The 288,358-nt window shown below is 37.0% G+C and overlaps 1 protein-coding gene across 1 annotated transcript; it reads right to left on the minus strand.

Annotated features, from left to right (window-relative positions):
* Positions 1-10,975: 10,975 nt before the first annotated feature.
* LOC111155335 (platelet derived growth factor C) lies at positions 10,976-207,886 on the minus strand. The gene is made up of 6 exons (XM_022515489.1): positions 207,273-207,886; positions 98,689-98,884; positions 64,696-64,876; positions 25,127-25,334; positions 19,980-20,197; positions 10,976-13,570 (listed from the first exon to the last, which is right to left on the minus strand). Exons 1-6 carry the CDS (start codon positions 207,388-207,390, stop codon positions 13,454-13,456), a joined length of 1,038 nt encoding a protein of 345 aa, XP_022371197.1. The 5' UTR covers positions 207,391-207,886; the 3' UTR covers positions 10,976-13,453.
* Positions 207,887-288,358: the final 80,472 nt, after the last annotated feature.

Here is a 288,358-nt window from a genome sequence, read left to right on the forward strand (position 1 = left end):
TCTCTCTGTGATCCTAAAGCTTTCTTGCACCAATTCCTTTGACAGGGTTTGAAACATGACAATACTTGAGTTTACAAGATGTCTACATACAACGTCATGAAATTCACAGTAATTTCAAGGGCCTCTATGGACCTAGGTCTAAGAACTCTGACTCTAAGTACTAAAAGACAAAAATAGATTTCTGTAGTAGAATTTTAGAGTGGGGACACATTTCATTGAGAGTTATATCAATTTTCTGAGAAAATTCCATCTTTTTTAAAAAAGATTTTATTTATTCATTTGAGACAGAGAGATACAGAGAGGGAAAGTGAGAAAGAGAAAGCATGAGCAAGGGGAAAGGCAAAGGGAGAGGGAGAAGCAGACTATCACTGAGCCAGGAACCCAATATGGGGCTCGATCCTAGGACCCCAAGATCATGACCTGAGCCAAAGGTAGATGCTTAACCACCCTAGCCATGGAGGCACCCCAAGAGTATCCTCTTGGCTAAAATATCTCCCTGCACTGCAGGAACCCTGCTTCTCCCTCTCTCACACCCCCTGCTTGTGTTCCTTGTCTCGCTGTGTCTCTGTCAAATAAATAAATAAAATCTTAAAAAAAAATGTACTGAGTGCCTATTCTATGGTAGGCTCAGAACTAGCTACAAACCATATACATCAAGTAAGACTAGTGCCTCCTTGCAGCTGTCCACAATCTGCTAAGGGGAGATTAAGTCAAATACAATGATTGTGTTCATAAGACACAAATGATTATAACATCTATCGTGTACCAGCCACCTTACCTAATATTTTACTTACCTAATCTAATTTTCAGTAGTGGTACTCTGATCTCTTAGTTACATCTGACCAAAGTGGGAAATCAAAACAATTAATAAATGGCCAAAAGTCATGTAGTTAGTGTCAGAACTGGGTTAACTTGAAAGCACCTGCAAAACAACACAACAGAAAGGTTGTATAAAGCCATCTATGAAACACATACTTAATAGAAGCATTACAAATCTGTGAAGGCATTTCAGGGGGAGTGACATTTGAATGAGGTATTGAAGGATGAACAGGTTCTTGCAATAAAAGAAAATGAGAAATTACGTAAGTCAGAATAAATGGCAATTACGAAGGTACGGAGCGGAGGCAATGCGTGGTGAGAGAAGCAGCAGAAAGAATCGGTTTCTTGGAGTGTCAGGACCAGAATCACCATAAAGCTGTATTAACTTTACTGCCTCATGTGACATAGAAGGTTTTTGAGGAAGGAGGGATCTATGTTTTAGCTTCATCTTTACATAAATAAAAAGTTCTTTGTGTGTTTGGCAGGAGGGGGTGCCGGATAAGAGGCAAAGGTAGTACAGAGAGAGTCGCAATGGGCAAGAGGGACAAAAATCTATTAAGAACTTGATGATAAAGCTTGAAAGATGATGGTCTGATTCAAAACAGTGACAGTAGGTAGGTACAGACCGGATCAATTCAACAAGGAACCTGACAGCGCTAGGTGGTCTCTAGGTGTACAGTGTGGTTGGAGAGGGAAGGGTTTAGGATGCTTTGCAAGTTCATCACTTGGTAAACACAATTAACCAGCAGAAACAAAAGGAGAGTCGAAAATGTGAGAAGAGAGAGTAGTTAAGGAGAATTCCATTTAAGTGGTACCTGTAGAACATTTAGGTGGATGATTCAGCTGAACTGAACTGGAGCTCAGAGTAGCAAGGCCAGAGGTACAGACTATGGGAATGACCAGCAGATGGATGGCAGCTGAAGTCATGGAAACGCAGGGTTAAGTCAGAAAAAGCATATAAAGAACGAAGCATGAGTAGACAAAAAATCAGCATGGGAGATGCCAAAATGCAATGCCCAGATCATGGACAAGAACAAAGATGTCCTGGGAAATAAGAAAAGGAAGGGTTTCAAGAAAGAGGGTGGCTGGTACCATCAATACATTCACTAGCAGCGATAGTGTATAAAACACCTTTCTTTTTCAGAAGTCAGCCACACCAACCCAGCGTTTCAGAGTCCTGGCTTGTAAAATAGCTTGTGGTTTGCAGTTGACAATGAGCTCAATGTGCACCGACACTTAGAAACTACCATGTCAGTGCTCCTCTGACTTAAAGGTGGGCATGAATCCTTGTGAGGCTTGCTGAAATACACCTTCTCAGTCAGGAGGTGGGTTGTGGGGCCACAGATTAATTCTGCATCTCTAACAAGTTCCAGGTGATGCTGATCCTACCGGTCCAGGAACTCCATTTTATTGCAAAGGGCTAGACGGGCTAATGCAAGCATAGGCTGCTTTCCTAGGAGCACCACGTCCAGACCAAAAGAGCTTCTCGTCTCAGTTCTTTTTGTGATTTGTGATGCCATTTGAAGACAAGTAGTGAGCACAATAAGCATGCCATGTCATATGAAGTTCGGTAAGTGCACTGGTTAGCTTTACTTGCAGAAGGTGACACATAAGGGAAGTCAGTAAGTTGTTTTCCAATACTTAAAGGTGATCCTTTTAGTTGCTTCACAGGTCAGAACCTGGACTGATGCACAGGATTTCTAGGGAGGCAGATTTGCTGTTTGAACTGCTCAGCAAACAAAAAGGAAATTTAGTGCCTTTTTTTTTTTCTTTCTTGGAGGTGGGGGTTTCTGAAACATCTGAAGAATTTACATCTACAATATCGGAGCACTGTCCAGATACCTAACCATAGGTTACACATGGTTCAACAGCTGCAAATCATCTCATTGACCAAATGAAGACTTGAAAGATCTTAGAAAAGTAATTTGAATATTCACTTCTCCATCTATTTATTTGAAATTCGTTGAGAAATTACTAGATATGAGTTAGGCTGGTCATTGGGGTCATCGATGGATTTATTTCTATGAGATGAGTGTGAGACAATTGATGGCTGCCTAGTGAAGTTTGAGGACTGGACTAAAAGGTTCAAGCCATCCCTTGTCAAAAGTATTTAAGTATCTTTGGACTAACAGTTGATCAGCTGTAACTACGGGGTGACAATTTGGCATATTCATGACTTTATGCACCCATCATCGTACCTGATGGAAGTAGCAAAAGAGTCTGGGGATCGAGGATAGAAGGCTTCGTGACTTGCTTTGATTCCAGGATTTTGCTGGGCACCTATGGTTTAGGTTTTTTGAATAGATATTGGGCAACACCTTTGATATAGTCCCAGAAGAAAAATGGAGCTTGCTTTATAGAAAGAACATAGGCTTTGTTTATTCATAGGCTAATTTTAAAAGCAGATGCATGTGCATGCAGAACAGTTTGTCTTTCCCATGAATGGAAACCAAATATGAACCTCTGGATTTTCTTCAAACATTTTTACATGTCCATGTGTGACGCCCAGCAATTACTCAATCATGTCACATTCTCACTTGCTGACTCCATCTCCGGCTGCAAAAATTAAGATGAAAACTTTCCACAAAAGTGATCACTGCAAAGTATTTAAGTATCTTTGGGTAAAAAATGGTTTAAAAACAAATCAGTATGATTTATTACTGAACCAGTCAAGACTACAAGACTCATGTCTTTTTAATGATTTGTACGCTTTTATTTCAAAACACTGATACAATGTATTGTCAAACTAGATAAGCGTTATGTAATACAGTAAGATTTTGACTGAGCAAGCCACTCATAATCCACTATCAAAATGTATGATGGCAATCAAAATTCCTTGATTAAATTATTGTGTCTTCCAGAAGAGTTCTAAGGACAGTCCACATAGAATCGATGTAAGCCTTTCACTTTCTACTTTTTGCTTAAAGTCAGTTCTTCTCACAGGGGCAAAGTACAGTGGCCCCTCAGGACAAGGGAACTGATAGACTGGAAGAAGAACACTCAGCTTCTTCCTTGATACTTCTGCTCAAATGCTGGCAAATCAAGTTTTCAGATCACAGCTTTAGGACGGAAAACAAAGCAAATCAAACTCTAGCCAATGAATTAGTCATGTAATTCTTACTCTTCTTATAATAGATCTCCTTCCTGATATATGTGACGGGTAGCTGTTGATCTATAAGTACTTATCTAAAATTAAGAATGCCATTCTGGAAATTTGGAAGATAACCACTGCCATAGGTACCATCTTTAAAAAATTAGCATCTGGATTAGGAGATAGTAATGTTAGTCCCTGTTGGAGCTCAATAGGGAACAACAGGAATACATCTTATTTTCCAGATTTTGGAGAAAATTTCTTCTCAAAATGTATCCATTGTTTATTATTATTATTAAATATATAGACACTCTGTAAGAAAGCTCTGTAAGAAACTAAGTTATATTGTATAAAAGAGATTTTATATGTATCTTTCTATCTGGGGATGTCGTTGGAGCTTGTTTTATATCATTAAGGAGAGCAGAAACTTAAATAACTGTATTAAAACTGATAAATTTTTTTTTGGTAGGATCTCTTGGTTAAAAGATACTCACATAGCATTTAGTGAGCTGTTGTATACTTGATTTATATCGGAGGTGTCAATTAAGGGCTTAATACTAAGCTCTTTTAAAAGAACTAAATTTTGTACTTCTTAGTAAAAATACTTATTAATGGAGTTAAGACCATCATAAGATTTATAATAATTTGATTTTTTCCCTAAATGGGAGATTAAAAAGTACTCATACAAAACTGTTTTAAATTCAGCTTGGAAAATTATCCTACTTTTCCCCTGAGTTTTGTGGAAGAACTTAGCACATGACAAAAGAAAACAGGGTGAAATCTCAGTTTTCTCTACAATGGGCAGACTATCCTGTACCACCTAGTACTGAATATCATTAATACATTTATAAATGAAATCTGAAGAAGATTTAAGTGCAAAATACAAAAACTTTCATGGGGTCATACAATATTTAGTTATTAAGTAGAAAAATGGAAATAGCTTATTTCAGTAACAAAGAACAAAGATTTAAGGAGAAATTAAATTATTGCTGGAATTGTAACAAATTTGCCATATTGAAATACTATCTAACATCAGGAGAGTAATGTTGAAAGAGTCGAATTGCAGACCAAAGTCCAGCAAAAAGTTCATTTGCTTAACAGCATCTAGTGAGAGACATACTTCATGCTATCAATTTCAGAGGATGAGAGTTTAAGAATAAAAGAGCAGCTTTATGGTGAGGCTTAGGGTAATTCCCATTCTAATGCCTATTTCTGAAATCCGGATCTGAGCATTGTCAGCAATACGGCTAACTTTGAAGAGTAGTGGTCAGAAGAGGTAGTGTTCTCTTTTCTCTGCTGTGAGTAGAAGGGCAAGGGAAATTGTTTCTGGGGAGATTCAGATGAAACATGGAAACTGAAAAGTAGAGACTGATGCCCTTAGATGAAAGTATAGCCTCAAGGTCTTCACAATGAGTAATGAATAAGATCTGAAACCTATTTTGTCTGTCCCCATGTCCCACTCCAAGAAGAATCGATACAGGCTGTTGCCAGAGTGAATCTCAGCAAAAGACACTCTGGGAGAGAGCTGAGCAGAATTCTTTCTTCAAAGGTCCACATTCCAAGTGCTCACAACCCCTTTCTCCAAAAGAAACAAAACTAACTATATATATATTCTATAACTATAGAATATAACATTTAATCCTCAAACTGTGGTCCTGTTTGGGAAATGAGTTTTAGAAAAGTAAAAATGGAATCAAGAATCCACTCTATCACATCAGAGTAAACAGTAGTCTGGACACAATCTATGCATTATGTAAATGATCAGAAGAAAAGTTAAAAGCATGGAAATTATGCATATAAACTTATGTTTAAAAAGTAGAGCAAGGAGGGAAGGAAGGAAACGAGAAGAGAATATAGGGAAGGAAGAAGGAGAGGAAGGAAGGGGCAGAGAAGGAGGGGGAAAGAGAAAGAAGGAACAAAGTTTGGAAAGAACAATAACCTAAAAAACGGATGAAAATTTCCCAAAGTACTTCATGATATAAAAGAGTTTATTAAAATATAAATATAAAACATTTTTATTAAATGTTTTATATTAATTAAACATTTGTTAAAAATAAAGCAAATAATATAATTAACACAAATGAGCATGTTTTTTCCATTTAAAATTTAATATTTTTATTTCTTTTTTTAGATTTAACTTAATTTAATTTTTGTGTGTGTTCCAAAATTCATTGTTTATGAAGAGTTAGGATAAACTGTCAGCTTATTTCTTTCTCATAATAGTGTATTAGCAGATAATGATTGAAATAAAAGCAATGCTTAGCAAATGGTCTTGTGGTTTTAGTATTTTCAATCACATTTTTCCCTCCACAGCTTTAGCAAGACTGTTTAGAAGAATTTTGTGCTGGGCACGTGGGTTGTTCAGTGGTTAAGCATCTACCTTTGGCTCAAGGCATGATCCCAGGGTCCTGGGATCAAGTCCTGCTTCAGGCGTCCTGATCAGCAGGGAGTCTGCTTCTCCTTCTTCCCCTCCCCCTGACTTGAGCTCTCTTTCTCTCTCAAATAAATAAATAAAACCTTTAAAACAAGAAACATTTTGTGTTGATGGAACATTTTCCAAAGTGTATATTTTTTGTTCTCTTTCGATTTTTTTGGGTCCATAGTTTCAAGTGAAGATATATATGATAGTTCTACTAAAACATAGCATGTATGACCTCTTTAAATGAAATAACATGTATCTATTATTGCCAAATAACGTTGCATACCAAACACTCTCAAAATCATGGTGACTTATGACAAGAATCATTCATGTCTCACCCAGGCATTTGGGGGGTTGGCTGGACTCAGCAGGACTCGACTCCATGACACCGATTGGGTTTAAATCTGTACCAGGCACCCTTGGACCAGTGAACTTTCTGAAGCATAGTCTTCTTGTGGTGATGGCAGGAGTCAAAGAGAAGCAAACCCAGCCATGCCAGCACATTTGAAGCCTTAGCATGTGTCACAGGCACTTTTATCCTGTTGGTTAGAGCAAGATACATGGCAAAGACCAAATTCAAATGGGAAAATATACTCCTACCACCATTAAGCCAAGGTGAAGGTGTCAATATTGAATGTGACTGCAAGGGATGGAACTGAGTTTGTATCACACCGCCATTCATTTATCTGCAAACCTATATGCTTAGTTAGAAATGGCTTGCACTAGAGTGATAGAATTGTAGATAACTGTTTTTTTAAATTTTTCTGTTTGTTTGCTTTTTAATTATTCCTTGTTTGCTTTCTTTTGGGAGGTTATTTCCAAAATGCTGCAGTAAATGCATCTGAACTTTTTAAAGATTTATTTGAGAGAGGGAGCGAGAGCTTGGAAGGAGCAGAGGCAGAGGGAGAGGGAGAGAAAGAATTCCGAGCAGACTCCCCACCTGAGTGCAGAGCCTGACCTGGGGGCTTCATCTTATGACCCTGAGATCATGACCTGAGCAGAAATCAAGAGTCAACACAGAACCGACTGAGCCACCGAGGTGCCCCAGCATCTATAATTAAAACAAAACAAAACAAAACAGCTTTATTGAGATGTAATTCAGATGACAAAAAAAAACCCCAAAAAACTACTCTTCAAAACGTATAATTCAGTGATTTTTAGATAATCCCACAACTATCACCACTGTCTAATTTCAGAATCTTTTTATCACTCCAAGAAGAAACCCGGAGTCCATCTGTAGTCACTGCCAATTTATCCCCCTCTTCCAGCCCCTGACAAATACAAATACACTATCCTTCTCTAAGGATTTTCTATCCTGAATGTTTCATATAAATGGAATTATATACTATGTAGCCTTTTGTGAACCGCTTCCTTTACTTAACATTGTTTTCCAGGGTTCACCCATATTATAGCAAGTGTCAGTACTTTATTCCATTTTATTGCCTAATACTATTCAATTGTATGAATATACCACACATCTTAGTTGGTGATTTCTATTTTTTGACTATTATGAAAAATACTTTTATGTCCTTTTGTGTGCAGGATTTTCAGTTTTCTTGAGTATATGCCTAGGAGTGAAATACTGATTCCTGTGTTAATTCTATGTTTACCCCTTTAAAGACCTGTATAGCTGTTTTCCTGCATGGCCACAATTTATAAAGTTTCTAATTTTTCTACATCCTCACCAACATTGATTATTGGTATCTTTTTCATTCTAGATGTCCTGGTAGTTGTATTTCATTGTGATTTTGATTTGCATTTCCCTAATGACTAATGGCCTTGGCTATCTTCTTATGTGCTTATTGGCAATTTGTATGCTTTTCTTTTCTTTCTTTTTTTTTTTTTTTTTAGGAATCTGTATTCAAGTCCTTTGCTCATCTTTCCATTGAATTTTCTTTTTATTGTTGTTGTAAGAGTTTGTTTGCATATTCTAGAGAAAGACCCTAGCCAAATATATGAATTGCAAACATTTTCTCTTAAGATATAGGTAATCTTTTATTTTTATTGTGTCCTTTGAAGCACAAAAGTTTTAATTTTGATGATGTTCACTTCATTTTTTTCTTTTTTGGCTTGTGCTTTTGGTGTCCTATCTGAGAAAAGACTGCCAAATCTAAAGCCATCACAATTTTTTTTTCTGTATATCTGAGTTTCATAGTTTTGTCTCTGACATTTAGATCTTTGATTCATTGAGCTAACTTTTTGTATATGGTGTGAGGTAAAGTCCAAATTCATTATTTTACGTGTGGATCTCCAGTTCTCCTGGCACATTTGTTGAAAATACTCTTTCACCATTGCATTCTCTTGACATCCTTGTCAAAATCAATTAACCACAAATGTGAAGGTTTGTTTCTCGATTCTCAGTTCCATTCCATTGCTCCATAAATCTAAACTTACTACATTTACCACAGCATTCCTATAGCTTTGCAGTAAATTTTGAAATCAGGAAGTGTGAGTCCTCCAACTATGTGGTTGTTTTTCAAGATTTTTTCACTATTTTGAGTGCCTTGCACTTCCAAGTGAATTTTAGGATCAGATTTCCAATTTCTGTAAAAAAGGTGGTTGGGATTGCATATGTAAATTTTACAAAATGATAGTTATTAATCTTAAAATAAACTTCCTGCCAAAGTACTAGATCTCTTCCTTAAACTAACCTAGATGTATAGTGAGTAAAACTCACTGTAAGGGACTTGGCAGTTTTGAAAGAAATTGGATTTGGGGTGGGTGGCTGTGCCAATTGCTTTCTGAGGTAGAGTACAAAAGCATGTAATTAACATTTTGACAGAGAGGAGAGGGAGTTATTGAAATAGGTAAGTGCAGGAACAGTGCTTCAAAAAGAGAACACAGCTAGCAAATGCAGAGATATTGGCGTTTACAGGAAACTGTGAGTATTCGCTAGAATTGCACATGGGGTTTGATGATGAAAAAAGAGTCAAAGGAGGTAAATGAGGTAGACTTTGAATCATCAATTGCTGATGTTTGTATTTCACATCCTAAAGACTTTTAAATTCTGACTCACAAAAATTAATCATACTATAGGATGTCTCCAAAATATGAATAATACATAAATGAATTATTAAATGTCCTTAACTTGAATAAAAGTGATAACTGAGATACGATTGGTAGAAAACTCATTAACTGGAAAACCAAACATGTAGTTTCAAGGAAAATCATTATGTCACTTCAAGAGATAAAGGATGTTCTTGTCTGCGTGCTGTAATCATGGGGACAGGTGCCCCAACAAAACCAGTAGACTGGATTGATTACAACTCCTATGTACTAATTCTTTCATCTGTAAGCGATATTTAGAATCTTGAGGGTCTTGATGTCATATTCACTGCTGTATCTAAAAAAAAAAAAAATCATTTGTTCATTAAACCAGGAGTCTGAGAAACCAAGAGGGGGGCAGGTAATTATAGTCAATAGGATAATATGTATAATTGCAATATTCCTGAAGCATAGGGGAAATGGCTTAATTCTAGTGGAAGTCAAGGAAAAAAAGCTTTGCTGAGGAGTGGCATTTGAGCTGAGATTTGAGAAGAAGCTAATGAGATAGGCAAGTACAGGAACAATGAGAAAGCACAGTGTGAGCCAGCACTGAGATGCGGGCAAGTATTGATACTGTCATGAAACTGTTAGGTGTATTCGTTCACTGGAGCTCTATGTTAGGCTTGATGGTGCAAAATGAGCAGAAACAATGAGATTATAATAAACTCTGAGTGCCATGCGAAGAATTACAATTTAATCTCACAGAGTTCAATTGTAAATTTCCACCCCAGTGATATAATCAGATTTGTTGGAAAGTGCCCCCCACTTCCCACCGCCCGTTCGTGGTGTGAAGGGTGGATCAGAAGGGAGTGAGACCAGGGGCCAGAAAACTGGGGAAAGGAGAGTGAGCAGCAGAATGGCACTGAGCCATGCAGCTCTAGATCAGGGCAGACGCAGCAGAAATGGAAACAGAGATGTGGAGACACAAACAAAGCAGAGTTTTGGAAAGGTAAAGCCAATGGGACTTGATTGATTACGTATGAAGAATGAAGGAAAAATAAGATGTAAAGCAAGAGATTGATTATATTTTCAGGTTTTTTACTTCTTATGAATGTAAAGGATAGTGATTATTTATAACTTTAAATGCATTTATAATATATAATTAAAATAGATTAAAATGTCAGAATCTTCTTGGAAATAAGGATATTTCATTATATTGAATACATGATGTTAAGTGCAACTTGTATTTTTTGCCTTTCCTTAGACCAAATCACAAGCTTAAGTAAATGCCCTGGAGAGAGGGAGGCACTGAGAATAACAAAATCAAGCCAGGGTATTTTCCCAGTGTAAATTCTCATTACTTTGCCATTTGCACCTTTCCAAAGTGCATACCCCCACTGCTCGATGAGAAAGGGAATGAGACATAGAAAATGAAAACTGTAGACATGAAAGCCTGCCTTGTGCCAATTAAGGTTTGGTCTTTATTTCAAAAACCACAGGGTGGCAAAACAGTCCATCACAAGGGACAAAGGGCGCAAATCAAAGATACCACATAGAACACAGTGGTGGTCAATATGGACAATATTTTTTTGGGATTCTGAAAAACTATGGTCACCTGTGCCATTAAAACCTGGGCTGACTTTTTTTTTTTTTTTTTTTTTTTTTAAGTCAAATATACAACAAGGTCTATGTGTGAATAAGCATAAAGCTGTGAGCCCTCACGCTCTTCCTGCTCACTGGCGCCAGCATGTGGGGCTACCTTCACAGAGCAATTTGTTTTGGCTTTTAACATTTTAAGTAAGCAACAAATAAATACTCAAAAAGAAGAGGGAAAGGGGTTTCGTTCCATGGCTGGAGGCGCCGCATCACGCAGTTACACGGGTCATTTACGGCCAGATTTAGTAGAGTCTCTGCTATGCTAATGCGAGTTGTAAACCACCAAGACACTGCGCTGGGTTTTCAGTGGAGCTCAGTGGAGCTACGTCCAGTATGCCTCTGCAGGGCTGGGACAGAACCATGAAAAGGTGAGTCAGTAAGACGGCATGTGTATACGTATTTATTTGTTCCCCAGGTGGCTGGGCGCAGGGTAGGACGGCTGGGTGGGAAAATGCCCAGAAAGGGGACTGCCCAGACTTGGAGGAGGAGTCTGAAGGCAGCAGGGCCCTGGGCCCCAGCCTTCTGGGCCAGGCAGAAAGGCAGAGGTTAACACACAAGCCTTGAATGGAAATCCACCCTGAAGGTGAGCAGCCACACCCTTGAAGCGGGCTATGGAAGGTACGTTTAGTCTGTGTGCCCAATCAATTCATGCTCATCCTGCTTAATATCGACCACTGAAAATGAAGATGGGGGGAAGTTACAAGATTTTTTTTTTTTTTTTCGGTTTCATACTGCCATATAATCGATCGCTAAGCATTTCATAGAATCTCATGAACCTTACAAGTCAGGTGCAATTTAATTTACCAGATACCAGCGAGAAAAAGAAAACCACTCCAAAACACCAGAACAAGGGACAGGGAAACCTGGGCGCTTTTCTACCTGTCTTTTGAACTGACACAGACTCTTGCATGATGGAAATCACGGTTAACACGAAACTCGATCTCTTTCCCGGTCTTGGAGCTCAAGAGATAAATCTTGGGCGCTCATGCCTGCGCATGCGCACACATACACACACGCTGTTTCTCCCCAAAATAGCCACATTTTTTTAAATTTGGTGATTCAATACATTTTTAATTCAAATAGTCACTGCATAACCTAGGCACAATATTAAGCATTGTACAAGCAAAGTATTTTACTGATTTTCATTTCAATTGCCAGAGAGTACAATAAGTGAATGGGTTAAAGGATATACTTCTGTACATAAAAATATCCATGTATTTATACAAGGGTATGGAACAGAGTTTAAAGATAATAAAACCAGACCATCACAATAAATAGGATGTGTTCCTACAGGACAGCAGGGTATGCTTAATCAGTGAGCTGTCCAGTCTCTTTTCAAGGTGCTTTTTTTCTTCTGAGCTAGGCTCACACTTCCCAAAGGAAGGGCTAAGGTTTAGTCACGCCTGGATCTGAATGCCTATGTTTGTATGTTGCTTTTTATTTGCATTTCCAATAACAGGGGTAGAAGATATGATCATTTATTTTCAAAAAGTCTTTGTGACTTATCAAATTCTATTGATTTCCCACTTCAGTATTTTAAAATGCAGATTAATATAAGCTCTAGCACCGTATGAGAATGAAATACATGTATTTTTGTCAGAGCAACAATATTTTATATCATCTTTGCTCCTCTGGCTATAACAATTCTGTTTAGAAAAATTTACCACGCTAAAAATAGTTGATCTAGGTTGTCATAAAAAAGAATATTAAATACCTTTGGTAAAAATAGATATATTTAACAAGATTAGAAAAGCAAACAGTTATAATGTCAAAAGGAGAATATAAAAATGTACACAATAAAACAAATAAACCGACTTATAGATAAAGTGAAGATAAGGCCACTCTTCTTTTCAGGTTTGTCTCTTCCAAACCATGAATGTAGTTCTCTTCTTCTAAATGGTAGCAATTTTAGTAAGAAATATGGAAAATCCAGTCTTTCCTATCAGCATGACACAAGTTTGATTCATAGCAACAGAGTTCTTTTTTAAGAACAAAGTTTGTAGAACATAGAACACTCTGGTTTATATATGTGGATCTAAGGAAACAATTCCAGGTTTCTGCGATTTGAGGCCCAGAACATGGAGCTTGAGAGTTAAGCAAGGCAACAGAATCAGCCACTCCCGTGTGCACAGTTCTTTCCTGTACTGACATTAGCCTATGCCTGGGGAGACAGCTGATAAACAACACAGCTAGCTGAGTAAGGACATGGCAACTTTGTAACTAGCTAGTGATGGACAACATTTCATTTTGTTTCTGCGACCAAAGACCTTTTTCCTGTCTTTCCGGCCTCCTCTCAACAGAGCTGTTGCACAACTTCCAATTCCGTTTGGTGTCTCCTCTTTCGGAACACTCCGTAAATCCTGAAGATGAAAGGTCCCTGAAGCAAACAACTGAGATTATGGATGGGAGATAATGCTCAAGTTCTAGAACAGATGAGCCACGGAGCCGCACTGCTCTGGGAGAGGCTGCGCCGGCGGACGCGGTTATCCTCCTGTGTGCCCTCTGCACACACAGTCACACTCCTCGTGGTGCTCCAGGGCCACGTCTGTGAGAGATTTATGCAATCCCCGCACACCGCTCTTTGGTCGCAACTGAAGGACCTGAAAGGGAACAACGGAGAAGTCATCTATAAAAGCAGCCAACGTCTGTGACTTCGGATTTCATGGGCAAGTAACATTTCAGGAAAGCATCTTGGGGCCCAACGAAGACTTGAACAAAATTTTGACTTTTTCCTAGTGAAGGCATCATGAACACGCTCTCCTACCCCTCAGAGAAATCCTAAATGATCAGCATGCTTTCACAAAAGAAAGGCCCTTTTAATACCAGCCACTTGGAAGGATGCTGCCTCTGCACAGAGAACAGTCCTTAGGTTGAAAGTCTCACTGTGTGCTCTTTAGTTTACTCCCCTGACAATACTACAGAGAATGTCACCTTGATTAAGTATTCGGAAACCACGACTTCCCAGTCTTTTTTCTGCTTGTTGGTTTCTTTCACTCATTCCTTTTTTCACACATGTAACAAATATTTATATTCCAAGCGATACAAATACTACCATACTGCGGAAGGAAACACGATCAGCTACAGCTGAGTTTGCTCCATTATGCCACTCATTAATTTTCTTGGCTACACTTCAAGTCCTCCATAAACTTGATGCGACGGATTAGATGTACTTCATAGACATCAGCCTCCATCCCAGCTAACTTTGGGCAGCTGGATCCTACTGCCTACTGTAGGGAAGGCTGAGCTTTAATAATAATGATGCCTCTATTAAATGAAGTTAATGTGCAGTCTGGCTTTTTAATAAAAACATAAAGTTGACTCCGATACTAAAGATATTTCTTTTTAACACTGTGGCAGGAGGACACAGCTACGGATTCTATAAAAGATTATCTGAAGTATTTGGTAAGAACTACCTATTCAATGTGTTTGTGCTTCTTAGAATAGAAAGAATAACATTTCGGGAATTGTGTTTTTCAGAATATGAACGAAGACCAGAGCACATAATAGTACGAGGTGGTCTAATTTCTCTGCTCTCTGGGTGGGACAAAGATAACTTCATAGAACACCTTCTAAAGGATACCCTTCTCGGAAATATTCGTTAATCCACAAGTCAAGTCTTATGACTGTTCCATTTGAAGATTTAAAAGAGAAAAGTAGAGAATGTATACAGCATTTAGAGTATGTGGTCATATCAAAGGTTAATCAGCTAACATTTTTTGAATGCTTACTGGGTGCCAGGCACTGTAATAATGTTTTTACATACTTTAACTCACAAGAATTCTATGAAGTAATTTAGAATTATTACTCCTAATTTACACATGAGTGAATAGAAGCTTTAGAGAGAATAGGGACATAACCAGTATTTGCACTTGGGCCAAAGATGAATTATTAAAGTTACAGTGATAATAACTTTATAAAAACTCAGACTATATTATTAGCCATATATTCTACTTCTTTAGTAACTTTCTTCCTAGAGACCTAAACTGCAAAGTCTTGGACTAACCGTGAGAAACAGGAAACTTTTAAAGCAGATTTTCTATTACACTCACAATTCTAGAACAAAAATTACTAAGAATGTATTATCTTAGCATGAAACTATGAATCCTATCTTAGATGTCAGTACCTGACTTACTGTTTTGAACAACTTGAGGTGGCATCAAAACTAGCTAGTCTTTAGATACTGGTGCTATCCCTTATCAAACTTCTGTTAGAAATTGTTTCTGGAATGAGGCTGAGTGCAGATAAACTGCAATATTGGCATAGCCAACGTCTTTAATTCCTATCCCCACTTGTGTACATTTTCCTAGTTAGTAGGGGAGAAAATGACTATAAAAGGTAAGGGTTAGAGAAGCTACCATATACAGTCCTAACAGGCAGCCATGCCAGGCTACGATTCTATAATCGTCCTCTCCTCTAGAAATGCTTGAGTCAGGATGCAAGCACCCAATAAAAGCACCCCACCCCAGCCTTCATCCACTGATCGTTGTGGAATTTACAAATAGCAGAAGAATCTCATAATGTTCTAGTGATACTAAATCTTAGATGAGACATTCTAATACATGGGAGGGAGCTTAATTAGGGCTTTCCTTCTTAATTTCTTTCCAAAATTTTGTTTTAATTTGGGAAGAGAAAGACAGACTTGGAAAATGACCAACAGGTCCCAGATCATGTGAAAGTAGACCGTTTTCAGTATATAGTTTATGATTCCATAAAACAAAGAAGCCAGAAGCACATTTCATCCAACTTTGAAAGAGAGGTTCAAACTAAAATTACAAACCCATGAAAAAAATAATCCAGGGAAAAACTAAAATCAGGGATGGAAGAGATTAGATCAGGTATAGAAAGAACCATCAAGAAATAAGATCAATAAATGATCTATTATTTCTATTTCTGCCTACACTGCACAAAGTGTCATTAAATTTGGGGTGTGACAGAACTTTGGGAGATGGGCCTCACTACTAGAGAAAGGTCACTGAGATATATATTTTTTACCCAAAACAAATCCATGCAAGAAAAGTAAGACCATAGGGGGAATGAAGATGAACGAGAGAACAGCTAACATGTATCAACAGCTTGAAATGTACCAGACCTGGTTCTAAGTGTTTTGTCAGCTCTCTGAACCCTCACAATAGGATAGGAGGGTTAGGTGTTCACTTTAAACACAAAGGTATGGGAGGCACAGGAGATAAAGTCATTTGCCCAAAGTTAAACAGCTGGATGTCTGGCTTTGGAGTCTGTTTTCGTAAGCACTAAACTGTAATGTGATCTTTGCTTCTTAGTTCTCAATTTGGTAAAAAATAAAAATAAATAATAATTATGAAGTAACAACAATTGTCTCATGGAGAGATCTCTCAACTTCTACACAGGCACAGAAGGTGGACTGGAAGGAAAGTAGGAAATGTTTTAAGGAAGAGGTAACACCTAAGTTCATTTATATGTAAAGTCTTGCTTTCGGAAATATCCTATCTGGGAAACAGAAAAATCATTAAGGAAATCTGGGTGGGAGGGCATGGTTTTCAATAAACAGTGTCTAGTAATCAATACAAAAGCAATAAGAATCTTGTCAACAGTAAGATTATGCGATAATATCAAAACATGTAACAAGAATATCATCCTATATATTATGAACCTTTTAATTTGCTAGACTTATTTTCGGTACAGTGGTTGAACCCACTGAAAATGGTAAAGGAACCAAAACAATAACCGTAATATCTGTAGTAACACAAGGAATCTAATTCAGCTTAATAATTAGGGAAGCTGGTATAATAGAGATAGATGAAGTAGAGAAAAATTAGAACGTCTAAACTCTGTCTTTGTTTTTGTGTTCTCCCTGAGGTAGAATAATCTTTAAACTGAAAACTGGAACAACAGTCATCAAAAAGAACTAGGGCCCCAAATAGGCTTCACTTTAAATGAGTTTAGTCTTTAGTCTTTAGTCTTTACCACATTAATGGTACTCAGTGACTTAATGATTTTAGAACTATTTGAAATTGTTTTAAAAAAAATTTCATTTTTTTTTTAAGAGTTTATTTATTTATTTGACAGGGAGAGAGTGAGCTAGAGAAAGCCCACCAGAAAGCACAGGTTGAGGGACAGGAGAGGCAGAAGAAGAAGCACATTCCCCACTGAGGAGTAGGGAGACTGACAAGGGACTTGATCTCTGAAATCACGACCTGAGCCTAAGGCAGACACTTAACTGCCTGAGCTACTCAGGTGCCCCCAAATAATTTCATTTATTTAGAAGCAGTAGTACTAAACTCACAACTTACCTCCAAAACATCAGACTGAGAAAAATCTAGGCTTCAGAAATGATCAATTACACCAAACAGATAAAAGCCCTTTTTTTTTATAAGGTAATTTATTAATAAAAACCTATCACAGAAAAATTAATGATTCCTACAAAGCATTATAAAAAATTAAGACATGATTGTTACCGGGAGGTATCTGTGAGAAATGTGGAGTATTGTATTTCCCCACACACATGCATTAGAGATATCTGTGGGAAACTTGTCTTAGGTGGTCACACCATTAGGTAACCATCCATACTTGTCTGTGTGTACGTACAGATAATGCATACATAACCGTCCCACCCAAAGACTACAGAATAAGGAATGATGTCATTCTGGAAGAGGGCCAGTGAGTTTCACAAGCACTGCCCACAGTCTTTCCTCACACAAGAGTTTTATCTGAGCCGCTAAACAGATGCCACACACTTTGTGGCAACTTTCTTAACAACCCTAAAACCAATGTTATTTGAAATGAAATCTTTAAGTAGAGGAGAGATGACGATCCACTCGACTTGAGGACTGAGTGAGCTGACCAAAAACACGATGGAGGCTCGGCATCTGATAAGCTGGTTTAAAAAAGCTACTCTGACTAGTCTGGGTTTTATAGCTCTAAGATAGTGACTATAAATCAAGCGTTGTTGGCTACTTCCGGGTCCCGGGATACACTGTATTTAATGGGGATATGTTTCAGAAAGTCCACAATTAGACGATTTCAGGTGAGGAAAGTTCACTCTCGTTTAATTTCTGTTTTCATCGCAGCCTCTCTAGTCACCAATCAGTTCTAATGCCTGCCTCGATTTTAAGGCATTTTATTGAGTCTGTTTGGCACTTCCATATTAGGGGTTTTTCCTTGACTCTAAGATTCCTGATTCATAGAGTAGCAGCAAGGCGGGCTTCTGAGCACAGCCTGGCTGAAGCAACCTGAGCCACCAAGCTGATGATCATCTCCTTCCTGAAAGGGGAGCAGAGATCATTCCCAGGACAGGATCTTTTTTTTTTTTTTTAAAGATTTTATTTATTTATTTGACAGAGAGAGATCACAAGTAGGCAGAGAGGCAGGCAGAGAGAGAGGAGGGAGCAGGCTCCCTGCTGAGCAGAGAGCCCGATGTGGGGCCCGATCCCAGGACCCTGAGATCATGACCTGAGCCGAAGGCAGAGGCTTTAACCCACTGAGCCACCCAGGCGCCCCCCAGGACAGGATCTTTAGAAGAACGGAATGCAGAAATGAAAGTAGGACATGAGTATTGGTGGTAAACAGTCCTTTTTTTTTTTTTTTTTTTTTTTTTTTTTTAAATTCACAGACTGCCAGTTTGGGATGTGACATTCCAAAAATGGCAATTGACTGATTGTCAGGGAATAACACAGCTGGGAAAAACCTAAGAGGTTATCGTATCTTACATTTATTTGAACAGAGGTTAAGTATCCTGCTGATGGTTACAAGTTAATGGTAGATCTAGGATGGAAACAGGGTTCCTTGCCAATTGGGATCCAGTGCTTCTGTCCCTCTTTATCAGCTGCCAGTGCAATACTGGTGAAAGGTAAGGGGGTTCCAGCCGTGCTATGTAAAGTGCACTTTTCATTTTATAGTCAACAAAGGTTCATTATGTCGTACTGTCCATTAAAGAGGTGCCATTGTGCAGCTGCCTGGGCAGCTTTAGTTTAGCTAACAGATAAGGGTTTTATTGATATCCTTATGCACATGAAAAATTATTTTATTAAGCAGATATTTATGTTGTATTACTCTTTGGGTTAGTGGAAAAAAATACAAAGTAACGAGATAAAGTTATACCGAGATGAAGTCAGAAGGGCCGATTTCACTGTAGTATAATGTAAACGTTTTGTGCAAATTAAGGTTACCTCTATAATCCCAGTGTTTTGGGATCAAGCCCCACATCGGGCTCCCTGCTCAGAGGGGAGTCTGCTTCCCCCCTCTCCCTCTGCCTGCTGCTCTGCCTACTTCTACTCTTTCTCTCTGTCAACTAAATAAACAAAATATTTAAAACAAACAAACAAAAAACTAAGGTTGCTTCATCAAGAATGTTTTGCTTCCTGATGTACAACGCTACACAATGTTGCTGGAGAAAGGGTGGGCATAACTGGTATATTCTAGCACTAACAAAAATTTGGAGTAAGTTCTAAGGTTCCCGAGGCTCTGAAAAACAATCATTACTAACATTTAGTATTTATATTTTCCTTAATTCCACAGAATAGAGATGAAAGGAATCCATAAAAGGCTTAACATGCTATTTGGGGCAACACGAATAATAGGAAGACTGGTATAACTGTGAATATGTCTTCTTGGGATTTGTGTTCCCGTATTGCCCCAAGTGGAGAAATAAGTATCAAAGATCTCCTTTCTCCAACAGAGACAAATCTGTCTTTTAAAATATTTTCCCTTCATCTTTTGAAATGTGTAAAGCTAAAAATTTCACCCATTTTTTCCCCCCTGCAGAACATATTTACTTTTTTTGTATGACAGATGAAAACGTCACTGACCACCCGTGTCATACAATCAGAGGACAAGTTTGCTAAATTCTCAATGCTCGGGTTTTTGAGTTCAAGGTCCTGATTTAAAAAAAAAAAAAACAAAAAAAAAACAAAAAAAACTATTTTGCCAACTTTATTTGTTCTTAAACAAAAATTCATTTCAGATACACGACTTTGTCATCTTTTTTTTTTTTTTAAGGTGCAAAGAAACCCAAGAAGAAAAGGGTATACCTACCTCGTGATATTTTTTCGTGACTTTGCTTGGGACACATTGACACTCCTTGCAATTGTGGGGACAGCAGGCACAGTTCCCACCACAGCGTTTAACCAGGAGACAACCTGGCCAGAAAATGCTGTCGGTTCTCTTTAGCTCTTCCCTTATGGACACTGAGAAGTTACGCGGTGTGCAGCTGTAGAGTCGTACCTCCTCCTTTAGAAGGTTCAGGTCCACCACTACATGGCATAAAAGAAAGCAAAGAAAAATAACATGGTTATGCCCTGAGCCTGAATCTGCTTCATCAAGATCTTTCCATAGAGAAATCTGTTTCACCGACACTATGCCCAACAAGGCCTCTTCTTACTTTGATGAGGTTTTGGGGCTCTGCCGCTCGCAACTTGGACTTTTCATTTTATAGTCAACAAAGGTTCATTATGTCGTACTGTCCATTAAAGAGGTGCCATTGTGCAGTGTTAAGAACAGAGCCAACAGAACAGTTGAGAGCTATAAATAGGAAACTTTATACAGAGAAAGAGTGCTACACCTTTTAACCCTCATAAAAAAGTAAACAAGGAGAGCATTGGAAGGGAAGAGTAGAATGTAAAATGATGAATGCTTGGATTAGAAAACAAATGCAATTTTTAAAAAGGATTAGAAGCTCAGGCAATTAATGAAGAACAACTTACAGAAACTTACTGCCAGGACTTTATATAATTTTTCTGGCTATGAGACTCAGAAAATGCAAAAAGGGCATGAAGGAAATGAATTTTTGAGGACAACTGAGTAGAACATGAATGAAAAAAATGATACACTTTAAAAGGGCTGAGGTTGCTGAAGACCCCTGCTTCCGGTGCCCTGAGTAATTTTCATAGCATTTGAAATTCAGTTTAACTAGGCGCCTTCAGATTTCTATTCTTCTCCTTCTAAAGGATAGAAAAGATGTCTAGTTTATAATGATTGTCTCTATTTTTTTTAGCAAGTTGGTTAACTATGTAGTGTTTTATTCTTGAAAAGTATACCTACTTGTGAAGACAAAACAAAAATATTCTTTCATCAGACTGTTGTAGTGAATTCTTAATCATTGCTTTTAACTACCAAATGATACTTTCCTCAGTTAATTTATATAAAAATAGCATTTCATATTTAATATGAATTTATATAAAACGTGAATAGTACTTAATTACCATATCCTGTAATTTTAATTTCTGCTTTATAACTTTGCCCCTTTTTCCCTAGAAATATTCAAATAATAGCAATTCCAATAAAACTGAAGAGTTTTGGATAACATACAATTCATCAAAACTTTTTCTTCAAAAAAGAAGATTTTATTATTTATTTGACAGACAGAGAGAGATCAAAAGTAGGCAGAGAGGCAGAGCGTGGGGCGGGAGGGAAGCAGGCTCCCCGCTGTGCAGAGAGCCTGGTGTGGGGCTTGATCCCGGGACCCTGAGATCACGACCCAAGCCAAAGGCAGAGGCTTAACCCACTGAGCCACCCAGGTGTCACCCCAAAAGGAAGATTTTATTAAAATTTGAAATATTATCTAATAGAATAAATCTGGTTAAATACCTTTTCACTAATATTGGAAACATTATAAATAAGAACTGAAAAAAAAGAAGCATTTTCTGGCTAAGGATGGCTTCAAGTAATAATAAGCACTATGTACTCCAGTTTCAAAATTCAAGTGTTAATATTTGAAAATAATTTTAAAATGAGAATGTGATTAAGAATCAAATGCTTGTTTTCTTATTGCTTGTTTTACAATTCTACATTTACTTATACGTGTGATCAAGTTTTTCTAAAATGTCAAAGGAAGCCACTGTATTTTCAAGAAATGTATGGTAAATCATACATGTGCAATTGTAAATTATAAGCACAAGTCAACTATAGGGTTGACTAAAACCTTGGTCAAGTGTAGGGAAACGCTAAAGAAATGCTCATTCCATGGGTTCATTTCAACTACTTATTTAGCTAAAAAATTGTTTCCCAACTCAATAGAAAATCACTGTTTTGAGTATTTAAAGATTTCCCTTTCATCTGAAAATGATCCTGTGAAAGGAAAGCTTTTAAATATTTAAGAGGAAATGAGTTCATTCTTTTGTGTGCCATAAAAGACCAACTTATCTCTAAAAAAGTAATGAGATAATTGAGTTAAATGATGTCACATATTTTACCTGGTTTCCTTTGGCTGAACTAATAGTCTATGTACATACTGCTCTGTAATTGCTAAAGCTATTTGTGAGTTTATCTGAATCTTTTCTCTAGAAGTTACTATCTGGGCAAGAAGGGTTTAGAAAGTCAAAAACACACATACAATACAAAAGCCAGTTGCCAAAATTTTCAATGCTTATTTAAGATTTATACCTCTTTAGAATGTGAATGAAGCTCTCCGCTTTCAAAGGATATTCATCTACCTCAGTTTTAAACACACTATTTCATGAACTAGAAAATGAGACTGTATATGTTCACTTTAAAATGTTTACTTAACCACAATAAAAGGTTAGACAGATTTCCCCAGTGAACTGAGTTATGATACCTGCTACAATGTGAAAATTTAAACACACTTGCAACTTAGCTTCCACTCATTTATCATGTTTGACACAACAGTCAAAAGCCCTTTTTAAGTACTGTGTAAGCCTGACTTAGAAAATAAGGTCTTTTCTTTTTCTGCAGTAGCAAGGTATGAATGAAAACCCTAAGTCAGAGGAAGAAAAGGAAAGAAACAAAACAAAACAAAATAAAAACACTGAAAAACCCAAACGCAGTGCACACTGCAATTAGGGATTTTCAGTTTGGGATATCTTATTTGAAATATAAGCTTCCTACTCCTAAGGCTTCAAGCTCATCTAAGCCTCATTAAAATAAGTCATCTGACTATAATTTGATGTCACAAATTCTCCAAAAATTGTACAGAACTTCTGCATAAGAAAAAAGAAAAAAAAAGATCAAAAAAGAGAAAGAAAGATCACGTCCAACACATATTTTTTTCATAACCTAATTATAGTCTTATGGTGGTTTCCCTGTGTAAAATATCAGTGTTTGGGTTCTTTCTTTCTTTTCCGTAACTACTTCCTAAGACAACACATGGATTAGTTTGTCTCTCTAAAGAATGAACATTTTGAGTAAGGCACCCATTAAAGTCGTTTTCCTAATGCAGATTTTCTTGTTCAGATTCACCAATATTGCAAGTTCTACTAAAAAAGCTAATGCGGACTGAAAAAAAAAATAATGGGTACATTTTCCTTCCTTAGTTGCTTACTCTTTTAAGATATTCAGCTCAAGGATATTCTATTACTGTAACGCAATCTGAGGGTGGTCTCTGTAAGATGAATGTCGTAACACTGTGATATGTTTATTCTGTGGAAAATCAATTTCGATGTCTAATTAGGAGCTTTTAAACGTTTTACTCCTTGTTCCTTTGTAGAAAGACTCTCGGGAGGGGAGTTAGTTTTGTCTATAGAGATGTTATCCCACACCTGCATTTTAGTTTATGTAGAGTTCCAAAAATATACACTGCTTTTCTCACACTTACTGTATGCTTAAAAAGTTAATAGTTTTGGCAAACTGCAAAGGGCTTCAATTTGGAAAGTGCTAAATGAATATTTGAAAGATCTGGTTCGGTGCTGGATGCTTTTAAATATATGCTAGCCTCTGGCCATATTGTCACTGAGCACCAGGTGGAGAGGTGTGGGTCCTAAAGGCATGGCTGGGAGGGAGATTTTTAGACTTGAATCCTGAGATCAGCTGTCAAAAACAAGATCTGAGCTTAGAACCTGGTTTACTCCCTTGGCCTCTTCCAGATCAACGTGATTATCTACCTCAAATCTAACAAAGGCTCCATTCACAAGGGTTTCAGCTAGCCTTGCAGATCTTCGTTTTCCTGTTCCTAAGTGGGAGGGAAGGGAAGTGTTCGTAAGTTATTCATCAAGTTATTCATCAAGATCAAATCTTATAAATATGTAACAGCTTTCAGCATCTGGACAGGATTCGGCTGCCCATGTACTTGAACACCAATTTCAAATATTGCTGAAAGGAAACCACGTCTGTTGGCATAGCAAAATACTGTGGTTGGGCAAGTCTGGACATGACCTGCTGAGATTAGAGCTCTTGATCCAGAAGGGCTGCAACTCCAGCAGGAAAGGGCAGGAATCGGGTTTCTTTCTGACAGGATTTAGAAGAACGAGTCTGGTGCAATCTGCCCTTGGGAATTGCTCAACCTACCTAAACATCGTTCCTTCCATATAAATTCTCCAGACTGTCATTCCATTCTCTAGAGTGACCCTGGGTAGACTGCAATGTTTCTGAGAGCCTGAAATGGACTTTTTGAGGGCATTATAATTAGCTAGTTATTTCTATTACTGTTTCGTTTGTGCCTGATATGGATACTTTCCAAACTTAATGTTACTGGAAAAATTAGCTAACCTTAGGGAAGACTCGGTTAACGTTATTTCCAATCTCTTGATCATACGGAATTAAGTTTAATTATCAACACTTTTACTCACTTTTACTCTTGGAGGGAGATAGGCTTATAGGGTCAAGTGATCATTTCAGAGGCAAATTTATAGAGAGAACAATTATCATGGTATGGGTACCCTTCGGTCATTCTTTTCTTGTTCTGGATCCTGTCCTGGAAACTCCTAGTTCTATATTATGATGAGCCACTGTTATTTTCCATATTATTTATAGAAGTCTGTAGGCTTAAGAGATGGAAATTGATATAACCCTGACCATCGGGGACATGGTAGGTGACGATTTTTATTTCTCTCCCTTTTCTAAGGCCCAAATCTGGTTAGCAGCTAAGGTAATCTCTCTTGAATCTCTAAATCAATATACCCCAAATATTAAATGTGAATAAGCAATGATTCTCATGAAACATAACAGGGGACTTCATCAAAATGGTATTTTTGAATTAAAGAAATGGCAAGAATTTTCAGCAAAAGTATTCCTTTTAATCTTCTAAACCCCCTGAATTATAATTACTTCTTTTTATATGCATCCTTATTTAGTGTGTAAATATGCCCAAATGTTACAACGATGGGCTATTTACACATATCATGGAAGAATTTTAAACTCTACTCCTTTGAAGCTGTGATAGAAGGATCCAAAACACTAAAATTGCTAAGAAAATTACTAGGGGTTGGTTCTAATCTGAAGAGAAAACTTACCTCTGGATTTTCTTCCAAAAACAAACGCCTTGCCAAGAAGTTGCCAGGTTGGCCTATATAGATCTTCCAAGTCCAACTGCCACCTGTCTGGTTCAAGATACCGAATGAGATCTTCCAAGGTACTGAAGGCAGTGACAGCGTTATTAAGCAGATCCAGTGGCAAAGCTGAAGGCGGTAACACAGAAGGGCTCACAGCTTCTGTGAATTGCTGAAAGTAAAATGAATCTTATGTTAACTGTTTTAAAAATGACAGTGTATGGGGTGCTGGGTGGCTCAGTGGGGTAAAGCCTCTGCCTTCGGCTCAGGTCATGATCCCGGGGTCCTGGGATCGAGCCCCGCATTGGGCTCTCTGCTCAGCAGGGAGCCTGCTTCCCCCTCCCTCTCTCTGCCTGCCTCTCTGCCTATTTGTGATCTCTGTCTGTCAAATAAATAAATGAAATCTTTAAAAAAAAATGACTGTATTTCTTCTGGACTTAGGCATGAAGTAAGGTAAACTGAGGCTAAAAATGCAAAGAAACTGAAATTGTATTCAACCCAAATCAGAACTAATTTTTTTGCAAGTTCATGTAGATGAATTCCAATAGATCTTTGTGCAGTCAGTGAGAAAGACATTAACCTTCATTATCACAAACCATGGTGGATGTGGATATCTGATGCTTAAATAAAAAGGAAAATGTCTCTATGGTTCAATTAGGGACTTACAGTGGAAATTATAACACCATTTACCCAATTTTTCTTTTGTTTTTCACTTTTTATTTTCCTCCATCTGGAAAATCACCAGGTAGTTATGCAGATGAGTGTCAGACAAATTAAAAATTTAATATAAAATAATTAATCCATGAAGAATTAGAACAAAATATAGGCAATAAGCCTTTCTCGTTGGAGAAGAATTTGTTAGTCAAGACGGAGAACACCCAAACCATAAAAAATAACTTTGATACATTTGCCCATACTTTTTTTAATAAACAGGATTAAAAGACAGACACTGGGAGAATGGCCTGACGAACGACATGACTGTCACAGGACGAGTGTCCAGCATATACAAAAACACCCAACAACTCAATAGAGAGTGGGCAAATTCCAGACAAGAGGCTTAAGTGGCCAGTCGACATATAAAAGCATGCTAAAATCCATTAGTTATCAGAGAAATGCAAAACAAAGTGAGGTCTTATTTCACATACAAAAAAGGAGATGTTACTATCTCACGTATGTGATATTGGCAACGATTTCAAAGAAAAGGACTGCCAAGGATGTGGGTAAATTGGAATTTCTCTATTCTGCCTGCAGAAGTGAGCATAAATTGGTACAACCACTTCAGTTGATTTAATGGATGTACACAGGATATATAGATAAAAGATTTATATGACCCCTGTCTCTGCAATTCACTTTTGAGGCTCACATACTTTTATTTGTGCACATGGAAATATGTGCAATGATATTCATTACAGTGTTGTTTGAAATAGAGAGAAATACAAAAAATCTAAATGCCAAGGTATAGAGCAAGAAATTAAAATACATAATTTTAAATGGTTAGCCACAAATGGGCAATAATTTCAATGAAAGTTCAATGGCAAACCTGCCCCCACAACCATTAACTTTTAACAAACAGACTAAAGGTAGGGAGTGGTAGATCAGAACTGAAATCAAAATAGGCGGAACAAATACATGAACAGATGCTCAACTTATTTTTTTATTACTTATTACTTTTATTTATATTACTAACTTTGCAGAGGAGGGGAGAGGACAAGCGTGGAATAGGAAATTTATGTCATGTTCATTACAGTAGTATTTACAATAACAGAAACTTGATAACAAATCTAAACTTACAATATTGGAACAGTTACTTGCACTGTACTCAAACTGAAATGGCGTACAGTCATGAAAAATGAGGTCCTTCAAGAAGTTTTATCAACAAGAGAAATGCCTACAATGTAGAAAGTGACAAAAACATCCCCAAGCTATATAAATATGCCCCGATTCAATATACATAAATATAAGACATACATGTCCTATTTTTAACATTTTTATAATAAATAGTTTCCTTTTAGAGATCCAATAAAAGTTATAACATTTGTTATAATAATTTAAATAACTATCATGTAAGCTCTTCCTTTCATCCTGATTACTTGGATCCTGGGCCAGATACTGGAAACAATGTACTATTTATAGCAGCAGCTAACTCTGTTGATCTGCTTTTAGTCTTTCCTTATTCCTTTTATTCTCTGCTGCATAACACTGGGTTAATCTACCTAAAATAAGTTATCACTGATCATGTGATGAATCTGGACAAATGCCTAGAGTGATTTCTCATCTGGAGGATAAAATCCAAATTCCTTACCCTGCACTCAGGATCCTCACAATCTGACCTCTGCTCAACTTTCCCATCTAATCCTCTACTCATCAAAGACATGCACATTTTGTTCCAATCAATCCAGTCTCTTCACTAACTACTGCACATGTCATACTCATCGCAGACCTTGTTCCTCTACCCATGTTAAATACGGCTCCCCTTCCCCAAATGCAAAACCCTCCCTCCTTTGATCCAGACAGTGAATCTTTGCCATTTATAACGGTCTTTCTCGAAACATGATTCATCCATGAAAATTTCATTAATAACAGGGCCATCGTTGGCCATATATCTCAATTGTGTCAATTTGAAAAAGATCTCCTTTCTGGGCTATCCCGTGGGCACATGGTTTGAAAAGCAGAAGCTGCCCTGTCAATTAGAAAGTGAGCCAAAAAAAAAAAAAAAAAAAAAAAAAGGACCACTGTTCTGTGGGGCAGGCATAACCCCTGCTGGGCCTCATAGCTTTAAGGGTGCAGAGTCCTCTCTGCCCACAGGAAGGGAAGCATTTTTATACAACATAATGAGCAGAAATCAATGTGGCAGTCTTGGGTCAAAGCGGATTTCACTCTTAGTGTAAAGATCTAATATCAAGAGTCTGGCTAAAATATTATTAGCACTAAGATGTTTTTAATTATTCTATCCAACTTTTTAGAGTAGAAACCAAATGTAATACATTTCTATTTACTCCCAGTATTTTTTTAATTGTCCCAGAAATACAAAATTGCTTTGATAGAGAGTACTATTACAGTTGATAACTATATTATGGATATAAATAAACAATTATCTAATAAAAGCTTTCACTGTTAATTCAACCAATTTGATAATACTGATTAAATTTATAATGTGAAAAGGTTAATGCAAATGTTTTGCAAATTTTTAAAAGACAGACCAAAATGTATGTTTATATAAAGTGAAAATGAAGGGTCGGTAATACTCAAAGAATAACTGAGTTATTACTCATGACTATGACGATATAAAACAAATCAAATGTCTCATGATCTGCACACGGAGAGTAAACGTAGAAAGCTAAAACAAAAATATATTCTTCATTAAAATGTCAGAGTGCAGATGTATATTTTAGGTATGATATTAAATTGTTATTTAAGTTATTTTCAATTAGACTATAATCCAAGTAGGGGTTGGCTTATTTTGTTTCCACATTTTTTTAAGAGTCTCTGCATAGAGCATTACTTTTGAAGCAATGAAAAGTTCCAACTGAAACCAACATTGCTGAGCTAAAAGTTCGAAGTATTTATACAAAAGAAAGTGAAACAAAATAAGCCTGTAATAGCAAACAAATAAAATACGCACACCTTGGACTCAATGAAATATTAGAATATCAATCTCCTGAAAGGACAAAGATCGGAAGAACACAATTTAGCATACATTACCGCACACATATATTGGTCGATTTTCAACTTACTATTTTCAATTTACTATTTCAACTTACAAGTTTCTAAATATTTAAATTGAAATAGGATGTTTTTAAAAAAGGTAACAATACACACATACACGCATACACACATGCACACACACACACACACACACACACACACAGCAGTCCCCACCCCAAAACTGGAGGGGATAATCAGCTTGCTTCCTCTGGATTCTAAGAATCAATCTTTCTAAGAGAAAGCAGTGCTTTCATTTAAGAGCTTTCTCATGACTCTTAACCACGCCCACTGGTTCAAGGAACCACCAAGCTGTTAACATTTGTAGTTCTGCTTTTCTAAGACCTCTAAAGGGATTCTCAGAGAAAAGGGGGAGCAATGGAAAAAAGAGGTCAGAGGGGGAAAAAATGCCCTCTGATATTTTTAAGTTTTAATTTTTCTTCTAACCAAAAACTACTTTTAGTCGAAGTCATAGCTCTTTCTCTGAAATTGAGTGTCTAAAGAATTCCAACAATATCTTTTGTATTTAAAAATACTTACGCTGGGCTAAGTGCTGTGGGTTGAATTGGATCTGCACATTCTCCACTTCCTCTCTCTTCTATTCACCAACCCATAACTTATTACTAAGTTATGGGTTGCCCTAAGGCTATTTGGTGGATGATAATGGTCAGTAATGGAAGGCACAGTTTCCTGGTGTTCTGTCACGTAAACTAAATCAGCCCCCTTAGTGGGCCAGGAAAAAAAACTTTCCTGCCATTACGTGCAGGGTAGCAGTGACAACCTGGTGGTTGTCTAGTTCCAGCCTAGATGTTCAGGTATGTCACTTGGAGGGACAGAGGGTGAAAGGGCAGGAGGAGATCTGAAATCTCTATGCAATGAAGTGACCTGTCAGATAATGCATTTTAAAAATATCAAGGTCGTGTACTAAGAAGGGTCCTAGACATAAATGAGGTCTTCTAAATTTCTTGGCGAAAATCATTCTGAATGACAGTATGACATGGGAGAAGAGCCCTCATCAAGGGTGAGTGTCTAGACTCTAATCCTGGAGCTGCTCAGATTTAGGGAAGAGCATTGAGGGAGATATGATAACCCCTCTGAGCCTCAGTTTCCTCCTCTGTAAAGCAACAGCTGCTAAACTCAGTTACCTTTAAGTTTCTTTCCAGGTTTCAAATTTAAGAATTCTATATAATTGTCAGATACGAGAGGGTTCATTTTCTCCACGTCCTTGCCAATACTCATCCCCTGTCCTCCTGACAGCCATTTTAATAAGTGTGATATCTCATCATGGTTTTGATTTGTTTCCCTGATGATGAGTTATGTTGGGCATCTCTTCATGTACTGTTAGTCATTTGGATGCTTTGAAAAAAACCATGTCTATTGAGATCCTCTGCCCATTTTTTAAAAAAAAATCAGTTTGTTTGTTTGGTTTTGGTTTTTGAACTGTATGAGTTCTTGCTGTATTTTGGATATGAACCCTTTATCTGATATATGGTTTGCAAATGTTCTGTTCCATTACACAGGTTGCCTTTTCATTTGGTTGACTGGTTCTTTGATGTGCAGAAGCTTTTTGTTTTGATATGGCCCCACTGGAAGATTTTTGCTTTTGTCACTTGTGCTTTTGGTATTATTTCCAAAAAATCCTTAGGCACTGTTCTGGGAATATAAATATGCTCAGCTATTATGGAAAACAAAATGGAGGTTCTGTACAAAATTAAAAAGAGAACTATCATATCATCTGCAATCCCATTTCTGGATTTATATGCAAAGGAATGAAAACAGGATATAAAAAAATATTTATCCTATGTTTACTGCAGCATTATTCACAATAGCCAAGATATGGAAACAATCATCTACCACTGGATGAATGGGTAATGAAGATGTGGTGTATATTTACAATGGAATATTATTCAGCCATGAGAAAGAAGAAAATTATGACATTTGTGACAACATGGATGGAACTTGAGGGCATTGTACTATGTGAAGTAAGTCAGAGAGAGAAAGACAAGTACTGTATGATTTTACTTCCAGAATCTCAAAAAGCTGAACTTGTAGAAACAGAATAGAATGGCAGTTAGCATAGGCGGTGGGGAGGGGTGTGGTTTGGGAGAGTTGGGGAGATGTTGGTGAAAGGGTACAAACTTGCAGTTAAAAATTAATAAGTGTTGGAGAATACATAACATTGTGATTATAGTCAACAATACTGTTTAATATACTTCAAAGATGTTAAGAGATCTTAAATGTTCTCACTACAAAAACAGAATCATCACGTGATGTGATAGAGGTGTTAGCTAATGGTATGGTGGTAATCATGCTGCAGTATATAAATGTATGAAATTGACACATTGTACAACTTATATTCACACAACGTTATATGCCAATTATATCTTGATTTAAAAAAAAGAAGAGGAAAAATTAAAAAAAAAAAAAAGAGTCCAATACTGCTTCAGCAAAATTTTGGAAAGTTGCAAAAACAAAACATACTCCTTAGTAAATATGTGATGGTGCGGAACTCTACTTTTTAAAAAAATTTTCCTTGTTGTTTTAGATTATCAGTAAATTTTGGGAGATACTGCCCTATTCTATAGCTAACATAATTTGACATTTTTTTTTTTTTTTTTTGCTATCCTGAGAGTGCATACAAGTTTACCCTGCTTTTTAAGAATCCAAATGTCCCTATAAAGGCATATGTATCTAGCTTGTGAATGGAAGCTGTATGGCTCTAAAAATCAGAAGGAAACAGGTTCACGTTAGAGAACTGATATCAGCATGTTTTCAAATACATATAGATACGTGCCGTGTTGTGAGCTGAATTGTGTCCCTTTAAAATCCATATGTTGAAGTCTAACCTTCAGTACCTCAGAACAAGACTGAGTTCAGAGGCAGGGCCTTTAAAGAGGTAATTCAGTTAAAATGAGATCATTTGGGAGGAGCCTAATCCAGTATGGCCGGTGCTTAGAAGAAAAGGAAATTGCTTATAGACACACATAGAAGAAAGACCACAGGGGGAAGGAAGATGGCTAGCTATATGCCAAAGAGAAAGACCTCAGAGGAAACGAATCCCGTTGATACCTTGATCTGGAACTTCTAGCCTCAAGAATGGGGAGAAAATAAGTTCTGTTGTGTAAGCCACCATTCTGTGGTATTTTGTAAGAGCAGCCCTGGCGAAGGAGAGCATGGTATCATCATTGCCTTCTCACCATCTATCGGAGCTGCCAACAAAGATGAATTTTATACTATATCCATTAAATCATTTCACGTTTATTCAAAAGCTTATGAGGTGGGTACTGGAAACAAAGCAGACCAAAATGCTTGCCCTGGTGAAGTTTAACCTTTATAAGCCAAGTATTCCCTATTCTAGGAGAGCTTTTCCCCCTCCTTATTCTAAGAGTGATTTTTCCCTTGACAAAGCAAAGCCACACGGAGAAGTTGCTCCTGTGAATCACATAAGTAACTCAATTGTATCACACAAATCCTGGTGAGCGTGGACCATGAAAAGCGAATTTAATGTGAAGGAGTCACTGAAAAATAAATATATTTCTACTTGGTTGTTGAAAAATAAGTGGTAGTCCCTGTGTTCAGACCAAGTAATGGCTATCTGAGAATCAGCGTTACCAGCTCAACACAGCAAGTTTGGCTGCAAGAATGAGTTCCCTCTTGACTTCTCCAGTGTTAACTTCAGAAAAAAATCAACATTTTGGTATCTTTGTATTTTATTATGGCCACTTTACATATTTTATGCATCCATTTTTCATCTTTTCCTTTTTTAGAAAAAGAAAAGCTGACTTCCTGTTTCGAATAGTACCATCTGAGTTGCTTATAATTCACAACAAATAGTTATGTATCTCTAAAAAACCAGAGCTTGTCTTTTTATTAGGATTTTTGTGGCAAGTGCAATTTTAAAAATACAACATTTACCATGAATCTTCCCTGGACGAATACACACATACAAATGTTTACTCTGAGTAGCATAGCAACCACTGCAAAACTTTTAGGGCCTACAAAGATTTCTGTTGCAGCTTTTAGTCAACTGCATACAGTACATTTCAAACTGATAAGGAGGCTTTCACTTCATTCATACCTAACAGAAGGGTTAGGAAAGCTGATTAGGCTTTATGACTGCTGCAGTCATGAAAAACAAATAACAAAATAATAACCCAGGTGTTGAAAGAGAAGAAAATAAACCTGGCTCAGTCTTGTTACATCACTTCCTCAGGGTGCGCTCCATCTCATTTACAGAATGTCGAGCTGATAGAATGTATATAGATCTGACTTTTAAAGAGCTTAGGAAGCAGACAGGGCATGCAGACAAAAATTGCCTGCCAGGAACCACTAACGGGAGGTTCTCTAAAGACACAAGAATGCCCTGGAACAATTCATTTAAACATGCTTCTTGGTCCTTCCCCTAGTTGTTATCTGAATTCATCCAAAAAGCTATCTTCGTTATGTTTTTAAATTATTTTTAAGCCAGCAAAGAAAAGCAAATGCTTGCATTCCTCCTCGAGAACAGATGTTTTAATACTCTGTGGGTAATGCAGATTATATATTTAAGTGAGAAATCCTAGGGAAGGTGGCCGATTGTATGTCATATCAAGTCTTAATATTGAGAGGTTTTTACTGAAAGACCACGGTAATTGAATAAAACTTGACATATCTATACAAGCAATGGTAGCGATGGGCCAATATGAAAAGCGAGAAATGTTTATCATCCAGAACTTAAAAGCAGTGATTTCAAGGTTCAAACCTGAAACTGACCTGCAAATGCCAAGGGCTTCCTGGTTGCAGGCAAAACCTGAGCAGGAGCATGGCTTGGACATGGAAAAAGAGAGGACTAGCTTTGCCGAAATTGGTGCCTTAAAGAAAGTAATGTTTATGTTCATAAGCACGGCTTCTTACTAAATAAGTGGATGAAATAATTGCTATTGGCCTGATTCCTATCAGCACGAAACTTGAGAATTACCACCATTTGACTAAATTGACAAATTATGACACCGTTACCCTCAAATCCTCCTCACCTAACGCGTTTGTGGCCCGCAGGCACCCCAATTAAAGAATTTCACCCTGATGCTAATGTCTTAGATGGGGCGGTCTCCCAGGAGCCAGTCCTTTACCAGGGGGCAGGCTGATTGCCAGCTGGTGAGTCAGAGTCAACACGCAGTTCTCCACTTCCTTAGGTAAAACAGTGGATTAGAAGTAATAATCTATATTGAAAACTAGAATCCCATGGGGCAACTAAATAACATATTCCCAAGCACATTTTTCTCAGTGGCATCTATGGAAAGCCAAAATTATGGTGTGTTTTTTTTTTTTTCCTTCTGCTAAGAGTTTAAAAATGATTCCTCTGAATCAAAAAACTGTGATGGCCCATAAGAAGCTGAAACAACATTGAGCAGCTGCAAGTGTTTGACAACAAAGCCTCATATGACTTTTTTTCTAATCTTATTACATTGGGTACTTGTAAATTTGCCTTGTTACAATATTCGAGAAATGATCAACAGTAAGGAACTCCAAAGGAAAGAGAACGTAAACTAAGACCCGTTAGAAGAAAACACACCTTCGCTGAAACACGTGAATTAATGTCCACCTCAACCCCAAATCCCTAAGACTCTTTCTTACAGAAGTTTCTCTTACAGTTCAATATTCAATGTATTGTTCAACAGCCAATAAGGGAAATTTTCAGGATGCTTTGTGAAGATCTGAGAAATGATATTTTATGTTGGTAGATATTTTCAAATCTGTGTTCGGTAAGTTTAATAGTCAGAAAAGACCCTTAACTTCATTTGAATTTTGTATGAGTGGAAGACCTTTCTTGAGTGAGAAACAATGGCACGGAGTTATGCATTTTAAAAATCTCTTGACAGGGGCGCCTGGGGGCCTAGTGGGTTAAGCATCTGCCTTCAGCTCAGGTCAGGATCTCAGGGTCCTGGGATTGAGTTCCGCGTTGGGCTCCCTCCTCCCTGTGTGGCTCCCCACCTCTACCCCCCCACCTCGTGTTCTCTCTCTAATAAATAAAATCTTTAAAAAACCCCAAATCTCCTGACAAGGTAAGAAGAGTGGGAGCAACTAGCTGAAACTGGAGACAGTGATCAAAAAAAAAAAAAAAAAAAAAAAAAAGGCTGTGGAGGGACAATTAGATAACCTAAAGGAAGTAGTTCACAGGTATGTAAAGTTGAAAGGTCATCAATGACCTCCCCCCACCCCCGCCTACTCCACACACCAGCTTGAATCCAAAGGTTCATTTTCTCAGTCTTCATCCTAATTTACAATAGCTTTGCAAATTTTCTTCCTACCCCAACAGATGCTTCTCCTTAGCTCTGTTTTCTGGCTCCCCTCAATCACCCAGCCTCCACATGCTGGAGTGTTCTAAGGCTCATTGCTCAGACCATTTCTATTTTGTGTATGTTCTTTCCTGCAGTGATCTCACATGGTTTCAAAGCATTATGTGTGATTAACATGCTGACTACCATCAAATCCCTATTTCTAACCTGCACCACCTTTTGCTATCACAGCAAAAGACAACTCCATCATCGGGAGTCATCCTTCGAGCCCCTCCTTTGCTTACACCCCACATCCCACATCAATTATCTTGGTTCTGCCTTCTGACTAAGTGTAGAATCTGACCAATTTTTGCCACCTCCACAGCTACCATTTTATAATCCAAGCTACCATCTGTAATAATTTACCTGGCCTTCCTTTTCTGCTTTGTTACCTGAATTACATAACAGAGCTTTACATGTTCGACCACAAATGGGAGACATTACATTATTATTCATTTTTCTAGAAATAAATATCTGCTTTTCAACTTCACACTTTTCAATTACGGCTTTTATTTTAAACATTCTATTGCTTATGCAACAGTAAAACCTGATGGAAGTCTGTATGGATTTTACAAACCTCTCTTAACCTGTTATGTCTTCTGAAAGTTGCCATTCATCCTGCCTTGGAGAACATTCTATCTGGTCAGCAGGCACTCAGGAATTGTCTTACAGAATGCAGATGATGCAGATTATGTTCTCTTCAGAGAAGGACAGCCAGGCCCACCAGCCAAATAAAACTGGGTGTTTCTGTAAATTACACGCTGAACATCTTAGCTATGTGCTGTGTGTCTTTAGGGAATAATGTTCAAAGCAGAGACACTATCACCTCCCTTAGAAAATTGTTTTAAGGATTAAGTAAACAGTACAATTTAAAATTTTCATAAAAATTGAGCATTATACATAGTAGGTACTACACATAGTAGGTATTCCCATACACATTTTTGTTGTATAGTCCATTAATTAACATCATATCAACTTTAGAGATAAACAATTAATTTAAAAAATTTAGTTCATAAGTTATGCTGGTTTGTGCTGTATGGAGTGACATTACCTATTTAGTCAACGTTCAGTGATATCCCCACCCAACATTCTTATAACACTGACACGGCAAATCAGAGCTTGTCCTGCCCCAGAGGGGAAATCCTTGTTCAAACTTCTTTCTCTGTTAAAGCAGATTTATATTCAGTTGCTCTTCTCAGGGGAGAAACAGGCATTTCATAACAGCAAATTCAGGAAATACAAGTCTAGGTATGTTTAGGGCCATGAACAGCTCTACGATGAGGAACTTAACAAAGATACATATAATAATATCCTCAGCTCACATCTCTAATTTCAGTTTTCCGAATCCTTCTTCCTTGCCTATAAAGTCTTTAGGTGAAATTAAGCAAATAAAACCCCAACAAAAATACAGGATTTCACTAGTCAGGCCTACTGTGTGACTGTTAATGACAGTGTGTGAGACTGCATGAAAACAAACTCTTTCAAAGTGACTATTCAATAGTGAGTACTCACTTCCATGACGGAGGAAAATATGGATTCTAATTATCTCATCAAGTGCCTGGTCATTTGCTTTTACATTTTCAATCACTCTGTGATATTCCTATCATGCCATAAAGTCTTCAATACTCATCCCCCAATCTGAACGCCTCCAAAAAAGGAAAGTGTAAATAATTTTATGTTCTTTCCTGATGTCCTTTCACATTGGTCACTACACTAAGATAAAATTGTGTCACATGGTCAGAATTCTGAGCATGTGAAAAGAAATCACCCGAGGTCAAAAAGATTGTAGAATGCTCTTGTGAAGAATTGCTGCCATCATCCCCAAACACACCAGAAAAGTTAATATATTTGTTGGTATAAGCAAGACAGGACTTCAGAATCGGCGGCAGATACAAGTGAAATTATCTCACAGACTAATCTGTGTGGGCACTGAGGTGATGAAGATAAATTGCCATCGTGCTATTCTTACCTGCTGATGGCTATACCGGTGTCCCTTGCATAAAGACTACCATGGGGGTCAAAGACTAAGTGCCACGAGGGCACTTCATTCCACCTGGAAAAATTAAAGGGAGGCTACAAAGAAGAGGTTAAAGTTAATGCAGAGCTCAGAGAATAAGAAAGGACTTCTACAGATGAGAAGGAAGCACTTCTGGTATTTACAATGAGCCTGAGCTGGGAGAAAGAATGTTACTGGGTGAAAAGGCAGAAGAAGAACAGGGCTGAAGCACTGTCCCTTGTGGGGTGAGGAGAGGATGCCGGGGTGGGAGGCTGTGGAGGCCAGCAAGGATCTATGATTGATTAGGAGGCTTTTGTGGGCGGCAAACTATGGAATGTCAATCTACTCACCAAGCAGCGGGAGAATCCGAAGCGATCTGAAGAAAGGTGGGATACAAAAAAGTTTATATTTTTGGCTTTCTACTTCTCTTCTCTGTCAAGAGTGGGGGAAAAGGGTGTGAAGACTCTAGTGGAAGCCATAAGCAAGGCTCAGGAATCGGAACCTCTGCCCATGCTTTTTCCCTGTGTTAGGAATTACCTACCTCCCTTCATTTGGCTAATGGTGATGGACCAGTAAAGATTCAACTCCTCCAGGAGGCTCTCACTAGCCACACTTTTCTCTCCATACCACCACTGCTAAACTGGTTGCCTTTTTCCTCATCCTCTTTCACATCTCCCAGACACTGAACTGAAATTACACATCTCTCTCCTGCTTGCCCAGAACGGATTTCAGAGCAGAAGATAAGTCTTACATCTCTTGGATAACTTTGATCCCTAGTAGCTTTTAAAATCTGGCAGAAAAAAAAATGTTCATGAAAAAATATTTTTTTAAAAGGATGGCTTATAATCTGATGGGCACCACTGAGGAAAAAAAAATGAAGGAAAGGAAGTCAAAGTCTGTGACTGGTAGAATCAACAGAAACTGTTAACTGATGACATAGGGAGTGAGGAAAAGAAGAATCCAGTTAGATATTATCTATTGCTAGCTTGAGACAGCGAGCTGAGTGGCATAATCATCCAGCATAGACAAAATAGGGAAGTGTAAAAGAAGGAAAAGGTTCAGGTCGGGTCATTTTAGGTAGAGGAGCTGTGGAGTACTGGCATGGGGACATCCAATGGACAACAACAATTCCATGGCATTAAATACTAAGGACTGGCTAAGGATAGAGATCTAAAGTCACTGTCATTTAATGTTAGTCTGAGCCACGGGATAAGAGACAAACAAAATGAGAAGAGAAGATAATCAGAGAGAGGAAACTGGGATTCTCACTATTCCGATGGTAGGCTAAGGCTCAGGGGCCGACCCCCGTGTCTGAAATAGAGCAGCGAAGGAGCTAGGAGAGACCCTGCAGGCCCAGGAGGCATTAGCCATCCTGCAGCCAAAGGGGAGGGCAGTTTTGAGAAGTGGGGATGGATAGCAACATCAAAGTGATGGAAAGTCAAGAAGGAAGAGGGATACAAATAAGCCAAGGTGGTTATTAAATGGGTGGTCTTCTATACCCTCAGGTAGAGGGAAGTTTTACTGAAGTAGGTAAGGAAGAAAGACAGTCGTTCAGAAAAAGGAGCCATATAAATGGAGAAAGTGAATAGAACATTAACTATTAAGCTGGGCGATGAGAAAAAAAGCAGACAGATTCAAGGGTTTAGGGAAAGGAAGATTCCAAAAAGGCTTAATATAATAAGGGGAGAAATCTGTGTACATTTGCAATCAGTAAAGAAAAGATCTAATGAAGAGAACGAGAAAAGAAATTTGAAGACAGAGGAGGGTTAATATCCACTGCAGGTAAAGAGAGGGCGAGAATGTCATCTTCATAAACTGCATGGGAGAGTAAAATGTCACAGCATTTCTGAAAAAGAATCTGACAATATTTTCCACAAGCCTTAAAAATGCCCTTTTTCTAAGATTTTATAATTTTCTGTTTAGAATTTTACCCTAAGAATATAATCAGAGGTACAATCTAGGGATATTCACGGGAGCATTACTAATAGAGGAGAGTAAAAATAAAATAAAGAACTTAAATGTCCATCAAAGAAAGGTGGTTAAATAAGTGATTTTCATGTATCTATGTATATACAAGGGCCATTACATTGTCAATAATTTTAGTGTACATTGGAACAAGGCAGAAAGGAGCCTTAACAGCTTAGTGATATAATTACCTCTGAGCTAAACCATAATGCAACAAGATGCTTTACATTCTGCATTTGAATTACGCAAAGAGACTGAAGAACAACTAGCTTAACATCTAGTTCATCGTTCCCTAATTTAAGGTTAACAAACATCTAAAAATAGACTCTTCCGATGTCATTCTGATATGTAGGGCACCTACTGGCTGGCTATATCTGAAAGGGAGCGGCCAGCATTAGGAAAGAAAGCCGGACAGCTTTGTCAGTACAAGTGAGATCGAGCTTTGATTCTAAAAAGTATAACATTCCCATATTTAAAGATGGTAAAATCCCAACAATCAGAATCAACTAAATGGATTGTTAAAATAACTGTTTTCTGTATGAGGAATGTAATGTATGGATCGGGAGGGCTAGAATACTCAGGAGATGCAAAGCCAAGGTCAGTTTTTGGGAATCTTTCCATATTTTTTTTCTTTGTTTTGCTTTTTTACCCTACCCCTGTACTCTGTCGCCCTTTGCCCTAAATGCCTGATGCTCTGGGGTCATCCTTATTCTCCTCACCCCTACCTTGCTTTCTAAAAATCCTCATTGCTTCAGTTGGTTTACATAGGATATTAAGGGGATGAAACATGTGAAACTCTGTTACCCTATAGACACACAGGTACATCCACACTAGTAGGTTCTTAATTATCCAAGGGTCATTCACGTGATCTCTAAGTTCATTCAATTATTGGACCTACTGAGCACCTAATATGGATCAGACACTATGCCAGATGCTGAGGATATAGCAACGAACAAAATCAATAAATATATCTGCCTTTAGGAAGCAGATATTCTACTGGAGAGAAACAGACCATAAATACAATAAATGAAACAACACCGGATGGTGCGGTGTACTATAGAAAAAAAGGAAAGCTGGAAGGGAATAAGAGAGGCAGAGATGGTTCCAGTAAGAAGGTGACATTGAAGCAAAACTTACAGGAGGCTAGAGGTAAGTCACGAGGATAGAGTTTAAGTCACTAGGAAGATCATCCTAATATATGGAGTGGCAGGGCAAATAATCGGAGGTAGGAAGCATGTCTGGTCTATTCGAGGTTCAGCAGGAAAGGAACACTGTGGCTAGATTAGAGGTAAGAGATAGCAGGGGGCCCGATAATAAAGGACCTTGTAGGTCACTGTAAGGATTCAGAATTTTCTCTGGGAAAGCTGGAGGTAGAGTTGCCAGATAAAATACAGGATGCCCAGTTACAGCTGAGTTTCAGATAAACAACAAATGTTTTTTTGGTATAAATGTGACTCAAAAGTTACACATTCATGTTATGCATTGAAATGAAAATTTAACTAGGCATCCTATATTTTTATTTGCTAATTTTGGTAACCCTAGAACAGACCCATGGGAGAGTTTCAGGCAAAGGAGCAACATTATCTGACTTATGTTTGTAGTGGATCGCACTGCTGTGCTTAAAAGAGACTACAGGAAGGCAAAAGTGGAAATAGCGAGGCACTCAGGAGGTAGTTTTAATAATTCAAATGGAATGGTTGAGGAGGCAGCCAGATATACAAGAGATTTTAGGTTAGATGTTGGGGCCGGCCACATAAATTTGGGAACCAGTGGCTTACAGATAGCACAAAAGCCATGACATTGGATGAGATCGCCAATGAGTGGATGTTGATGAGGAAGACGTGAGCACCATGGTTTCTCAGTCTAAATGAAGTGGTCTTGATTCAAAAGGGGAGTGACCCTATGGATGCTCCCACAACCCCAGGTCCGAGGGAGCAGCAGGAACCAGTAAAGGCGACTGAGAAGAAGTCAGTGAGGCAGGAGGAAAATGGAGAGTGTGATGAGCTGAGAAACAGGTGAAAAAGTGTTCAGCAGAAGGAAATGAGAATCAGCTGGGTCACTCGCTGATGACAGGTCTGAGAAGAGGCGGACGGAGAAATTTCCACTGGACTTGGCAATATGCATTCCTAGGAGATGAAATGAGAGAGTGAGTAGCATGTTTGTATGCTGAGGGGAATGAACCAAAAGGAAGTAAAAAAAAAAAAAAAGTGCGCATGTGCATGTGCAAAGAAAAGAAAGGGGAAAGGAGAGAGCCTGAGAAGGAGAGAGAGAGAGAGAGAAGCATGCAGGTGCACTTCTTAAGGAGAAGGACACAAGAAGATATGGAAGGGATGCAATTGGGCCGACACCCCGATTCCCCAAGGTTCACCCAGGTCACAGGAAGGCCAGGTGTCAAGGCAGAGATGAGATAGATGGGTAAAGAGCATGGGGAGAGCTGTTGAAAGTCCTCTTCTAATCGCCTGTGTTTTTATGAAACAGGAAGCAAAATTATCATCTGAGAGTGAGGACTGGAGAGATGGTGCTAGAGGTCTGAAGAGAGAAAAAAACTCTAAAATGGCAGTTGTGGAGAATGGGAGAGAGCATGGGCAGAGAAACCGTAGGATGATTGTCCATCAGCACTACTGAACATTTGAATATAAAATAAAAGTGATTTCAGTTCAAAGGACAACAGAATTTTATTCGTGGACACCGTTCACGGTGTGGGGGTATAACTTTGTGGTTCGGTATTTCCAGAAGTTTCTTAAATCAGGTGTGCTTGTCACAAATCTCAGGTGAGAAGACCCACAAAGAAGGAATCACAGTAGGCAAATGCTATGGTAATGGGGGCAGAGAACAGCCCAGAGCAAACACTGAACACAAAGGAAGACAAAGACATGGTGAGCTCAGGGAAGCATGTCCACAGACAATCACTAGAACGTCGGATGTGTCCTGAGATTAGTGAGGACTTCCAGAATGCTATATCTGAGGACCTGTAAGAACCTGACTATGGGAGATTCAACCAAAGTCTATACTTGTCTACTTTTAGAGATTTTTTAAAGACAGAGTGATATAAAAAATCTGTTATAAAAAGGGTAAATTTAAATATCAGAAACCCACCCAGGCCCCAAATCTCTACTTGAATGAAGCACTTGGGTAATTTAGTTATCTCAGTGAATTCAATATGTTACTTCTTACTCAATGTGAAAAAAAATGCTAAAATTAAAATTCTAATTTTAATCATCTTTCTAACTAATTAGCCTAAAAGAAGACCATTTGGTTAAAAGTATTAACTGCACAAGGAACTTGCAACGTTCAGCTTAAGTCATGTAGCTTCAGACAAATCAGCTTTAATGCCACTTATTTAAGTCTGAGTATGAATATTCATGCAGCAAGTCTGATACCAGTTTTATTTTCTGTTTCTCACACGTGGGTACTTTAAACTAATTCATCTTTCTTTCTTTTTTTTTTTATTTTTTTTTTTTATTTATTTACTTGACAGAGATCACAAGTAGACAGAGAGACAGGCAGAGAGAGAGGAGGAAGCAGGCTCCCCGCTGAGCAGAGAGCCCGACGCGGGGCTCGATCCCAGGACCCTGAGATCAAGACCTGAGCCGAAGGCAGAGGCTTAACCCACTGAGCCACCCAGGCACCCCCTAATTCATCTTTCTAAATGCCCTTCCTAGTCACTGATGTGGAAACAGTTTCTGGCTTCTGATGATTTTATGCAGAATATATGGAAATAATTATATACTAGTACCAGTGAAACTGTAGTTTTTAGATGCTTGGATCAACTGTGGTTTCAGCCTATGCTACTGCTGTTCACAACCTAGGAAGTGGTTAGTTTTGTTTGGGGGTTTAAAGTATAGAATTATATAATTGTTGACACCGAGCTAACTAACCTCTTCCTTTGATAGAGCATGGTATAATTCTGTACCAACTGTGTAAGGCAGCTTCTCGATTAACTTTGGAAATACGCGTGTTTTTCTGAGTCCACCGCTCCAACCTGAAAGCATTTATTCCTGTGCTAGCCAAAGTGAATGAAGCTGGTAAGATGTGAGATTTTCCCTTTAACCGAACACAGAGTGCAGACAGGAAAACTTATGAATCTTTAACAGCTACCCAGAGAATCGTTTTTCTTTCTTTTTTTTTTTTTTTAAGATTTTATTTATTTATTTGACAGAGAAAGACAGAGAGAGAGCAAGCTGGGGGGAAGGTGCGGTGCAGAGGCAGAGGGAGAAGCAGGCTCCCCTCTGAGCAGGGAGCCCAATTTAGGACTTGATCCCAGGACCTCGGGATCATGACCTGAGTCGGAGGAAGCCGCTTAACCGACTGAGCCCCCGAGGGGCCTGAGAATCATTTTTCTGATTTCAGTAAACAGCCATGTACAAAATGAGGATGAGGCCCATAATTCTTGAGTTGACCACTATTCACTCCGAAATGTTAAATAATGTACACATTTGGTTTTAAAAATATTTTCATAAAATTTTACATAAGACAAGAGACTCAGAAAAACCAAACGTATCTACGTGGAATGGGGGAGCAATGACTGGCTATAATTGAAAAAATACTCAATGTATATAACCAGCAGAAAGCTATGAATGTTGTCCGAGCCCCACCTGGGCATCTATGTACATGTGCACGGGCACACGCCCGGTTAAGAACTACTAATGTTGTTCTTACTGAAAATTAGGCCACTTGCAGAATGGCTGACAAAGCTAAGAAACTGAAGAAACTGAGGAGTATAGTCTGAGGTAGTAAAAAAATTACAGGACATCACTTAAAACTGGAAGGGATATACTGAGACAACACTGTATCATGGAAAAAACATGCAATTTTGAATCAGAAGATCTGGGCATGGGCCTGGATCCATTATTTATTATTTGTGGCTGTGATCACTAGCAAATCAATTATTTTCTCTCTGTTTCAGAATATTTATAAGACAAAGATAATAATAAATAAGCTACCTAATTTACTGGGTTGTTCTGAAGTTCTAATAAGATGATGTGCATAAACATATTTTTACAAGCTAATAAGTGGTCACATATTACCAGTGATGGAAAAAGTCATTAAAATCACTGCATGCAGTTTCAAAGGAAAGATTAGGACCAATAAGAGGGAGTTAAGAGTAGAAAGATTTTTGCTTAATACAAGAAAGAAATTTCTAAAAAACAATACTGGTTAAAAATGGTCTCAACAGCTGAAAGATAATGAATTCATGAGTTTTGGGCCAAAGTCACAAAGTCATTTTGTTTGGGAAGCAAAGGGATTGTGAATCAGATGGAAGATATGCAAAACTAATTTAGAAGTTTCTTCCAATCTTGAAACTCTGTGAATTTAGTAGGATAGAGTCCAAATAGTCAAATATTAATAATACAAAGAGAATTTTTACCTTTGTGCTTTGCCAATCCTACCCACCCCGAATTTTCTAAATAAAAATATTAACTTCAAGAAGTAAATACAGGAATTTGCACTAATTGTTAATTGAGATTTTTAAAAATCACAATTACCTATTAAAATAAACATGTTAGTGCATGTGAAAGTACTATGTAATTTGAAAGACATGAAAAAATTTAGGTATAGACATCATGATGCTACACTAAGAAATGGGTAATGCAATTAATTAACAGTGTTAATGGTGGGAACCGGGACTTTTTTTTATTACTTTATACGAGCTGAATCTTTTTTCTGTCTCACTTTTACATTTTAGTTCCCACATAAGCATCAATTTCCCATCTTGATGGTAGCAATGATTTCTCAGGCAAACCACTATGAGTTTTCCCAGGATTAACATCCATATTGGGCACGGGGCTGCTGCTCCCCAGCTTCAGGCTGTAGGACTCTGGTTTCACCACAAAAGAATCCAGAGGCAGGCATTTTTCCAGCTAGTGCTACTTATGGCTACGCTGTTGGCTATCACAGAAACATCTGCCACCAGAGCTCTTGTGAAAGATATTATTTATCACTCACTCATTCACTTTAAATTCACGGAAAGTTTGGAGTGCTTACTATGTGCCAGGTGCTCTGCTAAGAAGGGAGAATACAATAGTCAACAAAAGCCTGGCATGGCAAGTAGGGCATGAATGGCAGACATCCCTGTAAAAAAAAAAGTGTAATTATTAATGTTTATGTTCAATTTGTGACAGATTTTTTTGGAACCTAAACATTTTAAAATGGTCACATTAAGTGTGACATGCCTTTAAATACATACAAGCTAAGAGGCCTCAAACATAAATTTTCTTTTTCTTTTCTTTTTTTTTTTTTTTAAAGATTTTATTTATTTATTTGATAGACAGAGATCACAAGCAGGTAGAGAGGGAGGAGGAAGCAGGCTTCCTGCTAAGCAGAGAGCCCAATGCAGGGCTCGATCCCAGGACCCTGGGATCATGACCTGAGCCGAAGGAAGAGGCTTTAACCCACCGAGCCACCCAGGCGCCCCTAAATTTTCTTTTTTAAGTCATCTCTCCCTCCAATGTGGGGCTCAAACTCATGAGCCCGAGATCAAGAGTTACCTGCTCCACTAACCAAACCAGCAAGGGCCCTCTATGAATTTTCTTTTCTTTTTTTCTTCTCTTCTTTTTTCCTTTCCTTTTTTCTTCCTTTCCTTTCCTTTTCTTTCTTTCTTCCTTTCTTTCATCATTCATTCATTCATTCTACTTATTTATTTGACACAGAGAGAGAGAGAGGGAGCGAGCACAAACACGGGGAGCAGTAGGAAGAGGGAGAGGAAGAAGCAGGCTCCCCATTCAGCAAGGAGCCGGATGCGGGGCTTGATCTCAGGACCCTGGGATCATGACCTGAGCTGAAGGCAGATGCTCAACCAACTGAGCCACCCAAGTGCCCCAAATTTTCTTTCTTTAATCAAAGAGTATAATAACAACAGCCTTATGAAATCAAAGAAGTAAAAGTGAGAAAATAGTGTGAAAACTGTACCAACACGAATAAAAAGAGTCATTTAAAATAAGGCATGAATTCTAAAGAATTGATTGATATGTTAACTGAAGAAAAATCTGTTAAATATAAAGTAGTGCAAACAAAGATTTTATAGCAGTTAAATAAGTCCTAAAGACAAAGTTCTACTTAGCTTTATTTAGCATTACGTATATCGCAACAAAACTGTTCTAAAAGTAATAAAATGTTAGTAGCAGTGACCTAATAAAAATGCGATACAAAGGCAAGTCTCAAAATAAATTAAAAACACGGACTCACCGTCTAATACATGTAGGTATGGTAGCAGCGATGTAACACCCTGTCTATGACGGGCTTAAAAACCTAATCTCCATTTGGCCATCAACCTTCAAATCTATTCTAGGAAGGCCTGGAAACTTTGATATGGCTAATGAAACCTTCCCGTTTATTATTCATAGAGATCAAAAGGGATATATGAAAAGTAATTTCACCATGGTTAACATCTGTAAATATTTTCTCTCAATCCCTAGGGTCAAGAAAAAGCCTAGCGTCTTTGTCTCCGCTTAAACAAATGTTAACAACAGACTGCAATTCTAAATGTTCTCAAAAGTATAGTACTAGGGATGGGCGGGGGGTGGGGTGGGTACTGAGTAGGAAAATGATTAAACAGGTATTAATAACTGTATGATTTACAAATGGATAAACAATTTTAAAAATGCAGATTTTATTGGAGCCACAATCTGAAGATATGATTCAGGGTGTCCTGAATCAAATTGCGTTTGTTTATAATATGGATATATTTATAATATGAATAAAATGATATTTGTGGAATACTTGAGCCAATTAGGAATTCAATTAAAACCTCAAAGTCACACTCCATTTTGCTTCAATTATTTAGCATTACAAATACCCCTAAGAAATTGTTCTTAAAGTAGTAAAACATGCTAGTAGTGGTAATTTTACACAGATGCAACACAAAGGTAGAAATCACAGAGCAGATTTTTAAAAACAAAAGCAAATGTGTCAAGATCAGAAAGCTTCAGAAGAGCAGGGAAACAGGGGAGCATGCATGAGCAGAGAAGTGTTTTGAAACTACGTTATCTCCTAAGCAAAACGTCTCAATTTGAGTGACAGGTTATTTTTACCAAAAATGCTTTATCTTCAGGCAGAAATGCCATTCATACATAAAGAGTAAATACCACTAAAGGCCCCATTTCATGTAGTGTGCATAGTTCAGGAAGCCTACAGACCTGTCTAAACAATGAAAAACTGTGCTTTCCAAAACCTTTAATCTGTGTTTCCAATTATACCATGGAGAGCACAGAGACGAATTTCACACTCCCACATTTCATAAGTATTACCACAGGACAGCTACCCATACATAGTAGCTTCAGCCTCTTCTCTGGTTTCAGTGAAAACGAAAGATAGTAGGAGGGCATGGAGCAAGCAATCCCTTTTGTCTGTGCTCACGGTAAATGGTGTATGGTTCCTGGGGACAAGTAGACTCCAGACTGTTGGTTCAAAAAACCATGAGCTGATTCTCACACTAACGACTGATGAGTATTTCAAAACTAAGTGTGAAAACAAATTAAACCAACAGTGCATTATTGTAAACATAGGTTTCCATTTAGTCCCAGAGAATGACAGCAGGTCTTCAATAAATAGTTCCTATCATGATTAAAGTATCAGTCCCATTCTGAAAAGTGATCATCAAGGACAAGTTCCTAAAAAGGAGTAAGTTTTGAATAGCTCAACATAGATGAGAGACCCTGAATCTCAATTTTCTAAAATTTATTTTAGGTTTTACAGGTTCTACTGGAAAAAGTTTTTTGGTATCAATCTTGGGAACTGTAAGAATGAATTCTTACATGTTAGTAGAATATGTTATTTTTCCAAAAAGGCAAGTAAAATGCCCCAAAGGGGGGGCACCTGGGTGGCTCAGTGGGTTAAAGCCTCTGCCTCTGGCTCAGGTCATGATCCCAGGGTGCTGGGATTGAGCCTCACATTGGGCTCTCTGCTCAGCAGAGAGCCTGCTTCCCTTCCTCTCTCTGCCTGCCTCTCTGCCTACTTGTTATCTCTGTCTGTCAAATAAATAAATAAAAAAATTTTAAAAATGCCCAAAAGGTGTATTCTTTTATTTATAAATGATACATCTTTTACAACCTAGATCAGATTTTTCAAATTTAAGCTGTAATATATTTAGTGAATTGTGAAATCAATTTAGTACATGGTGACTGGGATTCTTAAAAAAAAAAAAAGAGGAAAGAAAAGAAAACACTAATTTCATGTATTAAAGTTAAGGTTTTCATAATATGATTTAGGGAGATAGTGCCTAACACACATTTATTGACTACTGCATGCCAAACACTGAGCTAATAATCCTCACAAACAATGCTGTATAAGGAAACTTTCGTCATTCACATTCTGTGGGTAGGAAAACTTTCCCAAGATAATGAAGGTAGATGAGTGGAAGAGTGAGAATTCGAGCCAGATCTGTGGCACTCAAGGTCACAGGGACATGACTCCTCTGCAGTGAGGCCTCAGTTAAGAATTCAGTCAAGGTCAGTAACCAAGGTTCTAAGCAATGCCCCAGAACTTAGAGGAGTAAACACTACCGCTGATATAGACGATATAATTCGCATCACAAAACATTGTTCTATCCAAGCATTCCTGTCTATGTGTTCATGATGGCTCGTAAGGAAAATAAACCAGAGCTCACTTTAAACTCTGTTTGTTCAGCTTGATCTGTTGACAGTCACGGGGAGACTGACCTGCTGGAGAAACTGGCGGCATAGAATCTGCTTGGAGCTCAGATTCCACCAGCCCTTTTCCTTAGGACAAGGAGATGGTCAAAGCCGCGCATACCCGACATTAGAAACACATGCCATCTATTAGAAAGTAGAACATCTGATCTGAACTGAGAAATCAATTTAACTTAGAGAAAAATTAAAAAAAACAAAGACGCATGGCATCTTCCTAAGTCAACACAGGGTGGTAGAGACAAAAATCTGGAAAACTGACTTTGAAAACAACAGAAGTCACGAAGTAGATTAGGATAGGGGAGCACTTAGGCTAAAAGAAAGAGGGGAGAGAGGAAATGAAGGAAGGAAGGAAGGAAGGAGGGAGGGAGAAAAGGCAGAAAAAGAGAACTCTGCCACTCCATTACTTTGCTGATTCTCTAATATTTTCTGTAGGCCATTTTGCTCTTTCAATACGATAAAATTATCTCTTCATACGTCTTCGTCTGGATTCCATGTAAAGGATATCTCACTCCTAGAAAACACTCCTTCAAATAAGTGACTTTTCCAGGTTGCCACGCTGTTCTCTGCGGCTTGAAAAATAAAGAAGCTAAATCTCCTCAGGAAGAATTACAGACGAGGATAAAAATGCATTGAATGTCTTCACTTATTACCCATCTAGATACCCACACCAAAGTACAGTTACCCGTTACCAAATAGGGCCACACATATTCTAAATTGTATTAAATATACAAATACATATTACTTATATAATTAACATATTTTTTATTTACAATATTCCAACGATATACTATCAGGCAGTAACCACAGTGAAACGGAGCAAAGGGTAACAGTCATTATCTTAACTGAGTGTCACTGACCCGACCTGGTTTAGCTAACTTTCCCATGCACGCAAAACACGTGGATCAGTGATACATATATAGGTTACGGAATGCTATCAGCCACCTTTCTGCTTCCCCCAGTTTAATTTTATACTTCTCAAGAGACAGCTGTATTTGTTCCCGGAGCCATTTATATCAGTAGTACTTATCTTTGTAATTATCCCTATTTAAATATTAGGAATCCAATCAACTATGACTTGTTGCCTCATTGAAGACTTAGATGAATGCTATGGAAGGACTGCATATAAAATGAATTACTATTAAAATAAATGCTTCCGTTCAAGGAGGTATGAGGGAGACAAATATAAAATATAGGAGAGGAAAACTTCATAAAATCCTAAAGGAACTCTGCACTTAGATTGCTTTAAATGGTATCTTTGAGTTCTCATTGTTACTTACAGAAACCCAAACCAAAAGTCATGATTAAGGCATGATGGTCATGATTTGGGGAAGAAATACAACAGGACTCCAATCAGCATACTCCTACTTAAAGCGAAAGTTTTGGCCCTAAAGGAAGAGTAGTGAAGTTGAAATTAAATGCTTACAGAATATATGTGCTGTTTTCATTATTCTCCCTCTGACCCATTCTAGTCATCTAACAGGCTGGCTATCAGCTCTCATGGGTCCATGAGCTGGCTTCCACTGAATTTCGAAATTTAAAAAATATCTTGAAAATATCATACACATTACTATCTTTTGATTTTGAAATAGTTTAACTTTTACATCTTATATAATTACATTTAATTGTAAATCCCCCCCCCCACACACATACCATACCTGTTGAAACCAAATTATATAAATTTTGCATGAGAGCAGATTTAGTAGCACTAAAGTCATCAATCTATTCTGGAGAAATGAAGGGCTTTTAAGCAATCAATTCTCATTCTTGACATCAGTTTAAAGCTATAGATTATATCTTGAGCTCTTAGCATCCTAAAACTTCATTAATCTCTGTCTCAGAGGCAGGAAAGCCTTATTCATGGATTTATTTATAGTCACTATTTATGTTTCACACATTCACTTTGAATCCCACATCAAGAAGAGTGATTTGTGGAATTATTTTTGATTTTGTAATCTTTAATCTATGATAGATGTTCTACCCTAAGCTGCAAAAATGGCTCTGCACCACACAGAATTTTAGATGAAGATTATGAGATTATCCAGTTTAGAATAAAAATTTCCCTCCTGACCTAAATTGGAATGCAGAAGCCATTGTGTGATACCAGAATGTAGGTTCTTAGTATTCTTATTAAGCCATTAAAAAAAAAAACCAACTATGTACTAATCAAATATTCCTCCAATTTTTGTTTATGAAAGTCTTTTCATATAACACTTTCAATGAACATGTCCTAGGGCGTTGTGTATTTTTATTTATTCAAATAGTCTTTTTGAGGTTGGCGGATTGTATCAATGTTACTTTCTAGGTTGTGATATTGTACTGCATATAGTTATGCAAGATGTTATTACCCTTGAGGAAATGAGGCAAAGGTATATATGGTCTTTCTTACAAATGAACATCAATTTACAATGATCTCAAAATTAAAGTGCTAAAAATGTTCTTACCCTACAAAAGTTGACTAGGAGATATTCTAGGCTATAGTTGAAATTCTTGATTTGACTATAATTATTTGTACAATTGTTTGTTCTGAACCAGAGGCAAGTTGCTTTCCTTCTCTGAGCATACCTCCTCTAGGTAAGATGCAAATAATTTCTCAGTTATCGTACTGAATAAATGAGATGACATATATTAAGAACCCAGTACAACAGCAGATGTTCAAGAAACGGCGTGCATTGTTATTATTTATTTAGGTAAGCTGCTTTTTATTTTCCAGCTTGATACAAACTTCCAGTTAAAATACAAGATTAGCTGTATTGACAAGTCAAATGACTAAATCCTCATGTAAGCTAAATCGCATCTTGCCCCAAACTCGTAATACAAAGTTGTGAAAACCAAATGCAAAGGCACCACCAGAAAGTCCAGGATCTTACCAAAAGACTGTATGTCCTTTTAAAGAGTCAAGATCCTTAAATTGCTCCATGACATGGAATTATGCCCTGCCTTCATGCCAAAGAAAGACTGTGGCAAACCACAGGAAACAGTGAAGCCCTTTTATGTAATCAGAAATCCTACTGGAAGAGAAAACATAAACTGTGGATAAATGAAAAGCATCGTCCCCACATTTGGGAAAGTCAATTAAATATGCAGTAGGAATAAACACCTTCCCATTCAGTGTTATTATAACGACCAACTTCAGTCCAACGTGCCCCTCTCACCATGTAGTCATAAAATATTAAACCTTTTGGGGGTTCCAAAGGATGACGAAGCAGCCTGTCAACATGAAATTTGGAGAGAACTCAGGACCCTGCAAAAGACCAAGTGTGAAAGGGATCCCCTGTCTTTAAAATAAAACACTGTATGCCTGGGTGGATTCGTGAGTTCCTTTTTATCGTTTTTACCAGTAATGGGACAAGAATGCCACAAAGCATCACTCATCATATTCCAAAAAGAAAGGAAAATATTTGTGTCAGAATATTGAGACAGCTTCTGAAGCATCTGACCCAAAGGATGTGTCATATATGTTAATACCACTTCTCTCAGGTAAGGGAAGTCAAGTTTTGGCATGCAGTGTCTCTCGAACAATTCACTGTCTTTCACGTGTCTTTTCCTAAAACAACTAATTACAGTTAATGCTATTTCATTAACTTACACCCGACAGGAAAGTGCCTTTTTTTTTTTTTTAAACCCTATCAGAATGTTATTTCTCTAGAAGAAAAGGCATCTCCTCTCTAGCAGTGCTATGGAATTTAAAATCACAATTTCAGAGGAAGCATTAGACACTGCTTACGCTGACTGAGAGCTATCCACACCCATTTCCAATTCCTTTCTCAGATTTTTATTTTAGAGTCTTAGATAATTGTCACATCTTGCCTTTTCCTGTTATTCCTCCAAAGGTGGTGGTGGGGGCCGGGGGTGGGAGGGGGGTTTCACATAAACCTTGGCTTTCTGAAGCAAACCTGCTTTGGAAGTACTTAAGATAATTCATAGAGTCCTTCAAGGCAACAGATGACAGCTTTAATCCTTCTCCTGAGTAACTACTTGCCGTGGAGAAACACAAGGAAAGGTACCAGGCAGGTATTTCTACACTAGCTCTTATTCACCTAAACAAAAGCTGGTTTGATTTAACTGGACTGCAAACACCTAGGCATAGACAAGACCTCTGCCCTGGGGCACTGACACAAAGACATCCTGATTCCGGAATTTCCTCCCTCAGTTCACTGGGGCCTTCAGCAGCCTACAGGCATCACCCTACCAACAGCTGTGACGGAGCATTCCCCTTGTATGTTAGCCCTCAAGATGTGTGTTTCCTTTTCCATTCATTTTAAGGACTATCAAATGCTTACTATATTTCAGTCACTGTGCACAAACCACCTAATTTCAAGCTCAAAATGCCAAGGGTTGTCTATACTTCACTGCACTAATGTTAAGGACATGCTTGATAGAAGACATCCAATTAAGTCTTGTTTTCCTCATTAGGCTTTTCTTCCAATTTTACTTTCTTATTTCTCTGTGTAAACTTTAGCCCTCAAAGTTTCCTTAATAACACTGAATTCTGAATTCTGAAAATTTCTTTGGAGCCGAAAAGACTGCGAGGATACTCACAAGTAATTGTGTCATTTTTCAAGAGTATTGAGATCTGACGGATAAGTGAAATATAATCAGCAAAATACTGACTCCATGTGCACTTTTACCTTTTTTTTTAAATGTGTTTGCTTTGAAAGTAACTTTTAAAGGAACTACGTCTTGTTTGCATTTTAAAGGTAACTGTGGGCAGAAAGTAAAATAAAATCCTCAATATTCATGACTACTATCATTTATTAAAAAAAAAAGATAAATTCTAATTTAGTTCACCAACTTCTCAAGGTGCTAAAGTATCCAAGACATCATAATCCAACAGAAATAATACTTGTGTTTTGTTTTATTTTTTCAAAATTTATTTATTTATTTTTGAGAGAGAGAGAGAGCGCGTGCGAGCACACAAAAGGCGGAGCATACCAGAGGGAGTTGAGGGAGGGGCACATGGAGAGAGAGAATCTTAAGCAGGCTCCATGCCCAAAACGAAGCCTAACACAGGGCTCGATCTCATGACCCAGAGATCATGACCTGAGCCAAAACCAAGAGTTGGATGCTTAACCAATTGAGCCACCCAGGCGCCCCTACTTAGGTGTTTAAATAAGAAAGCAAAGATGGTGAGAGAAAATCTTACATTTGCTTTCCCTTCATCAGTGATCTTCCTACTGTATTTCCTAAATCAGTCTAGCGGCAGCCTGGCTTTACACAGAATTGGGAAAGCCCTACTTAATATCCTCACTTCTACATATGTGATAGTCTCTGAGTTTTAATCTTAAATGGTGATAACATTGCATTATGGGGATTAGAGGGTATAAAAGTGCCCATCAAGCCTAGTACTTCTTTCAATATATGTTCATCATTCTCTTCTGCTTAATTCAACTATTTCCAAGTTGGTATTGAAGTACTCCCTTTCCAAAAAAATGTTTACAATACACTTCAGTTTCAAAAATTAACCTCTTCAAAACTATACTCATTTACATTTCAGTTTTGTCCTAAGAGGATGCAAAATTGATGCTTATATTGTATATAAAATCAGGTTCCTGTGATTTCAAAGTAATCTTAAATAAATAACAATTATGTCATCTTAAAGAGAGGAGCAAACTTTTTAAAGTTCCAGTTTTAATGTTCAAAGCATTCAAATACATTAATAGCATTACTCAAATGGATAAATATATGAAGACTATTTACGAGGATAGCATTTTCTTAAAGGTAAGAATCATATGATTGGTTTCTTTATAACTAACATGTAAAATGTATGAACCAGGAATGGTATGTTAGTGCATACTCCTGGACATAATATTAATATTAAAACAGAGTTCAGGATATGTTAAATAGCTAATCAATATCAAGGCTTATCTAGGCCTCCCTAACATTAAAAAAGGAAATGTGGACATCTAGGCTCTTTCCATAGTTTGGCTATTGTGGACATTGTTGTTATACACATTCGGGGGCACGTGTCCCTTCGGATCACTACATTTGCTGGAGGGGAGGGGGGTGGTAAGGATGGGGTGGCTGGGTGATGGATACTGGGGAGGGTATGTGCTATGGTGAGTGCTGTGAATTATGTAAGACATGAATCACAGACCTGTACCCCTGAAACAGATAATACAGTATATGTTTTTTTTTTGTTTTGTTTTGTTTTTTAAAGATTTTATTTATTTATTTGACAGAGAGAGATCACAAGTAGACAGAGAGGCAGGCAGAGAGAGAGAGAGAGAGAGAGAGGGAAGCAGGCTCCCTGCTGAGCAGAGAGCCCGATGCGGGACTCGATCCCAGGACCCTGAGATCATGACCTGAGCCGAAGGCAGAGGCTTAACCCACTGAGCCACCCAGGCGCCAATACAGTATATGTTAATAAAAAATTTTTTTTAAAGGAAATATGATAGCATAATCATGTAAAGCAACTGCTACGAGAGTATATTTTATCTGGCATGGAAAAATAATGGTGTTGTTCCTTCAAGTCAATGACAGAGCATAGCACGTGGCATATACTATGCCTACAATATACTGTAAAGAGTTTCCGAGTGTTTTGTTGATCAAATATAAACTTAGTGTTTGATAAGAACACTGCTATACGAACAGAGGGAAAAAAAGGTGGTGATTTTAGCTCTGTTCTCTCCTAAAATGATTGATTCTGAAGGTATTTCTTTAAATGCATAATTCTTTAAGGCCAAAGAAAATCAGAAAAGAGTCAACAGTGATAAAATTTAAGAAACTGAAAGGTAGGTAGAGGTGCAGTCATTGAATCAATGGGCCAAAATTTACCAGGGGAGAGAATCAGGAAATGACCTGACTTTCATGAAAGAGCAACAAAAAAGCTCTGGGATCTGGTGGCAACAGGTACGTGTGGAAGTGGGAAGGACGGTGGAACTAAAAACAGGAACACCGGTTGAAAATGATGACACTGTTTGACACTCCAAATCTGTTTCCCTGTAGTGGCAGAAGATGGATTTATTCCCTGCTCAAATTTGTTCCCTGAACAGAATAAAATTGAGGATTTATGGACTGGGGAACCGAATCAGAGTTGGGAGCAGTGATATTATTCTGAATACGGGAGTATGGAGGGGGTTGAGGAAATGTCTGAGACTCTCAGTCTTAATCCACTGAGCTCTCATTTCAGAGAACTGGCAGCCAGGATTAGACCCTTAGAAAAGAGATTTGGGGAATCAGGGGGCTTTCAAGGAACTGACCCTGCCATCTCACAATACAGCGAAGACTGTAGTCAACAAACTCATCCACAGGCACAGAATGTCCAGTTAGTTTTTAAGTGGCCTCCTAGAATTCTAGTCTTAGCCAAGTATTCATCTAGGGTTGAGGGTTAAATAAAGGAATTTTCAGTTATTCGAGCCCACAAAATTTTATATCTTATGCTCCTTTTTCTCGGGAAATTCATGGGGGTTTTACATTCTTCCCAAACAGGAAATGAACAAGAGAGAAGACAAGAGATCCTGAAAACAAGGGATCTAATCCTACAAAATGGCAAAGGGAATACTCAGGATAATGATGGGGTGGGGATGGGCATGGGGGAGACCCCCCACCCAGGATGACAGCTGCGTGGCAGGTCTAAATGGTAATCAGTCTAAATTGAAGTAGACCAGATTGTTTCAGCAGAGATTTCTTTTGGTCGATAAAATTATAAGAAAACACAAATGTGTCTGGCTGTATCTGAGGGAGATTTACACAATTAGAGGCACAGTTTGGGGTTGAATGAGTGATAAATACATAGAAAGCTAAGCAAACCAAGAAATAACACAACTCTAGGGAAAACGAAGTAGAATAAGGCAGGAAAGGAAACACAGTCCTATTATACTTCATGGCTCAGTTGTGAACCATGATCCCATGGTCACCATAATGTACACAATGGATTTGAATCTTGATAGAATCAGGATACACTAGAGGAGGCAGTGATGGGATGTGTCTGTACATGTGGTAAAAGCAGGAGGATGGAAGAAAGTGAACACCTCACCCTCCAGAGAATGAAGTCAATGACGATCATAGATCATTCTTAAAGCCAAAAATTCAAGAAGCGGCAACAAAAGCATGTTACAGGAAGGTAGAAAGCTCAATTCTAAAGGAATCGGTTAAAAGAACTGGAAGCACTTGCCTCCAAGGTACAGGAAAATAGTTTGCAGAGCAAAGTGGGGGCAACTGCTATTTTTGTAACAAGCCTCAGAGAAATATTTGTGTCTTAAAACTATGTGTAGCTGTAACTCAGACAAAAATTAAAATGACATGTGAAAAATGTGTATGAGGAGATTGAAAGGAGATTTCTTGATGATTGGGACAATCTTATTTTACTAATAATAGTTCCTTACACTGCAGAACAAATGAAGATCTAGTCTAGAACTGTGTCTCAGTGCTGGAGCTATGCCATATGTGAATTATCAGACAAGCCTGGTGTTGAACTGGAAAACAAGGCAGAGTGTCATTTGTTCTGGTTGCATGGGTAAGAGATACCGGCAGTTGACAGAATGGATAAGCTTCAGTACATAGCTTAGAAAACTCAGTACAATAAATGCAAGTATTACCAAATTGAAATCTAGCCATCTAATTCTATGAGAAAGGCCCACTTTTTTTTTGCAATCCTGTTAAAAAAAAACCAACAAAAACAAACAAACAAACAAAAACAAACCAAAAAAACCACCAAGAAAAACCCAGAGAACACATGGGTATATTAGCAAGAAAATATTCATGCAGAATTTCCAATCTGCTCCCCCCAAATATTCATGTTTGTTTGAAAATGAAAAGTACCTCCCCAACATCTTGTAATAAAACCTTTGCATCTGCTTAGTTTATAGTCTACAGCAATTTCTCACCACAAATTCAATGTGAGAACATCTTGTATCAGAATCTCCAAGCATGTTTGATGAAAATGCAGATAACTGGGCACTATTCCAGATAAGGAGAATCGTAATCTCTGACATCTGATAATATTGTTTTTAATAAACTCTTCAGGGATTTTTAATAATATATTTGATATCAAACCTATACTAAGCCTCTCCCAGGGTTTTTGTTTGTTTGGCCATTTGTTTTTTCTTTTAATCTGAGAGTTATAATATCTCTCTGCTTCCACCAATTGCCTCTTTCTTCAAATCGTTCCAAACCACTTATATTACACTTACTCATGTAGTGTATTTATATAGGTATATAGGGGTGTGTGTGTGTGTGTGTGTGTGTGTGTGTGTGTGTGTGTTACATTTTTCCCCCTCAAAACAAGGTAAGTTCTCAGAGACCTAGGGCAATGCCATATACATTTTTTAATTTTCTCACAACAAAATATCTCCTCAAATAATTCTTCAATGCCTTTGAAAGACTTAACAGGAAAATAGAAGAGGATACTGAGGACAAAGCATTTATTCTACCATTTTCAGTTGCAACAAACTTCTAGAGAATAATTCCACAGGTTTGGGTCCATAGTAACTCTAAGCTTTTAAGTCTTTGTGGCTTTAGATATAAAACATGAGTTAATCAAACTTCAAGCTTTCCTAAATTCTTATTTATAACCCTTTGTATTTCAACTCAGTCTGTCTGTCGTCTACCATTCCTGCAGGAGAACCAACTGCCTTTTTATTTCTAACTACAAATCATACCATCTGTGAAATTCTTTCTAAGGTAGCTAGGAATTAACTGGAACAAAAAGAGTCAGTAGAAATGGAAGAGAGACCATGATCTTCACGTGAAAGAGAGCACTGTGTCCATGGGGTAGAAATTGTTAGAAAAATACATTAAACAGCTCTTAGCCTTTAAGGAAAAGCTTAGTCTCTGCAGCAATTGTGTAATTTCTTTGATGTAATAAAATACTGTCATCTCTAGACTCCTTGCGTAAATATACAGTTACATTGTATATTTTAATAAAAACCTAATCACTCAAAAAGTGTTTCAGACATCGGTATAGACATGAAGTACTTGAAATAACTTCTTTCATTCTCTAAATACTGCAAAAAATTCAAAGAACAATTTTTTTTCTCTTAATTCTCTCTTAAGGTAAATAAAAATTTATTTTAAAGGTTTACAACCTAAATTTTTCACTCATTAAAACTGGTTTAATACAATATAGGAATGCAGTGCAATTTGTTATGAAGATCTGCAATTTTTAAAAAATCTTGACATTCTAACACTGAATTTGTTTCCTATGGAGCTATGGAGTTGGGGTTACGATACTGCTCTAAGGATTTTTATTCCAGGTATGCTGCTTTATTTTTCCTCTAAGAAAATGAATTTGATATCTTGTTTGAGAGTTACTTAGAATTTTTCTTAACCTGAACATAAAAGCAAATTTGGCCTTCAGTTAAGACTTTTCCTTACATGATATTAACAGTGAAATAACCTACTGGCACATGCCAGAAGGGACTGAAAAAATAGCCCCCTCCTCCTTTCTCCCTCCAACTTCAATATTCACTGAGCTGCTTTGTTCTCTGTATCCCGCATAATTAATAACTACTTTGGCAATCAGTCATGCATTCCTTAATGGCACCTCAGGCATCAAGTGTCCTTCTAAGCCTTCCCCACAGAAACCATACACCCTTCTATAGTGCATACTGGCCAGGCACTGACTTAACTCTGGACAAGTCATTTACAAAATCACTATTAAGGAAAACCCATAGTTGGGATTATAAAGTGGCTACAATACTTGCATGCCATTCTCTAGCATTATTTAATCTCTGGGTATAAGTTTACAAAAAGGAATTAAAAAAAATGTGAGTCCAAACAACTGTTGCTAACCAGTGAAAAAAAGAAAATAGCAAAGAACAGGAAAAATTGAGAAGCAACCTAAAAGATGAGTTTCACGGGTTGCTGTGAGTTAAAAGAGCCTTCAGTTCATTCATCATCCCACACTCTCCTCTTTTCAGACAATAAAGGCAAGAAGATAAAAATATATGGAGTCAATTAGTATGGTAGCTTTAACATGTACTTCTCTTAATCTAAACCGATCCATTTATTAAATGAAAAATGCGAATAAATGAATTGCTGAAAATATTGTTATTACTTCTGGTCCAAAGCTTAGATTAAAACTCCTGAAAAAACATTATATTCAACAACAGTGTTTTAAAAGAAATCAATGGTGTTTTAATCATTCCTCAAAATTTTAACCAGATTGGAGAGAGAGAAAAAAATTCCCAAATCTCATAACCATTTTAAAACATATATATTACAAACAACATATACTCAAGAGGAAATAGTTCTTTATGCAAAGAATAAAATCACTAAAAATATTCATATTTGGATTTGTATCTTTTATTTAAAAATAAGCAATTTTTGAAGTAATTTTTGAAGTAATTGATTTAAATATGCAATATTTTTATATTAAGGTTTATTATTATTTTTTTAAATAAATAAACTTTTAATAAGGTCTTTTGATGCTAGGAGAAAAGATGCTATTTTTCAACTCTGTAGATTTTTTAACATTTTAAAATAATGGTGCTTACACTATAGTACACAGAGTAAAACATACATAATCTATTATAAATTACTCTAAAATTAAACAAGAAATTTTCTTTGTAAGAGATCTGAAATGTGTGCTGGGCTCTCAATGTGTGTGGCCTCCAAACAGAAACAAGCTTGCACTGTTTTATTTCAGTTTTGCTTCATTTCTTCCCAAACAATCTCTCACTGCTAATCTACCAGCCCCCCCTTTTTTTAAGCATGAAGGAAAAAAGAATCAAAGACATTATTAACCCCTTATGCACAATCATGAAAGCTGCATATATACTGTTTGACATCAATTTGCATGGACTTATTTTTCTTTCTTTATTAATGGGGCATAATTGGGGAGTCTATTATTTCCATAAATGATTCTTGAAAATAACATTGAAATGCTACATTTTAAATTTATACAGTGAATCCAGTATTTTTTTTTTTAAGCTATAAACAACTAGCTACTATTTCAGGTAAACATCTCATGCTAAAGATTTTTCTAAAGTAAAACTCAGCCTATAATATCAACTTAAAATAGTAAAGTGCAAAGATAAATTTTATTTATGTTTTACTCTAAGGTATCTAGGAATCAAGAAAATGACACTGAAATCTTAATACAAAAAAACAGTGTAACTACATCTAAAAGAATACATAAAATCTTTATTAAATCAACATCGCTTTTTTCAAAGTAATAAATAATCTCTTGTTTTACCTATATGCACTCTCATTCATTCGTCTGGGGATAAGAGTGAGTAAATCATCTGACAATGGTGAACTTGGTTTTTAATGACAACATGTGTATGGCAACAATGTTTCTGAAAATTTTAAAACTACTACTGCTAAGATACATACTGTCTAAGATTGGTATAGAATCAACCAACCTTAAAGGTTGACTAGAATCAGACATATCCGTTCATGTTTCCAAAGAAGGCTGCCCAGTGATCTCCCTTACTTGTAAACTATAAAAAATATTAAAATAGAATTTCTCCATAATTGTTCCAGAAAAAAAATGGATTAAACTCAAAGTTTCTGTTGGTTTTTGAATAGCTGCAAAATATGAAGTTAGTTATAAAAAGCAGATAAGTATGATTATACACAGTAATGGTTATAATGTCGTTAAGTATGCACCAATGTCTTTACTGCAAATGTTCCGTTCCCCACCAGAAAGCGAGAGAGGCAGAGAGAGAGAGGGAGAGACCAGTTTTACCATATCATGAATGGGAGAATACCTGGTGTCATTACTGCAGTTCACCAGTGCTCTAGTTTATGAATTAGCAACATTACACAACAGTAACAAGGGTAACAGAGTACATGAAAGTCAGTGCCGCTCCACATTTAGACAACTCTGAGGGGAACTGGCTGAACTTCCATGAGGCACTAGTGAGCAGCCGCAATGTGTCTGGCATTGTGCTAGGCACTCAGCAGCAAACCTCAATTCGGTAAGTTAGTAGTCCATTAAGGACTTGGGATTCACATCATTGCATCATTTGTATCATGACAAAATTAAGAAACCAAGTGGCCAGTGGTCCCTAAAGATCCTATTTTGCTGTGGCGGGTTGCATTCAATTAGACCAATGCCTCTGGGAAGCTGGGTGTGCTAATTATGAAGTTAATCCTGGGGGGGGAGCGGAATCAGAGATGATCCAGGGGTTGGAGGGCACGTGCCCTTGAGCAAATGCCAAAAGAACTTTTAAGTCTCTTCTTGAAAAGGCAAATTTTCTTCCCTTAGGCTTTCATTCATTGATACACAGAAAGGGTTGATGGATTGTTGCCCTGTTAGTAATAATGTTGTGGAGAGGAGAGGCATGGAGAGAGGGATGTCATTTAGCAATACACAATAATAATTCAAAACATTCTGGAAGGCTTAACAGCAAAACCACTTGTCAAATTTTCACTAACCAAATCTCAGTTTTCTACAGGAATGATGGACAGCAGGAGGGTGGCTGTGTGGGAGAGAGGGAAACATGGAACCAAGACAAAGAATAGGTGAAGAAAAGGCAGATAAATTGCCAAAATAAATTTAACAGAACCGAAGCTTGTGAGATTACAAAAATCATGTATCAATAATCACCCCAGAGAACATTCTGGCAAAATTAAGATCACCAAATCACACCTTATTAGGCAATGCAGGACTATGCTGTCACATTATCTTGTTTCTTGCAGTCCAATGGCTGCTGTTTTGTCCTAAGCATGAGGCAAATTAAAAAAATATTTCCTATGTCGTATTTCTACATATCTCCATTTTCTGCAGCCCATCACGGGTCAACTTGGGTACCACACAAAACGTGGCTCCGTAGATGCCGGGAGAATGTCAATTCGCAGACTACCAAAACCCACATTTGCAATTTTATCAAAGGATTACAGCAACTATTGAAAAATGCACTGAATTTAATTTTAATGATGTAACCGGTGATACAGCTTTCTTCTAAAGTCTCTCAGAAGCAGTTTCTGATCTTAATCACAATAAATCTCCAGAAGCAGGTCAAACCACATGGCAGAGCCCTTTTGAGTCAAGAGGATGGGTAATACTTACTGCAGATCCTTATGGTGCTTTATCTCATTTCAAGGCTCAGGAACCTGCTTTACGCTCAGCGATAAAAATACACGTGTCAGTGAATCATCTGTTAGTTAAGCTGGAGTGAGTGAGCAGTATGATCAACTCAGCATTCAAGTACTTATTGAGAGCCTGTAATGTACCCAGAACTGAGTACAACACTATAAATTTCCTTTACATTTATCTTTACATAAGATATGGATTTATTTAATCCACATAATTCCTGGGTTATCCAACTAACTAACCCATCCAGTCATAAAATTAGGAAAAGACAACCCTTGGTGTTGACATATGTACATATATTTTAGCTTAATATATGTATTAATCTGTAGCATGATAGCGAATTGCTAGCTATAAACATCTAAATTAATACAATATGAAAAGAACAATTTATTTAACATATAAATATCTTCTCAGCTTCAAATTTATTTTTGTCACACGTTTGGGATAAATACCCTTTATTTTATGTATTATTTTAAACATTTTTATCTATTTATTGCATCATACCCAGAATACTGAAAACCCATTTACTATTTTTCTCAAATTGCTTACAGTAATTCTGAAGTATTCATACAAAGATGCCACCTAGTATGCTTTTTAAATATGATCAATAATATCACCATTTAAAATAACATAGAAAATAAGATCTTCAATGATTTTGACAGAAGGTTTAGCAAACCAGCAGGCACACTGGCAACACAACAGGGTGTGGGGTACATGCATTAAAACCTGTGCTTTTTCTGGGTATAAGAACAATGCACACAGCAAGCTAGCAATTCGTGAAGCCAATTAGGAAATATGGAATCAATATTAAAATTTGTATATTATATTCATATTGTAATGTTAAGGTGAAGTTTCCTTTTTTGGTTGCTCAGTATGCTCTGGGCATGAAATAAAGGGTACAAGCAATCAGGATATAACTAAAATTATAGTAATAATTATAATAAGGCAAAGTAGATTTCTTAAATTCCCGTGAGAATTTCAAAACATCTTTTTTGAAACAAAAGAGCCAGAAATATTATTTAAGCAGGGTAAGTAGGAAAATAGAGATAACTACTTTTTAAGATGTATTTTACTATAACATTGATAACATTAAAAATAATAGTAAATTTATCTTTCTCAATAAAAAGAAAAAGGTTATGCACGTATTCATAAACAACACATTTAAAAAATATTTTTCAGAAGGTTCAGGTAAGGAATGATGCCACCTTAACTGGAGGGGAACAGTAAGACAGCAAATTAAGAACATGAACTTCTAGCGCAATTACAGACATGAATCTAGCTAAAATGGCATTAATGTCAAATCATGCTGGCTTTCTAGTTCTCCAATGTATTTATTCCAAATATACAAGTGAATTTGAAAATTAAAACCATTACAATCCCGTGTTAAGCTTCAAAGTTTCCATCTTTAAAGTGAGAGTAACAGGTAGCAAAATGCAAAGGGGTATCATATAAGAAAGGTCTCCAGAAAAGCTAGAAAACTAAAATCGTATTTTATCATTTAATATGATTCAAACTTGAAATTCAGGAAGACATTATACGGTCCAAATTTTGATGGTGATCCAAATGCTATGAGTAATAAATACACAGATTTTCCCTTTTTTTTTTTTTTTTCCGGAGAAAATGTTACCCACATATGTGATTTCCCATAAATACTGAAATATCAGTGAGTTGTGGGGGAATGGATATGATGTAATCTCCTAAATGTTGTAAAAAACAAGTTATCTCATTGCACTGAAAAAGGTATTTCACCGGGCTAATGATCTATAGTAAGGAATTCAAGTTATTTGTGATACCACAGTGATGTTTATGGATAAGAAAAAAATCAAGCGAAGGAAAGGTCTTTGTTTTTTGTTTTTCCTGATCCTTTTTAAAATAAGCACACAGAACAGTAACTCAATTAAATAAGGAAATCTCTAAGTGATACTTACTGGCACGACAATGTTGTAGTGGATGCAGAACCCGGGTTCAGAAGGAAAATATTCATCAGATACAAATCTTATCCTGATTTGATTTCCTTTAGAAATCTGTTTTCCTGGCACAGTTCCAGAACCACACCAGCGCCCTAATATAGTTCCATCACTGGGTTCTTCAACTTCTACAAAGTCATACCTGCAAGACACAAAGACAAAAGAGACATAAAGTCCTATGATCTGCTATTGTAGCAATTCAAAGTCCACGATCATGGATCCAATGAATCTATCTATGGACCAGAGCCAGGAGTCCATTCCATATTTAACTGGGTAAATATAATAAAATAGTCCAAAGAAGAGATACAACTGAAAATGCATTCTCTGTTAAAGGAAAATGAGTCTTCTACTCTAGGCCTTCCATAAAACTGTTAATGAACTTCAAATTCACTGAACAGCCATCTCAACACTTAAATATTTTGTATGCAGCAACCATAGCTGACATTCAGTTTGTGAATTATTCCATTTAATTTCCATATGGACATGACAGTTGTACTCTAATCTTAATTGCTATTATCACTGCCCATTACTTTCTGACAGTAACACTTTCACCCTAGGCAGACTCCCTGGCTCCCTTTCCTGATCCAACGCAAGCTTTTCTAGAGCCACATCCTTACACATACATCCTTCAAATCTTGCTTTGTACCAGTCTGCTTCTGTGAGAACTTTCTGGTGTTCTCAGCTCACCGCCATCTTTCTGTTTGTGATAAACACTTATTTTCAATATTCACTATATATGAAAGTGATCCATTTTCTATTCTTTTTTTTTTTTAAGATTTTATTTATTTGAGAGAAAGAAGGAGAGTGAGCAAGAGAGAAAGAAAGGGAGCAAGAGAGAGCATGTTAGAGTGGGAGGAGAGGCAAAGGGAAAGGAAGAAATAGATGCTCCACTGAGCAGGGAGTGGGACATAGGACTTGATCCCAGGACCATGAGACCACGACCTGAGCCGAAAGCAGACACTTAACCAACTGAGCGGCTCAGGCACCCCCAACACGTGATCCATTTTCTTAGTCTCTTAAATCCTTGAAGAAAGTAATTGATTTTTATATTCTTTGAGTTCACACTGCACTATACACAGTATCTTAAACATAAGGAATAAATAATATTTTGCCAACAAATGTTAATTTTGGTTCGGAAGGCTTCAATCAGTGGTACTCATGAAGAGCAGTATTGTCTCTTAAGAAAACATTTCAGAAGTGACCTGTAGAGGCATTCTCAGCTATATTGAGGTTAGGAGTGAAGTGGGCACTATGACATGTAATAGGCAAGGTCCAGGGATTTCAACGATGGGAAGTTCAACAACAATGGGAAGTCCAAGAAGTCTGTCTCTGCCCCATGTTCTCTGAGCCTTCCAAATAGTTCACTAGACATTCATTTGGCAAAATTTCTGATATAGCTCATTGAGTTTGGAAACTAGTAATTATCTCACATACAAACACAAATATATTTTGCAGTTTTAGTTAAAACCAAATTTTCCAGAAATTAAGCTATTGAGTAAGTTGAAGAAAGTTTCCATGTTTTGGAACTTTACCAAGAATTACTATTTGGAAAAACATATCATGAACAGGAACACTGCTTATACTATCTGTACAATTAAAACAATTAAACATACACATATTCATCTGTACCTATAACGGTCATATTCATAATGAGTCTACTTAAAAGATGCAAGCATCTGACCACTTTTATTTTCCTAGTGTAACTGTGCATGTGTCCTTATGTATTTAAATCCACTATTTTCATAGAACTTACTTTGCTATTTCTGGTTTCTGTAGCACACATGCCATTGTATTTATATTTTAAACAACTGTGCACATAAATAGATGATTGCTTCCATAAACTCATTTCAGAATACTAAAGAGGATACTGTAAAACTTTTCTTAAAATGTAGGTAGGTCTGACATGGTTGAAAATCGCCGGTGGATTCTTCCAAAAATCTAAAGTTAGCAGATGTTAGACAACTAAAAATAATGTATATTATGCAGTATTGAATTTACAGAAAAAAATTGGTGAAAATTATATACAAAGTATCTAACAGGCCAATTCTACTTATTCATCTTCATCCTGAAGAAGTATCCAGAACTGTCGTATGACATGTAACTTAACCTGTTTCAGCCTCATTTTCCTTGGTCTTACATTGACGACAACACTACTTAGTTCACAGGGATGTCTTAAGACAGCACACCTGTGTAGAACCTAAAACAGGGCTGGCACACAGCTGCCGTTCAATAAAACTGTCCTTCATCTCCACCCGTCATCCCTTGTCCCCACCTTCACATGAACTTTTAATATAACCTTTGGAGTTTGAAAACAATAAATAAAACTCAAATACAAAGGACAGACTATCTGCTCTACCACGTGATGAGTCTGGGGTCATCAATGACTAATGTGTAAGTCAACCAGTATCACCGTATTAGGAGTTCGGTGTATGGGTGTGGTGGGACCGAAAAGGGGCGTGCTCAGAGGTCAGAAGAGTTGGGTAGAACAGACCTAAGTAGTTATTTCAGATATACTTGGTACAGAAGTGGACAGCTACCACGTGATATGAAAGGATAATTTTTACATCAAGACTGTTTACATGTGAAACAAAGCTTTTATTCAGAGAGTATCTCTTTGTGCTTGGGGGGGTTTTTTGCCTAAACCTCTATAATGTAGGTTACCACCATTGTAAGCTCGAAGAAAGCCAGATTTCAGACCTGCTTGATCATTCTGTAAGCATTTATGAAGTGCTGACTTGGTGCAAAGCTAGATTCTTAGGATACAAAGATGAAACTATAGCTTCTTTGGGCTCAGGGCCCATAAAACACTTTGGTAAGTGCTCCAATGAGAGTGCGTAGGAAATACTGTGGAATACTGGCAGAGTAGGAGTAATTCTATACAGTGAGATTAGGGTCAGCTTACAAAGGAACATTTGGGCTGTCAGTGGGTACTGAATGACCAGGGGTGAAAAAAGGGGAAATGGAAATGCACTGTAGTGAGAAGTACAATACGTAAGATGCAGAAAGAGGGGGCCAGGCATGGTGGGCGGTGAGTGGAGGGCAGGAAACAAAGAAGCAGATGAAGATCAAGCCGGAAAAATAGGTGTAGGTGGAAAGGCCTGGGTACTTCAGAGTCAGATGTTGGAGTATTTGTAGGCCAATGTTGCAAACAGGTCAGCACAGTTTTAATAAGCTCTATGTTTCTTTCCAAAATTTATATCAACATTCCAAAAAGTGGAATTTCACAGGGAAGTCTGAATTTCTGCTTTTTTTTTTTTTAATTAAATTTAAAGATCTGGTAATACTAAATATCATTAGCCCTGGTATGACTCCTCAGATCTCCGGAATTGGTGTCACCTCCAGGAGAGGTGGTATCTTCCATTTCCTGCCTTAACCCTAACATCTATGTGCTAGGAACACAGTAAGAGCAGTATTGCTATCTGATGAACCAAGGAATGAATACTGAACCTTCATTCCTTCACAGCAGCTGAGACTGGGACCAGGCGGAAATAGCTTTGGATGGGACATGTTCTAAGTTTTTAAAGATGTCCATTTACGTTCTATGCTGCCTCTACTGCTGCTGCTGCTGTTTTAATGCCCAGATCATCACCTACTTGCAGTACCGCCCACGGAGGCATTTGAGTGTGCCTCCCTTAGAGAGGTTGGCTGTGGAGGTTTCAGTGAGGGAGTAACACGGGCAGAGAACAGAATCTTCACGTATCTGAAGGATGCCAGGAAACAAGGACATTACAAACGTGGGTAGAAAGAAGAGAGCCTGTAACAAAAACATCCTGAAAAGGAGCAGCTGGGGGGATGTGAGGAGAGCCCCTGTGACTGACGCCGCAGAATAGAGTGAAGAGGGAAGGGAAATATCCACCAGAAGCAGAAGTGGTGGACAGTGCCCTGAGTGCCGGATACCAAAGAAAGCTCAAAGACGACGGAAACCGAAAGCCACCCCCCTCCGGTTTGGCAGTTCAGTCATTTCAGCAAACTGGTTGGACGGAACTCAAAGCGTCAAAAATTTACTTCAGTCCATTTGCAAAATAACTATTATCTTTCTAATAGAAGCATCTTAAGAGAAAAAGACCATATGCAAGAGAACTACACGAATTCACATTAAGTATTTTTACTATTATATACTTTTTTATTTATTAAAAAATAAACATTGTTATGTATGTATCTGATTGGAAGCTCTTTAGAAGTATTTAAAGGGATTATATAAACAAAACAGCTGGATTATAAATGTTAAATTCTTAAGGAACAAGTAAGTCCTAACTTTGGCTCTATTTACATCCTGCTACAAAAATCACTGTCCTGCAAATAACAGTTAGAAGCACATTATTACTTTTTTCATGAAGATTTTCTACCTAACTTGATGCGATTAAAAAAAAATCCACTAATTTTTATAACAATTTCTGGATTTGCAGCTAGACAGTTGGCAATTAATTTTTACACCTCATACAAGCCTGATGCACACATTTACCACAGTGCTTTAAAAAAATATTTTTTTTTAACATTCCATGAAGGTTAAATGAAATGGACATCTAAAAAAGTACTGTGTTCTGCCCTATAAAACAGCAGAATCTAACATGTGCTACTAATTCTTTCACAGTGAACTTGTAATATTTTTTCAGAAGTGGGGTCCTATAACAATATAATTCTAAATTTCACTCATTTATTCCACCATCAATTTTAATGGTCATACTCAATGATGGTTTAGATGTCTGTGGAACTGAAAAGTATCAGTAACATCATTATTTACTGAAGCTTAATTTTCCCCCTTCATCAAAACAGTAAATCCCTTTGCTAAAGGATATGGTTACAAAAATTGCATTTTTTAAAAACTTAAATTATATTTAAGGTCATGTAAAATAGACCCAGTGAAGATCTACCTGTACAGTGTTCCCAAGCTTCATTGTTGCTATCTAATCAGCAAAATAGAAAAACAAAAACCAAAAATCACTGACAATTCTGTATTTCCTTTAAATTGTTTGAGGATATATAGGATGTGGTTGGAAAAAGGCTCATGCATTAAATCTAGTTGCCTTCCCTAATACTTTGAAGTTTCTCTTTTTTCTGATAAAATGTTTGCAGATGGAATTCACTGTGTGAAAGTTGGTTGGTTTATATACCATAGCACTGCTCAAAACATCAAGAAGAGAGAAAACAATGATGAAAGACGTCTGCAGGCCTCAGCCAAACGAAAAGGAGATGCTAAAACCAAGCCAGCATTTGACACATAAAAGTGAAATCACAAAACATAATCTTCCTTACACACAAAAATCTATGCATGCCCAGGTGACTGTTCTGGAGACTTGGTAATCCCTATAATACACTCTCAGGTATTAATTTCCAACATGCACAACTGCTCACATCAGTGTTTAAAGGATTTACTAAACCTATTTTATGAGCCAATCAAACATCACTTTCTCACGGCAACATGATACAGAGCACACAGCGCTAAGTGGTTTATAATGATCACTCCCTTTCTCTAGCAAACCCCTGGGGACCCATGGAGGATTTATGTTCTTTTATGTTGAACAAACAAGTCTGGCATTGTAGACAAAATTTTCATTCTCATGTGGGAATTTAAAAACTGTGAGGGTATGAGGACTGCTTTCTTACCCCTGAGAACTGTAAGGAGTATACGAGAGAAATAAATTCCCTGGTAAACATAATTGTCAGACAGCCAGCTTCCTTCAACAAAAATAAACCAGTCCGGCAAAATAGGTTGTTTCTAGTTCAAACTAACAAAAACTAAAGAAAACCGAACCTGACAGTAGGGTAAAACCCTGCCAACAAATAAACGTGGATCTTAAAAGACCCAGCTCTGCAGTGTCGCCCGGAGCCCAAATTTGTTGGGAAAGGTAATAAAATTAGTAAGACGCCAATTATTCTGCAGTGTTTATTAAATTATACTTCGGTTTAGCAGAATACCACTCGTACACAGAATAGAAGTTTTAGATTCCTATTTTTAGGTTCTATTTTATTAGAATCTATTAGATTTCCTATAAACAGCAAAATGTTCATATAAACTTTCAATATACACATATTGATATTAATAATAATTACATTTATCGGTTGCTTTTTATACTTTAACTCATTTAATCCTTAAAAAAATCACAAAAAGTTGATACTGTAACTGTGCCCATTTTTCAGGTTATAAAATACAGAAAAACTAAGTTCTTGGCCAAGGTCACATAGCAGCTAACTATAGAGCCAAGGTTTCCACATTGGCAGCTCAACTCTAGAACACAAGCTAACTTCAGAACCCTTAAGTTCTAAGCTTCACTGTGTAATATATTTTAAATAGATAGCTATGTTTACTTTATTTTGAGACCTAATTGTAGAGAATTTGTGTCTTTGTTCAAACTGGCTAAATGGCTTTATTCAATGGCTAAAGAAACAGTAAGGGCTATTCAAATAAACTGATCAGTCAACTTGGCAATTTGGGAATATCCATTTTACTGATATTTGTTTAAATTAATTTGGTAATACAGTAGTCCCCCTTATCTGCAAGGGGTATGTTCCAAGATTACCACTGGATGCCTGAAACTTCCAACAGTACCAAACTCCATATATACTGTTTTTTCATACACATAAGTACCTGTGACAAAGTTTAATTTATAAATTAGACACAGTAAGACATTAACAACTATAACTAATAATAAAATAGAACAATCGTGATAGTATACTAAAATAAAAGCTACGTGACTATTGTCTTTCCCTCTCTCTCAAAATATCTCATTGTACTGTACTCGCCAGTCTTGTGATAATGTGAGATGATAAAAAACCTATGAGATGAGATGAAGTGAGGTGAATGACATAGGTACTGTGAAGTAGTGTTATTACTTATACTATTGACCTTCTGATGATACAGCAGAAGGAGGATCATCTGTTTCCAGACCTCAAATTACCCTGGGTAACCGAAACACTGGGTAGGGGGGTACTAGTATATTTATTTTTAGTTACTCTAAATTCTTTGTTGATAGTTTTAAATCTACATAGAAAATGTGTAAAACCACTAAGCATGCTTCAGAGGCTGACAACACACCGATGGAGTAATTTTCATGAAAATATGATAGTTCTGCCTATGAGAAACAGTTATTTGTACATGGTAGAATTATATATGGTAGGAAATTAATAGATTAAATTTCTCTTGTTACCAAATAAAAGGTAGAAAAACCAATCAAAACAAAGCATAAGGGGAAAACTAATGAAGACAGAAACTATAAGAGATATATTCAAAACCAAAATTAGAATTTAGAATTAAAACCAAAAGCTGGTTCTCAAAAACGAGAGACACAGACAGGGGGAGTAAGGAGAAGGGCGGGGATGGGGAAGGAGACAGAGAGAATATAATCAACAATTCACAGAATTAGTAGTGAGAAAGAAGATATAATAACAGATGAAAAATGTATTCAAAATTTGTAAGTATGTTTTATGTAACTTTATGCTAATGAAACCTGAAAAGCTAAATGAAATGGATTACTTACGAGGAAAATGTAAGTTATCAAAATTGACTGATGTAGAAAAAGTGAACTAATAGCTCTAGAAGAAACTGAAAAGATTATCAAACACTTGTCAATGAAAGATGAAAAGGTATGGGACTTATAGGAGAGTTCTATTTGACTATAAAGAAACATACAATTTCAAGGTTATATATATATAAGCACTTGTAAAAAAATATAAGCACTTGTAAATAAATGAAAATGGCAGATATTTACCTAAATTACTAGTAAAATAAACTCACCTAAATTTTGTGGATACAGTTTATAATGCTATATTATATACTTTAAGGTTGCTAAGGGATTAGATCTTAAATGTTCTCATCACACAAAAGAAACGGAATTATGTGTCCTAATGAAGATGTTAGCTAACTCTGTGGTGGCAGTCACATTGCAATATACAGGTGTAGCAAATCAACACACTGTACACCCTAAACTTACACAATATTATATTCCAGTTACATCTCAATCAAGCTGGAAAGTTAAATGAAACTTAAAATCTCTAATAAATGAAAAACTTGGTATTCATATTCTTTCAACTGGCAAAATCAAACATTAAAAATCATGACAATTTTACTTAAAAACTGAGGGATACACAAAAATACCAAATAAAAGCTCATCATATATCATCCAATAGTCGATTAAAAGATGGCATACTTCGTGACAAAATGTGGATTTAGTTCGTGAACATGAAGATGAAGGCAAAATTGACCTTTTAGAAGATTAAAGGAGAAAAATTGCAGGATCATATTAATAAATGCTGAAACAATGTGATAAAATCAACTAGTTAGATTAAAAACACGAGTAAAATGTGACTAGCAGGAAACTTTCAAATCATGGTGCAAGTTATTTAACAGAAACTAACTGAAAGTCTTATATTAAATAAAATTGAAATCACTCTATTTAAAGCTAGAATAAAGATATTGTTGGCCATTCTCACCACTATTTTCAGGTGCTTGTTTGTTTGTTGAGGGGAGGGTGTAGCTATTTAGCTATGAGAGAAAAGAAAACAAATGTCATAAAGAGAAGAGAAAAATGATCCTTAGTTTGATACTAGATTCCCTTGACGATAGACTACAGAAAGGTAAAGCACTGACACTGGAAAAGCTTGGAAATAACCATGTATGGGATGGAGTGGCTTAGAGTATGGTAGGGGAGGGAGAGCTGAAGAATGGTTATATGCTCTCTATATTTTGAAGGTCAATTGGATATGAGTTGGTGTGGGGTATGGCTTTTAAAAACCATTCAGAACAGAAGAGACTTCAGTAAAGTGACTAAAAATAGGATCCATATATAAATATCACTAATTTTTCCTTATAACAGCAAATACCAGAAACTGCAAAGGGGGAAATATCTCTCACAGAATTATAACAACACATAGTAATAAATTCAATAATAAATTATAAACACTATATGAGGAAATGTACATAATATACCAAATGACAAAAAGGCACAACTTTACTATAATGTTTAAGAAATAACACTTCTACAATATTTGTATAAAACAAAATCACCACAATACAGCAAACTTTATGTTACTACATATGGTACTGCTATGTACCAGATACTTTATAAATACTAACTCATTCAATCTTCCAACTCAACCCTCTCCATAGCTATCCATATTATACCCACATTATAAATGGGGAAACTCAGGTACAGAGAGATAATGCAACAGGGCAAAAGCCATTACAGCTAAGAGTAATGAATTGGAACAGGAACCTTGCTCCAGGCTTCAGAGCCTGTGTTTTTAACCATTATGCCTTACTGTCTCTACCCAGTTAAACAACACAACAGAAACTTACCATTGGCTCAGTGTCAGTGTTCCTAATTCACTGTTAAGAACTCTGATTTTAAACTCTCCAGATCCTCTTCCTTAAAATGTGGAAACTATTCATTAACTCTCGAGACTGTTGTGAGTTTCAAATGAAAGAAAGTATATAAAGTGTTTACAAAAGTTCCTAACAAATAAACTGCTCAATAAACGGTCTGTGTGTGTGTGTGTGTGTGTGTGTTCAGTAATTACTATCATTGCAGTCATACGTGCAAGCAATGGAAGACTCTACCGTGTGGAAGAACAGGCCCCACAGCTCCTCATACAGCGCTAAGTTGCAAGGATCCCTACTTTCAATCATGGCAGACCCCAGAACCAGCTCTCTTTGGCATTCTTCCTTGTGGAAGTAACATTCCTGACTCTAATCAGCCGAAATAATATAAGCTATTATTACTAACAGTTGCTCCTTTCATTGTAGTAGAAGAGACAGATTCATCTGTAGACTGAAAACACTGAACACTGATTTTTTTGTGTCAGCATTTTATGCTCCATAAAATAAGCACAATAAGAGTATCAATATTATGACTATTGGGAGGATTAAGTGCCATAACATATCAAAAGCACTCACCTGTTTGCTCAGAATCTTCTTCAAGACTGATCAGCCATTGAAATATATGGTTACTTATCCTCAATTATTACTCACAGGTAGTTATGCATTTTTACAGAAGCGTCACTTCCTATCCGTGTACTACTACTGAAATAATGCCAAGATTTAGGTGGCTAAGCCATAATTCAGAGACTGCCCCCAAAGCAAAGTAAAATATTCATGTTCTTCTCTACCCAGAAGACTACTTCTAGTACTCTTTATTACACTCCTATAATTAGTTTAAAAAAAAAAAAAGAAATCTCATTAACATTCAGGACTGCCTAGTATGATGTTCTAATGTGTGTGAGGCTGTTTATTAAACACACATTGAGTGAATCACTACTAAATGAGTAGTAATTCAGGAAGAGTTCATGCGAATGATCAATAACATACCTTTATTCCATGTGTCAACAACTGAACCACTTAGTATTGAAAGAAATTTGAGAAACTGAATTTAAGAAATAAAATTAATATTCTATCTGGACTAAAGCAAAATTTTTCTTTGATGGACTATCATCTCGTCATCTTCCTTTCTACTTTCAATAAATAGGGTAAGCATAAAAAGAGAGAGGGCTGGTAGAGGTAGGTAGAAATAGGAAAAAAAAAAAGTAGGACCTCCTTCAAAGCATCCCAAGTGAGCTTAGAATATTTAGGAATATTGAAATAGGAATGTACACTTAGAGAATGACTTTAAGGGCATCAAAATTCAAGATAAGAAGGAAGGAAGGGCTATGAATATCCTCTCTCATCTACCTAACACCTCGACAGTTCCAGGCACTGTTCCCACAAGTAACCACTACCAAAAGGCACCTACAGGCTGCCCCTTCTGCATGTTCTTTGAATAGATGAATTTCATTGCCTAAATGTATTTATAAAAGGCCATGACATCATTAATCAAGACATCTTTAAAGGATTTTGCTGTAGGCTTGGTTCTTTCAGTTTTTATCTATACTGTATCGTTGCTACATTTGCAAATACTGAGGTATTCCAGATATGGATTGATCTAAGGCTAAGAGAAATATTTAAGTAGCGTGATAGCAAAATTTGGACAGGATTCATGTTATGCTTATCAAAGCATTATTATGACTTCAGGTCTGATTTTAAAAGAAAATATTTAAATGGCTGATCAACAGCACCAGGCATTTAGGCTTGTAGGTTTAGAGATGGAAATTTACTTTTACTTCTTACTTTTACTTTTACTTTTTGGTGATGATGTCTGTGAAAATGATAAAATGAGTTTGTTCTAGAATATATCATAGTGAGATGGAAATATGTCATTTTAGAGTATCATAGAATGTCTGGTACAATGTCTGAATATGAATGTTTAAAAAAAACCTAAGTATTTACTTTGAGCATCTTTACTTATTGAACATTCATTTGTTATTTACTTATTTTTTAAAAGATTTTATTTATATTTATTTGACAGAGGGAGAGACAGACACAGAAAGGGTACCAGAGGGAGAAGGAGGCTCCCCAATAAGCAGGGAACCCAATGTGGGGCTCGATCCTAGGATGCCAGGATCCTGACTGGAGCGGAAGGCAGACGCCCAATTGACTGAGCCACTCAGGTGCCCCTTGAATATTTATTTTTAATTGGACGACTTATCATCAAAGAATGAGAAAAAAATGGTCTTAGAATTTAAAAGAAATTTTAGGCATTCCAGCAAAATTCATTATTCAACTTTTGACATCTAAGAACAGATTCATAGACTTATACTTTAATAAACACAAACAGAAGAGCAGAGAATGTCAATCCAGATTGATGTACTGATGATTTTAAGGATATAGGTGTTCAATATAAAATGGCTCTAGGCTTCAGGTTCCTTTTCAGCAAAATAAAGAAATAAACAAACCAGGTAGTAGAGGAGGTCATTAAAAAAAAAAAAATCTTGGCTTTTTTTCCACATTAAGAACCTAATCATGTTTCCTTTTGGGTTTGTAGTATTTCAAAAAGTATGTAATTATACATGGAACACGTTATTAGAACGTTACCCACTACAACATTTTCTGGAAAATCTTATTTTTTTCCAAGGTCTATACAGAACTGTTATCACCAAATATCATAACTGTCTACAGGGAATATCCATGGAAACCAATTTATAAATACCAATGTATTATGAAACGAGAAAAAAAAATTACTAATAGAAGTGTTGAGAGGTATGTACTACCCAGTGGAATCCTGTGTTGGGCAAGGTCTGCCCTCTGACCATGGAAAGCTCTAATCCCATCAAGGAAAGCGAGTGCCTCCAATGGAGATGTTATAATACCTTTTCCTAATTCTGTCACTTTTATAAAACTCTTCCAAAGTGCTCACTGGTAAATGAGGGAGGACTGCTGTTCCACAGGGCAAATCCTTTTTCTTATTTACTGCACAGCACAAATCACACCTCAAAAGGTCAGCCTTTAGAACATAAAAGTACATTTCATAATTTTTTTGACAGAGGCTCCATCTGACTCTTCTGGTAAGAAATATATCCCTTATCCCTTATCAGATAGAATACCAATCGGAATGGTGCCAAGAAGGCACAATAGAATTGAGTCCAGCATAAAGAAAATTATTATTTTTTTATTTTTTTAAAAGACTTTATTTATTTGACAGAGAGAGAGAGATCGATCACAAGTAGGCAGAGAGGCAGACAGAGAGAGAGGGGGAAGCAGGCTCCCCGCAGAGCAGAGAGCCCGACGCAGGGCTTGATCCCAAGACCCTGAGATCATGACCCGAGCTGAAGGCAGAGACCGACCCACTGAGCCACCCAGGTGCCCCCATAAAGAAAATTCTTAATAAATGGATTACATTTTCATTATCTAATACCAATTCTATTTAGATTTCTAAGCTTTCTAGTTTTTTTATGCACCTCAGCTAATTTAAGTTACAACAATGTTTCAAGCAGCTAACAGAATGTTTACTATTTTGTTTGCTTTTTCAACCTTTTCCCACTATATAGACTACATGTATATCTGTCTGTGTATGTATTTACACATATGGGGATTATGCACACACCTACATATGCACACAGACATATGTGTGTTTCTAAGGTATAAAGATTTACAGTAAGGTTAGAAAAAATAAAATTCTACTTATAGTACTTTAATTTTTATATTATCCCCAAGTAAGTATATATTTATTTTAACAATGTTTATTATCAATACATGCAATTAATCTCTTGAAATACTTTATTAACATACAATGTATTATTTGTTTCAGGTCTGTGATTTATCAGTCTTACACAATTCACAGCACTCACCATAGTACATACCCTCCCCAAATCCATAACCTAACCACCCCATTCCTCCCACCCCCTCCCTCTCCAGCAACCCTCAGTTTGTTTCCTGAGATTAAGAGTCTTTTATGGTTTGTCTCTTTCTCTGGTTTTCTGTTGTTTCATTTTTCCCTCCCTTCCCCTATGATTCTCTGTCTTATTTCTCAAATTCCTCATATCAGTGAGATCGTATGATAACTGTCTTTCTCTGATTGACTTATTTCGCTTAGCATAATACCTTTTAGTTCCATCCAGTCCTTGCAAATGGCAAGATTTCATTTTTTGATGACTGCATGATATTCCATTGTATCGATATATATCTCCTATCTTCTTTATCCATTCATCTATTAATGAGCATCTAGGCTCTCTCTTGAAATACTTTTAAAACATGAAAATATATGTAGACTCCAGAGACATAATTAGGTAAAGCTAGTATAGATTTTTTTGTAAAAAATTCACTTAGCAGTTTTGAAACAATCGATCTTCACTAGAGAACAAGATTATGTGGGACCTAAAATAAACTATTTAATGAAAATTTAGTGATGTGTAGACATTAAATACATTTTCTGAGGCTTCAAGTCTTGACAGAAGAAAAATAATTTAACCTCTTTTGTGGGGAATTTAGAATTTCAGAATCAGAGAAGCAAGTCATGCTAGTCATACTACATATTAAAAGTATTAAAACTTTTTGACTTTCATGTTTTTTCTAGGGTCATCACTTCCATTTCCAATGACAAAAGATTTATGTATATATGGAATTATATTTTCCACAGAACCTGATTATAGATTGAGGCAAAATACATACAAACAAATTGGGGAAAAAAAGAAAAGAAAAGACTGTCCTTATTCAAGAAACAAAACAAAACAAGACCTTCATATATGAAAGGAAACATTTCAGATTGTTCGGTGATTTGATCACTGTAATAAGTCCTGCTAAGGCGATTACTTCATATTTTGCGGCATGAAAAGGGAAATAAGAAATACTAGGCTTAGTGCCCACTTGGCTAAATCCACCTTCCTGGGTAATATCCTTAGGCAGGGTTTTTTGGACTTAGATTTTTTTTTTTTAATTTTCCTCTTCTCACTTTTAAAATTTTTCCTTGTGCTCTGTATTTCTTTCTTTCCTTATCCTGCTAAAATTACCCCTTCAAGGTGCTTGAATATCCAGGATTCCTACTATAGCTTTTAATATGTTCTCTTGCTACCTGAAAATTTAGCAGTTTTTAACAGTTTCAAGTGTATCACTCACTTCATTTCCTCTTTTGCTCCAGATGTTTTCTCTTAGAGTTCTCACTGACAGAAGAGGTAGGCTAGTTTTGTTTTCTTTCTTTTTTTTTTTTTTTTCTTTTCTTTTTTCCTTTCTCTTTTTGGTATTACCTCATCACTTCTATTCACGTGTTCAGACATTTTTATCTACCTGTTCATTCTACCATGCTTCCATTTCCCTCCCCGAAAATGCCAAGAATCAATCACGTATTTCACTTCTTAATTTTATTAATTTTATAGACAAACAAGTAGTAAAGATAAAGTTCAAGTGTCAAGTCATTTGGCAGAGTGAGAAAGCTCCCATTAATATCGCTTCAGTAATTTAATAAAACCAAAGAGAAATTAAACCTTTAGTTGAGAAACGTACCTGAAAAGCTGTGTTACTTATCACACATACAGGCCAAAATGAGGTTCAACAAGTAGCCACTTACAGCAATTTATGTACTCCAGCTTCACATTACAGAGCTGTTCATATTTTCACTTAAATGTGAAAATACATACTTAAATGTCTTTAAAATACTGTATAGCACAGGACAATTCTAAAGATAAACTTAAAATATAAGCCCTTTGAAGACAGGGACCTCATTTTTTCCTTTCTTCCTTCCATCCCTCCTCCCTTCCCTCCTCCCTTCCCTCCTTTCTTTCTTTTTAAGTCATCGTGTCCCCAGAGTCTACCTACTGCATGACACTATGACACGAACCCTGACCCATCGAATTTGGTTGACACGAGAACTGAAGTACTTCAAACTAGAAAGGAAAATAAAAGAGAAAGCAGTCATGCTTCTTCAAACTAACCCCACCCTGAGCTTCAGGGATCTGAAGAAACACAGACAACTTTCCATTCTACTTGTAGGCCTTTGGGCAACTGAGTAATTGTGGGCTACTCAGGGCTTTAGTCATTTGTGAACCTCAACCTGGGCGAGACAGCTATTTCACCAGATGGCAAATGTGACCACATTTCTTAGTACAGCAACTCCAGCAATAATATTCCTGTCATAGGTCAAGAACGTACTTTATATCACCAAGTTATGACTAATGGGTTCCAAGCACATACGGCAGGACATTTCATTGAATATACTTAGAAATTGCCTAATGGCAATTTTTCAAATATTGAGCATGGGATCCTGTGTTTTAAAATGCTCAATATTTTGAAAGCTGATTGATTACACCTCTTACTACCAATAACACTACCTCCACCACTTCAGCTGTCAAATTCTCACTAATCCTTCAGATTTCAGCAGTGTATGACCTCCTCAGAGAAGGTTTCTTTGAGTCCTGCAATGTTTTCACACAGCATGGTCCACACCACCACACCCATTACTATTTTGAATTATATTTTTGCACGCTGGCCCCCTTCTTTGTCAATGTTTTCTGAAAGCCAGGAACCCATTTAATAATCACTCTAGTCTCAATATTTGGCACAATATTTGAATCTTGAGGGATGGATGGATGGATGGATGGATGGAGAGCTGGATGGGTGGAGTTTGTAGATACATAATTTGCTAACATACATATTTACACAAATGTATGCAGACAGAGTAGGCTAGCAAATAGTCATGATTACACATGTGTTACTGGAATATCCCTATGTAACTAATATTTATACTCTTGAAGATTTTTGTTTCCTTTTTTCTCTAATTCTGGCTACTCACAAATCAGCATGACTAGTTTTCTCAAAAATAACTGCAAGCGGTTTTTTTAAAAAACGAGGACACTAGACTTTATTTAGGGTAGTAAAATAGACATTACTTTTTAGAAATCCATTATAATATTAATTGGCCTTCATTTACTCACATGTTAACCATTACATGGGGAACACCTTGATTTACTATGTACACCTGGCACACTTGCTTAATACTGGTTATGCAACATGCTGTGTTTTAACTCTATGGTTTAAGTATCTTACTGTTCCTGGTTTTGGTAAGATTTATTTATTTATTTGAGAGAGACAGAGAGAGTGCAGATGCGTGGAGGTAGGGGAAGAGGCAGAGGAGAGAGAGAATCCCAAGCAGACTTTGCAGACTCCCCACTGAGCATGGAGCCCGGATGCATGACTGGATCCCAAGACCCAGGACCCTGAGATCATGACCTGAGCCAAAATCCAGCGTCGGCTGCTTAACAGACCGAGTCACCCAGGTGCCCCTTAATTGTTCCCTTTTTCACATCTGTCTCCAATTAGGGACATTTTCAGATCCCATGGGAAGATCAGCTAACTGAGGACATATATACCTCATCCTCAGGGATGGTTACCCTACTGAATAAACGACTGGAAAAGTAGTATTATTACATATTCTCAAGTAAACTCAACCTCATTTTTATTACCAATCATTCTCTCTAACTTAACAGTTCACCTTTTTCAAGGAAGAATCAGGCAAGACTGTAGATGGGTTTTACCCTCTCACTCTCCCCAACCTGATTAATGAATTATGACATAATCTATAACCCCTCTCCTTTCTCACACACAGCCCATCCTGCAAATTGTTAGTTCAAATATCTTTGCCTATTTCCAAATACTTTTTGTCTATTTCCTCTCTTCGTACCTCAATCTCACGATTTTAAGCCTCCATTAATAAACCCCAGTAGTTCCAGTAGCCTTCCCGAAAGCCTCTCCAACCCCTCCCCTCCCTGCTCCTTCTGCACACCATTCCCCAGCCGCTGTGAGGCGGCCCTACCTTAAAAGGACCTAACTTCTCATGCCACTTTCATAAAACATACACTGGTGTGCAAACTGCATACACCCCATCCAAAACCATCCGTGGCTATTTGTTCTCCTCTCTGTCAAATCAGAATCTTGAACATTATATTTTTCATTTAAATGTACTACATTTAACTGTGCATTATAGACTGGCATTGTGAGAGTGTGGTTCATTTAAGACTGTCATTGAGAAATTGATCCCTGTTCCACATAACTCAATATTCAAATCAGGTTCTTGTCATCTCGGCTACAGGCCACATTCTAGTGATGAGTTCACAGAGGTCAGGGTCAGTTTTTGGTGGCCCCTGGGTGGCCCCCTTGCTGACCTTCTACCAGACTGTCCATTTTCGTCTGGGCTTCCACACTTAGCATATGTACTGTATTCTTCACAATTCAGCATTTGGTCTCCTCTTACCTTCTTTCTTTTGAGCATAGGTATCTCTGGCTAGCTTAGATGTTCCCTGAAGGTAAGGATTATGTCACTGCTCTGTCACTCGGGTCCCCTTACACTTGGTAGGGATTCAATAAACACGTATTAAATCTCTGATTACAGGACAGTAAACTCACATCACCTAACCGCAGCCAGGGCAACTGGAACATAATTAAACTTGAACTTTGCACCAATTGTAAAAGACCGGTGACCGTAAATTCCTATTACCAGCAAACAGTTCTGGGATGGCATTATGTGTTGTAAACCAGTAACTACTTTATTATCAAAATCATTAAACAGGAAGTAAATTGTTCATGTGATCATGACTGCATTACCTAACGATTTGTACTCTTTTACAAGGTGTTATTTTTATTTAGTTTTATGATGAACAGGAAAGACAGACAGTGATGTTCCTCTTGTCTAGCAAATAATACAACAGCTAATAGAGACACTGATAATTCTATTTTTATAAAATAGTGTGAACTGGAGCAAAGATGTGAATACCATCTCTACTACTTACTAGCTCTGCATATTTGGACAATTTTTGTATCTTCTCTCAGCCTGTACTTGTTTTCCTTTTTTTTTTTTTTTCTTTTTTTAAGATTTGATATATTTGAGGGAGCAAGTGAACATGAGTGAGGGGAGGGGCAGACGGCGAGGAAAAGAATCCCAGACAGGCTTGGCCTGAGCACTGATCATGGATCCCGATGCCCACATCGGTGGAGCATTGATCTCAATGCAGGGCTCGATCTCAGGATCCTGATATCAGACCTGAGCCAAAACAAAGAGTTGGAAACTTAACTGACTGAGCCACCCAGGCGCCCTATTTTTTTCTTTGTAAAACAGGGATGATACCTTCTGCAAACAGGAGTGTTGAAAGATCAGAATTCACATGAGTAACTAACGTAGTTCAGGGCTTGGCAAACAGTAGGTGCTCGATCAATGGTAGCATTTACCCCATGGCACCTATCTGCCGGTTTTCTCTACCTGCCTCGGAAACTGAAAGCATAAGAAAAGGAACACCGTCTTCACGCAACCTGCAGCTTTCTGGTCATCTTCCTCGTTCCCTTCTTTCTTTTTTCCTTCTCTTTTTCCTTCCTCTCTTTTCTTTCTTCCCTCCTTCTCTTCTCTTTCCCTTCTTTGCATGCTTCATGGAAAACCCTGGGTAGATCTCTGAACCTTCCCTTTTCTCTTCTAAGAAATCCTTCCTATTAAAGTTCTTGAGACATATAAATGAGTCTGTGAATTCTGCTAAGCTCAAAAGAGGAGGTCATCATTTGCAGCACGATGTCCAACTATTATCAACACTTATTTGGAAGTTCTTAATCTAGACAAATAGTAAGTAAACTGTGATTAGAGAGATTTCTTCTCAAAATACCCTAGGAAAACATTCGGTGCGGGCCTCATTTCCACTGAGATTAACCTCAATGCCTCAGCAAAAACAGTGCCTACCACAATCCCATGAAATAATTTTAGAAGCAATAAATTATGACTGGTTCCATTTACACAAATATTTTGATATCATGAACTAGCTTGCTTATTCAAACTGACGGACTGAGATGGAGAGCTACAGATAGAAAGGTCAAGAAGTAGATGATGTTTTTGAAGTTAGTGCATGGGGTTTCTGGTGAGAAAGGAGTAGGGGGGTTAAATCAGCTGCCATATGGCAAAACGATCTGTGCATCTCAGCAGACAGGGAGCAAAGCATACTTGAGATTTGAAAAATTTTTCAAACATTTTTTCAAGGACTTGAAATAGCTATGGGGAATAACTTTTTTGGAGAAAGAAAAATCTTTGGGGAATGAAGTTTTAAATGTATTGCATATAATGGTTAAGTTCTTTACTACTTTGTAACTATCAGCAGCACAGTGAATCAAAAACTTGATTCCACTACTTTTAGGAATTCTTCATGGTCTTGAGTTATTCAGTTAAGTTTAAAAATGACAAAAGAAGGAACTGTGTGCCTAATAGACTTCTAAGCGGTGAAATTTCTTCTCAAATTTAATTTAAAGGAAGGAGATTCTTAAAGCTCAAAATGGGAAGGAATGGGGCTGAGTAATACATTACTGTGACATTACTCAATTTGAAAAGGTGTGGGGTGACAAGAGAATGTTCAGGATCATGTTAAAGTAGTGGCATTTCCAGCTAATTGTTTTTACTAAAGTGATTACAATATGGAGTTCATCAGAACTTTAAGAATGTCCATAAAACAAGTGTCAAATTAAAAACTGAATTTTAATTCAAAGGATCATGTACATATGAACAGTCTAAAAAATCTGAAGTTATTTTTTTCATAGAAACAGAAAAGTTATAATATTATACTAAACTTTAAATTTTCTAAGAACTTTTATAGAACCATTACCTGTTTGGATAAAGGTAAAACAAATGTTAGTATCCCATATACTTTTGAATATTCTAGGGAAATAAATCTTTCAGTGTGGAAATGACGTGAATCTTCATCTGGAACCCAACCTCCCATTTTGATTATGATTTATGAATGTAATTATTAAAAAGGCTAAGTAAGTTACCAAGGCCATATGGCCAATGGCAAATGTCAGAGCTGAATCTGAAACATGTCAGGTGTTCCAAGGTAGCACTCTTCCTAGTAGATTAAACTCTCTCACATATGTAAGTTGCCAATTCATCCTACCAAAAAAATAAGGGATCAGTACACTACATGGAGCACAGCACAACTCGGAATTTCTCATTTCCCAAACTAGCAGTCCTAACGTTGTGTGTACCGAAAAAATGCATTCAGGGTATTAACTTGATGTGTTGAGGGCAAATCTCCTTTCTTCGTGGTCTCCTCTTGGATATTAATAATGGAATAAAAACAGACACCTCTATATATACCAGTAACCTCAACATAGCTATTGATAGAAGTTAAAGAGGTTTATCTTATTCTGGGCAAGAGCATATTTCCATATCTACATAAAAATAAGCATCTCAGCAGATCACCTCCTATCTCCTCTGAATGGATGTTCACAAAGGCAAAGTTCACTTGATGGGGGCAGGAATCTTAGTCTCCTCCTTCTTCTTTGCCCACCTTTGAGTGAATATCTGTGACTACACAGAGATCTTGCCAATTGTTGTTAGGCCAGAAGCCAAGCATCCGTAATGACCAATACTGCATCAGTCTACTGGGACTCAAGATTATGCTGTATTATCTGCAGTAAAGACAGAACAGGAGATTATAGTCGTATCATTCCTTCTCCTGAAAACAGAAGTATACGTATGACCAACATTGCCAAAGGAACTGGGAAGGTGGTCTTTAACTTTTGTTCTGTACCTTCACATATGAATCAGATGCAATGAAATCTTTTTTTTAAGTTTCACTTGGAAAGATTTTCTTAAATATGTTAATCTAATCTTTGTTAATTACATAGCAAAACAACAATCCTTTTGTAAGTGTTAGACATTTTGGAGTCACTCCGGAAAAAACTTCAGAGAGGAAGTCAAATAATAATTAGAAACAATTTCATCAAATAATTAAAAATAAATGCTAAGTTAGCACCTCCCTGCATTATAAAATGCAGAGGAGACAGCCTATTTAAAGATTGGCCTCTTTAGAAGGTAGGCTGTTTCACAAAGAGAGCTGGGATCTGAACACATTCTAGGTCTCCGAGAGAGGGCCAGATGAATTGAAGGACATGTGTTATTTGAAAGTTCACACAGAAAAATAATGTTAATAACTTAATATTGGAGATACATCTGCACAAAACACGGAATAGCTGAGCAAAGAAAGGCAAGTGCAGAATTATACAGTATATTTAAGATGTGCACATGTAGAAATCCTTTATTGATGACTGGTGCTCTGTTGTTCTTGCTTAGTTTATCTCCCGGGTAACATTGTATAGATAGGTAACTAGCTAGCTGGCTAGAGATGTGGGTATTCCATTGGTCCTAGAAGTTGTCCTTGTTTAAGGCACTGTGCCAGATGGACGACTCACACGAGAGCTCTCACCATCACCCCAACGGCAGCAACATTGCAATGGAAAGTAAAGCTGGCACGAAGAATGGCATTCCAATATTCCCAGATCTCCAGAGTGTAAACTGTAAAACTCTTTCTAAATCAACGCAATAAACTGATATCTGGGCAACGATTGAGCAGACAAGGTGGAAAAGGAAGATGAAAAAGAGAGGGAGGTTTGGGGAGCAGGAGAGGAGAGGATAAGATGCAGGAAAAAAAAAAGGTAAAGGGCTAGTGAGAGACAAGACACTGGGTGAGCCAGACATGAGTTTGGGAGTTACAAGATACATTCTTTCCCTACTTGAAATGTTGATTTTGAACATTTCAAAACATAAAACCAAAACATCTCATTAGCCAAGGGCAGAGTCCCTTGATCTCAGACTTGGTCACGTCCCCACCCTTCATTTTAAGCCCTCTTGGGAATGACTTTTTTTTTTTTAAGTTATAAAAGTAATTGCTACAGAGGTCAAAGGATAACAAAACTATAAATTATGGCATTGAGCTAACTGTACTCAAAGGAGTTGCTGGAAAGGGCAGTGGCAAAATGTTCACTCTGAAGAGAATTTGACTCTGTTGCCAGAAATGCAGGTAGGAAAACCAGTAAGTGTAAATCTGAAAACTACACTTCAACTCCTAGTGGTTCTTCACCCGGAGAATGGAGATGGTGATTTTTCTACCACAAGTACCCCTTCCTCTTTCTGGTGGAAAAAAATTAAACAGTTTTGCTTTCAGGGACCATTTCTCCACTAATCCTGGACGATCACTTGGCTTTGGGATGGGCACATAACCCAAATCTTGCCAAGAACAGTAATACATGCTCACTAACGCATGCCCTCTATATTAATTGCCCCAGGGATAGATACTTGGTTTAAACCAGGCCGATCAGAACTCCTCTGACAGCTTTTATAAGAAAAGTTCTTGTATCCTTCAAAGATGGCCAGTGCTAAAATCATGGCACTTCTGTGGCTCTCTTTCCATTTTATGAAGACAGACTGAAAATGGAGTCAGTCACAGGGAGCAAGCCTTTAGAGGCAGAGAAAAAGAGGCAGAGTTGATGGCATCATTCAGAACCTGGATAAAGCCTACCCCTGAAATGTTCAGTAACATAATCCAAGTATTTCCTTTTTACGTTGGTTACTTATTTGTGGTTACTTGAAATTAAAAGAGTCTTACTTACACTTCCATGTATGAACCCTACCCTCTTTTGCCTTACACCACCACCTATAGGGAAACTTAAGTTTTACTATGACACACCTGTCACAGAATTGTTAGTATTGTTCCTGGACATGGTGCAATATTCTGTATCATCTGTTCTCAGAGGCCATGTACACTTGGCCTAATCCTTGGAGAAAAGAGGAAAGCCACCGGTCTCTTCTCTATAATCAAACGACCATTTAACATTTTAAGTTTTTCCTTGGTTGCATTTAATATGAATATTTCCAATGTCAGCAGTGTTGAAATTGGTCATTTTGTTTCCCCTAAAACTTGTGCCCTACAGCAAATAAGAAGGTATCTTTGAACTAAGAAGCACTGGGGTAGCTATAGATTTTCTTTGCCCATCTGTGCCTGGGAAGGCACCCTCCCACCCTCCTCAACCACACAGAACTCCAGCAGTGAAGGCAGTTAGAGGAATGGTAAGAGAGGAACATTTGCTTTCTGTCACTGGGCCAATGAGAAAATAATTAGGCAAAATGTAGGTCTGAGAGACTATGTAAACTGTAAATTTTTGTGGATGAGAAATAACAAAATTCCTCCTAATGATTCCAGTTGCCCTCAGATTCTCCTCCCATCAGTATTCTCGTCCTAAAACATAGACCAGTATATGACCTAGATCTGCAAAATACCCCTTAGCTTCTGATACCATAAGGAAGAACAGAAGCGCAAATCCATCAGCTTAGTATTCAAAATTCCCCCGAGTCTGAGCCTACCCACCATACAGCCTCTCCTGACCACACCTCCACCTCCTCTCAAGCTCCAGAGAAACTCATAGCTTATAAATGATTCCAGGCTTCTCCACTCTGACTCTATGTAGAGTGCTCATCTCTCTTTACCACACTGATTATTTTATTCTAACTGGCTTTTACTGAGTACTTTTAGGGGTGTGCCAGCCACTGAAGCCTTACCCACGCTTCAAGGCCGCATACACACTGTATTTCCACACTTTCTGGATTATAACTAGTCTTTCTATGCTTGAGTGTTCACCTCCACAACTCCCCCCAACGCTCTCTGCCCTTGCTCCTTGAAAAGAAGTGATTTACTGAGGTAACCAACCTGCATGTGCTTTGGCATAGATGGGCCCCTAGCGTAGGTCCTGGGGATGAATAACAAATGCTCTAAGTCAACTGACCCCACTTCCCCTTGACAGCAGCTGTGGTAGGCATCCCGCAAAGTGGCCAAACCAACATCTGTATCACCAGGCAAATCTTACCAGCTCTTGTAGTAAGATTCCCACAGTGTACCTGATTTTTGGTTGAACCTCTCTTTTTCCCGCCATCATGAATAGGACTAAAGTTCTACGTTACAGTTCAATACCCAGTTACTTATTTTAGCGCCCAGTTGTGCACACTCAGGCTGGGAATTATGGAGGTAAGGAGCTTCATGTGACTCTAAGCACTGAAACTTAAGATTGTTTATGGCACTAGTAACTATTGGTGCCTTTGTGTTTTCTCAGTCATCTTAAGGGCTTCATGAAAACATTTTGCTTGGAAAATAAAATTCTTATGATACACTTATGGGTCTCTAAAGTCATCATCAGCTGAATCAATCATATTGCCCTCCTTTAACTTCAGCTGTATGGAGATGGAACTAACAAATATTTTTATACAGTTTTCATAGAGCGATTGGTGCCTTAAAATGTTATCATTCACAGCTCGCGCCGGCATTGTGAAATTGACATAAAGAATCTATACCATCCTGGAAAGTTAGATTTACTAGAGTGAAACACAAAAAAAAAAAATGAGTATTTGAGTTTTTGAAGTCTGCAGGGCAGGGTAACTCCTGCATCCCAATTTCTCCACGATAAAATTAATAACATTTATTTATAGACTGTTGCTGGTAAGATACACAGTTAGGGTAGGAACTAGAACATGGTCAACACAGCAATCCAAACATAACCAGTTACAGTAATGATGATACTCTGTGTTTATCATTCTGGAGTCGGTGGCATTTTATTTTAAATGCCTATTTACTTGTCTGTCTCTTTACCCAGACTGCGAGCTCCTTGGGGGCATGAGCCATCTCCTAATCACTGAGTCCCCTATTACTTCCCACAGAGCTCAAGAAGTACTCCTTCAATGGAAGAGTACATAAATGAGGAAATAATGTCACATTAATTCTATCATAAATAGCAGGAAGGGAGGAAAATGCCCAAAAGATTTTTTTAATTTAAAAAAACTAACAATTTGGAGGCACCTGGGTGGCATCTGACTCTTGATTTCAGCTCAGATCACAATGTCAGGGTCCTGGAATGGAGCCAGGCTTCTGGCTCTGTGCTCAGCCAGGAATCTGCTGGAGATTTTCTCTCTCCCTCTTCCTCTTCCCCTCCCCGCACATGTGTGTGCACACTCGCTCTCTCTCTCTCTCTCTCTAATAAATACATCTTTTCAAAAAAACTAACAATTTTGATCATCTTAAATCCTAAATAATTAAAAAAATAACTGGTTTATTTCATTTAGCCTATTTACCATTTCTGATATTAAAATTTTTCCAAATTGGATGGGTTATGACATTTTCTCCAGAAGGAACCCCAGTCGTTTTGGTGAAGAAGAGGCACTATTTTAAATTGGGCAGACTGATTAACCAATTGTTTTTCAAATGTTGTCTGTCATGGTCCATCTCTTTGTAAAATTTTATATGTAATGAGTAGTTTGTTTGCTTTAGAAGAACAAACAAAAAGAACTAAAAGAAAGAAGTTTTCCATTAGAAATTAGTCCTCCTAGGTACACCATTCATCATTAACATAAGGGCCACATACACAGATAGCACTGAAAGACAAGACATATTTAGGCATCCTTTACAACAAATCTCTCTCTCTCTCTCTCTCTCTCTGTCACAGACACACAGACACACACATGCACACACACATACACACACATGCACACTCTTCATCTACCCCTTCCTTATTCTACCTGATACCCTCCACCATACTGTCTGCATATCCTGTCAGTTTGTTAAAGCAGTAAAATCTAATTTGCACCTGAGTTGTTTTCCTCCTTGTAATAATATCAATCTTAACTAGCACAAAAACACAGCTCACTCTTATCACTTTCTTTATAAAAGAAAACTGCAATGCCTGTAGTGCTATGGGGAAGAAGTCAACCATCTCACCTGAGTCTGTCCCTTCTAAAGATACACTTAAAACAGTGATTCAGATTTTCTGACTCTTCTGTGTTTCACACTTGAGAACATTTAAAATGGGGCAGTTTAAATTCTTAAAATGTCCTTGGTTGGGGACACAATTTGTATTAATTCTACCATACTGTAATGGAGAAAAGCCGATGCTGCCATTAAAAAAAATAAAAATTAAAAAAAAAATTAAACTTGAATTTGAGTGTACCAAGCCTTGTTAAGGAAAAACCTTATTCTGCTGCAATAGTCTACATTTCAGTCATATGGTGGATAAAATTAAGCAGAGAAACTCCTCTTGGTACATTTAAACTAAAATTGCTGAACAAATGACTGAAAAAAAAAAAAAAAAGACAACTGTTTTTAATGTCATTTTGAGCTGTCAAGAAAATAGAAGAAACCAAGATTTCAGTGAGGTAAATATGCTCTGGAATCCTGTGAGGATTGGCTGGGGCCTGGTGTGTAAGAGCAGGGGTTTGGGGCTTAGTAAGCCACAAGTGGTAAAGGACAAGAAGCCTGGGGCTGGATCCTAACCCCATCCCTTCCCTCTCACCCCTGCTATGCACATGTCTCCCTCTTTAAAATGTACCACTCGAGGGAAGACCATAAGGTTATGTCCACAATCTGATGACTGACTTCTCAAGAGCCACAAGATGGTGGAATGGTATCTTCAAGCTATTGAGAAAAAAAATAAACATACAACTTCAAATCCTGTATCCAGTCTGACTAACTTCTAAGAATGAAAGTGAAATAAAGAGATTTTCAAGTACAGAAGAACTGAGTATTTACTGCCAACAGGCTTTCACTTTTAAAGACTGTACTTAAGGAAGAAGTAAAATAATTCTACAAAAAAAAAAGTTCTGAAAATGCAAGAAGAAATGGCTAGCACCAAAAGTAGACACATGGGTATAGTCAAAGCAACAGAGCTTATACAAAATAACAAAACAATGTCTTACTTGGGAAGTTATAAAATACAAAACTACAGTCCTCAGTAACTATGCCACATAGCAATCAAGAGTGGGAGGTAGCTATAGAGAGAACCAAACAGGCTTGGACAGTAAGAATGAAATCATCTACCCCACCCAGTTAACTATTTATGGTAACATGATTATTACTATTTTATTGTCTTCATTATTGCCCGGGCAATATGGTTTACTGTTCATTACAGGAACTGCCCTAAAGAGCCATTAAGTCCTTCACCTAAAAACAGCAAGAGTTCACTACCCAGAACCACTGAGCCACCATCTGCAAATCCTTGCCTTATGTCAACAGATTCTAAACTATTATATTGTAAGCCTTTCCCAAACCTAATCAGATCACCACACTCAAAGATCCATTTGAAGCCAAGTTCAAATTCTCAACAAAATCTGGTTTTGCTTTTCTTCCCCAGACACTATTACGTCTGTGGAGGTGGCCTTCTCTGTCATCATGGTAAGCAATAAACAGCTCTGTCTTATCAACCAAGTGTGGTGATATCTGGGGAGTGAGCATTCCACAGCAGTTAACATGTTCTCGGGGAATTTTATATTTGGGGGATGGAGGTAAACACTGACTAGCTTTAGATATTAAGTTAAGTAGGCATTTCAAAGGTAGCCATTTCTAAAACGATGATTGATGTATACTTTCTAAAACCACAGAAAAGAAAAATGGAAGGAGAAGACAAACTAAATGAATGCAAGAAAGGAAACTGAAGACAGAGAAAAATGAGGACAGATGACAGGTACAAAATAAATGGTAACACTGAATCTAAAATTATATACATAGTAAGATTCAATATACTAGATTAAATTCCTAAGTAAAATATTAAGTTTTTTTACTGAATTTTTTAATGCTACTCACGTTCCCTTCATAAAAGAAAACCAAAATACACACAGACATACATGCACAAAGAAGGGCACAGGAAAGTTCAAAGTAAAAGAATGGAAAGAATGCTGGGCCAATAGTAATCACAATTACCTGATGCAGCTTTATTAATATGAGGCATGAGATACTTTTTAAAGATTTATGTATTTATTTTAGTGGGAGGAAGGGCAGAGGAAAAGAGAATCCCAAGTGGACTCCCCACTGAATATGGAGCCCGACGCAGGGCTGGATCTCATGACCCTGCGGTCAGGACCTGAGCTGAAACCAAGAGTCCGTCACTTAACCAACTGCACTACTCAGGTGCCCCAAGGCATAACATACCTTCAAGCAAAAACAAAACATTACTAAAGATTAAATGAAGACAGAACTCTGAACTTGTGTGCACCAATTAATATAATTTTTAAAAACATATAAAGAAGGGCGCCTGGGTGGCTCAGTGGCTTAACTATCTGACTTTGGCTGAGGTCAAGATCTCAGGGTCCTGGGATTGAGCCTCTCATTGGGCTCCCTGCTCAGCAGAGTCTGCTTCTCCTCCTCCCTCTGCTGCGCCCCCTGCTAGGGCACATGCGCGTGCCTGCACGCACGCTCTTTCTCTTCCTCTCTCTCTCTCTCAAATAAAATCTTGAAAAGAAAGCAAAAAATGATAGGCCTACAAGGTGAAACTGACGAGTGTATTTATTCTCTATTGGAAGAATTTAACACCTCTACGTAATTGATACATCAAAAAAAAAAATCAGGAAAAAAAATCAGGAAAGATCCTGATGTTGTGATCAGCACAACTATACAAATTGATAATAATGGACATATATTGACTTGCACCCCACAAGTGAAGAATATACCCTCTTTTCAAGTACTTTTGAAAAACATAAAAATGTGAAGCAAATAAAGTGAAGACTTTAATTTTAAACAATCACAAATGGGCCATTTTTTTTTTACCTAAAATATAGTGAATTCAGAAATCCACAATAAAAAATGCATTTAAAAACCTTATACATATATATGGAAATGGACAATACTATCCTGTATAACTATGGCTTAAAAGAAGCAAACAATGAATATTATAAACATCTTCAAATGGACAAAAATAAAAATAGCACATTATCAAAACTCATAAGAGGAATGTGAAACAGGATTGAGAAATCAAATGCACAGCACTGATGACACAATAACCTGATATTACGAGCAATCAGAAGTGCACATCACCTAGAGAACATTCTGGCCAAAATATTTAAGCAGGACATAATTATGAAGACATATTCAGATACATTGACACTGGGAGGATCTACAGAGCAAATAGCCTGGACTGTTCAAAAATAACAATATCATAAAAGCCAGGAAAGGGCAAGGCAAGAGTTATAATAACCAAATGCAATATATAATCAATGATTTGTCACTGAATAAAACATAGTAAGTAGAAAGAAAATAAGGAAGTGTTAACATTTTGGGATGGGGGAAACAATGAAAAGTCAACTATACATATTAATACTAAATTTCTTGCATGTGAAAGAGGTATTGAAATTACATAGGGAATACCCTTGTTCTTAGGTGATTTATTGTGAAGTATAAACTGTCATTGTGTCTATAACTTCTTTTTAAATGCAGAAATTAAAGGAATAAAAAATTTTTCCCAAAGGGGAAAAATGCCTCTTAACAAAGTAAAAAAGGAAGTACTTGAAATAATAAAGAAAAAAAAAAACTCCATTAATCATCATACTCAATATTGGTATATTAACAGCAAACCCTTTATTCTCACAGGCCAAATATGGAACAGTTCCAACTACAAATTAAATAATGATTAGCACTAGTTTACAACACAAAGAATAAAATAAATATCCATGAGTCTATACTGATATAATGATGGAAGCAAGGAGGAAGGAAGGAAGGAAGGAAAGTGAAGGCACAAATTTTCTTTACTAAAAAATTCCAAATTATATATATATATATATATATATATATAATCTCTCCCATCCAGAAGGTGGAACTTTTTAAAAAATATTTTATTTATTTATTTGAGGGAAAGAGAGAGGGAGATAAAGAGAGCAAGCCAGTGCATGAGCAGGGAGAGGGGCAGAAGGAGAGGGAGAAGAAGGTTTCCCACTGAGCCAGGAGCCTGACACAAGGCTTGATCCAAGGACCCTGAGACCGTGACCCAAGTGGAAGGCAGAAACTTCAACCAACTGAGCCACCCAGGTGTCCCAGGCGGGTGGAACTGAATCACTCTCCCCTTCAGTGTGGGCTGGACTTAGTTACAGGCCTCCAGTTAGTAGCTAGTGAAAAGGTATTTTCTTACCAGAGGAGCAGCTCACCCTCCGTGATCAAGGTTAACACCATCAGTGATCAGAGAGGTGGCTCGGATGTACCCTCCGATATGATCTGAGGAGAAGAGCCTATCATCGGTTTGGAATCCTTCCCTAAAATTCGTAACCTCAATGTAATCATGAGAAAAGATCTGAAAAACCTAAATTAAGAGCCGTTCTACAAACTACCTGATGAATACTCTTCAACACTGTCAAGGTCATGAAACACCAGGAAAGAGAGAGCCTGTCACGGATTGGAGGAGCCTGAGCCCTAACTGCCATATGCTTATCCTGGAAAGGTCCTAAAACAAATAAAGGACATAAAGTGGGAAAACTGCGGACTCTGAATCAAGTCTGTAGTTTGGTTAATAGTACTGCATGCAGGTCAAGTAATGTTTAGTTATGCAAATGTAACACAGTTATGCAAGACCTCAACACTGGAGGAAACTTGGTTAAGAGTAGATGGAAACTCTCTGCACTATCTTTCCAACATTCTGCAAATCTAAAGTTACTCCAAATTTCAAAGTTTATTTTTTTTTGAAAAGCAAACTGTAAAATCAGAAAGAAGACAGGGATACCTACGAATACAATCAACTGCTTAAAAAGAGATGGAAAAGAAAGAGTAAAGGAACTGAAAAGAAGAAAGAAATCTTTTCCTAAATCATATGATTTTTTGCATAAATCCAAAATAATTCCCAGAACAATTATGGAAATAAATAAAAGAGCTGATAGCAAGTTTGCCAGATAGGAGATCAATACTAAAAATCGATTACATTTCTATATGCCAGCAATATACAATTAGAAATGTACTTTTCAAGAAAGAATTTTAGCAAATCTATAAAACATATAGAAATAAATCTAAATAATTATGCATAACATCTCTGAAAAGGACATCTGAAAAATGTATAGCCAATAAAGAAGACCCTAGTAGATGGAGAAACATAAAATTCTCCAAGATGAAACTTACTTCTATTAAGATGTCAGTTCTCTTCAAAATGATCTATCTCTATATATATATCCAGTGCTATCACAATAAAAAGCACAGCAGGAGTTTTCAAGGAACTTGACAACCTATTTCTAAAAAATAAAAATAGCAAGGATGCTCCAAAAGGAGAAGAAAATGAGGTGAGACCGCCCTATCCCATAGCTTCTACATAGATGCTATGTAATTAAGACAGTGTCATTTTGGTTTTATAGGTAAGGAACACAATCAGAGAAGTAGAGTAGTGGCCCTAGAGCTCATTCATATTTTATACCTAAACAAAGGCTACAACCCATTTTTCCTAACACCCACGTAGACAGTTTTTCACCAGACTATTCTGCACCTCCTGTATTATTTTCATATGCAACATTCCATTGTCTTGTTAAAACTAATGAAGGCTTTAAGATTTTGCCCTCCTTTCAAAGTAGCATATTTGCTACCAGAGTTTCGTGCTGTTGACCGGAGACAGGAGCCTCCCGGGTCAGAGACATCAGCCCTTCTTGTGCCTCTTGCCCTAGTTCCTGCTTCTGTAGGTCAATGCCAAGAGGGCCACTAAACACCTGCCCATCTAGTGGGTTGTGCTACATGAGAGGCATTATATGCATGTGGTATGCATACACAGTTATGTGTATATGTGTGTAATGTGTACTAGTAGTTAAATAAGAAAAATTAAAAGATCACCCAGCATGCCTCACCTAACTTATGACTGAGCTTCACTCAGTGTTAGACTCGACCTAAGAAAGGTGACACTTGCCATATTTCTGAACTCCCTCCTCTTTGTTCCTCCCCGACTACATCTTCTTCTTGCCCTTGCAAATTGTTGTCCTGAGTTTTCTTAGTCTCATCTCCTGTTTTACCACATGCACATTTCCCTATAAACAGTAAATTGTTGTTTTTTTTTTTTTCCTGTTTTGAAATCTAGATCGGTGGGATAATACTGTGTGTGAACTGAACGATACAATGTTTTTAAAGTCAGTTCATGTCAGTGCAGATATCTTAGATCATTTGTTTTCCGTGATGCATAGTATTCCATTGTATAGAGAGTCAACTTTTTTTTTGGTATGTTCTACTCGATCAATGTTTGGCTTATTCCCCTTGTCCAAAGGTACAAGAAAAAAAAATTTGAGTCTATATCTAAGAATCATATTGCTATCTTAACACATTTTTCTTTTCAACTTTATTAGGTAGAGTTCAATTGATTTTAAATGACCAATTTACACTTCTATCAACAATATGCAAAAATTTCTGTTGTACCACATTGCTAGCAACCTTTTGGTTGTCATTCTTTTAATTTCTGGTGGTATGGTTAGTGTAAAATTGTACCTCGATATTAATTTTTTTAAAGATTTTATTCATTTATTTGACAGAGATCACAAGTAGGCAGAGAGGCAAGAAAAGAGGTGGAGGGGGAAGCAGGCTCTCCACTGAGCAGGGACTCTGATGGGGGCTCCATCCCAGGACCCTAGGATCATGACCTGAGCCAAAGGCAGAGACTTTAGCCCACTGAGTCACCAAGGCGCCCCATTGATATTAACTTTTATTTGTGTATCCTGATTACTAATGAAATTTTCGTATTATCATTGGCTTCTCATATTTCCTCTTCTGTGAAATGTCTCCTCATATCTTTTGCCCAGTTTTTATTAAGACTGTTTGGCTATTAAATTTTGCTTTTCATATTTAAGTCTTTGATTCATCCGTAATTATTTTTTGTTTATGGTGTGAGGTTTTTCATTAGGATTTTCCCAGCATCATGTATTGAATCATGTACACTTTCCCCTAGTGATGTGCAAAGCCAGCTAATTTGTAATCAGACTTCTGCATATGATATGGTCTGTTCTAGGGCTCTCTTCTGTTCCTTTGCTCAGTTGTGTCTATCTGTGTTATAAAATGAAGGGTTGAGTAACAGAGTCTCTAAAGACAGCTAAGATAGCTTCCAGTTTTCAAAGTCAAAGATTACAAATGCAAGGGGGAAAAAAATGAAATGCATAGTCACAGAAAGAAGAAATGTGAAAAAAAGTCATTATACAAATGTTAAAGATACAAACTGTGATGACAGCAAGTACAAAGTTTATTTCATTTGTATTGAAATATTTATCTGTAATATATCATAAAGTGAAAATTCTCTTTTAACTTGTATATCAAAGAGAAAACAACCTCACAAAGAAGCTCAACTAAAATATTTTCATGATATACAAATGCCATTGAAGTGAAAAGTCTTCAATAAGACCACCCAACCTTGACAAGTGTATTCACATAGGATTTAAAGAGTAATATTTGTATGACATATAGTAGGTGGTCTTTTGCATGGGTGAAATACTCCAGCTGACTTTGGTTCATGAATGCTTCTGGAAGAATTATGATGGATTTCTACCTGGCACACCATAATGTTAGCTTAAACTAATTCTGCTTTCAGAACTGCATTTCTTCTTTGTGATGAAGTACCCAAATTCCTTTAATCCTATGTGTGTGTGTGTGTGTGTGAGCATCCATATGTGTGTCTAGGGTAGTATGTACCTATGAATACTACTTTTTCTTTTAAATATTTATTGTTTATTTTATTGACTTGGCTGTCAGGAAGCTTAAATGTAAAATTTTTAGCGCTAATCATAACTTAGGTTTTCTGGCACAACTACATTCCTTTATTTGGATTTTCTTTCTCTATCCCTTATTTCAAATCATTTTATTCTCTATGTACTCTGTGCTATAAATTACCTTGAATTATTTTCAGAAGTAGATAAAACTAATGAATGCATACATACAGTACGTGTCTTCTGATTTTAAAAGAAACATAGCTTAAATAAGGTTGCAAACTTCTTGGATCATCAGAAAAACATAACAGAACAAAAAATGCCATTTAAAATCACATCATTAAAATGAAGCAACTTGAAAGACTTTATACAACAGTTACACTCTGTTTGAATTTTAAGTATGATAACTTACTTGCATATGTCATCTTCTGGGTCTTCAAGCCCAAATCTTTCATCAAATGTAAGTTGTATCCATACATTTTCCTCTGCTGCTACCAGTCTCCATACCAAGACCATATTTCTTGGGTAAGTATGAGGAAATCTTGGGCTGTGAATACTTCCATTAGTAGACACAGTAATGATTCTCTCATGCTGGGGATCTTGTACTCCTAAAGCAAAATTATAGGAAGAGACATACATTTAGCACAGATATCTAAAAAAATGACAGGCTTCAAAATAAATGTTTTTTTTTTAATCATCCATATTTTAACTCAAACAAGTGTTGGGTATGCCTCATATGATATAAACCAAGTGCCACTCTCTTCAGAACTCATGCAGAAAAAAAAGGATTATTTTAACACGATTGAGTAAAAACCTGTGTGCATTTATACTCAAAAGAGCATAACCCATTAGTCTTCTTAATTACTGGAATGCCAAACTACCACCCATGGATTCCCCAAACCACAATAAAGCTGACTTAACATACAAATCTCTAAGAACAAATAAAAGATAAGTCATATTAAAATCAAAGGAAACTCCCATATAACTCTATTTTTAAAAATACAAGTAGTGAATTTTCCCCCATTCTTTAGCAGCAATTACAGCAACTGCAGCAACTTTTCACTGAGTGTTTGTTACTCACATCGCATTATTCCACATAATACAATGTAATTTAAGCATATTGTTCCAGGGGCGCTGGGTGGCTAAATTAGGATGAGCCTCCAACTCTTGATTCTGGCATGAGCTCGAGCCCCTGTGGGGCCCCACGCGCAGTGGGGGTCTGCTCATCTCTCTCTGGCTGATCCTCTCCCTGATAGTGCTTCCTCTCCCTCTCTCTCTTTTTCTCTCAAATAAATAAAATCTTAAAAAAAATAAATGTTGCTCTAAGAAACTTCTAGAACTTAAAAGACTGAATATCAAGGGTCATGTATTAGTTAGAAGGTTATTTAGGTTAAAGAATAACCTGTTTAACTGTTAAAAAAAAACCAAAATAATTTTAATAAGTTGCAGTTATGAGTCTTAAAGCAGCTTTTTCATTCACTTAACTTTGACTATTTCAACAATCTGGTAAGTATTATTTTATATGGTCTAACTTATAATTAAGAAGAGAGAGTAAAGACAAATATAAGTTCCTTTGAATATACACAGTTCACATTATGAGATATCATCACATTAGTAAATGTGTTCATGTCTATAGAATTTTTAAAATTAAGTAATTTAATGTTGCCATTTTTCTCAATGCCTGAATTTGTCCTCAGCCGCAAGTAACGTATTCAGAAACATGTTCTCTCTCAGTGGATGCCAATATTTAATACTGCTATTGGTTATATTAACTTATATGAAATAATCTACTTCTTTTATGCACATAATTTAGCACTAACTACTAGGTCTCCAAAGAACAAAGAAGGATCTATCAAGTTAGATGAATTCTCATCTGTACTGACAAATTTTCTTTTAAAAATGATGAAAATTTACTGTTATATTAAGTTAATTACCTGTTTTCAGAGATTTCCTTTGAAACTGAAATATTCCGCACCCTCTAAATTTCCTTCCAATAACCTTGATATTTCAAAGGTGTTTATAGCAGCAGTTTGTATCAAAAGTCCTTCTCATTTTTTTTTAAAGATTTTATTTATTTAATTGACCGAGAGAGACAGTGAGAGACAGAACACAAGCGAGGAGAGTGGTAGAGGGAGGAAGCAGGCTTCTCGCTGAGCAGGGAGCCCGATGCGGGATTCCATCCCAGGACCCTGGAATCATGACCTGAGCCAAAGGCAGACACTTAACGACTGAGCCACCTAGGCACCCAAAAGTCCTTCTCATTTTGACAACTAATACTTTTTAATGAATCAGTTTTCCCAATAAGATTTATTAAAATTTATTATTTGCCCCATTTTGTCTAAAAAATACCTTATATAATCCAAGGCACTCTACAAATATAGCACTGCTTACTTTTTCATACAACCTAGAAAACTACATAGCTACTAAAAGATTTGAATTTTATTTTTACAACCAGCCAAAAAAGCTCATTGCTAAAATGTATATACTTAAATTTTGTTTACATTTTTTTTCCCTTTATAATCCACAATTCCATTCAACTGTAATTAAACATAATTTAAAGACTGATCATCTAGGCCTTCTTTGTGGTAAAGGAATTGTAAATTTCCTTTTAAGTTAAATTACTGCCCCCAAATTTTGTCTTTAAATGCAGTGAGGTTTGTCACCAAACACATATGATTTACACACGATTGTCAAAGCTTTATGTAAATCTCAAACTACTAGGCATATAATCAGAAAAAAAAGAAGCAACAAACATTAACTTCTACCAAATTAAGAGTCTACATTTATAGTTTTGTTGTTTTAAAAACAATAGTTTTAAAAATACAACTTTACTGGTATTTTGAGGAAGAGACAAGTATATATTTTGTAACTATTTTATTGAATATTTACTTTTCTTATGTCTGGTGGACAAGTATACTCAAAGAAAAATAGAAAGGAAATAAAACAAATGTTTGTAGTAAAATCACAAAAATATTACAACATGCTCCTAGCTATGTACTCTACAGAAGAATAAATCTTGGTTCATCTTAGATGGTGAATTTAGCATGAGAAATGAAAATATATATAAACACGGACTTAAAAAAATTATGTCTTTATCTTGCCCAGACCCTATTAAGAAAGAAGTACTGAAAACTAAAATGAACCAGAAATAGGGAAAAAAAAAAAAGGAAAGGGAGATTAATAATGTAGATACTAACAAAAACATTAACTTGGAAAGATAGCTGTACCCTTCCTGTCCACAGGAGCATTATTTACAACAGCCAAGACATGGAAACAACCTAAGTGTCCACCAATGGGTGAAGGGACAAAGGAAATGTACTTTATATGTATAATGGAATATTACTCAGCCATAAAAAAGAACAATGCCATTTGCAACAACATGGATGGACCTTGAGGGCATTATACTAAAAGAAGTCATACAGAGAAAGACATATACTGTATGACCTCACATGTGGAATCCTTAAAAAAAAAATCAGCTCATAGATTCAGAGAACAGATTGGTGATTGCCAGAGTGGGGGAGTAGAGGGTGGGTGAAATTGGTGAAGGGGGTCAAAAGGCACAAATTTCCAGTTACAAAATAAACCACGAGGATGTAATGTAATATACAACATGATGACTACAATTAATAATACTGTATTGCATATTTGAAATTTGCTAAAATAGTAGTAGATCTAGTAAGTTTCTGTTGCACATATACAAAAATTTCAACTATGTATGATAATAGATGTTAACTAGACTTATTGTGGTGATACATTTTGCAATGTATATAGGTATCAAATCATAATGTTGTATACCTGGAACTAATATGATGTTATAGATCCATTATACTTTAGTAAAAACAATGATGTAAATACCATAAGATTATTGACTACACATGTATACATACAATGCAATTATATTGAATCATATCTATGTTATTTGATTAGTTTAGCATTAAGTCAAAGCAATTTCACAATATTTGCTACGTATATCATAGTATCAATCCCTTTAAAGATACATTTACTATGACTGAAAGAGGGTAGGAATGAGAGAAATAACAAGCAATAAAAATTATAGTACTTGAGGGGCTCCTGGCTGACTCAGTCGGCAGAGCATACAACTCTTGATCTTGGGGTTATAGGTTCAAGGTACCCATTGGGTGTAGAGACTACTTAAAAATAAAAATAAAAAAAAATTAAAATTATAATGCTTAAAAATGTATTATTAATAAAGAGAACACTATAAAAGAGGTTTCTAGATAATATGTCACTCATAAAAAAAGATAAATCCATTATCCTTTCTCCATACTAATGTTTTAGGTTGACTGTTGCAGAAAAGAGCTGTAGGATTAAGAATTACATACAACATTTTAAATGAAAATCATTCTATTTTCTAGGTCTTCTTCTTCTTTTTTAAATTGGGCTCTATACCCAGCATAGAGACCAATGTGAAGCTTGAACAGTGACCCTGAGATCAAGACCTGAGCTGAGATTAAGATTTAGATGCTTAACTGACTCACCCACCCAGGCACCCCTGGAATAAGAATTAGATAAAAAAGAAATGTCTCCAAAATTGGTTAGTTTTAGAGTTTTAAAGAACTCTGGTTCCTGTTTACCATGGGCAAGACAGCGGCAACATGTCACCTGTAAACTGGTAGATTTCGCAGATATCCTGTGCAATTTCTGATGTGTTTACTTCCAAATATGCATTATTTTTAAATTATGTTTTTGAAAAAATTATTTTCCAAATTCTTACTTGATAAATACTTACATTCATTGGTCTCATTCTTTCTTCTTTCTGCCTATAATAATCCTTGTTTATATTATTTTTGTTAGTCTGTTAATACAGTTATCTTTGCTTTTGCTCTTATTAACTCTCAATTAACAACTTTCAATTTTAACGATGGTCAAAATCATATGATACTCCCCCCCACGCACACATGCCCACGGTTTTATTGACTCCATGAACTGGCACCTTTTTGCCTAGAAAACGCAGAATAATCTCACCCTAATCCTACTTGATGCTGTATAAAGAAGATGGACTTGAGCTGTATAGCACAAACCAATCTCTCTCCATAAATTCCAATCTATATAAGAAGTACCCCATGTTCATGTTTAATATTTAAAATTCTGACTATTCATCCCAAAGTACAATACTATACTACATTGTACTACAATACAATAATATCCTAGATAGGCTCAATCTTCTCTTTCCCATACATTTAAGACAATAGCAAATTAAAGACAATAGCATTGTCTACCTCAAACTGTTTACGTATTATAAAACATTTTCATTAAGGAAAAGAAAATAAAGGATTGTTAATATTAGGTGAACATAAAGTAAATATAATTATTTAAGATATGCTCAACTGAATTTCTTGAATTTATCCCAGAAGATGATCACTTTATTCTTCAAGGTAATGAATAGTCAAAACTTATATATTGGAAACCTATTATGTTTCCTGCTCCGTTCCAGGTGCTTGGGGTATCACAAACAAAACAAAGCCTTTTCCTCTTAATGTGACAACTTCCAAGACTATACGTTAATATCATTCATTCCTAAACTAGGTATACAGGAACTAATGTTCAGCTGCAAAAACCTACTTCAGATGTCTCTTCTTTTAGAATTCCGTATCTGACAAAAACAGAGAGGGAGACAAACCACAAGAGACTTAACTCTAGGAAACAAACTGAGGGTTGCTGGAGAGGTGGTGGGGGGGATGGTAACTGGGTGATCGGTATCAAGGAGGGCACTTGATGGGATAAGCACTGGGCATTATATGCAACTGACACATCACTAAATTCTACCTCTGAAACTAATATCACACTATATGTTAATTAAATTGAATTTAAATAAATAAATAAAAGAATTCCATCTTTGATTCCCATTGTACGTTCCCTTGGGCCGGCATGTTTTAATGATAATGTACGGGTTTACCTTCCTTACCTTTACCACATTATTCATTCCTAAACTGTAAAGGCATTTTACTTAAGTCCAGAAGCTAACCACTGGTCTAGCTCTGTGCCTTGCCCATGGCACTAATTCATACACATTGATAGTGCATATTAAAAAAAAAAAAAAAAAAAACAATATCCCATGGGAAGAACATGTCGGAAGACAAATTTACATATTATGTCAATGTTTCATTCTCCATTCCTAAGATCCTAGTGACTGCACATGATAAAGATAAGATTTTACAATTTATACACCTTCTAATTAAGGCCCCTTAATTCATTTCTGATATCTTACTCAAAGTCCATCTATTATAACCTACACATATATTTCAGCTGAAGGTGATAGGTCACAAAGTACTCATTATTGAGATTTGCCATTTCCTTATTTTGCTTGCTTATTTTAAGAAAGTAAACCATGTCCTATAATTTTACCACACTCCACAAATTCCATAATTATAGTCATTATTTTATCTTGACTCTGAAATATGAATAAACTGATGATAAAAGCTGTTATTTTAGGCAAGACACTTGATATCAGACTTTGCTTTTTATAAAGATAATCACAAGCTGTTTTAAAGTTTACATGAAATGATAACTATATAAATTAATCACCTTGATAACTAAATCAGTATGTATGTGAAGCAGAAAGTTTGTCCAAAATATGCTGTCTAACTAAAATACAATGAGAGAAAATTTATTATCAGATATCAAGTTTTCCTGATGTCAGTGAATAGGAGATTGCTATATAAGATAATGCAAAATTGGTCATGTATACAAAGATTCTAATTTTGCAAAGATCAAATTAACTGAGCAACAAACAGCGATGTTTAGGCAGGGATTTCAAATTTCTGGTTCCATTCTACAGGCTCATTAGGAGGTTTGTAGAAATTTTGCCATTTCCTTGACCTGACATTATCTTCAAAAAAAGGTTTAAATTATTTTGCATTTACTCAGAAGCACAAGAATTTACCCTTTAGCCGTGATAATAACTACAGGTGATAGTAAGAAATGGGGGTCTTTGTTCAGGAAGTTCATAGCATATCTTCCACATGCAATGAGAAAAAGTTAATATGGTGAGTATATCCCTAACATCCCCATCATTACTATGAAGCAGCCACTGGAAAAGAAGGGCTGGATTGACCCTACCCAGAAGCATGCCCAGAAAACCAATATAAGCCCATTTCCCTCACACATGTATGATTTTAATGGGCCAATCAGAGTGAATCCAATGCTTTTTCTTCAACAGTTAAGAATAAGATCATTTCGGGTGAAGAAGTGAGATCCAGAACTACTGTAGCCATTAAGCTTGTAACAAAATCCAGTCGGATGAAAAAGTCAATGCACAGAAGTAAGCAGATAAATGACAGTGCAGAAAAATGGAGCTAGATCCCAGATCCAACTACACAATAAGTTCATTCCATGTCTGGGCTTCTCAGGTCCATGACTAAATAAATCACTTTTATTACTTAAGCCAGTAAGATATATATATATATATGTGTGTGTGTGTGTGTGTGTGTGTGTGTGTGTGTATGTGTGTATATATATATGTACACATATGTGTACATATACATATGTATGTATATGTATATATATACATATATATACATGTATAATTTGCAACCAAAGTCATTATATAGTGAACATGTCTGAGATTGCCTGCGATGGCCTTCATTTAGTCCTGTGATCCTGGTGTGATTATTATCAGTGTTCCCTTTTCATGCTCTAAAATACCTGATTTAACATCATAAAGAACACAGCCAATAAGGTCTATAAAATTCTTCTGGTATTGAGGTAAGAGATATAGAATGGTAAAGATCTGACAGCATGGTATTTTAGCCTTAAGGTGAGGGTAAAAATAACTTATTTTGATTTTACACAATGGGATACAACATTTTCAAATGAAGGCTCAATTATGAAAGATAAACTGGCAATTATCTTCTTACCTATTATGTCACGGGACAAACAGCCAAGTATATATAAACACAGAGTCTCAGGAAAGCTTTTATTGCATACCAATTAATAATGAATACAACTGTATACACACCCCACTGTAGTGAGCCATGTTTAGGCAATGGCATTATTTTTTATCCTGTGTTAAACTGTGCACTATTTTAGATATCCCAAAAAGGCCAATCAGAATGTAGAATAGAAGTAAGTTAGGAGTAATTTACATTACAAAATAAACATTCCCTTTAAAGATTCAGTATTTATTTCATTTTTCAATACTTAATCAACTCTCTCATTGAAATAAAACTATTATTCAATGTAGAAAGTTTATATAAAATATGAGAAATTCTGAAATATTTTAAGCTGAATACATTTATATGAAATGATATTATCATGACAAAAATTGGCTAGTGTGATTTAAGCACAAATTCATAATACATGACAAATCAACAAGCTTACTTAAGAGAAAATATGTTCACTAAAAAACCTCGTCTGTTTTGAAGACTCAACATCTGTCTGTTTTCTGTCTGCACTGGGCATATAACTTGCAACATTCAGACTGGAGTTTACCAGCAATTTCAAATATGGAAGTAGCTACCTATTTCCTTGTGAACAAACAATGGTTGGATTCTACTGACATTCTGATGGAAAGGTGTTTAAAATTCATCAGTGAAAAAAATAATGAAAAGGTAATCGATACAAAGTTACTCTTTCACAGAAAACATGCAAGTAAGGCCATTAGTTTATGCCTTTATTGAATATTTAAAATATCTTTAGAATTCTCTTTTAGGTTAAGCTTTCAATTAAACAAGACAAATGATTCCTAAGAAACTATTAATAAAGTAGGAATAAATTTATTTCAGTCTTCATATATCCAACGATCATTTATGCTGAAAAATGAGGCTACCATTTCCCACTTACATTAGTGTTTCATGTTCACAGGTGAATGCATATAATGTATAGCAATAAGCCTCTGATTCTCTTATGAATAATACAAAAGACAGAAAAATAATGAATTCAATCACTTCTTTACAAATCATGTCCTCCTATCTTATGTTTTAAATGTTATTAAATGCTGCTGATAAGTGACATTGTTTGCATTTCCATAAACAATATTTGAGATTTATAAATTATTTTTATAGCAAGATCTTTGGTTTTGGCAGTAATCCCACATAATAACATCAAGAATAAATGGAGCATTTATACTGGGACATGACTGCCCCTTCAAAGGCTAATTAACCAAACTGTGTTCATGAATGTTCTAATCTTACTGCCCTGCTGGAAAACACCACTGCCTCACACCATACTACCTCAACAACTCTTGTCAATCTTGAAGTCATGTTAAAATATAAATAAGATATAAACATGAGATTTTAAAAGAAATGAAAGCCATAGTTAATATTAAAACACATCATTTTGGTGGGGAAATAGGTGGCCTAAATTTTACTTCTCAAAGCAAAGATATTTTTAATTGGTTTGAATATGTTCATTAACAGTACTCTTTAGCAACAGCTAGCTTTATGACGGTAGTTTCAAAATTAAACCAAAGATCTGAGGGAAAAGTTCTAAGAAGAGAAGCTGAACCTAGATTAGAACAGATTCAAGAGACACACTTTTATTCAAAATAGAAACTGAACTGGACTTTAAGGAGTCTAGCAGAAGTTTCATTTGTGAGGAATGGTTATTTTTCAACACATCATTAACTCTAGTTTCTTCAACCATATTCAAAAATACCCATTTGCCTATCTTCTGATCTCAATGAAGACTTTGAGGATATTTCTGTCAGATTGGACACTGTCAAATGCCACAGAAGATTTGAGAGTTCTTCTTTATGGTATTTGCACTATTTATATGAGTGTAATCCCACAGCCAGCAAATGGACTGGCTGCATTCATGACCTCCCAACAAGTAAACAGACCTGTTTGAACACAGCATTTCCTTGAAAATTCTTGTTCACGAAACCCAATTTTGATGTTGAAAATTCTCCCCCTCCCCCATATTCCCTATAAATCCAACCATCCCTCTTCTGAGAGAAATGGAACACTGTCCCCCAAAATGGAACAAAGATATGGAAATAAATACCCAGGGATCGAGGAGAGCAGGAGAAAAGGAACAGGAAAAAAAATTAATTTGACCACAACAGGTTTAACAGAACTCATTATCTTGACAAATGGCACTCAATCTTATTCTCAAGTTGAGAGAGGCTTTTTAAGAAAGATATGCATGACACAAATCTTAAAAACAACTAAACTAATCCTTTAAATACATGATTTAAATTTACACACATCTATTTCTGCACAATTATACAAACTAGCAACTATTTTAGAGCAGTTATCATACTTGAAAATTCAGTTGCAATGTTATATTCTTGTTGAAAGTCAACAAAAAAAAGCAAGTCAACCAAAACAAAAGATTTCTGATGAAGAAGCCATATAGCAACAAAACATAAGAGAAACCTGATATAAATATATATTAAAACTTTTATTCATTAATAAGAAATTTTTCATTAAGTACTTTTCATTAAGTACTTTCTGCCAGAAGGTACTTAATAAAGGATGGGGGGAAATGTCTAAGAAACAGCAGAATCATCCATTACACTTTGAGAGATACACTTCTACTCTACATCACAACAGTGAAAATAAAATGCCAGGGACATTATCCTTTAACATTTCAGAGAATACAGAAAGGAGAAGAATAGAGACATTTCAGTAAGCACACTACAGTCTGAAGATCATTAGGAATACAGTAACAACACATGAGCATTGGGACGACCAGGTAAAATTTACAAGTACAAAGAGAAGAACTCCCAGTATGAAAGAAAGGAATTAAAATCTGTACTAGTTCATGTTATAAAATCAGATAAGAATATTACACCACCTAAACAAATCCTCCTCTTTAATATGGTTCACTACATCAACCTTAATTATGTCAGAGTGCACAATAAGAAAAGCTTAAAAATTCAGAGTAAATAAAAATATATGTTTTGCTTACCTTTTAAATGTTCTTTCTCCTCTTTTCTATGCCAGTCCAGATGCTTGGGTATAGTTCCTCCCTGCCAGTAGATGGAGATAGTAAAATTGAGTCTTTTGGTGACCTCGCATCCTAATCTAGGTGGTTCAGAATCTTCAATTTCAGATTTTGGAAGTAAAAAAATTTGAATGATTGAAAAGACACATAAAACTTGTAAAAATTATTATGTGAGTCAGTCAAATGAACTTTTATTCATGGTCATTTGTACCAATCTTTAAGGGACAGGGTCTTGGCTGGCATAGAAAAAAATAAAAGAAAGAGCATTATTTTGTAGGATAAATTCCCTTGACTCTTCATTCTTCCCAGAGCTTGCTCATTTACTCAACAATTATCTATTGACTACAACTCAACAGTAGCTTGCATGTTCCTAGCCAGATGCTTTCATGCACATTATCTACTTAATGTTTTAAACAACCCTGTGAAGAAGTCATGATTAGCCCCAAAAATCTTGTCCCAGAAACTGTATTTTTTAGTTCCATATGGTGAGCTGACTGTTGGCTTGCCAAGTTCCTGTAGTCCTCCCGATGTTCAGTTAATGGCTTCTCAGATTTAGGGAGAATGATTTTCTTCCTCCTACTGATAAAGGAGACCTTGAAGTTGTTGAAAACTCACTTGGTATTGATAAAAACTATTTGTGTGTTATTTTGTTTCAAATTAGTACAAGACCTCTAACAGCTTCTCAGGCAGAAATTCAAAGGCAAAGTTACAGCCATTTTACGGAGAAATAAAATGGGGTTCGGGAGAAGGGTTTCACAAAATATTTTTTTCTTTAAGAAATTGTGCACTTAATATCGAATTCAAAGGGATAAACACTAAAATTTGTGATTACTAATAATGTCTTATAAAAACAGTAAAACTAATAACATTTTCCAAAGATACTAGAGGACACATAGGCACATCCTGAGGATGATAAAGAAACAGAATGGAAGAACATTCAAAACTGAATTTAATATTAGTGATATCACAAAATAATTGGTTTCATTTTTCTCACCTACTTTAGTAAACCCAATGAAATTTTAATTAAATAGAATAGTTACCTAATTCTTATCACAAGTAAAGTCTAGGTTTCAATACTCCTGGTAGTCAAGATTAGTGATTTTACTTCAACATGACGCACTTGGGGAAAATAGGGTATCACACAACTACTCCAACAAAAGTAACACCATATTTTTTTTTTGGCTGTCACACGACTTTAAAAACCAAATATATTATGCAAACTTTATTACTGTGAAAATAGTGTTGGTTGGCACAGTAAGTTGACCATATAATTTCTTGACCAAACCAAAATATTTTTAAGAATAAAAAATGATGGTATTCATTGTGTTGGGACAACAGGCAGAAACTGTGATGTTCCCCAGAAAACATGAACATATGCCTACCTAATGAAAAATGACAACATTAACTTTCAATCCAGAGCTTTTGAGACTAAATCTTAATCCCTTTCCATTCTACCACAAGACTCCAGAAAATCTTTTAACCTGGACATTTATGTGATTAATTCTTAAGTATATGTTTTCCTATTAGCATCCTCATTCAACTTAACCCGCTGAACAGAACTTCTTCTTTGTTTTCATAAATTTGGTAATATTATTACACTTATAGTACTTTATTTCAAGGTAGGTTAAAACAAAAACAGCAATCCTAAAACCTTTTCTGTTGAACTGCTTTTTTAATGGCTTGAGATGCATTGCTAATATTACCAATGTAGCAGGAGACATTTTGACCAATTATTACTGATTTGCTGGATTCTGGTTCCATTCCTTGGGTCAGAACAATAGGGTGACATTAATTCTACTCCCAATTATAAACTTTCTTCCAGAATTTGGTGCTCCTTTAAAATGATAAATTCCACATTAACTCACAAAAGATAAGAGATCATTTAAAATATGTTTAGGGACACCTCAGTGGCTCAGTTGGTTAAGCACCTGCCTTTGGCTCAGGTCATGATCCCAGAGTTCTGGGATCCAGTCCTACATTGGGCTCCCCACTTAGTGGGGAGTCTGCTTCTCCTTCTGCCTGCCACTCCCTCTGCTTGTGCTCTCTCTCTGACAAATAAATTTAAAATCTTAAAAAAATAAAATATGTTTAATAATTAGTGTTTAAAATTATGGAAAATGAAAATGTACTAAAAAATAAAAATTGTTTATCCTTCACAATGAATGCAAGTCTAACATATATATTCACTACCTTGATTAGTTTTTAAAGTTTCTGTGTGTAATTTAATTGCACTCTAAAAGACCATGGATTTTGCCGACATTTCTGTTTTGTTTGGTTTCCATTGTTTTTTACTGGACTATTGCATCCCTCAAAGTATAATATGGTGACTTACACATAAGAGACAATTAATATTTGTTGACTGGGTGAACTGCCTTGGAATAAAGCCCATGGTTCACCTACAAAGGTATTTAGAAAGAAAATTTCATGGATAAAAAGGATGCAATAGGGCTTGATTACCAACCTATCATTATTTTCCGAAGATCGTTGGCTTAAGAAGAATTGACTAAACTCCTTCACATTTCTGAACAGACACCAGCAGCTGTTGCCAGGTCATCAGACAGGTTTCCGTGGAATAAAGTTATGTTAAATTCGTATTTGGAATTGTTTTGCCATGATCTCTAAAATAAAACTTCCAACAACCATGAGATTTCTCCTAAAAGCATCATATTCAAGGAAAAAATGATTACTCCTTTCTGAAATCAAAAGTTATGTATCTGTTTAAAAAATAACATCCCCATTCTCCTGGCCAGACTTGGAAATACACATATATGCTAAGCAACAAAAAATGTGATATTTTTTCTTTTCACGACTCCCTTCCTTACCACAATTCCAGGATCAAAATTTGTTTTAGTTAGTCCTATGCTTTAATTTTTCTGGGCCAGATGACAGGTATCAAGGGTAATAATATTTAGAATTGAATGTAAGTATTATGGTATGGTGGAAGAAAACAGTAGCCCCATTATGGTAAAAAGCATGCCAGTAGGATGATCTGAACAGAAGAATATAATAATGTAGGAAGTTTTTGAGACGAAAACAAACCTTGACATGATTTGCTAAATAATGTCTATAATCCTCTGTTCCTTTATAATTTCTCCAATTATAAAACTAGGCTTCAGAATTCCTCAAGTATGTTAAACTTCTGTACCAAGTATTTAAAAACAAGAACTATTTTTTTTCTATCCTTTTAAACCAATGACTTGAGAAAGTTTTGAGAATCTGATGAAAGATATGGGTGCTCAAACCAGAAAATTATATACCTAAAGACTTACTCTCATAGTTTTCACACGATAGCATACAATTTCAGAGTATTTGTCCAGCCCCTAAAAACTATGTCTGAACCCTTTTATCTACGAAATCAAGGCTAAGAACACTTTCTCCAAAAATAACTTGTCCATTATAAAGCAAAACAAACAATGAGTTCTTCATTCCAGAATCAGGCAGGCTAACAATGCCATTTTGGTAAAATAGTATCAGTGTAAAAGATTTAGCAATCAAGCATTGAAAAAGAAATGCATTCTGAGGGACTAATTTGAGTTTTGGAGTAAGCTGGAAAAAAATGTAGATATAGGTATACAGTGTAGGTACTGTATGTTTTTTACATAAAAATAATGACAGTATTTCACAGATTTCCAATGCAACTGTATAAAAATATTTAAAATATTTTCTGGAAAAATGTATCTAAAATATGTAATTTAAAGACAAAGGAAGATTTCTTTACATTCACTAAAAAATGTATTATCTGTCCTAAGGAAATTTTAGAGATCTGTTATCAAGAAACGTATACATAAAAGAATACAGCAGATAATTTCCTTGTACTTCTACATTTCAACAAGAAGAATTTATTTACTATAACAGTTTTTAAGTGCAAATGATAAGAACAGTTGCTAATTTTTTTTTTTTTTAAGATTTTATTTATTTGTCAGAGAGAGAGAGCAAGAGTGAGGACAGGCAGATAGAATGGCAGGCAGAGGCAGAGGGAGAAGCAGGCTCCCTGCTGAGCAAGGAGCCCGATGTGGGACTCAATCCCAGGACGCTGGGATCATGACCTGAGCCGAAGGCAGCCGCTTAACCAACTGAGCCACCCAGGCGTCCCAACAGTTGATAATTTTTGAGCACTAATAGTGGGTTAGAAACTGTTAGGCACTCTCGTGAACTATCTCATAGCAATGGTGTGTGAGAGTCTTGATCATTACCACTCTACCAGAGAGAAAACCTCTAACTGGACCAAGATACAATGAACATTAACAAAAGACACCAACAACAAAATAACAAATGTGGGCCCCACTGGAGAAGATGTTCTAATGACAAAACTGTTTTCTTCTTCTTTTCTTTTTTTTTTTTAAGGATATTATTTACTTACTTGACAGAGAAGAGAGAGAGAGAGCGAGCACACACTCAGGGGGCAGGCAGAGGGAGAAACAGGCTCCCTGTTGACCAAGGAGTCCAATGTGGGACTCGATCCCAGGACCCTGGGATCATGACCTGCCAAAAGCAGACACTTAACCGACTGAGCCATCCAGGCACCCAAAGCTGTTTTCTTTCAATGCTATCATCAGCAGTACCCCTGATGAGTAGTAGCAGGAGTTCATACGTTTTTCAATAGGTGGTGGTTTTTCTGAGCCATGTAGGTGGGTCAGGCAACATAACATTTATCATTTGGTCCAAGTTCTTTCGTGACTGGGCTAGTAGTGATTCATTTTCAAAAGATACTTAAGAAAACATTAGAAATTTCCCTCTACTTTTTTTTTTTTTAAACAACAAAAAAGCCAGGTTGAAAAGCAGTAACACAAGGGATACCTTTTAAATAGTCATTGGATTGAGGATCATGTAATACACAGGAATCATCATCACGGCTCTATTTGCTTTTGAAGGGTGTGAGTGGGAGAGAAAAGACAGTCGTTAACTGTGATCTCCTTATTTTTTCATGTACCCTCTCTCTAGAAAAAAAATGTAGTATAACAGTACAGTATAATAAGCCCAATATCATAAAAGTCCTAGAGAAGGGTGAAGTTATAATTAAATAAAATTATTTACTTAAAGTTTACTCTTTAGTCAAGAATAAAATATTTTAGTATGTGTGTTTAAGCCACAGCTTTTAGGAGCTCCTTAGCTTCTGTGACAGTAGAATTTTAATTATCTGCACAAAGATCTTCCACATCTTTCTTTTTTTTTTTTTTTTTAGATGAATTAAAAGGTAGAGATTTTCTAGTTGCAAATAGGATTTTTTTTTCATTATATTCCCATAGGCTCTTCATCACATCACTTTATGTTTCTCCTTGATACTTAAAACTCTCTGAAATTATCTTACCTAACATGTGTTTGCTTTATTGTCCTTCTCTCCCTTCCAGAAGATAAGTTTCTTGGACCCAAAAGTCCTATATGTATAGTTTGTTTCATTCCCAACAACTTCCATAGTATGTTGCCAAAAGGATGTGTGCGATTTACATTTATCGAATTAATACATTCATTATTGATCTAATGCTATGTCTTAAGTGTACAACAGTCAGACTCTTTGTCTTAACTGTTGTATGATTTTATAATCCTGTCATCTGTTAGGAGGTCAGCAAAGGACTAGAATCCTAGCCAGGAGCCTGTAATAAATTAGGAAAGTCTACTGAAAAAACTGATTGACTTACTTCCCCATTTCATGCCTCTTCCTATTTCTTTTTTCCTTCACCTCTTTCTACACATTAATGAGACATTAATAAGTATTTTTCCTCTTCTTTTACCATAATAAGATTTTCTCTTTCCTCCCCTTCCTCCTATCCATTTGTCTTACCCAAGGGAATCTCATTAGAACTAAAGTTTGAAGTGTTTCAAGACAGACAATATTTCATAGTGTTATAAAACCATAAGGCTGAAGTGAACTTAAGAAAATGTTTTTGTCTTAAATCCTGAATGAAAAGATGAGCCCGTATTACTGTCCTCAACTTCTAAGAAAGTTTCCTTTTGAGTATGCCATATCTGTGAAATTAACTCTTTTCTATAATCTTCCTAAAGTTGTTATCCTTGTCACATTTAAATGTCTTTTATCCTCTTCATCTAAAAATAAACTGATATTGCAAAGTTGTTTCCACAAGGCTTATTAATCCAAACTTATTTTCTAAATGATATATGAAATGTGTGCTTCAAAAGAATGCTCAGTCCCCATGCAGTTGATACATAAATGCCACGCAGATTAAGAAATCCTTTCAATACAGAGCCATTTCCTAAAGGTAACTAAGTAACTCCTCATCAGTACACGTTTGCACAGTATTCCGAAGTTTAACCCAATTATACTGCGATTTATCTGTATATTATACCTTGCTATCATTATATGACATAAAAGCTGTGCTTTGTAAAACTGCTGGAAGATTTCATTAGAGAAACTGTACAAAGGAAAAAGTAATGGCGAAAAGATACCAGAGAACACTGACTGCTGAGTGATTGAAAGCGCTAAAAGTAAATGTGGAGGGAAAATCCTATAGGTAAACAGAATGATTGTTCCAAAGCAGGCGTTTTTGTTTTTTTTTTTTTTTTTAGTGTATAATGTATGGTGCAAAGAACACCAATGTGGGAAGAAAAAGGCCACCATCCTTCCTATTAACTGCTCAGTTTGTAGGCAGCTGCAATTTCTCTTAAGTAGATGCTGGCTTAGGGGTTTTTAATCAGCTTATGGTGGGAAGAGGCGTCAAATATTCCCCGCAAATATTAGCACTAAGAAAAAGGAGACAAATGGAAGGAACTGGAACAAATCCAGGTAATTTATAAGTGAACATGTTTAAAAAGGATTCGATTTTAAACTATTTTCTTGGCAAAGACAGGAAATCAACACAAGAAACAAGCAATAACAGGGACCCAGTGAGTATAACCAAAAAGTTAATGTGTCATTCTGACTTTTTGATTTACAAATTTGACCAAGCAAAGAAATGATGCAATTGCAATAAAAAAGAAAAAAATAAAATGAATGAAGATATTTACTTTTTAAATGGGCCATGGATAAGAGAACTCAGCCTTCAGCTATTTTAAATAGACCTTCAGCTATTTTTAAAGCTTTCAATCATCTTTGCTCAGTACGGACATATTAATGTTTTTGCTTATGGACTAATACAATCTGTGTTTACAATACTAAATTCAAATGAAAATGAATTAAGACAGCCTCCAGGAAAATCATTTTAAGGAAATATACTGCTTAGAATATACTGCCTATGTATTTTAGACAGGAGCTTAAATAAAAACCACTTTAAGCATATTATTTCAAATTAAGTGGATTCTCTGGATGATTTATGAAACTGCTAGCCTGTAATACTTCAGGATGATTGTAAATGGACACTGAAATCCTGATCATGTGTTGTACATAGAAAGATAAAGTTGACACCAAAGGATCTATTGATTTCACACTTATAATTTTATACTACTGTGTATTAGGTAACTCTGAAGGTTATTTCTCTAATAATTTTTCTAGTAGGTCCACATCTTTTTAGTTCTCAATAATTCAGTGGCACTTTTAAAAAGAAAAAAAGCTAATAAGTTAAGGAATAAATAACAAAGTAAACTAACCTGAGATTACAAAAATAAACCACTTAAGAAAACCACTCATAATCTAAGATGACTTAAACTTCTAATTTATCATTGCAGATTAAATGTAATAGTTTTGTCCACTCTGGTTGTAACTGGATCACTTTAACACAATAGTCACATTTACCATGCTTATATTAAATATAATAATATACTGAAATTTATTTGTACATACACAGACACATAAAGAGACACACATCAATAAATCCATATGTAAAACATTATGCCACAGGTGTGAATTTCTGGGTAACCAGAGCAATGAGTCTACAGCATGGAAGAAATGCAAACAAGACTAGATCTTCAAATCCAAAAAAGCTGATTAAGGATTTGTTTTTTCTAGCACATACATTACCAAACATTTTTGGTGGTATCGCTTTGATGCACTCCAATTGGAATACCCTGTTGACTCAAGGCTTCAAAGGGCTGGCCAGAGTCTGACTTCATGCACAAAGCCCCTAGACCTATAACACACAATGATCTCATCCCATCTCAACTCCTGAGGCACATCTGTCAGACTCACTCATTTAGCAGTTTAATCTTTAAGGCTTGAAGGATGTGTTTAAGTTTTATCTCTTAATGAGACTGAAAATCAGTTAAGGCCACAAAATAAATCTTATCATGGTTTCCTTTCAACATCCCATGTTAATGCCACTGAATATGAAATTTCAAATGATTTGACCTTTGATTAAAAAAATGCTTCTGCACATAATATGCATTTAAGTACACATGCATTTTAGGACTGCTATGAATTACAAAGTTCATCTGTACTATTAGTCCTCCGTAAAAAACTCTTACACTGAAGGTATATGTCTAATGTTAAATGCATGACATAATGTACAAAATACAGAAAACATTTACTATTTATTATGAATGCTGCCCTTCCAAGGCTAGTTTTTTCCAACAACTTTTTACCCTTCAATAGTGACTTCCTAGGGACAGGATGAGGATGAACAGTTTGACCAAAGCACTTGTCTCCTCGCCTCAGCCCCAACTCCCAAAGCGAGGATGACTGCCAGCTCCTTCCAGGCTGCCCAGTTCAGAATCCTTGCTTTGGTCACTGCTTTGGTCACTACACAAAAGTGTAGTAAATAGTGGTTCTTTTTTTCCCCTTTTTTAAGATTTTGTATTTATTTGAGAGAAAGACAGAGAAAGAGAGAAAGAGAATACAAGTGTGTGGGGGGTAGGGGACAAAAGGAGAGGGATAGAGAGAATCCCAAGCAGGCTCCACGATGAGTGTGGAGAATGATGCAGGGCTCTATCTCAAGGACCCTGAGGATCATGACCCAAGGCAAAATCAAGAGTCAGAGGCTCAAATGACTGAGCCAACCAGGGGCCCCAATAACTAGTGGTTCTTAATATGATTTTGGTTAGTACATAAAAAGGGCATATTCTTTATCTTAATAATTGATAATCCATTTCAATAAATATTACATACATAAATATTATATTTTGTTTCCATGGACATTTCCTAGAGCTTCTTTTAAAACTTTATTTAAGAAAAAAAGTTCCTCAATGTAAGAAAAAAATACTTACTGAATCGTGGCACAGGTAAATATGATTGTGTAAAAGTTTGTGAAAGTATGGTCAAGTCTGAGGTAAAAGCTATCAGGTCACGAAGTTGGAACCAAGCCTGATGTGTTCATCATTTTACACCACAGGCTTCAAACATTTTTGGACTTAGGCTCTTAACATACAACTGCAGAAAGCATATAATGGATAGCTTTTGTCCATTGATTAAAAAAAAAAAAATGAAAGACATCAGCTTTGAGCAAAATACAGTCTTCTATGTCATGGAGTAATTCGAAGACACCAAAGTCCCAGTGTTCCAAAGTTCTTTTGTTACTTACTAAATTGTCTGCAACAAGTCACTCCTGGTCAAAACCCTGAAGACCCAGGGTCACCCATGAATTACAACTCTATAACAAATTTGGTGTTTATTATTACATATGCTTATATCATCATTTGCAGTAGTGGCTCTCCAGAGATTTATGGGACCGACCAGGGTGTGGCATGGCCAAATACTAGACATGAAGTACCCTCCATGTTAAAACCAACAGCATAACAGTCCTTTGAATGGTTAGTCGTGATATGAGACATTAGATTATGAGATGTTCACAAAAGGTGACAACAAAGTATCCCTGTGTATTATATAGTTAATAAATTGTCTTAACCAAAATAAAAAGGAAGGTAAATTCATATATAAACAAATGGCCATCTTCAAAGGATTTTTTTTAATATTTTTTATTTTATTTATTTGACACAGAGAGAGAGAGATCACAAGTAGGCAGAGAGGCAGGCAGAGAGAGGGGGGGAAGCAGGCTCCCTGCTGAGCAGAGAGCCCCACGCGGGGCTCGATCCCAGGACCCTGAGATCATGACCTGAGCCGAAGGCAGAGGCTTAACCCACTGAGCCACCCAGGCGCCCCATCTTCAAAGGATTTTAAAAGCAAAATATTACAGACCATAAGCTATATATCAATATTTATCTGAATATTTTAAATATTAAATATCCAGCTTTGAAGACTCAAACCTAACAGTGACTTTAAAATGGTAAGTCAAACCCTGGAAAATGATACAAACTGAAATACAACTGAAAATGGAGCCTCACAAAACAGATCTTACACTATCTGGGGAGAATTGCCACAAAGGATAAAGTCAAAGTAGGTGAATGAGAAGTAAATCAGCAGCTTACCTATGATTTGGCTTAAGGAAATAAAAAAACCTCAATCCATCTGAAAAAAAAAAGGTTCTGAAGGTATTGGAAAAAAAAAAAAATACTGCACCTTCCCCTTCACCTGACTCTTAGTCAAGAACACTGAATTTATGCTGGACTAAATAAACATTCCTCTATTTGAGGACTTATTTTTAAAATGGGCAGAGCCAAAAATAAATAAATAAATAAAATGGGCAGAGCCATTTTATGTGTCTCCTAGCCTTTCATATGCATGGCCAGTCAGATATTGCAATTACCTGAAAGCAATGCAAAAATACTTGATGAGTGCACGTAGGAAGGAGAAATGGCAGGCACTAGAATTGCAGGCGAGAAGGTAGACTGCTGTGAGCAGCATGCATTCGGGAACACCCCCGTTAACTGCACATGGCGGGATTTCTAGACATCTGTCATGTCCTCCTTTGGATTAGAATAATGGAATCTGAGGCAATAAAGATTAAAGAAAACCTCACCTCACTAGAAAGTGCTAGGTCTGAGCATATCAACCTTCCCTCTAGTTTCAGAACTGAAGAGAGAGTATGACCCTCCTTCAAGAGGATGATGAGCCGTTTGCAAGGAAGTCCACGCACTCTCTCTGCCAGTGAAAACTAGGTCTTGCCAGATGCGTCTTCATTCAAACGAGGTAAGTGGAAAAATAAATATATGAAGACTATAAAAAAAATACTGTGATACAAGCAAAGGTAGTATTATCCTGACAAATCAGAGAGAAAATGTATCTCAAAAGTGATTTACTTAGCACAGAAAACTTTAAGAAAGAATGTGAAAACTGTTTTATATTACAAATGAAATGTTAAGGGACCATTAACCCTGAGATGTGGGAAAAGTTAGCAGAGACTACAAAGAATAGAAATTCAACCTAAGAAATGACAGATGCTTCTGAGGAAGAAAATATAGAAGCTGGAACAAAAACAGAATCAGGGATTCCTGGGTGGCTCAGTCGTTAAGCATCTGTCTTTGGCTCAGGTTAGGATCCCAGGGTCCTGGGATGGAGCCCGGCATGGGGCTCACTGCTCAGCGGGAAGCCTGCTTCTCCCTCTCCCACTCGCCCCGCTTGTGTTCCCTCTCTTACTTGGTCTCTCTCTGTCAAATAAATAAATAAAATCTTAAAAAAAAAAAAAAAGAAACAGAATCAAACACAAATATTTTATCGTGCTGGAAAAAAACACAAACAAAACAAAATGACCTGAGTAAGTAAATAAAAAGTTTCCCTGTGTCCTTCACAAACTTAATGAAAGAAAATCTATTCGTAATCATTTCCTCACAAAATTTTAAATTATAAAAATGTGGGGAAAAATTCTGAAGTAAAGTTATTACTTATTAATAATTATTAATTAATTAATAATTACTTATTACTTATTCTTTCTAGTCTCCCTAACAAAGTTTTGAAAGAGGGACCATTTAACCACCCATCATACAGATGAGAAAACTGAATTACAGAGAATTTACGTGACTGTAAATGTGCACCATGCACATTGCTAAGAATCTTCATTGCCAAGATTTCTTGTTTCTTTGCTTAACTCTTCTTTAAATATGAGATTATAACACCAGTCCTTTCTTCATAATATAGAATTTCTAGCCAGAATTTTGTAGTAGTGAATGCCTCAAATATAAAAATAAGGTTATTTTTCATATTATCTGTTAAGAGTATCTTTATTAGGGGCTCCTGGTGGCTCAGTGGGTTAAAGCCTTTGCCTTCGGCTCAGGTCATGATCCTAGGGTCCTGGGATCGAGCCCCGCATCGGGCTCTCTGCTCAGCAGGGAGCCTTCTTCCCTTCCTCTCTCTCTGCCTGCCTCTCTGCCTACCTGTGATCTCTCTCTCTCTATCAAATAAATAAATAAAATATTTTTTAAAAAAAGAGTATCTATTAAAGCTATGAAACTTTGAAGTGTTTCTCATTGTTAATAGCTTATTTTCATTTGTTGAAACACCCTCGAAACAAAAAATGGCAGCACAATTCCTAAGCACAGTATCTTGTCCTCTCATAAGATACAAGCTAAGAAACAGATGTTCAATTACCAAATCAAATATATCTATAGTCTTTCAACAATCAAAAATAGTATGAAATCTAAAAAAGTGACCCATTTATCTAAACATCTCAAGTTAATAATTTCAGTATCACCTAATAATGATATAGCTTTCTAGGTATATAAGACATGATTTCATTTTCAACACTACTCCTTTTTAATCTAAAAATTATTGATAACAAATTTGAAGGGGCACCTTCAAGTGACCATAACTAAATCATTCTAGGTAAATTATGAAATTATAATGGCATGAGCAATGCATGTATAGGTTATTTTAATAAAAACTCTTTCTTCCTTCTTGATTCCATCCCACATTTTGCAAAAACTACTAACACATCAGATCAGCTGAACAAATACTGTACATAAAGCAATGTTCAAGGCACTATGGTTGTTTAAATACACATTCCAATATAATCTGGGAAGTAATATGGCAAAGGGTAATACACTACTTTGTATTTTTATTTAATAAAATCTAAATGTCTGGTAGGAACACTAAAGTGTTAAAGAATTCAGAAGAAGTGAAAGTGGAATAAAATGGAATATGCCATTTCCTTTTCTAAAATCATCCTCTTTGGGTAGCCCCAACCAACCCCAATGCCATAATCCATATCCTGTTTTTTTGTTTCAGTTTGGTTTGGTCTGGTTTGGTTTTTTGGCTTAATTAATTCTATACACCCCTTTATATCTCAGTACAAATGTCATTTGCTCACGGTGACTTTCTCTCATATGTTAGGACAGGATCCCCTGTAATGTGCTCTCCCAGCATCCTATACTTGTCATTCATAGCATATATTTTATATATATATATATATATATATATATATATATATATATATATAATTCATAGCATATATAATAAATGCAACTAATTAGTTGTTTCCTTTTTGTCTGCCCAATTAGAAGCTAAATTCCCTAGGTACATGACTCAGCTTGTCTTATTCACCACCAAACTCCAAGACTCACCTCAGGACCTTGCATGTGGAAAGCACTTAATAAATACTTGTGAAATTAGCAAATGAATGGATGGATAGGACAGTAAAATGACTCTCTGTGAAAGAAGAGGAGGCAAAACTAAGATTCTATAGGAACAGTATGAGCAAGGGGCTGTCAAGTCCAGTCGAATCCACTCCTTTTTTGCTTAGGGGTCATGATATAATGGAGGAAAGTGAGATTCCACTGCAATATGGCAGACTGAATTTTACTACCCATAAAATGCCATATGACAATGAATTTTAAAATTGTAAGTGGCAAATCAGTTTAAATAATGTAATTCCTTTGCTCAAAACCATTTATGACTTCCCAGTGCAGAAAGAAATACCACAAAATCACTGGTCTAGCATCCGCAAACTTTCCAGCTTCCATTCTCCCTAACTGGGATAGAATCTTTACACAGTCTATGCGTCCCATCTCCAGCACTATTCTGTAGAAAATGAACAGAGCTAGAACTTTAGAATTAAAGAACAGCGACTTTACCACTAGAAGGGATTCCTACAAAGCACTCCTATGTCTAATTAATCTTTGCATTTCTAAAGAGTAACATGGAACTTGACACCTTATAGGTCCTAAATAATTGAAATGTGTCTGATTTTGAACCCTCCCAACCATTTGCTAACTATGTGATCATGACTGATTTATTTCTCTGTGCCCCAGATAATTCATCTGTAAATACAAACAATACCAGCTTCCTTATAGGGGTGTTCTATGCATACTATATCCTTAAAAGTTAGTTCCTGCTTTCCCCATTCTTCCTTTTGGAGACTTCCTTATTGCTCTACATTGAAAAGTCTTGATGAGTCCTGAAAGTTTACTTTGAAAAACACAACAAAATTTAATCTTTAAATCTTCTCTTTTTGGATATCACAATAAGGAAAGGTCTGTCCCTGCTGGTTGATGAGAGTTAATTTATTAAATTCTGTTATCTCCACAAGATATTTTGAAAGACTTATTTTTACATTTATAAATAACAAAATGATCTACCAAGGTATAAAATCTATCATCTAATCCTTTCCAGCAAAGGCAGAGCAGATTGAGAAAGCAAAGTGTTTTAGATTCCAATTCCTTGTTGCCTCTGTTCAGTTACTTACTTTCTTGAATCCCTGTGTTTAGTAAAAACTCTAACAGTGACAAAGATAGCAAAAAGGAATACTCCAAAAGGACAAAAAATACAAAAAATAGGGTGTCACTAGCAAACACAGTATATTAATAAAAAAGAATGAAAAACTGCTGATCAGATTTCTGTTTAAGCCTTTATACAAACAATAGGGCATTTTACTCAAAATTCCAGTATTCTAAAACATGATTTATGGACATTTTCTAGCTATAAACAGAACATGCAGATTTTCACTGTTTTGACTTTCAACAATAACACTGTTTTTCCTTTCCTGAAATAAACATAGTCCCTTCAAAGCTTCCAGTAATCTGCAAAGTAAAAATTCTGTGCTACTTCTAAACTGGCCTTCACCCCGTGCTCTGAGTATCTGACCTGCATCCAAGCACACCCACAAGAAAAGGGTCGCCTTGAGCAAACAGTACCCGATCAATCTTGAGGGGGAAGTTAGGGATCTCCATCTTTATAGGCCATTTAGAATTAATCCACCCTGACTTTCAGCAGAAGAATTAAAGGCATGTGTTCTTCTGAGGGTCCCTAAAGGTCCCTTCCCCTCTTTATGGTGATATCTTACCTGGAGATGCCTCCAAGAAGGAAAACTAAATAAGATCAAGAGGGAACCTATGGGAAGGTAAACATAACAAGGGTAGCTTTCACTCCTGAAAGGCACTTCCTATCTTCTCATCTGACTTCCTTCTCTCTCATCTATAATGATAATCTGTAAAGAGTAGTTCATGGCTGATCCCAAGGTAAAAGAGACAAGAAACAGACCCCATATCCAGACACTAGGCTAGGCTTGCGGGAAAGACTTTTCTCTTGTTTCTAAGTCATCACTCAGAAACTCAGGGGCTGGTAATAAAGAATGTGCCTTTTTCCTGAAGTGTCCTGCTGTTAACGGATCACATAGAACCTAGCCTGGGAGGCAGTCAGATTTTACCAGCCTAAAGGAAAATCTAACGCACACATGAATTTCTGGCCATTTCTCTTTCTAGCATGTAATACTTTAAATTTTCAATGGTAAAACTAATTAGAACCAGCAAAAGGAGTCTCTGTATTAAAAGAAGTAAAATAACCACTAGATACTGCCTCTTCAACACTTCCTACATAAAAGAGAAATCAAAGTAATAAGAAATTTCAATTTGTTTCTATTTTTATTTGTCCACCTAAATATCTTCTTAATGTTTTAATCTAAATATTTGTTAACTGACTTGCTAATTATTTACAACCACAAAGAGAGAAATTTTAATATTTAATAAAAAAACACATTGTGGAATTCAATTTGTTAATATCAAAAGCACCCATACGATATACACATTAGGAAACTAGGTCAATGAAAGGTATTTTACTGAATAAACAGATTGATGAATCTGTGAGTCTATGCCATGATGGATCAAGTTTTCCACCCTCTTTTACAAATAATTTTAAACAATGATAAACATTGTAACATGGTATCCAATCTATTCTTCACTTTTATTTCCATAAGATAAAGTAAATGATACAGTCAGTCATTATGCTGGTAAAGTTCTCACTTTTACCCTTTAATTTCTTTTTCTAATTTTATACAATAACTTATGTGATAGTTATTGCTTACATAGGTAGTTGTTTAATTTTTGTGGGTTTTTCTTTTTTTCATTTTTAGTCCCATTCTTTTGACTTTTAAGTTCTTGGCTAAAGTCAATATTCAGTCTTAGCATGCATAAAGGAAGACATAAAAACTTTTTATCTCTATAAACAACTGCAAATGAATTAGTTTCAGAGTTTAGTGAATAATCCCTAGATCTCATGACTTTTTTTTTTAACATTGAAATATAGGTCTGCCACAATGTCATATTTACTTGCTTTAGATTAGATTAAGTAAGATAAAATAATGTGTATTTAACATTTGTGAAGTTTAGAGAGCTCTTCATTTTTTTTTTCTCCCTTTTCCATGTAATAAGAATAGGTCATGGAATCAAAGACTCTAATACTTATTTGAAATGCATATACAGTTAAAATACATAAATGCATATGCTGTTATTTTTACTGGGCCTAAATATTTGTTTTTGCAGCTAATTGAGATATATACATATATCTTTATGGATATAATTTTAAATATCACAGGTCTGTCATCTAGAGAAAGTAAGTTTGTGTTTGTATTTAGAAAACAACTATGACAGATGGCTTTGTTCTAAGGGACATAATAATGTACACCTCGGATTAATTTAAAAGTTCCAATTCTCTCAAAAATTGAGAGAGAACCCACAGATTTAACTCTGAAAAATCATGCTAAGTTTGACAAGCACTTTCATGTTAGAGGCTAAAGAGATGCTTATCTGATCCAAACCTTAAATGCAGGCATGCCAAGGCTTAGCAAACAGGGAACCCAAATTCTCTGCAACAAATACTTCATGTGAAAGTGATTTTACATATGTAGTTATACAAAATTATTACCTTGGTGTCATAATACACACTAAATCACCTAATGGGTTATACAAACGTAGAATCTTATCAATGTCTTCTTAGAAAAGAATGACAGGATCTGTAGGCCTCAACTTGTTGGGAGTTCAGGCTTGGCTTGAGTGAACCTCTCATAAAAAAAGAATTTTTCCAGTGTAGCTATACCTATTGCAAACTTTTAGATGAAAGATATTTTCATAATATTTCTAACACTGTTGCTTCAGGTGTTGTATACTTGGGGAGACCATAATAATAATATTTCTTGAGTTAAACATTTCTAAATGAGCACCCTAACCTTAGCAGTAATAGAATACAAGCAAAAAAATAGACTCATACATGAATACGTGCTTATTTGATCTTGTCTCTTACATTTTAATAGCATCCAATGAAATTTTACATTACATGTATGTCCTAAAACAAATGACTGAGATTATGTTTAATAAACAAACCAATAAAAATGTAGTTTCAACATTTTCCAGACTATAACAATTATTTGAAATTTATTTAATGAGGTTTAGAATGTTTGTGAACACTTCAAAAGCAGTACGTGTCGTTATTATTTTAAAATTCTAGTAATTTAAATATGAATATCAAATAAAAGTATAAATTTCATCTTTTAATGCCAAACTGCTATCATTTCATTTTGTATCATAAGATGTAGGCCTCTAAATTCTTTATTTTTTTATTCCAATGTAACAAAATAACTTTGGAAATTTCTCTTAGGTAACCAACCTAACACACTTGGACTAATATATTGAACCTTGCATTACAATTCACAACTATTGGGTTGATAAGTATCCCCTAGAAAGCTTGTTAAATTATTAAAATTTTGTATTGCAAAAGCCAAGCTATGGCAGGTTTAGCAGGACATGAGACTTGGGGGTGGGTGGGTAGAGATGGTACAGGCACTCAGATGGGGATAAGAAGCAGAAAGAGATTATATAAGATAAATCAAGGGTACCTTACAGCAAAGTCACTACAAAAAACTGTACACAAACCATTAATAAGATAACACTCCTATAACTACTGATGTAAGAATATATGAGGGGGTACAGTTTTTTAGAGACTTCATTTGTCTGTCATGAAATGCCAAACTATCTTACAATGAGTATTCACAGAAGACCAAAAGATTAACTGCTATGTCCTCCTTAATGATGGTTCCTACAAGACTTACAGTTCAATTGAGAATTTTTTTAACTCTGTGTTAAAAAATAAAGTAGTTTTTCTTATTTATCAGATTATAGAAAATCTTGTGAATTGATATTTAGCAGACACAACTCTGTTAATAACCCAACGGCCATCTTACACTCACTATGACTCTGTTAACAGAATCTAGATTTTATTCTTCTTTCAAAATGACCACATCCTTCAAGGGAGGCTGAATACCTCCTCAGCCCAGCAGTGACTCACAAATGAACTAATACAATTAACAGTGGTCTCGTTGCCCCTTGGCTAGTGGCTGTTCTAGACAGAGTAATGAAACCCAGTTCTGGCCAATGAAGGGGAAGCTGCACTTTGACATAGTCATGGAAGACCTTCCCTTTTCTATGTCTGGACTCAGCTCTGTGAGGAGGTGATGCTGGGACAAGCCTAAGGTTTAACTAAAGTCCACCAACTAAGGAGGACAGACAAAAAAGGATTAAAAAAAACAAAAACAAAAACAGCGATGATGTCACTGAGCCCTTGAATTAAGTAAGCCTGAAAATGCCCTAACTCTAGACTTCTTGTTGGAGGAAGCAACAAATATAATAAATAAATATATATATATATATATATATATAATATATATATATATAATATATATGTAATATAATAAATATAAATATTTAAGCCATTAGTTGAGTATTCTAGTATTTGCAACTGGAGGTAGGCCAAGTGATGACAATATATTGGATTTTTTGTAGGTTTATACACAATAATATGTATAATATGTATGTTAAAATGAAGCCATATGACCTACTCTTAAAAAACTTACATCTGTATTCAAACACTCATTAGATCACATATTAATTAAATATGAAGGAGAAGATCACCATAAACAATTAGTAGCATCATAGTTTAGTGTAGGTATGAAGATCTGATTTAGGAATGCATATATACCAATTATTTATTTAAAAGTCCAACTGTTAACTCCATAGCAAGACTTCCTCTAGCACTGCTATTTAGTAACAAATAAGACAGAGAGGGGCGCCTGGGTGGCCCAGTGGGTTAAGCCTCTGCCTTCGGCTCAGGTCATGATCTTAGGGTTTTGGGATCAAGCCCCGCATCAGGCTCTCTGCTCAGCAGGGAGCCTGCTTCCCCCTCTCTCTCTGCCTACTTGTGATCTTTCTCTCTGTCAAATAAATAAATAAAATCTTTAAAAAAAAAAAAACAAATAAGGCAGAGAACATAATGAGCTACTCATTTAAATACTACACTGTCATTCTCCATTTGTAATCTTCTTTCTTTTTCAGGAATAAGAACAGGTGATGTATGTCATCATTAAACATGAGCATTAATATTCTATCTGCAGTCACATATTTTAACTCTTTCTTAAAATGGATTAACTGACAGTGTCATAAAAGTAATAACATTCTTCAAAAAACAAACAAATAAAAAAAGAATATGTCAATTGTTAAAGAAAATGTAGGAGTTCATGCTGATAACAGAGAATAGACAAATGAGTGTCAAGATTAAGCTAGCAGAGGAAAAGCAGAAAACTGACAACCCACTCCTGTAACAGCTCAAGAAGCTTCCTGACAGGAATCTCTCTTCTAAATATTACCTTTTTTTAAAATCTCTTTTTGGTAAATATCAACAGGAAATTCAAACATGGTATAATGTATACGTGTACTACAGATCTAACAGCCTTAAGAGCTTATGATAGTTTAAATACATGTTCAACCAAGGAGGGCCCATGGAGAGGCCCCCAGCTGTTCCTCAGCAGAACTTGTTTTCATCACTGGAGGTTAAGTAATGAAAATGCAGCCCTGCTCTACTACCCCAGCTGTATATTGTCTCTTTCATTATAACTTTAACAGAAACACGGCATTCATCATGGTGTTTGGAGAATAATATAACAACAATAACAACAACATTGTGGTAAGTCAATTAAGTTTGCAATTAACCAACTGGCTACTACACATTGTTTCTAGAATTCAACATCTAGGGGCACCTGGCTGGCTCAGTCGGTAAAGTATGCGACTCTTGATCTCAGGGTTGTGAGTTCAAGCCCCCATGTTGGGCATGGGACTACTTTAAAAAAAGAAAAGAAGAAGAAGGACCAAAACATGTTCTTAAAATAAACAGAATTCAGCTTTGTGTACATGTTTATACCATCTAAATAGTTATAATTTAATTTAGTTCAAGAGAACCTTTAAGGAAAGAAAATCTTTTCTGATTATAAGTTCATCTTTTCTAATTGTAAGACAAAGAATTAGGTTTGAAATGAAAATATTCCCTAAAGAGTATCCCCCATCACATGATGTTTTTTCTTCTTGGTCCACCCAGAGATCTTTCCTCAGAAGTCCCTTTCCTGCAGATTCTGCCTAACTTTCTTACCGATTTCCTTAACCTATGCTTTCATTTCCTCTCACAAACTGCAATCTTGTTTCATCTTTGCCTTTCATTTTGTTTCCTACTCACATCATTCTTTCCTAGTATTTCACTCACTTTCTTCCAAGGCTTCAGTAGTCTCCTACATAAAGTATTCATAGTATGTTGGGAGCAAAAGGGTACATACAACTTGGATAATTAGAGAGGACAACTGTTCATCCAAGAACAACATGCTTGAGAAAATAAGTTTCTTCAAAGTCAATCTGCTAAATGTTTCATGTTATTCGCTCACTTGGGGGTAGTCCAATGTTGAACTACATGATGTGTAATGACTCCTTTGTGAGCTGCCCTCAGAACTTGGAGAGAACAAACAACATTGTCTGTCTACTACTGTGTAAGGAAGGATTCAGACACTCATTACTGTGGATGATGGAAAACCTCTTATTTTTCATTCAAAGCTATTATCTTCAGAAATCTAGTTTGCTTGCCCAGACAGAGGCCTATCCTCTCCTCAGCCATGATTTCTTAACTGTGTTCATGGTTATTGTTTTTTTTTTTTCCCTCATCTTTTCGTCTACTGAAATAGCCAGCTGTGACTACAAAATCTCTAGTAATTTCCCTAAACATCATCCTTTCATAGTATACCACCAGTATACAACCAGTCTATATTACATTTTATATTTTCTAAGACACACATATATATAAGATGTCATCTCTTCCTCACAGTGTCCCAGGGTTACTGAGAAAGAACAGGAATTATTGCCATTGAATATTCAACAATACTGAGGCTTAGCAGAATTAAGTAACTTACCCAAGTGCTAAAACTGGGAGACTAACTTGTCTAACTCTCAAGGTCAATGCTCTTCTTAATGGCCATTCTGCCTTTAGCATTCATCATCACCTGTCCAGAAGGCTAATATGCCAGTGTTGTACCTTGGAGTTCACATGTAAAACTCGAACCTTTAGTTCACTGGCATAAACTCTTAGGCCAACAGAGCTCCAGGCCACACAACTACACAGAACATAAATGGACCAGCTTAGCATGGTGGACCTCAAAAGTAAAAGGAGATCCAATGCACACAGATATTGTTATGTTTTTCTTTACTCTTGGAGTGTGCCCAATTTTCAGCAACAGCTAACTTGCCTTTCTCTGAATAGAAGCTAGTTCATATCTGTATCTAAGGAGTAGCCTTGCAAGCTTAACTTACAAAGGTCAAATAAAGCTGTATACATATAACTATTTTTAAAGCATTGAGTGGTCCAAGTATTGTTTCATCAGGGGGAAAAAAATTATGGTGCCTGAAAGTAGGTGTGTGGGTTTTCTAGTTATTTGATTGATTCATTGATTATCATTTTTATTTATTTACTTATTTTTCCCTAAACAGGAAGTCTGAGTTAATAAATGCTGAGCGCTCTCAGTTTGGTGAGTGCCTGGAAGGACCTGGGCCCTGGTCTGGAAGATACATGTGTCAAGTGCAGTGCCTGAAGCACACGGGCGGGGGAGGGGGGGTGTCAGTTACAACAGTGATCCATGGAGTAGCACAAAGAGAAGCAGCCAGGAACCTGATCACAAAGGAAAAGGAGAATGGATGCTCACCTAGAGTGCGGGGAGGCCAGGAAAGCAGAGGGTCTGACCACTGCAAAGAACAGCAAGTTCTTCCTCGGGGTCTGAGGTTCCACTAGTCTGAAAGTGATGATCCACTTCCTGTACCCGCTCCATTCCAATCGAGCCCAATTACTGTGTACCTCCTCATCTCAGACAGTATTGCTTTAGCATCTGGCACAATGCGGTTGCCTCTGCCTAACTACTCCTCTTAACCTTCCAGGGCTGGGTCTCGGCTTTCCTGAAAAGTCTTCCCTAAGCAATCTCCTGGCCCCCTCTACTGCATTATTCTCAACTTAACTGAGGGTTGAGGCTCATTCCTTCTCATCCTAGGAAAGACCAGGAACCCACTTCGTTGGCTTATTTCCCTACCTTTGTCATTCAACTGAGAGCTCCTTGAAGCAGGAGCAAGATCGCTCAGCCCTCGTGACTCACAGAGTCAACAGATGCTCACTAAATGTACTGATTAAAAGGCTAATGTACAAAAAAAAAGAAAAAAAATCTTAATAAACTATACAATGCTGCATGTAAATATTGGCATTGCAACCCAATAACAAATATAAATTTAAACCTAATGGTAGCTATAAATATAATACAAATTCCTTTTATAAATCTATTACCTAAACACATTATTTCAACATTTAAATTCTTCTGTATCCCCATAACTATTCATTTAGTAGTACCTATGCATATCCATTACATTCTCACTGAGGATTGGCAAGGCTGCAGACATTACTCTCAGAGTCTTATGGCATTAACCCTCAGAGTCACTATTCCTTTAGGAATACTGATTTCCACCTGGCCAGTAGCCAAAGACAAATTGAAATGACCTCAGATTAACCTTTCAGCAAACTTTTATAGTGTTCAGTTAAACATAAGTGCAGATTCAGGCTAACAATATAAACCTTTCCCCCCCTCTTTAGCATGTGTCCGGAAACTTCGTGTTGACTAAAGGGGTCTAGCTTTCTGGCTGAACAATTCACCATTGATTTATACAAAAGGGAAAGCTCTAATTAAAAGTTTGATCATTTCCTACTAAAAATGAGTTTTCCACCGGCATCAATGAACATTAAAGATTTTTATAATTGAAAAATTTGAACATAAACGCAAACTAGTATTCTTACTCTAAATGCCACTATCATGATGAATAGAATGTTCTATTTCAGCTAGACATGAAGCACTCGCTGGTTGCCTGTCAAACCGGCAATTACTTAGCATTATGTGTGGTTTGAGAAGTCTTCCACAGGCTCTGAACACAGTCAGGACTAGACTCAAATGTGACAAGCTCTACCAGGCAAATAACCTCGAACATTTAAAGACCTTACTCTTGGAGTTCTCTGTCTATCAAATGGGGGAAAATAATACCAGCCTCACAAGACGAGTGAAAAAACATATGTAAAGCACCAATAAAACCACAAAAAACCGCTGACGTATCAACAGTGGCAGATACTGTGACAATAACAATAGACACTCTCTATAAGTGGATTATACTCCAGTTGAGGCACAATTAACAAAAGCGACATGTTCCTCAACTTAGCTTTGAAGTCTTGCTAAACTAAAACACAACACGATTTATACAGAATTAATGGTTTTCTCACAAACAATTCTTAGACTGGGTTTATTTCTAATTTTTGCTGTGGTGGTTTTTTGAAGACTTTTAAATTTTCTTTGATGGCACCATCATTTTTCTCATCACAACTCTCAAGCAAAAATGAAGCACAATCATAATAGAATAAATGTCCTAATCCTTGATGAATGGTAAACTTGAAGTCCAGAGAAGGAAATAAAAATCTCAAGGGACTACTATGGGTGGGGTAAGTTGGACCGAAACCATAAATGAATTCCATAAATGAACTATTCTACTGAATTCGTAATTTCGCACCAGATAATGCCATATAAATTGAACTACACAGGCACGTGGGACAACAGTCTTGTTAGCCAAGCTGTTTACTTATGGTGTCAGTCCCCTAGCACAGGGCTCTGGGATCTCACAGTTATATACTTGCTGGGGTGTTCAGAGGACTTGCCCTTCCCCCTGAATGCCTCGGAGTGACTCTCCAGATACCTGGCACATGCCTGAACACGTCCTCACTGCCCCCTCCATCACACAGATTCTTCAGTTAACAGCAACACAGAAGTCTTAAAAGGACCTTGTAACATCTTTTCTCAGTATTTTGTATTGCAATATTGTCCATTCGAAAATAGAATCAGTCTCTGTCATAGTCCTTTTGAAATATTTTGCAAGTCTACAAAAGAATTTTAGTGGGGGGAGAAAAGATTAAGATATGAAGAGGGCCTAGTTCTCTTCATGTTAACAGAGCTGTTCTGTTCATTACACATAGCAGTAGCAATAAAGGTTTTAAACCTCAGTCCTGTGATTTAATGGTGAGAGGGCTCCTTGGAATACAACAAATAAAAGGAACTCTACTAGATCTACTTATGAAATCATTCATTACCATCAAAAAGAAAAAATTCTTGATGAAGCAACAGTGGGGACAATTACCACTCTCAATGGTCTGTTGGTTTCTACACTTGGTTAACCAGCAGTGAGGTACACTAAGAAAATCAAGGGATAAGCAAAATAAATATAATTTAGAAACTCAAAGTGTTTTGACATTTTAGAGAGACAATATAAATAAAAATATATAAATAATATGTTTCAAAGTCATCCATATAAAGCATACCAATGGTTACCTAACTTTTTTCTCTTTAGTAATTTTTTTCCTCTCATAAAATTTCTCTCATAAAACTTTCTCTCATAAAAAAAACATTCTCTCATAAAGACTTTGAAGCCTCCCCAGAGATTGTGCATTCTTGAAGTTCACAATGTTCTATCATTCATTATTCCTAATAACGTGCCTGATATATAATAGGGGCTCAAAAAGTAAATGGTGAACTAACTAATCATTTATTCACATCCATTATTCCACACCTAATAAGGCATTCATGCCCCAATTTATTACTTTATCACTCAAAGTACATAAGCAACAATTTTTTGGTGTATTAATGCTTCCTTTACAATTCTGATTAACTATAGTTTACTTTAATAATCTTCACTTTTTAATTGGAGACCATTTTTTTAAAATATTTTATTTATTTATTTGACAGACAGAGATCACAAGAAGGCAGAGAGAGAGAAGGAAGTAGGCTCCCTGCTGAGCAGAGAGCCTGATGTGGGGCTTGATCCCAGGACCCTGGGATCATGACCTGAGCCGAAGGCAGAGGCTTTAACCCACTGAGCCAACTAGGCACCCCAATTGGAGATCATTTTTAAAATCTTCAGAGGAAGAAGTAGCCTAATTATAGTCTGAATATATCACATAAAATCTCACAACTTAGATCGCCACTCTAACTTCCTAAATGCTCAATTTAATTATCTAGTTCTCCCCCAAATTCATGCTGAAGCTTAAGAGTTAGGTGTCTGCATAACCATGTCACAGACAATCCCAACAGTATGTATAGTTCTGCCCATTATTAACAATCTGCTGCAGCAAGGTGAACCCATCATCACTATTAACAATGTGTACAACAGGTGTTTAAACATACATCTTAAAAATTAGAAACTAATCAATTAATCTGAGCAAATCTATAGTGATAACGCAATCTCCAAAATCTTGTATTCAAAACTGATTCATTCTCTAGTTCAGAGGCAGACTGTAAATGGGATATATGTTAAACAGAAGATAAAATGGACAGAATGAGGTTGCAGACTAATTGGGATTCCACCAAACGGGAAACTGAAAGGACCCCATAGTTAATAACCCAGAAGACAGGGATCAGGAAAGTTAACAGAAAAGTTAACTGAAAAATGAACAAAATCCAAGCAATAGGCTTTTCACTCATTTTAGACAAAAGACCAAACAAGCTTGTTCTCAAAATCTTTTTCTTAAAAAAAAAAAACAAAAGGGGCGCCTGGGTGGCTCAGTGGGTTAAAGCCTCTGCCTTCAGCTCAGGTCATGATCCCAGGGTCATGGGATCGAGCCCCACATCGGGCTCTCTGCTCTGCGGGGAGCCTGCTTCCTCCTCTCTCTGACTGCCTCTCTGCCTGCTTGTAATCTCTGTCTGTCAAATAAATAAATAAAATCTTTAAAAACAAAACAAAACAAAACAAAAAACAAACCCCCCCCAAAATGAAAAAAATTGTTAGTAAAAAGTATTATAAAATATATAAACATTAAAATGCATTTATGTCTAACTTGGGATAACAAATCACAAGAAAAAAGCACAGGTGTCATGAAAGTTCTACCTGTACTCCTCAAAGAGATGTAAAATCTATACATATGTCTACATGCTTGTGTATCTATAGTATGGTATATATGCAAAATGCCTATACGGTTTTACACAAAATTGTGAGACTAAAACAAGTCACACAGAAAGACAAGACAGAAAGTAACCAGGGAAGAATAAAATCTTGAAACAGAAAAGTGAGTAAAGTAACAGAAGAGCTGATACTGTTACTTAACTAGGAAAACAAACATGACTAATATATTAAACATTAATGTTGCTATAATAATAATTAATCCGCAGTCATTGAGTGAGTTAAAAGAAGATCACTCAGCCAAATCTCCACAAAAATTAGGTAAGATTAGAAATGATTACAGCATTAGATCACAAAGAAAATGCATAATAATGAAAGTTCAATATCAGGATTACAAAATTCTGGTTAAATATTAATCAAAACAATGCATCAAACATACTGTACCTTTTAATCAAATACATACAGGACTTAATTTAATCTTTATTGGCATAATTAAAAAACACTTAATAACCCTATAGTGTCTGAAGATTAGATTTAAAAATCATCATTGTCTTAAGTTTTTGAGGATCAACAACTCTCAGCCAACATTTATGAGTATCTCATCTATGATTGGAAGAGTGTTAGATGTTTTCATATATCCTCATTTCCCCAAGACAACTCTGAGAGGTGATTTCTTTATCTTACAAACTAGAAACCCAAGGACAAAGGAGTTTCCCATGCTCCTGCTCACATAGGAGATAGGCTGGACTATAAGGGGAAATGCTAGTGACGCGGACCCCTCTGGCCCTCTATCAGAGCGGCTACTTATAACAGAGCCAGACAAACTAGTATCACAATTTGAAACTGGAAAATTTTAATTAACAGAGTGACAGGACATTGAATATGAACAAATAAAAATTTCAGTTATAAATTTAGAAAACTCACACATATAATACATCAAGTGTGCATTAAGAGGTGAAAATAAAGAGAAAGTCATGCAGATTCCACTGTGCTATCTGAACAGCAAGTTACTATAGCAACCAAAGCAGGCAGAAAGTAGAAATTATTCAACCATTCAGGTATATGAAGCTCAGGAAAACAAGAATGGCCACCGAAAGATACTTCATGAGACAACTGTGTAAGCTTTAAGTACCACCAAGCACCATATCCAGAAATTGATTTTTTTTTTTTTTTTGGAAGACAGATATTCCATTAAGATTTGAAATTGAGCTGAGAAGATACTAACAGCGGGCTTATCGACCACCTGCTAAAATGATGGCATCACTTTTGGCAGAAATGATCTCACTCACTTTATGAGAAGTATAATCTAATATCTACAATAAGAAAGCCAGTCAATAACTCTTGGGAGTAATAAAAAAAACTTTCAATGTACAGACCTCTATGGAAAGTAGGAAGTAGGAGAGAAACTTATTTGGAGATTTAGAGGCAATGAGATTAATTTATTTTAGGTTTTATCTAGGCAAACAGAAAGGCATTTGACCCAAAAATAAAGTGAGTCTCACTTAGTGAATAAGTCCATCAAAAGTATAAGCTTTGTACCATAAAGCAGTTACTCTGTCTGAGATGAAATGAAGCTTTGTGGTATCTTAATAAACAAGTAGAATCCACCATTGACAGGTATTCAAAACTAGCACAGAGGATAAGATAAATGAGTTTGGTACACACGGACCTTGCCGTTCCTATACTCCCTGCTCTCTCTTTTCCACCTCTTCACTCCAACTGTAGTTTGTGTTTCTCTTTCCTTCTCATGCCAGAGGAAGAGGCATTTGTTTCTCTGCTTTAGTTTAAGTTCCCTTGTTTATGCTCAGGATATAATCTGCCTTCCCATTCCTCTTCATATCAATGATATCCAATCCTTCCCAGTTCTCAAGGAACGTTTCTTTTTCTAGGAATTCCTTCTCTTTGGCATTTACACTTGCTTAAGTTACACTTCTTCTACTTAAAACCCAACAAAACCAAACCAGTGTACTACAGTATTATTTCCTGTATTATCTGCCTTACCATCCTATGGCCCTTGTTTAAAGTTTCTTGAACATGTCATTGATTCTCATTTTCAATGTACCTTTATTAGCCATTCACCTACTAACCCAATAGCTTCCACTCCCACTGCCCCGTTAACATTGCTTTACCTATGGTGCCTACTGACCTAAGTGTAAAATCCAAAAGTTAAGTTTCAATCCTCAGTTCCCTCGACTTTTCTGCAGCATTTCACACAGCTGACAGCTCTCCATAACACCTCTACTGTTCTGCTGCTTCTACTATCTGGTGACTCCCTCTCTGAAGTCCTTATTCTCAGTGAGTGTCTCTTTCAGTACTGGTATTCTCTGTAAATTACATCTTATCCTTTGTATTCCTTCCTCTAAACAATAATCTAATCCCCCTTCCTCAACTATCCCAACTTGGCTGCTATCTTCCAAATAGTTCATTTCTAGACTTAGGATTATGGCCTTGTATCCCTAAATAAATACTGATCATCCTTATTAAAGAAATAAACAGAACACTTGAACCAAATACGTGTAAAACTTACAGCCTTGTCCTCCCTATCCACTTGGCTACCGGTCTCCCATGTCAGGCATCTCTACTTTCATCTAATGTTCTTCTTCAATCTTGATCTTCCGAACTGATCTATTTAATAAATCCTTACTAGAATTCATCCCCAGTTTTCATCTCTTTTTCATGTAACTCTTGAGTGACCTACCTAAAATGCAGGCTCAAATTTCATAGTTGGCATCCTGTCAATGAAAGAACAATGCCATTTATTTAACAATCTTTGTTAAAGGCCCATATTGTGCCAAATACCCTGCTATATGTTATGTAAACTAGAATTTCCTAGCCTCAGAACCATCATTATTTACAGGAAGGGATAAGTTGTGAAACTAGGGTAGGTAGATTGATAGAGATAAACATGAGGCATCGGGGGAGCATAACAGGTAAGATTTTGAGGTGAGAAGCTACTGTATTTTGTCTTCAAAAACTAAGCAAGAACGAACTAACTAAAGAAGAGGCCAGGGAGGTGAGTGGAGAGGGCAGAGAATGAAAACAGATGAGACTGACGAGTGAAGAATGAGCTTTCTGTATCTAGTTAAAAAGCTTGTATTTTTCCTAATAGACTGATGATTCTCAAGTTGTATTATGTACTTAAGTCACCTGGGATGTATCTTATAAATATTTACCTGGGACACATTCCTAGAGATTCTGATTTATCAGATCAGAGTCTCTGCCAGGGAATTTGCATTTTTAGCAAGGAACACAAGTGGCTTTGATATTGGGAGATCCTTGGAACTTATAAAATGTTCTTAGGGATAGTATGAAGTCATGAAAGGGTTCTCAGCATGCACACATAATGGTCTCTCCAGAGAGTACGTGAAGGACTTACATTAAGAAAGTAAACCTGGAGCGTCTGTGTGGCTCTGTCAGTTAAACGTCCAACTCTGGATTTTGGTTCAGCACTGGGCTTGGAGCCTGGTTGGGATTCTCTCTCTCCCTCTCTCGTTGCCCCTCCCCCACCTCTGTCCCTAAAAAAATTTAAAAGAAAAAGAGAGGCCCAGTAAACCCAAGAGAGGGAGGCCAGCAAGGACAACACAGCAAGAGGGGAAAGAGGAACTGAGGGCCCAGACTTAGTTAATGGTGGCAAAGGTGGAAAGCGATCCCATGGTCTAAATCTATGAAAGGAAGAAATAGGTAGGAATAAGTGCACTTAACAATTATATATTGGTGGTGAGGGAGAGACAAGAGTAACAGCCAGGTATCTGGAATAAAACAAAAGATGTCTAATTTTGGACGTGCTATATTCACAGTGATACCAGGACATGGGCAGTAGGATATAGAAATCTGACATGCACCAGAATAGGCTGGGTTGGGTCGCACTCAATGATTTCGGAGTCGTAAACAAAAGAGTGAGTAACGAAGACCATGATAATACATACACTTGTACAGGCAGTCCAAAAATTCAGCATGCCACGTAAGACACTTTATAATCTAACTCCTCACTACTTCTTCAACTTCTTGTTTTTTAACTGTCTACTACCATATCTTGTCATAAAATATATTTGTGATTTTTGTGTTAAAATATCTCAAACAAAAATAAAAGTTCATAAAATACCATAATGAAAAATTAGTATCTACTAGTCAGCTTTAACAACTCTTAATATTCTGCCAAATTTGCTTCAGAATTTTTTTTTAATTTGTAACAGAGAAAGAGTGCACAAGATGGGGGAACAGTATAGGGAGAGGGAGAAGCACACTCCTTGCTGAGTAGAGAGCCCGATGCGAGTCTCAATTCCAGGACCCTGAGATCATGACCTGAGCCAAAGGCAGACGCTTAACCAACTGAGCCACCCAGGCACCCAGGGCAGTTACTTAGAGAAATCTTAAGTTTTTAGAGAGATGAGATATTAAACCTACAAAATAATACGGGGAATATGACTATGAAATAGAATAATTTGTGGAAAAAATTAAACATCAACTTTCTATAATAAAATGATGCATTAATGAGCCATGTCACATGCATGGTATGATACACATTTAAGTCCTAATGGATGAGTACTTTACCAATGAAAAGAATTAGAAGACTACATCAAACTAAGCAACGGCGATAGAAGAGCTTTTCACAAGAATCTATGTTCCCATAAACTGAAGTACATCTTCTACAATCTACACTTTTTACAAATAATACATACTAGCAAGTAAACATGACAGTTTTCACCTATGAACGACAGAAAAAAATATATCCAAAATTTAAATTTTTTTAAAAAAGCAAGTTCAGAAACAGATATTAAGAATGCAAGTGACTCAAAAATACAAGAATAGTTTAACTGATAAAACTAATTAAATAGATATGGTAATTTAAGACAGTACACTTGTCAAGTTATAGAATTAGAAATAAAGCCAAGTGTACAAATAGTGGCCTTGCCAAATACCAGCAAACAGACTAGATAATATGCTTTTGTAAGACAAATAATTCAGTGGAATCTCTTGACATGATTTCAAGATTAATCTAAAAATATAGCAAAGTCTAGGTAGAGAAAATAAACAGTTACACAGGTCTGGCAGGAAGAAGAAGGAAAGCAAGACTCCAGAAGCAAAGTTGATCCAAGTTTTTTTTTTGTTAAGTCAATTTTAATCCCACTAGTGTGATCTAATATTCAAAGTGTTAGCAACCTTTGAGAACCCTAACTCACTCATGTCTTGCTACTAATCCAAAAACAAGGCAACCTAAAAACTTAAAACAACTACAGAAAGTGTAGTAAGTGAATTGGTAAATGAAAATGAGCTTCATTGGTCATACTGTTGCAATGAAATGACAACATTTAATTTATAGGTAAAACTGGATTAAATTGGGATTAAAATGGAATGGTGGAGCTAGGAGATGATCATCTATCTTTAAACAAAGAACTGAGTTCCTTATCAACTGATTTAGATTTTCATCCCTGTGGTGCTCCTAATTAATCATGTGTAATGGGTGAAAGCCATGGAAAGGAAAGAGATCATGCCTGAAATCCTTTTTCCATCAGTCATTAATAGTGACTTTAGGCAAATTACTTAAATGTAGTGAGCTTCCATCACCTCTAAAACAGGGTTAATTATACCTTCTTAAACCATTTTGAACATTAAATGAAATAGCACATTGGAAGTGTCCTGTATTTTGTGGTTCCCTTGCATATTAAACACTCGTCCTTTCCTTTAGAAAAAGAGCCACTATTTATCCATCTCTCAAAATACTAACTCCATCATTTATAAGATCCAATAAGAATTAAGTATCTCTTAAGATTTTTATGTGGCATAAACTTTGGAGGATATGAACAAGCTTTAAGAAAATTTCAAAAAAAAAAAAAAAAAAGAAAATTTCATCTGTGTTCATGTGCTTTATAGCTCTTCCAACTAATAACTCCAACCAGAAGTTCAAATATAACTCCTCCAGGAGGCTTTCCCTGACTACTAAACAGCACCTGCCAACCAGCATACCTGTCTCTCTAAGCTGTTCCTCTCACTTTATTTTTCCTCTTAGAATGCTTCACCATTTGACATGTCTACACTGATACGTCTATTGGTTGCCTATCCCCACTGGAATGTAAGCTCCAGGAAGGCAGAGACCTCTTCTGGGTCATTTGCTGTGGAATCACTGGCATAAGAGGTACCCAATAAGTATTTGCTGAATAAAAGCATTAATTAAGAAGAATATTACCTAGAGACATCTCTTAAAAAGAAAATTCTCTTTAGAGTAAATGGAACATCGGGAGAGGAAAATCAACCTTGCTTAGCCTCCCCTACCTTCGCAACACTGGTATCCTGCAACCATGGTGCTGTGAGAACCAGATTCTAGGCCTTTTTTGTACATATGTGAAACAGAAAAGGGTGAAGGTGCTGGAGCTGGCAAAATCTTGGAAAAGGCTTAGTGGAAATAAATAAATGAATTTCAAATGATTTCAAATGAAATGATTTCAAATGAAACCCTCAGACTTTACTAAATGATTTAATCATAAATTTTTAGTGACTAAAAGTATGGCAATTTGAGAGCACCTGCTGAATAATGATGATCTTATATTGAGTGTCTAGTACATACCAGACATTGTTATAGATTTTTTATATTTATGATTTCATTGAATCCTCACTAAAACCCGAATGGCTTCAGTATCACCCTCGAATTCTGCTCATGTGCAAAACAGACCTTGTTATGGCATTTCACTTAATCACATGTTTGTTTCTCATAGACGAGATAGTTGCCCATAATTTACAGATGTGTAAACTGAAACTGTGACTCAAGAGATTATTAAAATTTACCCAAATAACACGGACACTTAGGTACCAGAGTCAGGATTCATACCCCAGGCTAAACTTCAAAGCTTCTTAATCCATCTAAAATACTAAATGTCCGCTACAAATTTTTATAAAGGCAATCTTCTAAACTATCAAGTGGTTCAATTTAGAGTAGAAAATATCTCTCTAGCTCTCCTCTCTCCACCAACCTTTTAGAAATAATTGCATTCAATCTCGGATTCATTCCCAGTGAAATACTATTTGCTCAGATACCAAAGTAAATCAATTTAGAAGTTTACAGAGCTCAGCTTTATACTAATTACATTAAAAAAGGTTTCTGTATTACCCAGGGAGCATGCAAAGTACACATTCTATCTCTGAGAAAGACTAAAGAAATGTAAGTGCCATACACTGACTCACATTTTCTACTGCATTACACCACCTCAGACTTGTGTCTTAGCTCTGCTTGCAGGTCCCCCATGCAGATGTGTTCGTGACCAAAGATAATACATGAAACCCAGTATTACAGGGAGAAAAATGTTCCTTCGTCTGCTTGTGTTGTGTGTGTGTACGTGTGTAAGTATACAGAAAGACATACATTTATAACCCACACATATGCGTTTATGTTTATGTCTACACGTAAGATATATATGTGTGTATATGTGTGTACACATATTACATATGTGTATGTATACACATACATATACATATATGTGTGTATACACACATATATATACACATACATATATATATGTGTATACACATTATATATGTGTATACACTTATATATGTGTATACACATTATATATGTGTATACACACATATATACACACACACATATATACAAACACACACACAAACACACACACACATACACACACACACACACACACACACACACACACACACACACATTCCACACATACACTCTTCATGCTGGCACTTCTGTAGCTATAAGATCAGAAATTTTAAAAACAAAATATTTCATATGCTCATTTTACCCAAACACTATAAATCACTTAAAAAGATTACTTGCTGAGATTTCTTAATGTCCTAAATTTTGAAAATGGTAAATTTAAACTTTTTCTGCTCTTTCATCAAAATTATATCTGTTGTTAAAGATGGTAATGAAATTCAATTTCTATTTCTTTGCTTAAAATTCTGCAATGTTTATGGCTTCTGGTGAGGGGTGGTTTGGCCTACTTTTACGTAATGTAAAGTGGGATCACTTTCTCCTTTTGATTTACTGTACTTTTTACAATCACTTGTAGAACATGTATACAAAGGAATGTAAAACTATAACCTTAAGAGTAGACAGATGAATAATGAGAGTTCACTTCCTGGATTTTCACTGTGTTGTTAATTACGAATTCTTGGAAGGTAGCTTAGGGGGACAGTTTGAAAAAAAAGATTTATGATGTACTTTTAAAAGAGTCTGAGCATGGACAAAAGTTTATCTTTGAAGTTTGGGGATATAATTAAAGTAGAAATAGACTTCTGATTCATAATGCTCTTATAATTTCCTCTTTGCAGACATAGCTGTCTGACTATCCTCTGCATTGTTTGGAGAGAGTCTTAAGGGAAGAAGAGACAGAGTAGGCTTCACTTGTAGCTCAATTAAATTGGGCAACTGGGATTTTTGCCCTTAATTACATGTAATTTTGAAATAAATTTTCTTATTTTAGAAAAGTTTTAGATTAATAGAAGAAGTGTGAAGACAGTACAGACTACCCATAAACCCTAAACCTTGTTTCCCTATGTTTAACATCTTAACAGTCCTATACACTTAAAAGTCCTATACACTTGCTATAATGATGCATTAGAGTTCTTACAAGAAGTAGGATGATAGAGCTCTTTCCTACTGGGCCATGCAAGGACACAGTGAGAAGGGAGCTGTCTGCACACCAGAAAGAGGGTTCTCACCAGAGAACCAAATCTATTGCAACCTTGATCTTGGAATTCCCAGCCTCCAGAACTGTGAGAAATAAATTCCTGGTGTTTAAGCCACCCAGTCTATGGTATTTTGCTATGGCAACTCAAGTAAATGAAGACACCTGGGATATGACTTCTGCTCCCACCCACCAAACTCTGCATCAAAAACCTGATGCGGATGTAGCCGAACATGTGTCCTGATAGAAATTAAGTCTTTACTGAAGGAAAAAAATATATATACTTTTGTCCAATAAACAAAAAGCAATAGTTTTGTTTACTAACTATTTATGCTGCTCAAAGCATACGCATGTTTGGAACCCACCATCCTACACTCAAAGAATTTACTACTACAAGGATTTAAAAATAAGCATGGACCAAAAAGAGAGTAACAATACATTTTTAAAGAGATTTTAGAGATTAAAAAGATGCATGATTTCTTAAGTAACACATCTTTAATATTTTCATATGTGAAAAATAAAACTATTTCATCTTATTACACATTTTTTTATCACATTTTTCTTAAGATTTTATTTATTTGAGAGAGACAGAGCGAGTATGAATCAGATGGAGGGGCAGAGGGAGAAGTAGACTCCCTGCTGAGCAAGGAACTCCATGTGGGGCTTGATCCCAGGACTCTGAGATCATGACCTGAGCCGAAAGGCAGCTGCTTGACCAACTGAGCCACCAAGGTGCCCCCACCAGATTTTCTTAAACTAGCATCTTAATTCTAATCATAAAGTACATATTTGCTGAGGTGCCTGAGTGGCACAGTTGGCTGAGTATCTGACTTGATTTCAGCTCGGGTCATGCTCTTAGGGTCGTGAGATCAAGCCCCATGTAGAGCAGAGTGTCTGCTTGAGATTCTCTCTCCCTCTACCTCTGGCCCTCCCCCTGGTGCACCGCTCACTCTCTCTTTAAAATAAACAAATAGGGCGCCTGGGTGGCTCAGTGGGTTAAAGCCTCTGCCTTCAGCTCAGGTCATGATCTCAGGGTCCTGGGATCGAGCCCCACATCAGGCTCTCTGCTCAGCAGGGAGCCTGCTTCCCCCTCTCTCTCTCTCTCTGCCTGCCTCTCTGCCTACTTGTGATCTCTGTCTGTCAAATAAATAAAATCTTTAAAAAAAATAAAATAAAATAAAATAAATAAATAAAATCCTAAAAAAATACTGTACATTTGCTTCTGAGAGAAATTATATAACAATAAATGCAAGCCTAAAATGCAAACAAAGATGTCTAAACTTACTTTAGGAATCTGTACCCAGAGAAATGGAACAGAAGTTTAGGGGTTTTGAACACTAACACAGATGAAATGAAAACATTTTCTTCTCACTTTGCAGCTTTTAATCAATCTCAACATTTGACTATGTCATTCCTTTATATCTCATTTCACAAAAAGAAAGCTTAGCTTTAAGCCAGAATAAAATAGGAACAGATTAATGATAAAATATTAAAAGATGTACAGTGCATTTATACTGTTTTCATCATATTAATTCTAATCACCTAGAACAGCTGGTGAATATATACTATCTCATTAAAGGCAATTCACTAAACAATTTAATTTTGTTAATTCTCTTCATTCATGCAATATAATTTTATTTCAATTTAGAAATTCTAATTTAGAATTAAAATATTTATATAAATGTTGCCAGATGCTAAACAACACAATAGAAAAACCTTTAATTAGAAGCACAAAATTATAGCATTTTTCCTTATTTTAAGTGATAAAAAGCACAAAAACTGAGACCCTGCGACCACAAGAACATTAAACAAAATAACAAATTTTAGTTATACTGTGATGATATCTTACTTCTGTTCCGGTAAACTGCAATCTTTGAATGAACTCTTTCACATCCAGTAACTTTGTGTGGATTTCTGGCTACCTAATCCTACCATATATTTAATTCCCCCTACCAATGCCAGTTATCTTGCAAAGGGACCTGCACTTGAAATTATAGTTTCAATAGTCTTAGGTAACAATCAGAGAAATACAGGAGCATTATTCATAATAACCAAAAGTTGGCAACAACCCAGCTGTCCCTGAATGGTTAAACACAACATGGTATATCTATGTAATGAAATGTTATTTGGCCATAAAAATGATGAAGTACGGAAACATGCTACCAAAAGGATGAACCTTGAAAAAAACAACTATATGTATATATAAATAAATATAAATATATATAAACTACATCTAAATATATAAATATGTATACATATATAATTCATTTTTAAATTATACATATATATAGGATTCAATTGATATAAAGTGTCCAGAATAGGCAAATCTCTAGAGACATAAAATACATCGGTATTTGCTTAGGGATGGGGGATGAGGAGACAAGAATACAATAGCTAAAGTGTACCAATTTCTTCTTGAGGTTGAAATATTCTAAAGTTCTTCATGGTGATGGTTGCACAACTCTGTGAATATAATAAAAACCACTGAATTTTACACTTTAAATATTAGGTGAATTACAGCTCAATAAAGCTGTTATTAAAACAAAAATTCCTAAAAAAAAAAAAAATCCTAAAACGAGGAGAAAATTCCTGTTACATACAAACAGCATTGTCACAAGTTCATCTACTAAATATATCCAAAGTTGAAATACAACTCTCTTAGCCTTGCAAATAGTATGATCATAAAAGAAAACTGAAAGGAAAAAAATCAGACAAGTGAGCCAGCAGTTCAAACATATTTGGCACAGTGTAATTCACAATTATTTGTATACTGATAATTACATGTCACTCAATGAATGACTGTTGACGTGGGAAAATGTTCATTACAGAGCTAAATAAGATAGATATAAAACATTGAATATGATATGATTTCATTTATATGCACATGGGTATATCCCCATAAATATACATATGCAAATATATTACAATATTAAAACAGTCTTATTGGATAACAAAATTACGAGTGGTTTTCTTTTTCTTTGTTCTTGCTTGTAGCGGATTAAATAGTGCTCCCACAAAGAGATAACTCCAAATCCTAAATCCCGGTATCTGTGAATGGGATCTTACATGGAAACAATGCCATTGTAGATTCTTTGGTGAAGAAATCTCAGTGAGATCATCCTGTATTTAAATTGAGCCCTAAGTCCAATGAGCAGTGTCCTCACAGGAGAAAAAAGATTTGACAAGTAGAGACACAGGGGAAAGCCACAGGAAGACAGAGGTAGGCTGGAGTGATGAATCTACAAGAAAAAAACACGAAAGAATAGCCAGAGCCACCAGAATCTAGGCGAGAGGTATGTCAGAGCCTTCAGAAGGAACTAACACTGCCAACATCTTGATTTCAGATTTCTGGCCTTCTGAACTGTGAGAGAATAAACTGTAATTTTAAACCTTTCACTTTGTGGTACTTTGCTACCACAGCCCTAGGAAACTAATAGTTATATTTCGTATTTTTTACCTTTTAAATATTTTGAAAGGATTACAGACTCATATAATTGAAAAATAGTACCTACTGTCCTTTCAAACCCTCACTCACTCTCCTTCCCTCAATGGTGACATCTTATTGAAGTACAGTAAAATCCCAAATCCAGGGAACTACATGGGAACAACACTGCTTACTGGATTATAGACTTTATTCAGTTCTCCACATGTACTTGTGTGTGGTGTGTGTGTGTGTGTGTGTGTGTGTGTGGTGTGTGTGTGTTAAATCATATAATTTGATTCCATGTATTGATTTAACCACCACCACAGTCACGTTTTCCAAGCCACCAAAGAATTCCCTTACATCACTCTGCTATGTTCCATCCTCCATCCTCAGCCTGTCCTTTGACAACCACAAATCAGTTTCTATCTCTATAGTTTGGTCATTTAGAAGATATTATATAAATGGAATCGTATATCATATATCCTTTTAAAACTGGCTTTTTCATTAAGCATAATACCCTGAGGATCCATCCAAGTTATCAATAAGGCTATGAAAATTCACCTACAGATTTTTTTTGTGAGAACATAGCTTTCATTTATCTGGAATAAGTGCCCAAGAGTGCAATCTCTGGGTCATATGGTAAGTACATGTTTAGTTTTATAAGAAGCTGCCAAATGGTTTCCCAGAGTGAATGTAGTATTTTATATCCCCTCCAGTACTCCCGCACCTCCTGATACCATCACATGGCGAGTTAGGACTTGAACATATGAACTGGGGGGACACAAACATTCCGTCCATAACAACTATAAAGTGACAGAGATAAGAAATGAATCCAATTTTGTCTGACTTCAGAATTAATTTCTTAAGCACCACACATGTGGAATTACCCTAAAAGAACATCTAAATAGTGATCTGGTAAGACACGGACTATTTGAAAAAATGTCCACCTACCACCATACATTGGTAAGTAAAAGTTCTATTTCCTACCAGTAGATATGTTTATGGATTATATATGATAGTATGATGACTGGAATATTAACTAACTTGCTAATTACTACTAATAAGCAACAAATACCTATATTCTTTGGCAGACATTAAATGATTCCAGATCAAAGTTTTAATATAAAAAAAGAAGTCTGGATTTGAGAGAATAAGGAGAGTTTTGTAAGGATTTAGGCAAATAAATAAATAAATAAATAAGGAGACAGAATTTAATATAACTTGGAAACTGATTTTTTTCCCAAAAAAAAGGAGGTCAGAAAGAGATTCTAGTATGAGAACCAGGTATCCAATTCTGAGCAAGCTAGATGGAAAAATCAAATTGAACAAGAGAAATCCTAAGGATCTCACTAAAATTGAAAATAACTGATTCTTCATATATTTCATCTGGCTAAATTTGTCATCTGAGAAATAAACTGGTAAACTTCTTCAAGTCCAGGCATCCTGTGTTTTCCTGTGTTTAACTGGGAACTCAGTCTCTCCTATAGAGCAGATGCTCAAATGTTCAGATGTTTGTTAATATAAGCCTTTTATTGTTTGGAAGTGGTTACTGCACTTAAGGCACATGTCCTTAGAAAATACCCCTCTGCCCTACTTAATGCGCCTCCCTCCTTCTTTTCTTTCTAGTAGGTCAGGAAATTATATGGAAACGTTGTGTTTAAGGTGAAGTTACAAAAGTATCCCTAAATTTTGATAATGAACAGAATTCTAAGAGCCTAACATGAATTAAGGGGGCATCATTTGTCCACTCCAATGAGATGACACAGGAAAAGGAATTTTATTTTATTTTTTTGTAAAGATTTTTATTTATTTATTTGAGAGAGAGAGAATGAGAGAGAGAGAGAGAGAGCATGAGAGCGAGGGAGGGTCAGAGGAAGAAAAAGACTCCCCGCTGAACAGGAAGCCTGATGCAGGACTCGATCCTTTCACTCCAGAATCATGACCTGAGCCAAAAGCAGCCACGCAATGTACTGAGCCACCCAGGCACCCAGGAAAATGAATTTTAATAAAAGAAATCAATCATAATCTTAAGGAGAAAAGAGGCAAACTCAAGAAGTATATGACTATCAATATCATAGGTTTAAATTTTTCTCTACATTAGGGGTATTCAGATTTTTGGTATCCTACACAGTAGGACGCCACATAGTCTACACATAATTTTTTTTTTTTAATTATAGACTAAGATAAAAAGAATGCTACTAAAAGAGCTGGGAGATCAAAGAAAAAAAAAAAACTTTAAGAGGTATTTTCCCTTCATTTTTATGATTATAGTCTTTTGAGACATAACCCACATCCATGCTTACATTTTAGCTGGAGGCTTACAGCTGGGAAGTTCCCTCCCAAGATCCACTAACAAAAAAGCCCAAAGGTAAACTTTAGGTTAAAAAATCTGCATCCTAAAAGCTAATCTCTTTTATACCCCTCTTCTTGAAAGAGTAAAGGAGGTCCTGAAAGATTGTGCATATATACCTTGGGCAACTAGAAGCATTTACATATCAAACATATCCCCAGTCTGGTTCCTACTTCTACTCTCCAGCTAAGCCACAGGCCATCTAGAGCTCAAGAGTCAATAATTTATTTTTTGGAACAGCTTTATTAAGACAGAACTTGCAACCATCCAATTCACCAACATGAAGTGTGTATAATTCAATAGTTTTTGTATATTCATAATTGTGCAACTCAATACATTTTAACTAATTCATTTGGCATTTCTGTGGGGTTGTCATCATTTTAGCTTACTTTTCAAAAGTTACCAATTATTCTTATCATTTCATAAAATATTGGATCAACAAGCTCTGAAAATACTGCCCTTCTGCAAAAAAAGTATCTAATTAGCCAATTAGTCAATGTATATTTCAGCACATAGGAAACTACTTCCTTCTAATTTTTTAAATTTTAGTTTGAACATCTGAGCTTCATCAAGCTTGAGACTCAGTCGGCTGAAATTGGCAAAGCTCAAGGAGGCCTGCTCTCAGGTCTCTCCCCTGTGCTACTGTAACACCCAGGCACACCAAAAGCCTTTATACAATGGAATATTACTCAGCCATCAGAAAGGATGAATACCCACCATTTGCATCGACAAGGATGGAAGTGGAGGCAATTATGCTAAGTGAAGTAAGTCAGGCAGAGAAGGACAATTATCATTTGGTTTCACTCATATGTGGGACATAAAGAATAGCATGGAGGAACACAGGGGAAGGGAGGGAAAACTGAAGGGGGTAAATCAGAGGGGAAGATGAACCATGAGAGATACGGACTCTGGGAAAAGACCTGAAGGTTTCAGAAGGGAGGGGAGTGGAGGGGGTGTAGCCCTGTGATAGGTATTAAGGAGGGCATGCGTTGTAATAAGCATTGCATGTTATACGCAAATAATGAATCATTGAACACTACATCAAAAGCTAATGATGTACTCTATGATGACTAATATAATATAATAAAAAAATATGCAGGAAAAAAAAAAGCCTCACGCTTACTACACAATAAAACAATTACAGACACACAAAAATGTTGTCCAATTCTCTCCCCACACCCAGGCTGAAACATCAGCACTATAGGAGAAGTTCCAGTAAACGGATTTGAAAACCATGTTTAAATCATCTTAATGCCATCACACTTGTGTAACAACACTGCTAAAACTTAAACATGAGGTAAGAAGTTCTATTTCAAGCCTTGAGTCTGATCTCTCACTTACATATTAGAAAAAAAAAAATAGATAAAAAAAAATCTCCTAAGTGGGGTTGTAAACTAGGTCCTTCAAAATATTTATTTGGAAAATCGTTTTTTTGTTTTTTAAGATTTTATTTATTTATTTGAGAGAGAGAGAGAGAGAGCATGAGAGGAGAGAGGTCATGGGGAGAAGCAGGCTCCCCGCCAAGCAGGGAGCCCGATGTGGGACTCGATCCTAGGACTCCTAGATCATGACCCAAGCCGAAGACAGTCATTCAACCAACTGAGCCACCCAGGCGCCCCTGTTTTGGGAAAATCTTGAACAAATTAAGTTATTCCACATTTAACTCACCTAATTGTCATGAGTTATAGTCAATGGAACATTTTGCTTGTATATGGAGTTTTTAGCTTTTCAAAATTTCAGAATGTTAAAAAAAATTCTGCATGTACTATAAATAATACTTTTTTGTTTTCATTAGATCCTTAAATAGATCTACCCTTCAAGCCACTTGTCTGTTCCTACATTTGTTAGAGTTTTAATTTGTTTCCCATCTAATTAAAGCCCATTAATGAGGGGGCGAAGGAAGCTTCTTACATTTTAGATGCCTGCTTAAGGGCATTTACTTTTTTCAATACTGATCTAGTTTACAAAGTTGACATTGCTAAATAAATCAAACACTTCTCCACATTATCTTGCTTCATAATTTAATACATTTTATTATTTTTGTCTTAGAGACATTTTTTAAATATGGTTATGATTAAAGTTATGTTTCTCCTTAGAAATAACTATTCTATTGGAATTTACTCCTAGAAATTATAATCATGGGGTGCCTGGGTGGCTCAGTCAGTTAAGTGTCTGTCTGCCTTCAGCTCAGGTCATGATCCCACATTCCTGGGATCAAGCTGCCAGTAGGGCTCCCTGCTCAACAAGGAGTCTGCTTCTCCCTCTGCCTCTCCCCCCTACTTGTGCTCTCTCTCTCTTTCTCTCACATAACTAAAATCTTTAAGAAGAAACTATAATCATTTTAATACTAAAGATATGCAATAAATAGGGAGTTAAAGAGCATACAAGTCCATTTAGGAAAAATAAAAAGAAGAAAATAGGAATTAGAAAGGTTGTATCTATAGATCATGTCTCTTAAATAATTATTGAGTATTTCTAAATTAATTTATGTTGAACATCCTTGAAAAGTAAAATTCATGAAGTTATCTAAAAAGACCTTACCAAACTTCTAAAAAGAAAATTCCTTTGAATGTCCATTTTAAAGTGTTCTTTGATATCGGACCATTTAAGTTGTATGATAAATAAAGGTATGCCCAAAAAAGAAATTGATTTTACAGTGACTTCACAAGTACGAACATGTTTCCAATGATATTTATTAAGTGCCTTCTTTCAGACATATAAAAATGCTCACTTGTTTCCAAATACACAACCCATCTGATACAGATAATGTAAGTTTTTGAATGAGTAGACAGTTTAAACTTTTTTTATGTCCGAACATCTGAAAAAAGTAAAGCAAAGCATTATTCTTTTAAAGCAGTTCTGCTTTACAAATCATGTTTTCTCACTTAGCTCATTACAGATTTAAAAAGAAAAGCTAACAATTCAATAGAGAAAAGTACACGTGCTTCTTTCTACCTAGAAGTAATCACTTACTTTCTTAGATGACACCCACACATTTTATTATTTTAATGTGAGTAGAGAAATTGCTGGTATGGAAAATGGAACAATCCAAAGAGTTTATGTCGAAGTTTTCTGAAACCCAACTGAAGAGGGAAAGCCATTCCAGAGAAGGAAAAGTCCCAGGGATTGTCTCATTACATTTCCTCACAAGCTGCCCATTCTGTTTCTCTTTGTCTTCCTCCTTGCCTGGGATCCTGCTTAACCAACCGCAAATCACTCTCAAGGAGCTGCCTCCCTGGCTTCTGTCCTTAGCAGGAAGCCCAAAGGGTGAGGGAAAAAGCTGGGGACCAGAGAGAAGGCTCCCCGGGAGGTATCATTAGCCCCTCGGTGGATAATACACACAGAGAAGCCATGTCCACCTGAAACCAATTACTGTCCCCTGCAACTTTCTGTAGCCATTTGAGGAGTGACCAGGCAGTATGAATTTGGACATGGTTACCTGTATGAAACTTCACTGGAATTTCAAATTATCTTAGCTCTTTGAAAACATTAATTGTTCTTACTAATATGTAAGCCTATGATCAACTTCTCTGTTTTAAAATGTCAATGTAGCTAAGCAGTATTTTATATAGGAAAGTAGGCCTCTGCCTAAATATCGTCTCATTCAGTCCCCGTAACAATTGTGTGAGATGGATAGCATTATCACTGTTTCTACAGATGGAAACATTGAGGCTACAGAGCAAATAACTGAAAATGGTAGATAGGAGTTTGAATACACAAGAGTCTGGCTCCAAATTTTACATGCTCTCCAAACATCATCATTTCAAAAAAAAAAAAAAAAGTCTTTAACTTCAAAATAATTGTTAAAGTAGCTAAAATCAGCAGACTTCCCCAGTTAAAAAAAAATTAAATGATCTGAGAAAGTATTTGTATTTTAGTAGTATAAGTAAATTCTGCTTTAGGAAAAATTAAAAAGGAAGGGAAAACTCACACGCGTGCGCACACACACACACACACACACCTCTGTAGTTGGTCCTGTGACTGAGGAACAGTTCTGCCTAAGAATTTGCTCCGGCCCAACTTAAATGAAACTGTAACTGCCAACCTTCTCCTACATTTTTCTGTTTCTAAAAGTGTATGGTCTCATAGATTGTTCTTTCATTTGAGAAAATATAACTAACAGTTGTACATGCCAAGGTATGCTGGAGTCCAGTGGTTAGAGAATGAGAGTTAAATTTCTCTGCATAACAAAATAGCAAACATTTGTAAGCTGTGGAGACAGAAGTGAGATAGAAGATGCATGAAAATAGAGCTGGAAGCTGGGCCTACACAACAAGACAACCAATAAGATAATCACCATGTGGGGGTGCCTGGGTGGCTCAGTGGGTTAAAGCCTCTGCCTTCAGCTCAGGTCATGATCCCAGGTTGAACCCCGCATCTGGCTCTCTGCTCAGCAGGGAGCCTGCTTCCCCCTCTATCTCTGCCTGCCTCTCTGTCTACTTGTGATCTCTGTCAAATAATAAAAAAAGAAAAATCCTTTAAAAAAAAAAAAAAAGATAATCACCATGTGAAGAGCAGAAATTTTAAAATTCCTAAACCATTTTAAGTTGTTTTCTTTTCTTACCGTGCTGAGTCTGCCTTCTTTACTTATCCCCAAGGCTGCAATTAAAGTCTGTAATACATAACAACTTTGTACTAGTAAAGAACAGAGGAGGGCGACTGGGTGGCTCAGTCAGTGTCTGCCTTCGGCTCAGGTCATGATCCTGGGTCCTGGGATCGAGTCCTACATTGGGCTCCCTGCTCCACAGGGAGCCTGCTTCTCCCTTTGCCTTTGCCTCTCTCTCGCTCTCTCTCTGTCAGTCATGAATAAATAAACAAAATTGCTAAAAAAGAAGAAGAAGCAGCAGCAGCAGCAGCAGCAGCAAGAGAGGAACTGCCCCAGATGGGCAGCAAAGCTACAGAAGGCGTGATGGCAAGAAGAGTGGTGCTCAGGAATGCAATTCAGCTATAAGCAAGTATTCAGAACAATAGATATTCGGAGAATACATCCTCAGACCGTAACCTCAAAAATACTGAGAATGATGCTGAGTTGCCCACAATAAATGGGATAGGGGTATGTTTGGGTGTTAAGGGAATGTAATCCTAGAAGTCTGGAGAATTTGGCAGGTAAGTAAGAATTTTGAAAAAGAAGAGGAGGGAGGGAGAAGCAGGAGGAAATGAAGGAAGGAAAAAGAAAGGGAGGAAGGAGGAAAGAAAAGGAAGGAAAGGAGTCAGAAAGATAAAGAAAAAGAAAAAGAGAGGAAGGAAGGAAGGAAGGAAGGAAGGAAGGAAGGAAGGAAGGAAGGAGAAGGAGAGAAGAGAAGGGAAGGAAAAGAAAAGGAAGAGGAAGAGGAGAAGGAAAAGGAAAGGAAAGGAAATGGAAGGGAAGGAAAGGAAAGGGAAGAAAAGAGGATGGAAAGAAAAGAAAGGAGAAAGGAAAGAAAAAGAAACGAAAGGAAAAGAAAAGAGACAAATACTGGACTAGAAGGCTTGATTGCCAAGGGACAGAAAGATGTGTCCAGTGTAATGCCTAAATTTTTAAACTTAAAATGGCAATGTAAACTAATCTGGGCCAATGGAAACATCTGGGAATGAGGGGAGCACTGGGAAGTTGGGTCAAGAAGGAAGAAGAACAAAGAAGAATGTATGAGAGCATGAGATGGGCACATCACAGTCATTCTGGAAGTGAGAAAAATGCCAAGCAATTCCACCCACCCTTACCAATGACTTTGTACAAGTGTCGCCTTCTCCTGCCTGAATTACTCTGTGGTTTCCTACCTGCCCACTCCACTCTTTGCTTTTGCTCCTGACCACCCATTGTCTGTTCTTCACCCAGAAGCCAGATGACTTTTTCAAAAATAAATCAGATCATTAAATTTCCCGGTAAAACCCTTGAAAATTGTCTTATCCTTGTTAGCTTACAATCCAAACTCCTGACCGCAGCCACAAAGCTGCACTACAGGATGTGGCCCTTTGCCAACCTTCCAAACTGGTTTGTCCCTCACTGGATCCCCTGCAGCCACACAGGCCTAATTTCTAACCCTTTAACAGGCTAGGCTAGGCCTATTCAGTGTCTTTATACCTCCAGTTCTCTCTGCCTAGAAACTCTTGCCTTCCCACCATCCATGTCTCCAGCCAGATGCGACACTCTCCCCTGCCCACCACATCTAAACCCATCCTCCCACCCCGTCTCATTCCCTAATGTACTCCCCTCCTCTCTTTCATCTTGCTTTATTTTACTCAAAGCAGCTATTATTATCTAAAGACATATTTTGTTTTTTTTTTCTTGTATGTGTGTGTGCACATGTACATGTGCATGTGTGTGTGCATGGGGTGTCTTTCTGTTTATTATCTTTCTCCTGGACTACAATGCAAACTCTAGAAAGGATTCAACCTTTGTCATTTACTTTTCCATTCCTAGGGCCAAGAACAATGCCTGGCACTCTCAGAAAAAAAAATATTTAAAAATTTAAAAAATATTTAAAAATTAAATCATTAAAGAGTGAGTGAGAGGACCTAAGAAAAGGATAAGCCCAGAGGAGGGCAACTAAATGAGAAGGCAGGTATAAACACTGGCTGAAACAGTGACCTACTCATTGAATTCTAAATAAGAGACAAATATGAGATAACACACGAGTGAGAGTTCAAAGGACAAGTGGAGTATTAGAATACTGAGGAAAAAAGTGTTAATAGCTTCAGATTGAAATTGAAGCCCACGAGGAACCGAGTACAGTACTGATACTCCCAAGAAATGGGGAGGAGACTTTCATTACACAGGAAAGCAAGGACAGTAAAATCAGGCTCAGCAATGTAGGAATTATAAGCTGAGTAGCTGAGCACAGCATGTTCTTCTTGCCTTAGGGTGCCCAGCATACAAAAGAAGTGCAATCAATTGCTATTAAATGGGCTAACAAACCAGAGTGTCACTATTGCCAGAGCTGTGGGTCAACTATGGAATCATCCAATATCAACATTACAGGAGTCTTCATAAGTCACCTAATTCTTTCCTTTATTCCCTTTCACTGTCAAGCATCTGTTGGGCACCTACTATGAGCACAACTTTGAAGACACAGTTAATTCCACATTAATACTTTATTCTCCAGAAACCTGCTACAGAAGGCTACCTCCTCCTTCCAATCCTAGAATAAATGTTACAAGCAGCCTTCTGGACACAGGGTCCTCTGGTTTCTAATGTAGTGACAGGTCTTAATTTTAGGGATTTCATGCCACTTCTGGAAGAAAAGGCTATTACAGCAAACCCACAGAAAAGAGATGCAGGGCAAGTAGAGCTTCCAGGCCTCTCTAGCCATGCATCTAAGCAAATACAACTTTCTGAAGTTAAGCATATAAGACAGTGAAAATGCCTCATAAGAAAAGCAATCTCCTATAAATGAAGAATCCTTTCTAATGACTCCCTAAGGTGTTAAAAAGATTTTGCTACCAAAGCTAAAATGAATAAACAAAGACAAATTTCCCAGGATATGGAGGGAGAGTCATTCACACTGCCTTTTTTTTTTTTTTTTTAAGTAAACTCTACCCCCAATGTGGAGCTCGAACTCATGACTCTGAGATCAAGAGTCACATACATGCTCTACTGACTGAGCCAGGCACCCCCATTCACATTAGGTCTTAATAAAAACTCATTTCTCTTAGATGGCTTCTAAGCTTCCAAGATGATGACCTACAGGTATCATCCCACAGTAGATTTCTCTTCAGTTAGCCAGCATTATCCAAAAGAAATTTCTGGGATATAGCAATAACTGCACTCTCTATAGGCACTAGCCGTTTGTGATAATAGACCTGAAAGTGACTATAGCAATGGAGGAAATAAATTTTTAATTTAATTTAAATTTTATTTAATTTCAATCCATTTAAATTTAACCACATGTGCATACCATTGAGTTGAACAACACAATTAGACCATAGCTCTAGTCTTAGCACTCACTGATAGAAGCTGGTATAAAAGAAATGATACTATTTCCTGCTGTCCCACTAACCTAGAAGGATAGTTAGAATAACATATTATTTCTAAAGGATTAGATAATAAACATTATTACTGAAGACCCCTTATTTCACTCATAAATGTATTAGCTGTTTGACCTTCAATATTCTTTTAATTTCGCTGGACCTCAGCTACCTTAATAGTAAAATAAAGTAAAATAAATTGCACATTAGTGAAACATTTGATACCTTAAGGTCTTTTCCATCTCAAATATATAGGATTTAAATCATTATGTGTCACACTTTAAAAGCGTTACTCTTCATATATAATTATTACACCTAAGATGTCACTGACTTTGAGACACATCACAGCTTTGAAGAAAAAAGAAAGCAGACATTAAATGTATTCAAATTATAAGGTATATTACAACTTCAGCAAATGGAAAATTATAAAAATTGAGCCTCTAAGAATCAAGGAAATATAAATGTTCACTAATGGTGTAATAAATTACAATACCATCAATCAGTTTTGTTGTTATATTTGTTGGTATTAAGTTATGATCAGATGGTACTCGTAAGAAAATAAGTACAGAAAGATCATATTAACCCATGCTAGTTATGTTCAACAAAAGTAACAAATAACGTACAAAATAAATGTATAAAAGTATAATTGAAAATGTCTCCAATAGCAAGGCCTACCCATTGTATTTTTCTTAATAATGGTTTATGTTAAAGTTAGCCCTGAAGAATGGCATTTGCCAATGATGAAATACCAAATGGAGCTCTAAATTTCCTAGGTTTTTACATAAAAAAGCACCTAAGAATGGATTACAGATTGTAGTAATGAAAATTCCAATCATAAAATTCCAGAGACTACTGCTATCTTTTTGGCTTTGTAAAATCTTTGTTTAAAATGTCCCAACAATGGGGTGCATGGGTGACTCAGTCAGTTAAGCACGCAACTCTAGATTTTGCCTCAGGTCATGATCTCAAGGTCATGATCTCAGGGTCCTGAGATCAAGCCCTCCCCGCCCACTGTCAGACATTGCACTCAGTGAATCATCTGCTTAGAACTCTCTCCCTCTGTCTCTATCCCTCCCCAACCATCCGCTGGCTTGTGCCTAGGCTTTCTCTCTCTCTATCAAAATGAGTAAATGAATAAAATGTCACAAAGTACGTGCATTTTGTTGTTTTTAGAAATAAGTCATGAGACTAAAAGAATTACTGAGTAATTGATTTCTTCCTTACAGAAAGTGTAAGTTTATGAGGAAAATTAAGATATACTCATAAAAAGATGTAATTATACATTATATCTATCTGTAGCTCACATTCTCCCGCAATTATAGTGTACCATTAAAAAAGGCTAGAAATAGTTATATACCAGCTAGAACTCGATGAGGACTATTTTAAATTTATGAATCAAACTCAATGCTCTGTGAGCCTTAAAAAACAAAAACAAAAACAAACAAAAACAGAAACAGCTAAGAAAATTAGCTCAAAAACAATAAAAAGAAAATAACCACACTATCCAATTTTACCCAGTGAAGAGACTTTGAAACACAGGACTGGATGTGGTTACTAATTATTTTTAAATACTTTTAATTACCAGCACTAAAGGGAAATGCTACAGAAAGCCATTAATTTGTAAGTAAACAAAGAAGTAGTTTCAAAGAAAACTCAAAAGCCATTTTCTTCAAGCCATCTTTTTAAATGAAATAAAAAGGCAAAGATCTTTTTCTGAATGCCATTCAATGTCATTAGAAAGACCAACAATCGCTACTAATTCTTTTAAAATAACTTATATTAGTTCTTGAAAAAGGACAATGTGACACAAACCCACACTCCAACAGACATAACATCTAATCAGTCAGCAAATATTTATTCCTCATTTATGCAAGAAACAGAGGATAAAGAGCTGAGAAAAAAGATCATTTATTGCGATTCTGCACTGCATGGTCTGGAGAAAGATTCAGGACAGAAAAGCAGGAAAGCTGGATGTGGGGGGTGGGGCTGGAGAGACCAATGGGGCACACTGACAGCTGGGCAGTGGGGCAGGGAAAATGAAAGAAAAGATGTGCAATGGGGAAATGCTGATGCCTATTCTTAAAGAGAAATGTTGCAACCCCCACGCCTAGTTACAGCACTCGAAATATTATTCTTTCAAGGATCCGTTAATACTCCACCCCAGCCAAGCAGCCTAGCCTTACATGCCTTGAACAGCTACTGAATAAACGTTGGCCAAATGAATAGTCATTTTTTCTTTCCTCTCTGCAAAGCTGGTCCTAATAAAAGGTCGAAACTTCATTAGCATACAGTCAAGTGTCTATTCACAACTCACTGAACAGTCTGAACCCACAGTTTGCACTCCTGAATTCAGGACCCTTCTTTCGGTGTAAAATCAGTACCCACGTCTTCACCAGTCATTTACTGAGCCCTGTGGTATAGCAGGCATTCTCTTACTGGCTAGGTACACCGAGGTGGGTATACAACTAGTTCTGATCACTCTATGATGCCCAACTCTTTTTTTTTTTTTTTTAAGATTTATTTATTTATGAATAAATGAGAGAGAGAGAGAGTAGGGCAGAGGGAAAGGGAGAGAAATCCTAAAGCAGACTCCCTGGTGAGCACGGAGCCTGACGCGTGGCTCAACCCCAGAATCCTGCGATCCTGACCTGAGCAGAAACCAAGTGTTGACACATAACCAGCTGAGCTACCCAGACGCCCCTGATTCCAAACTTCCATACTTATCTACAGATGTCTGACAGACACCTTCATTTTAACATAACTAAACTCTTTATTTTTTCCACCAATCTACTTCTCCCCTGATCTTCTCTTAGTAAAAGGGACCACTGCCCTTATCATACACACAGTTGTATAAAGCAATAACAACAACAACAACAACAAAACTGCAAGTTCTTAAAGTCCAGCAGGAAGGAAACAATTGTAAATAAACCTTATCTAAAGTAACAAGAAAAATACTACCAAATAGTGATATGGCGATATGAGCTATGAAAAGTATTAAAATGGTGGCACGGCGAGTCTGTGGTGATCACAGAAGTGTCTGAGTTCTGATTCCCCCAGAAGTAGACCTTGGGAAAGGACTTAGGTGCAAAAAGTTCAGTTGGGAGGACTGGAGAAACATCAGTAGGAAGGGGGACTGAGACAAGGAGATTAAGTAGCCATTATAGAGCTCCTTACCAGGACAGCTACACTGTGATCAACTTCGGTTAATCCCACTGGGTCAACTTTGGGACCCAGAGAACATAAGCCCAGTGGCAGATGCGGCATAGATGCTGGAATCTAAATGGAGAGAAGCATCTGAGGTAAAAGGCTTTGTCAGAAGAAATTCCTAGAACAAGATTAAGCTCAGCGTACTTAGGGAAGTTCAGCTGGATAGAATGTATGGAACAAAGAGGGACACAGGGAAAACCAGGTCACAAAAGCAGATAAAGGCCAGATTACTAAGGTCTCTGAAGCCACAATAAAATTCCTGGACTTAATCACGCCGGGAAGACAAAGGTGGGAAGAACGGGTTTGGCAGGCTCTAACCTACATTTATAAAAGATGACTCTGGGACAAATGAAGAGTGGGACTGGGAGGGGACACCCCCGCAGCACCAGAAGATGTGAAGAAAGTTCACCTACTGACCCGCTGGATGTGCAAAAACAAGTGGGGCAGAGGCGGGAGAGGGTCAAGAATCCTTGGGGCGCCTGGGTGGCTCAGTCGGTTAAGAGACTGCCTTCGGCTCAGGTCATGATCCGGAAGTCTTGAGATCGAGCCCCGGTCAGGTTCCCGGCTCAGCGGAGAGTCAGCTTCTCCCTCTGCCTCTCACCCTGCTCGTGCTCCCTCTCCCTCTCTCTCAAATAAATAAAATCTTAAAAAAAGCCTTCTTGCTTTCTTCATTAGCAAGTGTGTGTATATGGTAGGGGCAGTGGTCCTTCTTACCAATGAGGAAGATGACTAGGTAAGAAGTATATTTGTGAGAAAAAGAAGTTTCCTTTAGTTAGATTAATGTTAAGAAGCCTAGCAGGTATCTGCAGATAGATGAATACACAAGCTTGGAATCAGAGACACATCAGAACCAGAGATAGATATAAGGAAATCATACATATATATATATATATATATATATATATATATATATATATACACACACATACACACACACACACACACACACACAGCACTGGAAGGCAAGAGATTAGCTTAGGGGCAGTAATATACATAAAGAAGAATTGGGCCCCAAAGATGGGCTTTTACACTGCAAATAACATATCTGTCAATAACCTTTTATTATATCACAGTAAAATATACCTCAGTAGTCACAACCAAATCATTCTTTCATTCATTCATTCAATATTTATTGAATTTAAAATACACTTAGGGCCTCACACTGAGAACTGCAAGAATTTAAAAATATACCATATATTAATCCTCATTTTTAGGGACTCAGGGTCTACAAATACCTACAGATTAAAGACTAACTGTGGTAATTGATCTAAGAGAGATACAGAGAAAGAACCATAGAAACTTAGGATAAAGATTATTTCCACCTGGCAAAATCATAAAAGGTTTTAAACGGAAAATAAAATTTAAGCAGAGGCTTAAGGCCTTTTCAGATTTGTAGGACTTGCTCTGCAAACACTTTAGAAATGGATGCATTTCAAGAGTAAGAGATTTAAAGAACAAAACCACAGATATGAAACATTGGAGGGAGGATAATTCTGGAGTTTGTTAAATAGTTCAATTTGCTAGATGGTAAAATACATGAATGGGATAAGTGGTAAGTATTTCTAGAATACCAAATTTATGAAATACTTCTCTTAAGTAGCCCATGTAAGAAAATAATTCACTTTCCATAATACCAAACATATTAGGTTGGGTTTAAGAAAAAAAAATTGTTTAAGTCATAACTTCATTTCACTTCAATTTTATAGAATGCTGTTTTCCATTGTACCATGAACAATCATTCTGCACTTAGAAATTCACTTCTCACTTCTACTGTCCATTTTGGTTATCTTTTTCCTTATTTAATCATTTCATAGCACCCTTTCCATCTATCCAGCTTTACTTTTAAAAGCTGAAAACTCATACATTATAAACTAGTCAGTATAAAGGAAAAGAAAAAGACCAGGGCTCAATAAGGAGGAGATGAAACACAGGCTCCTAAGAGTAAACAGGGATGCTGGGCCGGGGAGGTGGGGTATGGAGATGGTGTTGGGTTATAGACATTGGGGAGGTTATGTGATATGGTGAGTGCCGTGAAGTGTGTAAGCCTGACGATTCACAGACCTGTGCCCTGGGGTAAATAATACATTATATGTTAATAAAAATAATTAATTAAACAAAAAGAAGAGTAAACAGAACTAGGGAACATGCTGGTGGGAAGGACAACTGAGCCACAAATGGCCAGTGGAAGTGATGGGCAAAGTCACAGGCTGCAAAGAGATATTTCACCCAGTTCCATGCTCTAAACTCATTCCTTCAGATAGCATTCATGTTTTTTTAAAGATTTTATTTATTTATTTGACAGACAGAGATCACAAATAGGCAGAGAGGCAGGCAGAGAGAGAGGGAAAGCAGGCTCCCTGCTGAGCAGAGAGCCCGGTGCGGGGCTCGATCCCAGGACCCTGGGATCATGACCTGAGCCGAAGGCAGAGGCTTAACCCAATGAGCCACCCAGGTTTCCCGCATTCATTTTTTTTTAAACTAATTTCTATGCCCAACATGGGGCTTGAATCCACAATCCCAAGAACAAGAATCGCATTAGATAGCCTTCATTTTAAACCCATCAGTTTGGTTTCTTTTTCATCATCCCTTAAATAGACTATGAGAAACATCCTTTTATGGTGGCCTTTAAAGACTTTTTCATACCCAGCTCCTAAAAAACATAATTTAACCATAAAGGACTTTCTGAAAAACACTACTAACAAGGCATTCCACTTTTTCAAAATCATTTGCTCGTCATAAGAATAAACTTTATAACCACTGATGGACCAAGTGTTTATCTCTATGGAGGTTCTCGAGAGGACTGTCATGCTAACAATACATGATTACGTGTGCAAGAGAGCTAAACAAAATAAGACGAAAACGCAACAAGGCAAAGAAACGATAAATGCAAAAACGTGCAGGAACTCTATCCAAAATACAGAATGAGTAGAAGCAATTGCAATAAACGAATCCATGAGGAGAAATTTAGGAGTATCAGCTAGAAAAAACACATAAAAAAGCAGTGACTCTCCTGAACAGACAGCATTATAGACCCTCAAAATCTGGAAAATCTTAGTTCAAAAAAAATGTGCAAAATGGCAACCAAAAGGAGCTAAAACATGTAAGTCAGTCAAGCCTCTGTAAAGTGACTGAATAAAAATAAAAATACCATGTAAATAATACCCTAATCTAAGACGTAAATATCTGTGTACTACCAAAGAAAATTTATCATTGTTCAAAACTTAGAAAGTATGAAAATATTATACATTCCATGTCTCAAGCCATCTAGGTAAGATCCCAGTTGAGGGAGGAGAAAGAAGAAAAAGTAAACAAAGGGGGAAAAGTTTATAAAAATAATTTTATAGTAAATAAAATCAATTTTTCATTGCAAAAAAGATCAGTATAGAGCTACTCTCCAGTTAAAAAAAATAAAACTGATTTTGCCTCATGACATCTGCACATATAATTCTGATTCTTCCAGCCTTCTGTAAAGCTTTAAAATACAAAAGAATTATCCAAAGGGACACAATCTTTCCTCTTCCCCCTCCTCCCCTCCTACAATGAATGATTTACTGTTCAATAAAGGTTAACTTAGGTCAGCTTAAAAAAAAAAAAAAAAAGGAAAGAAAAAAAGGGGGAGGGGGAGCTAGTGCTCATCCTTTATGCAAAGCAGAATAGAAAATATCCCCTGGTTATTTATCCTGCAGTGACTTATAGATACTAGGAATGGTTGGTAACATTTTTAAGAACTTGATTTCACATCAAGCGACCGCTCCTGCTTTCCAAGGACTCTTTCAAGATATCTGTGTTGACAGGCCTGAACTTGCAGTGTCCTGAGAAGTGCACAGCCCTGTTCAGAAGGCCCACACAAGTAGAAATGTTGGAAAAAACTCTGGGTTCACAGCTGGTAACATGCCAGATGCTAGAACACCAATGGGTTGTCATTTGATTTTAGGTTGAAACTAAATGAACTTAGTTACTAACTGAATTCATTTGTCATTAGATTCATGTTTCCAACCTCCCGAAAGCACACTAGAATTTTTTACCTCAGCAGTATATGCCTCTGTGTGAATACTGGCCAACTTAACATATACTGGATGTACATATGTCTTAAAAGAGGACTTGAAGAAAAATTTCATTTTAAGAAAGAATCTGGTGCAAAAGCATTTTTAACTAAAAATATTCCATATAGCTTACCCCTACAGCTGTATGATATTTTTTGGCAGACAAAGGGAAAAAGAATTTCAGGCACTGAGAGAAAGAGCATGTACGGAATTGTGGCAGAATAATCAAACTGGGGGAACTGACAGGATTTCTGAAGAGCTGAACTTAAGATATCTAAAGTGGATGAATGAAGTGGCTCTACGACATTTGAGCTCGATTAATGAAGGATTTGTAGAATAGGAAATCCTATTATTAGATGGGGTGGGGCGAGGGGGAAAACAATGTACCAAAAAAATTGCTAACATCTACCTTAAGAGAAACTTTATGTAAATAAGACATTACCACAATAGTCATAGAATTGTAAACAAAAGCGAAATCTCATTATAAAGCTGAGACTCCTTGTAACAAAGACTACAGTTAAGAATCTGGGTTGATATTTTTATTACACATGAAATTCAGCCTCACTTCTTTCCACTCATTGCCTTATTACTGCTTCTAATTTCCCTACCCAATAGTCCCTTAACTGTATTTTAACTTTCTTTCTCTGTTACCTATGGGGAAGGGGGTACTAAGTGTGGAATGCAACGAAGTTGTTCCGAATAGACAAAATTCACAAGAATTGTGAAAATAAAGGAAGTGACTGCCTCAGAATTCTGACCTTTAGAACTTGAAACGAGATGTATGACTCGGGTCCCCAGTACACATGAACTCTTTTGTATTCTGGATGAGATGGCAAATATTTCCTATTGTTAAAACATTTTTGGATTATCTTCCCAAGACAAATGCAGGGCTTCTGAAAAGATAACCTCACAATGACCATAAGAAGATTGTGAAGGGTGCTTCTAAGCTACAGCACAAGGAGTGTTAGATTTCCAGTGAGAGGAACCCTTAAGTTTCAGGCAGAGATTCATGAAGGCTGAAGTTGCCTCCGATCACATCAACCTCTTCGGTTAGTGCATATGCCTTAGGACACCTGACAATCACAGGGGCAGCCTGGCTGTGGCGGAGGAGGGTCAGTAGCGATTCTCTTTCATTGCTATCCAGGAAAAATGTCCCAAGGTAATCTTGAAGCACATCACACTTTCACTGCTTACTGGAACCTTACTCCCTAGACTGTTCCACTCCCATAAAATCTTGGACCACCCAGACATTCACTATGCTAACTATCCCCTTAAACTAAAGTGGAGAAGTTTATTCAGAATTATGGTATATACTTAGCAGTGAAACATATCTTCGTAGTTTTTTAAATATTACATTTATAGGAATTTTTTTTTCTTTTTTTTACTATATCTGTTGAACACAAAACTCTCCGGTAATACAGTTGTGTTTTGATTTGTTTTGATTTTTTTTTTTAAACCTTCTTTCCCCTGAAAATTGGTCCATATATTCTTCATAGAAAGTATATTACAGCAACGTTTAAAAAGCACTTGCAACACCTGGTCATGAAAAATACAGTATATAATTTGGTTTAAAAATAGCTCAAGGTTTTAGAAAATGTATAAATAAGAGAAGTGAGAGGGGTATATTTACTTAATAATGTAATGCTAATTTAATCTATTATTAGGAGCTTTTAATATGCCAAAGAGCCTGTTTTGAGCAGGAGTCAAATTGTGTTAAATTGGACTTCACATTTTCCTACAATTTACATTTCGAAGGGCAACATTTAAAAAAAATTATAAATGAATGCACTTAGGTTTAGCTTTCAGGTATCCAGGCAAGCATAATATTTACTTTATCTCGTTAAAGGAAGTGAACCCAGAAATGGCACACTGTATTTGGACTCAAAGGGTGAAGAAGAAAGTGTGGAACGAGTTAATATTTGATCATAATCATCACCTGGTAGACTCAGTCAGGCCTGCCACTTCATACCCTACAGTATGACCCTGGAAAAGTTCCATAACTTCTCTTGAGTCCGACCTGCCTCACCTGCACAAGAAGGTTTGCTAACTCATAAGTTTGCTTGAAGACCCAAATGACAGAAGCAAATGAACTACTGGCCCATGGTCCGTATCACTAGATATTAGTCCCATAGCCTTCTCATACAACAGCGGTATTCATGTATTTAACAAAAGATTAAAACCCACTGTAGTAGATTCTCATTTTGCATGGATTCCATATTTGCTAGTTTGCCTAGTGGCTAAAAGTCATTTGTAACCCCAAATCAATAAGCAGCACTTTTGTGGTCATTCGTGGACAAGGGCACGTGCAGAGCTATAAAAACTTGGAGTCGTCCAAGGCACACATTGCCAGCTTACGTCGAACAAGAGAACGCTCTGCCTAATTGTTTCAGCCCTCGCCACTGTAAAAAGGTGTCCTTTCCACAGTGCACTTAGTGCCAGGTTTTTCGCATTTTTGTCTCTTCTGTTGGTGATTTCACTGTTTAAAAGGCCCCAAACATACCCTGAAGTGCTGTCTAATGTTCCCAAGCACAAAAAGAATATAATGTGCCTTGTTAGATAAGCTCCATTCAGGCATGAGTTATAGCGCTTTTGGTGGTGAATTTGGCGTTAATGATTCAACAATATACATTAAATACAGTGTCTCTAAACAGAAATACACACAAGTTAATCTATTTATCAGTTGATAAAAATGTGATTAACAGCTCAAAGAAACCTGATCCTCCTGTATTTGCCCTAGTAGCAATGGCGCAGTATTTACTAATTCACTAATCCCATGTTTGTAATGACTTCATAGAAGGTAACTATCATGAGTAGTAAGACAGCGTATGTTGGATTTATGTTAAACAACGGAAACACACAATTAAAAAACACAAGTCTCTGCTCTTAAAGAAATTCACATGCCAGGCACTCACTTGGTAAAACTTTAAAATGCAAACTCACAATCACTAGAATAAAAATATGATCAGCAAGGTGTAATTACAAATCAGTGCCTTTTCTTATCCTGTTATGTAAAAAACATAAACATGGGGTCACTAGAGATTAATATTAAAATATAGCTTAACCATTCTTTTTTTTTTTTTTTTTTTGGCTGGAGTTAACTAATGCCAAAAATGCCCAGCTTTTATGTTAGCTATATGACTTCCTATCACAGTCTGATACATCCATAAATGCCTACCTATTATCTCCAAAGTCTGAGTTTCAGAAGTATCAGTCTTTAGCTTGTCCAGGATGTGAACTGTTTCCCTTGAGTATTTGAACTTCAAGCCTTGACTGCATCTCAAGAATAAGACACAGCTTGGAGACAGGAGAACCTCTGGAAGGCAATTTCCACCACACTTCAGGTCTCTCTCTTCCCACAACCTCCATCCTCCGACCCTGGGTCACTGCTTACCAAGAGAGGGGAAGTAACTAATAATACTCTGTTTTGTTGTGGGTTTTTTTGCGTTTTCATTTTAATCGCCACATGCTCATAGGAGCTAATACTCTTAACTGGTCAAACAAATGACTTACTGTGCTTGCTGTGTCCAAAACAACAACAACAAAACCAGCTTCCACCTTTTCTCCTTGATCTACCAGTGCCAGCTCTCAGCTTTTTGTTCTTTATTCCATCCTTTGGTATAATAAACAAAGAAAGGCAGAGAATGTGTCCATTTTTCCCTTCATCATTCTGCACACTTCTCTGACTCCTTCTATGCCTCCTTCTGTGACCTCAGGGTGCTGACCTTGACTGTCTACCGGATCAGGCTCTCTTGCCCTCCAGCATCTAGCTGGGTTTGGTCAACAGGAAGCTCTGGCTGAAGTTCAAAGGACAAAAGGAGAGAAAGATTGAATCCTTTATTTCCTCTACTCCCTGTCTCACTCAAGTCCTGGAGTGCATTTACTCTCTAGTCCTCTTCCAAACACCTGTTCTTAATGACACTCCCAGTATGATTCAGGGACCCCTTGGTGGTCCCAAGGCCCTTCCAACAGGTCCATGAGATGGCAACAGACTGAATGCAGAAGCAAAAATAAAAATCCAGCAGGACACCTGGGTGGCTCAGCTGGTTAAGTGTCTGACTCTTGGTTTCAGCTCAGGTCATGATCTCAGGGTACGGAGATCGAGCCCCACATTAGGCTCTGTGCTCAGTGCTGAGTCGGCTTGTCCCTCCCCCACTGCTCTTCCCACCCCACCCCCTCAAATAAAGAAAGGAATAAAATCTTAAGAAAGAAAGAAAGGAAGGAAGAAAGAAATGAACATTCAGCTGTCTTCCGTTATATGAGACACTAAGGAAATTTGCAAAAGTATAAAACAGGGGTGCCTGGGTGGCTTAGTTGGTTTTGTAACTGACTTTTGATTTCAGCTCAGGTCAGGGTCTCATTCTCTCTCTCTCCAAAATAACTAAAAAAAAAAAATAAATGTAAAACAATTCCACCATTATCAATAAAGTTCTTTGAAAAACATGTTTTTTTTTTTTAAATAAAATCATGTTATTTAGGTTAACATGTATGGGTATATTGTTACTTTTAAAGTTTCTTCATCATTAAATTTCAATCTGTTTTCTCCTTCCAAACCCCTTTGAAAGGCCCACCATTCCGACTTGATGGCTAAAACAGGTTAGGCCTTAGAGACCCAGTTATGGAAATGATAACTCCATTTTGGTATCAGGTTCAAGTCCTGTCCTCCAAAATAATTGTCTGTGGCTCTGCATTTGACAATTATTGCATGATGGCCCAAACTTTAGCAAAGCTATTACTCTGGTTAGCGCTGGGATTTCAGTTCTTTTTTTTATACGCCTTATCAGTCAGGGAAGACGAGAGAGGTAAAAGGATATTTTTGATCCAAAAGCAGGTTTAGAAAGTTGCAGTCTGAAGAGGGTATATGATGAATTCAGTGGCCTTGCTGAACTTCATTTAGCACTTCAACAAATGAGTCTGAGCTCAGTGATGATGGTTTATATATTATCATAATAATTTTAATTATGAAATTTTTGTTAACAAAAATAAAACCTATCAAATGAAAAGAACCTCTGTTCGGGACACCTGGGTGGCTCAGTCAGTTGAGTGTCCACCTTCAGCTTGGGTCATGATTCCAGAATCCTGGGCTCGAGTCCAACGTGGGACTCCTTGCTCAGCAGGGAGCTTGCCTCTCCCTCCCCCTGCTCGTGCTCTCTTTCTCTCTTGCTCTTTCACAAATAGATGAATAAAATCTTAAAAAAAAAAAAAAAAAAAGAGGGGCACCCGGGTGGCTCAAGTGGGTTAAGGCCTCTGCCTTTGGCTCAGGTCATGACCCCAGGGTCCTGGGAGAGCCCCCCACATCGCTCTCTCTGCTCAGGGGGGAGCCTGCTCCCTCCCTCTCTCTCTCTCTGCCTGCCTCTCTGCCTACTTGTGATCTCTGTCTGTCACATAAATAAATAAAATCTTAAAAAAAAAAAAAGAACCTCTGCTCTTGTCTTCAGGAGCAATCAAGGAAAGAAGGAATTGAAGAATAGGAATTAAAAAGAATAGGAGCATCGCAGGAAGAAAATAATGCTCTTGACTTGTATTTAATATCCATGGTATTTTATTACTTAGAGAAATAATCATATTATAAAGGGCATGTGCCATATTATTCCATTTTTGTGAAAATAGAAATGTAAATACATACAATAAAAAAGATGGACGGTTACACACCAAAATTTAGCCTGAGTGAACATGCACCCAAGATTCATGAAAGGAAGGAGAGGCACATAACACAGCCTAAATGATCTCGGGAAGGAGTCATGGACAGGGCAACGCAGAACCAGGGGCCAGAATTAAAGCCATCACGATGACAAAGGGTATACCAGGAAGACAGCACAACACATGCAGAGCTGTGAGAAGGCATGATGTTCCAAGTCTGCAGTTTGTTTCATGTGGAAAGAGCATGAGGTAAAAGGAGGGGTTGAAGGTGGAAGACTCTGAAAGACTAGATTAAAAGCTCTGAAAGCCATGCTAAGAAACTTGGATTTTATCAAAAAACAAAGGGGAGGTGTTGGAAGTGATAGGATAGTTAGATATGAGCAGGGAATGGGACTTTCTGACCATTAAAAAGATAAAAATCAAGAAACTGCCAACCACTCCTAGAACACAAATGGCTGGAAAAAACCCGGGGGAGCATGCATGGGCCCTTCCCTATAACTGCTGCTCTACAGTAACCTATAGTTACATTAGAATACATTTACACTGAGGTTTACACACACACACACACACACACACACACACACGGGGGATGGCTGCCATGACAGTTCTGACAAGCACCATACAGGGCCAAAAACTTCCCTTTCCGCTGATTGGAGGAATCCCTTAGATGACTGGAGACAACCTCAGCAGAAGACTGAGGAGCATTCCCTGCCCTAGCTATGACCATAACTTATGCAAACATAAAAACAAAAGACATCTCTAATCCTAGTGCAGTTGCCAAGGCCAGCCGGGCATGCCCACTCCCCCATCTTGAAAGTGTACTTTCCCTTTAACTGCTCGTAAGCTCTTGCTTACTTGAGAGTTTGGTTCTGAATTATTTCTTGGCCAAACTCAAAAAACCAAGGTCGGCACAGAGGAAGGGAAGGGACCCCCCCACCCACCCCCACCCACCCCCACCCACCCTCACCCTCCCTCACCCCTACCCCCACCTCTGCCCAATGACAGAGGAATTTTAAGAGACGGACGTTTCTGACAGCAGGGTAGAAGCAGCACAGCACATGAATAGAAGGAGAATGGCAAATTAGAGACCAATGAGACTGTGATGTCTAAAATGCAAGTTGCAGCAGAGGTAATGGAAAGAAATACTTAAGACATAGCTAGGAAGAAGAAATGAGATCTTGGAAAGCATTTAAAAATAAGGATAGAGATGGCAATGAGGAGTTCAGATTTCCAATTTAAACAATCTGGTGAAAAGTGTTATTATTCCCTTTGTTACGGACTGAATGTTCGGTTTCCCCCGAAATTCATATACTGAAAGCTAACCTCCAATGCGATTTTATCAGGAGGTGGGCCCTAAGGCGCGAGGGTGGAGCCCTTATAGACAGACAGTATTCATGCCCTATGAGAGTTCCGTGCCCTTCTGCTGTGTGAGGTTTTGGTGGGAAGAGGCAGACCCTCACCAGATACAGAACTTTGCAGGCACTTGATCTTGCACTTCACAGCCTCCAGAACTGGAAGAAATGAATGTCCATGTAAGCTACCTGGGCTGTGGTGCTTGTTACAGAAGCACAGATGGACTAAGACACTTCCATACGATGTAACTTTTAAGAAAAATTAAGTATGGGAGTTAAGAGCACTTTTGAATACGCTGAAATTGAGGTATTAAGGAAATATCCAAGGAGCTATGACTAGCAGTCATTTGGATATTTGGGTCTGAATGACAAAAGCAAGGTGTACGCAGGAAATACAGATCTGAAAACTAGCAATAAATATACGGTTATTGAGGCCACGATCATGGAAGGATATTTCCCAAGAAAAGGTTACAGTAAAAGAGGAGGCTCAAAGATGCAATTCTTAGAGACATCATCACTTAAAGCTTTTGATTCTTGTTTATCAAGAACTAGTGTGCCTAAGATTCTGTATGGAGCTGAACAAAGAGCTACAGTCTTACTGTTGCAAACCCAATATGAGCTATTTCTTCCGCCTATCACTACAATAAAACCTAAAGAGAAGAATCCAAGAAATCACCTATACAGTTTCGAATAAAAAGGCACAATCACCTATTGAAAGGTGGTGGGCAAAATTCCGTTTAACTATACGAAATCTCTGAATAATTTTCTGAATTTTCTGTAACCCCACAATCTCTAATATTTTTGGAAAGTCAAATTTCTTTCTGTAGCAATTTTATTCCTGTTGGAAAAAAAAAGTCGTTTAAGGCAACGTTCTAGAGAATAATGAAGGAATATAAGAGCCATAAAACTGCTAGAGTAGGCAGTTATATGGACATGAGCAGGAGAAAAAGGAGGATGGCAGATGGGAAATTGCCAGAGACCACCCAGTCTCTGCCCAGAGACCACCCGAACCCCTTAGACCACTCCCTTTTGCGGTTTAGCACAACTGGGTAAGCAAAAGATACAGGTCGCAAGGACATGCTCAACTTTGGAGCATGTGCACCTCAGGGAAACCCTGTTGGCTAGTAACCCCAAGGCTGTTATAACAACATAACATCATCTGCATTGTGGTTTTGCCCTTCCCCCCTCCCACCCTGGGTATCCCCCAGGCACTCATGGGAAGGTGGCAAACAGGAACCTGTATAAAAGTTCAGAGGGGAGGAAACCAGGGCACCTCCAAAGGGTGATTTAATAAAGACTAAATGGGAAGAAAGAGACAAAGCAGGTCCCCATTAGAATAAAAAACAAAAAGCAATGCCGAACTCAGCGAGATGATACCCACCCCAGGGCCAGCCTCCTCCTACTTCTCTGGAGTGTAATCTCGCTTTGCTAAAGACAACATTTTTCTTCTTTAACTCTCTACCGACTCTCTCAAATGAATTCCTTCTTTTGAGAAGACTAGAACGAAGAAATTTTATAATTCACTACGTGGTAACAAAACCAGGACCTGAAAATGCTTCTAAACTTTAATTCTGTAATTAATATTAATATACTATGTTTATTAATTATAAATTAATATATTACATTTGCATATCAGGTTAGCAAATATTAAAGGCATTATACCAAAGTAAAATGGCACTCTTACATAATTCTTATGAAAAGACATTTTTATAACTCTTTCAAAGCAATAGGGTAATAAATAAATAAAGTTACATTTGTTTTCTGGTTCCAAATATTGTCTTGACTTCCATTACACAATAAACAACATGTGCATAAACTTGTAATATCATGACATCATGAACAATGTGAATTCACTAGAAAAGTAACTCAATGAGTCATATATAGAAACAAGAAATAACAAGCAAGCTCAACCCTACATGAAAGAAAAATCCTCTAATCAGCAAGGTCTTATTCTCACTTACTGGATCTTCTTTCATAAACCCAAAAAACAAAATTAGGCTCATAAAAGAAGGCTTGAAAAGATGAGTCTGTACGAACCTCATATATAAGAAAAGATATTTTTCATTTACGTGGCAATGAGGAGTTCACTTCAGAGTTGTCTATGAGCCAAATGAAATATAGGAAGAACATGTGTTATCATTGTATATTTAAATTGTAGCCTTTTAAAATAAAATACCTTTCAAAAATATGTTGAACATCAATGTATCTTCAGAAGAAATGGAACTAATACATCCTTCTAAGAAACACTAATTCTAGGCACTTATTATGTAGTAATTTTGATTGCTAACTCTGACCTTTCCACTAGAAACTTCACGTCTTAGCTATTACCCGTATGATATAGCACTGTTAACACTGATCCCAGTTTCATGTTGACAGAAAACAGAATAAAGATGGAACTGCTGCTGAGGTTTACAACGTATAAAGCTGTTAGTGACTTACTGGAAAGAAAACAGCTGACTGGAAACTGGTAGACAACTGCAGTTGCTCTGCAAGAGTACTTTCGAGAAGCACTGTTCCCTACTTATAATCACATGCATGCGTTTTCTCATTTCCTCGTTATAACTAGAACAATTAACAATTCAGATAGTTACTTCACAGAGGAAAGGCGAGCAACGTAAAGAACTAAAAATACACATTTAAAGAGTCAACTTACTGATTTGCAGTCACTGAACTACAATAGAAACCATGTCATTATTGCATCAAATCAATTATTTTCGAGTGTGAAGATAGCCTTTCCATCCTAAGTAAGTACTTCAGTATATATTCCCAGGAACCCTGAACAAGTTCAAAAAGTACACATTTAATCCAGGGAGACTTAAGCTGGTCTTCCTTAAGATTTTGGAATCACATCATGTCTATGCTAGCAAAATGAATGCTCTAAATGTAGGATTAAAAAACACATTCAACATTATGAACAGCTGATTTTATCCATTCAACAAATATTTAACACTGTAAACAAGAAAAATAAGCCACTGAGTAAGAAACAGAAACAAAGAATCTCTGCCTTTAGGAGACCTCACTGCATTAAAAGAGCTAAAAGTTCTAATTAAGACGGAAAAGTGCTCAGTACTATGAGAATAAACTCCAGGCCCACGAAAGCCAGAACTGGTATCTCTTTGTACCCTGGTTTACACCCAGACAGGAGGTTCTCAAAGTGTGCTCTAGAAACCTCTGGGAGTCTGTCCACAAGACCTTTATGGGGGTCTGTGAGATCAAAGCTATTTTCCCATAAGTATGCTGTTAAGTTTTACTGAGATTACTTAATATGTGATATCACAGTAAAGTAAGCACAGAAGCAGATATGAGAATTCATCTCTCTTCCAACAAGCCAGACACCAAAGAGATTTTCAAAACAATGTGAAACAATGCCATTCTTCTTACTAATTGTTTTTACTCTCGAAAACATAATTATTTTCTTCATAAATCATGTTAATGTTAATAAGTTTATCACTGCTACTCCTAAATGAATTTATTTCTAAATGAATAAATAAATAAGTTTATACTTCCTCAGTTTTAATTTCTAATAGAAGTATTAATAAATATAACCACATAAACAAAAGCTCTTTGGCATCTTCAATTGTCTTCACAAGTATAAAAGGATCTTGAGACCAAGAAGACTGAGGACAAAGGGCCTAACACATGGTTGGTTCGCAAGGAATACTGAATAGTGAATTAACAAGGAGGGCTATACTAATGTAAGGATTAATGAGCCAGGATCTGAAGGGATGGACAGGAGGTCTTTGACATGAGTGAAAGACGAGTTTATAAATAGTGCTGCTCAAAAGGTTTTCTAAGTAGTTAAACAACTTCTAGAAAATGACTAAAAATGAAGTTGTTCTCTTACAAATAAGAAAATGGATGAGGGCCAAAAGCCATGAAAAATCAAGGCCTCTCAACAGACTCGACTCTGTAGTTCTAGAGAAAATCTTGGACTGAAAGCTGGACAACCAATCTTTCACAGGAATACTGTGCTAAGGAAAAGAGGATGGCTTATCATGAGCTCTACCATTTTCTAGAATTAATCATTTTAAAAATGTAATTATACTCCATGTTAATTTTATTTGCTATTAAACAATAATGTCAAATCAAAACAAAATGGGGAACCTGGTTGCTTCAGTCAGAGGGGTGTTCAACTCTTAATGCTCAGGTCCTGAGCTTGAGCTCCATGTTGGGTGTGGAGATTACTTAAAAATAAAATCTTTAAAAACAAAATATAATGTCAAATATGTGTTTGCTCAACGATGTTTTTTTAATTTACTTTTTTTTAAGTTTTTTTGTTTTTTTGTGTTTTGTTTTTGTTTTCATTTTTTAAATTCTTTTTGAGAGAGTGTGTGCACCCGCAGGAACAGAGAGCAGAGAAGAGGCAGAGGGAGAGAATCATAAGCTCCATGCTCAGTGCAAAGACCCACATGGGGCTCGATCTCACGACTCTGAGATCATGACCTGAGCCAAGGTCAAGCATCAGATGCTTAGCTGACTGAGCCACCCAGGTGCCCCTCAATGATGTTTTCTAAAACTACTCACCCATTACCCTTCTTTCAACTTTCAGATTGGTTAATAATTTTTTGGATATGTGAAGGCATGAGACTCTTCATCAAAGACAAATTTTGAAGCTGCTTAAGTGATAAAAGAAGATACCATATATTCCTTAAAGAAAACTAAAAATTGAACAGAAACAGAGGTTAACTTAAAAAAAAAAAAAACAAAACTTGTACTTTTTATATAAAACCCTTCATACGTTCCTGGACGACTTATTAATGAATAAAGGCAAGTATAACAAAATCATTTCTAACACTGTATGAAAGGGAGCCAGCTGTGAAATCATTCTTCTGTATGATATCAAAAATATATGCTTGAGCACCTAGCCTTGTGGTCCGCCTAAAGGCCAGAGGGGAAACCCCTTGTTGACCATAAAAGGGCTGCCTGCACGTTCTCAGTGGAAAGTATACAGGATCTTATTTACACAAGTATAAATACATGCCATTCCTTTGTGCTCACAGGCAATCCTGAAGGTTGGCCAGAATAGGAGGGTCCACCGGCTCAATGCAAACAGGATTCAAAAAGTCTGTGACACTTCCCAACATCGAATGCACTTTATTTTTCTAGCTTATCTTCTTTCATGATAAAAATATCTACAAAGCATAAGATCACTATCATTTAACAGGTGGCATCTCTAGAAATACTTTAAAATAAGCCCTTAAGTTTCAGCAGGAGCAGAGAAAACACATTTCCATAAATAGGCACTTTTTTTTCTAGTAACATTACAGCTGTTTGAAAGCTGAGGAATAGAGAAGAATGCATTTAAAGTCGATAACAATGCCCTATGTGTTTACACTTCTTAGTAACTTGGAAAACAAAAGTTTGAAAACTTTTGGGAAACAGTAAGTGCACAAATTACCGTGACCATTTCAGGTCCAAAAAAATGCTGGTAAAAATAAATTAAAGGAACAGGAGTATGCAGGTACACAACACCTGGTATGCATGTGTGTGTGAATAATTACAATGTAATGATTACAGAACAAACAAGTGAACATGACTGACTACAGTGAACGGTTTCCTTTCAAGTCTCAGGAAATTCCGATATTTCCACTTAGTAGCATGGGTTAGATCTCAGATTATCACTCTAAGCGTTTGACGTAAAAACTCATCACAAGGGCGCCTGGGTGGCTCAGTGGGTTAAGCCGCTGCCTTCAGCTCAGGTCATGATCTCAGGGTCCTGGGATCGGGTCCCGCATCGGGCTCTCTGCTCAGCAGGGAGCCTGCTTCCCTCTCTCTCTCTCTCTCTGCCTGCCTCTCTACTTGTGATCTCTCTCTGTCAAATAAATAAATAAAAAATCTAAAAAAAAAAAAAAAAAAAAAAAACTCATCACAAGGCTAAAGTGCACATTAGCAGTCGTTGAATCTGATGATCTTTTCAGTGAGTGAATTTCCCCTAAAACATCTGTGTTAAGTGGTCTCACAGTCCAGAGAAACTCAATCACTTCCCCAAGGAACCTTTCTAACCAATGTTTAAATGCTCTACTCAGTGCTATTTAAGGTTAATTGGCACCAATGGGTAAGAAAAAAAGCAAGTCTGTTTCAACCTCGGGACAACTGGATGTATCCATAGTACAGATCAGCAGTGACCGAAACACCCCTTAGGACACAGCTCACTTCATCCTTGAGAAGCGCAGGAAAACTGTCTCACTGATGTCGAATGTTAGTCACCTCAGCTTCCCAAAGTGCGTCGTAAATCTGTTTTGATGAATCTTGCTGGACCACGTGTGATCAACAGACTAGCAGCATCAGCATCATGTGAGTGTGTCAGAAACACACACTCTCGGGCCCCACCCCAAACCGATGGAAGAATCTGTATTTCCACGAGATCCCGGAAGATTCAAACAAACATTCAAGTCTGACAAGCGCTGATCTAAGTCAATGCACGTGGATTATTTCTTTATCGCTCTCTTATGGAGCCGCATCATATTATTTTGCTAGCCTCCCTACACTTAAGCCTATTTCTTTTTTTAGTCCTATCCGATGTTATTTTTAGAAACCCCTATGTGCATTTTCAGCCCAACTGGTGGGACACATAGGTGAAGAAAGTAAAATTTATTAAGTAGATCAAACACTTTGCTAGGAGTTTCATTATTGTTACTCTGTGAGGTTGCTCTTTGTTTCAAAATTCTACAAATTGGAGACCTCAGTGCTCGTAAACGTTGAGTGACTAAGTGAAGATACGGTAACTAACAAGTACGTAAACCAGGATTTAAACTCAGTTCCAAAATTCGGTAAGTCATATTTTCACACTCTGCCTTTTCTTCCTCTATGGATTCTTTTTAGCCCAAACACCCAGACTTTCCCTTAAAATAAATATGGCGCTGGCAAGACAAAAACTCCAGGGTCTTTAGAGCCCTCAGTGACTTCTCTGCATTTAAGAAGGGACTATAAATTCAGCAAGCCTGCTCAGCATCTAACCACATTAGAGTTGTAGTTCTAACAAATTAAAGCAGCTATTGGAAGCAGTATAATGTAATGATTAAGGGCATGCACCCTGGAACCAGACAGCCTTTGTTGGAGCCCCTGATCAGCCACTTGACCTTGGCCAAATGGCTTACATTCTCCTTAAGCTGGGAATAATACCAGTAATTGCCCTTATAGGCTTTTTGTGAGGATTAAAGGAATTAATGTATGTAAAACATGCATTAATGCATGTCTGGTGTAGAGTAAGCATTTAATAAGTGTCAATAATATTTACCATTAAGTGGAATTTCTTCTTGTAGTATAACCTGCCTTTATTTAAAAAAAAAAAAAAGTCAGTCATTCTTCCACTTAACTAAGCAGTTGGTAATATTGTTCCAAATCAATACAACATTTGCTTCCTTCTCTTTTATTGATCTTAAACTCACACACATCCCTGTCACAATCAATGCATATGTCTACTGGTGCCTCCTTAGTACAGTTAACAGTAGCCTGAAGACTTAAGACACAAATACCAGGTCAAAGACCAAGATGCCTGTCCGGACCTACAGGTGAGAGTTTGGTGCTTGCCCCTTACTATCCATTCACGATTCATGATTTCCAGTCCACCAGCAATTCTAACAGCTCTAATTGCAGAATATATCCAGAATCTGACCACCTACCTACTTCATGCTGGTCTAAGCCACCACGATGGCTTTTCTCTCCAGAGACCAACCCCAAGCAAGCAGAAATAATCATCCCTGTAAAACACATCGCTCCTCTGCTCATCTCATTCCAGCTACCCAGTTGTTGCCAATCTTTCCGGGCACACACTTTCTCTGAGGGCCTTGCCGCTCCTCCTGGCTCGGCCTAGAAGGCTGTCTCCCCCATCTGCTCAGCTCTATGGCTTTTTCTAACTCAGGGTGCTGCAGTGAGAGGAGCTGCTGCCCCATCCACCCACCTGCAATGGATGGTCCTGCGTAACTGCTCCAGCTTCCAGATCAAGAGGAACAAGCAGGCATACAGCACCAAGGCCCGTGACCAGAGGGCTCGAAACTCCTTTGGCTACCATGGCCTGATTCACCACAAGACTGTGGTCATGGCGCTAGAGGCCCACGGCCGATGTGCAGTGCTGTCAGGAAGCTCGCCCGCGGACCTTCTCCGTGCCCCCTTCCTCGTGCGGACCGCCATCAACAAGAAGGCGCGGACCGCCATCAACAAGAAGGCCCTCACCACCCCCAGCAGCATCAGGCACGTGATCCGCAAGCGCAAGGATCCAGATTTGCGCCATCCAGAGCAGCCAGATGTCTAGATGGTGAAGAGGTAATGGGCCCACCGCACTAAGAGCTCGCGAGCACCCACCCCCACCTCCAAAGCAATAAAGATACGAACCACCTCAAATTAATTAATTAATTAATTCACCTCAGTGGACCCCACCGGGAGTTACATTAAACTACAACAATATTCTCTAACCTCACACACTCCCGATCTCCTTGTACACAGCACTGATCACGGTCTACCGTACCAGCACTTTATGTATGCTGTTTGTCATCTTTTCCTCAATAGAACAGAAACTCAACAAGGACAGAGGTTTTGTACGTTCTGTTCACTGATGTATCCTCTGTGTCTAGTATTCTGTTGCATACCTAATGAATGCTCAGTAAATATTTGTTGAAAGAATAAATGAGGGGCGCCTGGGTGGCTCAGTCAGTTAAGTGTCTGCCTTTGGCTCAGGTCATGATCCAGGGATCCTGGGATCAGCCCTGTGTTGGGCTCCCTGCTGGGTGGGGGGGGTGGGGCAGTTGTCTGCCTTTCCCTCCGCCTCTCCCCTGCTGCTTCTGTGTGTGTGTGTGTGTGTGTGTGTGTGTGTGTGTGATAAATAAATACATAAATAAATAAATAAATAAAATCTTCAAAGAAAATAAAGAATAACGGAATAGGGGACATCCCATTTACCCCCAGACAATTAAACAGTCTAGACATTTCCTAGTATTTCAAGACATACATGTGTGTTTATACATACATATATAATCTCCATAGGGAAAAACATAAGACAGCAATATGATTTCTCCATAAAAACCTAAATCAAAAACCAGTGATTTAAAAGAGGAAAGGAAAAAAAGAAAAATTTATAGAAACCAAACAATTGCTATTTCTTTTCCTCAAAGCAGTGGGGGGGGAACCTGATAAATTTATGAGTTTGTTAATTAAAGAGATTGCCCCATCTCCCTCAAGAGGCCATTCTCCCTTAATGTGACAGTACAGTTCAAGGAGTGGATGCAGTGACCTTGTACAAGTGAAATTGCAGGGACCAAATGACAGAGCAATTACTCATTTGGCCAGGAGGATGCCGAACAACTCATAATCTTGTAAAAAGCACCTTGGGAATTTTAATTACCATACAGACTCAGCAGTTTAATTTCAATTCTAACCTGAAAAATCCAATACCGTCCCAGTCTTTGTGTTATGATAACCACTCATGAGTTCAATATGACTCTTGAAACCCCTCAGCTTTTAACAGAAGGACTCCAGCCCTCTTCTAGCCCACAAGCAGCCACATCTCACCCAAATCAACTGCTGAACACTAAGAAATCAGAATTCATATTCATATTCTGCCTTCTTCTCATCTTGTTGCATGCTTCAATATTTCTTCTTGTAAACTATGGAGCATTTATTATATTTATGAGAAAGTGGATCAAGTAGGTTATGTCCTATCTATTAAAACAGTCTACAGAATGTGCAAAAAGGAGTACTGTGGGTCCTGCAGAAAGTACTACTTAGAATTATTCACCTCTGACCAAGAAGATACAAGAGAAAATATCATTTTCTTCAAAAATCAAGAAATTCCACGTGAAATGCTGAAATGTCTCCTTATCTACCACCTAGAATACTGGGTACATTCTCAGATTGAAGCAAAAATAACAGCTCTGGTTTCACAGCATATGGTAGATAAACCACCCAGAAATACCAATACAAACGGTATGAATCAGAAAGAGGGACCAACCCATTTTAAAGTATACTCTACAATATTTCACCCAAGACGATTTCATATGCTTATCAATGAAAATTATAAATGGAGTATGCCAGAGCAAACTTTTTACCTGTTTTGACAAATGACCGTGGTATTATTTCTTCATTTAGTGAGCATGGTATTCCTTTAAAGCCACAAATCCCTTTTCTGAGCAACAAGTGAGCTCAAAACTTGCCAAGGCAGTGAAGGAAGAGCTCCTGCCTTTTCTCACAGAGTTCACCCATTTATCATCAAGGCAACCTGCACTGCAAGGCACGTCAGAAAGAGACCAGCAGAGCCCAGACTGAGGGCAATGCTTGGGTTCTAGCCCTGCTGCCAAGACCTCCGTGACTAAGAAAATGACTTCACCTCTGAGAAAACAAGGCAAGGAGGGCTCCACAAGACCATACTTAAATTGCTCCCAGGGCATGTTCCCCATATTTTTAAAGACTCCTTGAGCTCTGAAAATATCCAGAACAAAAGTATTAAAAAGACTTCTTAGGGTTTATTTCAGAATGCTTGAAACAATGTTTAAAATGACTTCCCGTGAAGAGGGTAGAGGGTCAGAATAATGTCAGTTCCAAAGCTGAAAAGGCTGGAGGCAAAAACGTGCATGTGCACAACTGGCTCAAACTCCCCAGTAGCACAGTGGTAGTGAGTCATCGTCAGGAATCTTAAACTGTGTAGGGAAAGGAGGTCAGCAGAATGGACAAAACGAATCGCCCTCGGTCTCTCAGGATCCCTGCCACTAGGAAGTATACAGGACAGAAGACCCATGGGAAAAAAACAGCAGAAAGGCACACAAGCCCCTGACTAACGATCTCCTATTATGGATCTCTATAGACACAGCTGTGCTGCCCCCCAACCTTCCACCACGGATGTACCCCCTATCCTCCGCAGTTAATACAGAGCATTGCTGCGACACTTCCTTCACAGCTCTGAATATACTTCCCTACTCAAAACTCCCTTTTAATTCAGAGTTCTCCCTTGAGATGGCCCTAGTCTCAGAGGTCAACACACTTTGAGGGGTTCCAGATTCAGCAGACACCAAGTTTTCACTTGTGACATGGAACCATGATAATTAAACATCAAAGTGAAGGCTTTGCGACGAAGGATAACAGCAGTATAAAAAGAGAGAGAGATTCAGGAAACAGAACATTTATGCTATTTTGTTACATTGTGTTCTTATTTGGTTCTTTTATTTGTTACTTATTTCATTACTTACATCTGAGATCAAATGATGAGGATGATATCCCAAAATGAGAGCCTCAGTCTAGGTATAATTCCAATCACAGGCATTAAAAAAAAAAAAAAAAAAAACACAGGCAGAAAAAAACTATGCGTCTTTTTTTTTCCCATTCCCTTAACTGAAAGTTTAGTGTCAGAAATAGAACTACAGTATTTTTTCCAAAAACAAAATAGTATCCCTTAGAAGAGAATTTCCTACCTGCTCTATACCTGGAGTTTCAGGTGACTTTTTTCCTAAGATTTATTTATTTATTTGAGAGAGAGAGAGAGAGAGAGAGCATGAGAGCACATGTTGGGGGTGGGGGGGGACAGGTGCAGGTGGAGCAGAGGTAGAGGGTGAGGGAGAGACAAAATCTCAAGCAGACTCTCCCTGAGTGTGGGACCCAACTCGGGGCTCCATCTCACCACTCCGAGATCATGACTCAAGCTGAAATCAAGAGTTGGATGCTCAGCTGACTGAGGCACCCAGGCGCCCCTAAAATAATTTTTGTTCTTGATTTGTTAAAAGGCAGTCACAGAACAGATGTGCTTGCATATTGCACAACATACAAGCACACGGTCCCAGGGTGACTGCGGTATTGGCAGAAGCTGCCTGATTTCAATAAGGGACCGGGTGCTGGTATGTCTGAAGGATACACTGTACTTAAAAAGGCAAGTCATGTGTGGTTTCTCAATCCACCAGGCTCAATAAACGTGATTAGCAGGAGTCTGTAAGGTCAATACAGACCTTGGATCACAGTGTGCTCTAGAATGCAGCTGCAAAGGAAGGCAGGGTTTGCTTTTGGGGTTTTTTTTTTCATGGTTTATATCACACACTTGTCTGTAAACAAAGCCTGTGATGCGCAACCTAATGGCATGTTCCAGATGTTTCCAACAAGTGTACCAAAAAAAATAATATTTTCTTGATCTTTAAAGCTGAAGAGCAGGATGTACAGACTACACACTAAGCTTTAAGAAAAAAAAATGGGGGGAAAGAAAAAAAATAAGAAAACCCCATCTGGTGCCAAATGTTGGCAGCTATCTTCTTTCTTCCCAGACAAAACTCTTTGGTCTTGTGAAAACAACATTTCTTGCGAAGTGCCAAAAACAACGTAGATAATTGTCGAGATGGCCACAACGGTCTTATTGCTTTGACTCTACCCACAGCTAGCCTCTGGGATAAAATGAAGAGCCAACTTTAAATCTCAGCCCCACAGGGCCACCTTTCAGAATGCCATCTCCTAGGCTTCTAAAAACAAGCCTTGCATTTTAGGTGCTTTCCTTTAGAAGAAAAACCTACTGTTTGTATTTGCCCCCCTTCTTCACTGTTCAAATTAGGCTTCAAACCAGCACAGCTTTGTTTCTAGGATAAGAGTAATAGAAGATTATTATAGAAAATTTAGCAAAGCCTAAATGTATTTTAGGAAGAAAAGTATCAACACCCCTACAGACGCTGGAGATAAAATATCAGTAACATCTTAGCATACTTCATTCTAGTCTTTCTACATACACGGAAACATTTCTGTGGGGATACATAAAAACATTTAAAATGCTATCCTGATTTTTCACTTCACGGTATAGAGTGAGCATTCTCCCAGGAGGAGACAGCATTTTGATCACCACTCTATCTCCCATGAGTAACGACAGCTTTGTTTAATTCACAGCATTTCTCATGGAAGGTTGATTGGTCGACTGGCCACCACAGACCCAGCATTAAATTCACTGATGGTATGTGTAGCTGAAATATAAGAAAGGTAAGAACAGATTACAGTGGAGAAGATTGGAAGCCCAAATGCCCATCTCCGAACACACTCAGCTCCTTGGTGAATTCTTGTTCTTGTTAAGAACCAGAAGGAGACAAATTTATTCTCTAGTATCCTAATATTAAGCCTTTGAAAGATTCATGATTATTCCGTTAAATACTCAAGCCATTTAAATGTGTGTACAATATAGAAAATGAGCCATTTAATTTGAATAATGAAGAGAAGTTAAAAAGCATTCATTACCTTCTGCCTAAGGGTGTGATCTCCTTGATTAATATGCACACTAATGGGAAAGAATCTAATGCTCACTTGTTTCTTCCTTCAGAGCATTAATACCATTTGAGTTGGTCATTAAGGAGTAATCGCACACACACATATACACACGCACACGCGCACATGTGCACACACTCACACACTGTCTGTGCTGCAATGTTTCTTTATAACAAACCAGCCTCAGGAAATTATTAATGAGGGGTTAGGAGGTTACACAGCAGTTAAACCCAGAAGAATGCGCAAAGAGAGAACTACCTATTCAGAATTGTTGGGGAGGACTGGCAGTCTGAAAAGGAATTCCTAGCCAAGAAATTTTCTATACTTTGCAAAGCCAAAATAAAATGAGTCATAACACTTCACATTTCCTAACGGGGTATTACTAGAATGACCTCTGATTTTCTACGGAAATCAAGAATGCCACAAATGAGGATGTAGAACTGCTTCTCCCTGCCCCTCCTCCCTACCATGTTTGAGGAAATATCTGAGATGGTATAGATCCAGTCCTGGCAGAAGATACATTGTTTGTAACTTTCAGCTTTACCTCCAGGAAAAGAAGGAGTGGATCAGAAAATAGAAGCAACTTTTGGAGCCAATCAGAAAATAAAAGTAACTCTGCTCAGAGGCACAGGAGCACCAGCATCCCCACCCACCTCTAGCACCCAATAAATATGTCCCTTTTCCCAGGCCATACGTGCAGCTAGAAAAAGTCAAGTGTTATATCCCACAGTTACAAAGGGATACAGAATATGCCACCCCAAAATATGCCGCTTTGGCAGGAAGATTATTTTGAGCCCAAGGCAACTGAGAGTCAACAAATGTAGGAAAAGTTCTCTGCCCTCCCCTTAACTGCCTAAAATCAGAGCATAAATTTGCTTTTGTAAAGGTGGCATAAACTACCCCCCAACGCCCTTTCCAATACCAGGGTGAGGAGAGGTGCCCTCATCATGGGAGACAGAGAGATGAGTCTACATAAACAGATCTGACTAAAAGAACCTTATCTCCTATTAGCTTCCCCCACAAATTTCTTTCTTTTTTTTTTTTAAGATTTTATTTTTAAGTGATCTCCACACTCAATTGGCAAGCCTGAATTTACAACCCCAAGGTCAAGAGTCACATGCTCCACCGACTGAGCCAGCCAGGTGTACCCTCCCCCATATAGTTCCCAGCCAATAAATTTTCCCACAATTTAAAGCCCTTTGCTAAAATGGTATACAAGCCCCAAGTCTAACTGTTACTTTGGGTTTTTCACTCCTTTCTGTAGAGCCCTTGTGCACATAATATTTAAAATATTAACAAAATCTGTATGCCTTTTTTCCTATTAATCTGTCTTTTGTCAGTTTAATTCACACATAGCAGAACCTAAAAGGGCAGAAGAAAAGTTTTGTTTGGGGTTTTTTTTGTTTTTGTTTTTGCCTTTTTCCCCCCCTCACCTACAATTCAATAAGACATTTGAAAAGCAATGCTGAGTTGGAAAAATCCTACTTACATTCACAAATGCATAGATCTTGGAAATGTTTCTAATTGTTGAATTGCTAAATGACTTTACAATTTCATGAAATGCAAAATTTAGAAATCGATAAAAACTGGCAAAAAAATAAGTAGAAATGTCAACTGATATGTCATTGTAACAAATGGGCCTAAGTTAACCGGGACTGCTGAGTGGTTTTCATGTTGCATATCATGATACTAACCTGTCAACTACAATTCAAATGGTAGATGATAATGAAAAGAAGGCAACTCCTACCTCTATACCACCACAGCCAACCTTAGTTTTGTGTAATCCAGTCAGAGAAAGGTCTTTCTCAATTTACCCAAAATCTGAGCCTGGAGATCCACACTGCATCTGATTGCAAAGATTAAAATCTTTGCTTTCTACTGCAGACTCACTGCACCAAGGAGCAAAGCAAATCATTCCTAAATCCACAAATGTACTCAGGCCCCTAAAATGCTCCACATTTAAAATCTCTGGGCCATTTCAAGTATAAATTTTAGGGGCAAAGAGGCTGCCAGTGAAATGTCTAAATTGGTAGAAAAAAACAAAAACAAAAACAAATCTTTCCCCCAGGAATATTCTTCTGCTTCAGACTTCCTTCCCAAAAAATAGCAAAATGACCATGATTGGCTACATTAGCTTTTGTGCTGTGTAGCCTGCTTAATACGTACACCGAAACAAAACAAAAAAATGTCCTTTTTAAAACATAAGACATACATATTTAGGCAAATGGATGGATCTGTTGGATTTGAAAATACTGGGCGCTTCAAATAATTAAAACCTTTCCTAGAGCTTTTACTCAATAGCTTATTTTGTGAACATCCTCTTTTCACTTAAATAAACAGGGTATTTTACATAAAATGGAAAAGGAATCATGAAACAGTCAGAAACCAAGAATCTCGAGTCACAATATAATGATGGAGTTAGCCTAAATTACAGGTTAGTTATTATACCCAGATATACGACGACAATGCCAAGTTTCTTAGAGAAATGTAATATTTATTGTCAGTATCACTGAGGTTAATATCAATATTCATTACCATGTAGAGAATCAAATAAAAATCTTCCAGAACATTTGAATGAATGTGTATTTTTTTGTTATTCACCCAAATTACTGAGAGCACTGAAACAATCCAATCATGTTTTAAGATAGAAACTATTCTTTAACCTGGCATCTATTGCAGTACAAAGACCTAAGTCACACACAAAATGGAAAAATCAATTTTGGCAGCAAGACGAGAATGTCAACAACATAGGCCAATTCTCCCCAGTGCTTAAGGCACTGTCTGATAAATGAGATACCTACCACTAAACATTCAATAAATTGACCCACTAATGAACTGCAAAAGCCAGTAATCTTCCTCAACTTTCTAATACTCAACCAAAGACATTTCCTTGGTATTTTTTATTAATCTCATTAAATCCCAGATTTAAACACACAAAGGTTTTAAACATTTTTTTTTCTAGCACCAAAACAACACATGAAAAGATCAGTGAAAAATCTGTGACCATTTAAAAATTTGTGGGCATAAAAACAACTGAATAATTAGTCTGAAAAAATAGTAATGTTTGTTTTCTGTTTTGTGTATGTTTAAGACAATCACAAAGAAAACATGCTGAATTTTGTCTTTTTAAGGAAACACCAAAGGAAATCTTAATAATAAATGTTTGGAGTACCAAAAAAGAGCCTAAGCACAATGTTTAAATTACTGAACTCAAAAAATAAAATAACTTCTTAAATATCTTGGATTCTATCCCATCGTAAAAGAAAGATTTACATAGTCAAGCTTCATTTTGCTCACATGATGGTTACTCATAAAATAAATTATTTTATCCTATAAATAAGAAAGCCTTCCAACTTGCACAAAAGATTGTCACTTGCAATCACCAGTCGTGAAAAACTTCCACTTGATGACTTGACTGTTATATGACTATTTCCTAAAAAGCCAAACAGCCAAACAGCCAACCTATTAAAGACATCCCAGCAACTGGGTTCCTATCCAGACTGTTTCCTAGACTAGAGTCTCAACTAAAGTAGAATTGGAAGGAATGTGGGAAGAATCTAGGACTTTTAAAAGGGTCATTAAGAATACATTCACAGGGGCGCCTGGGTGGCTCAGTGGGTTAAAGCCTCTGCCTTCAGCTCAGGTCATGATCTCAGGGTCCTGGGATCAAGCCCTGCATTGGGCTCTCTGCTCAGCGGGGAGCCTGCTTCCCCCTCTCTCTCTGCCTGCCTCTCTGCCTACTTGTGATCTCTCTCTCTCTCTCTATCAGATAAATAATCTTAAAAAAAAAAAAAAAGAAAAAAAAGAATGCATTCACACTCTGGGACACCTGGATGGCTCAGTCAGTTAAGCCTCTGCTCAGTTCATGGTGCCAGGGTCCTAGGATTGAGTCCTCTGTTGAGTCTCTTGTTGGGCTCCTTGTCAGTGGGGAGCCTGCTTGTCCCTCTGCCTCTCGCTACCCCCTGCTTGGGCTCTCTCTCTCTATCTGTCTCCCTCTCTCTCTCACGAATAAATAAATGAAATCTTAAAAAAAAAAAATGCACTCGCACTCAAATGTCACTCTACCAGCAAATATGATTCACTACTTCCTACCAAACCTGCTCCTCTCTGTAGCTTTTGTATTATCTTCATCCCTCACATCGCTGTGTGAGTATATCATGTGTCGTAATTTAAATTTCTAGGTATCTTTGTCTTGTAGAAGTAGAGAAATGAGATGTATATTCAACAATGCTTCTGAAACTTTACTGTTCTTAAAAATCTTGCCAGATGGTATTACTTTAAAAATTGCCATAAAAAGGCATCTTCTCACCAAAAGTATGTGTATCTGTTTATTTTTTTTTTCCAAATGGGTGAAACCCCAGTTGTCTAACAGCATGAATAAGACACTAGAAATGAAAGATTGAGAATTACCCATCTACCTAGGAAGCAATCAGTGTTCACTGTCAGTAACCGACACATCTCACTCCCCTAGCACGGGAACTAAGAAGACCAGGGGGCAATGGCTTGAATTCACTGCATGTGGAAGCACAAAGCCAGTCCTCACCCCAGCTAATTCTAGATGACTGCAAAATGAATATAAGTGAAGACAATTCACTTTCCCTCACAGAGACAAATAAAATGAATGTGAAAATAAATAGTCTGGTCTCCAAGAGTCTCGAACAATTCTCTTGCCTTAAGTCCACTGAGAAACGTGGGCACAGCCCTATGCAGTCTGGGTACCGTCCTTATGTAAATAGCAGAGGGTATGGTTTTAATTTGGTTGTGACACCATAAATATTGGAATACTGAACATGTGCTTACTGCCATGAATTTTGAACTCTCTCTCTCCAGGGGCTGCTTCTGTTTTGTCCACATGCCAGAACTAAGGACTACTTGCCCATAATCTCGTATGATCAGAGCTGAGAAACTCGACTTTATTTCCAAGGGAAAAAAAAGTGCATTCTTTGAGCGATTTTTGGAAGTATGACTTTTTCAAGATTTTTGCCTTCCAGGGGATAAATCACATTTGTCAATCTCGAAACCCCAAAGCAAAAAAAAAAAAAAAAAAAAGGAAAACCAAACTGAAAATAAGAAAGCACATGAGGATAAATCTCACATTCACTACAAAGAACAGAAGGAGGAAATAATTCAAAACAAAAATTAGATAAAGCTATTGAAAATGGACTTTTGATAGTCATGCTTTTCTTAAACTGATTGCAATAAACGTTAATCACAAAGTTCCCTGTTTAAAAATAATTTTCCTGGAAATGATACATTTCTTTTTCTTGTTGAGGAAATAACATTCTAAGCAGTCATCACTATAATTTTGCTAATAAGGTTCTTTGCACATTCATTTTACTCTGTCTAAGCAGAAAGATGAAGAAGCCTTTCAGTGTATCCCCTTTTAGTTCCTCAAAATGAAGCCAGACATCAGTTACCTCCCTCGGTTGTGAAATAAAGCATATGACTTCTTTAGGGCCTATCAATGATGACCTATGAGACCAGATGTCAACACTACAACAGAACTGGTTGTGTTGGGTCTAAGTGGGCTGTTTTCACTTCACCTAAAACTCTTACCACCTAATGGGACACTGAGCTAAAGATTAGTCAACATTTTACTTTCTGACACTTGAAGATCATGCGAGAAAAGACACATATAGAACTAGAACTTAAGGTAGAGAGCAATAAATTCTGTAATATTCTGGGAGTTTAGACCAGGTAAACATGACAGACTGAGAGATACTGAAAGCTTTATGGAGGAGGCACCAGGTGGGCTGACCTTAAATACATGTAGGCTTTGAACACACAGACTGAGGTAAGGTAATGGTTACCCTTCCAATCTCCCCACACGCAGTAACTGGCCCATGTACTCATCATTGGATAGCTAACTATTGCCAATACTCTTACCTCTAGCTTCTCTGTATTTTACAATCATCCTGATGTACCTTTTCTTTTTTTGAAAGCAAAAAAGCAAAAAAAAAAAAAAAAAAAAAAAAAAAAAACAACACCCAAGTCAGATCATTCAATGGATAGTTACATAAGAGCACGAAAATGGAGGAAAAGACAGACTACTACCATTAAGGAGCTAGTGCAGAAAGCATGGAGCTCTCTCCCTAGGACCTGTCATGTAACATCTAAACACTCTGTCGTGTGTCAGAGTCCTTCACAATCACTGAATAATTTTTTCAGTCTTATTTCCCAACATATAGAGCTGATTTTTCAATAGACTTCTCGCTTTCTAACAAGTCTATGCCTTCTGCTAGAACCCTCTTCCTTTCTAGGGAATTCTCCTTATCCTACAAGACCCAACTCAAGTGATGGTCTCATGAGAAGCCTTTCATGAGAAAGGGAACATCTCTGGGTTCCTTTAGAGTTCTAAGCATATCTCTAGTGATGAAGAACCACACTGACTGTTGACATTTTGTTTATCTGTTTTCAGGATGTGCCATGGTAACTGGAACACAAGGCACTTGATGTTTACTGAATTGAATTGACTTCTTGGTTAAAAGAGTTGCAAAGGCAGAGGCATGGAGTCATCTCTGTGGTAAGGAGAGATCAGCTTTGTGCAATCTTTTTACTGGAAAAATTGAGGTGAGATCACAGAGGACTTGAGAACACCCAAGCAGGCCCATGTTACTCCAAGTCTGGTCTTCAGCCCAGCAACAGCAACAGCAGCATCTGGAAGCTTGCTAAGATACAAATTCTCTGGCCCCAGCAACAGCCACAAAAGCAGATCTGGGTTTTAATAAGGTCCCCAGGTGAAGTTTGAGAAGCACTGATTAAACACAAGGAGAGCTCTACTATAAGACGATTACTCTGCATCAGCCTCAAATGTCTGATCCATCAGGGGTGGGCAGGTATGGGAAAAGCCTTTTAAGGAAAAATAAGAACATGTTTGTCGCAGTCTAGGTCATCCACACCTGACCTGGGGTGATGACAATGAGAATGCAGAAATTACAAACATAAAGATAATTACTTCATTCGAAAATAGAAATGTTGGGGCGCCTGGGTGGCTCAGTGGGTTAAGCCTCTGCCTTCAGCTCAGGTCATGATCTCGGAGTCCTGGGATCGAGCCCCGCATCGGGCTCTCTGCTCTGCAGGGAGCCCGACCCCCACCCCCCCCGAACGCCGCTGCCTGCCTCTCTGCCTACTTGTGATCTCTCTCTGACAAATAAATAAAATCTTTAAAGAAAAGATAGAAATGTTTTCATTCATTAGCTTGATGATAATTCTGGGCTATTTTCATGTTCTGTATTACACATTTTAAATGCTTGTGAAGGCATGAGATTTAAGCAGAACAAAGACTATGCATCTGAAGTTGCACTCTCAGACTTGGAGCTCTGAGAGCAAGCCCAGCTATGAGACACACAGATGGGTCACTGGATGCTAGAATGACACCGAGGGCCGCAACACTAAAGAGACAGGAAGATTTTCAAATGAAATGGCCTGCTGCTCCATGAATGCCGAATCCCTCAGACACGTCAAGGCTCCGGCTCCCTCCACCCCAACTCCTTTCCCAGACAAACTCCACTCAGCAGCCTGGGTAGGCAGTGAAGAAGTCCAAAGCTGTCACATTTGGAGTTTTAATTTCCAAAGGACGGGACCATCTTACTTCTAAATCATAGGCTGCTTCCTTTGGAAACCACTCTAGAACTCAGTATCTCTTAAGGGTGAGCTGAAAAACCATGTCTTGCAGAAATACCCATCCTGGGATAGGGGAAGATTTCTCTGCTCAATAAAATTCAGGAGAAACAAAAATGAAGTATTTTGATCAAAGTTCCATAGTCATGGTTATTCAACAAACCAAATCTAAGTACCCATTGCCAATGATTACTGGAACATAAAAGATTCCCCGTGATAGAAGCACACACAATCCTTACCCTGCAAATGTGTTCAGAACACAGCCTCTTTGGGGAGAGGAGAATACACATATGGAGGTATAATCTTCTCTTGAGCAAACAATTGCCATCACTTGAACCCACCTCCAACAGTTTTCGAGGTGTCTTTAATAGCTGTTAAAAACAAAACAAAATGGGGTGCCTGGATGGCTCAGTTGTTAAGCATCAGCCTTCGGATCAGGTCATGACCCTCAGGTCCTGGGATTGAGCCCTGCATCGGGCTCCCTGCTCACGGGGAGCCTGCTTCTCCCATTCCTCCCTTTTTCATGCTCTCTCTCACTCTCTCTTTCTCCCTCTAATAAATAAATAAAATCTTTAAAAACAAAACAAAACAAAAACCCCGTGTAGTGCTTGCAACAGATGCTAGAGCTTCCACAGTAGAGATCCCAGAGGCGTGCAGAGGTTTCCCCTGACTTTTTATGATTTTTAAGGGCACACCTGAGGGGCATCAGGCCGAGAAAGGTAACGTAAGGGGCATTAAAGTGATCATTTAACTTGAATGTCCCTGATTGTTTTTGACATCTCTGCAGCTCTGTGACTGGTTAAAAGTCCCTACTAACTCTGGTTTAGGTGTGTCTTTTTAACACACATTCTTCCACAGGTCACTCCCTTCCCCATCCACTCCTGTTTGTTAGCGCACACATAAATCTCTGCCCTCCGACCCCACTCTTCCTCCATCACCATACCCCAAAACTTACCATCCCGTCATCCTCCAGGTGGACTGACCCAGCAAAAACATCTTTTGTTATTTTGCCTCTTGTGTTCTCAATATTTCTACTTGAGACATTAGGCAGCACTAGAATATACTGATTGGGACTTCTCTGACCCCACTGGCAGGGAGCCATGGCTGCCATTTTTCCTGAATCTCTTGGCACTTTCCCACTTGGTCAAAATATGTTTCAAGGCTCACTTCCTCCAAAATTTAATTCCTACTTCTCTGCCAGGGACGCTCCCGCTCTTTAGGCAATAAATGGACATACCGCCTAATGCTCTACCTCCTTTTCTCCTGGGTTCCATCAGCAACTGAAGGACATTTCCAGCCCAGAAGTCTTCTCTCTTGTTACACACTGAACCTTTTCAGCTCCTCTGGATCTTTCTTGAACCCAAACAAACAAGTAAACAAACCTGCTTCTTTCCTCTTTGTTTCTCTCCATTCTGAAGTCTCTTCATTACCTGCTTCTCTCATAACTAAGTTGCCCCAAAGCCTTAAAAACTTTACATCTCACTTCTTCACTGAAGTCCATCACCATTCTTCCTCCCATGTCCCATACCGCACATTAGAAAGAAGGGGTTTGTTGTTCTTATTCTTATTTTTGGTCAACACTGAAAAAATCAGAAGCTGTTTACTCATTGATGCCCGTTGTCTTGAAACTGTGCTTTTATCCTGTAGGCCAATTTCTTTGACTTTTCTCTCTCCTTCCTTGGCACCGTCCTCCATCTGCCTTAAGGTTCTTCTCCCTCCCCACACACCACTGTTTTCTGTCATTTCTCTCTCTTGTTTCTCCCTCTCTTTACGCCTGCCTCCTCTTCATGGCTCTGGGCCAAATATGTAGGATTTCCTTTTCCTTCAAACTGAATTATTCACTTTTCAGCAACCTTCACTCTGTCTCTACCTGCTTTACTCCACGAGGACTCAGATTTCATCTATAATGTGGCTGCCCGCATCTCCGGGTGGGAGGGCCGACAATGGCGTCTACACTGAATTGGGCAGAATCGCTCTCCTAGTTAGTCAAGCCTAAGTGGTACATCAGTGACCCTCCTTTCGTGTCACTTACTTCTAGTCACCTGCCCACTGAATCTATTTCTAAAGTCTCAGTCAGAACAAATCGCACTGACTGCATGGGTTTCCCAGACTCCCTTCCTCGTCCCTACTTACAGCAGGCTCCCTCCTCCTACAGTCCACTCCACAGGACCCTCCATTCTGCAGGCAACACAGGACACTCATCTTTCCAGGCACTTTTTGCTCAAAGCGGAAGTCTACCCTGACAATTTTCCTGAGTGTTTTCTAATGTCTCCGCTGTAAATGATTTTGCTTTTCCCTCGATTCCCACCAAGCACTGTATTTCATTCTGTATTCCAGCCCGCTCCATGTCCTCTCTCCCCACTTCACTATAAACTACTTAAAGGCAGTGACGGAGTCCAATTCAGCGTCACATCCCCCGCCATGCCTCACGGTGCCAGCCAGGTACTCGTGTCACTCTGTGGTAAACACCTCCATGCGAAGAGTTTTTATTTAGGTAGCATGTAACCACCCAGAACTGTGTGCTAGATAAAAGGGGTGAATGGGTAACTAAGGCAAAAAGATGTGAATTATTGTTTTTAAGGTTTCACAGAATCCAATTGAAAGATAGAGTTTAGGTTTTTTGTAGACTTAAGGCCATCTAGCCCTAAGCTACTCATTAAAAAAAAAAAAAAAAAAAAAAGGAATAGCAAGTCACAAATTACAAAGAAACTATAATATCCACCATTGTCCCTTGTTTTTTAAGGCTCGTGAAGCCGGAGCAGTTATTTCCGCTGCCAAACTTCCAGCAGTAAGGCTGCAAAGTTGCCAGGGTGCTATGATGCCATCGGTTTTCAAAACTGAGAAAGGCTCATTGAGTTTTACTGAGGTTCCTTACACAATCTACTTCCTTTAAGGCAAAGTGAGCCAACACTGATTGAGAGAAGTTACAGAATGCATAAATGTTACGGAATCAACGTAGAAATTATTCCATTTCCTTTCCTCACTTCAACTGCCACTGCCACTGGTCACCACCACAATGCAGGGCACCACGCATGCTTCCTTCCCACCCACGCCCTCCCTTCGTGGGACTGTTCTGGCGCAACCCTCATACCCATTCCAGAGAAGGTGAATTAATATCCTAATGTAATAAAGTGGCTCTCTGAAGCGAGACAACTTGGGAGAGGACTTTTTTTTTTTTTTTTAACCAACGTCTCAAGACAAATGAATGTCACAGTAGGTTGGTTATAATAGCGGTTTTATTACAAGATTGGCAGAGGTACAGTCACTGTAAATCATAACTGTTGTTGAATTTCTACTCTACATAGTCGTAGTTATGAGTCTACTCTTGTAAACCAGAACAATTATTTTACAATTAGTTTGGACATGTCTGAGCCCAGAAGGAAAATTTCAATTTCAATCTTCTTATTTTCCTTGAACGGAAACCAGCGCTACCCAAAAAACAGGTCAATTCTACTTTTCACTCATGGGTCTCTAATCATTTTCCAAACTAGAACAAACTTTATAAACACAAGTGCTCAAAATCTTATGTTTTCAAAGTACAGTATAATATGGCAATAATGGGTTTCCATGCACTAAATTAAAACAAACAAATAAACAAAAGATAAGCACGCATTTCCATTTTTAGAGTAGAATATGGTCACAGTCCTATAAAACCTAATACACACCCCTGAATGGGGATTGCAAATCTATCACTTAAAACATCTAGTAAATGACCCAATTTGTTTACATGGCCCTGTACCTTCTTATGGCCTTTCCATAAAGAAGTTATTACATCCATTCCCTTTATTTTGTTTAAGAGTGTTTGAGTGAGCCCCAGAACCACAAGCCAGTTAAACAAGCTCTCCTTAGATGGACGTGGTCTCATATAATTCACCACTACCGGGGAAATTTTCAAAACAATGTTTGTAGTGTGGAAACACCACACATTCCTATATACCAAAAGTATTTCCTGTGCTTTCTGCAGTTTTAAAGGCTTGGCAGATATATTAAATAAGTCTTTTTTTTTTTTTTTTCCATTTTTCCAAGTAAAACTGTGGCATTTGCACTTCTTCCAGAAGATTTGCACCTCTGAGTGTTTTGCTATGGTAGGTCGGTCATTCAGAAATGCTTGTAAAGGAAGATTGCAAGGGAAATGTGAAATCCATACACTCCAATTGATTTCCTAGGATGCAAACGTTAGTTCTAAAGGGAAACCATTTTAAAGCAGTTAGTTTAATGGGGGTACCCAACTGATGCCTATTAAAAGTTATCAGCACAGATTAAAGATAAATTTTATACCACGAAGAAAAGTTTTTCTAAAAAATAAACATAGAGATCATTTGATTGCTAATTTCACATTCCTCTTGCTTACAAATCTCAAGCCTGCTAACATTCACAGGAAAACTGATTAAAACTACTGTTTCAAGGTTTAGCATTTATCAGTTAGGTAGCTAGACTCTGTCAATCTCTGAATAGATGAGCCAGGTTTTGACCTGGGAAATACCTGCTATTGTTGGACTGTTGATTTTTCCAGAAACAGCCAAACAGTTTTGACTGCAGTTAGTAACACAAAGTAAAGATACAGTTGAGCCTTTATATATAACTCCAATACACATAAAACTGCATCTGAAACTTTAAGAACACTCTGAGCTTTGGTCTCTCCTTTCGTAGAGGCGATTCATTTTCATGTAGACTCCAGAAATAGAGTGTACTTTTGTTTATAAATAAAAGTGAAGTCAGGAACAAAATGCATACTTACAGAGACATTGCTACTTCTTTAACAGGAAGCCAGTACCTTTTATTACCTACAACATAAACATAGTTCCAGTAGAGGAGATCTGCATCCGGCCCACCCTATCTCTACCTCTGGGTGTGCAGATCAATGCCTTTCATACTTACATTGTCTGATTTTTTTTTTCTTGTTTTCATAGTGTTTACATACCCAAGAATCACTACAAGGAATACAGCTGAATTTAATCTGCCTTTTGGGTAATTCAATGGTACATCACACTCTGGTAAGAAGTAGACTTTAGTATATATTTCCATAGAGTAATTTGAAAATGTCAGAAGCTACTGTGTTTTACTGTGTTCTTAAACTGTGTGCACCCTACTTGTTCTGTCTCCGACTTAAAGGAGGATAAATCAGAAAGGAATACTGCAGGTTCCTCTTATTCCCAAACGCAGTTAGAAATTTCCAGTAAGAAACTGAATATTTCTTTCTTCTCATCTGCTCACATCTTAATCACATTTTAAGCAAATGTTCCTTCTTAGTACATTGATGTTAAATGTCGCCTGATGCCACAGGAAAAGAAATTATAATGTTTTAATGACTCTTAATTTGCATTTCTAATCACCTCAGACTATGAATGTGTGTGGCAGTATGGAAAACAAGCTGTGATTTATTCCTTCGTGGGAAAAAAAAAAAAAAAGGGTAAGTAATAGGACTCTTTAAAAGACAGATGTCCTTATAAATACCCAGCAAAAATAACTTCCAGAAACAACATGAGATAAGTACCACATAAGTCCAGCTTCTGTTGTTAATGGTTTCTGATCTCTGTAGTGACTCAAAAGGCAGGTGCAATGGCCAGCTGGGCATATTAAAACACGGAAGCCTATCTCCATCTTGCAAATGTTGAAAAGCCTAAAATAGTGTCCCCTCACAAACAAGGCTTTCCTAGAATGCAAAAAGCATAGCTTCAAAAAAGTGGCATGGCATCCAGAAAGCACATCCACCAAGAAAACTCATTCTTTTCAGGTCCTTATAAAAACCACAAAATATTTGTAGCGCTGTCTACCAGGGGCCCCCAGAATGAGCCTCACTAGAGAAATGATGCAGTTACTAAATGTAGAGGAACCTCATAGGAATTCATTTTCCACAAGACTGGAAAGCCTTTCCCTTCAAAGTGTGAAGGCTGTTTTCTTTGCCTCCTGCAACGGAATAGCTTCATTACACTAATTCAGTGTGCTGGAAGCTGCTTTCCTTTTACCACAATCTCCTGATCCCTCACCCAGCCTCATTCCACAGGCCATCCATTTTGTGAATGAAGTGTGAAAACAGCTCTTTGTTTACATAAAGGAGGCAATAGAGAGTAGTGTGGACACAGGCTTAGCTTATGTGAGTGCAACTGAGGCTGTACAGGCTGCCCTTCTCGCCAATTCAGAGCGGCCAAACACGCCTAATGACTGGGACAAAACTGTAACAATAAGCAGTCAGCTACACACCCCAAAGCAGAACTGCTACCACATGTCTGCTTCGAAAATAACTGAAAATGAAGGGTTTTCACCAGCTCTGAAACAGAGAGACAACCTTCTCTTTTATCCTGTGTGTTAAGCGCAAACTGCGCAAAGCACACTGCGAACGGCATCAGGGTCTTTGCACATACACAACCAGGACACCTTTCCACTCTTTTCTTCCCTCTACTCACATTCAGCACCAGACTCTTTTTGTCTCCCATGGGATATGCCTTTCCCTGCCTGTATTCTTTTGTGCAGGCTGTTTCCTTGGCCTAGAATGGTCTCTTTTCCTCTCCCAGACCCACTGCAAATATGTCACCTGCCCTGTGGGAACTTTCCTACTTGCACTTCACTTCCAGGCGGAATCTACCACTTAGCGAATCAACAGAGAATTTTTGAGGTGAAGTAAGGCATCCCATGATCCCATAGCACTTTGAGCACGGCATTACTAGACTGCGAGAAAAAAGAAGGATCTGTCCTCGTTCTTGGACAGAGCTTCTCAAGGGCAGAACTGTAACTTATTCTGTGTGTACCCAGCACCTAGTGCAGAGCTCAGCTAAGAGCAGATGCTTATAAATATTTGCTGAATAAAAGCAATGTTCTAATAAAACATTAGACCATTTAACTCACGAAGGAAGAAGCATGTGACTCTGAGTCCTGGCTTGGAGTCAGACCCAGGTCCAAACATTTACCAGCTATGAGACCTTGGCTAAGCTACTTAGCTAGTGAAGCCTTGGTGTTTTTCCTCATAACTTATGGGGAGGTTATAAAGATAAGCTACATATTGTCTGCAAACACTGAGCACACGTGTGCCAACTAATACGTGCTCACAGGGTGTCATTATTAAGCCTTACAAAACCAGAGATTCACGGAGAGATCCATAGACCCATCTACCCACCCACAAAGAATGCACCCAAATACTGCTCTTCCTGTGTCTCTCCTGAGAGCTCTAACTGCTGTCTTATCAGGACACTCAGCAGCACTGCAAATCTGTATCCTCGCACTCACCACCGATGTACCTCGCGCTGTTTGGTGATGTTGGTTTCCCTCAGAAAGACAGACCCTCCACCCTCCACTCCCTGCAACAGCCCTAAACACACCTCATTTGACTGAAAAATGGCTCAACTACTAGCCAATAAGGTAAAAGCGAAGTAAAAAAAAAAAAAAAAAAAAAATCATAGTTTAACAAGAAGGCAAAATTAGTGAGGCCAGCCTGGCAGAGATGGTTTGCCCTAGACAAAGGTCAAATGTCCAGGAAAGATGCTGCTCAGTCACCAGGGGACTGGAAATAACTGCTTGAAGATGGCCTATGACATCTAATCTGAAGTCAGGTGACAGAACTCGCTAAGCTCAATGTAGCATGTATTTTCATGAAGTAAAAGGCAAAATGAGCTGATGCTACCAAAAAGATATCATTCTTAATAACCTGACTTTAATGATAAGCCTACTTAGTATAACTCTGCTTTAAAATTTTTAGCTCCTTTTGTTCTCAGATTTAGAAACTTCACAAATAAAATTTGGGTCATCTAATCCTATTTTAGGCAAGCCATTCAAGTCCACAGCTATTAATTTACTTCCTGATGTTCTTGAATTTTGAGAGAAATATGAACTTCTGAAAAGAATGTTGTATATATTAAAATGTAAATAAAAATTAAAATCACTCATTAAATCCATTCAAAGAATAACAGGTTGTGCTTTGAAAGCCCACTAAGCCATGCTCATTTATTCATTCCTATGGTACTTTTACCAGTGAGACATCCTGCTAAATGAAATGTTTAAAATTATTGTTTTTTAAAAAAACCTGCCTTGTGGAACCAAGCATCCCAACGTCAACCATCCTCTTCATCACTATTAATTGATAAACCAAAATATTGGAATGAACATCATCCATCTATGGACCTAGTACATCTGCTTAAAATTAAGTCTGGATATGTAGTAGTAACAATTCTGAAGGTAGTGTCTCAAGTTATTTCTCAAATTATCAGATTTCTACTCCAATAGAAACAACATACGTTAGCCAGATTATCTCCTGTATTTAATGAATGTGATTATTTAGAGATTAAAGTTTTCCTTAATATTCTTGTAAGCTTGTTTCAGGATCAAGGGTGTCCCGTCTTCCTTTACAACCCACAAAGCATGCAACCCTCTAAAATAATAAAGAATGGTCTTCATACAAAGCATCAGAATGTTAAAACTAGAATTCCATTTGCGCAGTTGATTCTTTATGTAAGGAAAATTACATCACCACACTACCAGTTTAATACTGTTGCACTCAACAGTGGCCTAGACAAAGTCACTTAGCTCTTCGGGTCTCCCTTCACACATCTGTGAGGACAGGCTCTCAGGAGCTGTCCAGTCCTAACATTCCGTGCACCATTTTTATTGCTCAGGTCTAGCTTTTGCATCTGTGAGCCACAAGCAGAAGATGGAAAGCACACTTCTTTCGGAGGCCTCTCAGCCATGCCAAATTCACCATTCTTCAGATCCTTTGTCCACATCACACAGCACCCCGTCTTTGGGAAATACAGAGGTATGCACAGAAATGGCACTTTTAAGAAAGTAACTAGCACCAGTTCTAGGAAACCTACCCACATGCTCACCTGGTAACATGGTATATTAACCAAGATGGTAAGGTAGTACTTCGACTGGCATCACAACCAATAAATAAACAAGTTTATCTTCTTGTGAAAAATGTAAAATAATGTGGAATTTCCAAGATCAAAAAGACACCTGCATAGATGGCCTACTATTAGAGTCAACACCAGAGACTTACTCTAATCCAGAACCATCCAACAAAAAATTATGGAGCACATACATGTAATCCCATTCCAGGTGCTAAAGCTCCCACAAAGAGGAACTCAGTCAAGGTCCATACTCTCCGGGAGCTTACATACTCTGGGGGTGGTGAGTGGGTGGGTTTACAAGTACTCCATTGATCAATACCAAGAAGAATATCAAAAAGTGATAATAAGTACTATGCATTTAATTAACACCTTGATGTGATAGTGAGGCTGGCTAATTCAGATTAAGTGGGCAGAACAAGACTCCATGAGAAGATGATCCATTTAATTTAGAAGACAGGAAGAGGCTACTCAGGTGCAAGCAGCTGATCAGGGTTGTCAACGGAAACTACCACCACCAAGTGAGGTTACAATCCCATACCATGTGTGTCATGTCCCCCTGCTTCATCTCACTCCCCACGCCCCAACCCTTGATGAGGCAGAACACAAGAAGCTGCAAAAAGGACGTTTTTAAAAAAGGTCATATCCTTTCCTTACTCCAGGTCCTTCAAGCCTCAGCTTGGCCTCAGCTTGGCCTCAGCTTGGCCTCAGCTGCCCAGCAGGGAAGAGAAGAGAGAAGAGTTGGATCTCCAATATGACTGAAATGGTCAGTACCTAAGAGTGTGAAGATGGCTAACAATCAATATGGCAGGCACAGTGATCAATCAGGAAGGAGGCCAGCAGGGTTCCAGTGGTATTCTAAAGGTTCTAAGCTATGTCAAATATTAACCTCGTAGTTCTGATTCATAGACAGTTAATTTGTCCTACAAGGATAGCACTGGCTCCTTCCCAACCCATTAGAAATATTTCAGTATTTTAACAATCTGTATGGTAGTACTGGAATATATCAACTAAAAATCAACTACTAGAGGTGTCGTTAGGAAATAAGAGAGATTCAAAACACAAAAACAAAAACAAAACAAACAAACAAACAAAAAATTTAGTTGGAGACAGGGGTAGTGAAAAATAACACAGGAAACTGTTCTTTAATAAATGAGTAATATAGAAATTATACAGCATTGTATAGAGATATTCTGGCTACATATGGTATTTACAAATAAAACAATCAGAAACACCAAAATTAGATGAAGTAAATAAAGGGAATTTTATAACCATTTTGGTTAACACAAATAGAAATCTATAGAGAACATTTTAGCAATTTTGGAAACATTTTGGGGGGGGAGAATGAACATTATGAATGCATTGATTCAATTTTTATTTACTTAACACACATCGCATTATGATTAGAGTTCTGTTTCTATAAAAAGTGTGCAGGTTGTAGATAAGATGGAATTTTAGCACTATAAAGATTGAAAAAAACATGAAGTAGAAGAGAATATAAAGAAGATCTATAAAAAAATAAGTGCCAGGAAAGATGAAATAAGAATAGACAAAGTTAAGAGTTGGTGTCCAAGAAGGAGCTCTACAAAACGCCACCAATGGGGAACTTTTAGTGTCAGACTGTGGCCTCTATTTCAAACTATTTAACAAATAATATACAAGTCCCTAAAGCTTCTGACAGACCCAAACACCTTTTGGAGGTAAATGTAAAATACATCAGATAAACTGCAAAAGACAACTGGTAGAAAGGGAATGTTACCAAAATATAGAATGGGGCATTTTTGTCACCAATTGTGAAAAACAATATTCATCATTACATAATGGCACTTTACTTCTTCAACTTCCTCAATAGTCTCAAACAGAGCAGAGAACAAGGAGGAAGTTCTTAAAAAAAAAAGCCTCTAAACAACAAAAATAAATGTCACAAAGGTCATGCACTACAACTTACAGACTAACACGCAGGAAGTCCCTTCAGCACTGGGTCAGAGCCTATTTACTCTTGGACACCATTCTAAGGATTGTGATTATCCATTTTCAGTGAAATAGAGCTTTGAAGCTATCCCCCTAGAAAGGGTAGGGGGAGTAGACACAGCTTTGTTAGATACAGGCACAGGGCAAGGGGAGGAGGAACAAGCAGGCATGAAAAGAAAAAAAAGAGAAAGAGAGAGAGAAGTTACAAACACAAGATACATATATTCAGAAAGTCATTCCTAGAGGACCATGGGCCACGAAAGTTCTTGAGGAAAAGAGCACATACAATAAATGATGTTCATAAGCATAACCCTAATAACCCTAACCAATCTCAAAATGGTTAAAGAAAATGAGAACCAGAAGCACATTCAGCTCCATGGGTAAATTAAAATCACTCACCAATGACACCAAGTGGATGAGGCCTTCCTCCAAAAACTTTGTGATCGGGTGTCTATTTGGGCTATATTTAATTGATAAGGGAAGCTTTGTTTCTCTTTGTTTTTTGATGGATAAGATCCCTTCCCCTACAACATAGAAGAACCATCTCAGAACTTACTGGTTCCATACCCAGCATTCTCCCCTAAGTGAGTGCACACAGGTATCAGTCATTTTTCCAATGGTCATACAGGAAGTATAGGCCAGAAACCCTATTTAAGTCAACATTCTTATCTTTTTCTCTCCTTTAAGATACATCAGGAGACCCTTGCTTTACATGTGAGACTTCAGGGTTAGAAGTCAGGGTAAGAATTAAGGACACAAAGGTAACTTATAACATTGGAGGACAAAGCTATTCTCACAGCAAAGTGGCAAGAATTGCAATATACTATTAGGTCAAAAACCAGGTAACAAATGACAGCAGGGTAAATGACACGAATTCTCCAAAATGAATTCTGAAGCACCTCCACATGATCCAACCTAAATCCAAATATCTAGCATCAGCTACAGTAATCAACTTCCATTTATTTATAACACCTCTTGGGGCACCAAGTTAATATTGAGATAAGGCAGTCCTCAGGATCTGATTGCATCAACACCTGAGAATTTAGAATTCCAGGGAAAAGACAGTTTTACTGGGGAGAGGTCTCTGAAAGCACAAATGAGTTCCTATAGTCACAATAAATAGATCAATTTGGACATTTGGAACTCAGAAGACCTTTCATAAAATGATGCAATGCACACACTGGGCCAATGACACTTCTATGTGGCATCTCCAGGAGGGTTTTTACTTCCAGAATTGGGCAATCATCAAAATTGAGAATAGGAAGAGGGCAATCAAAAATCCATCAAAGCTCACTATGAGGGCAAAAAAAAAACCCACCTAAGGGAATGAAAATTTGAACTCTCCCCCCAAAGAAGATGAAGAAAAGGAAGTTCCAGCAAATTTGTTCACATTCCAGGGGGATCTTCTTTGGCAACTACCTGTTATCCTCAAAGCTTGGAACCCTGAAGCATAAAATCAACCTGAGCATGTGTGGGGGGAAAATAGCTCTATATTGCCCCCTAGTGCTGGAAAGTCCCACTTCTCCTGAGGCTAAAAACTAGAAGGTGAGTAGTTCTCTACCTCTAGTTACTTCCTGCTGAACCCTCCCAAGAGCTAAACATAGCTCAATCCTCTACCCACAGATTAGGAAACAGCCGGGCTATTTTTAGCATCATGCAACTTAGGAATGGAAATGGCCCAACCTCTGATGGTAACAGAATGTGTGTGGCCTGGCTTAATGAACTCACCTCTCCAGAGGGTGTGAACCTGCTCAGTAAAGTGGCCAATGACCACATGAGAGCTCTGGGGCCCATTACAAAGTGATGACCGGTAGGTGGGTCACAAGGAAGAATGACAATCAGAGGCACAAGTAGCGAAGGGATTCAGAAGGTGAAAGATGCCAGGACAGGTTTGATAAAACAGCACAGAGGGAGAAATGATAATGGCACAGGAACTATAAAATATAGAAGACAGAAGCCAGGAATATTGTGCATTGTCATCCTGGAGAAGCTTGTCTAGTAAGAAGCAATATTTTGAACTGGACATTTACTTTACATGAAAAAGAACAAAGGTTGGTCTGATCTGTTTCCTGCCAGGGTACAGCTGGTGCTGGGGCTCCTTTGATCACTTTCTCCCAGTCCTCGGCAACTCCTGTGATTAGAGATAGATCCCTAGGCTGCCCTTTGATCAGCAGCTCAAGCGTCTTGCAGGTGCCATACGCCATCACATTAGCAAGTTGTAAGAAGTAACTACATTAATATTGGCTGATAAATGTGATAATGTGCATGTGCTGCACATACAACACACATACAAATAATGTCTACAAGTGTCCCAGGAATCCTCAATCTATCTTTATTCTTTAAAACTTTCTGTGCTTTCTTAAGGATGAACACTTCAGAGAGCTTAAATTCAAAGTCAAAGCTTGTAAAGACCCCAATACATAAAGAAAAAGTTTGCTGTGACTTAAAAACAGCACACACCATTCTGATTTTCTAGGTATGCTGCTTCGGTTCATTTCCCCCGGTTCATAAAGTGACAGCATTCCTGTACTCTAAATAGATGGCCTACAAAGCAGTAAAAACATGTACATTTCTTTTCAAATAATGTTAAGAGCCACCACTTGTAAACAGGGTATTTAATATTCTAATTTTAGACAGCCTACATTAACATTGTGGTTTCATGTGCAGTATAAAATTTCTATTTACAAAGTATTCTCGAAAATGACTTCATAATGGTAGATCAAGAGAAAAAGAGTTTAGAAATTGAATGATGTAAATCATATGGGGTTCAGAGGCTAAGCAAATTACACACCCTGAAGCTGCCCTGGCTTTATGAAAGGAGCCTTTCTCCAGCTCTGTGCAATCCCAGCCCAAGGGAACTTGCATCTGAGAGTTTTCTAAACATTTCAGGTACACTTGAAAGCTGAAAGTAATTCTCATTTCCTATGCAGGATTAAGTCGTTTCCAGCACACACAAAATAGCAGTCATTCACCAACACATATAAAAACACACACCAGAAAGGTAAGGGCTACAGAGTACAAAGGCACATTTAAAAAATAATAATAATAATAAAGCGCAAGAGAAATACATTTTTTAAACTCCCCCTAAAAACGTCCACACGGCCTCTTGACCTCTCTATTTCCTATCTACTTACTGATTAATTGATGCCTTTCCACTCTGAGTGCTTCAATTAATGTGGCTGGTACATTTCCTCAAACCCTCCCCCACCCCCCGAAAAAGAAAATCAGAGTAAAGTCAAACGTGCCAAGACTCATTCATTCTGGATTCATTTTTCGAGGCAGTTCCTGAACTTATAACTCTGGCAAGGAAAAGTTCTGCAATGTGCGTTTGAACTGACGTTCCCAATCGCTCCCAGAATGTCCTCTCTAACTGAGCCAGCAATGGCACTCACGTTGCCCTGTTACAGCTTTGTGGCAGCTCCCGAGGTTGCAAACTTCGCGTAACCTCCTGAAGTCCATGCCAATGAGCTCAGCGCGCATTTGCATGGATAGAGAGACGATCATACCCTCGCAGGGTGGTGTACATCACACACCAACGCACAATGCCAAGGTAACACACACAGCGAGAAACAAGAAGGAGGAGAATGGGGCAAAAGACTCACCGTTCTGTTCCTTGTTGCTGGAGTACTGGAATTTACTACTCAAGTTGGACTCAGCCTGAGTCCCGTGTCTCTGGCCGGCCAGGGCAGATGTCAGCAGGAGAAGCCCGAAGAGGAGCATTTGGCTGACTGGGGCGAGAACTCACTCGCGGCGGGCACTTTGGAAGCAGCGACTCCTGAGTCTCTTTCACCGCCGCCAGGGGAAGGCTGCACTGGGGTGGAAGCGCCGAGCCTGCTCTGGCAGCAGAGAATCGCAGGGTAGTTTCCACATAATCCCATCCAAAACTTTTTCCTAGAGCCCTCTTCTGTGTCTCCAGTTTTTGAAAAGGATCAAAGCAAAACCTGGACCTGAACCAGTTTCCCAAGGTTTAAACAAATCCTGAGCTGTGCCGAAGTGGTGGGGGTGGGGGTGAAGACGAGGGAGGAAAGAGGGGGTGGGGACGCGGGGGAGCCGGGGGAGCGGCGAGAAGTCACCAGCAAGTTGCTGGGAGCACCTGTCAGTTCGGGGGACAGGACAGAGGCGAACACTCAAGGGTCGCGCGAAGCCAGCCTCGAAGCCAAGTTGGCGGCGAGCAGTTTCTGATCAATAACAAAGCTGCCAATAGATGCGCTCTCCGGGCGCCCCTCTCCCCCGCCCCACCCCCACCCCCGAAGGGGGAGGGGGAAGAAACAAGGCTAGGGCTCCGCGGCTGGTCCCGGGGGCCGCGGAGCCGGAGCGAGGCCGGGGGGCTCCGGGCCGAGGCCGCCCCGGGCGCGGGCGGAGGGAGGCCGCGGGGCTCCCGCTCCCCAGCCCGGCGCGCAGCCTGCGCCTGGTCCCGACCGCCTCGGTGCGGATCCCGGCACCTGGCTGGAGTTTTCCGCGACCAAAGTTCACCTTGTTTGAGAGCGTCCCCCGCTCCTCGAAGCCAAGGGAAATTCGGCAGCTCGGGGTCACCGCGGGGCTCCGGTCGTATCCCGTCCCCTCCCCCCACGCCTCGGGCTCCGGGCAAACCTCGGGGCTCCGCGCGGCGTCTCGGCACCGGGTGGAAAGGGAAGGCCGGCGGCCCAAGGCTTCGGCTTGTCCCCTCCCCTCGTCTACCTTCCCCCAGCCGGCGGCGGTCGGGAGGAGGGGGCCGTGGGCAGAGCCCTGACGGAGCGCGCGGGGGGCGAGCGGGGGAGGCTGAGCCGCTCTGCCGCGGGCGGCCGCAGGGGCAGGCGAGGGTCGGCGCCTCTGGGAGGGGCAGCCCGGGGCCGCGTCTGCTCGCGCCGACTCCGGCCGCCAACTGGCGGTCCAACAGGTGCTGGCACAGACAGGGGGTGCTGCGGGGCTCGCCCGCAGACGGGACCCAAACGGCCAGGCTAGGAATGCAGCCAGAACTACCCCTGGTTTCCTCCTCAACCCCCCCCCCCACGCCCCAGGATGCCCCTAGTCCCAAATAAAGAGCAAGATGGGTGGCGAAGGGGACTGCAAACGCAAAACTGAGTGGAGAACTTCCTGCAACTCTCCCTCTTCCCCCGCCTTCCGTGGACGTGACTCATTAATTTCTGAGGGGATCCCCATTCCCAAAGGCTTGGCCAGAGTTTCTGGACCGAAGGAACAAGGGAAGTTGGATTTCAAAGATTTCCCTTCAGTTTCCAGCTCTCTGAAGCGGGATGGATAAAACAAAAGTAAAGACAAACAGCCAGCATATGAACAGCAACATTCATTCATTTAGCGAACACTATTTGTTGAATGCCTACTGTGTCAGGCACTGTTCTAGGAGTTAGGGCCTTAGCAGTGAAAACACAAAAGGCTCTGTTCCCGCGAAACTTGCGTACAAGTTGGACTGCATTAAATTAATATCAACCAAGTCCCCTGGCCAGCAAATGAGAAATAGCACCCGACCTCCTGTTAAATAAGACAATGCAAACAATTCGACCCTTTAAGGTGTTCCGCCAGGGGTTGGAAGAAAGGATATAGCCTTAAGGTATATCCTGGAACACGGGTGACATCTCAGATGCCTCTTTTTCAGGAGCTGCCCTTCCTGCCCTTGCAAGAGTGTCCACTGAGTCAGGTGCCCTGAAAAAGAATCCAGGGATGCTTGGGGAAGGGGCCTACACCACTGAACCAAACCAGGAGCTGACCTTTTCTCAGTCATGCTGAAAATGCCAATCCCTCTTCCTGTATATGGACCCCCCACTGAGAAGAACCAACTTGACCTGTCTGTAACATCTGGTCCTCTTCCTTTTGCCTCTTAAAATTCTAATAAGTTCAATTCATCTTTACTCATTATCCTATTCGTTCATTCTTATTTCTTTACCATTTCCGTCTAACCATGCAAGATCCCAAGGCAATTAAACAAGGCCCAGTCTTTGACTTTAAAGAATTTACAGGTTAGCTGACAAGGGCTGGTTATTTTATGTACTTATAGCACATCCTCGACACCAGTGTGAATCTGAATTTGCACAATAAATATGTTCCAAAAGTGTTTTGTGGGTTTGTGAGGGAGAGGGGCAGTGCTCCCGATGTTAATAACATAATGAGACTTGTTATACAAAAGACATGCTTTATGAGTGTGTTTTAATCTATCTGTAATAAAACTAATCACTCCCCAGTTTTTCTAATTTTGTAAGTTTAATTTTCTAATCAGTTTTTTTCTAAATGAAGCTGTTAAATGTCCCCATAATTAACATTTCTTGACCACCCACATAGAGGGTGTGTGTGTGTGTGTGTGTGTGTGTGTGTGTGTGTGTGTGTGTCTGCAGATTTAATCCATTTGCTCTCATGAGATTAGAAGGGTGATGACTACTCTTTATTTTGTATCATTTCATATTGGCTAGAACAGTGCCTGGCTCAGGGGGATAATAAATAAACACTCTTGACTGACTGACAGGTTTCTTTATTGGAGTCTCTTACATTCTCCCTGGAATTTCAGCATGAAGGTTGTATTTGAAAAGTTACAGATGATCTAGAATAATATTCTACCTCTGCGTTTCACCTCACCCATATTCTACAGATTGATTTGACAATCACATTATAAATAAAGCCAGCCAGATGCTCCTGCATGACCCCTAGACAAAATCACAATCACATTGCCTTGTTTCCTTTCAATGTACTTGCATTGTTGTTTCTTGAACTGCACTTGCCCTTGGCATAGTTGATTCTTTTAACACTTTACCCTCTGCCTGTCTTCCTGCTCCATTTTGCTTATAAACCTTTCCTAGAAAAGTGGGACCCTTGCACCGAAAGTAAATTTTATGTAATCCAGAGTCTGCACAATTACTAAACAATATACTCTGAATGAATATGGCTTTGTTTTGGCCTAAGGCATTTTCCTTGAGGAAAGGCATCTGTTCCGCCAACCAAGAGAAAATAATTGCAAACATTCTTTGTGGTTTTCATGTTTTCTTAAACCTTAGGAAGGAGTGCCCATTCAGGCTGAATGCATGAACAGTGTTACCTACAAATTCCTGTTGAAGAACATGGTAGAATGTACTTGGTTATTAACAATGATAATTGGGGGAAAGGAGGGTGGGGTCACTACTAATTTTAAGTGGAATAAGATTTAAAACAAATCGCCCATTTAGCTGGTCATGTAACACCCAGGAGGCAAGAACCATGAGGACGTAGTTTTGCCTCAGAAAATCATATACTACAAGTTTTTTTGCTCTCTCTTCTTCTCATTCAATGCTAACACACACACACACACACAGAGGTATGTACAAAATTACTTTACAACTTTTCTCAGAACTTTAACTTTAAAGCATTTTAGTGGCAGATAATTGAGCATGAGTTTCTGAAGTTCAGAAATCTCTGATTTACCTAAATGCTCCCTGGGCTTCAAGAATGGCTAACAAACAATACTTACCTATACATTTAAATGAGACAGGGGCTGGAGGTATCATCAGTAAGGAAGTAAAAGCCCACAGATCACTGCAGAAATAAAGATAGTTCTAGAAAAAAAAAATTAAAGTATCTCTCTTAGGGTCACCCTTTTCTTTCTCCACTCTCTCCAACTACCCCATCTTAGGAAACGTATGATCTTGCTATCTCTAGAGATCCAGGATACCTAATACTCTGTTTTTCCAACCTAAAAATTATAAAACACACTTTTTATTGAATTCTTCTCTTTTACAACTGTCACCTTTTACTTCCCAGTGTAACAACTGTTAATCTGAGAAAGACTTGCTTGCTGTGGCAAATGACAGAGAGTTGTGCTCAGGCCCTGTTCTTTTTAATTTTTATTTTTCTGGGAAAGGGAGCTGGGAGATGGGAAGTTAGAGGTGTGTGGCCAAGGGAAACAGGTGACAAGAACTGGGCCTAGGTGACCCTCTGTGGCTTTTCCTATTGAAGTAAAGCTGCTGTTTCCATTTTGAAATCACAGTTCAGTATGCAAAGATTTTATTCAAAATCTCAGAAGTGCTTTTCTGGCTCAGAATTCAGAGGAAGTAAGCAGCCAGAAACAGCCCCAAAGAAAAGAGGAGCCCTGGTAATCTTTGAACCACCACAACAAAAGATCATTTCACTGGAAGATGGGACACCAGGGACTTAGTCTGGCTTTGCCATGACCAAACAGTACAACCTTGATCTAGAAATCTTCTCTGTCCCTTCTCTTTGCATGAGAAATTTACACTGGATTCTGTCTCAATCCTTTTACCATTTTAGGACTCTTTCTTTGGTTTTTTGAGCTATTAGAGTTAGTGATGGCAAAACGTTTTCAACTTTATTGTGCTTCTGTGATAATGTCTGACTTAAAAAACAGTTTCTTAGCCTCAGCTTAAAGGTGTCTTGATGGCTGGCTAGAGATGATGAAAAGAGTTTTTCTCCTTAAACTTGCCCGATCAAGGTAGTCCTCTATAATCATTATTATAGTTCGACAAGACAAGTTCTACCGATAAACAGAGGGGCAGAAGAAAGAATTTGGAAATGATCGAAAGCATCGGGGGTTTTATTAAATTCAAGAAAACTAAGTAATTTTGTGTAGACATCCACATTTTAATTTTTAATATTTGGTATGATGATAGCAACGTCAAAAGACGCAAAGTGTGGTTCCAAGGTAAAGAAAGTTAGTGATCAGACACAAGTGAGTTATAAATAATAAGGAAATAATATTGGTGTTAGCCAAGAGCAGATGGCCAATGTCCTACTGTTCTGTAGAGTCACACTGGTGGAATGTGAAACAGTCCTGAGAGCAAAGGGCAGCCCCTAAAAATGTGGGCAGCAACCAAACACAAGGTTTGGTCATGTCCGCCACACAATAAGATGTCATTTTTTCCCTCCCTTGAAATCATGCATAGGATATGAAGACTGTCGTCCCCATTGTGACAAATCATAGTAAAGAGGTCATGGCCCAGTTACAGATCCTCCTTTCTCAGATAGTGACCTTCTTATTTCAAAGGTCATGGGAGAAGGACCCTTTCACTCTGTGATCATTGTTTCAAATGCAGACTTTTCCTTGGCCACCAGCCTTTGCAAAGAGGTAGAGAGCTTCAGGACTCTACTTAATCAACATTTTAAAAGTTTCGGTTGTTAGCACAAAAGAGAATGTGGCTTAACTAATCTAATACTAAAAGTATCCTGAACGGCTTTTAAAGCTCACAGTAGTTCAGGAGATTTTTTTACTCTTTTCTGTTACATTGATTACTATTTGCTTCTTATGATCTTCACAGTTAGAAAAGCACTTGCCCTCTTCTATCCTAAAACCTTGCAACATTTTAAGGCATCGTTTCATAGTCCCCAATTTTACTTTTATCAACACAATTTGCTTTGACGTTTTCCTCATCCTCCTGTACCATCTTTTCTCCTTTCTCATCCTCTGAATTTTCTTTCACTCATCCTCTGTGAAGGGCAAAATCGTATTTACCTCTGACATGCAGCTCGAAAGGATGAATAGTTCAACAAAAGCCAACCAAAGAAAATAAAATCGGGGAGAGAATTATTCAGGTTCAAATTTTCTTTTTGAAGCACCTATCATGTCCCAGGAACTCTTTGACACCTTAAGGTCTATTTTGCCATTTAATCTTCCTACCAATCCTTTGAGGAAAGTCAGAGTTTCCCCATTTGAATGCAAAGAAACTGAAGCTCCAAGAGGATAATTAGTTTTCCCAGAGTAGCACTAACATTGACAGGTACACTTACCGTTTGATCAGGTCTTCCTGTTCTACTCTTGCATTGTTGACACATTGAGGCCCTGGATTTGGGGCAAAACATTTTTATTTGAAGCTTTCTTATGTTCCTTCTCAAGGTTTTCTCCACAATGACTATCTTCCCCCTATGTTGTGTGTGTGTGTGGGTGTGTGTGTGTGTTTTCAGATTTTATTTATTTATTCGAAAGACAAAGACTGAGCAGGAGCTGGGGGGTGGAGAAGAGCAGAGAAGGAAAAGCAGACCCCCCACCAAGCAGGGAGCCCAGCATGGGGCTGGATCCCAGGACCGACCATGGGATCATGACCTGAGCCAAAGGCTTAACTGACTGAGCCACCCAGGCTCCCCTGTCTGCCCCAATGTTTAATATGAGGTATACTATGATACATGTAGATGAATTTCCCCATGTGTTTGAGAACACTAATCCAACACTAGACAGCTCTTTCTAGAACAGCCCAAGTGAAATATTTGAGCCAGAGGGAATACTGGTTACTTGAAGGAATGGTGGTGACTAAGGCATCAGAAAGCTGGCCTTGGGGAGAAGCCCACCCAGAGCGTGGGCTAGCATAAGTGTCTTGTTTATTATGGCCAAAGTTAGTCATCCTGTTAATCCCTTAGCCTAGACCATCTGTGGGCAGTCACTTCAGAGAATCCATCTCCTGGTCTTTGCGGACAAAGGGAATGAACTCTCATTCCTGCTTTCCTACCCATGATTGCTACTGAATTAAAGCATGAGGGCTGGGAAGAAAGACACTTTTCCCAGGTGTTCCCTTTAAAGAATCAATTTCTGATTAACTATAGATGTCAGACTCTAGGCCTCTTATTTATAAAATTCCTATATGTATCCCTCCATGTGTTTTTAATTTAAAATGCCTGGTCTGTGAGTTTTTTAAGCCATAAAGTGAGGCAAATTTGCATTTTCATTCATAATTTTACAAAGGTATTTCTGGATTAGTCTGAGTTATTCAAAACAGAAAGATTGCTACAAGAACTAACTAGTGACTTGTTAAGCCCTCAGGCAAGCAAAAGTCTTCACTTGAAATTCTAATTCCTTAGATAAATTCCATTTGTATCTGAAAAGCTCTGCCTGGTGGAAAGACCCTCTTGGTGATCATTTTTACCCCCACTGGATAGCCAGTGGGGGGAAAAATTATTTCCTTTCTTTTACAGATGGCTTTTTAAACACACATAAAAATAGAATAAAGTAAGAATCAGCTAATTATTAGAGCTACTATTATTCATATTTATTGAGGCAAATTATAATACTATAAATTTGTAAAAAATCATATTTTAGGAATTCAAAGCATTTCCTAATATCTTTTTCTTTCTGCCTCTAAATTTCTGTTTGAAGATGGTTATCGGGGTCGGTATACCTCCCTTTTCAACATTCTCAGCCCGGTCGGGGGAAAGAAATTTCACATTCCAGAGAGTCTCTCTGTTCCAGCATAGGAATCAAATCACGTGTTCTGTGAACTGTAGTGGCCTGCCTACTTTTGTTTTACGTCCTGTGGAGCTGATGTCACATTATTAACTCTTTTTATTGAAATACTCACAGCGAAGTTCTCTACCATGGGATCCTCTATTACTTACTAAACAACTGATAAAGTAATGAACTACAACAACTCTGTGAGTAAACGTTAATAGAACCCATTTTAAAGATGAAAAACTGAACCTCAGAAAGGTTTTGTAACTTGCCCAAGGTCACACCATTCATAAGTATTGAAGCCAAAATGTCAATGGGGTAGCTGATTCCAGAGGTGATACCTGTAACAATTATGTTCCCAAGCCCCCATCTCACCTAGCACAACACTAGTTTGCAATGTCTCCAAAAATGCATTTCAAACTTATTAAGTGTCATTTATATTAAGCATTTGGTATTTATTTTATAACTCCACACAATCCCAGTCATAAATACGTAACTTAAAATTCTATTGCCAACAACAAACAGTAAATCCTTCTGAGTTTGTCTGACATCAAAAGGACGTTGCTTCAAGCCTACAGGGACTAAGCATTTAGTCAATGAAAATGTCACTGTGTCTTATACTGAATGCCCTTTTCAGTGGCCATAGAAATGAGAAATGCATCTTCTGAAACCATTTGAAGGAGAAAGGATCTGTTGCCCTTATTCTTAGCAATAAAACTTTGCTATAAAATCATCATTAACGTGTTGCTGTTGCTGACAACCCATGATGAAGGGAGCATGCAATGTGTTTTCAAATCAGTTTTTGAAGGACAAGAGTCAGAAAAAGCAGACTTAGTGAGGTGGCTTACTATTTTCTTGGTGAAGGTGAAAATTGTAAATAGGAGACAATGTTTCTGTTACCACTAACCTGAAGATTATCATGGACTTTACAAAACAGCAACAATAATGCGTGCTGTCCACCCAAGAAGTTACAAAGTAAGTGAAAATACGTTATTGTTGCACTCAAGGAGTTCCCCCTTATTTTGTGTATCCCAGCAATCTTCATTTGCATTGGTTTCCACCTCAGATGCAAACAATGTCTTATGGAATCATCTACTCCCTGCGGAAAGGCCTTCCCACCCTGCCTCCTTGACTCTTAGGTTCCTTCAAATTGTCCTTGGATGGATTCCTAGCTTGATCTAGTTAACTCACAAATCTGACGACCATCCTGTGCTCTATTCTAAAAGTTTTACACACAACCTGTCCCCCCACCCCTGTCCTTTGCTTACAGGGTAAAACCTCTGTTTCTCTAGGCAGAATCTGCCTTCCCTCCATGCTCAAGTCTCGGGCTCTCTGACCTTCCTCTGGTTCCTGACACCACAACTGACACACTGGTATTGACTGTCTTTGCTTCTTTCCTTATTTTTCCCACCACAATGATACACAACCCAATGTAGCACTTATTTTATCCTATTTTACATTTCTTTATTTTTTAAAATTTTAAAAAAGATTTTATTTATTTATTTGACAGACAGAGATCACAAGTAGGCAGAAAAGCAGGCAGAGAGAGAGGGGGAAGCAGGTTCCCCACCAAGCAGAGAGCCCCATGTGGGGCTCGATCCCAGGACCCCGGGATCATGACCCGAGCCAAAGGCAGAGGCTTTAACCCACTGAGCCACCCAGGCACCCCTTTACTTTTCTTTTTATCCCCTTTAGCACACTTAACATACCGCACTTATCCATTAACAATAGTTAACTCCTACTTTGTGCCAGGTATTATTTTAAAAATTTCATGTGCATTCATTCTTTTGTCCTCACAATGAACATATGAGATAAGTACATTTTTTAAAATTTTATTTTATTTATTTATTTTTGTAAGAGAAAAACAGTGAGAGAGAGCACAAGAGTAGGGTGAAGGACAGAGGGAGAAGTTGACACCCTGCTGAGCAGGGACTCCCCCCACATGGGGCTCAATCCCAAGAGCAGAGATCATGATCTGAACCAAAAGCAGATGCTTAACCAACTGAACCACCCAGGCACCCCAGAGATGGGTACATTTAAACAGATTTTATAGAGGAACAAACTAAGATGCTTAAAGGCTAAGCAATTTGCCTAGCCTGTATGTGGGGCAACTAGTAGAGCTACACTTTAAATGTGAGTAGTCAAAAGTCCATATACTTGACCATCACTTTGTGTTCAAACACTATCTGGTGGAAGTATAGACTCTCACTCATTATCTAAGCACTGAAATCAGAGATACAAGCTAACATCATAGCTATTACATTTAAGGAAATGTATGCCAGACATGATATTCACTATTATCACCTAATATTACCTGATAGATCACTAATATTATAAACAGATAATAATAGAATCTACCTCAGAAATATGTGGGAAATAAATGAGACAAAGTGTGTAAAGCCTTTGGTACAATGCCCTGCTTGTTTTAAACCTGTAGTTTATGTCCTCGATTATATAATCGAGTTTCTGAATTAACTTGCTTTCTAATTAACTTGATTTCTATTTAACATTTCCTTTTCTTATTCTTTTTAAGATGTTATTTATTTTATTTTAGAGAAAGAGAGAGCACAATGTGGGGGTGGGGAGCAAAGGGAGAGGGAGAGAGAAACTCAAGCTGACTCTGTGCTGAGCGTGGAACCTGACGCCAGCCTCGATCTCACGACCCTGAGATCACAACCTGAGCTAAAGCCAGAGGAACGCTTTAACGGATTGCACCACTCAGGAGCCCCTCTATTTAACATTTCTGACATGTCTTATAGTTAGTGTCAGGAGAAACTTAGAAACTATCTTTTTTCCTCTCCAAAAGGTTGCCATTATTTTGATGTGAAATTTTATACTCAATGGTGTATTAAAAATGAAAATAACACTAAATAATTTGACTAAATAAAAAAGAATTTCCCTGTCTTCTCTCCCTTTTTTGTCATCACTAACTACAACATAGGAATACATCTCTCATCCTTCTAAACACTTTCCAAGACAAATCCTAAAACTCACCGTCCAACATTAAGGTTACATTCTCTAGTTTTATTGCTATACCTTCCTTGCAATTTATTATAAACTCTTTGTTGGCAGGAATTTTGCATTCTCCTTTGGAAAAACAAAAACAAACAAACAAACAAAAACCTGCTAACCATCTAACCATCCTGGATCTGCTTCCTCACTGAAGTTTCTAACATTACCTGTGTGGATTTCCATGTTTGACACATCTTACATGAGCTGGTGAGCGAAATCAATAAAAATGTGAAGTACCCAAATGCAGATATACCCAAATACAGATAATCTTTATAAAAGAAAAATAGAGAAAGAATAGCTACTTCAGACATAATTAGGATGACTGGAGCCATGTGGAGTTCATTTTCTTGCTTGGCTGTCAGTCAAAGTTGGGGATCTTGTAAAAGGAAGCACTAAATTATGAAAAACAGGAGTCAAGCTGTACTCATCTCTAAGCTCACACTAAAGTGAAAATAATTCATATAACTTTTTTTGTTTGATGAGCTAGAAAGAAGACCAGGCAGGCATTTTCTAGAATGGAAGAAATGCAGAATCTGCTTTTTCACAAATATTGTGATAACATTCATTCCAACATTGCAAGGTTATTTCTAAGGCCTGGCAAATAGCCCATATTCGTATTGCCTGACTGGTTTAAATAGAGTTAATTCTTTCTGATAGAGAAATTTTGTGTAACAGATGTTTCACAAACCTGTGTTGATTTAATAGCCAATCTGTTATATCCAAGATGTCATCATTTTGAAAAATAACTTCTATGGAAGTATCTTCTTCATAATTTAAAAATATGATGTCAAATGAAATTTTTTTTCTTTTTAGATTTTAAAGTTTGTATGTTACAATTTAAAATATGTATATCTGTGAAAGCATGTGGTTTTGAACTACTGATCACTGCTGCCTGGATAAAGGAAACTTTAAGAGCCACCAAGCTAAAGTGGGATACGAAGTATTGCCATTTTATGACTATTCCTACATAAATTAAGTTAATGAAATGACAGTTCATATTTTATCTCATGTGTTTTGGGCAATTACTTTTGCTACGAAATCTAAGACATCAGCTTTCAGTTAATATCTTAAAAAAATAAAGAAATTGCCATGGACTGAATCAAGCATGCCACTTTGTGTTTTTTCCCTCCTATCTGGCACCAATATATTACTTTAAAAACAGATACACTTTGAGATTTTATCTCATGAATTAAATTACTTAATTCATACTACAGTAATACTAAACTTCTTAATGAGCTCAAATAAAATATAACTACTTTGATGATTCTTCACGCTCATAAAGATGGTTTCTATTTATTGTGATATAAAAATGCTGTTTATGATGACATCTCCTTTATTCCTTGGAAGATACCCTCTGATACATTTCATATGCTTAAATGCATTTGTAGCTGACATGGTATAGAATTTTCAACCTCTGCTCCATTTAAAGTTCCCTCGTGAGATTGATCAGGCACAAGGTTTCATAGAAGAAAGACAGTATATATATTTTATATATATATATATCTGAAACTGAAAGTGGATCATCATTAATCATTTAACTTTGAAATTCTTAGAAGTATTCCAAAATATAGCAATCATGGCCCACGATGCAAATTTATTGTACGACACCATGGTACAAAGATAAGAGCTCACAACCAGAAATTCTAAGTTCCACAATTAGATATGTGACTTTAATAGTTAATTTTTCAGGTCCTCAGCTTCCATAACTGGAAAAATGAAAGTTTATTGACTGATTTCAATATTCTTTCTATTTTGAACATTTCCTGATTCATATCTGGCTCTTTTACTTCTACTAGAAAAAAATATATTTTTTATATTTGTTCTTGTAGGGAGGGAATTGCTTCTTAAAGAACCTTTTTTCTTTGGAGAAAAACAGCTTTAGTGCATAGAACTTGCACTTAGCTGGCTATCCCATTAAAGCAGTTATTGCTTCTTACAGACATTTCTGTCTGAGCCTTAAAGACATTTCTGGCCAGAGACAGGGTATAGATGAAGGTGAAAAGATTTTAAAACCTTTGAAACAAAGATACAAACAAAAACTTGCTCAGGAGGAAGGAAAAGAAAAAAAGGAAAGACACTCTCAAGGGAGGAAGACAAAGTTCTCATAATTAAAATTTCCATTTGTTTAGAAAAATCTATTTTCCAAGTTATTCCTCAAGTGTTTAACAATGTAGGAGTTTAACACTGTCTTTGGTCATCATCTTTTTGTATAAATTTGAGCTGCCAAATGACAGTGGCCAGTTTCTGTTCTGGCCCGTTCTGGTGATTCTGCAATAGCAACACTGTTGTTTGCTGCCACAGATCCCTGTAAAAGGATATTGATTGATGGCTCTGTCTATTCTTCTATACAGATGCAAATTATGTTTGCATTAATATGAATATTTTCTAGATACAAAGGGAAATATTTCCTTTATAATTATGTAATAACATAATGATGAATATTAATATTGTCTAAGTTTAAATGTACATTAAAACACTACAATTAAAACTTATCTCATGATGTTCTGCTATGGGCTTATTCTTTGCCTTTCTATGAATCTTATATTGTGTTGTTATTCACATTGATAACACCAGGAGGCACATAGAGGAGAGTCTGCTTCTGTTACTATGGTAACTATTAGACATATTTTAAAGGAGAGCAACCATCATGTATGCATAAACTTAAAATATTTACCATCCATCTTTTTTACAATTGTTGTAGAGAATTACATATGACCATTCAAAGTCGTATGCTTCCTAATTTTCTTCTCAAGGAACGTGTAGTTAGTCATGACGATATGAATAGCTGAATTTTTTAAGGATGATAGACCACAACTTCTGTTTTTCTCTAAAAATATTTAAATCATTATTAAGTACATAGGCTCTAGAGACAGCTTGATCTGACTCAGGTCATAGCTCTGCCACTTATTTGATGTTCCTTGTCATTTATAACATAATAAAAATCATAAGAAGAAACTGGAATATGTAATGGGTATATTTTATTTGAATGTGCTGACCAAAATCATTTTTAGAATGAGGAGACAAATAAATTTATCTTGTAGCATTTACTTGTTTAAAGTGCCATTATTAACATCTTAGGAAGGTACTCCTTTCCACATCATGAATTATAGGACTATATTAATACAGATGCTTTCTCCTTGAGCTTGTATTTTCAGTATTTCATTTACCCCCTTTTTCAACAAATATTAACAGTGAGTTTCAGGCATTCTGCTAGGTTCTGGAAGACAACTACGAGTCTATTGAGAAAAGAAAAGGATCCAAGGTGAAGCCCTGAGTCTCTCTATTATGTAGACTTTGGGTAAAGATGAAGAATTGAGAAAAGGGGACTAAGAAGGGCCAATTCTTTGAAATGTAATAGAAACAGGAGATGTCATGAAAGATGAGTAAAAATAATTCACTTAGTGGCCAGGGTAAGGAATGTAACTAATGGATAAAATATAGTAAAAATAGAAAATGAATATAGTGTATTTGGAAACATGGAAGTTATTGAATTTAGAAATATGCAGGGGCACCTGGGTGGCTCAGTGGGTTAAGCCTCTGCCTTCAGCTCAGGTCATGATCTCAGGGTCCTGGGATAGAGTCCCACATCAGGCTCTCTGCTCAGTGGGGAGCCTGCTTCCTCCTCTCTCTCTATCTGCCTCTCTGCCTACTTGTGATCTCGGTCTGCCAAGTGAATAAATAAAATCTTAAAAAAAAAAAAAAAAGAAACATGGAAATTCACTGACCTTGACAAAAGCAGTTTTGATGATAAAATAATGACAGAAGCTAGAATAGAATGGGCTGGAGTTTATTGCAGATTGTTTTTTAATTTAAAAAAAAATCATCAATGGGGGCACCTGGGTAGCTCAGTCATTAAGTGTCTGCCTTCAGCTCAGGTCATGATCCCAGGGTCCTGGGATCAAGCCCCGCATCAGGCTTTTGTTGGTTGGGAAGCCTGTTTCTCCCTCTCCTACTCCCCCTGCTTGTGTTCTTTCTCTCACTGTGTCTCTCTCTATCAAATAAATAAAAATCTTTAAAAAAAATCATTGATGTATAATTTATACACAATTAGTGCATGTGTTTTAAGCATACAACTTGATAAGTCTTGTCAGATGTATACATTGATGATATGAAATATTTCCTTTACTTTTTACCCCAATTCCCAGGCAACAGTTGACCTGCATTTTGTCCCTATGGATTAGTTTGCATTCTTTAAACTTTTATGTAAATGGAATCGTACAGTATGTACTCTTTTGTTTATGGCTTCATGAACACTGCCTGATGGTTTTCTAAAATTCATCTACTTTCTTTAAGTAGTGGTTTATTATTTATTATTGGTGATGGTATTCTATTGTATGATTATACTTATTTTATTTATTTATTTTTCATTTATTTATTTACCTATTGATGGACACTTCAAAAATTCTAGTTGGGTTTTTTTTTTTTTTGGTGTTTTGTTTGGTTTTGTTTTGTTTTTGCTATAATAAAGAAAACTACTCTGGAACATTTCCATAAAACTCTCTGTGAAGGCGTATATTTCCATTTCTATTGGATTAATACTTTTGAGCAGAATTGCTAGATTCATGATAAATCTCTATTTGTTTAAGAAATTGCCAGTTTTTCAAAGCAGTTGCACCATTTTATAAAAACATCGTCAGTGTGTGAGAGTTGCAGTTGCTCTATAATTGGTATTGTCAATACTTTTAATTTTAGACATTTTAGTGATTATATGGAGATAGCTTACTATAGCCTTAATTTGCATTTCTCTAATAATTGATGATGTTGATCAGTTTTCATCTTCTCATAGGCTGTTTATAACTTTTTTTGTGAAGTGTCTGCACAAGTGTTATGGCCTGAATTATGTCCCCAACCCCAAATTCATGTGTTGAAATTCTAACCTCTGGTACCTCATAATATAACTGTATTTGGAGATAAGATCTTTAGGAGTGATTAAGTTAAAATGAGGTCTTTAGGGTGGGCTCTGGTCCAATCTGACTGTTGTCCTTACAAGAAGAGGAAATTTGGACACACTGAGAGATGCCAGACAGATGCACAGGGAAACAACCGTATGAAGACACAACAAGAAGGTGGTGATTTACAAGCCAAAGAGAGAGAGAAACCTCAAAAGAAGCCAAACCTGCCCATATCTTGATACAGGAATTCTAATCTCCAGAACAGTGAGAAAATAAATCTCTATTGTTAAACTAACAAGTCTATAGTATTTTAAACTATTTGCTGTGGATATGAAAACCCTAGAAAACTAATCCAACAAATCTATGTTCCCTCATCCTCTTGGGCTCTTTGTCTATTTATTAAACTGCAAGAGTTCTCTATAAATTCTATATATGTATATATATATCTTTTGTCAGAGATATTGAGAGCATTTCCCTCCATTCTGTGGTTAGCCTTTTCAGTTGTTTAACAATATCTTTCAAAAAGAAAATGTTTTAAATTTTGATTTAGTCTGATGAATCATTTTTATTTCAGGGTTTTTATTAGAGTTTTTAGAGTTTTTTATGTTTTTATCTAAGAAATCTTTATCTCTCAGGCTTACAAGATTTTCCCACATGTTTTCTTCTGGAACTTTTATAGTTTAAGTTTTTATATTTAGGTCTATGATTCACATCAAGTTAACATTTGGGCATAGACAAAGATAAAAAGAAGAAGAAGAAGAAGAAGAAGAAGAAGAAGAAGAAGAAGGAGGAGGAGGAGGAGAAGTAGAAGAAAATAATCAAAAATTTCCCCCAGCATGAATATCTAATTGTTCCAAAACCATTTATTGACAAGATTTTACTTTCTCCATTGGATTGCCTTGGCACATTTGTTGACAACCAACTGAACGTATATATGTGGGTCTAGTTCTAAAATCCTCATTTAGTTCCCTGAATCTCTCTTTTTATCCTTCTGCTAATACCATACTCTTCTTAACTATTATAACTTTATAGCAAACCTTGAAATCTAGTAATGTAAACCCTCCGGGTTTGGTCTTTTTCTTTTTAAATTGCTTTGACTATTCTAGATCTATTGGTCAAATTCTATGCAAAATCCTGCTGGAATTTGGATTAAAATTGATTTAAATCCATAGCCAAATTTGAGTAGAATTGACATGTTAATAACATTGAGTCTTTCAATCCATGAGCATGTTATCTCTTATTTATTCATGTCTTTAGTTACTCTCAGCAATGTTTGGTAGTTTTTAGTTTACAGATTTGGTACTTATTTTATGAAATTTTCCCTTAAGTATTTCCTGTTTTTTGAATACTATTATAAGTTGAATTATATCTTTTAATTTTTTTTCCAATTGATTTCCTAGTAAATAAAAATAAAACTAATTTTAGATTACTGATTTTATTGACCTAGGTAAATTCACTTACTAATTCTATTTTTAAAAGATTTTATTTATTTATTTGACCAGAGAGAGAGAGAGCACAAATAAAGCAACAGGCAGAGGTAGAGGGAGAAGTAGGCTTCCTGCTGAGTGGAGAGCCTGATGTGGGTCTCCATCCCAGGACCCTGGGATCATGACCTGAGCAGAAAGCCAAAGTTTAACCAACTGAACCACCCAGGCACCCCCCACTTACTAATTCTAGTAGCACTTTTGTAAATTTCTTAGGATTTTCTGTGTACACATCGTATCATCTCTTTATGGGTTGAATGTGTTCCCCAAAAGACACATTGGAGTTCAAACCCCTGGTACTGTAAATGTGACCTTATATGGAAATAGGATCTTTGCAGACTCAATTAAGTTAAGATGCGATCTTTAGTGTAAGCCTTAACCCAATCTAATTGTTTGTTATAAGAAAATGGCCATGTAAAGACATAGACACACTGAGAGAACACCATGTGAAGATGGAAGCAGATACTGGAGTTGAAAGGAAATAAATGCTGGGGACTAACTGACACCACCAGAAGCTAGGAACAGACTAGAAAGGATCTTCATTCTAGAAGTTTCAGAGGACCATGAACCTTGATTTTGGACTTCTAGCCTCCAGAATATTTTTTGCTGTTTTTAGCCACCTAGTTTGTGGTACTTTGGTGTGGCAATCCTAGGAAAAAAATATTCTTCTATAAATAAAGTCAGTTTTACTTCTTTCCAATCTCTATGCCTTTTATTTTTTTTTAAGATTTTATTTATTTATTTGACAGACAGAGATCACAAATAGGCAGAGAGGGAGGAAGGGAAGCTGGCTCCCAGTCGAACAGAGAGCCCAATGCGGGGCTCGATTCCAGCACCCTGGGATCATGACATGAGCCGAAGGAGGAGGCTTTAACCCACTAAGCCACCCAGGCGCCCCTATGCCTTTTATTTCTTTTTCTTGTTTTATTACAGTGACTAAGGTATCCAGTAAAATGTAGAATAGAAGTGAGGAGATGGTACATTCTTGCCTTGATCCTAATCTGAGAGAGTATGTATTCAGACTTTTCACCATTACATACGGTGTTATCTGTGAGTTTTTGTCAGGTTAAGGAAGTTCTCTTCTATTCTTAGTTTGCTGAGAATCTGTTCAATTGTACCAAATACATCTATTTAGAGAATCATAAAGTTTTTCTCTTATGTTTCTTTAAGATGGTGATAAATTCTCAAGTGTTAAACCAAAGTTTTCATTACAAGAGGAAATCCTACTTTGTCAAGAGTATCTTTCTCTTTATATGTTGTCATATTCAGTTGGATAATACTAAATTTATAGGGAATTTATTAAAAAATGTTGTGTCTGTGGTCTGCAGTTTTTTTAATTGGAAAGTTTTTTCTAGATGTGGTGTTAATATAACGCTGGCCTCCTGAAACAGTCTGTCTAGGTGAATGTTCAGACCTGAGAAGTACATGTATTGCAGCTATTAGTTTAGGTGATTGATAGTGTCATTTAGATCTTCTGCAGATCCTCGCTGACTTTCCTGTAGCTCTAGTAAGGGGTTACGTGTCTTGTTAGCTAACATTCTACAAAACATCACCTTTATCCAAGGGATCCCTTTTGAGGTAAATGAGGTGAGACAATGGACATATGATATTGAAATTCACTGATTTTGCCACATATTGAAAATCTGGAAGCTCTTGGTCTGATAAAATATGGGAAAAGCCTCATAAAGTTGTAGCTAAATGTTAGTTAGTAGTAGATATCCTATAGAAATGAAGTTACATCTACAACTTTTTGACTGAGTGTTTTCTCAGTGGTCAGAACTGCTCGAAAACCAGAAGTACTGGGGAATTAACCGGCTTTAGGAGCAATTCTTAGCCATTGACAGTGGAGCTGGTGTATGAACCATCTGGTTCCTTTGCCTCTAGAGTGGACCAACCCCGAGGCTTGAGTTCAAGCCTTATTGCTTGCTAGAGTTTCATGGAATTAAGCGGCTTACACAATGGTAATTTGCTTATAAAATATCCTTATTAGGTCCAACATCTCTATTGCCTTATTGGTGTTTCTTGGGATCACTTCCAAATAAATTTGTTGCACTTTAACCCTTGTTTCAGGGCTTGCTTCTAGGGGAACTGAAACTATGACAATATATCCAGTGCCATGGAAAGAACATTGTGGCTTGACTCAGATCACTGGATCCCTAAAGTTTCACCAACGTGCCAGGTCCCTGGATCTCTTTAAACTTTATGGGCTGGGACACATGTTTTTCACTAGGGCATCCAGAGTATTTGCTAATACTTGTTCACTGAATCTGATTAATCAGTAGTATCATCTTACATAACAAAGCATTCTTTATTATATATGTCTAATATAAAATTAATATGTGCCATGAGCCCTATATCAGAAGGGTCTATTCAAAATATTTAACAACTTGTATGGCACCTAAGTTGGCCGTAGGGCTGGATTCGTGGAGGTCCCATGCTGGACCAGGGGCAAATCTTTATTACTAGATCTTGGAGAAGCCCAGGGGCTCCTAGAGAAGCTATGAGTTGGCCAATGCCCTTGAGGGAGTGGCTCAAAATGGGCCAGAAGGAAGGACAAAGAGTCCCAGCCATAATGACATATCATCTGAAGTTTTGTGCCTGAAGCAAGCACTACTCCTAAAATTTTTAGTCTCATCTTTCTAAAGCCAGTTTGAAATGGATTGTCTATCCCTTGTAAAATTAATTATTATAGCTGGTTCATGACCAAGTTGGAGTCTAAGAAATCATCCTCAGTGCGTCTCTCCCTCATAGCTCAGATACTTCCAACTTGGTCTTCTAAGTATTTCTCCAATTTATCCTCCCCTTTCTAGTCCTGTTTTAAGGCCTTCGTGATCTTTTCCTGAGCTATTTCAGCTGCTTCTTAAGTGTTCTTGCTGTTTCTGGTCTTGTCTTTCTCAAATTCACACTTTTTTTTTTCCAAATTTAACTGTGTCATTTCCCTTCTTAAAATCAGTCCCCGGCTCTCCATCGCTGCAAAATGGCGGCACGATCTTCACCGTCAGATTGTCAGCCTGTTTTTCTTCATCTCGCAGCACTGCTGCGTTGGCTTCAGGTTCCAGCGACGTCAAGCTACATGCAATTTCTCTCACGCATCGTATTCTCTCTCACTTTCCTGCTTTTAGTTACAAGTTCTCGTGCCCCTTTTTCCTTGCTGGCTCATGTTCATTTACATATTAAGTCACAGCTCAGACAGGATCTCCCTCTAGAAACTTTCCCAAACCCTGGTGTTGAGTGAGGTGACTCTCTTCCGTGATCCCAACGGAGTTTGGGAACATGTCCATCTCCTCATTTACCATATTGTGCTATAATCATCTGTTTATATATTTTTACCACCCACTTGAATCCCCAAATTTTTGAGACAGAGATTGTGTCACAAAGCAAGGCAGATGTCAGATGTTCATTAAATGTTTGCTAAGTAAATAAATGCATATACATGTAAACTAATATACAAATATGATGATTTAAAAAGTATGTTTTGAGTAACGTCAGCCCTATTGGTATAGGTGATTGATATCCCAAAAGCTCTTTTGAGTATAACAGAGCCCTTTTAGGTAGGTGATTATTAAAGGCTAAATTAACCATATTAATTTATGGTTGTAGTTGTATTAGAAGCATAAACTAAAAGGTAAATTGCTATTATATCATTAAACTATTAGACAACTCTTTCTTGAAAGTCTGTGTAACAAGTACGAAAATTGGAGTTTTATTACTTCCTTGATCCCAAGGTAGCCAATGGAAAAATTGCCAAGAGTGGTTTTTGATCAAATGACAATTGGTGGGTTTCACTCACACAAATAGGAGAAGATTAAAAATATGTGCATTGAATCAAATGTTAATAGGCCAAATCTTATGAATGCATCCAAAATCTAATAGATTCCAAATAAGATGTGTATATCATCGAGCTACCATGTTCCCTGTTACCAGATCCATGGTTATGTAGGAAAAACTATTTATTTAATTTTTGATGATAAATATTTTTTCTTTTAAAATGTGTACTCACATACCTGGAAATGTTTACAAACATTTTTTCACTGTTAAAAAAACTATTATTGTTCAATAAGCATTTATTAAGAGAATATTAATCAGTAAATATTATAAGTAGATATTAGAATGCAGTGAATTCATATTTTTAAAATGCTGATAAGTTCTTTCCACATCTTTCCCTTCTCACCAATAAAAAGGTATACGGAAGTCAAGGCAATTCTAATATCATATAATAAGATAGATGAACCAAAGTTTAATTCTCATTTTATATATTGTGCTTAGTTGGTTCATAACTTAAAAGTTCATTAAAATGAAAATATGTACTGAAGTAGGCTAGCCACTAGAGGGATCACTTCTCTGAAATGATTATTTTATGTAAGAGATTCCATTAAACATTAACAAGCACTTGTTGAGGGCTTATAATTTGGGTCACCCAGTACTAAAATGAAAATATGTTGTTTCTTACGTATTGAGAGACTCATGGGGGAATACATTCATAATTACATTTTTTATAATAAAATGTTGACGTTCTGAAGAAGAGAAGTTTGAACAATTGCTGGACACAGTTCCTGGTAGTTGACGGTCCTTGTAACTGCTCAAAAAAATATCAAGAATATTGATATCAAACTCAATATCAATCAAACGAATATTGAGATCAAACTCTAGAATTGTAGAAGAAGGTTTGGAAAACTAACACTGGTTCTGTCTCAGAAGACAAGAAGCCATAATTCTTAATTTTAGTTTCAACAGTTGAAGGTGTCTCGTAGTAAACTTTGAAATTCTTCCTATTCACAGACACTCTACGGACTGTCTAATAAGAGCCTGAGCACAGTTGGAACACACAAGCATGTTGTGTGTACAAGCCCCTTTAGCATAGTGTACCAAATTCTGAAAGGAAAAAGAGCTGACATCCACAGAATATAGAAAGGAAATTTAACATAGATGGGTGGGGGCAGGGTGGCTTTCCCAGAGAGAGGTAGTTCTAAGCAGAGGTCATCAAGACCTCACAGGAGATACTCAGGTAAATACAGGGTGGGAGAGAATTCTAATCAGAAAAAATATATCATATGTGATGACCTGGAAGCCAGGGGGAATGCGCTCACGACTCACGGAGGGAATTAAAACAAAGATGTGTAGAATGACTTGCTCTTGAGGATTAAGGAAGGGGTGGGCTCATCAGGAAAGGCGGAGCTCTGAGCAGAGTTTGCCTGCCTTTTCTAGAGTTTGGATTTTGTCCTAGGGGCAAGAAGGAGTAGAACAAATGATCCCATTCAAATGATACTTTAGAAAGATATAGTAGTCCCCTTCCCTTATCCTGAATTACACGTTTGGAGGTTTCAGCTATCCTCAGACACCCAGGTCTGGAAGCAGATGACCGAATCATCAGAAGGTCCATGGCGTCCCAACGCTCTGTCACAACATCTATGTCATTCACGTCACTTCATCTTGTTGGGTAGGCATTTTTTCATCTCATATCATCACAAGAAGGGTGGATATAGTACAATAAGATATTTTGTGAGAAAGGACACATTCACATAACTTCTGTTACAGCATGTGGTTATAGTTTTCTACCTATTAGTGACTGTTATACATGTCTTACATGCATAATTGGTAAATTGAACTTCCTATGCATAGGATACAACATAGCACATATAGGGTTTGGAAATAACCATGGTTTTGGGCTTCTACTAGGATTCTTGGATAAGAGGAGATGCTGTAGTCCAACTGCAGTGTATAGACTGAATTAGAGATGGGTTGAGAAAGACAGCAAGTAGATCTTTTGGCCTATACAGAATCCAAAAACATCCATAGATTTTTGAGCTCTCCAGTTTCTTTCTACATTTTTCCCAGCTCAGTTTCTAGGCCTGGGGGTTCTAGAGAGGTGACTTATAGCAAGTCCTTCCCCAAGTCTCCCTTTCGATCTGTTTTCCCATATGTTCAGTTTCTCTGGATCCCTTTATATGAGACTCTTCTGGCCTTTGACTGTCCCTTCCCCTCTCTTTCCTTCATCTTCCCAGGGTGGAGGAAGAATAGGAGGAGACAGAACTGAGAATTTCACAGTCATCTAGCTTTTAAATGGACTATTTAAGAGAAAATCAGATATCGAAAGTAAACTTTAATCTCTGTCTAGAACACCTTTAACAATGTGCTGTCCAGTATTATGCTAAACAAATGTTGCCCTTTCCTCCATCTTCAAATTATTGTTTACAATATCCCTTTCCTGATATTAATATTTCCTTCCCATCCCCTTATTTGTGTCCCAGGCTGGTCATGGATAGAGTATTGGTGTTGATGGTGAAGGATCTGGTCAATGGGGAAAAAAGGGTCCTCTAGCCATATAGCAACACATGAGCTAAGCTAATGTTTTCAAATAACTAATATCCAAAATTTATTACATTTTCTATTTTAAAAGAAAAAACCAGAGAGAGGGAAAACTTGTGTATTCTACCAGGTCATGAAAGGGATTTCTTCAACAATTTAAATTTGTGAACTCTGTTAACTATCTAACGTGAAATTCAAATCACAGAATGATGCGTTTTATTACCAAATCTACCTATACCTGCAAAGAGTGACCAAGAAAGGGTAGCTTATGTTTGGACAGAAAACTTTGCTGTGATACCTGAAGTAGGTTCATAAAATCAGTTGTACTTGATGGGGTGCAAGCAGAAACAACTTTGTTCTTCCAGCTTAGCTCCATGGACTTGCCTTTTAGGCTTGTCTCCCTTGTTTCTGCACCATAAATAGGGCAGAGACCTCAGGCTTCCAGTGCCTTTGGCTGTTAGTACCTTCTCAGTTTTCGTTATTGAAATGTTTATCCAATCTAACAAAGCCATAATTTTAATCTCTCAAAGCTCCTTCCTGTCCCAGCTCAGACCATCCCAGGAATTCTGCAGCTTAGCATGGGGGATGGCAGTTTACTTCCCCTTTACCCACTACCCCTTCTCCTCTCCCATGTCTGCTGATGGCTCCCTGGGATGAGGAGAAGAGGAGGAAGGAAAGCAAGAGGACACATTCCTTAGGAACTGTTGCTTTTGCAATCTGGAATGTGGGCCTTCTGTCATGGAAAATGCCCAAATTATGTTTCTCTCCCACTGGACCTGAAAACTCCCCCAGTCCCATCCTCATGCCCCCTTCTCCAACACTGTACTGTTTCCTAACACAAGCTGTGAATGGCCACTCGACTCTTGCCCCAACAGTATTCACAGAGGAGCAGTCACTGATGTAATGTTCTTTCCCTATGACTCATACCTGGCTCTCTTCCAGGCTATTGCTTCTGGCTTTGGGAAATATTACACTTCTCTTGCCCACCAAATTCTTTACAGACTGGCCACTCCCCTGGCAGCCACAGTCTTTGCTTTCCAATCCTAGACTTTGACTCTCCCAGAGAAGAGTCAGTCACCATTGTCTCAACCAACCACTCACCCCCAAGCCCCAGGGATCACACACTTCCAAAGACTTTGCCACTGTGTTTGGAAAGAAGGCTTGAGTTTCTGCAGCTTCATGAGCACCCACCTGGATAGAGAGATAAATTTCTATGTTTCTGGCAAGCTGACAAATAGTCCATTCTTCACAGATGAATATCTTAATCAACCACATCAAGGTTTCTTATGCTTTGTCCTCAGCTTTAGGGCATAAACCCAAACTCCCAGACAATAGGAAAAGCTTTACCTTCACTTAACACCCTCCTACAAAAAGATGACTGATAGTAACCTCAGGAAAGCATATGTAGGATGGTGATAATGTTCCAGAAGCTTCAATCCACATACACAACCAGGATCAAATTGAATAAAAAAATTAATAACTCTGGGTTGAAATTCTCTACAGGACATCTAGTCCAATTCTATTGCCAATAATTTAATTAATAATAGAAGAATCCTTTTAAGATTTTGTTAGAAATCTGCTTGAATACCCCTGGAGACAAAGAAATACCTTTGTCTCAAAGCTGACTCCACTATTTCTTTGTAGTTCTAATTATTGGCAAGCTTGGATTTACATAAGTCAAACCTGATCTCTGTGTAAATTTCACTCCATGTTTCAGATTTATTCTCTGAAAACTCATTAAACCTGACCAGTCATTTTTCTATATGGTAGCCATTTAGGGTTTGGGGAAGTAATAATCATTTCCCTCTTAGATTACTCTTCTCCCACCTAAATTTCCTCAAATATTTCAAGTTTACTGTATGGCAGATTTTGAAATTTCCTTATTATTTTGGTGTCCCTTCTCTTGTTACTTCCCATTTATTCACTATCCTGCTTATGCACCAGAATTTATGACAACACCAGGAAGAATGAAACAGGGACTTATTTCCCTTAAAAGTTAATTTCAAACAAGAGAAAAATCATGACTCTCATGCAGATAAAAAGATGAATACATGTTAAAGATTTAAGTAAACTCATACTCAATGAGGAAACCAGGCAGATATAACTGGTTCCAAAAAAAAAAAAAAAAAAAATTCCGAAGCTGGACACATTTATAAATCAAAAATGTTGAAAAAATTGTGCAAATGAAAGTAAATTTTTTTTTCCCCATAATGGTGGAGTATTGATAATTGATAATTATACTTCTGGGCAGGACAGAATTTGAGTGAATATAAACAAGAATTATTTTGCATTACTAACAGTTATCTACAGCTTATAGAGTTGTAAAATAACTTTCATAGTTTCCTTAGAATTGGAATCAGATAACTCAGAGGTTGTCCTCTAGAATCTCAACAATGCAGAATTTTCCACTGAAGCACAGATTTTTGCCTACAATTCTCATACTCTAGATACCATTTTCCTTTGAATTAAGGAAAATAATGATAAATATGGAACTCAGCACTTATCAGAAAACTACCACACAGCTTTTTAAGGTTGTTTTTTTTTTTTTTTCATGTTAACAAGGATAAATAGGATCTCTCTATAAGAGTGAAGTTAGCCTTAGCTTAAGAAGGAAAAAATGTTTGCCCTTCTATGGGAGATCTTAAATGAGATTGATGTTGGTAGTTTTTCCCCACCCCCTCAAGCTTTCAACCTTACATAGTCTCTGGATTTATAAACTCCAAAGTCATTAATAAATTCAAGTTAATTCAACAAATGCCAACTTAACTTATAAGCCGGTAACAAGCATGACAAATAAGAGTCAATAAAAGTATAGATTTGTTTGAGGAGAAATTATATTCTAGTTGGACAAGGTAAGGGGAAGACATGTAGGAATACATTTACAAGACAAAATATAACTCATTTAAGGCAAAAAATAAACTATTTGGAATGTTTCCAATGAGCTAAAATTTTAGGTCAGAAGAATAAAAAACAACTCAATGGGAAGACTGCATTTTCCAAAATGGTGACAGTGTATAGAATACTCATGGAAAAGGAACCAAAAAGAACCGATTCTAGATTAGAGTGGTTAGTAATATTGCTACGTCATTCAAAAGTCTTGAACATCAAGCTGAAGAATTTTTATTTAACTCATAAGCAAAGGAGAATAATGGGAAGTTTTTGAAATTTTTATTTACATGATAAGAACAATATTGTGATTTATTCTGGCAGAGCTCTGAAGAAGACTATAAAAGGCAAAGACTAAAGAGACGATGTCACCAGGAAGTAAAATTTATAAAACTTGGCAGCAGTTTTTTGCCACGGAAGCAAACAGGGGTGGGAATGGACAAGGGAGAGGAAAAAAAAGAAAAGATAATTTCAAGATTTCTAATTTAGGTAAGAATCTGTGTTAGATTCCTAGGGCTGCCTTAAGAAATTTCCACAAACTTGGTGAGCTAAAAAGAAATGCTCTTACTATTCTGAGGGTCAGAAGTCCCAAATCAAAGTGTCAGCAGAGCAATGCTCCCTCAAAAGACCAGGTGGACTCTTTACCAGCCTCTTCCTAGCTTCTGGTGGCTCTTGGCAATCCTTGGCTAATGGGTGCATCACTCCAATCTCTGCCTCTGTCTTCATATCACCTTCTTCTTGTTTTCCTTCTGTGTCTCTCTGTGCCTTCTTCTCTTTTTATAATGACATTGGACCTGAGTGTCTACCCTAATCCATTCTTATGCTCCTCAACTATTTGCAAAAACTTACTTCCAAATAAGGTGACATTCTGTGAGGTTCCACGTAGATATACATTTTTGGGAGACACTATTCAACCCACCACAGATAACTTGGAGAAAATGGGATCATAAATGTAAATAAATGTTCTGCCCTCTCCTCTTGGAAAAGCAGTTTTCTGAGAAGGTAGATTTGAGTTCCAGTTCTGTTAAGGTTTGAGTAGACTGACTCGTGGCTACAAAATGTAGAGCCAAAGATGCTGCTGCTGCTGCTGCTGCTGATGATGATAGATAGAGTGTGCAGCAAAATTAAAATTATGAAAAATAAAACATTTTAAAATAAATATCCAGTCTACATTAGTGAAACAAAGAAAAGAAACCAGATAAGAAATAGCTTCCTGGCTCCCCAAATATGCCAAAATGAACTGTTGAGTTCATTACTTCCTGTGTAAGAAGGAGCACCACCCCCAAAGAGCTTTGGTAGTGTCTCAAAGGGAGGGGAGGTAAGGTTAGAGTTTATTGACAATGGGAAATTAGGATTAAGGTGGGTCTTTCAACACAAAGACTTGATTAGAACTGATTATGGATCACCTGTGACAGATTGCCAGAAATAGCAAGGTCAGGATTTTGAGGAGAGGAATTCAAAGAATCTTAGAGTTCAAACTTTTGATGCTTTCCATTGAAAAGATGCTAGGTCTTTCAGAAAATTTTTGGAATGAAAAGGCTATCATTTATCTGGGTATGAGTCTACAGAGAAAGTGAAATGCTAATGAAGACATAGAAACAAATAGCACCTTGTTAATAATGTAGACAGTGAGCTATGGTTTCTACTCTCAGTAACCTTTCTGAATGTGAGAATAGACAGCTTCACAGCACCCAGAGACAGCAAGTCACAGTGAGTAGGTTTAGGATAGGAGTCAGAAAGGGAATCTAGATGACTTCCTTCACAAGCAGACCATGGAGGCCAAGGCAACTAGGTGTTCTTTTTCTTTTTTTTTTCTTTTTTCTTTTTTAAAGATGCATTCAACTTTTTCAGGGGTTAAAAAGGAGTGTGGGGTGCCTAGGTGGTTTAGTCAGTTAAGTAGCCAACTCCTCATCTCAACTTGGGTCTTGATCTCAGGGTTGTTCAAGGTTCATGAGTTCAAGTCCCATAGAGCCTACTAAATAAATAAATAAATATATGGGAGTTCTGAATTTCAATGGGAGTTGAAACAGAAATAATAAATGTAGGAAGAAAATTATAATAAAATTTAAAAATATAAGGCATTAGGAAAGCGTAGTTATATTTAATGACAAACAGTGAAGTTTCAATAATATGGTATGGTAGACATTACTAAAGCATCTCATAGCCAATGATCATCTTTCTGCATTTGTAGAAAACTATACTTCCTAGTCTTCTTGCAAATAGGCAAAACTATGTGACTAATTATGATAAATGTACTGTGAGAAGAAATAACTTCAATAACTTCTATGTGTAAGTTTTGGGCTGAGACAATGAAAATCTGTTACATAATCCTCCAGCTCACTCTTTCCAATCATTGTGATTGTGGGGGCTGTACACTGAGATTCTGGAGCCACTAGATAGAACCAGTCAGATCCCTGACTCATTTGAAGGAGGTTGCTCTGGAGAGCCACTAAACTTGAGTAGACTTTCTACAGGCAAGAAATACAGTGTGTGTGTGTGTGTGTGTGTGTGTGTGTGTGTGTGTGTGTGTATGTGTGTGTGAATCCATTATAGTTTTGGAATTTATTTATTCTTGTAGCAAAATTTATCTTACTCTGGCTAATATTTGTGGTAAAACTATACTCCAAATTATTTTATTTATTTTTTATTCATTCATTCATTCATTCATTCATTCTTTTGATAAGTTCCACCCCAGTGTGGGGCTTGAACTCATGAATCCAAGAACAAGAGTTGCATATTCTACCAACTGAACCAGCCAGGTGCTCTATTATATGCCAAATTGTTAAGAATGTCAAAAATAAACAAATGATCACACAGCAGCTGAAAAAATATAAAATTTCATTTGAAGAGTGTTGATGATGAAGCAAAGGAGGAAAAGAGTTTTCAATGTTCTAAATAATGTATACTTCAATATTCTGTTTAATTTTCTAAAATTTGGATCATAGAGCAACATTAAGAAACTCCAAGTTTTTAGATTTTTTTATCATAAAATTAAACCTCTTTTTGCAGATAATGCCACTTGTTATCTTCTGTTCCCCATGTTTCATTGGAAATTCATATCAGAATTCACACATTTGGTGATTTGCCAAGAATTTAACCTCACTGCCAGGAATTTGATCTTATTAAAACCAAGCACCTATATTAAGTCACCTTATTCTTTCCAAAAATATTTTCTGACACTGTATCTTCTAGATTATCGAAGTATATTTAGATAGCATTTGACATAAGAAATACTTTAAGTTGTTCTTAATTTATTGCACACTATTTTCTTGGGCAATTGTTTTTATATTTCTTCCACCAATTGCCAGTTAAGTACAATGTGTTCTCATAATTCCAAGAAGTAGTGTCAGCTGTCAAAAATGATGTGTTGCATAATCAGTAACGGTAAGTAGGCTAATTCTTTGAAGCTATTCCTGCTGGAAGGTGTATAAGAATATCCACTGGAAAGTGCCAAAGTATACCTGCCAACAACTGGAACTTAGGAGTTGAAAGACTTAAGGAGATAAATAAGGAAATGTGCTATAACTGTCTTGAAATATTGCAATATTAGACCAGGAAGCTTTGTGAAAGTACACAGTGATCCCTTGTTTTAAGTGGCAAAATGTCTCTTGTAGGGAAAAAGTTATCTATTACTAACCCACTTTTGCTGCTGGATCCTGAGAGTGTGTTTTCTAAAAACATGTCAATATGAAGGAAAAAGAACCCTCTGCTATGTAATGCCCAGCACATGGGAGGTACTCGATAAATTTTTGATGATAAGGGAATGAAAGAAACTGGCGTGAAGAGTGAAAACCTATCCCTGTGAAAAGTTTAGAAAAAGCTTAAACAACTAGTCTCTAGTTAACAGTTTAAGAGCTTAGACTATTAGTGGATAATCTTTCCTCCTGGAAAGGAAGGGAGTCAGTGTTTAGGTTCAGGCTTAGAATAACCAATTGAATTAGGGTTGGAGGACTAGATCTCTTGACTATAGGCCTAAGTGGCTGAGCTAAGCTGGGGCTGTGATTTAAGAGGCAGTCTTGGGAAAAAGCCTAATCAGAAGAAGGCAGATGTTTAAAAGAATCACCAGAAATTCTCTTGTGAAACAGAAAAAAATCAGGTTAGGTAATGGGGTGGGAACCAGGAAGAACCTGGGGGACCAGGGTCTGAACAAATTCTTGGAAATAAAGAACAGTAATGGCAATAGCTTCTTAGAGGATAAGGTAAAGGGACTATTGTGGAGATCACTAGTACTATCCCAATGCCTATTCCACTCTTACTGTTTTAGTAATAACAACCTTAATGTTCAGTGGGTACATTGCAGCTTAGGAAAAAGTAAGGACATTCTCCCTTCCTTGAAGCTAGTTATGGTCAAGGGACTACATTCTGTTCAATGAACTATAGCAAAATCCTAATATGAATCAGTGGCAATGATTATTAGCATCAAGCAAAATAAGACATTGTTACATTGAAAAAGACAACAATTTAGGAATGAAATTTCCTTTTTATGGATCATGTAAGTTAGTACTACATATTAGTCTCCTTTACTTTAATATATTTCCAAGAAGTCTAGCAAAATCCTGGAATAAAAACAAAATATAAACCTAAATTCATATAACACATCGATTAACAGACATTCATTGAAAGACTTTGTAAAATCGTGCAAAAACAAGAAAGATTTCAATGCAAATTTAGATACTCTGTTGATGAATGAAAAATCTTTTGATCTCAAAGAAATCAGCTTATAATTATAATTTACTACCAACTCAAGAAAAAATGAGCAAAGCCTGTTGATAACAATTAAAAAAATAAAATGTGCTTAAGCTCTTCATTTGGTTGCATGAATTATGATGAGAAATCATTCCTTTTCGGGTGTGAAGGAGTAAGCTATTCATGTGAGAAAATTCTGTCTTCGTCTCTCAAGGTTTCAAGTGCCTTACAAGCAGAGGCACCCACCGCTTTTGTTTTACGTTATCTTTCCACAGATATTTGTATAGCAAAGAGCCTTGGAATATAGAGATACTGTCTCCCTCTGGGACAGAGGGCTGGTTTGTTTATTGTCTACTATAACAATAAAGATAATGTCTCTCTCCTGAGCAAAGATTGTGTAGATTTGTTTGTAATCTTATACAAGATTAGAGGGTGCTAAGCCAGAGAATCCTTTTCTGTAACGTGACCCACTGTGCATACGGGCATCAGGCAGGCCTGTGGTAACTGGGGCCTGTGGAAATGGTGCAAGGGAACGGTGATACTTGGGTTTTGCTATTATTGTGGGTAATAAAATTCCTTTTACTCTGATTCAGGAGTATTGTGTCTTCTGGATATCTGTGAAACAATGGCGGTCTAACCTATCTGGAAAGCAAGGTACGATATTTCAAACCCTTCACAGATCTTAGTAGCTACTACAAATTGTTTGAAGACCTAGACACTGGCAACCATATAGAAGTGAAACCCTTCTATACAACCCAAATCACCAGGAGCAAATAAATGGGGTAAATTCTTAGGCGGGAAAAAACTCATGACAGTCTGAGGAGTTAGAAGACATCATCTTCCTATTGGTTTAGGATAGGCCAATACTCCTGGAACACTTAGAATGGTTTTAGCAGCGACTACAAGAAAAGCCAATTCACAGTGGCTGAAAACAGTTTTCGGATGTAAAAACTTCCTATGATGCGGTCTAGAAAGGAAAGGTGAGCTGGACCAATGGAAGTTTTTCTCTGAGGCTGTTGAATGGGAACGAGAAGCTGACAGCAGTAGCTTCCACCTGACATGACAATGAGAGGTGCTAGTAGGATCTAGTCAGAGCTTCTGAGGAAGAAGAATGTGAGTAAATAGGTAGAGAGAGAGTTACTTTATGAAGTTGAAAAGTTGGTAAGAGGAAAAGTATAAATGAAAGCACAAGAGAGAGGCAATGAAGCTGCGTGGCCTGAGAGAAAGAGAGGGAGAGACAGAGCCTAGCTCATCCTCAGAGCTGCCTGGACTCCTGACTGCTCTCCATTCAGTTTATGCTCCTGTCCATGTTTGTTTCCACAGTGAAATTCAAGTCCCTGTATGTTGTTTCCATGAGCTTATGTTCCTTGCAACAACGGAACTCTAGAGAGAACGTATCTTAGACCAATGACATTAAAGTACCCCCTTTGTTTCCAACCTAATTCTGAACCCTTAATAGGAGGAAAAAAACACCCAAGTCGTTAATAGAAGATCACATATAATAAAAATCACACACACAAGTGAGAGCTGATTACTCTTAAATATGAATCATTACGTTTCCATGTATTTTTATCAGATAATTATCTTGAACTCATTGAAAATCAGTGTTTAAAAAGCATCTTTTATTTATTTTAAAATGTCATGAAACATTTCCTCCACAAAAAGTTTCCAGAAGTCTCTTTTTGCCCTGATGACATAAAAAATGGCATAAAAATCTATGATTAAAATGTTGTTTGATTGCTCGCTTATTTATTCACTTGATCCTTCAAAAAAAAATTTCTTGAGGAGCCTTTTATACATCTGGGCATGAAAGAAGAGACTGTTCCAAGAAGAGTAAGATATAGGTGTCGCTTTCTGAAAATACACAATCCAGTGGGGTCCACAGACAGCAAAACATCACAATACAATTATGTTTGTACAAACAGAGGAGAGTCAGATTTATAGCAGGGCTGCTGTGGTAAATCATTTCAGGAGGCACCATTGACTCAGACCTTGTGTATTCTTTCTGCGTATTCTTTGTATTCAACACCTTGTATGAAAATGGTACCCTGAGGAATTGAGCAATGCTATGGCCCTGACTTAAAGCCAGGTATCTCATCACCCAGAAGGAAATACTAGAGTTGGATGCTGGAATGGGCATTGTGGTCGGCAAAGAAAAGGGGTGGAATGCAATCCAGGCATTGGATACTGTTCATTCTGGATTTGACTCAGCATTCTTTCCTACTTCCTTCTGTGTGCATTCCTGAACTACAAGCAGAGAGAGCTAAAACCTGTTTCCTAGACCTCCTGGTGGACTGGGTCTGAAGGAAATTAGGTTATGCTAATTAGAGGCATTCATATGAAATTAAGTTATGCTAATTAGATTCATTCATGGGAAATTTGGAATGTGGCTCTTGTAGTAGAAGTCATTTTCTTGCAGCTATTTTAACCAGCAAATAATGTCACGGAGATGTTAGAGTTTAAAGATGAAAGATGGCTCAGTCAGTTGAGCAACGGACTTTTGATTTTGGCTCAGGTCATGAGCTCAGGGTCATGAAGTCCAGCCAGCATAGGGCTTTGTACTCAGCAGGGAGTCTGCTTGAGATCCTCTTTCTCTCCCTCCATCTGCCCCTCCCTAGCCCCCTTCCTTTGCTCTCTCTCAAATAAATAAGTAAACCTTTAAAAAAAAAAGAAAAAAGATAGTTGTAGCAGCTAGACTTAATATCCCAGCGTCTGGGATCTAAAGGCAGTTAGAGAAAGAATCGCAGGAGCCAGAATCAACATACCTGTGTCTAGTTACCAGCATCGTGTGCCTTTGAACTCATCATTCCAGGAGCGGACCCGTGATTCCCCTTCTGCCAGCCCTTCTAATTATTTTGTAAGCACTTAATTTCCTGCATTAAATCCTTTTCTGCCTGAAATATCTATTTACTACACTAAACTCTGGCTGATACAGCATGTTCAAAGGCGAGGAGATATGAGGGAAAAATTCTGTGGTCAGGGAATGACTAGCTGCTAGGTATGTTGGAGCCAAAGATGGATAGCACTAGAAAATACAGATGAAAAAGTGCACTTTGCAAAGATTGTAAAGAGTTTTAAAGTGTTGCTTCTCCCAAATACTTGGCTTCTAGTAGATTTTCATTAAATGTTTGTTGTATGAAATAGTATTTAGAAATCTGTAGAGTTTGGCCTTTGTCTTATAGGTAGTAGACCCAGGGGAGCGAAGATATATTAAAGGTAACTTCTTGTATCCCTTCTTGAGGGAATAACATGATGAGATTTCTGTTTCTCGGTTATAATTCTCAGGGATAACATGGGGAAAGAGTTGGAAGGGGCTAAGTATAGAAAAGCTATCACAGATCGGTCTGTAACTTCTAAGGCTACTAAAAAAAAAGCAAAAACAGTTCATCAATGGGGTCACATTTTATGCAAGGTTTATCAGGCGATTTTAAAGAGTTAAAATATTAATAAAGTCACACTTTGAATTACTGAAAATCTGAAAAAAATTAAATATTCATCAAGATCATGTACTTTGAAATCTATCCAGTAGAAGCAATTATAGATTTGTTATTTATTTTGCCACATGATGACATCAATTTGGCTGGTAAAAAAATGCTTTTCACACACATTTAGGCAGTATTATATAAACTTATTTATGGGCCTCAGACTGTCTAGGGGTGATTGGGGAAAGGGACTATATTTTATCATATAATATTATTTTGTGAGGTGTTTTTATATTCTTTAACAGTGTCATCTGGAGGTTATTTATAATGGTGCTTCCTACATTTGCTGAGAAATGTGCCCCCAAACTTTGGAATGAAATTTGGATGTGGGGAAATGTGGAGAAGACTAAATACTGCATGACCTCTCTTGCTAATTCATTTAAGAGAGGAAACTTTAAAATATTGGACATTGGTTGAGAAAATACAGAGGAACTTTCACACAAAAAGTTGCTAAAATTGTTGGAGAGTTATAGTATTTAAGAAGACAATTCCTCTTAACTTAAATTTTTTATGGGAAAATTAGCTGAATTATGTGAGTTTTAATTTATAGTCTCCAGAAACTCCCTTTTGAATAAAATAGGACTGTCTGCACATGTCTCTGTTATATCATTTACCACAACATATTATAAATATTTTCATGTATATCTCTGTGACATAAAGAACACTACATTCTTTATCTGCCCATTTCATTTCTTCCTGGCCAAGTAAATTCTATTTCCCATCCTTCTTTATAGTTAGGTTGGGACCATATCATATATATAACTACTAGGCTTGCTTGTAAAACCTCCCACATAGTCTTCTACATTTTATCTTCCTTTCCTCTTTTATGGCAATTTTTAAGATCACACACTGAAGTTAATGGAACCACTAAATAGAAAGAGCCTGAATTTCTGTGTCACTGCACAGAGCCCCCTCAATTTACCTTCCTCGCCACAACAATTTCCCTTCCCCACCACATGCATATTGATCCATATCAGGGTGTGATAGAAACTGGAAATTAACCTTCATTATGCTAAGCTGCTGAGATTTTGACATTGTTTATTATAGAATCAAACCCACTTTGTCCCATTAGATTGTGTATACTCCCTGAGCTCGGAGATCTTATTTTCTTTATCCCTATGTCTGGGATATTTAGTATAATATCTGGAACAATGCCTAACATATAGTAAGTACTCAATATTGGTTGAACAAATGAGAGAGTATTCTAGACAAGAAATAAGAGGTACCTTTACCGAGGCATTGACAGAAGATTGTCTAAGAATAACTATTTAAAGAGATCTTCCTGGATGAAGGGGAGTGGGAAGTATAAGCTTCAGGTTATAGAATGAATAAGTCACAGGGATTACAGGCACAGCATAGGGAGTACAGTCAATGGTATTGCAATAGCATTCATTATATGGTGTAAGATGGGAGCTACGCTTGTGGTGAATATACCATAACACATAGACTTGCCAAATCACTGCTGTACATCTAAAATTAATGTAACATTGTGTGTCAACTATACTTCAGTTAAAAAAATATATAAGATGTCTTCAGTTTCAAAATTATTTTTAAAAAGAACATTTACTTTTTAAAATAGATGGTACTTTAGAGAACAAACTATATTTTAAAAAATATATATAGCTTTGAAACACATAACAAATACTGTATCAGTATCTATATCTCTTTTCAACGATTTTTCTGTATCTATCTGGGGTTGTTATACATGAAAAATTAGTTTCATGTATAAGTTTTGGAATCGGTTTGATTAATTTTATTTCATGATGCCATATGTTATAACCTAATTGACATTTTAATTTATTATGTGATTTAATTTTTTAAAAGGTTTTATTTATTTATTTATCTGTCAGAGAGAGAGAGAGAGAGAGCGAGCACAAGCAGGAGGAGTGGCAGGTAGAGGGAAAAGGAGGTTCCCTGCTGAGCAAGGGGCTCAATGAGGGACTGGATCCCAGGACCCCGGGATCATGAGCTGAACCAAAGGCAGTTGATTAACTGACTGAGACACCCAGGCATCCCTATGTGATTTAATTTTTTGAGCAGTTTTCTGTTTATAGGAAAATTGGGTAGAAAATCCAGAAAGCTTGCATATAACTCTTTCTTCCCCAGTTTTTCCTATTATTAACAACTCACTTTAGTGTGCAAGACATTATATTGTGCAAGGTGTATATAATTATGTTATAACTGATGAGTCAATCTTGATATATTATTAGTAAGTAAACTCCATAGTTTATATTAAGGTTTATTTTGGGTTGTTCATTGTGACATGTCGTAAATGGTCAATGGCATGCAACCACCATTACAATATTATATAGAATATGTTAACTCCATATTGCATATTACTCCAAATCCCACCGCTCTACTTAGTCATCTCTTCTTTCCTCCTTCCTGCTGAAGCCTGGGCAACCACTGATCTTTTCACTGTTTCCGTAGTTATGCCTTTTCCAGGCTCTCATATGGTTGGAATCATGCAGTATGTAGTCTTTTCAGATGGTTTCTTCCACTTAACAATATGCCTTTAAGTTTTCTTCATGTCTTTTCATTGCTTGACAGGTCATTTCTTTTTATTGACAAATGATATTCCATTGTATGGATGTATCACAGTTTATCTATCCATTTGCCCATTAAGGGACATCTTGATTTATTCTATATTTTGGTAATTATGAATAAATCCACCTTATATATTCGTAGGCAGATTTTGCTTGGACACAATTTATCAACTTGTTTATGTATACAAAGGAGCGAAATTGCTGGATCACATGTTAGAATGTTTAGTTTTGTAAGAAACTGCCAAATTGTCCTCCGGAGTGGTTGTACTATTTTGCATTCCCATCAGCAACAAATGACAGTTCCTCCTGGTCCACGTCTTTATCAACATTTGGTGAGGTCTGTGCTTTGGATTTTAGCCATTCTAAGAGGTATGTAGTGGTTCTTCTTAAATTTTTATTTCATGGTGCTTAATTCTGTCATTTGTTTTTAGACAAAAGTCCTTGTTATTTCATATGAAAAGTGGAGGAAAATAGTAGGGAAGTGAGGTTTATACCTAAAAGTCCAGGCTTCATTTATTTGGGTCTTGGATCCCGTTTGGGTCTTAGATTGAACTTCATTTTATGAACAAGAGGAGACTTCAGGTGGAGAAAATGCCTCTGAGAGTTAGAATTCTATGCAATTTACTTTATCCTTCACTAACTCCAGGATTTTCTGGCTCACTTCCAAGTGCAGGTCAAACTTCTGTAATGACAATCTCAACTCTGGAACTAATGGCCCCACTCATTGCCTTGAAAGTAGTTATAAATTGTTCTTATAAATTTGAGCTTGTTTTAAGTTAAATAGGTGAGAAATGGACATCAGCAGCTGGTATAAAATTCCTTTAGGTTCACTGAATCTTTTACTTCTATCCCTGCAGTTAGGAGATCTTACACATGGATACATAATGGTCATTGAATGGCTAAATATTAGGACACGTGTACAAAGCCAAGGACATTGATACAGTTGCTTATTGCACAGCACTGGAGATCTGTTAATATTCTGCATTGACTATCAGGTGCTGAGTGAGATTTTTAAAGGTGCTGAGAATGGATAAGCTAAATTCCTCACCAGAAAAGCAAATTCTGCCATAGTTCACACTTCCCTTTTGGCATAGGCTTCAGGATGACTGTTCTAAGTTTGACCCTCATATGTAAATATTATTTATAAGATAAAGGTCAAAAATTCACGTACTTCTAAAAAATTCCAACCTTCTACCCTCTACTGATGCTGAGAAGAAAAGGTAGAGAATGGGTAATAGACATTTTATTTTATGCCTGGTCCTGTTATAGAAAAACTTATTTTTCTTATTTTTCAAATGGAAAGCCAGGGTAAGCCTGACTGACAGGCCAACTGACCATGTTATGATAGTACTAGAAGCCAAATTATTTGCTAAATATACTTCAGGGCAGCCCTCTAGTAACTTAATGATATTGAAATGTATTCAAAAGGGTCATAAATTCACTTTTATATGTTTTGACATTATACAGAAGGAGATTACTGACACTTTTCACTGATAATTTAATTATAAGTTATACATAGCTTGTGCCGTACTACATCTAAACATCATTAGTGATCGCTCATTTACTGCAGGATATGTACAGTAGAAGAGGCAAGAAGGAGCTATGTTTCAGCTAGATTTCAAAATAAGAACCAGTGCATTAAAGCTATTTTGTAAATGCCAGAAACATAGAGGGTATTTTGGCATCTAATCATTAGTTATACAGTGTGATTGCTTAGACATCATAGTAAGGCCAATAAACGTTTAGTAACTATGGTGAATTATATTATTATTCAACAAATATTCAGCCTTTTCTCTTGCCACGGAGAGAAATGTACTTCTCCACCCCATGAATTTTGGGCCTGATCATGTAACTTGCTTTAGCTAATGGGATAATGACAGAAGTGCCATTTTGACAACTCTGGACTTCAAAAGACATAAGTTTCCATCAACTTGTGGAGCACACCTAAATCCAATTCACAGTCTGAAGCATACTTCAACCCACAATCCACAGCCAACAAGAAGCAATGTGAGTATGATCTGAGTATTTGTAATGTAAGTCATGAAAATTTTGAAATGTTTCTTTTTCTTTTTTTGTAATGGGGCATAATATTCTTGATGATATTCTGGAAAATGACAAATGGAGGTATTGATACTTAGAAGTGAGGCACTTTCCACAATTACAACAAATAAATAAAAAGTTCTAGTATTGGCTGGGGTGTGGTTGGTGTGTGGCAAGGAAATTCATAAGAGTCCGAAAAAATGGTCACCCATGTTATGCTATAAGGTAAGATTTAGCTAAACTTCTAAATGAAAATACCTAGGAGACTGACAATGTACTTAGGATATCTAATGTTTGGAGCTGGTTGTCATTTGATATGCTTGTAAAACTAATATAAGAAGGGATAAGCTGAGAAAGGATTTTTGTGGTTTGCAAAGAAATATTGAAAGTCAAAGGGAACCAAGAGGATGAGAAAATGAAATGGTTTCTCATTTCTAGATAGTCAAGATGAAAATGAGAACTCCCTTGATCCGAAATGTTAACTGATACTCATGACAGAGCCTGAGGGCAGAAACAAATCAAGGTTGTGACAATCACAGATTTCTTTAAAACTTGTGATTGGACTCATGTACCCTCCAATAATTCCTTTCACTTGATTAAGGCTGAGGAAAGTGACAAAGGACTTGGTCCCAGGGAGGGCTGATAAACATAAAGTCCTTGTAACTAAGTCTAGTGAGGGAGACACGACTTAAAAGGAATTTTGACATGGTTATAACTCTGGAATAAAAATGTAAGTCAGCAAAAATTCTGAAAGATTTGTATTACTAATGGTACTGCCAGCCTGGATATAAAAGGTATATGACTATAATAAACAGAAACTGACACTTGACCTGCCAATTCTGTGGGCTGGGAGCTGGCTGAGAGAGCAGCTTAGCCCCCAAATCTCGTAAACCCCAATAGCCTCTTAAGACAGGAGCAAGGAAATAATGAGGGAAAAGGTCTTCCCAAATGGTGGTTCCAATACCCATGGAGGAAATGGATCGGGGAGCTATTCTCAGGGAGCCAAACTGGGCCTAATCAAGAAACACCCTCTACCCCCAAGAACAGGGAGATCTTGCAACATTTGGCCAGCAGGGTTTCCAAATTGCTATGGACCAGTGATTGCTTTGTGTCCCAATTCTGCCTTTTCAGATGGTGATGTTGGTTGTGGTTAACTTGCTTTGTCCTGCAACTGTGCTCTGTGTGTGTGTGTGTGTGTGTGTGTGTGTGTGTGTGTACAGATAAGTTATCTTTTTATTTCATAGATCTCAAAATCAAGAAGAGCCACATTTAGACCTTTGTTTAATTTATTTTTTAATTTTTTATTATGTTCAGTTAACCAACATATAATACATCATTAGTTTTTGAGGTAGTGTTCAGTGATTCATTAGTTGTGTATAACACCCAGTGCTCATCACAACGTGTGCCCTCCTTAATACCCATCACCCAGCTACACCATCCCCCTACTCCTCTCCCTTCTCCAACCCTCAGTTTGTTTCCTTGAGTTCATAGTCTCTCATGGTTCTTGTCCCTCTCTGATTTCTCCCCCTTTGTCTTCCCTCCCTTCCCCTATGGTCCTCCATGTTATTGTTTATGTTCCATATATGAGTGAAATCATATGATAATCATCTTTCTCTGCTTGACTTATTTCACTTGGCATATATCCCTTCGGTTCCATTCATGTCAATGCCACAGCAACTTCTTTCAAGACACGTCTCCAAACGCAAGGGAAACAAAAACAAAAATGAACTTTTGGGACTTCATCAAGGCACATTTAGACCTTATATAGGTACTACCATGACATGTTGGATTTGGACCCTGGTGCCATGATTAGAGGCCACTTTTGGATATCTCCCTTTCCTGCAACGGAGGTGGGTACATTTGGTGTGCAAAGAAACAAGTGGACGTGACCAAGAGGACAGACTGAGGTAGATTATATTACTGGTCATCAAATATTCACTCTCCACTTGAGAAGAGTGTATTTCCCCATCCTGCTGACCATGGGACTTTGGCTAACAGAATGTGGAAGTCACATAGCAACAGATCTGAGATGAAATTTTATGGAGTATTTGAATTCTCAGCAGCTCTCTTAGCCCTTGCCTTTCACCACATGAGCATCCCAGCCAGGTGGGAGTGTTCCATAGCTGGGCCCTAGGATAATAAAAGATGCAAGGAGCGTATGTGGACCTGATTCACAGTCCTGGAGCAGATCCACCTGCATGTAATGTGGAGAAGTAAATATTTGTTGTTAAAAACTACCAGGATTTTGAGGAAGTTTCTTATTCAGGTAATCCTGGTGAAATCTAATACCATGATTTCCAAATCATTGTTTCCTAGTGCCAGAGCCAGAAGAGAACCTAACTGTCTAATGTTTGGACCAATACTTTAGGCAAACCACATGTTTCGTAGCCCTAAAGGGTAAATAAAATATATTTGCAAAACCAAGTATTAGAAACTATTGACTAGAGGGCCTAGAAGAAAATCTTAATAAATAAAGAAAATCTTAATAAATAAAACTTCCTCATACATATTAAGACAGCTTGTATTATTGTTTAGTCATATTCACTCTTCCCTCCAACAATTGGCTAAGAGGAGACGAACTGGAAAAGAGATACTTGAGCATGATGCCCAGCTTCCATCTTTTAGACCAGAGGATTTTTATGATCAGTGGAATCATTTTCACAGAGAAAAGGAACTGAACCTATATTTTCCTCCAATTTTATATACGTGCTTTTTTTTCTGAGTGACGGCGACATTTACTACATTAAAGGCATGGGGGAGTCTTTTTCAATTATTATTGAAACCTGTATCAATTAATTAGGGAAAATCTTTAGAGTTTCCTTGTAAAAATTACATCTCTTGGACATTCTAACGATCTGCCTCGAAGCTGGAGTCTCTGAAGCAGAGGTGACTGAGTATGTGATTAATGTACTCAGAAGTACCCAAAATACATGACTTAACTACTCCTTATTTAAATATTATTCTGTCTTTTTCGTCATAGAAAAATGAAACCCATACTGTTAGATTGAAGAAGGGAAAGAACGTCTGTTGGGCAGCAGAGGATGCTTTGATGCCTGTGAAACCTCAGTCTGGCCTGGGGGGTTATTCATATTTGCTGTTATTGAATTCATGAAACAGGGCTAAGTGGCAGAGGTAACCATTTGGGATGCTTCAGACTGGCACTCTCATTTCATTTAGGCTTGATGTAAGACTAGCAGGGTGACAGATCCAAAAACTTTTCGGATCAATGATGTTCCCAACATGATGCTTGCAGCTGTCATACCAACTTCTTGAATAGTTTTGATTAGTTTCTGTTATTTGTCCTTAAGAGCTGCATGAGATTCTCCTTAGGAGCTTGGGATCAAGGTAAATAGTTTTGTCATCTGATAGTTAAATAGTAAGCAAAGTTTAAAGAGAGATATAGTCATGGTAAAGGCTAAAAGATTTAGCCCTGGGACGAATGTATCAGGTAGACTATATTAACATAACTGAAGAAAAGATGGGTCCAGTCAAAGAAGAATTAGTCCTATAAGAAAATATAAATGGTCAGAAGCAAGTGATGACTGTGCCTGTCTAAACATGGTCCAGGGCCCCCCATGTTCACACTGGAGCTCTGTGTTCTACCACAAAGGCTCAAGGGGAGCAGAGCAATAGTCAACATCCATCTGTTGGATGCTACACAGATACTAGGTACTTCATAGTTGGAATATTACAGAGTACTACATTCCATTCAGTGAGATCATATCCTTGAAAAGATGGGTGTTCAGCAGCTTCTGTGATTAGAAGCAAGTACCACATGAAAATAAACATGGAATAGGAAATAATGGTGTTGTCCAATCTGATTTCAAGGTTTGAAAAGTTTTGTGGTGTCCAACAGGGCCATACATATCAATAATTGTGGTTATTTAAGGATTAAATATAAATATGTACTTTTTCAACTTATTTGACTATTTTTAATAAGTGGTTCTATGTTATTAACAAATGAGTACTTATTAAAATGATTGGTCTTGGCTACTTTACAAAAGGAATTGTTTGGTATTTCCTTTGTCCCACAGGCACTGTGGAAAACATTGCGAGGCACTAAGGGTTCTGTGAACTGAGAAAATTTGGAACCCTTTGGTTTGGACTGAATGGAGAGTGGTGGTTCCCTTTGAAAGTAGAATATACCTGACAGATAGAAGTCTTATTGTGTAGATAAGACCATTCTTATTTGTTTGTTTGTTTATTTATTTATTATTTTTAGGTAAGTTCTATCCCCAGAATGGGGCTTGCATCCATGACTCTGAGATCAAGTGTCGCATGCTCTACCGACCCAGCCAGTCAGATTCTCCCATTCTATTCTCTTTAATGTTGGCACACAACAGATTCATATAACTAACTTCAAGTTTCAGTTTCTTATCACCAAGCACCTTTCAGGTTCACTATCCATTTCCTTTGGAGGAATATTGCTCAGGCTACTTAGTAACTGTACCATTGATTATAAATTAATAAACAAGTACCTTTGCTATAGTTATATTTCCTTCACAGCTTTTCTAAACAAAGAGAATTAACTTTTTGGGGATATAAGCGCCATACAAATTCTCACTATAAATTTGTACATTCTGATTATGTATCAGTCTCAATTTACTCCTGAAAGTCCATGGCTGCTTAGATGATAGATATTTCTGAGCTTAGGAGGCTAAGAATCAGATTCTGGTCCATAGAATTTCAGTATAGTAATGATGCAGTTCTCTTAGGCTTTTTGGAATGTAAGAGACTGGCTTACTTCAGCTACCTTCCTTGGATTATTTTTTTTTTCCATTTTAACAAAATCTGGAGACAATCTTCCTGGATTCAAATCTTTTCTCTGCCACCACCAAGTTGTGTGACCTGGGGCCAATTACTTAATCTCTCTATATTTCAGTTTTCTCATTTATAAAATGAGGATAATAATAATTACTTTATAATGCAGTTGAGGATTAAATAAAATAATACATTTTAAGTTCTTAGAACATGCCTGGCATATTCTAAGCCCTAACTAATATTTCTTCTTATTTTTGTTGTTCTTCTGAATATTATTATTGCTATTTTGGTCATGTTTGCCTTTTTCTTTCATTTTTCAAGCTTCTACATTTTCATCAAATTTTTCTATGTCCACACCTAACATTCAAATGTAAGTTGGATGTCCCATGAAAGTCCTGACTACAGTCCAAGTCTGTGAGTGTGGAAAGTCAGTAATACCAAACATAACTTCATTTGTTCATCTTTAGTTGCATGGTCCTCTCAACTAGGGAGAGCCATGTGGCCAGTTTTTGTCAATAACATGTGAATGAGAGTGAAAAGGGCTTTTTAAAGTGATTTTCCAGTCTTCTTCCTACTTCAGCAATAAGAAAGAACTTGTGTCTTAGAAAATGCAGAAGTGAGATAGTGGTGCCTCCATTAACCCAGATCCCTTCATAACTCAGTGGAGTAGTATCACCAAGCTATGTACTATCATCAGGAAATAAACATTTTATGTGTTAAGCCACTGAGATTTCCCAGGTTAGCTGTTCTACATCATATCTAAATTCATACAGTGGGTGTAAATGACTTCATAATAATCTACTTCATAATAGTAAGCTAATATCCGGGGAATGTGTTATATTTATAAATACTTGCTGAAAAACCTGTAAGTATAGTATATAGTTCTTTTGACTTGGAGTCTCTAGAACAATCACTGACAGTTTCCAACTGGGGCTCTGCTCACCTGTACAGCCCACTGATCTGGATGTCCAAGATGGCTCATTCACAAGGCTGGTAGTTGATTATGGCTTTCACTTGGGATGTGATTTGGGGCTTTTGACCAGAGCACCAATACTTGGTCTCTCTGTGTGGCCTCAGCCTCTCACTTTATGTCTGCTGGGTTCTCAGAGAGACTAAGCTCCCAAGAATGAGCATTTTAAGAGAACCAGGGATGAAAGCACAGTCAGTTTATGATCTAGACTTGGGTGTCCCAGAATGTTCCTTCCAGTACATTCTATTAATCAGACAAATAAATCACTGAGGGTAGTCCCCATTCAGTTAGAATTTACTTCTCAAAGAGAAGAGTGAAAAAGAATTAACGTTTGCAGTCATCTTTAATCCATCATACCCCCTCCTCTAAAATGCATATTTCCACTCACCCACATTAAATTAACACCACATTAAAATTCACTCACACATTAAAATTCTTGCAAGCAGAGCAGTCATGCTTTATCATAATTGAATATCTGTACTAGCGCTTTACTGCTGAGATTTTGCCCATTTTTTTTGTTCAGTAGTAATTTAACTGCTGAGTAAATTCACTAATGGCACAGAAAATCTTTGAATTTTTCCCAGTCTTCAACAGTGCCTAGATTTTAGATATTTAATAAATCCATTTTGAATAAATGAAGGAGACATATGTATTCTGTATAGAATATATGTATAAAAGCTTATCAAATTAACATGTAAAATGTAAATGCATAGAGAATTTTTCTTCCTGTGTGGGTGAAGACTTTTTATTAAGACAGTAAAACAAACAGTTGGAAGCTTCAGAGGTTATTTTCAGTTTTCATATAAAGAGTGATAAATATACTGTGAATTTGGCCGAAATACATACTGACTTGAGTGAATAGTGTTTCTGACAAAAGGTAGGAAGAACCAAACATTTCAACGTTTAAGAAAAATGCCCTAGGGGCCCCTGCGTGGCTCAGTGGGTTAAGCCTCTGCCTGCGGCTCAGGTCATGATCTCAGGGTCCTGGGATCGAGCCCTGCATCGGGCTCTCTGCTCGGCAGGGAGCCTGCTTCCCCCCCCACCCTCTGTCTGCCTCTGCCTACTTGTGATCTCTCTGTCAAATAAATTAAAAAAAAAGAAAAGAAAAGAAAAATGCCCTAAAGTAAAGGTCATCTACTAATATATATATATATATTATATATATATATATATATATATATATATTTTTTTTTTTTTTTTCATACTGCAGCCAGAAGAAAAGAAAAAGAAGATCTCTTAAGAATTCTTAAGAAAAGCACTACAATTAGTGTTATTGAGAGTTTAGGACATTTCCCCCCATGTTTACTTGGTTTATGAGTATATGGCTTATTCTGAGTTTGCATCAGTTTCAAACTCAGAGGATGCGAAGTAGAATTGCCAATATTATGTCTACAAATTCATGGAAACCAAATGAAGCTTGAGTCATATAATTTGTAACAGGACTAAAGGAGAATTGAACTTGCTTTTCCGCCTTTTGTCCCTGCCACCATGACAGAAGCAGCCCGAGAATGAGCAGAAAGAATGTGTACCTTCTAAACTGAAGTCTTCAGCCATTTAGAAATTCTTTCCCTTTGTATTAATTGCATATTTTAGTTTGATGTTACGTTCTAAGTATAGTCTCCTACATGAACACAAAGACACTCCAAAATAGACTTTAGAATTCTCTCCAAAAGAGAAAAAATCTGTTAGGAATGAGCATATATAACGAAACATAGAAAAAATTGTTTTAAATTTAAAATGGGGAAAAAATTAATTCTGTTTGTAAGACCAGAGGCTTACAGTGTATCTTTTCAACACCTATGTCAATATCCCTTCCATTGTTATTTGTGAATATTATTATAAAATTCCTTGGCTTCATACTGCACTAGTTTTAGTAGTTTTTTTTCCTAGACCTGTGTGAAAAATTAAGTATTTCTCTATTATTTTACTGATTGTTATTTATTATTAGAGTTTTCTCCCCTCTTGTGCATTTGTTGAAATAATTCTACTTAAATTTAAATTATAATTATATAAATCAAAATCTACTCAGTGTACAAGAAAATTAACTGTTTACTTATAGTTAAGCTACACTTTTTAGAATTCAAAGGAGCTTAACATTTTTTTGAACTACTCAGTGAAAATAGACTTTCAAAATTCAAGAGCAATATTAATTGAAATTCTTATTTTAATAGAAAGAGGGAGAATTTTTAGTACAAATTAAGACTTTTCTGCAGCAGTTTAAATAATTAATGAATTAATGATATTTTCCTCTGGAAACTAGTCAAGTGCAAAACTACATCTAACTTTAAAAAGTATCAGTTTATTTCTAAAACTGTAAATATAAATCATATTTTAATGTATCACAAAAGGCCTGATGGTAAAGCTGGCAATTTTCTTCAAAAGTTGTTAATTTGAAAAACAGAAAATTACATTTATCAACTAATTAATATATAATGAAAATAACAACACAAGTTTTTATCACCATGCCTAGAAATGGCAATGACAAGGAGGCACAAGGAGGGTGGGTTACAGAAGACCACAGAAGACACTCTTTGTGCCCTGTGGTACACGGGTATATGTGAGTGGAAGAACCTGGTGATGGGAGGGAGGTAGACAGGAATAATTCTCTGCTATTTTTCTGAAGCCCTGTAGACAGTCTTCTTGTGTCTAATGCATTTGTATTTTTTAAGTGCTTATTGCAGATGACACTCTTGTATATGTCTGAAATAAATCTTGTAGAGTGGTCAATGCAATGATTTAGGAAAGATTACCATAATGACTCTCTGTTTCTAAAATTCTAAAAGGAAAGCAGCATGAAGACAATTACATGATATCCAAAATAGTAAATAGAGAAAATGTTGTATGTTCTTCAGGCTTATCTTCTTCAAAGTTTTAGGAAATTTATATTGTATAATTGGATCTTAAAAGCAAGATCTAATAATTGATCATTGATAAGGAAATTGCCCAATTACCAGTTTCTATCTTTTTTTTTTTCCCCAAGGAAAAAAAAATCTGGAGTTTGGATATAGTTAGCTGAATTTGAATAATAGAAAACAAATGAATAAGACCATCTAGACAAAAGATTAACTACATACAAAATCCAGGCATTTTTAATTATTAGAGTGTTCTTCTCCCTCTACATTGCCTTCTTAAAGCCTCTAGTTCCATATCCATGGCGCCATCTTTAGAAACTGAATCTTGTAATATTATAATATCAGCCCTTTAAAAAACCATACTCATGAAAGAACTTTAATGGTGACTATTATTACTGATCTATAGAGATCTGTTGTATAGTAAATATTTGCCATACTTTGTGGCACCCAGCATTTGCTGATGGTCTTCCTTTATTTAGAAATGCAATTTCATGATAGAGTTTGAGAACTGTTCCTATTTGCATTGCCTTCAGGCATGATTTTCTATGTATTTGGTTGTTTCAACCAAGATTACTCATGTTTTTTCAACTCTAACACACACACACACACACACACACACACACACACACTTCCTGACAAGGAGGAGAGAATGCCTTATTATCAGATGTCGATTTATTAAAATACATCATCTTTATATATTTTTCTAGTATTTTCCAAAGGACACAAGAAAAAAACATCTTGACTAGAAAAGCATTATAAATGAAAAATATCACAACATCCATCAAACTTTCTTTTTTGTCATGGGCTGGGCATTGGACCTTGATAATGAAGATAAAAAGAGTACTACCAATGGTGAGGCCAAGAAGCAAACTTCTTTCTCATAGGATCTATATACTTACCAAAATTAAAGCAGGTTAATTATATACCCAATGTGATTTCTTTTACACATTCAGACGTTAAAGAATAATCCCTGCTATCACGGAGAGCAGCAGGTGTGCTGAAAATGAGTTGCGTGCATTCTACAACTAGGCTGGTCAATGTGCAGTATTTGCAGAGTGGTCTGTGTACCATTTACAACTGAACCACCCAGGCACATCTCAAATCTACAAGTCAAAATCTTCAGGAAGTGGAGCCAGGAATTTTCATTTTTAATATTCATTTTCTAGGGATGCCTGCATGGCTCAGTCAGTTAAGTGTCTGCCTTCGGCTCAGGTCGTGATCCCAGGTCTTGGGATCGAGTCCCGCATCAAGTCCCGCATCGGGCTCCGCATCAGGAGCCTGCTTCTCCCTCTGTCCTCTGCCTGCTACTGCCCCTGCTTGTGCTCTCTCTCTCACTCACTGACAAACAGATAAATAAAATCTTCAAAAAAAAAAAAAAAAACAAAAACGATTAAAAAACATTCATGCTCTGGACGGATGTAAGACACCATAGGGAAATTTTGAATATAAAGTGTAAATTTTTTCTCCAGCAAAACTTAACTCTTAAAATGAAACTAGAGAATTAATAATACCTTCAGTGTTTTGCAGCATACTTAACACATTCAAAATGTCAGGTTGTAATTTTTACCTTTTTTAAATGCATCATTTCAAAGACTAAATTTAGGATGACAACATTCTCCTCATCCAACAGAAAACTATGGGAAATATACATTGTTTCCAATTCTTTCAAATAGAAAAAGCTCTAAGATTAGGAGTAGAATACAATGGTCTTAAAATTCTCATTGTGTACAGCATTGAATTCCTTGTTATTTTGATTCCTTAAGCTTCTTTTTTCCTGCAACACCATTATGTCAAGCTTTCGCAGTAAGACACAGAATTGGGGCAAGTATTAATAGACCTATTTAGGTCATAACCCCAAGTGTCTCAACAATCTATTTAATTTGACTATGACAACTAACCCAGCTATAGTGTTTCAACAAAGTTGAAGAGTCACCAGAACACATTTTAGAGTATCTTGACTCTGGTGTAGGCTGGACTAAATACTCAAAAATGCACTTGGTTATGGCTGCTTTGGTAGATCATGCATATGTTATGTGCCAGTCAGAACTTTCTAATAGGACTGTATTTATTGCACTATCTGTCCTGGCTAGGGATCCAGGTTTTCTAGTGTTGAGTGCTATTGTCACTAGAACCTTGAGAAATACCCTTCTTCAACCCACTACCTCACTACAGATCATAATCAGTATTAAAGTTACAGTCCAAGCAGGTAGACTAATATAGAATTATATTAAACATTTTTTTTTAGCTAGTGCTAGTTAGAGCTGTTGTATCCTTTGCATGCAGAATTACAATGGCTAGTATAAATGAATTAGCTAAATGGGCATTAGAACACTGTGAAGATTCAATGGAATGACTTTGGGTTTAAAGTCTTAGAGATTAGGGAAAATCTTTCACTCTGCCTTGGTGATCTATTCACTGGGATCATGTCCAAATCTATCCTTGGAAGAGGTGATTGTAGTACCAGTTCTTAACCTGTGTTTTGTTTATTCAAAAGGTAGATAGGGGACATCCTTTAGAATAGTCATGCCATGCACTAGTATCATTGAGCACATTCATTCTTTTGCTTATTTTTTCCAATGACAGTCTTTGATGTTGATCATTTTTGTTGGCTCATTAATTCAATTTTCCTTTGTTCAATAAAATCTCCAAATGCTGATGTTGAATTGCCAGGAATAAAGATACTGATGATAGAAATGGCACCAGAGAAATCATTGCTATTCTTGGCCACAGACATTTCCAGTCTGAACAATAGCTGTTTTCTTCATAGCTTTCACCAATGTCATATTTTAGGCAGGAATTTTGTGAGCTCAACAAATGAATGGAAAACCCTGCAAAATACATTGCAGAAATATCTCACAGGTAAGCAGGAAATTTGGAATAGATTATCAGAACAGAAAAGTTATAAAGAGACATCTAGGGCAAAAGACAAAGCAAAATTGCTGAAGTGTGCTTTAAAATGTGGTGTTACTTGGTCAGCAGCTTAACCACTGTTTTCCAAGCTAATTTTGAATCAATTGTTATATGGAGAATAAAAGGAGGGAGGTCAGAAGATGAGACTATTTGAAGATTTAAAAACTATTAAGAATGTAGGTTTCACAAGAATAGAAGGATCTTAAGGTATTTCAAACTCAGTGTAATTAAGTTCATATCCTTTTTTAATGATAATTACCTAAATCAAAATTTTCAGATTGCAAATATCCAAAGAGAGTGTCACACCTAGAATTGATGGATATAATGATAATTAGGGAGGATAGAGATACCATGTTTATATTATAGATTTTTTTGCTTTCCTGGCTTTTCCATCAAAGCATGAATGAGAGGTAACATATATGAAGAAACCTGTACCTAATTGCAAAAAAAATGCAGAATAATAAGGAGTTTACTAACAATTACCTAAAACCAAGGGAAATTTTCTAAGTTTATTCAAATCCTTACCTTTTACCTCTCCAGAGACTCTCAAGAGTGATGGCTTCCCCTTCCACAGTCTCTTCCAATCTTTAAAACCTTCCTTTTGTGATACTGTTTCCTCTTCACTCCTTAGTCATCTCTATATAATTTGAATCAAGATAATCCTTCCTAGGCTCTTTCCTTTGGATCACCATTACTATTCCTAGCAATCAGAAGTACAATTAAAAATAGTCATTATTGGATAATAATAGTGGTGGTTGGTGTGGGGGAAGTAGAAAGACAGACTGTACTTTCTTTTTTGTCTTAATATATAAACAAAGACTTCCTGACCTAACATCTCTAGCTCTCAAGGCTCTTAAAAAATAGACCAGATTGAAATATGTCCCTTGTTTTCTCACCTGCCTGAGGGACAAAATAATTAGTGTTCCTCCTCTTCAATTTATTATGACACATTTCCTTACACATGGTAAACATTAAACAAATATGCACTGAAATGAATTTCACACTGAGACAAAAATACTAAGGCTGGATATAAAATTTGTGTTTAAAATTCATCTGAATGAAATATCAATGGCATATATGGTATGGTATTCGCGGATATGGTATATCAGTGAATTATACACTTTTGAAATTATAAAATGTGATCTAAAACTCATGTGTTATTATGATTTTATACCTTTTTTCTTTGTGCTATGCAAACTAAATCTTCTACTTTGAATGTAACTACTAATAGATTTGATGATACAGAGGATAGTTGGCGTCACTTTTCTACCAAAAACTTTTTGAGAACCAAAGAAATAGAGAATGTAAATATGCTAAGATACATGATATATGAAGTAACTGCGTATTTTTATACTGCTGGAATAAATAAAATGTTTTTAGTATAAAGTATAAAAACCAATTTAATAAATGTATTGATCGGCTAAGCCTCTTCTCTGAATCTTATGTACAGCCTTTTCCTTGGGGAAAACAAAGTCACATAGACCCTAAAGATCCTGCAGCATAAATTTGTCCTCAACGCATTGCCTCCTTGTCGTAGGCAGTCATGTGCTGGAGCCCCCCTCTGCCCCCTACCAAATGTTAAATAGCGTTAGATACTCTGTGAGCCAGTTGTTAAGCATAGACATGAGCAAATATTAATTTATATAAGCTTACAGTTAAATAAATTACATTATAATTTTAAAGGCAATAAGTAATTGAAAGTCATCACTTTTTAATTATATTACCACTCATCACAATTATTCTTTCACTCTTCTTTCGAGGTGATTTATGTCTGCTCTGTCTGGTGGAAATACCATAGAATTTGGTGATATTGTACATCTCTTTCCAATTGCATAATTAAGGATGTCATCACATCAGATGCAGAGTGGGAATATTTTATGGGACTCAGCTAATGTTATAAATCAGGGATTGTTTCTTCCCTTACAGAGCTGGTTGTTAAACATTTACTAGCACACCACTCACTCCAGGGCACCATTTCTGTCAGGTGTATATAAGAAAATGACAAAAGTGATCTGTGTAGAAAAAAATTGCATCCTCCCCAACCCAGAAATTATTCCTTAAGGCTACAGTTAGGAAAATATTATCATTCAACAGGCTATCTAATTACAATGAGAGAATGGAAATTTCAACGTCCCCTATTGATGATGGCTGGGAGATTTTGCTCCTTGCCACAGCACGGCACTGATTTCAAATTCTAGTTCATTGCTATTTCACGTTGAGGTTTCTGCCACATGAGAATCTTCTCACTGAGAAAGTTTGATCTTCCACTGGCAGAGCACATGAACTTCCTAACAGAAATATACCAAGCCCAAGTCTCGGACAAGTCTCTTGAATATTTAGTACTGATCTTAAATCTTCTCAAATATATCTAAGTGTCAATATCTTAGAACTGACTTTCAATTTGATCGTTAACAGATCTTGTCATTTTTTTTTTAATGTCCCCATTAATTGTATACTTTCCTGTCCCTCTCATCTTTTTGTTTCCTAGAAGGCAAAGTGAGAAATTCTCTGCATATTTTATTAAAGAAATCAAGTCCCACTTAGAGAAAGTAGTACCCTACAAGCATCACATTTATGATACTTTCTAACAGAGAGTGAAATTATATCATTTAGTGAGTGATCTGGGGGCCTGTTAAATTAATTGATTCAAATTCAGGTACGGATTATAATGATATGTATTTTAGATGTGTTTCCTAATCTTTTCTACATATCGTCTCTCCAAAGAGAAAAATAAATAATGTAAGTTCTTCTTAAGAAAAGAAATGAAATGCTAAGAAATAAGATTTGTCAGGGTAATTTGAACTTTGGGGGCCACTAACCATTGCCATACATAAATGCTATCTTTGCACCCCCATCCTCCCACCCCAGATCCAATTTTCATCCTGTTGGGGGCAATTCTCACCAGGGAGTGAGAATGCCCGTGTACTTCATTCTGAGAGTGTATTTCAGAATGTCCATTTGTTTCCAAGTTTAGAATATCTGCCTTTTATTAGAGAAGCTAATTATACAGAAACATCACATATGTGTTTGTCAAATTGGCTTCTTTCAGTTTTCAGATACCAAGTTAGACATCCAGTGATACTGTATGAATTCTAAGGCAATCTAGAGCAGCAGCATTCACTGAGCAAGTCATGGACGTATGGGGCAACTTACAGTTAAATTAGCTAAAATAAAAAATTCAGTTTTACTTGTCACATTCTGGGTGCTTACTTGCCTGTTATGTCTTGTGTCTTTTATAACGGCAAGCACAGATGATAGAATACTTTCTTCATTGCAGAAAGTTGTATCGGTAACTCTCCTCTAGAGTTTCCTTCTCAAAGTGTGTTGCATGCACCGGGCACTGCTGTCTGGTTTATTAGAAATGCAGATTCCCAAGAATCCCAGACCTACTGAATCACAATTTGCCCTTTTAACAAGATACCCAGGGTTTCATATGAGGACACACCACTGCCTCCAAGAGGTCAGGTTTTTTGGTCTGCTTTTAAATTTTAAACTTCCTTGCAAATACATCATATTAAAATGTGCTTAATTTTTGAGATGTACACTATTTTTTAAAAAATTCAACACCCAAACAACCATTAAGTCATTATAAATTTATTTTATAAAGATAATTATGACATGTTTATAATTTTCCAAGTTGTCTTGTTTAATTAAAGTTAATCATTTGTGATAGTTGTTTGAATTCACATATCTTTTAAATTCAGAAACCTTCTTTATTTTATTGAGAACTTCTTTTCTTTTTAAGATTTTATTTATTTATTTGACAGAGAAAGACACAGCGAGAGGGGAAACACAAGCAGGGGGAGTGGGAGAGGGAGAAGCAGGCTCCCCGCCAAGCAAGGAGCCTGATGCAGAGCTTGATCCCAGGACCCTGAGATCATGACCAGAGGCCAAGGCAGATGCTTAATGACTGAGCCACCCAGGCACCCCTATTGGGACTTTCTGGAAAAAAAAAAAAAGGAATGCAACAAAAGAAAATGACAGGCAAAGTGCTGTTCATCATGATGTGTCTCTTTTTCGAATCATGAAAATACTTTGGTCAACATAAGAAGACAAAACCTTAATAAAGGCAGCTCTCCAGGAGTGGAACTAGATATCCACGCATTGTAACTGCAGATTGTGATGGGGTTAATCCAATTTTAAAAATAAAGATAAAAATTAATCTAGCCATTACTGTATATGCCAACCCAAAGATATTTAATATTATTATAAAATTAAAAAAATAGCTTAGTTCTCAAGGTTTCAGAACCACTCACTGTGGCCTCCTATGAAACTGAGAAAAATCTCAGTTCATACATATTGTGTATTTCATCACCTTTTACATTAATAGTAAATTGTTTTATGACAGTGAAATGTATTAACATGTCAAATGTAAGAATTATCACTGTGAGTCTTAGGTAGATCATTTGAATATAATTATGTTCTACATATTTGTTCTTGAAGATGAGTATTCATTTCTTTACAAAATGCCAAGATTCTAAGATAAACAGTTCTTGCAAAGATGTATAGGGCTTGGTTCAGGCTCTGAAGATAATTAGAAAGTTTCACAAATGGGCTGGTCCTGAATTCCAACTCTTGAGATAAACCAGGGATCCAAATAAAATAAGCTAATCTGGCTCAAGTCTTATAAAATCATGCCAAAATTCCATCTTTAACTGGTTAAAAATACAATATACTTTGTGGTGGCCAAATAAAAAATAATCACATTATTTTGTGATGAAGACTATGGTCCATGTCTTTCTTTGAAGTGAGATTAAATTTATTTTTCTTCTGGCTCAGCTTCCTCAGTTCCAAGATCGCAATTTGTATACCTGAATTATTAAAGAAATCACTTAAAGTGAAATAAAAAATTTTAAACTTTTAAGCTTGTAGACCTTCAAGGAGACCTTTCCTCTCACTCACTTACTCTCACAGAGATCTTTTCCCTCTTTCTATATTTGATACTTCTTTCTAAAGCTGAAAGACAGGATATTAAAAAGCATATGTATATATGATAAAACTAAATCACCCCCTCCCCACACTGGTTCCCAGTTGGCAAGCTGCATTAACTAAAATTTCACCATTAGAAACCTATGACTTTATCCTAAATCATATAGTTTCCAAACATCAGTTTTTGTGTTGCAAAGTCCTGGGGTAGTTTTCATTTACATTCTACCCTATGAATTCATTTATCAGATGGCTTACCTCCAGCTGTGACAGGTTACTTGAGTTTTAAGGACTGTGACTGGGAATATATGGGACAGAAGGATCATACTAGAGCCTAGAGCACTACCTATGGATGACAGGCTTGGCCAGGGTACTAAGGGGACAATCTGAGCTGCCTGGTACTCTGGGATGACTTGGATGAAGAGCAATGTATTAGAAAGAGAAGGTGAAGAAACAGGTTCAAATTTTATTTATGTCCCATTTTACCCAGAACTATATATGAAGAGACTATTAGCTGAACTAGAGCTTCCTAATTCAGTCAGGAACCCTGCATCTAAAGTCTGTTGCTTGGGGAGCCTAGGTAGCTCAGTCAGTTATGCATACAAACCTTAGTTTCATCTCAGGTCATGATCTCAGGGTTGTAAGATCGAGCCTGTTGGGATCCCACCTCAGCACAGAATCTGCTTGATATTCTCTGCCTCTTCCTCTCTCTCTGTCCCTCTCCCAACGCATGTGCGTATGCATGCTCTCTCTTTCTTAAATAAATAAAGAAAAAAAGAAAGAAAAATCTTTAATAAAGAATAAATGAAGTCTGAAGCTTGGTGAATTTTGAAGACTAAGCTTATTAATTAAGCAGATGGAGTTTCAATTCAAAGATTATGTCAAGCAAAGTATACAAAGCAGCAAAGGCTTTTCAAATACCAATAGAGATGATTCAAATAAACACTCTTTTTAAAAGAGATTTTGGATATTTGTGAGAAAATATTTTTTGTCTGAACAATGTGCTGGTAATTCTCTCAAATATCCACTTCACTGTCACACAGCTCATGGTCCAAGACAGTAGCTGTATTATAATTCACATACTTCTGGAATATAATAGAATAGTCAATGCTGTCTTACCAGTGAAAGTATCATAGTAAAACACTTTAATAAAAAAATAATAAATAGAAGAATACATTTTAGTAATTGAAAATTATAAATTTATACTGTTGTAATTTTCCAGCTTGTTTTGTACAATTAAACAAGTTAGCCATTTGCCATAATTGTTTATGCTGTTAGGGAAAATAGTTTTTCTAAAATTGTATGAAATAAAATGCATAAATAAATGCATAGAGAATAATATAATCAAATAAATGTATGGAGAGCAGAATTGATAGTGATATAAATTCTAAGAGAACATAAAATTGCCTATAAAATTATCAACAAAACTACATTTCCAGGAATCACAAAAATTCACCTGGATAAAAATGAACTATATTACAAAAATTAATCACTATACTTAAGATTATATAAAAAGATTCCTACCTGTAAAAACTTGCATTTAAAAATTCTAACACTCTTTGTATATCTTTATGATACTATGCATCAATGTGATGAGAACCACCTGTATCAAAAAGTTAAAAACAACAGTTTTGAAAACATGAAGATTTTTATAAGTATTTCCAGAGTAATATTATATTCTGTTTATAAATTAACAAAAAACTATAAACATTTATTTTATTCATTCTAGTTACTAAGGCTTCCTAGGAATTCTTAAAAAATACATGTGCTGCAGGAGGTATATGAAATCATTTTTAATTAGCAGAAGTACTTCTATGCTTATATAAGCATTTTTAAATAGTCATATTTATAGACAACTAAAACTTGGCTAGCTAACTTACACTTCTTGAATTCCAAAACTATATGCTAGGAAACATAACAGCATTTTAATTTTACATCCCCTCACAATTCCACAAATATCTGACTTAGTTGCACTGCTTTAACATAAACTATAAATATTCAACAGTAAATTTTTAAAAACAAAGTAGTCATTTATATTTTCCATTGAGTACTTATAAAAATATACTGTGCATTTTATACATATTTTGTATAAATAATTTAAAGGTAGTACTTTACACAGAGATACATGTGATATACTCATGAACCATTAAGGGATTTTAAAGGATAATCTGATTGAACCATATTTCTGTTTTGCACATTAGCTTTAAAGTCTAATTCTGGCATAATATCTGTTATTTTCTGTTATTAGTTAGTTAGGTGACGTTTATTTCTTCCAAGGAAGGTAGACATTTAGACATTAAGTCTTCCAATTTTCTCTGTCTCTTTCTAACTCTGATAAAATGATAGAGAATTCTGAATTTAAAAGTACAAAATTCCCAATAATGCTGATAAACAGATGTCAAGTCTTTTTGATGTGGATAACCTTATGTGTCAGGTGTCAGAAGTTTTCAAACAGGAGGATTTAATACCGAGATTTTGCCACTCACATGTAGTGGGCTATTTAGGAGCAAAGGGAACCAACAAGGAGTTAGAGCAAAAAGTAGCTACCACCTTGGGGTTGGGATGTAAAAGGAAGAGCAGCGAAAGTGGAAGCTGGAGGCAGACCCTTGGGCAACATGTGCTCCCTGACTGCTGCTGAGCCCTCGAAGCCTGAAGAGGGAAGCAGAAGAGGCTAAATGTTAAAACCACCTACCACTTGCTGGCGTGATGGTGACAGGCACTGAAAACAGTAATGAAGAAATCCCTCCTCCCTTCTCCCATCTTCCAACCTCCCTCTAGTTCTTCCTTTTTGACAAAAACAAATGGAAAGTTGCTGGTGAAGAAGTCTATGAAGTGTAACCTGTAGAGTTCCAGCTATAGCTTTAGAGCCCCTTATAGAAGATGAATTTGGAACTGAGATACAAAGGATCAAAAACCCACAACTATGAAAGCAATGATCAGCAATGTTTAGTTATTACATTCTTTGGATATCCTATCAAAGTACACTTAGTTCTAAATACAAATAATGTTTACATCAATTAACCAATACTGATAAAGTCTTTTTTCTGCTACAAAGCTACAACTTTTACACTCTTTGATACTTAAGTTCTTCCTGTATTCATAGACTTACAACGTCTACATATTAGTCATATTTAACTCTACATTTCGTTAAAAGTTAATGAAATGGCAAGTTCAGAATATGGTGGTATGGAGAAGAAAGAACCTTAGATTTTACATCAGAAAAGCTGGTTTTTAATCCAATTTCAATCATTAATTAATTTTGGACAAATCTCTTAAATTGCCCGAATCTCATATTCCTCATTGTGGGGTTTTTTTAATGACATTGAATGTTATTTCAAGATTCATGGATTAAAAAGTATTTGATTCAATGAATTATAGAAGAGCAATGCAATAAATTTTGTTGTTTTCAGAACTGTGTGGTGATATGCTATAGAAGTGACTTCACATAAATTAATGGGGTTATAAAACTATGAAGAAATTATTTGATCCACTTATTTGCTTTCAAATACATAGATGTCTTGGCATATAAAATGAAAAGAAAATATTCTCTTTTGTTATAGCACTTTGTTGAAAGAAGTATAATAGAAATGGGTCTTTGTTTTGTATAAAATTGTTGCATCATTGTTAAAGTTGGAGAAAATACAATCAGATATGCCCAGAATCAGAAAGACATTGTTAGTTATTGTCTAAATTTTGCTTTTCTTCATAAATGTTATGATACTTTGAAGAGTACAAAGTAGTTACTTTAAAAGTCAATAAATAGAAATTCCTAAATAATCAATCTAACATACATAAAGGAGCTGAGATGTGGAATAACTTAGCATTTAGAAATCTTGCCATTTTGCTGAAATGTCAAAATAAGAATCAAAGTGACATTAGCAAAAATATTGGTTTCTAAAGCACAATAAAATTCAGTAGAAATTAAAAAAAAAAATGGAAAGGACTGACCAGGCAAAAATATAAAAGAAAAACCTGGAGTCTTGATGCTGAACCCAAGCTATTATGATTCTGGAATTTATTAAAAGGAATAATTCATGGGACATTTGGAAGTAATCTTTCTGCTATATTATGCATTCATGAGCTCTTTATTAGGATATTGTGGCTACTTTTTGGTCACTGCACTTTTTAAAAGACATGGACAAACTGGAACAGATCAGTGAAGAATGAGGAAAATGAATAAAGGGATAGAAAATAGTAACCTGAGAAAAGGTTTAAAGAATTGTGTCACTTATAATAGAGAAGAAAATCCCACAGGGCAGTCTGATTATTGTAATTAGATACATGAGGTATTTTCACAAGATTATAACTAATTATTTTTTCTTCATGTGAATGTTAGCTAGAACAAAAGAAAGGTATGTAATCAAAGAGCATTTTATTGTATACATATATCCCCCAAATTAAATTTATATTTGTTTGTTTTTCCATTCCTTTGATCTAGTGAGAGAAATACAAGAAAGTTCCCTCAGTAATCTTTAAGAAGACAAATTTCCTTTGAGATCCGAAAATAGATCCCTCTTTCTTTCTAAGCAAACAGAGTGGCCTCCTTTATCTAGGAAATGGGCTACCTAGGCATCTTGTGTTTTAGGTGGTGTTGGCCCAGGACATTTAGTCTAACAATTCTTAAGAAAGCAGGTACATAAACTGAGAAGAAAAGATATCTGGGGTCCTTTGAGTTTTGAGAAGTTTAAAGGCAAGGATCTGGGGATGTTCAAAACTGCAGAAAAATTTCCTGAAAAATTTTTGAAATAGCACTCCCACAGTCTGGGTAATGGCTGAGTATGGCTGAGAAAGATAAGCACAAGTGCCTTGACTATATCAATCAAAACCGTGTAGATCCTTGTTCCATAAAATTCTCAGAGAGTAGAGTAGAATGCTTTGGGCATTTATGGACTTCATCACCTGGCTGATTGTGGAGGACCAGTTGTCAACGGAGACACCATGTGGCAGGGAGAAGCAACGGCAGTAAGAGAATAATGAGAAACTCAACTTTCCCACTAAAGTGGGAGGCATTGAAGCTCAATGAAGAGAACTGGATTTTCCTTCTAATATGGGTATTTCAGACTGTAATAGAAATATGGTTTTGTTTACAGCCCGTCCTGGAGAAGGAGCTATGTAGAAAAGCAGCTGTGTTAAGAGAATATTTTTAAAGAAAAAAGAAATAAATAAAAGATAGAAAGATACGTTGAAAACATTAAATTATTTCAAATATTGTTTCCTCAAGAAAATCTTTTTTAACTTGCCTGGATGAGATTTCCCATTACCAACTCTCGTGGCACCATGAACCTCTACTCAGAAGTCATTAAAATTGAAATCCTGTATTTATTACTGTATTATAGACAAAAGTCGATCTCCCTCTTTAGAATGTATATATTCTACAAGAGCATATCCCACCTTAGGATCTTCAGCACAGGCTCCCTTTAGGCTCACAGGATCCCCACTGTATTGTCAACCTCTGTCACAATTGTCACAATGGTGCATAACACATTAATACATAACTTGACAGATAACATACATTCAGTAAACAGGGACTGAATATCATTCTTTAAAAGTCTAGAAATTAAAATTGAATACATTATAAAAAGAAAAATTCTCCTCACAGTAGAAATCCCAGACCCAGAAAATTTCACTGGTATACCCTTCCAAACATTTATAGAAGTAATGAAAATAATAATTAATACCAGTCAGACATAAATTCTTCCAGGAAGTGGAAAAAAAAAAAAGACAGAAGAAGAGGGGAGGAATAATTCCTTACACAAATAGCATCCAACCTTTGATTCAAAACCCTGGCAAAGAAATTACAAGAAAGGAGCATTACAGATCAATTGTAAACGTGAGTGCAAAAATCTTTAACAAGGGACACCTGGGTGGCTCAATGGGCTGAGCCTCTGCCTTCGGCTCTGGTCATGATTTCTGGGTCCTGGGATCGAGCCCCGCATCTGGCTCTCTGCTCAGAGGGGAGCCTGCTTCCCCCCTCTCTCTCTCTGCCTGCCTCTCTGTCTACTTGTGAGCTCTCTCTGTCAAATAAATAAATAAAATCTTTAAAAAAAAAAGAATAAGTGCAAACATCTTATACAGTGCTGAAATATTGAAAAAATTTCCCTTCAAATTAGGAGTGAGACAGGGATGTTCACTATCACTATTTCACTCACTGTTGCACTGGAAGTTTAGTCAGTAAATAGGGGCAAGAAAAAAGGGATATAATAACCTGAAAAGACGAAATGAAATGATCACTATCCATAGACCTAATAATTGTGTACCTAGGAAATATCAAAAGCTTACATTTAGAATTAATGACTGAATTGAGCAAGGGTATCGGATATGTGTCCAATCTATAAAAATTGTGTGGATTCTAGCTACAAGACTACAAGAAAATGAAACAGAAAAAAAAAACATGTCATTATAATAGCATCCACAAGCATCCAATGTCTAGGAATAAATGTATCAAAAGATATTCAAAGCCTCTACACGAGAAACTAAAATTCTTGGGATGAAGAAGGAGGAGGGGTAGTTTGTTTATTGGAATTCACAGTATTGTAAAGATATCAATTTTCCCCCAAGTATGTATAGATTCTATGCGATCACAACCAAAATCCCAGCAGTTTTTTTTTTTAATCAAAAGTGATAAGCTTATTTTAAAATGTATATGAAAAGAACTAACAATATCAATATCAAAGGAAAAAAAAAGATGCTGGGCGCTACCAACTACCAAGACCTATTTTAAAACTACTGTAATTATTAAAACATGACATTTGTGCAAGGACGGAAAAGTTGAATAAAGGAATTGAATAGAAAGCGTGGGAACAGTCCCTATATACTGTCCTCTTATGGTGGTGGGTACTCTGATGTGCAGCTGATATTTTCTTTAATAAATGAAGGACTTCTTATTTCAGTAGCTGGTAAGGTTGCTGAAAGATTGTTCAGCCCTTTATGGGGATTGTCTTGGCTAAAGGAAACTGTCTCATTGGAGGTTGCATTTATGTCAAGGGTTAGCCAGCTTCCAGTGACTGACCAGCACAGAGACACAAAGGTCCAACACCCTTTTCCTATATCAAGACAACTCTGAGGAGACCATTCTAGCTCCAGGACTTTCCGTGGAATCCAAAGGCTCTTGTTGGGACAGCATTATGGAACAACTTCTCTCTTTGTCCAGTCTTCTCTCCTTTCTATCTCATTTACATTTCTGGGTTCCCAAGAGCACTCCTTAATACATGTCTGGCAAGTTAATCTTTATATCAGAGACTGTTTAACAGAGGACCCAAATTGCAGCACTTAGTGCCAGGAATGTTCAAAAAAGCAGATGCTGATATGAGATTTCAGAGCTGGATCATCTGTCGCCTGACTGGAGGGTGACTGGACTGCCACAGAGTCAACCAGGTAGGAGCCCAAACTGTAGCTGCTGAGCCAGATGTGGTTGTCTCTCTAGAGCGGAATAAGAGGAGCATGGTATATCGCCATTGACTTAATGAATGTGTTCTTTTCCATTCTTACCAGAAAAGAGGATTATAAACAGTATTTACTTGGAATAGAGGAGACATTTATAGACATTTGGAGTTTTGTACCAGGGGTATGTTAACTCTCTTACACTGTACCATGATATAGTCCGAGGGGATCTGTACCTATGAACATCCCACAGAACATCATTGGTCTACTGTATCAATGCCATTATGTTGATTGGACAGAATGGATCGAAGGCCTCAAGAAGACCCATGTGGGAAAAATGAAGAAAGACAAAACCATAGAGGGAGACAAACCATAAAAGACTTTTAATCACAGGAAACAAACTGAAAGTTGCTGGAGGGGAGGGGGATTGGGGGAGGGGGGGATGGAGTGGCTGGGTGATAGACATTGGGGAGGGTATGTGTTGTGGTGAGTAGTGTGTATTGTGTAAGACTGATAAATCACAGACCTGTATCCCTGAAACAAATAATATATTATATGTTAATAATAAAAATTATACATATATATATCTATCTGTGTGTGTGTATGTATATATATGTATATATATCCATGTGTATGTGTGTATATTTGTGTGTGTGTGTGTATACACACACACACACACACATATCCATATGTTCCAAAGGGTGGGAAATAAAACCTGCAAAGATTCAGGGACCCATTGCATCAGTAAAAATTTCAGGGGTCCAGTGATCTTTTACTCTCCAAAGTAAAGGGTAGATTACTGTGTTTTGTATCACTAAATAAAAAGGACTGTGGTATGCAGGCTCATTTGTGTTATGGAGGCATCATGTGACATATCTAGGAATTTTCTCTGATTTCTGTATCAAGTAACACAAGAGTTGGTCACCTTTGAGTAGGGCACTGAGCAGAAAAGGGCTTCAGAGTCTGGTCTCTAGATAAGCTCTAGAGTATTAAAACTGACAGACCCTACAGTACTTAATGTATCAGTAGTAAAAGATGCCATGAGAAATTTTTGGAAAGTCTCAATGAAAAAATTATAACAGACCCTTAGGGTTTCTAGCAAGACCATGTTCTTTTCAGTGGATAATTACATTCTTTTTGAAAAGAAGCCTCCTGGTTGAAATCACTGAATTAAAGTTAAAAAGATTAATGAATCAGCATAGAGAGTCCAGAAACCGTTTCATAGATCCAAATTAGCATGGAAGAGATGGACTAAACTTTGAATAATCAACTAAATGTTCAGGTAAAAAATAAAATTAAGTAAGACTACTTTTTTCACACTAGCACTAAAGTTAACTCCATATGGATTAAGACCTAACTGTTAAGATAATAACCTTTGGACCTCCAAACTTCTTGAGGATTTCATTGACTTTACAGATTAATTTGGAAAGTGTCATCATCTTTATAGTATTTAATAATTCCCATTTAGGAGTATGGTCTGATACTTCATTTATGTTGGTCTTTCTTTACACTCTTCAGTAGGGTTTTAAAGTTTTCTTGATGTACATGTTACTTATTTGTTTTTTGGGGTTTTATTCCTAAGTTTTTTGTTTTTCTTATTACTCTTATAAATTAAATCTTTTTAAAATTACATTTTTCTCATTTCTTTTTAAAGATTTTACTTATTTATTTGACAGAGAGAGAGAGAGAGAGATCACAAGTAGGCAGAGAGGCAGGCAGAGAGAGGGGGAGAAGCAGGGTCCCCGCTGAGCAGAGAACCCAATGCGGGGCTCGATCCCAGGATGCTGAGATCATGACCTGAGCTGAAGGCAGAGGCTTAACACACTGAGCCACCCAGGCACCCCTACATTTTTCTCATTTCATATGTACTGAAAATGTTCTGTCCTTTAGAATATTTTTGTATGTTGTATTTACAATATGTATTATTTGTCACTACAGGTTTAAAAAAAACCTTGTTGGTATCTTGAGGTTCTCTTCCCAAATGTCACCATTCCTCTTTCCCCAGGTTCTACATTAATAAAGAAACTAAAGAGATGGGAAATGGAGGCCAAAATGAAAATGCTAAGCTAAAAATCTCTAAGCTAGAGAATGTAACTTGATGGGAGAGCCAAACAGGCTTACTGACTCAATCCTACAATTTGGCCAATGTAACCCACCTAGTTACAAGCCCTGATAAACTGTCTGCAATTGATTCTGAACAATAATGGCTTACTCCTACCCTTCCCCTGTTTATATCACATGTGAGTTTCCGTTGTTTGCTGTTTCTGTTGTTTGTGGACTCTAACCCATGCCAGAAGTAAATTTTGGAAAATATAATCCAGGCTACTCCTCTGAAATATAGAGGGACCTGAAGAAAGAGTAGCAATGATTTGAGTTGACATTAGACAGGGGACCTAGGGGTTATTCCATCCTGCCACATGCTTTTTTCAAACACAGCCACTCACAGGAATTTTCTATAACTACTTTCATGCTGCAATGGCAGAGTTGAGTATTTGCAACAGAGAGTCTTGCTGGCAAAGCCTCAAACGTTAATTATCTGCCCTGTGGAGGAAAAAATTGGTCAACCTTTGCAATAGAAAATCAGGTATGCTTTTCAGTATATTCTGTGCGTATCGGTCTTTGTGTGTTCTATGTCTTCTTGAGTCAATTTTTGTTACATATCTCCTTGAATACCAGCTATGGCATCTACATTTATCCTGTATCTTTTAAATTTCTCATAGTAATATGTAATATGTTTCTAATATCTTTTGTTTTGGGACAAAATAAGACTTTGCCAGAAGTTATTTCACTTAGTTGATATAATCTATTATTTATTTTAATGAATTTTTGCTTTTGTTTTTATATTTTCTTTTATATTTAAAGGAAATAAGCTTGTTCTTTTTATATAACTTCTTGGATTGAATGTCTAACTCATTTTTTTCAAGTGTTCTTGTGTTCTAATAAATACACTTACAAATTTTTGTCTTGGTACTGCTTTGGTCTAAATCCATTACTTCTGAAATACAGAGATTCATGATTAATTTTGAAAGATTATATTTTTAGTTTTGATTTTCTCTTTTACTCAAGTTGTGTACTGAAATGTGTTTTTAATTTTGGAAATTAAGGGCTTTATGTATGTGTGTATGTTTCTAGTCATTTATAGTTGATTTCTAGTTTATGGCATTGTAGCTTGAAAATGAAGGCTGTGTAGATTTTTTTCCCTCTGAAATTAGTTGAGTTATTTACTATGGCGTTATAAAGAGTCATTATCTACTATTGCTGATGCAAAGAATTTGGGTTTGCGTAAGATTAGATGTAAATTTAAAAAATGTAACTTTTTTCTTTTATTAGTTATAAAATTCTCTCTGTATTAAATCAGTCCTGTTAATTGTGCCATTCAAATTTTATCTTCACATCATGTGGTCCTAAACCAGACAGAGATGGGAAAGGGGAAGGGAAGGGAAGGGAAAATTGACAGCAGGAAGACAAAATTTAGGGTGGTTTCAGTTACTCTGTATTTCACTCACCACAGACCAATTCAGGTGCAAATAGGATCATGTATCTTATAAATAAAAGAAACAGAAGAAACAAAAGAACTGAACAAACTAACTCTATATCTTTCAGGTTTTTTTTGTCCATATGATCTGACAATTTTTGAAAGAGATATGTCAAGAATCTTCCACCATGATTGTAGAATTGTGTACTTCTCCTTTTATTAGAAAATTTATTATTATTACTATTATAAAGTGTTTATTTGGGGTCTTAGAATTGCAATTTGAGATCAGAGATTCAGGAAACAACCCAAATTGTGTTCTAGTAGGAAATAAAATTTAGGGGTTTTTAAAGACAAAAGGGAATGCCACATATGTTGTTTACAAATAACTGTGATTGATGTTTGTGGCAGAAATCTATTCTTGGCTAAACAGAATTGGTTGCTAAGGCTGTCACTGAGTAAAAGTCCATTACCGCAGCAAGTTGCAAGTGTTCCTGCAGAGCCCCGGGAATATTTGTGGTTTGGCCTTGTTCAAAAGGTTATGGTCCACCTTAAAGACTTAACCAAAAAACTACTAGAACTGATAAATGAATTCAGAAAGGGCTCAGGATATAAAATCAATATACAGAAATCCATTGCATTTCTATACACTAATAATGAACCAGCAGAAAGAAAAAATAAGAAAAACAGTCCCATTTATAATTGCATCAAAGATAATAAAATACCTAGGAATAAACAAAGAAGTGAAAGACCTGTACTCTGAAAACTGTAAGACACTGATGAAAGGAATTCAAAACAATGCAAAAAAAATGAAAAAAAAAAAGGTATTTCCATGTTTATGGGTTGGAAGAACATATAGTGTTGAAATGTGTATACTACCCGAAGCAATCTACAGATTTAATGAAATCTCTATTAAAATGCAAGCAGTATTTTTTGCAGAATTAGAACAAAGAATCCAATGACCTCAAATTGCCAAGGCAATCTTGACAAAGAAAAACAAACCTGGAGGCATCACAATTCCAGGCTTCAAGCTCTATTACAAAGCTGTAGTGACCAAAACAGTATGGTACTGGCACAAAAATAGACACAGAGTTCAGTGGAAGAGAGCAGAAACCCGACAAATAAACCTGCAATTATATAGTCAATTAGTCTTCTCTCTCTCTTTTTTTGATTAGCAGAAATTTTTGTTATAAATGTCTTAACTATAGAATGTGGTGAAGGAAAGTTTATGATTGTTCTCATTCTTTAGCTAAGTTGTGTCTAGTGTTCTAATGAGGTCATCAGAAGTGTTCCTCATTTCTGATATTCTTATCTTTTTTTACTTTGTTTCAATTTTTTTCTTTTTTATTATAGTGTAGTTAATACACAATGTTACATTGGTTTTCAGGAAACAACATAATAATTTGAGAAGTCGGCTTCTTATGCTATGCTCCACACACGAGTGGCTACCATCTGTCACCATACAATGCTATTGCAATACCACTGACTGTATTGACTACATTGTACCTTTCACTCCTGTGACTTATTCCCTGACTGGAAGCCTGTACCGCCCGCTCTCCTTCACCCATTTTGCCCATCCCCTCAGAGAGAATTTTCATCTGTCTGCCTGCATTACACCTCTATTCTTGCACGTTGCTGCTTTTCCCATTAGAGCCCTTACCATATCCATCATAGCTATTTTAAATTCCCTGTTGGATAATTCCAACACCTGTATCCTATCTGAGTCTGGTTTCTGATGCTTACTTCGTCTCTTTTGATTGCTTTGTTCTTGTTTTATATTGTGCTTTGTGGTTTTTTCAGGAAGGCTGTACACGTTTTATTGGGTAATAGCAACTGAGGTAAATGGTCTTTAGTGTGAAGTTTTATGTTAATCTGGTTAACAGTTGGACTTTACTTACTGTTGACTTAGTTATAGATGCCAAAAACTTCCAAAATCTTTCCTGTGTTCCTATTGTTGTCTCCTTTTCTGACCTTGGGCTTTTAAAAGTACTTTTCAGGGAAAGTCTGTTTCTCTCAGCTTTAACACACCATTATTATCCAGGAGACCTTAAAGCGTGACAGGAATGGATGAGGGAGGGCATTTTATAATCTCCCAATTAAATCTCAGTCTTTCACTGGGGCCTGTGTATCTGGCCCATGACCTTCACAGGTGTTTCTTCTTGTACAGCTTCCCCCATAGGTGGACAAGGAAGGCTGCAGGGAGCAGAACAGCTTCTCCCACTACTCTAGAACAAGGCTCTGATCAAACCTTTGTCCCTGGAGAGTAGATCTTTGTTACAGAGAAGGCTCTGTGTGTCCATCACTAGCGTTACTCCTCCTTCCCCACTCTCTCCAGTCTTCACTGTGACAACCTGTGGGGACTCTTCAAGGTAAAATCCATGAAATGTGGAACTCTCTAGGATATCCGCCCCCAGGAGTATCTCACTCTCATGTTAGTCCACACTCAGCCTCCAGTAATTTCTCAAAATTACCATTAAAGCTTTCTACCAGCATATGTCTCCAGGAGTTTCTGTTCCACGGGAGCAGATTTCCTGTGAGAATCTGGATTTTCCTGTCTCTCCAAACTGCAGGGTGGAGGTTAGCAGTACAAACTTAGTTCTCTGAAAGGCCTAAGAAAAATCATTGATTTCCAGTGTATCCAGTTTCCTCTTGTAAGGATAGGATTGGCAACTTCCAAGTTCTTTACATCTGAAATTGGAAACCCTTAATCTAGTCTTTATCATTATAAATATGCTTGTTTGGGGCTTCATTTAATGCTTTTAGCTTTATATCTTACTCTATCTGATTTTTAAAAGTATCATTTGTTTAGGACATTCTTAGTCATGTCATTAATGTTAGCCTTTCTATGTAATTTTATTTTGTGCCTCATAAAAAGCACATAGTTGGATTCATTCCTTAATCTAACCTGACATTTATCTATTAATAAGGTAATTCAACCCATTACTCTTGTACTGTCATTGTTTTGTGCTGTGAGGATTCTGACATTTGATTTTCCAAATTGATGATTTGTTTTTAGCAGTCTATTTTTAAATTTCCTTTATTAACCTTTTTTATACAAAAAATCATGTTATTGTTTTTAACATTGTAAAGCCTCTTTTTTCTTCTCTTCTAATTTCTTTGAAATGTTTTCTTATATTATCTTAAGGATTCATTTTTATTTCCTTATGCTTTTCTGGGAAATGTCTTAGCCAGGTGCTAAGAATTTAAAAATGAATTCAGTCACAAGTTGGCTAAGAATCCAGGGACTGGCAAGCTGTCCTACCCAGGTTGAGAGCTCTGTTTGGAAGCGTCTAGGTTGCTAAGCTCTTATGGAGTGAGAAGTAAGATGCATTTTTCTCCTGGCTTCCCATTTCCCTGGCACAGTCCTTTCTTTTAGTGGGATACAATAGGCAAGTGCATTACACTTTTCCCTGTGCAGTGATCACCATGCAGAGAAGAACAGTTCCTCTGTGAAAGCCAGGGCATGGGATGGTGTCACTCTAATTTCCTCATGCAGGTTCTCCTTTCAGACTACATGGTCTTGCATGATAGAAATTGCTCCTTACAGAGTCTCCTTATAAAAGAAAACTGTTTTGAGATTGATTCCCATGTTGGGGCACCTGGGTGGCTCAGTCGGTTATGCCTCTGCCTTCAGTTCAAGTCATGATCCTTAGATCCTGGGTAGAGTTCTGCGTGGGGTCCCTGCTCAGTGGGGAGCCTGCTTCTCCCTATGCCCTCCCCACTCCACCTGTACTTGCTCTCTCTCTCTCTCATGCTCCCTCCTCAAATAAATAAAGTCTTTAAAAAAAATACTGATCCCCATGTGAGGTGGATGGGGAGAGGGTGTAACTGGGTGATGGACATTAAAGAGGGCACTTGATATAATGAGCACTGGGTGTTGTATGCAACTGATGAATCACTAAATTCTATCCCTGAAACTAATAATACACTATATGTTAACTAAATTGAATTTAAGTTAAAAAAAAAAAGAGAGAGAGAGAGATTGATCCCTATGCTTCTCCTTAAGGTATATCCCTTGGCCCAATCCCCCAACACAATTTCTCAATACACACACACACTCACACACTATTACCAAAGAGGTAATTTTTAAAAGAAATTATTTATTAGTACCCTAAGAAGCCTTATTTATATGATCTCATTAGTCATTATTAACTCTTTCCATCTTCTTGAATAATAATATTAGATAAAGTACCTTTCATATTGGAGTCTGTTTAAATACAACAATGTATGGCTGAGAAAGACTGAAGAGTTTTTATATTTTGTTCTTTGTAAGGAAAAGAGAGCCTTACATGTGAACTAACCAGAGTAAAGAAATATATCTGTATCTATGTAGTTAGAAAAATGCTTCAATTTTTATATGTATCTAGCCAAGTTAAAACCCTTACATCAGTCATGCCCTACTTATCCTCAAAATACTACCCTGATAAATAGTGAAAATGAAGAAGTCTATTTCTTGAAATGTATTTATGTCTACTTGTCAATGTGGAGATAATAAAGTACATCACTTCAAAAACAATGGAAAAATATTAAATTTACCAAGCTTTATTCACATGTTAACATTCCAGTTTCTTTTGACCTTCTTAAATTTTGGCATACTTCTTCCTTCTCTGCTTTTCTCATCTTCTTCCAGATCAATTCCATTTGGAGCTACAAATTTGTTAAAAGCAACATTTAAGTGTTCATAATGGGATCAGTGAAACTGCACTAAATGCCATCTATTGTAAATTTTAAAATATATTCTTTCACTAACCTAATAAAATCTCTATTGCTTTTAGCTATTTCATCAGTAACACTGAACCTGATTTGGCATCTGTTTGAGATACCTTCTGTCTTGGTTTTCAAAAGGAAGGAATTAACTCAGTCAATTGTTCATAGTTTCCCTAGGAATTACACTAACTAAAATAGGATGGCAATATATGAAGAATTATTTTATGTATTCCTATATTTCTTCTGATAACACACTAAAACACAAACAAGAACAACAACAAAATCCCCAAAATTTTCTAAGAGGCACAGACACAGGTCTCAATTATCATAATTACCTCTTTTATATTTGTTTTCTTAAATATGTCTCATTTTGTTCTATATTAGACAAAATTTGATAAATATTTTATCCTTAGTAAAGTCAGTTTTGTGATTCATCTGGGAATTTTCCATGATCCATGGACAGAGATTTATGTTAAATAACTAAGAATTCTAAACTTTTTTTTTATAGATTTCTTAAAAAATTAGGCAGATGAAATCTTGGCCTCAAATCTAATGGAAAAGATTTCCTAGGGATGCTCCAAATCCCAAGTCTCAGAATGAATGACTCTCTTCCTCTTCTTTACATATTCCCTGTAAAAGTCTGTCTATTGCATGCAAATATGTAACCTTCCTTTTGTGCATCTGCCTTTTGTTTTGGCCTCAGTTTTTAGTGGCTCAGAGATTCCACAAGTTACTGGCAAAGCAGTCAAGGTGGACGTTCTTTGAATAACACTGATCTCTGTTAGAGCGGCCGTTCTTGCCAATAAAATTTTTATTTTCAATTTTAAGATACGAATTTGTTTTGTAAATGGCATTGGGATAGAGCCAGTTATCAATGAAGAATACAGGTTGACTGATTGACACCGAAGTTTTGTACATAATTCACTAGTGGAGACATTTACATTCTTAAAAAATTCCATAAATAACCCCGTAAATCAGCTTTACAGCTATTTAACAAAAATTCCAAAAAGGAATTAATAGGTCACAAAATTGAAACAACAATGATATGCTATTTTGAAATCACAATGTTACATCGAAAGCGGTTTTCTTTCAGTGCAAATTCACCACATCGTTTGCTTAAACTATTTTATTGAAACCCTTTAATATTTGGAAACAATTCAAAATCAACATATTCTTTTTTTGAATCATACTTCTTCAATGTAAATCTGCTCATATTTCATCTCCTGCTTAAGATTTTACCTCGTTAGCATGGTGCTCAATGCTCTTCATTTCCTGATCTGACTTACCTCTCTAGTTTTTATCTCCTTCCACTTTCCTATCTGTTTCAGCCATCCTGTAGTTCTGAGTACCTGTTGGGCTCACACTCAGTTCAAATTTCCATATACATCCTGCTCTGTATGTTTAGAAAAAAATCTCTGCACCAGAAGGTCTTTCATCCAGCAAACTTCTAATTATTTTACAAGGTTCATTGCAATCACCTCTTTCGGGAAACCTTCAAGATTCCTCCCATATGAGCTATGTGTTGCCAGTATGCTCTGCATTTACCTGTGTGACAACTCTTAACCACACTGTTTGACAAATGTCTGTTTCCTCACTTTCGATCACTTACAGGTATCTATCGTTTCTTACCAGTTTTTATACTTAAGTTGCCTATAGAAGTTTGGCATATGGTAAATATCCCAAACATGTTTTTATTCAAATAAAAATGAATTAAAATGAGCTATATAATATTCCTTCAGCGATTATTAGTAATTTTCTTACTTAGAAAGTACTGTTTAGAGTGCCTGGGTGAGTCAGTCAGTTAAGTATCTGCTTTAGGCTGAGGTCATGATTTCAGGGTCCCGGGTTTGAGCCTGAGTCAGGCTCCCTACTCAGCAGGGAGTCTGCTTTTCCCTTTCCTTTTACCCCTCCCCCTTGCTCATGCTTTCTCTCTCTCACACTCCCTCTCTCAAATAAAAATCTTAAAAAAAAAAAAATACTGTCTAGTGATGTCATTCTAGCCCTCCAGCATTTCTATCTTTATAAACTTTTAATGATCAGGTCACTCCTAGGTTTGATTAATTTACAAAGAAAGTGTAGGAAACTGAGTTGAAGTAAATGGAATTAATAAATAAAAGAAATTGAACACAAGAATAAGAAATAAAAATCAAAAGTGCATTAACTATTTTGTCTTGGAATAAAAAGTTTTTACTTTGAATATCAATTTTGACTAATGACAAAGTCCATAAAAGCTTATGGAATTCTCTTCCTATTGGCACTTAATGACATAAATATGATGTTGAAAAATTTCAGACTTTGCACTCTGTTAATATTTTTGGAGACTATATCTCTATCCACTTATCTGTTTTTACCAATTCTATTTTCCCTTCAGTACTGTGTTTTGGCTTTCCATATATTGTCTTTAAAGTTCTATATAGATAATTTATTATAACTCATTTATACAAAGCAGAATATGAAAATGAAAAAATCTAGATTTCAGTTCTGGCTCTAGTACATAGAAAAAAATGAGAAAAGATATCTACCCCCAGAGTTAGAAATACTGTACATAAAGCTTCTGGTGTAGGGTAAATGATTTATGCTTGTTTTGGGTTTTTTATCTCATTCCCACATCTTTTTCCAATTAACGTCATTTCAGTTATTGAAGATGACAGACTACAACCTTTCACTATGTTAATCATTGTTTTCTTTTTCAAAATCTCTCTCTGTACTTACGTTAATTTTATTTCCTTATCTATTTTAATAATTTTTTCCATCTTTCCTTTAAGTGGAAGACTCTCTATCAATATAGCCGGTCTCCTTCCTCTCCATTTTCCCTCAGTGTATCAGTTGGTATTGTGCCTTATATTACATTGTCCATCCTTGGCTTTCTCCTAAGCATAGGTTTTCCATTTCTTACAGCCTGCCAGACATCACTATTTGGTGCCTCAATCTCAGTGCATATGAAATAGAACATTTCATCTTTCTTTCCACAATTGGATTTCTTCTTCTGTTCCATACTTCTAAAATATCCCATGAACTACCTACTTGTCCAAGTTCAAAAACCATGTGCTCTACCTGAGTGTTTTTCACTACTCTTCACATGGAATCTCATTATAAATAACATGGATCCTTCTTTTGAAATCTCTCTCACATATATTCTCTTTTCTATTTCAGCTCCTTTTTCAAAGTCCTATCACACATCTGTCTCTAGGTATTACGCCCAAAGTCCAAAACGGTAGGTCTGAAACTTTTCCCTCTACCTTAACAATAAGAAAATACATTAATATATTAATAATTAATAACCAATAATGATAATTATATTTAATGATAATTATTATTAATATAACTAATAATAATAAATAATTAATAACAATATCTAAGTAGTCAATAAAGTTGTGAGAGTCTTCACTGTGCTCCTGTTTTATATCTGTGCATAGTGTCATGGGCTAAATTATGCTCCTTCCCAAATGTCTACATTGAAGTCCCAACCCCTCATACCTGAGAATGTAACAATATTGGGAGATAAGATCTTTAAAGAGGTGATTAAATTAAAAGGAGATGGTTAGGAAGAAGCCGTAATCCAATAAGACTAGTGTTCTTAGAGGAAGAGGGAGGAGGGAAAAAGAGCAGGAGTGGGGGTGGGGGTGCCCAGCAGATCAGTTGGTAAAGCATGTGATCTCTGGGCTGTGGGTTTGAGCCCCATGTTCGGTATAGAGATTACTTAAAAATCAAAATCTAAGAAGAAGAAGAAGAAGAAGGAGGAGGAGGAGGAGGAGGGAGTGGGAGGGGGAAGAGGAGGAGGAGGAGAAGGGACAACAGGGACATGTGTGCATACATTGGGATGACCATATGACCATATGAAGAGGCAGCAAGTGGGCTAAAAAAAGAGACTTTAAAGGAAACCAACTCTGCTGGCACCTTGATCTTGGACTTCCAGCCCCCAGAACTCTTAGAAAATTAATTTCTGTTGATATTTTGTTATGATGGTCCTAGAAAAGTAATATGATTTTGAACTTGGGTCAAATACTTTCCAGTCAGTAGGGATTCTAATGTTCTTCCTCTACATAGTAAAGTTGATCATGGAAAGGGAGAGAAAGAAAGTTCTAACCAAAGAAGAAAGCAAAACTGTAGATGCAGAGCTTCAGAGTCAGAATGCTTTTTACCCACTGCTTTATTTTTATTTGATATTAAAGTTTATTGTGGATTACTTAGCCTTTCTGAAGAAGGTTTCTGTTTTTAAATATCTGAAGGCTTTGGTATGTTTAACGATCGAGTTAGTAGAGAAAGGGAAGGTGAAAGTAAAGAGAGAAGAGAATGGATGTGTTATACTTCCTGCATATCACACAGGTGATAAAATTCAAAGAACAGGTAAGGGAATTGATCTTCGAGAGGACAAGAAGCATAGTAGAAGAAATGTTTTATCTAACTGAATGGAAGGGAAAAGAAAAGTTCTTATCATGAGCAGGTTTGTTGAATAAACCTTGAGGAATATCCATTCTCATGGCTTCCAATTTCTCATGAGTTGAGAATAGGGAGGAAGTGGGATGCATGGAGGTTTGAGGAGAATGGAGAATGTATGAAATAACTATGGAAAACTAGAGCAAACATATTAATATTGTTGTGCTTTTAAAGGGCCAATCTAGTATAAATGTCATTTAAGCTATTGTTAAGTAATTAATCTGTTCACTCAGTTTTGGAGAATGCAGGTTGTTGGGTTTACCCAGGATTGGAATTTTATCAAAGGGATACAGCAGAAGAAGAAAGAAGCAGTGTAGCTCAGGATATTAATTAAAACGTTATTCATTGAAACTGCCTAACCATAATTTATATTCCTGTTTCGGCCACTGAACTGAAATAAAACAAACAAAATACAAAAAATAACTACACCATTATTCTTATGTTTTTGGTCAACCACATGCTTGGTTCTGTCATCTTCAAACTGTCATGTTCCATTATGCATTCCTCAACATCTAATCATCACCTATCCTGGGAATTTTGCTTCATAGGTATCTCTTATAATTTCTGGCTTCTTTTATTTTCCAAGATTTTCCTTATGTTTGGACCCATATTATCTTGTATACTTTTACAACCTCCTCAGTGGTCTTCTTGTTCCTTGTTTTGTCTCTTATCATTCTCTCTAAATGGCTTCAAGTAATCATTTTACAAGACAAATCTGATCCTGTAATTCCCTTTTCTTATGACACTTTGCTTCTAATTAAGGAGGGCACATGATGTGATGAGCACTGGGTGTTACATGCAACTGATAAATTATTGAGTACTACATCTGAAACTAATGATGTACTACATGTTGGCTAATTGAATTTAAATAATAAAAATAGGGGCGCCTGGATGGCTCAGTGGGTTAAAGCCTCTGCCTTAGGCTCAGGTCATGATCCCAGGGTGCCGGGATCAAGTCCCACATTAGGCTCTCCGCTCAGCAGGGAGCCTGCTTCCTCCTTTCTCTCTGCCTGCCTCTCTGCCTACTTGTGATCTCTGTCAAATAAATAAATAAAATCTTTAAAAAATAATAAAAATAAATGTAAATATAGCCTAGGAAATGAATATTGTTGTATATTTGGCCTTCCATAATCTGGCCCATCCTAATTTCTCTAGCTTTGTTTTCTGTCCCTCTCTCTTTTACTCATGTCATTAACTCTTCATATCCCAGCAAAATAAAACTATAGAAATATGGATATATCATGTAATCTACATCTATGTCCCACACATGTTTTTCTACTTGTTTTGAATTCCCTTTTCCCTTTGGTCAGTCCCGCATATTGATTTTATAAAACCAAACGCAGGCATCATTTTCATGAAAAACAGCAATCCTTCCCTCATAGCCTTGAGCCAGTTAATAACTCACTCTCAGGAGGCCATGAATGCCTGGTACATGAGGTTTTTTTTTTTTTATTGTAATGATAATACTCTTAAGTTACACTCTTAGGAAGTGGTGCATTTAAAAGAGGGGGTAGTATTGTGTTTGACTCATTTTACTATTGATTGATGGACATGATATTCTTTGGTGTGACCATTGTGGACCTGCACCCCATCTTGTTCATTTTTAGTGAAAACTCTTAACTTTCCTTTTCTAAGGCTAAAGTCTTGGAATCATTGTGGAATTTTTCTTCCCTTCTATCTGTTACTAAGTTCTCATTTTTCTCTTTGCTAGCAATGCTGCCCTCTATTCTTGCTCTTGGCAAAGACCCTACACCTGACTGAAGATTTTTTGCTAATTATTATTGACTATCCACTTCATTTACTATTAGCACCCTCAAGATTTAATGCTAGATGTTGAACTCTCTCATATTGCTTGTAGTTTTTCAAATCTATGTTTGCTATGGCTCTCACAGAGGGATAGCCCATTAAGGAAATTACTATGTTTTATACTTTCTAGAACTATTTGTATAAACTATTGCATAAACTTTCTGAATTAAGAGTTCTCCATTGTCTCTCCAGAATATCTACAAGATTTCATCATTTCTGTTTACTTTCATGGACTTCATTTCATCTAGTCCTTCACCTGAGGCCATGATTACTCTAAAAATCCTTTTAGACAGGCACTGTGCCACTAGTCTCTTATTTTAGCTAATATTCTATTCCTATATAAACACAAAAAACATTATTTTCAACATCCCTCTTCTCTATCAGGAGCCTATTCTTATACTGCTTGTTATGTATTATTTGTTTTTGTTTTTTATGGAGCAGCCTTTTCTGAATACTATTTCTTGGAACGCTAGGTCTATAGAAATTTAAACTTGTGACATTAAAAAAAAAAAAGAAAAAAAACCTTGGACAAACATGTTATAGAGATATTGGGTTAAATGACCTTAATATGTTTCTTTATGACATAGCAAAACATGGAATATGTTAAAAGAATATAAATCTGAGTAGGTACAATAGACAAAAATTTCCAAGTTTGTTTATTCATTGACTATTTCTATTTTCTCATGAAGCATACTGAAGCCTAATGTTGCACAGAATATACTTTAGGAAATGCCAATTGAGAAATTTTATCCATTTTGTTATTATTATTTTTTTAATATTTTATTATTTATTTGACAGACAGAGATCACAAGTAGGCAGAGAAAGAGGAAGGGAAGCAGGCTCCCTGAGGAGCAGAGAGCCCGATGTGGGGCTCGATTCCAGGGCTCTGGGATCATGACCTGAACCCAAGGTAGAGGCTTTAACCCACTGAGGCACCCAGGTGCCCCATATCCATTTTATTCTGATCCCATTTCCCCTAAGTCAACCCAATGCTTTATTGACTATCCTTTTGGCTTCTCTCTCCCAATCAAGCCAGTCTCAGAACCGAGTCTTTATCTGTCACCCCTCACCCCTTCTGTTGACGCTGCTGCCTTAAAACAAATGTTTTTCTCCTACACCAGTGCTATATATAAATTCTATTGATAAAATAAGTTTTAAAACTTGGGTTAGAGAGACATAAACCTTACAATCCACAGCAAACTTAAGTAGTGAATAATGACGTGAACTTAATATCCTTGGTGAGCCTGATTTTAATATTTTACTTTAAAAAAACCATAATAATTTGATAAATACCATGGTTTTCTTTATATAAATTACCTTTAGTATTCATAGGATCATTATGCATTTACTTGCTTATTCTTAAAAGAAACCTGCTAAAATAGAATGTTCTTATTCATCATCTCTTATTCCATATACATAAATTATAAATGGGGTTTACTGGTGTGGTAAATATGAAACATTTGCCACAAAGGCATAGATTTAGAATCTATGATTTGCATGCTTTGAACTTTCAGTTGCTGTAGCTTGATATTAGAAAACCTAGAGGAATAAATTTTTAATATTGATCATGCACAGTACTTCAATATTAATTATTCAACTATGTCTTTAAAAAAAGAGAGACAATAATGTCAAACCTGACATTGTTTCAGGTTTTGAAAAAAAGAGATTCTTGGATTGCTTTTTAAACTGATGTGACATATTTGCTTTGGATACTGGAGAAGAGGGTAAGTTGTCATAAACATTTAAGAGTTGAATTCCTGGCTGCTGGAGGAAAGCGTGACCTCTCAGATCTGCAGCAATTCTGATAGGCAGATTCAAAGCTTGTCAAAAGAGGCAACTCTAAATTTTCTCAGACTTGGTTAAAACTCAAGTACTTTTGAAAGAGATCCCATCTGACTGGAAGATCTGTGGGTCTCTTAGTAGTCACATTCTTCTGCCGTAATAATTGTTACTATTGCTCCAGAAGAAGGTATGACTTTGAGTAGTCCTGAATGAGCCAACCTATCACGTACTAACTATAAAATAACTTTGGATGACAGTTGTTCTGTAATATCTACCTGGATGCAAAGAGCTTTGGCTAAAATCAATAATTTTGATATAATTGTTATTGGACTAACCTTGATGACACTAAATAATAGGCTTATTTGTTTTTTCCTAAAGCACACTCTTAAAGCACAGTAACAGTATCATGTTATTTCCATAGAGGTCAGTAATTTTTTGCCTTTTTTCCCCCTAAGAACAGGGATCATATATCTGACTTATCTAAAAACTATATCATATCATGTAGGCATTTTTGCAGTAAATATTCTGACAGAACATTAAAATCTTGATCTATTTTTAGTCCCTGCACATCCATCCGCAGATTGTTTTTCTCCATGCGAGTAAGGGCTGATGATGGATTGATAGATGGTACAGGGGACCTTTAATTGTTCAGAACTGTTCCTCAATTAGATGAAACAGTACAATGCTCAAATTCATAAACAGGAAGATCTTACTCATAGTTCTTATTTTATCTTCTCAAAATTACATTACAATTAATGTGGTGTTTTGGTTGCATATAAATGTTATTCTAGGTGTCATGGGATATGATTGAATATATAATTTGCAGTCACACACCCACACAAATATTTTAAGGGCCAGTTTCCGGAATTAGACATACTTAATTGTATAGTTCTTGCAATCATTTATTAGCAAAGTTTTTAGCAAAATCTGTAAGAGCTGTATGATGCCCCTGAATCTCCATCTATAAATTGTAATAAAAATAGTACTGCCCACATAAAGTTGTTGAGGAAATAATGACGGTAACGTGCTTTGTGTATATCTGAGAAATAGCACACCTCAATCAATGTCAAACAAACAAAAAAAAAAATAAGGGAAAAGTGATTCTCACATTAGTTCATATTTAGGCCTAACCTGGACTTGGAAGTAAGAGCCTGAATCTATACTACAACAGTCTCTTTGACTCCAGCTTCCTAGTCTATAGTCAGAGTTCTGTATAAGCCATGTCTATGTCTAAAAACCAAGCTGCTTTAAATCACCTCTATGTAACCAGAATCAGAGTCTTTTAGTTTGCTTGTTTTTTTGGTTTGTTTTTGTTTTTGTTTTAAAGATTTTATTTATTTATTTGACAGAGAGAGTCAGAGAGAGAGGGAACACAAGCAGGGGGAGTGGGAAAGGGAGAAGGAGGCTTCCTGCAGAGCAGGGAGCCCGATGCGGGGCTGGATAGGAGAACCCTGGGATCATGACCTGAGCCAAAGACAGAAGCTTAAAGACTGAGCCACCCAGGTGCCCCTCAGAATCAGAGTCTTAATGTTTTATAGGACGTTAAAGATGGAACAATCCCATCTCTTCACCTTCCAACTCTATTATACTATATGAGTGGATTTATCTTTGAAGCCTTTGGTTTCTCATCAAAAATACAAGTATGAGAATAACTTGCCAAGATATCTTGAAGTTTTTAAAGCATAATTCAATGACATTTCTTGCAATTAATCAATAAAAAGTGGCTATCATTTAAAAGTTAGTTTTAAAATAATTAGGAGATTGGAGAACATTTTAAGGATAATACACTATTTGAAAAAACATGGAAGTGATCTTGGGCTATCAAGTATTGTTTTTGTTATTCCAGTATGTTAAAATTGACTGCTCATTGAAATTTCCTAATACAAATTTTGTTCTCTTTTTGAAATAGTAAATAGTACTTAAGAGATTCTGAATAACTGACACATTATCTAATTATTCTCTGTTGTAATCTTCCCTTTATATTTTAGTCCCATTATCTATTTTTGAATCATTTTTAAAGATGATGAATTGGGGAAAAACACATCTAAAGTAGCTGGACATGGGGGTGCCTGGCTAGCTCAGTGGGGAGAGCCTGCTACTCTTGACCTCAGAGTTGTGAGTTCAAGCCCCACATTGGGTGTGGAGCCTACTTAAAATAAATTGATTTAAAAACTAATAAGAAAGCTGGACATAGTGGAAGAACTGGATAAAGGCGTCAAAGGGTAC

Source organism: Enhydra lutris, unplaced genomic scaffold (genome assembly GCF_002288905.1).
Source record: "Enhydra lutris kenyoni isolate GAN:26980312 unplaced genomic scaffold, ASM228890v2 scaffoldscaffold3, whole genome shotgun sequence".
Taxonomy (NCBI): Eukaryota; Metazoa; Chordata; class Mammalia; order Carnivora; family Mustelidae; genus Enhydra; species Enhydra lutris.

What these genes read in the sequence shown, in the direction of transcription:
- LOC111155335 (XM_022515489.1), bottom strand. Translation starts at nt 207,390, where the DNA reads ATGCTCCTCTTCGGGCTTCTCCTGCTGACATCTGCCCTGGCCGGCCAG. An exon ending in CCAGAAGATGACATATGCAA is followed by an intron (nt 64,877 to 98,688) that starts GTAAGTTATCAT and finishes TGTGTCTTGCAG; the next exon opens with GTATGACTTTGTAGAAGTTG. An exon ending in TCACGAAAAAATATCACGAG is followed by an intron (nt 13,571 to 19,979) that starts GTAGGTATACCC and finishes GTTCCCTTTCAG; the next exon opens with GTCCTTCAGTTGCGACCAAA.